This window comes from Aquarana catesbeiana, linkage group LG03, assembly GCF_042186555.1.
Source record: "Aquarana catesbeiana isolate 2022-GZ linkage group LG03, ASM4218655v1, whole genome shotgun sequence".
Classification (NCBI taxonomy): Eukaryota; Metazoa; Chordata; class Amphibia; order Anura; family Ranidae; genus Aquarana; species Aquarana catesbeiana.
This window is the reverse complement of record NC_133326.1, coordinates 552,444,360-552,732,717: the sequence shown is the minus strand read 5'-3', so window position 1 is coordinate 552,732,717 and position 288,358 is coordinate 552,444,360. Positions and strand designations below refer to the sequence as shown.

Here is a 288,358-nt window from a genome sequence, read left to right as displayed (position 1 = left end):
CCCCTCTCCTATCCCCCCTCCCAGACACCCCATCTCCTCCCCACCTACCCCCCCCAGACACCCCCTCTCCTATCCCCCCTCCCCGACACCCTCTCTCCTATCCCCCCTCCCCGACACCCCTTCTCCTATCCCCCCTCCCGGACACCCCATCTCCTCACCTACCCCCCCCGACACCCCCTCTCCTATCCCCCCTCCCGGACACCCCATCTCCTCCTCACCTACCCCCCCGACACCCCCTCTCCTATCCCCCCTCCCAGACACCCCACCCAGACACCCCCTCTCCTATCCCCCCCTCCCGGACACCCCATCTCCTCCTCACCTACCCCCCCCGACACCCCCTCTCCTATCCCCCCTCCCGGACACCCCATCTCCTCCTCACCTACCCCCCCGACACCCCCTCTCCTATCCCCCCTCCCAGACACCCCACCCAGACACCCCCTCTCCTATCCCCCCCTCCCGGACACCCCATCTCCTCCTCACCTACCCCCCCCGACACCCCCTCTCCTATCCCCCCTCCCGGACACCCCATCTCCTCCTCACCTACCCCCCCGACACCCCCTCTCCTATCCTCCCTCCCGGACACCCCATCTCCTCCTCACCTACCCCCCCCCCCCGACACCCCCTCTCCTATCCCCCCTCCCGGACACCCCATCTCCTCCTCACCTACCCCCCCGACACCCCCTCTCCTATCCCCCCTACCGGACCCCCCATCTCCTATCCCCCCTCCCAGACACCCCATCTCCTCCCCACCTACCCCCTCTCCTATCCCCCCTCCCAGACACCTCACCTACCCCCCCGACACCCCCTCTCCTATCCCCCCTCCCAGACACCCCACCCAGACACTCCCTCTCCTATCCCCCCCCAGACACCCCCTCTCCTATCCCCCCTCCCAGACACCTCACCTACCCCCCCAACACCCCCTCCCCTATCCCCCCTCCCAGACACCCCATCTCCTCACCTACCCCCCCCAGACACCCCCTCTCCTATCCCCCCTCCCAGACACCTCACCTACCCCCCCCCGACACCCCCTCCCCTATCCCCCCTCCCAGACACCCCATCTCCTCACCTACCCCCCCCAGACACCCCCTCTCCTATCCCCCCTCCCAGACACCTCACCTACCCCCCCGACACCCCTCTCCTATCCCCCCTGCCAGACACCCCATCTCCTCCCCACCTACCCCCCCAGACACCCCCTCTCCTATCCCCCCTCCCAGACACCTCACCTAACCCCCCGACACCCCCTCTCCTATCCCCCGTCCCAGACACCCCATCTCCTCACCTACCCCCCCTCCCAGACACCCCCTCTCATATCCCCCCAGACACCCCCTCTCCTATCTCCCCCCCCAGACACCCCCTCTCCTACCCCCCCGACACACCCTCTCCTATCCCCCCTCCCAGACACCCCATCTCCTCCTCACCTACCCCCCCAGACACCCCCTCTCCTATGCCCCCTCCCAGACACCTCCTCACCTACTCCCCCCCCCCCCCCACACCCCCTCTCCTATCCCCCCTCCCAGACACCCCATCTCCTCACCTATCCCCCCTCCCAGACACCCCCTCTCCTATCCCCCCTCCCAGACACCCCATCTCCTCACCTACCCCCCCAGACACCCCCTCTCCTATCCCCCCCAGACACCCCCTCTCCTATCCCCCCTCCCAGACACCTCACCTACCCCCCCGACACCCCCTCTCCTATCTCCCCTCCCAGACACCCCACCCAGACACCCCCTCTCCTATCCCCCCTCCCAGACACCTCACCTACCCCCCCGACACCCCCTCTCCTATCCCCCCTCCCAGACACCCCATCTCCTCCCCACCCCACCCAGACACCCCCTCTCTTATCCCCCCTCCCAGACACCTCACCTACCCCCCCGACACCCCCTCCCCTATCCCCCCTCCCAGACACCCCATCTCCTCACCTACCCCCCCCAGACACCCCCTCTCCTATCCCCCCCAGACACCCCCTCCCCTATCCCCCCTCCCAGACACCCCATCTCCTCCCCAACTACCCCCCCAGACACCCCCTCTCCTATCCCCCCTCCCAGACACCTCACCTACACCCCATCTCCTCCCCACCTACCCCCCCAGACACCCCCTCTCCTATCCCCCCTCCCAGACACCTCACCTACCCCCCCGACACCCCCTCTCCTATCCCCCCTCCCAGACACCCCATCTCCTCACCTACCCCCCCAGACACACCCTCTCCTACCCCCCGACACACGCTCTCCTATCCCCCCTCCCAGACACCCCATCTCCTCCTCACCTACCCCCCCAGACACCCCCTCTCCTATCCCCCCTCCCAGACACTTCCTCTCCTATCCCCCCTCCCAGACACCCCATCTCCTCACCTACCCCCCCAGACACCCCCTCTCCTATCCCCCCTCCCAGACACCTCCTCACCTACCCCCCCCCCACATCCCCTCTCCTATCCCCCCTCCCAGACACCCCATCTCCTCCTCACCTACCCCCCCCCGACACCCCTCTCCTATCCCCCCTCCCAGACACCTCATCTCCTCTCCTATCCCCCCTCCCAGACACCCCATCTCCTCCTCACCTACCCCCCCCACACACACCCTCTCTCCTATCCCCCCTCCCAGACACCCCATCTCCTCACCTACCCCCCCCAGACACCCCCTCTCCTATGCCCCCTCCCAGACACCTCCTCACCTACCCCCCCGACACCCCCTCTCCTATCCCCCCTCCCAGACACCCCATCTCCTCCTCACCTACCCCCCCCGACACCCCCTCTCCTATCCCCCCTCCCAGACACCCCATCTCCTCACCTACCCCCCGAGACACCCCCTCTCCTATCCCCCCTCCCAGACACCCCATCTCCTCCTCACCTACCCCCCCAGACACCTCCTCACCTACCCCCCGACACCCCCTCTCCTATCCCCCTCCCAGACACCCCATCTCCTCACCTACCCCCCCCAGACACCCCCTCTCCTATCCCCCCTCCCAGACACCTCCTCACCTAATCCCCGACACCCCCTCTCCTATGCCCGCTCCCAGACACCCCATCTCCTCCTCACCTACCCCCCCCAGACACCCCCTCTCCTATGCCCCCTCCCAGACACCTCCTCACCTACCCCCGACACCCCCTCTCCTATCCCCCCTCCAAGACACCCCATCTCCTCCTCACCCACCCCCCCCCAGACACCCCCTCTCCTATCCCCCCTCCCAGACACCCCATCTCCTCCTCACCTCTCCCCCCAGACACCCCCTCTCCTATCCCCCCCAGACACCCCCTCTCCTATCCCCCCTCCCAGACACCTCCTCACCTATACCCCCACACCCCCTCTCCTATCCCCCCTCCCAGACACCCCATCTCCTCCTCACCTACCGCCCCCAAACACCCCTCTCCTATCCCTCCTCCCAGACACCCCATCTCCTCACCTACCCCCCAGATACCCCCTCTCCTATCCCCCCTCCCAGACACCCCAACTCCTCCTCACCTACCCCCCCTAGACACCCCCTCTCTTATCCCCCCTCCCAGACACCTCCTCTCCTATCCCCCCTCCCAGATACCCCATCTCCTCACCTACCCCCCCGACATCCCCTCTCCTATCCCACCTCCCAGACACCCCATCTCCTCACCTACCCCCCCAGACACCCCTCTCCTATGCCCCCTCCCAGACACCTACTCACCTACCCCCCCGACACCCCCTCTCCTATCCCCCCTCCCAGACACCCCATCTCCTCCTCACCTACCCCCCCAGACACCCCTCTCCTATCTCCCCCCCCAGACACCCCCTCTCCTATCCCCCCTCCCAGACACCTCCTCACCTAATCCCCGACACCCCCTCTCCTATGCCCGCTCCCAGACACCCCATCTCCTCCTCACCTACCCCCCCCAGACACCCCCTCTCCTATGCCCCCTCCCAGACACCTCCTCACCTACCCCCCGACACCCCCTCTCCTATCCCCCCTCTAAGACACCCCATCTCCTCCTCACTTACCCCCCCAGACACCCCCTCTCCTATGCCCCCTCCCAGACACCTCCTCACCTACCCCCCCACGCCCCCTCTCCTATCCCCCCTCTAAGACACCCCATCTCCTCCTCACTTACCCCCCCAGACACCCCCTCTCCTATCCCCCCTCCCAGACACCTCCTCACCTACCCCCCCACACCCCATCTCCTCACCTACCCCCCCAGACACCCCCGCTCCTATGCCCCCTCCCAGACACCTCCTCACCTACCCCCCCACGCCCCCTCTCCTATCCCCCCTCCCAGACACCCCATCTCCTCCTCACCTACCGCCCCCAAACACCCTTCTCCTATCCCTCCTCCCAGACACCCCATCTCCTCACCTACCCCCCAGACACCCCCTCTCCTATCCCCCCTCCCAGACACCCCAACTCCTCCTCACCTACCCCCCCTAGACACCCCCTCTCTTATCCCCCCTCCCAGACACCTCCTCTCCTATCCCCCCTCCCAGATACCCCATCTCCTCACCTACCCCCCCAGACACCCCCTCTCCTATGCCCCCTCCCAGACACCTCCTCACCTACCCCCCCGACATCCCCTCTCCTATCCCACCTCCCACACACCCCATCTCCTCACCTACCCCCCCAGACACCCCTCTCCTATGCCCCCTCCCAGACACCTACTCACCTACCCCCCGACACCCCCTCTCCTATCCCCCCTCCCAGACACCCGATCTCCTCCTCACCTACCCCCCCAGACACCCCTCTCCTATCTCCCCTCCCAGACACCTCATCTCCTCCCCTACCCCCCCAGACACCCCCTCTCCTATCCCCCCTCCCAGACACCCCATCTCCTCCTCACCTACCCCCCCCCAGACACCCCCTCTCCTATCCCCCCTCCCAGACACCCCATCTCCTCCTCACCTACCCCGCCCCCAACACCCCTCTCCTATCCCCCCTCCCAGACACCTCCTCACCTACCCCCCCTACACCCCCTCTCCTATCCCTCCTCCCAGACACCCCATCTCCTCACCTACCCCCCAGACACCCCCTCTCCTATCCCCCCTCCCAGACACCCCAACTCCTCCTCACCTACCCCCCCTAGACACCCCCTCTCTTATCCCCCCTCCCAGACACCTCCTCTCCTATCCCCCCTCCCAGATACCCCATCTCCTCACCTACCCCCCCAGACACCCCCTCTCCTATGCCCCCTCCCAGACACCTCCTCACCTACCCCCCCCGACATCCCCTCTCCTATCCCACCTCCCAGACACCCCATCTCCTCACCTACCCCCCCAGACACCCCTCTCCTATGCCCCCTCCCAGACACCTACTCACCTACCCCCCGACACCCCCTCTCCTATCCCCCCTCCCAGACACCCGATCTCCTCCTCACCTACCCCCCCAGACACCCCTCTCCTATCTCCCCTCCCAGACACCTCATCTCCTCCCCTACCCCCCCAGACACCCCCTCTCCTATCCCCCCTCCCAGACACCCCATCTCCTCCTCACCTACCCCCCCCCAGACACCCCCTCTCCTATCCCCCCTCCCAGACACCCCATCTCCTCCTCACCTACCCCGCCCCCAACACCCCTCTCCTATCCCCCCTCCCAGACACCTCCTCACCTACCCCCCCTACACCCCCTCTCCTATCCCCCCTCCCAGACACCCCATCTCCTCCTCACCTATCCCCTCTCCCAGACACCCCCTCTCCTACCCCCCCTCCCAGACACCCCATCTTCTCATCTACCCCCCCCCCCACAGACACCCCCTCTCCTATCCCCCCTCCCAGACACCCCATCTCCTCCTCACCTATCCCCTCTTCCAGACACCCCCTCTCCCATCCCCCCTCCCAGACACCCCATCTTCTCCTCACCTACCCCCCCCAGACACCCCCTCTCCTATCCCCCCTCCCAGACACCTCATCTCCTCCTCACCTATCCCCTCTCCCAGACACCCCCTCTCCTATCCCCTCTCCCAGACACCCCATCTTCTCATCTACCCCCCCCCACAGACACCCCCTCTCCTATCCCCCCTCCCAGACACCCCATCTCCTCCTCACCTATCCCCTCTTCCAGACACCCCCTCTCCTATCCCCCCTCCCAGACACCTCATCTCCTCACCTATCCCGTCTCCCAGACACCCTCTCTCCTATCCCCCCTCCCAGACACCCCATCTCCTCCTCACCTACCCCCCCACACCCCCTCTCCTATCCCCCCCAGACACCCCATCTCCTCACCTACCCCCCCAGACACCCCATCTCCTCCTCACCTATCCCCTCTCCCAGACACCCCCTCTCTTATCCCCCCTCCCAGACACTCCATCTCCCCCTTTCCTATCCCCCTCCCAGACACCCCATCTCCTCCTCACCTATCCCCTCTCCCAGACACCCCCTCTCCCATCCCCCCTCCCAGACACCCCATCTCCTCCTCACCTACCCCCCCAGACACCCCCCCTCCCAGACACCCCAACTCCTCCTCACCTATCCCCTCTCCCAGACACCCCCTCTCTTATCCCCCCTCCCAGACACTCCATCTCCCCCTTTCCTATTCCCCCTCCCAGACACCCCATCTCCTCCTCACCTATCCCCTCACCCAGACACCTCCTCACCTACCCCCCCTCTCCTATCCCCCTCTCAGACACCCCATCTCGTCCTCACCTACACCCCCTCTCCGATCCCCCCTGCCAGACACCCCATCTCCTCACCTACCCCCCCAGACACCCCCTCTCCTATTCCCCCCTCCCAGACACCCCATCTCCTCCTCACCTATCCCCTCTCCCAGACACCCCTTCTCCTATCCCCCCTCCCAGACACCCCATCTCCTCCTCACCTATCCCCTCTCCCATACACCTCCTCACCTACCCCCTCCAGACACTCCCTCTCCTATCCCACCTCCCAGACACCCCATCTCCTCCTCACCTATCCCCCCTCCCAGACTCTGCATCTCCTCCTCACCTATCCCCCCCCTCCCGGACACCCCATCTCCTATCCCCCCTCCAAGACACCCCATCTCCTCCTCACCTACCCCCCCAGACACCTCCTCACCTACCCCCCGACACCCCCTCTCCTATCCCCCCTCCCAGACACCCCATCTCCTCCTCACCTACCCCCCCGACACCCCCTCTCCTATCCCCCCTCCCAGACACCCCATCTCCTCCTCACCTACCCCCCCAGACACCCCCTCTCCTATCCCCCCTCCCAGACACCCCATCTTCTCCCCCCCCTCCCCAGACACCCCCTCTTCTCCACACCTACCCCCCCTGACACCTTCTCACCTACCTCCCCCCAGACACCACCTCTCCTCCTCACCTACTCCCCCTCAGACACCCCCTCTCCTACCTCCCCCAGACACCTCCTCGCCTACCTCCCCAGACACCCCAACTCCTCACCTATCCCCCCTCCCAGACACCCCCTCTCCTCCTCACCTACCCCCCCAATCACCCCCTCTCCTCCTCGCCTATATCCCCTCACCCCCTCTCCTCCTCGCCTATCTTCTCCTCCCCAGACACCCCCTCTTCTCCACACCTACCCCCCCGACACCTCCTCACCTACCTCCCCTCCAGACACCACCTCTCCTCACCTACCCCCCCTCAGACACCCCCTCTCCTACCCCCCAGACACCTCCTCACCTACCCCCTCAGACACCCCCTCTCCTCCTCACCCACCCCTTCTCCTACCCCCCAGACACCTCCTCACCTACCCCCCCAGACACCCCCTCTCCTCTTCACCCACCCCCCCACACCTCCTCACCTACCTCCCCCCCAGACACCACCTCTCCTCCTCACCTATCCCCCCTCCCAGACATCCCATCTCCTCCTCGCCTATCTTCAACACCCCCTCTCCTCCACACCTACTTCCCCCAGACACCTCCTCACCTACCTCCCCCCCAGACACCACCTCTCCTCCTCTCCTACCCCCCCAGACACTCCCTCTCCTACCCCCCCAGACACCTCCTCACCCCCCCACCCCCAGACACCTCACCTACCTCCCCCCAGACATCACCTCTCCTCACCTACCCTCTCTCCCCCAGACACCCCCTCTCCTCCTCACCCACCCCCTCCCAGACACCCCCTCTCCTCCTCACCTAATCCCCCCCAAACACCCCCTCTCCTCCTCGCCTATCTCCTCCCCACCCCCCCAGACACCCCATCTCCTCACCTACCCCCAGACACCCCCTCTCCCCCTCGCCTATCTCCCCCCCAGACACCCCATCTCCTCCTCACCCCCCAGACACCCCATCTTCTTCTCACCTACCCCCCAGACACCCCATCCCCTCCTCACCTACCCCCAGACACCTCGTCTCCTCTTCACCTACCCCTCCAGACACCCCATCTCCTCACCTACCCCCCCTCCCAGACACTGATTCTCCTCCTAACCTACCCCCCCTAGACATAGACACCGCATCTCCACACCTACCCCCGCTCTCCTCCTCACCTACCCCCCCGACACCTCCTCACCTACCCCCTCAGACACCCCCTCTCCTCCTCACCCACCCCTTCTCCTACCCCCCAGACACCTCCTCACCTACCCCCCCAGACACCCCCTCTCCTCCTCACCCACTCGCCCACCCCCCCACACCTACCTCCCCCCCAGACACCACCTCTCCTCCTCACCTATCCCCCCTCCCAGACACCCCATCTCCTCCTCGCCTATCTTCGACACCCCCTCTCCTCCACACCTACTCCCCCCAGACACCTCCTCACCTACCTCCCCCCCAGACACCACCTCTCCTCCTCTCCTACCCCCCCAGACACTCCCTCTCCTACCCCCCCAGACACCTCCTCACCTACCCCCCCAGACACCCCTTCTCACTTACCCCCCCCAGACACCCCATCTCTTCACCTACCCCCCCAGACACCCCCTCTCCTCCACACCTACCCCCTCCCCCAGACACCTCCTCACCTACCTCCCACCCAGACACCACCTCTCCTCCTCACCCCCCCACCCCCAGACACCTCCTCACCTACCTCTCCCCCAGACACCACCTCTCCTCACCTACCCTCTCCCCCCCCAGACACCCCCTCTCCTCCTCACCTATCCCCCCAGACACCCCCTCTCCTCCTCGCCTATCTCCTGCCCACCCCCCAGACACCCCATCTCCTCACCTACCCCCAGACACCCCCTCTCCTCCTCGCCTATCTCCCCCCTAGACACCCCATCTCCTCCTCACTTACCCCCACCCCCCAGACACCCCATCTTCTCACCTATCCCCCCCCCCCCAGACACCTCATCTCCTCTTCACCTACCCCTCCAGACACCCCATCTCCTCACCTACCCTCCCGCAGACACTCCATCTCCTCCTAACCTACCCCCCACCCAGACACACCATCTCCTCACCTACCCCCGCTCTCCTCCTCACCTACCCCCCCCAAACACCCCATCTCCTCCTCACCTACCCCCCCCCAGACACTCCCTCTCCTCCACATCTACCCCCCCCGACACCTCCTCACCTACCTCGCCCCCAGACACCACCTCTCCTCCTCGTCTACCCCCCCAGACACCTCCTCACCTACCCCCCCAGACACCCTTTCTCCTCACCCCCCCACCCCCAGACACCTCCTCACCTACCCCCCCAGACACCCCTTCTCCTCACCCCCCCACCCCCAGACACCTCCTCACCGACCTCCCCCCCAGACACCACCTCTTTCCTCATCTACCCCCCTAGACACTCCCTCTCCTACCCCCCCAGACACCACCTCACCTACCCCCCCAGACACCCCTTCTCCTCCTCACCCCCCCACCCCCAGACACCTCCTCACCTACCTCCCACCCCAGACACCACCTCTCCTCCTCACCTACCCTCCCCCCCCAGACACCCCCTCTCCTCCTCACCTATCCTCCCAGACACCCCCTCTCCTCCCTCCCCCCCTGACACCTCATCTCCTCCTCACCCCCACCCCCCAGACACCCCATCTTCTTCTCACCTACCCCCAGACACCTCATCTCCTCTTCACCTACCCCCCCCCCAGACACTCCATCTCTTCCTAACCTACCCCCCCAGACACCCCATCTCCTCACCTACCCCCCCAGACACCCCATCTCCTACCCCCCAGACACCCCATCTCCTCGCCTACCCCCCCCAGACACACCATCTCCTCACCCAACCCCCCCACCAGACACCCCATCTCCTCCTCACCTATCCCCTCTCCCAGACACCTCCTCACCTACCCCCCCTCCCAGACACCCCATCTCCTCCTCACCTACCCCCCCAGACACCCCTCTCCTATCCCCCCTCCCAGACACCCCATCTCCTCACCTACCCCCCCCCCCCAGACACCCCCTCTCCTATCCCCCCTCCCAGACACCCCATCTCCTCACCTACCCCCCCCAGACACCCCCTCTCCTATCCCCCCTCCCAGACACCTCCTCACCTACCCCCCCTACCCCCCCTCCGAGACACCCCATCTCCTCACCTATCCCCTTTCCCAGACACCTCCCCCCCCCCCCGACACCCCCTCTCCTATCCCCCCTCCCAGACACCCCATCTCCTCCTCTCCTATCCCCCCCCAGACACCCCCTCTCCTATGCCTTCTCCCAGACACCTCCTCACCTACCCCCCCCGACACCCCCTCTCCTATCCCCCCTCCAAGACACCCCATCTCCTCCTCACCTACCCCTCCCAGACACCCCGTCTCCTCACCTACCACCTGTGACAGACCTAGCCGGGAGAGAGACTTTTGGAGGGGACTGTATGCTAGCCTCTTGCCGATCGATCGTGGGCCCTTGCATTTGGGGGAACGGTGCTCTTTGTGAGCTGTATGCCTGGGGACCCTGGATTTGCCATATTGGAATAGTGGCTGATTCATAATGCTGGGACAGATACTGTTAGGAGATGCTGATGTAAATTCCAACACCTGTCTGGCTATTGTCTGCTAAAATGTGTATTGTAAATAAGTCTACTATGGAATCTAAGAGTCATTAGATCCCCATTGTTATTTGTGTTAATTAACTCTGCTATTGTGTGAAGAAGAATCTATGTTGATTTGTGATAATGTTGATCGGATTTTCTGAACTACAAGACGGCCAGCCTGGCCTAACGGTCATGTCTGAGTCATCTAGGCTGTCTAAAGGGATTAGTTAATTAGCTCATGTTAATTAGGTTAAAGCTGTATTGTTAGAGTAATATGAGCAGGTCTGCACCTCCACTTTGAGTGTATAAAAGCCTGTATCTTGTCAATAAAGATAGATTCCTGTTTGAACTTACATACAGCCTGCCTGGTGTTTGTTCTGAGCTATCACAACTGGACTAGAACGGCACAGAGCTGTAGTTCTAGTCCCGGAGCATTGGATGACTGAACCATCAGACGTTGCAATCTGATTCAATAGCTGCAGAGGAGTGTCGGGAGAGTGGAACCGAGCGAGCAAGGGGCTCGTTACATTGGTTGGCAGCCGTGGGATTTGCTCTCCAGTTACTGGGACACTCCAAACCAGCCTGCAGGAGAGCCACGCTGAAAGACTTACTTGAGAGCCGTGGAGGGAATGGTGGGATCGTGCTTCCTTGCCGTGAACACATCCAAACCATCACCTGGATCCAAGGTAGCAGGATAGCAGGAGAGGAGAGATACCAGCCACCATGGATGAGGAATTCAGAAGGAGGTTGCGAGAGAAGGAGATACAGCACAGAGGACCAGTATCAGAGCAGGTCCTGCTAGGATGGTTTGATTCTATCCGCTGTGAACTCTGGAATGAAGCGCTAGCCCGTGAGCAGCGACACCAGGGAAAAGTTCTCCCCTCCATCCATGTGAGGTACTGGTCGCAGTATGAAGTGCGAATGCTGTTTTTGGGGGAACAGCGGAACCAGGAGTGGACAGCCGAGTTAAGCAGGCTGATCCGGGCAGAAATGCGGTTGGACTAGAGCTACAGAGCCCTCCAGTGGTATGTAGCCCAAGTGTGCCCATGGACAGCGGATGACAGCCCCACGGAAGGCTTTGACTACGATGGCCTGGGATTGTAATACTGGGTGCTGTCCAGGGACCCTGACTTTGGAAGTGATCGGGAGTGGCGTTTGGAGGAAATAATGGAGCACAGAGAGCGGAGACTGAATGTCTCAGAAGTGCACTGGGCACTGGAAGATTTGGAGTTTCTGGCTGTTCAGGAATGGGAGTTGGAGATCGCCTACAAACAGCTGTTAGACTCTGCTCAGCAGCAGGGTGGTGCTCCTTTTGCCTGGGACTATCATGAAATACCAGTTGACAACTCTGAAATCCTGGCTGAAGAGTTGACAATATGGCAGAGTAACGGTGTACTTTGCCAACCTGCCCCTGCAGCTATGGAGGCGGAGGTCTTATGGCGGATGCAGCAAGTGCTGAATGACCTTGATGAACCTGTTTCTGCATTGGATGATCTTGGATGGAGGAATGTGCCTGTCCAGCAGAATGCCAGAGAATCGGCAGTGGAAAATCTGAAGATTGCAGTCCCCAAACCTGAAGTGCTGACAACAGGGCAGAGCTCTGCTAACCTCTGCCCAACACTGATAGCATCTTCTGGGTTCCACGGAGAGGAGATGGTGAACCTTTATCCCCAGACACCAGTTGCAGAGACAGGGGATTTGATAGACTTTTCTGCTGAGGAAGAACAACCTGGTGAGCCTCCAGCAGAAGAAGAGCTGTTATTAGGGCCAAACTTCACTTTGCTCTGCCCAGCACTGATAGCATCTTCTGGGTTCCAGGGACAGGAGATGGTGAACCTTTATCCCCAGACACCAGTTGCAGAGACAGGGGATTTGATAGACTTTTCTGCTGAGGAAGAACAACCTGGTGAGCCTCCAGCAGAAGAGGAGCTGTTATTAGGGCCAAACTTCACTATGCTCTGCCCAGCACCAACAGAAGTATCTGTGAAGTTACAAGGAACTTCCCCAGCTGAAGTGCTGGCAACCGGACAGAGGGTCCAAGATCTCTGCCCTACACCTGCGTCAGTTCCGAAGGCTCAGGGTGAGAAGGAGGTGGTCACTTCCCAGCAGCAGATCAGGATACAGGGGGAGAAGGGAGAGGAGGTGTTCGTCGTCCCTCCCCAACAGTTAGCCGGAGCAGATGGTGTGGGGTTTCCAGCAGAAGGGCTGCCAACAGGGCCGAGTACTGCTGGACTTTGCCCTCAACTAACAGAGCATGGATGTCCTGTGAAGGTGGATGGGACTTCAGTCTCCACCTGTATACCCCAGGGATGCTGGGCAGTCGGCCCAGATCCCCAACAGCATGACGGAGTGAGCCCAGACACCCTGTCTTCTCTCCAGCGGCAGAAAGGATTCCAGGGAGAAGGGCCAGTCCAGGCCTCTCCCCAGCGGCAGATATGTTCTCTGAGAGAGGCAGAGGTTGGCTGGGTGAGTAATGCTTTGTTTGGAACAATTTGTTTGGGGTACTGTGTCTGGGGTCTCCTCCTGTGTTAGTCTCCTGCCGAAAGGGGAGAAATGTGACAGACCTAGGCGGGAGAGAGACTTTTGGAGGGACTGTATGCTAGCCTCTTGCCGATCGATCGTGGGCCCTTGCATTTGGGGGAACGGTGCTCTTTGTGAGCTGTATGCCTGGGGACCCTGGATTTGCCATATTGGAATAGTGGCTGATTCATAATGCTGGGACAGATACTGTTAGGAGATGCTGATGTAAATTCCAACACCTGTCTGGCTATTGTCTGCTAAAATGTGTATTGTAAATAAGTCTACTATGGGATCTAAGAGTCATTAGATCCCCATTGTTATTTGTGTTAATTAGCTCTGCTATTGTGTGAAGAAGAGTCTATGTTGATTGTGATAATGTTGATTGGATTTTCTGAACTACAAGACGGCCAGCCTGGCCTAACGGTCATGTCTGAGTCATCTAGGCTGTCTAAAGGTATTAGTTAATTAGCTCATGTTAATTAGATTAATTAGGTTACAGCTGTATTGTTAGAGTAATATGAGCAGGTCTGCACCTCCACTTTGAGTGTATAAAAGCCTGTATCTTGTCAATAAAGATAGATTCCTGTTTGAACTTACATACAGCCTGCCTGGTGTTTGTTCTGAGCTATCACAACTGGACTAGAACGGAGCTGTAGTTCTAGTCCCGGAGCATTGGATGGCCGAACCATCAGACGTTGCAATCTGATTCAATAGCTGCAGAGGAGTGTCGGGAGAGTGGAACCGAGCGAGCAAGGGGCTCGTTACACCCCCCCAGACACCCCCTCTCCTATCCCCCCTTCCAGACACCCCATCTCCTCCTCACCTACCCCCCCAGACACCCCCTCTCCTATCCCCCCTCCCAGACACCCCATCACCTCACCTACCCCCCCAGACACCCCCTCTCCTATCCCCCCTCCCAGACACCCCATCTCCTCCTCACCTACCCCCCCCAGACACCCCCTCTCCTATCCCCCCGACACCCCCTCTCCTATCCCCCCTCCCAGACACCCCATCTCCTCCTCACCTACCCCCCCGACACCCCTCTCCTATCCCCCCTCCCAGACACCCCATCTCCTCACCTCCCCCCTAGACACCCCCTCTCCTATCCCCCCTCCCAGACACCCCATCTCCTCACCTACCCCCCCTAGACACCCCCTCTCCTATCCCCCCTCCCAGACACCCCATCTCCTCACCTACCCCCCCAGACACCCCCTCTCCTATGCCCCCTCCCAGACACCCCATCTCCTCCTCACCTACCCCCCCCAGACACCTCTCTCCTATCCCCCCTCCCAGACACCCCATCTCCTCACCTACCCCCCCAGACACCCCCTCTCCTATCCCCCCTCCCAGACACCCCATCTCCTCCTCACCTACCCCCCCCAGATCCCCCCTTCTTCTCCTCCTCACCTACCCCCTCTCCTATCCCCCCTCCCAGACACCCCATCTTCTCACCTACCCCCCCAGACACCCCCTCTCCTATCCCCCCTTCCAGACACCCCATCTCCTCCTCAACTACCCCCCCAAACACCCCCTCTCCTATCCCCCCTCCCAGACACCCCATCTCCTCCTCACCTATCCCCTCTCCCAGACACCCCCTCTCCTATCCCGTCTCCCAGACACCTCATCTCCTCACCTATCCCCCCTCCCAGACACCCCATCTTCTCACCTACCCCCCCAGACACCCCCTCTCCTATCCCCCCTTGCAGACACCCCATCTCCTCCTCAACTACCCCCCCAAACACCCCCTCTCCTATCCCCCCTCCCAGACACCCCATCTCCTCCTCACCTATCCCCTCTCCCAGACACCCCCTCTCCTATCCCGTCTCCCAGACACCTCATCTCCTCACCTATCCCGTCTCCCAGACACCCCCTCTCCTATCCCCCCTCCCAGACACCCCATCTTCTCACCTACCCCCCCAGACACCCCATCTCCTCACCTACCCCCCCCCACACCCCCTCTCCTATCCCCCCCAGACACCCCATCTCCTCCTCACCTACTCCCCAGACACCCCCTCTCCTATCCCCCCTCCCAGACACCCCATCTCCTCCTCACCTATCCCCTCTCCCAGACACCTCCTCACCTACCCCCCCGACACCCCCTCTCTTATCCCCCCTCCCAGACACTCCATCTCCCCCTTTCCTATCCCCCCTCCCAGACACCCCATCTTCTCCTCACCTACCCCTCCCAGACACCCCCTCTCCTATCACCCCTCCCAGACACCCCATCTCCTCCTCACCTATCCCCTCTCCCAGACACCTCCTCACCTACCCCCCCGACACCCCCTCTCCTATCCCCCCGACACCCCCTCTCCTATCCCCCCTCCCAGACACCCCATCTCCTCCTCACCTACCCCCCCGACACCCCTCTCCTATCCCCCCTCCCAGACACCCCATCTCCTCACCTCCCCCCTAGACACCCCCTCTCCTATCCCCCCTCCCAGACACCCCATCTCCTCACCTACCCCCCCTAGACACCCCCTCTCCTATCCCCCCTCCCAGACACCCCATCTCCTCACCTACCCCCCCAGACACCCCCTCTCCTATGCCCCCTCCCAGACACCCCATCTCCTCCTCACCTACCCCCCCCAGACACCCCCTCTCCGATCCCCCCTCCCAGACACCCCATCTCCTCACCTACCCCCCCCAGACACCCCCCCTCCCAGACACCCCATCTTCTCACCTACCCCCCCAGACACCCCCTCTCCTATCCCCCCCTCCCAGACACCCCATCTCCTCCTCACCTATCCCCTCTCCCAGACACCCCCTCTCTTATCCCCCCTCCCAGACACTCCATCTCCCCCTTTACTATCCCCCCTCCCAGACACCCCATCTCCTTCTCACCTATCCCCCCCAGACACCCCCTCTCCTATGCCTTCTCCCAGACACCTCCTCACCTACCCCCCCCGACACCCCCTCTCCTATCCCCCCTCCAAGACACCCCATCTCCTCCTCACCTACCCCTCCCAGACACCCCTCTCCTATCCCCCCTCCCAGACACCCCGTCTCCTCACCTACCACCTGTGACAGACCTAGCCGGGAGAGAGACTTTTGGAGGGGACTGTATGCTAGCCTCTTGCCGATCGATCGTGGGCCCTTGCATTTCGGGGAACGGTGCTCTTTGTGAGCTGTATGCCTGGGGACCCTGGATTTGCCATATTGGAATAGTGGCTGATTCATAATGCTGGGACAGATACTGTTAGGAGATGCTGATGTAAATTCCAACACCTGTCTGGCTATTGTCTGCTAAAATGTGTATTGTAAATAAGTCTACTATGGAATCTAAGAGTCATTAGATCCCCATTGTTATTTGTGTTAATTAACTCTGCTATTGTGTGAAGAAGAATCTATGTTGATTTGTGATAATGTTGATCGGATTTTCTGAACTACAAGACGGCCAGCCTGGCCTAACGGTCATGTCTGAGTCATCTAGGCTGTCTAAAGGGATTAGTTAATTAGCTCATGTTAATTAGGTTAAAGCTGTATTGTTAGAGTAATATGAGCAGGTCTGCACCTCCACTTTGAGTGTATAAAAGCCTGTATCTTGTCAATAAAGATAGATTCCTGTTTGAACTTACATACAGCCTGCCTGGTGTTTGTTCTGAGCTATCACAACTGGACTAGAACGGCACAGAGCTGTAGTTCTAGTCCCGGAGCATTGGATGACTGAACCATCAGACGTTGCAATCTGATTCAATAGCTGCAGAGGAGTGTCGGGAGAGTGGAACCGAGCGAGCAAGGGGCTCGTTACATTGGTTGGCAGCCGTGGGATTTGCTCTCCAGTTACTGGGACACTCCAAACCAGCCTGCAGGAGAGCCACGCTGAAAGACTTACTTGAGAGCCGTGGAGGGAATGGTGGGATCGTGCTTCCTTGCCGTGAACACATCCAAACCATCACCTGGATCCAAGGTAGCAGGATAGCAGGAGAGGAGAGATACCAGCCACCATGGATGAGGAATTCAGAAGGAGGTTGCGAGAGAAGGAGATACAGCACAGAGGACCAGTATCAGAGCAGGTCCTGCTAGGATGGTTTGATTCTATCCGCTGTGAACTCTGGAATGAAGCGCTAGCCCGTGAGCAGCGACACCAGGGAAAAGTTCTCCCCTCCATCCATGTGAGGTACTGGTCGCAGTATGAAGTGCGAATGCTGTTTTTGGGGGAACAGCGGAACCAGGAGTGGACAGCCGAGTTAAGCAGGCTGATCCGGGCAGAAATGCGGTTGGACGAGAGCTACAGAGCCCTCCAGTGGTATGTAGCCCAAGTGTGCCCATGGACAGCGGATGACAGCCCCACGGAAGGCTTTGACTACGATGGCCTGGGATTGTTATACTGGGTGCTGTCCAGGGACCCTGACTTTGGAAGTGATCGGGAGTGGCGTTTGGAGGAAATAATGGAGCACAGAGAGCGGAGACTGAATGTCTCAGAAGTGCACTGGGCACTGGAAGATTTGGAGTTTCTGGCTGTCAGGAATGGGAGTTGGAGATCGCCTACAAACAGCTGTTAGACTCTGCTCAGCAGCAGGGTGGTGCTCCTTTTGCCTGGGACTATCATGAAATACCAGTTGACAACTCTGAAATCCTGGCTGAAGAGTTGACAATATGGCAGAGTAACGGTGTACTTTGCCAACCTGCCCCTGCAGCTATGGAGGCGGAGGTCTTATGGCGGATGCAGCAAGTGCTGAATGACCTTGATGAACCCCATCCTCACCTATTCCCCCCGACACCCCATCTCCTCCTTACCTCCCCCCCCAGACACCACCTCTCCTATCCCCCCTCCCAGACACCTCCTCACCTACCCCCCCGACACCCCCTCTCCTATCCCCGCTCCCAGACACCCCATCTCCTCCTCACCTACCCCCTCCCAGACACCCCATCTCCTCACCTACCCCCCCAGACACCCCCTCTCCTATTCTCCCTCCCAGACACCCCATCTCCTCCTCACCTACCCCCCCCAGACACCCCATCTCCTCCTCACCTACCCCCCGAAACACCCCCTTTCCTATCCAACCTCCCAGACACCCCATCTCCTCCTCACCTACCCCCCCAGACACCCCCTCTCCTATCCCCCCTTCCAGACACCCCATCTCCTCCTCACCTACCCCCCCCAGACACCCCCTCTCCTATCCCCCCTCCCAGACACCCCATCTCCTCCTCACCTACCCCCCCCAGACACCCCCTCTCCTATCCCCCCTCCCAGACACCCCATCTCCTCCTCACCTACCCCCCCAGACACCCCCTCTCCTATCCCCCCTCCCAGACACCTCCTCACCTACCCCCACCCCGACACCCCTGCTCCTATCCCCCCCTCCCAGACACCCCATCTCCTCCTCACCTATCCCCTCTCCCAGACACCCCCTCTCCTATCCCCCCTCCCAGACACCCCATCTTCTCACCTACCCCCCCCCCCAGACACCCCCTCTCCTATCCCCCCTCCCAGACACCCCATCTCCTCCTCACCTATCCCCTCTCCCAGACACCCCCTCTCCTATACCCCCTCCCAGACACCTCATCTCCTCACCTATCCCCCCTCCCAGACACCCCATCTTCTCACCTACCCCCCCCAGACACCCCCTCTCCTATCCCCCCTCCCAGACACCCCATCTCCTCCTCACCTACCCCCCCAGACACCCCCTCTCCTATCCCCCCTCCCAGACACCCCATCTCCTCCTCACCTATCCCCTCTCCCAGACACCCCCTCTCTTATCCCCCCTCCCAGACACTCCATCTCCCCCTTTCCTATCCCCCCTCCCAGACACCCCATCTTCTCCTCACCTACCCCTCCCAGACACCCCCTCTCCTATCCCCCCTCCCAGACACCCCATCTCCTCCTCACCTATCCCCTCTCCCAGACACCTCACCTACCCCCCCGACACCCCCTCTCCTATCCCCCCTCTCAGTCACCCCATCTCGTCCTCACCTACCCCCCCAGACACCCCCTCTCCGATCCCCCCTCCCAGCCACCCCATCTCCTCACCTACCCCCCCCAGACACCCCCTCTCCTATCCCCCCTCCCAGACACCCCATCTCCTCCTCACCTATCCCCTCTTCCATACACCTCCTCACCTACCCCCTCCAGACACCCCCTCTCCTATCCCACCTCCCAGACACCCCATCTCCTCCTCACCTACCCCCCCATCTCCTCCTCACCTATCCCCCCTCCCACACTCCCCATCTCCTCCTCACCTATCCCCCCCCGTCACCCCCTCTCCTCCTCGCCTATCTCCCCTCACCCCCTCTCCTATCTTCTCCTCCCCCCCTCCCCAGACACCCCCTCTTCTCCACACCTACCCCCCCTACACCTCCTCACCTACCTCCCCCTCAGACACCACCACTCCTCCTCACCAACCCCCCCCCCAGACACCTCCTCACCTACCCCCCAGACACCCCCTCTCCTACCCCCCCAAACACCTCACCTACCCCCCCAGACACCCCATCTCCTCACCTATCCCTCCTCCCAGACACCCCATCTCCTCCTCACCTACCCCCCCAGACACCCCCTCACCTACCCCCCCCCCCCCGATCACCCCCTCTCCTCCTCACCTATCCTCCCTCCCAGACACCCCATCTCCTCCTCCCCTATCTTCGACACCCCCTCTCCTCCACACCTACTGCCCCCAGACACCTCCTCACCTACCTCCCCCCAGACACCACCTCTCCTCCTCTCCTACCCCCCCAGACACTCCCTCTCCTACCCCCCCAGACACCTCCTCTCCTACCCCCGCAGACACCCCATCTCCTCACCTATCCCCCCTCCCAGACACCCCCTCTCCTATCCACCCTCCCAGACACCCCATCTCCTCCTCACCTATCCCCTCTCCCATACACCTCCTCACTTACCCCCTGTGTCCTGGCAAATGAATGAGCCACTGCTCTAGAACCTGTCACCCAGGTCTGAGGTAGGGAAAGAGTTACAAAACTACTTTTTCCTAAACAGCTCCTCTGAAACAAACCCCCTCATCATCTGGGAAGCCCCCAATGTGCTGTGGGTCAGTACTTTTACCTTGGATAGGGAATTTGTTAAAGAGTACCACACCCGCCAGCATGTGTGGAATCAGACTGAAAACACTGGAGCTTCAAACTGCATTCTCATCTTTATTTTGGTTCCAATGTGATTTTATCGCTATATGTGCCTCTAGTGAGCTTTCCTCTCACTTCATGTCACAGTGACCTTATGGAAATCCTACCCTACAGGGACACAGATGGCAATAAAGACTTTGAGAGGAAAAAGGTTAAACACGTTGAATCCAAAGTGGGCTTACACTCACAGTTAGAAGAAAATGAATGGCACGCTAATGATTCAAATCCAACTATTTTATTTGAAATTAGTATATCTGAAAAACAGTTTCTGGGATTCTGGAATGTTTCTCAGTCTAGAATGTGATGGCCAAACTCTTTTAGGTCTTCTTCTTCTTTAGTATTGGTCTGGAGTGTTCACCTAAAAAAACTGGGAAGTGCTGTAGGTAATTTAATTTTAAATGGGGATCACTTTCCAAAGAATAGGCCTGATGTCATCACAGAGAGAAGAAAGGTGACATGGACACCACCAAAGGCTTATCCCATAAAAATACTAATTGTTATTAATATCGAAAATGTAGCCACACAGTCAATATAGAACAAAAAGCACACACTCACTTTTATCCAATAAAACGTCTCGATATGCCCTTGGCGCATAACCTCTTTCATTCAGTGATGGTAGCAAAAAGATCAAGTGATCCATTAAAGAGGAAGTAAACACTGCCTCCTTTTTTTTTTTTTTTTTTTTTTTTTTTTTATGGCATTTTTTAGTAAAGGCATAATGTGCTAGTATGCATCACATACTAGCACATTATGTGAAACTTACCTGCAAAGGAAGCCGCATTCATCTTCACCCATTTTCCACGCGGGAGCCGCTGGTCATGGTACAAGGCTCTTAAGAAATGGCACGAGCGGCTGTTTCTTCAGAGTGCATGTGCCAATAACGTCATCAGCACAGTATACAGTAAATATTTCCTAAAAAGTTTAGGAGATATTTATATAGGTAAGCCTTATTTTAAGTTTGCCTATAGGTACAAACATTAGAGGGAAATTTACTTCCTCTTTAAAGGAGTTGTAAAGTCTCAAGGTTTTTCACCTTAATGCATTAAGCTGAAAAACCTTCTGTGCTGCAGCTGCCCCCCTTTTTCTTACCTGAGCCATTCTGTTGCAGTGTCAAGGACAAGCCCAGTAGCTCCAGCTGCTGTCTCAGGTCCTCATTGGATAGATAAATAGCAGCAGGAGCCATTGGCTCCCACTGCTGTTAATCAAATCCAGTGACACGGGGGGGGGCGGGACCGAGTCCTGCTGTCTGTGTCAATGGATGTAGCAGCAGGACTCGCGAGCACACGCGCACGGGTGCCCCCATGGAAGGCGCCTCTCCAGTGCCGGAGGACCCCAGAAAAGGAGGATTGGGGCTGCTCTGCGCAAAATTCTTGCACAGAGCAAGTATGACATGTTTGTTATTTAAAAATAAATAAACAAACCTTTACAATCACTTTAAGCAGGCCATACATTAAGCACTGTCCCACAATTAGCTGTAAGCACACTGAAAAAGAAAGGAACCACCCTACAAACAGAAAGCTGTAGGGGGTGGTAATGTGGCTGGCCGAATGAGGAAGATAAGGTTTTAGAAGGATGAGAATCCACACCAAAGTGTGGACCTCTACCTACCCAGAGTGTGGGTAGGTAAATTACTTACCTACCCACACTCTGAGGCCTGGTTCACACCTATGCATTTTTTGTGGTTTCTGCATTTTGCACCACAGAACGTGTTCCATAGGAAACAATGTTAAATGGGCTATAGTGCAAATCTGAAAAATGCAAAAAACACTAAAAATGCATAGGTGTGAATCAGGCCTTAGTGCTCACATCAGAATACCGTTTTAAGGCTAGGCCCACTTCTCAGCTTGTGCTTTCAAGGGTAAAGCAGCCCATTCATTTGAATTTGCCTTTTCCAGTAATTTTTGTTTATTAAAAGTCAGCAGCTAGGTAACAGCCAATCCTGGAAGAGCTCCAGAGCCCTGCTGGCTAATCCACCAGCATCCTTGTATTTACAGCCCAAAAAACTCAACAAAAACCCGCCAGGCTAGTCACCGGGACTCCCTGCTGTACTATCCGGGGCTATTTTAGAGAAATCCGGCCTACAAGAGGCCTCCAGACTCCCGCGGCCGCCGCCATCTTGCCGACCCGGGGCCTCCCAGAGGGATCGCAATCCAGACGGATCCGGAAGTAAGGGGACCCTCATCCACACATACAGACTATCCCCCTGTGCATCAGGCACGGTCCGGTGGCTCTGCTGAGCTTCTGGGACGCTCGTGGCGGCCGCGGCCTGGTCCGGCCTAGTGAGGCCTGTGGATCCCCGCTTTTTCCTGAGGCCGCATCCCCACCGGAGGTCATCGGGACCGGTCAGGCCCACAGCTAATTACAGGCCCCCTTTCCTCACCTGCCTGGTCAAACCCCCTGGTCCCTGCCAGGGCCTGAGTCACTACCAGAGACTGCCTGACTGACCCAAGGTATTGGATAGCTTGGTGTACCCCACTAGCTGCGGCATTTGCCACACCGCTCAGGGCCTTCTGCACACTGGCACCCCTGATATACCATCCACCATACCTGGCCTCTGCCTGCCTGTTACTGTGAGGGGGGAGACTACAAGTGTTTGTTGACTGTCCTATGATACCCGGCTGGCCATCCTTTCACGGAGCACCAGGATCCACTTGCCCTAACAATCGCCCCCCCACAAATACTATACAAGTCCACAGGGCTACTGATCAATGACCCCATCATGTTTATAAAAGACCTTTCGGGGGCGTGATCTGGACATGGCCGTGTGAAGACACGCTTCTGAGCGGCTCCCGCTCCGTCCCGGCCTTTCCTGCCCTTAAACCAGCCATACTAGCATTTAATCAGCGGCATGTACTCTGCTGGAAGACGCAGAGGAAAGAGCAACCGACAACATAAAAGAACACCGCCAAAAACACAACAGAACGGAGCCATCAGACAATATCTTTCGGACCCCAGTGACCCATCCCCCGCTTCAAAGATGGCGGCCGCCATGCAGACGAACGAACATGTGATTACCCCACAGCACTGCTCACTGACGCAGCCCATGGCCCCCGGTGCATCTGATAGAGACATTACTACACCTCTGCTGCTCCGGACAACAGAGCTTATGAGTACCTAACAGCACTGCACACTAACACCGTCCATGGCACCCTGTAGATCAGATGGAGACATCTCTACCCCTCTGCTGCTCAGGGATGTCATCCAAGACACACAGGTCTCACATAATAAACCCCTGACCCTGCACGCGGATGAGGAGCTGAGAGCACTGTTGAGAGCAATACCTACCAGAGCAGACTTTGAATCACTAGCCAGCAGGCTGGAAGCCTCACACCGCAGAGACATAGCAGCAGTGCGCACCGACATCACAGCACTGTCAGATCGCATGGGTGCAGGAGAAGCCACAGTAACGGAACTTACACAGCGCCTAAAGCAAGTGGAAGATATCCAAGCAAATCAAACAAAATCACTATTGAACCAGCAACTTCACCTAGAAGAAATTGAAGATCGCAGCAGGAGGAACAACCTGCGTATAAGGGGCCTACCCGAAGCCACGGGTACAGAAGATCTCACAGCTACTGCTATAGCCATTTTCAGAGACATAGCAAGAGCGGACTTTCCTGCGACGATGTCCTTTGACCGGATTCATAGGGCGCTGGGGCCGAAATTAACGGATCCGAACCGCCCAAGAGATGTGATCTGCAGAGTACACCAGTACACCCATAAAGAGATCATCTTGCGGAAAGCATGGGAGATGAGAGATGTGGAATTTGACGGTGCATCTATCCAGATCATGCCTGATCTTTCCAGAGCCACCCTGCAGCGCAGAGCGATGTTGAAGCCAGTGCTTGAGTTGGCCCAACGCGCGGGCATCACGTATCGCTGGGGATACCCCATATCGGTGACATTCAAGAAGAGATCACAATTTTTCACCTTACGATCCTATGCGGAACTTCCTACACTGTTTGATTTTCTAGAAACCGATCCAGTAACGGTTCCAGACTGGCTTCAACTGATCCCAAGATTTGCTAACCGCCCAGGGGGTCCAAATCTGAGAAGGCCAGGCTCACCAAGACCACAACGCACTCAACGCAGATCAAGGATCATGTCTCCAGCAGAAGACAGAGAAACCTAGAGTCGTCTGCTGTGGTGAGAATACGAATGTTGCCCCAGATGCTTTGACTTTTGCCTTTTTATCCACGTTTGTTTGGATTTCTTATTTTTCATATTTTACTGTTCACCACTTAAGGCCCCATTCTTAATGCTGTGTAGTCCGAACTCCCCTAACAACATACCAAAAGAACTGACTGTCCTCCCCTCAGAGTTGCAGATATGAGCCATCCCCCCCCCCCCCCCACTAATCTGGCTGCTTGGGACAGAATATGGTTACTGTTGTGAACGGGGAAGTCGGAGAAGGAGTCCTAGAAATGAGTCAGGTTAACACTGCATCCCCTAATGGTAGTCCCTGGAATAAGGAATTTTCTATTGATGAAGGGGTTTTGATGGTAACTCTGCCTGTGCCATACGGACGACAGGAGTTAATTTCTCCCGACCCTGTCTCCACGCTACGCAATGGACAATCGGTATTGGGAATATTGTGTATCAATACGTCACTGCTCCCTGTGCCGGAAATGTTCTATCCTGGTTCCACACCAGTGTGTTTTCTCTCTTGGAACTATCTTACACTAAGTTACGCACATCTCAGGAATTTGAAAACTTAGGGTTTACTGTGAGCCACGATTGCATATCAGTATTGCGGGAGGGGGGTCAACTGGGGAGGGGGGAGAGGGAAAACAGAACATTTATGTTTTGAGTAAGAGGGGTTGGTATGGAGGGAGGAGGAAAACACTAATTAGATTGTTGTAAGAAGGGCCAGTTGGAATTTGCTCAGTTATATGGCAATAGCAATGAAGGATAAGATTGGGGGCAGACAATACAAGAGAAGCAGATAGATAAGAAGTTACCAATAATAAGAATATGGTTCATGTTTTACCTTATCTGTTCATTTAATAATGTTTGTGATGTTTACAATGCTTGGCAGGGGAGTGGGCGGGCCGGGATTAGCTCCTCCGGTCGTAGTCTAACCTCATCCCCATTAGGCCAAAACACCTTCCCGGTGATAACTGGAGTGTGTTTCATTGCAAGGAATTGCACCTAGTTGCCTAACGACAACTAGTAGGTGTAGGACGATCTTTTGGTTTGATCGTCCACCCCTTTTCATTGTTTTTGTTTTGTTTCTAGAGCTCTCTTTGCTCTTACTCTTTTTACCTTTTCCTTTTCCTCCCCCTGCTCCTTCAAGTCTTCTATTCCCAGTAAAAAAGAAATTTCTTTTTTGCTGGCGTGAGCGCGATGGATCAAATCACTATCTATACCCTAAACACCAAAGGGCTGAATGTGCCAGAAAAGCGTCGCATGCTCCTGAATGATCTTAAAAGATCTAAAGCAGATGTGGCGTTTATCCAGGAGACTCACTTTAAGACGGGTGCACCGATGTGTTTGAAAAACCGATATTTCCCAACTACATACCACGCTACCAATCCCTCAGCCAAATCAAAGGGAGTGTCTATACTGATCTCGGGGAATGTGCCCTGGTCCTATAGAGACACCAGAATTGACACAGAGGGGAGATATGTGTTTCTCAAAGGACTGATTGGTGATGTACTGGTGACTCTAGCGACTGTATACGCCCCAAATGACAGACAGGATATTTTGATATCCAAAACATTGAACGAACTGCTATCTTTTGCAGAAGGACAACTAATACTAGGCGGCGATTTTAATGTTCCTCTGTGCCCATCGGTAGACACATCAAATGGAACATCCTCTCTCCAGAGGGGTGTACACAAACGAATCACCAAGACACTACATGAGACCAGACTGATTGACGTATGGAGACTTTTACACGCCGGAGAGAGGGATTATACATTCTTTTCATCACCACACAAATCATATTCCCGCATCGATCTTTTTCTTTTGCCTCACAACCAACTGGAGGCAATAGACAGAGTTGACATAGGCACAATCACCTGGTCTGACCATGCTCCTATTACCATGAAATATTCCCTCTCACGAACAGCGATGACAAAATCAAGATTTTGGCGACTAAACGAAAGTTTACTTCAGGACCCCACAGTGTTAGCTGATGTCACAAAAGAACTTAAATTTTATTTTCAGACGAATGATATTGACAATTGTGACCCTGGGATATTCTGGGAAGCCCATAAGTCTGTGATCAGAGGAATCCTGATCAAACATGGTGCACATATCAAAAGGGAACGGGAGAAACAGTTATTAATTCTATTACAGAAAACCCACGATTTAGAAAAAACACATAAACAAAACCCGACCACATCCATAGAAACAGAACTCCTTACATTACGCAGACAGACGGTAGATATATTACATTACCAAGCGAAAGCAGCTTTACAAGCGTGTAGAAAACTCACCTATGAATCGGGGAATAAATGTGGGAAAATTCTTGCAAGGGCAGTTAGACAACAGAGGTTACGCGCATATATACCACAAATCATATCCCCATCAGGGCAAAAAAGGGCGACACCCACGCAAATAGCAGATGAATTAAAAAATTTTTACTCCTCCTTATATAACCTCCCGAAGTCAGGAGTCACTGACACCGCAATAAGGGAATATCTTACTCTAGCTAATACCCCCAAACTATCAGCAGAAGATGCAGCTGCCCTAGAAGGACCCATCACAATGGTAGAACTGCAGGGCGCAATTAAAAACATGAAACCAGGTAAAGCTCCGGGTCCGGACGGTTTGACTCTGCTGTACTACCAGACTCTGCTGCCGATTCTAGGCCCACGTATGTTGAAACTATTTAACAAGCTTACGGAAGGGGGCCACTTGCAGAGAGACACATTAAGCGCGCACATATCCCTTATACCTAAGGAAGGGAAAGATCCCGCGGCCTGTGGTAGCTACAGGCCCATATCTCTTCTAAATATAGATCTTAAACTCCTCACCAAAATCTTGGCAAATAGATTATCCCAACATATGACTAACCTGATACACTTAGACCAGGTGGGTTTTGTCCCTACGCGTGAAGCTAGGGACAACACCACAAAAGTCCTTAATTTGATCCATAGAGCTAATGTATCTAAAGCGCCTTGTACCTTTCTCAGCACAGATGCTGAGAAAGCATTTGATCGGGTGAGCTGGGAATTTATGACAGCAGTCCTCAAGCATATCGGATTAGGTAACCACATGTTGCAATGGATCTCTAATGTTTACTCGTTACCTACGGCTAAGGTCAAGGCTAATGGAATCCTGTCTGCTCCTTTTAATAGCTCTAATGGTACCAGACAAGGATGCCCGCTGTCACCCCTTCTTTTTGCCCTGGTACTCGAACCCTTTCTAAACACGATACGCAGGAACCCAGATATCTCTGGGATTTCCATAGGGCACAGACAATACAAGATTTCCGCATACGCGGATGATCTTCTATTTTCCTTAACCAATCCGATTATCTCCCTCCCAAATTTAATTAAAGAATTTCAGAGATACGGGAACATGTCCAACCTAAAGATTAATTTTGACAAATCAGCAGCAATGGGAATTAATATGCCGATGGAACAACTTTCCTCTCTGAAGTCCAAATTCAATTTCAAGTGGTCAGTCACTTCAAGTACCTGGGCACTAACATACCCAGGGATCTGAAACGCACATTTGAACTGAACTTCCCTCCAATCCTGAGCACAGTTAAAGAGTTACTCGCAGAGTGGGGCAAAGGTCTTCACTCATGGTTTGGGAGATGCAATCTAATCAAGATGTGCATTCTCCCAAAATTTCTATACCTATTTCAAGCCTTACCTATAAGAATCCCCAGTAACTATTTTAAACAAATACATTCACTATTCATAAAATTTGTGTGGTCACACTCTAAGCCTAGACTAAAAAGATGCTATTTGACTCTACCGAAACACTATGGAGGTCTCGCCCTCCCGGACGCAAAACATTACTATCAAGCTGTGCACCTAGGGAGAATCATTGACTGGAACAGACACGACAAAACCAAACTATGGATCCAAGTAGAGAACAATCAGGTTAATATACCCTTGAAGGGGGCTATCTGGTGCTACGATAAATTACCTAGGGACATGACTTCACACCCGACCATTGGTGCCACGCTGTCAGTAGGGTTAAATATACTTAAAAACACTTCATTGACCTCCAAACAATCCCCCTTATTCCCTATTTTGGGGAATCCAGCGTTCGAACCAGGGCTAGACTATTCAAACTATGAGATGCTCTGGGAGGCAGGTAAAGACTGTGCATCACATTATGTGGAAGACGACCACTGGACCTCAATTCAATCTCTGACGAATGATAACGGGGGTTTTCAATTGTCATTTTGGAAAGCGATTCGGCTACACCATTTCCTTTACTCAATACCAGAACCGATGCGATATAAGCGCGAAATGACGACGCTAGAAGAATACTGTAGAGGGGAGGGCACTCTGCCTCAGGTGTTCTCCAAGACATACTCGCTACTCAACACACCGACTGAACAACCAGACTTGTTATTTTTACGAAAATGGGAACAGGATCTAAAATGTAAGTTTACAGAAGCACAAACACAAAACATGCTTCAACTTACACTGAAATCATCCATCTGTACAAAAATTCAGGAGACAAATTACAAAATTCTGACTAGATGGTATTACACACCTCAACTATTACACAAATTTTTCCCTGGCACTTCCGATAGATGCTGGAGGTGCGGTTCTGAGGAGGGGACGCTCCTACACATTTTTTGGACCTGTTCACTAGTACAGCAGTTTTGGGTAGCAGTAGAGACAATTCTTAAAAAATTCACGAATCACATAACGCAGAGAGATCCAGCCGTTTTTCTGTTACATGCCACCTCAGCCCCAATTAAATCATATAAAAAGTCAGTGGTCAGACATCTGCTCAATGCAGCGAAGTCCTGTATTCCAGCATTGTGGAAACAGAGTACACCCCCTACGGTGGGAATGTGGCTACGTAGAGTTGAAGAAATCAAAAAGATGGAAGACCTAATACTGACTGCCCAACACAAACAAGACAAACATTCAAGAAACTGGTTATCCTGGAACATATATATTTTCTCAGATGAAGGACAAACCTTACTAAATTCTTGAGAATCCCTTGACTAGGTAGCGGCTATGGGATAGAACCTTGGCCAGATCCGTCGCGCTCGCGTCTATCTATAACCCTCCCCCCCCCCCCTCCCTTTCTCACCCCTTCCACTCTGCCTTTACTTCTTATATATATATATATATATATATATATTTTTTTTTTTTTTTTTTTTTTCTCTGTGCAATAAGTGGTCTATTGTTTCAGTAACAGACAACTTTCCATTCACACCAACTATGATGGAATTATGTAAGAATAAGCAAATACTGGGAAGATGTCATTACGGTTATAATGTAATACTGCATGGTGGTTGATATACCTATGGACTACAAAGATGGATTCACAAATCTAAAGAGGATAAATGATGTCATAGGCCAGTCTCCATGCAGATAGAATGGAACACTTTAATGGAAAGGATATATGATGACGGTATTTGTCAGAATGCTAATAGAAAGACCACGGATGTATTATATCGATTATGATACGCTTTTTTCTTTTTTCTTATTTGTTTTTGTTTTCTCCCTTCCTTGTCAAAAATTCAATAAAAATTATATTTGAAAAAAAAAAAAAAAAAGTCAGCAGCTACAAAAACTGTAGCTTCTGACTTTTAACCACTTGACATCCGCGCTATAGCCGAATGACGGCTACAGAGCGGACCTGACGGCCTCCCCTGTGTACGCGTCCTGCGCGCGCCTCGCAAGGTGCGTGCTGAGCGCACTTTGATCACCGAGTCACTGAGACTCGGGTGATCACCAATCCGAGTAAGGGGCCAGTCCCGCCCCTTACCATGTGATCAGCTGTCAGCCAATGACAGCTGATCACATGATCAAAACAAAAGCTCTGTGATCGTTTATTTTTTCTCCTCACGCTAACAGCTCGTGGAGAAAAAAAAGCCGATCACCGGCTTATCAGCAAGGGACATCGGTCCCAAAGAGGAAGAGGCAATTCTGCCTCATATGTGCCACCAGTGCCACATGACAGTGCCCACAGTGCCCACCCGTGCCACCTATCAATGCCTACAAGTGCTACATGAGGTGCCAATCAGTGCCACCTAGCAGTGCTTCCTATCAGTGTAACCGATCAGTGCCCATTATTGCCACCCATCAGTGCCCATCACTGCCACCCATCAGTGCCCATCACTGCCACCTATCGGCGCCCATCAGTACCGCCTCATCAGCATACATCAATGAAGGAGAAAAATTGCCTTTTTTAAAATATTATAACAAAATATAAAAAAAAAAAATTTTTTTTTTGAAAAATTCGTTCTTTTTACATTTTTTTAACAAAAAAAAAAAACGCAAATGTGATCAAATACCACCAAAAGAAAGCTCTATTTGTGATAAAAATTTAATTTGGGTACAGTGTTGTATGTCCACGCAATTGTCATTCAAAGTGTGTCGGCGCTGAAAGCTGAAAATTGGTCTGGATAGGAGGGGGGTTTAAGTGCCCTGTAAGCAAGTGGTTAATAAACACACACTCACCTGTCCAATGATCCAGCAGTGCACTCACCCCAGGCGTTTTCACCCTCTCTCCTCTCTCGGTGGTGCCGGAATCTCTATTATGGGCACCCGGCTATGACAGCTTGCAGGTTCACAGCCGGGTGCCCACTGTGCATGCTAGAGCAGGGCTGCACTCTGTGACTGGTCCCGAAGTCTATTAGGACCTGTCATGTGTCACAGAAGACTTCGGGAGGGAGGGGGGAAGGCGACCGGAACGGAAGTTGGAGAGGGTACCTGTCAAAATGAGGTACCCTCTCCCCTCCTCCCCAAAAGCTCAATTTCACAAACAGGAGCTTGGGAGGAGGCCTTAAAGTGGAAGTTCCACTTTTAGGTGGAACTCTGCTTTAACCACTTGAAGGCCAAGCCTTTACTGGCACTTTTTGTTTACAAATTTAAATCAGTATTGTTTGTTAGAAAATTACTTACAACCCCCGAACAATATAATTTTTTTTAGCAGAGGCACTAGGGAATAAATTGGCGATCATTGCTCCTCCCCACCAGCCTCTCCTCTCTTCTAGTCTGTCTGAGGTGGCACATCATGGGGCACACAGAGAGGCATAGGGCACACAGCAGGGCAGGGGGCACACATCTGGGCACAGGGAACATCATGGGGCATACATCAGGACACAGGGCACACAGCAAGACATGGGACGCACAGCAGGGCATACAGCGGGGCATGGGGCACACAGCGGGACACTGGACACACAGCAGGGCATGGGGCACACAGCAGGGCAAATAGCAGGGCATGGGGCACACAGCAGGGCATCACAGCAAGATCCAAGCAGCTGCTGTTACATTACTTGCAGAGTATCGTGGGAAGCGGCTGTCAGTATCTCTCGTGGCATGCTCCTCCCCACCGGCCCCTCCTCTCTTCTAGTCTGTCTGAGGTAATGACAGATCTGGTCCCTGCAAAGCGGCGGTCATTTTATCTCTTGTGGCCAGAAGCACCTGGGGTGGACGGGAGGGAAGGAGGGGCCGGCGGGGAGGAGCGTGCCATGAGAGGTCTCAGCGCAGCTAACCCCCCCGATCTATATTTGTATTTCTCCCCATGTACACCACACTCTCTACTAATTCTGAGATCTATTCCATTCATTCCCCTCCCCCATCACACCACCCACCACCTTAACCCCTCATCTAAAGCTAAAATATGGGGGCTGATAGGAAACCCGGAACCCATCCCATCTCCTACAGCACCCTCTGTGTGCTCCTTATATACTCTCCTATACTCCATGGCACACTCCATTTGCTATATGTATATCCTATACACCAGGGATCCTCAAACTATGGCCCTCCAGCTGCTGCAGAACTACACATCCCATGAGGCATTGTAAAACTCTGACATTCACAGATATGACTAGGCATGATGGGAATTGTAGTTCCTGAACAACTGGAGGGCCATAGTTTGAAGACCCCTGCTATACACTCTCCTACACTCCATGTGTCCCCATATACTTATATATACAAAACAATTCTGCGCTGCCGTAAAGAGAACAAGCAGCTAACACAACCAACAAAGCAAAACAGAGAAAAAACACAATAAGTGTAGCGCTAATAAAAATTAGAAAACGTCCAGTATGGAAAATGTTAAAACCACAGTTCCAAGTATAAATGTTGTGGAGGAATCATCAATATATACATGGAAGGAAAAATCTTCAGAAAAACGCTCCAAAGATGTATATCATCTGAGATGAAAACAGACACACCACCACCAATTATGAAGAGGCTTACCGGATGGAGTGGACCAAAAGGGGCCTACGCCGGATTGGGTCGGATAGGCTTAGGTGATGAGTGGCTGTAGATGGCCCGGGAAGGCGATGGTGGTGGATGGACCCACGCGATGCTGTGTCACTTAAGGCGATGCGGGAACCCAGAGAAATGCGTGGACCAGATCACACATTGTTGTCTCACTTTTCTATACAAGCCCTTATGACTGCAAAACTCCTCGGTGTTCACTGTCTCCTCACACTTCCTGGTCGAGATGTTGCCGGTCACATGACACCACCGGACACTTTACAATTATTATGGGGGCACATGTCAGAAACGACGTAATATGCCCACCAGGGCTACAACATATATACTACAAAGTGTATATGTTGTAGCCCTGGTGGGCATATTACGTCGTTTCTGACATGTGCCCCCATAATAATTGTAAAGTGCCCGGTGGTGTATATATGATGTAGCCCTGGTGGGCATATTACGTCGTTTCTGACATGTGCCCCCATAATAATTGTAAAGTGTCCGGTGGTGTCATGTGACTGGCAGCATCTCGACCAGGAAGTGTGAGGAGACAGTGAACACAGAGGAGTTTTGCAGTCATAAGGGCTTGTATAGAAAAGTGAGACAACAATGTGTGGTCTGGTCCACACATTTCTCTGGGTTCCCGCATCGCCTTGAGTGACACAGCAACGCGTGGGTCCATCCACCACCATCGCCTTCCCGGGCCATCTACAGCCACTCATCACTTAAGCCTATCCGACCCAATCCGGCGTACGCCCCTTTGGGTCCACTCCATCCGGTAAGCCTCTTCATAATTGGTGGTGGTGTGTCTGTTTTCATCTCAGATGATATACATCTTTGGAGCGTTTTTCTGAAGATTTTTCCTTCCAAGTATATATTGATGATTCCTCCACAACATTTATACTTAGAACTGTGGTTTTAACGTTTTCCATACTGGACGTTTTCTCATTTTTATTAGCGCTACACTTATTGTGTTTTTTCTCCGTTTTTTTTTTTGTCCCCATATACTTGTCTACTCCCCACAGCATACAGAGCATACCCACTGACTGTAATATACAGTACCATACCTTTGTATACTGAGTATAATACAAAGAGCATACCCACTGATTATATTGTACTTTACCTCTATATACTGAGTATAATGCTCAAAGCATGCTGTATACTAAGGGCTCCATTTATAAAACATTTGCATTGCAAATGTCTAAACATTGGTGCAAGTGTAACAAATACTGTACCTGCAATGTTAGTTTCCTTGTTGCCTTTCCCTGGGCAAATATAACATTCCTGTATGTTTGGAACGAGAAAAATAGTTAGAAGAACAATTCTAAGAACATTCAAAATGAGAGTTATTCATCAACAGAGAAAATAGCCTAACACTATAGTCTAAGAACATTCGACCAGCAGGGGACATAATATAAGGGATGGGAGGTGTTTGCACTGTGCTCCGTCTATGGCAGGGGTGTCAAACTTGTGACCCTCCAGCTGTTGCAGAACTACAAGTCCCATCATTCCCCTGCCTGTGGGAGTCATGCTTGTAACGGTCAGCCTTGCAATGCTTCATGGGAATTGTAGTTCCGCAACAGCTGGAGAGCCGCGAGTTTGACAACTGTGGTCTATGGAGAATCTTGTGTGAAGGACCAAATGAATGAGTGGCTAGGTTCAGCTGAACAAACCTCTAGTTGGAGTGTGAAGCACTACATTTGGCAATTGTATTATTACTAATAAATGTGACAGCTTTCCGCTGGTTGTTGGGGAGCCAGCACCCGACGGCATTTAGTGACTTATCCCTGTCCAGCACATTGAGTTGTCAGCCGGAGATTCCATAACGGCCCACATGCCCTCAACAGTGGAGGGAGGGGGGTACCATGCCCTGAGAGGCACCCCCTGGCAAAGCACTTTGTTCCAATGTTAATGAGGATGAGGGCCTCTTCCCCACAACTATTGCCCGGTGGATGTGGGAGGCTTATCGAAGTCTGAAAGCCCCCTTTAAAGACAAGGGGGCCCCCAGATACCGGGCTCCCCTACATGAATAAGTAAGGGGTACATAGTACCTCTACTCATTCACAAAAAAAGTAAATGATAAATAAACACACACGCACACTTTATGACAAGTCCTTTAACCATTTGCCAACCCGCCACAGTACATATAATGCAGAGGGGCCACACATGCAGGTACAATCACGTACATGTATGTGATTGTGTCTGCTCAGGCTAAGGGGGATTCTGTACGTTCACGGTACGGGCAGCTTTGGGCAGCCTGGGGAACAATGCTATGCAATCACATTGTCATAATGTCAACAAAGATGTTATGAATCAATCTCATTCATAACAGCTCTGCTTCCTATACTGGTGAGCTGTGATTGACACACTGACCAGAGGGGTGATCCCAACCCCTGGACATCTTTCAGTTCAAAAGGGCATAACTTTGACATCTTGCTGTGGCAACATTCTCTAATCTTGTACAATGAGCACTTGATCCATCCAGCATAAGGGAATTGTAAAGCTGTCCTCTGGAGGTACTTAAAATATTTCCAAAACTTCACTTCTACTTAAAGGCATTTCACCAACCTTACCAATCTGGACAAAGGTTGTCCTTATCTTCCTGTTCAGAAGAGACTGAAGAGGATTGATTGGCTTGAGAAGGCCCTCAATAGAAGATTGGACATTGCCAGAATAGATGGCCCTTGTAGAAGATGAATTCAGGAATTCCTTTAGAGTGTCTTGAACACATGCTTAATTGTGACAACTTGGTCATCATCATCTTAAAGCGGGGGTCCACCTATCTATCGTTTTTTTTTTTTTTTTGAGTTCATTCACAAACTTTTCTTCTCAGCATTACATACTCACATATTGTGTGTAATATGTCCGCCTGTGTCAGATTTCGTCGGAAAGAATAACTTATATTATTCGCTGCAGGCGGTTTCCATCTTCATTGTGGGCATTTGAAGCCCACAAGCATTTATTTCCTGGATGTGGTGAATGCTGTGCTCCCAGCATTCACCGCTCGTTCCCGCACATGCTCAGTGGCATCCTGGGAAGCCTGAGACTAGCTCCCAGGAGTCTGGGAGAGGCTAGAAACACGCCTACTCCCATGGGAGGAGAACCAGGAAGTGAAAGAAGAATAGAAGAATAAAAGGTAATTACGGCGATTTAAATTTTTTTAAACGGCATGTCAGCATCTAGGCAAGGAAGAGAATACATACAGATATTGTTCAAAATTTGGGTGGAACCCCGCTTTAATCACAGCCTGCCTGAACAAAGTAGGAATCACATGTTCATTCACCTCTACTTGGGAAGAAGCTGACAAGGGTCAATTTGCCTGAGGAGGTTCTATGATGACTCATTGGCACTATATATGACCCCTTCACAAAGTGAGTGGAAACGACTCCTATAGAGTGTATTGACCACATGCCTAATGAATGTGACAACCGGTTATGTGTCGTCATCTTTATCCTTGGTTGCTTGAACAAGGCAACATTCTTGCAGTCACGTTCGTCTGTCTTCTCTTTGGAAGAATCTGAAGCAGATTGTTTGCCTGGGAAGGCTTGGAGACTGCTCGGTAACCCTTTCACAGGGTGAGTGGAAACACTCCTTTAGAGTGTATTGACCACAGGCTTAATGAATGTGACAGCCTGTTAGGTGTCGCCATCTTTATCCTTGGTTGCTTGAATGCTTGAACAAAGCAGAATTTATGCAGTCGTGTCCATCCAGAAATTTTGAAAATGGGCTGTTTCACCTGGTATGGCTAGGCAGCTTCTCATTGCCAGATCAGATAACCCTTTCAAAGGGTGAGCAGAAACCACTCCTTTAGAGTGTATTGACAATGTGTTTATTGAATGCAACATCCTATTAGGTGTCATCCTTATCCCTGGTTGCTTGAGCCAGTGGGATACATACTGTCATGTCAATCTGGAAATCCGGAAAATGGGCTGTTTCACCTGGTATGGATAGGCAGCTTCTCATTGCCAGAGCAGATAAATCTTTCAAAGGGTGAGCAGAAACCACTCCTTTAGAGTGCATTGACAATGTGCTTATTGAATATGACATCCTATTAGGTGTCATCCTTTTCACTGGCTGCTTGAGCCAGTGGGATACATACTGTCATGCCCATCCATGTATTCCTCTTATAGAGTCTGAAGCAGGGGCGGATCCAGAGCCTAGTCTCGGGAGGGGCACTGCCATAAAATTTTGCGGGCAATTTGTCGGGGCAATGGCTGGTGTTGGCGCTTCAATCATCACAGCACCATGATTGATGTGGTGTCAGGATGATTGAGGCGCATTATTTATATTATTACATTGTAATGTAAAATGAAATCGTTCAACTCACCATAATGCAGAATCATTGGGAGCCCTGAGCGTGTCACTTGCTACCGTTGCCTGCCACCAGATGCAGAGTGTCACTTGCCAATGTCGCCTGCCACAACATGCGGATTGTCAGTTGCCAATGTCACCTGCCACAAGATGCGGATTGTCACTTGCCAATGTCGCCTGCCACAAGATGCGGATTGTCACTTGCCAATGTCGCCTGCCACAAGATGCGGATTGTCACTTGCCAATGTCACCAGCCACAAGATGCGGATTGTCACTTGCCAATGTCGCCTGCCACAAGATGCGGATTGTCAATTGCCAATGTCGCCTGCCACAACATGCAGATTGTCACTTGCCAATGTCACCTGCCACAAGATGCGGATTGTCACTTGCCAATGTCGCCTGCCACAACATGCGGATTGTCACTTGCCAATGTCGCCTGCCACAACATGCGGATTGTCACTTGCCAATGTCGCCTGCCACAACATGCGGATTGTCACTTGCCAAGTTGCCAGTGGATGTGTCCCAGAGTGAGGGCGGGCAGTGAGAGATATTGTAACTCATTACCTCATCAGAATATGCATGCAAAAGCATGTTGCATTGTGGCCATCTTGGTACACCCTCACTTGTCAGCAGTAAGACTAGAGTTAGAAGTCAGCAAGCAGACATCTTTATACACCCACCGGAGTCTTGCTTTTCACAGTTATTTTTAACAGTAAACTCAGCTTATTTAGTGAAATATATGTTGAGTTTACTGTTAAAAATAACTGTGATAAGCAAGACTCTGGTGGGTGCATAAAGATGTCCGCTTGCCGACTTACAAACACTAGGCTTACTGTGGACGAGTGCGGGAGTACCAAGATGGCCGCGACGCAACGTCCCTTCAGTCACATTATCAGAAGGGGAGCGGCTTCAACACCTGCCTGATCGCTGCCTCACTAAGCCTCAGTCACACGCCAGCTGCCCGCTCCGGGCCGGCGGCATGATTACTCACTCACCCGCCGGCTCAGGGCTCACCTGCTCGTATGTTCTCGCCTCGGGGGGTGCAATTGCCCTGTTGCCCCCCCCTGGATCCGCCCCTGGTCTGAAGAGGGATGTTTTGCTTGGGAAAGCTATGAGACTGCTCCTTGCCAGAGAATTTAACCCCTTCACAGGGTAAGTGGGAATAACTACTCCTTTGAGTGTATCGGCCACTTGTTTAAAGCGGTTGTATACCCGCTGTGTTTTTTTTGTTTTTTTTTTTACACCTGCAAGGGAAAAGGCATAATGAGCTAGTATGCACCGCATACTAGCTCCATATGAGATACTTACCTTAGAACTAGGCGCCGGCGTCTCACCCTGTCCACGCCGAGGGAGCTGACATCTCCCCTCGGCGTGTCTTCCGGGTATCGCGGCTCCGGCGCTGTGAGTGGCCGGAGCCGCGATGTCGTCACTCCCACGCATGCGCGCGGGAGACTTCTGCCCGGCAAGCTTCGGAGTTTTCCGGGCTGTCAGCCGAGAGTCCCCTGTGCGCATGCGCCGCTGCAGTCAGCGGCTCATTGCGAGGGGAATATCTCCTACACCTTACAGGTGTAGGAGATATTTTTTTTACCTACAGGCAAGCCTTATTATAGGCTTACCTGTAGGTAAAAGTTACAAATAAAGGTATACAACCACTTTAATAAGACAACCTGTTAGGTATCATCATACTCATCTCTGGTTGCTTAATCAAAGCAAGATTCACACAGTCATGTTCCTCCACATCTTCTAGGGTTGCCACCTCATCCCTTTAAACCCGAACACATATGAATTACACAGGTTCTGAGGCTAATTGAATGCTGGTAATGCACCAAGTGACTATAGTTACCAGTACCACCTTAATCAGCCACAGAACCTGTGTAATTAATATGTGTTCGGTTTAAAAGGGATGAGGTGGCAACCCTATCTTCCCCTTCCCCTTCAGAGTCTGAAGAGGCTGATTTACCTAGGAGGGCTATTAGACTGGTCATTGCCAAAACATATAACCATATAAAAGCAAGACTCATACAGCCAAGTTCATCCATGTCTTCTTTATTGAAGAGCCTGAAGAGGGCAGTTTTACTCTGAGACTGGTAATTACCAATAGATAACCTTTCCACGTGGTTTTGCATGCTATTTAACAAACCAGCCCATAAAAGGATATCTCATATCTCAACAGGCCAAAACTGGCTCCAGTAGTCATCCACAGGTGACTCCTCTACCTTCTCTGTAAATGCTGGTCTTTTGAGTGGGTTGGCACAATGGCACAATAGTAAAGCAAACATGAGAAGCAACCAACAGGTTATTGCCATGTGTGAACAGACAAAGTATTACTTTGTGCACCTGTAATGCAGAGTACTCCCCATGGAGGAGCTCAGGCTATGCATAGTGGCTGCAGGGAGCAAGGCACAATAATACCCAACAATGCAGCATTCATTTGGATAAAAAGCATTTTTCAAATTTAGCTCACCCAACCTCCGTCATCCAACCGTAAAGACCGACACAGCGCAGGTGCGCGTGCATAGGGGAGACTCTGCCAACACCGCTGCCCACTTTACATGGACCCAGCGAGCCCCAGACAAGGCTGTTAGCCATGATTAAAGCCACCACGAGGACCAGCAGTGGGGCTCCCTGGATTATGGGTCATTTAGCCGAGACACAAGGGACTGTGTCCAGCCTCCAGCCTAATCCACACACATGGACGGACGGCCAGGCCTTTAGACCAGCCAGGTAAAGGAGCACACCTAGGTCCTGTGCATAGGAGGAAAAAAGAAGAACGCCGAGGATGTAGGTGGGCTCAAATTTATATAAGTTAAGTCCTGGAGGCATGGGGGGGCGGAGCCTATGCTCAGCTGTGCTGACATGGACCCGTCAGGAAATATTATTTTTTTCCCAATCTTTCTTTTTTTTATTTATATAGCAAAAAAAAAAAAACTGTGGTGATCAAATGCCACCAAAAGAAAGCTCTATTTGTGAGAAAAAAAAAAGAGAAAATTGTAATCTGTGTACAGTGTTGCATGACCACGCAATTGCCGGTTAACCACCTAGTGCAAATTGTCGTCATTGTACGTCGGTACTTTGACGCTAAATACCGTTATTATGGTAGCAGCTAGCTGCCATAACCCCGGTATTTTCTGAAATGGCGGCGCTGCGATTTAAGATAAAAGTGGTCTCCATGACAGATTCGGGAGAGGCACCCCTCCCGCCGTGTTCCGGTAGTCTCCGCCACGTACTGGAGCTGTTGGAAATGATCGCTTCCTCTACCCTGACAGACCTGGAGAAGAGTGAGGGAAAGATGGACCCCGCTCGGCTCCATAACATTGAATGACAGAAGCGATGTCAACCAGTCTTAAAGGGGTAATTTATTTATTTAAAAAAAAAAAAAAAAAACAGAATCTCACATTTAAGAGGTCCTGTCATGCTTTTTTATATTACAATGCGTACATTCCTTGTTACATTCCTTGTAACCAGTGTAAAAATAAAAAGTTAAATAAATAAGGAAAAAACATTTAAAGCGCCCCGTCCCGCCGAGCTTGCGCTCAGAAGCGAACGCATACCTAAGTCACGCCCGCATATGAAAACAGTGTTCAAATCACACATGTGAGGTATCACCCTGATCGTTAGAGCGAGAGCAATAATTCTAGCACTAGACCTCCTCTGTAACTGAACACTGTAAAAAACTTTAATTGTCACCTATTGAGATTTTTTAAGGGTCAAAGTTTGTCGCCATTCCACGAGCAGGCGCAATTTTGAAGCATGACATGTTGGGTATCAATTTACTCGGCGTAACATTATCTTTCACAATATAAAAAAAATTGGGCTAACTTTACTTATTTTTTAAGTTAAAAAAGTGAAATTGCACTTGTAAGACCGATGCACAAATAATGTGTGACATAAAGTATTGCAACGACATGGCCTTTGACTGAACGCCTTGCTGACATCTCCCTGCAAAGCTGACGCTTAGGAACATCTTTGTAAGCATTGTACACCGCTCATTTTTTCCATTACAATGTGAGTACCCTTTTTATCTGACCTAATAAATAGTGGTTTTAAACGGTTTCACACTATGGAATCCTTTCTTCTTATGTCCTTATGATATCATCCTGGTCCTGGTCTTGCCAAGCACTGCTGCACAGTGGCACATACTGTGACTACTCGTTACCCCTGCAGGGGATATACAGCTGGTGAGTCTCTGCACAATCACAACGCGAGACACCAGCACTGGATTAACACCTGTTGTATGCTTTGAGGAATCCCACAAAGGACGCCTTTTTTCACTTATAGTGCACCGGGGACTTACCCATATGAACTGTTTACTATCATAGAACCATTTGCATGGCACGTGTGTTTAGCACTTTTCAGAGTGACCTCTTCATAGGGCACTTGTCACTTTGTTATTTGCAACGTTTGTAGAACAACATTTTAATATTTATTTATTTAGCACTAGACACTTTAGAATTTTTTGCATGTCACGTGTGATGTATTTATTGCAACTTTGTGTTTTCTAGTGTTTAGACACAGACCGCTTCATGCTCTTAGCAGTGGTTAATACTGTTTTTTCCTTTTGAGGGAATATAGCACTAGACACCTTGGATGCGATTTATTGCACTCATTATGCTTCTCATGTTTAAATCACCAGTCACTTTAACCCACAGGAGTGGTAATAACTGCCATACATATTTCACTTAAAGGAATACACACGTGACACTTTTGATAAAACTGTATATATGCAGACATTTCTTCTGCAACTTTGGGACAGCGCCACACTCACACACTTTTCTTTTTTTTTTTACACTTAAAAATTACACATTAAAAACGACATATTTAAATATTAATATTATAAAATATAGCCATTAAAGCAGAATTAGTTGGAGGAAACTCACCTTGCCAATGTTTCCTCGCCAGCATCTTCTCTTGTGTCCACGCATAGGAGCTACTGTAGTCATCCTGGCACACAGGATCACCCTGGCTGCTGTAAGCTGATCTGTGCATGCGCAGCTCAGTTTACAGGCGAGGGATCCCAGTGAGCACACAGGTGGGTAATGTTTAGTGCAGAAGAGACATCTGGGGATTGCAGTGAGCATACAGGTATGTATGTTTTTTTGCAGAAAAGACATTGCATGTCTCTTCTGCAAAAAAATGACAACCTGCTCATAATGTATCATAGCAGAACTTTAGTTCCACTTTAAGATTATATATATTTGGGTATAAAGAAATGCGTTTCATGGTTCCACCCATTGTCCTAAAAATGGAAATGATCCACCTTATTTTTAGGATATGTGATGTATTAAGCTGTGTGAATACCTCCTGAAAGCTCTAACTCATGTCAAGGCAGGAAAATCTATACTTCCCTCCCTTTTCTAGCAACACTGACATTACTGCATTCCTTTCCAGCACCGCTATTAGCTGAAAAGGCAAGCTGATCTTGGATAGGCTGAGTGAGCTGTGTGGCATAGGTTTGCTCGGTGATTGGCTCCTATGCTAGTGTGGGTGTGAGTCTGTGATTGGCTGATCGGGTGCGTGGGATCTCCAAATTTTGCCACTCCTCCTGCTGCTCCTCAGTAAGTTATTTAACCTTCCCACTGTCAAAATCAATTGTGCATTTTTTTGCACACGTTTAAAAATTATTTTAGGCCTGAAGAATATAAAATGTTGGTCGTTCCAATATTTATGTCACACAATATTAGAGCAACAGTTTATCAAGCTCAAAAGTAAAAAGTAAACTATAGTTAATTTTAGTATACACAAATGCAATATATTATCCATTTTTAGTAATATATAATTATATTGACAATTAACTGTAATTGTAAAGACAGGTTGGATTCCATGATTGTTGGTTCTGTAAAAGAAATGTCTAAAAATAAAAATATAAAAGATGAGATTGTGCTGAGTAAATAGATACCAAACATGTTAATCCTTAAAGGTACGTACGCCCATGAAATGGTGACAAATTTCGGCACCCTATATTTTCCATGGGCAGCGTATTAAAAGCCCCAAAAGCTCACTAGTTTAGAGTTAACCATGAATAAATTGACAAAATGTCCCCAATTGTTTTTTGGTGACAGTGTCTCTTTAATCAAACATTAGGGGTCTTTTAGACTGATAACGAAGAAAAAAGCTCCTGCGCACAAGTGGGTAGCTGACCAAGCGGTATTGAAACACAGGCCTTGCTGCCCTCAAGGATGGGGCATCCTAGCAGACAACGAGAAACAAGAAAGAAAGGGCGCACCAGCCATGTGCATTATGCTTAGATAAAATTTATTATAATATTGATAAAAAGAAACTACTTACAAACAGTAGTGGAAGATCTCGGAAGTATAAAATAATCTTCAAATCACTGCAGTGCTCTGAGGAAAAGGGGGTGTTCCCCTCGAAACGCGTCAGCCAGCAGTGATTCTTGTGAGCTCTTCCGGCACCTCTGGGGGGCTCTGCTGCTCTTTCACCACATGCTGTAATTTGAAGATTATTTTATACTTCCGAGATCTTCTACTACTGTTTGTAAGTAGTTCCTTTTTATCAATATTATAATAAATTTTACCTAAGGATAATGCACATGACTGGGGCGCCCTTTCTTTCTTGTTTCTCGGGGTCTTTTAGACCCCTGATGTCTTACCTGGCCACTAATGGTGGGCAGATGCATTTTTTAATCACGGACACAGGGATCAAGGCAAATTTGTAAGAATTCTCACCAGCTTCTTCTGTTTCAGACTCTTGTTGCTTTTGAACTTCCTCCTTTTTCCCAGGAGGACGTTCAAAAGCAGCAAGAGTCTGAAACAGAAGAAGCTCGACAGAATTCTTGTGGAATGACTACCATACGATCGCAGTCAACCCTTCACAGATGGGGTCCAAGTAACATAACTCTTCATACTTTCTGCTGCAGCGTGATGGATGTACATAGATACCCACCTCCAATGATTCTTTTTGCCCTGTGTTGCTTCTTTAAGGCATTTGCTTTGAGGGCAGTTGTAAACCCAACATACAGTACTCATTCTACCTGACTAGGTGGACACCTGGTAAGATCTTGATGGTCTGTTTGAAGAACTCCACTGACTTCCACAATGTGAGAGCCTTTTAGAATGATAAAAGCTGGTGATCCTGATCTGGATCTTCTCCTCACTGAGTGTACCAAACAGCTGCCCACAGGACTTCTTCCCCAGCCAGACATGAACGATGATCAAAAACCCGCACTTTTATTTATATAGAGAAAAGCTCCCTAGTTCTCCTCTTGCGGTTTCAGTGATTCCCTATTCATATCTATGGACCGGTTTACACCAGAGATGTCTTAATAAGAGGTCACACCTGGGCACTGCCCAGGGGCCCCAGTTGCATGGGGGACCCCTGTACTTTCCCCAAAGAAGTTGCTCCTTGAGCCCACGCTGCCTGGAAATTGGGGGCCCCATGATGGCACTGAGAGTGATGGATACACAGGGGAGGCAGGCTGACAGCAGCGCGCCGTGCTGTGCAGAACAATACCTATTTCACAGCCAGCAGGGAGGGATGGGGTCTGAGCGCCAGTGATGCTCTGACCCCGCCCCATGCTGCTTGAATGCTTGGGATTCGGAGGCTGCGGGGTAGGAGCTGGAGTGGGAGCTGCTGAGTCTGCAGCACTGAGAGCCCGCCTGCGGAAGTGGCATTGTGGATGGTGTCATGGTGAGCCCAGCTGTCCAGCACTGTTTGCACCGAAGGGCTTGGAATGCCCGGAGGGATGCTCCCTCTTCCACCCCTCCTTCTGCCTGCATGACTTGATTGGTATAGGTGAGTCCTTGTCACAATGCTGGAGGTGGGAACATAGCCAAAAGTTCACATGCACTGTATCTCCACTGGAAAAGGGGTACTACATGGATGGAATAATGGTGCTGGGGGATATCAAGGGTGTATGGGGGAAAACAATGCTGAGGGGGGATCTGGGGTGTATAGGGGATAGCAATGCTTGGGGTATCTTGGGTGGCTATAGTGCTAGAGGTATCAGGGATGTAGAGAGGCCACAGTGTAGGGGGTATCAGGGATGTAGTGGAGTCACAATACAAGGGGTATTATCTTATGTTATATGGTAACAGTTCTGGGTAAATATCTAGGGTGCAGGGAGGGATCAGAGTGCTGGGGGGATATCTGGGGTGTAGAGGGGGTCAGAGTGGGGGGAGGGTATCTGGGATGTAGAGGGGCCAGAGTGATAGAGGGATATCTAGGTTGTAGAGGGGTCAGAGTGCTGGATGTATATAAGATGTAGAGGGGTTACAATGTTGGGGGTATCTGAGGCCCTGTCAGGCTGGATGGTGCCTCGTGATTTTTATTGGAAAAGAAGAAAGGTAACAGCGCTCTCTGCAGGGACAACTTAATCCATACACCAGGTCCACTCACAGGTGCCGAGGCTCGATGTGTCCCAACACACTCCAATGCAACAGTAATAAGGAGAGCCGGCAAAACTGTAATCCTTGAAGTGACGTTTATTGGTACATCATAGTGACAATAAAACTGACGGGTTTCGGCAATAGCCTTAGTCGTAGCGATGTGTCCCAACACACTCCAATGCAACAGTAATAAGGAGAGCCGGCAAAACTGTAATCCTTGAAGTGACGTTTATTGGTATATCATAGTGACAATAAAACTGACGGGTTTCGGCAATAGCCTTAGTCGTAGCTACGACTAAGGCTATTGCCAAAATGCGTCAGTTTTATTGTCACTCTGATGTACCAATAAACGTAACTTCAAGGATTACAGTTTTGCCGGCTCTCCTTATTACGCGTGATTTTTATTGGCGGCTGTGTCTATACTTGTTACAACTGTCCTGAGCATCATTCTAGCAGATATATTATATGCACAGGACAGCTTTGTTACTTAATGTATGTAGTATTTTCCCACTGTTTCTTTGCTGTACAGAATGATTGTTCATGTAGTTAAAGCGGAGCTCCACCCACAGGGGGAAGCTCCACTTGTCTGCCTCCTACCCACTTGTTTGTGAAAGGGGTCTAACAGAGAACAGGCAGCATACAGAAAGACAAATAATAATATAGCCAAGCAGAAATGGAAGAAAAGTTTTGCATAGAAAAGAGAAAAAAAACAACGCAAAGAACTCACCCTCACAGACCAGAAAATATAGCAGGCTGCTAGAAAGTGAACAGGAGTTTTCCACCTCTGCATCAGCTAGAGAAGCTCCAGGCATTTTGCTAAAAATTAAAAGTCATCAGCTTCAAAAACTGTTTCTGCTTATAAATAAATGGATACTTACCTGTCCCAAGATCCAGCGCTGTGCTCACCCGAGCCCTTTTCTCCATCTGTCCTCGATCTCTAGCATCTTAACTGTGGGCACCTGGCTGTGACAGCTTGCGGCTTCACAACCGGGTTCCCACTGTGCATACATGAGCCACACTGCACATTGTGAATGGCCCAGCAGTCTGTTGATCTTGGTGCAATGCCCATAGAAGGGAGGGGTGCGGGGAAGATGAGAACTTCCCCTCGGATCACCTAGGCCAGTGGTCTCCAAACTGTGGCCTGAGGGCCAGATGCGGCCCTTTGCTTTCTTTTATTGGGGCAATATCCCTCCCACTGATACGAGACACTATTCTGCCATCTGACACCGACAATGAAGCACCATTTCTTCCACTGACACCACTAATGGGGCACTATTCCTCCCTATGATACCAACGATGGGGCAGAATTCTTCCCCCTACTAACAGATGTTTACTCCCACTGATACCAGGACAATTTTCACTCCTGCTGGCCAAAGTCCGGCCCTTCTGGAGTCTGAAGGACAATAAACTGGCCCTTTGTTTAGAATGTTTGGAGACCCCTGACCTAGGCGATCTAAAGCAGAAGTTGCGCCCCCCCAAATAAAGTGCCATTTGTGAAAGAGGTGGGAGGAGGAGGCCTTAAAGCGGAACTTGCCCTCTTGGGTGGAGCTCTGCTTTACTGGGGAGCTTCAGCCAGTTCTGCAAAAATTTAAAGTCAGCAGCTACAAAAACTGTAACTACTGACATTTAATATACACGCACCTGTCCAAGGATACAGTGCCATCTTCACACAGGCTGGTTCTTCGCTGGGCTTCAGGTCCCTAGTGTCGGCATGTTAACTGTGGGCACTGCACCGCGATCAACTGCAATGCTTTGCAGTTTCATGTGATAAAATAATCAATGCACATTTTTCCGCCTGAAAAAATATATGCATTTATTATTATTTCATTTATTTAAAAGTCCACAGTTTTTTAAATTTTCCTCCAGAGATTTTGGGAACGCCCCCGGGCGTCCATACATTGTAATTGCAACGCTTGCCACTCCTCCTCTGAGCATATGCAGGTATCCCGATCTGGCTCCGAAGCCGGAAGTGATGCTAATCATGGGCGGAAGTACAGCCGCGGCCATGTTGGAGAAGGCTACAGCAACAAGTAAAGAAGTAGAAAACTGCTCAGGAAAAGAAGAATAGCCGGACCTCAATACCTACCCAACGAGTATTTACGAAGACACAATGAGTAGGTATGCCATTTGGGCATAAAAGGACAAACACGGGAAGCCCAATCCAGGAGGATTCATCCCAGCATATGAAGTCTCTGCACTGATCCTGAGTAGGTAAGTGGTGGGAAAAGTAAAACATGAGAGGGGCCTGTATTTAATGTATAGTCTTTAGGTGGTCCTACAGGGGTCAGTAAGGTGGAGCTGTCCATGTTGTGCTGACATGGGGAGACCAGGAAATTGGGGGGGTCTACTGCAGGCAATGCTCAGTCCTCTCTGTAGGGGATGGGGGTTCTGGATGAATGGCAGGGTGGGGGTGGGGTGGTGTTGAAATGTATCTGGGTATATACACTGATTAGCCATAACTTTATGACCACTGACAGGTTGAGTGAAGAACATTACAGTGACATTGAGAAGTCGGTGAGATTCATTAGGCAGCAAGTAAACATGTTATCCCTGAAGTTGTTGATGTATTGAAGGCAGGAAAAATGTCCATCACAGTTTGTTGTGTACGGGGCTGCATAGTTGCAGACCAATCAGGGTGCCCATGCTGACCCGTGTCTACAGCCAAAAGTGCCTACAATGGGCACATGAACGTAATAACCTGACCACATCGCAGTGGAGCAAGGTGGCCTGGTCTGATGAATCCTGTTTTCTTTTACATCACGTGGTTGCTGATGCTTTGGGCAATGTTCTGCTGGAAAAACTTGGGTACTGCCATTCATGTGGATGTTATTTGACCTGAAAGGAGTGGCACCCGGAGTGGTCTTTTGCTGCTGTAGCCCATCTTCTATAAAAGTTTGATGTGTTGTGTGTCTAGAGATGGTATTCTGCATAACTTGGTTGTAATGTGTGGTTATTTGAGTTACTGTTGCTTTTCTATCATCTCAAACCAGTCTGCCTATTCTCCTCTGACATAAGCAAGGCATTTTCGTCCACACTACTTCCACTCACTGGATATTTTCTCTTTCGGACCATTCTCTGTAAACCCTAGACATGGTTGTGTGTGAAAATCCCAGTAGATCAGTTTTTGAAATACTCAGACCAGCCTGTCTGGCACCATCAACCATGCCACATTCAAAGTCACTTAAATCCCCATTCTGATGCTCGGTTTGAATATCAGCAAGTCGTATTCAGCACATCCAGATACCTAAATGCATTGAGTTGCTGCCTTGTGATTGGCTGATTTAGCAACTTGTGTTACCGAGCAATTGAACAGGCGTGCTTAATAAAGTGGCCAGTGAGTGTATATAAGATACTATGGGTACCATAACCCCTTCCCGCCGACCGTACGCAGATATGCGTACTCGGCTTTCCGGGGTTATACCGGGATGATGCCTGCGGCTGCAGGCATCATCCCGGTACCGTTGTTTACAGCGGGCGATCGGCTACCCGTGTATAACAACCGATGCGGCTAAAAGCCGCTCGGTTGTTATACCGGAGGAGCGGGAGGGGACATCCCCCCCCCCCCCTCCCGCCGCTGTTACCGGGCCTCCCGTGCGATCGGGAGGCCCGGTGTCCATTCGGCTGCCTTCGGCGACTGGGGGCGGGCTGGAACGAAGCTGTGAGCGGCTTCGTTCCAGCCTTCTCGTTGTAAACGCGGAAGCGACGTCATGACGTCACTTCCCGTTTACTCGGCTGCCAATGGCGCCGAATTTAAAAAAGTACACAGTATTCAGAATCGCCGTTTTCGGCGATCTGAATACTTTGAAGTGTAAAGGAGGGATGGGGGGGTCTTTTAGACCCCCGATCCCTCCATAAAGAGTACCTGTCACCACCTATTACTGTCACAAGGGATGTTTACATTCCTTGTGACAGCAATAAAAGTAAAAAAAAAAATAAATTAAAAAAAAAAAAAAAAAATTTTTTAAAGTGCCCCTGTCCCCGCGAGCTCGCGCAGCGAAGAAAACGCATACGGAAGTCGCGCCCGCATATGTAAACGGTGTTCAAACCACACATGTGAGGTATCGCTGCGATCGTCAGAGCGAGAGCAATAATTCTAGCCCTAGACCTCCTCTGTAACTCAAACCTGGTAACCGTAAAAAAATTTTAAAGCGTCGCCTATGGAAATTCATAGGTACCGTAGTTTGTCGCCATTCCACGAGTGCGTGCAATTATAAAGGGTGACATGTTTGGTATCTATTTACTCGGCGTAACATCATCTTTCACATTATACAAAAAAATTGGGGTAACTTTACTGTTTGGATTTTTTAACCACTTGCCGACCGCCTAACGTAGATATACGTCGGCAGAATGGCACGGGCAGGCAGAATCACGTACCTGTACGTGATCTGCCTCCCGCGGGCAGGGGGTCCGATCGGACCCCCCCCGGTGCCAGCGGCGGTCGGCATTTCACTGGGAGCGTTGGGAGGCGAGGGGGAGACCATCCGATCGTGGCCCCCCCCTCGCGATCGCTCCCAGCCAATCGGAATCCTCCCCTGCCTGTGTGTAGTTTCACACAGGCAGAGGATGTGATGTCATCTCTCCTCGGTTTGGCAGTTTCCGTTCCAGCGCCGAGGAGAGAAGACATGTAAGTGCACAAAACACTACACACAGTAGAACATGCCAGGCACATAAAACACCCCCGACCCCCCCCCTGTCACAAACTGACACCAAGCAGTATTTTTTTTTTTTTTCTGATTACTGATTGGTGTCAGTTTGTGACAGTTACAGTGTTAGGGCAGTGAGTGGTAGCCCCCTTTAGGTCTAGGGTACCCCCCTAACCCCCCCTAATAAAGTTTTTTAACCCCTTGATCACCCCCGTCACCAGTGTCACTAAGCGATCATTTTTCTGATCGCTGTATTAGTGTCGCTGGTGACGCTAGTTAGGAAGGTAAATATTTAGGTTCGCTGTCAGCGTTTTATAGCGTCAGGGACCCCCATATACTATCTAATAAATGTTTTAACCCCTTGATTGCCCCCTAGTTAACCCTTTCACCACTGATCACCGTATAAGTGTTACGGGTGACGCTGGTTAGTTCGTTTATTTTTTATAGTGTCAGGTCACCCGCCGTTTATTACTGAATAAAGGTTTAGCCCCCTGATCGCCCGGCGGTGATATGCGTCGCCCCAGGCAGCGTCAGATTAGCGCCAGTACCGATAATACCCACGCACGCAGCATACGCCTCCCTTAGTGGTATAGTATCTGTACGGATCAATATCTGATCCGATCAGATCTATACTAGCGTCCCCAGCAGTTTAGGGTTCCCAAAAACGCAGTGTTAGCGGGATCAGCCCAGATACCCGCTAGCACCTGCGTTTTTCCCCTCCGCCCGGCCCAGCCCAGCCCACCCAAGTGCAGTATCGATCGATCACTGTCACTTACAAAACACTAAACAAATAACTGCAGCGTTCGCAGAGTCAGGCCTGATCCCTGCGATCGCTAACAGTTTTCTTGGTAGTGTTTTGGTGAACTGGCAAGCACCAGCCCCAGGCAGCGTCAGGTTAGCGCCAGTACCGCTAACACCCACGCACGCACCGTACACCTCCCTTAGTGGTAAAGTATCTGAACGGATCAATATCTGATCCGATCAGATCTATACTAGCGTCCCCAGCAGTTTAGGGTTCCCAAAAACGCAGTGTTAGCGGGATCAGCCCAGATACCTGTTAGCACCTGCGTTTTGCCCCTCCGCCCGGCCAGCCCAGCCCACCCAAGTGCAGTATCGATCGATCACTGTCACTTACAAAACACTAAACGCATAACTGCAGCGTTTGCAGAGTCAGGCCTGATCCCTGCGATCGCTAACAGTTTTTTTGGTAGCGTTTTGGTGAACTGGCAAGCACCAGCGGCCTAGTACACCCCGGTCGTAGTCAAACCCGCACTGCAGTAACACTTGGTGACGTGGCGAGTCCAATAAGTGCAGTTCAAGCTGGTGAGGTGGCAAGCACAAGTAGTGTCCCGCTGCCACCAAAAAGACAAACACAGGCCCGTCGTGCCCATAATGCCCTTCCTGCTGCATTCGCCAATCCTAATTGGGAACCCACCACTTCTGCAGCGTCCGTACTTCCCCCATTCACATCCCCAACCAAATGCAGTCGGCTGCATGAGAGGCATTTTCTTTATGTCCTCCCGAGTACCCCTACCCAACGAACCCCCCCAAAAAAGATGTCGTGTCTGCAGCAAGCGCGGATATAGGCGTGACACCCGCTATTATTGTCCCTCCTGTCCTGACAATCCTGGTCTTTGCATTGGTGAATGTTTTGAATGCTACCATGCACTAGTTGAGTATTAGTGCAGGGTACAGCATTGCACAGACTAGGCACACTTTCACAGGGTCTCCCAAGATGCCATCGCATTTTGAGAGACCCGAACCTGGAACCGGTTACAGTTATAAAAGTTAGTTACAAAAAAAAGTGTAAAAAAACAAAAAAAAAAAAAAACAAAAATATAAAATAAAAAATAATAGTTGTCGTTTTATTGTTCTTTCTCTCTCTATTCTCTCTATTGTTCTGCTCTTTTTTACTGTATTCTATTCTGCAATGTTTTATTGTTATTATGTTTTATCATGTTTGCTTTTCAGGTATGCAATTTTTTATACTTTACCGTTTACTGTGCTTTATTGTTAACCATTTTTTTGTCTTCAGGTACGCCATTCACGACTTTGAGTGGTTATACCAGAATGATGCCTGCAGGTTTAGGTATCATCTTGGTATCATTCTTTTCAGCCAGCGGTCGGCTTTCATGTAAAAGCAATCCTAGTGGCTAATTAGCCTCTAGACTGCTTTTACAAGCAGTGGGAGGGAATGCCCCCCCCCAACGTCTTCCGTGTTTTTCTCTGGCTCTCCTGTCTCAACAGGGAACCTGAGAATGCAGCTGGTGATTCAGCCAGCTGACCATAGAGCTGATCAGAGACCAGAGTGGCTCCAATCATCTCTATGGCCTAAGAAACCGGAAGCTACGAGCATTTTATGACTTAGATTTCCCGGATGTAAACAGCGCCATTGGGAAATTGGGAAAGCATTTTATCACACCGATCTTGGTGTGGTCAGATGCTTTGAGGGCAGAGGAGAAATCTAGGGTCTAATAGACCCCAATTTTTTCAAAAAAGAGTACCTGTCACTACCTATTGCTATGATAGGGGATATTTACATTCCCTGAGATAACAATAAAAATGATTTAAAAAAAAAAAAAATGAAAGGAACAGTTTTAAAATAAGATAAAAAAAAAAAATAATAATAATAATAAAGGAAAAAAAAAAAAAAGCACCCCTGTCCCCCCTGCTCTCGCGCTAAGGCGAACGCAAGCGTCGGCCTGGCGTCAAATGTAAACAGCAATTGCACCATGCATGTGAGGTATCACCGTGAACGTCAGATCGAGGGCAGTAATTTTAGCAGTAGACCTCCTCTGTAAATCTAAAGTGGTAACCTGTAAAGGCTTTTAAAGGCTTTTAAAAATGTATTTAGTTTGTCGCCACTGCACGTTTGTGCGCAATTTTAAAGCATGTCATGTTTGGTATCCATGTACTCGGCCTAAGATCATCTTTTTTATTTCATCAAACATTTGGGCAATATAGTGTGTTTTAGTGCATTAAAATTTAAAAAAGTGTGTTTTTTCCCCAAAAAATGCGTTTGAAAAATCGCTGCGCAAATACTGTGTGAAAAAAAAAAAATGAAACAGCCACCATTTTAATCTGTAGGGCATTTGCTTTAAAAAAATATATAATGTTTGGGGGTTCAAAGTAATTTTCTTGCAAAAAAAAAAAATTTTTTTATGTAATCAAAAAGTGTCAGAAAGGGCTTTGTCTTCAAGTGGTTAGAAGAGTGGGTGATGTGTGACATAAGCTTCTAAATGTTGTGCATAAAATGCCAGGACAGTTCAAAACCCCCCCAAATGACCCCATTTTGGAAAGTAGACACCCCAAGCTATTTGCTGAGAGGCATGTCGAGTCCATGGAATATTTTATATTGTGACACAAGTTGCGGGAAAGAGACAATTTTTTATTTTTTTAATTTTTTTTTTGCGCAAAGTTGTCACTAAATTATATATTGCTCAAACATGCCATGGGAACATGTGAAATTACACCCCAAAATGCATTCTGTTGCTTCTCCTGAGTACGGGGATACCACATGTGTGAGACTTTTTGGGAGCCTAGCCGCGTACGGGACCCCAAAAACCAAGCACCGCCTTCAGGCTTTCTAAGGCCGTAAATTTTTGATTTCACTCTTCACTGCCTTTCACAGTTTCGGAGGCCATGGAATGCCCAGGTGGCAAAACCCCCCCCCCCCCCCAAATGACCCCATTTTGGAAAGTAGACACCCCAAGCTATTTGATGAGAGGTATAGTGAGTATTTTGCAGACCTCACTTTTTGTCACAAAGTTTTGAAAATTGAAAAAAGATTTTTTTCTTTTTTCAATTTTCAAAACTTTGTGACAAAAAGTTTTTTCTCGTCTTTCTTTATTTTCAAAAACAAATGAGAGCTGCAAAATACTCACCATGCCTCTCAGCAAATAGCTTGGGGTGTCTACTTTCCAAAATGGGGTCATTTGGGGGGTTTGTGCCACCTGGGCATTCCATGGCCTCCGAAACTGTGATAGGCAGTGAAGAGTGAAATAAAAAATTTACACCCTTAGAAATCCTGAAGGGTGATTGGTTTTCGGGGCCCCGTACGCGGCTAGGCTCCCAAAAAGTCCCACACATGTGGTATCCCCGTACTCAGGAGAAGTAGCTAAATGTATTTTGGGGTGCAATTCCACATATGCCCATGGCCTGTGTGAGCAATATATCATTTAGTGACAACTTTTTGCGCAAAAAATAAAAACGGCAGAGGTGATCAAATACCATCAAAAGAAAGCTCTATTTGTGGGAAGAAAAGGACGCAAATTTCGTTTGGGTACAGCATTGCATGACCGCGCAATTAGCAGTTAAAGCGACGCAGTGCCGAATTGTAAAAAGTGCTCTGGTCAGGAAGGGGGTAAAACCTTCCGGGGCTGAAGTGGTTAAAATTCATGAAAGTGTCACTTTTCCAAAAATTTGAGTTTAAAACACCGCTGCACAAATACCGTGTGATAAAAAATATTGCAACAATCACCAATCTGCTAAAAAAATATATATAATGTTTGGGAACTCTAAGTAATTTTCTAGCAAAAAATACGGATTTTAACTTGTAAACACCAAATTTCAAAAATAGGCTTAGTCATGAAAGGGTTAAAACACAGTTGTGAATATGAAGTTGTCCTCTGTCCCATAATTCCAGGGTCGTGGGATTGTACACCCAGTTGGCAGCACAGTGGTGTAGTGGTTAGCACTTTTGCCTAGCAGTAAAAAAGGGTCGCTGCTTCAGATGCCAATCACGACACTACCTTCATGGAGTTTGCATCCTGTTTCCTCCCATGCTCCAAAGACATGCTGGTTAATTGGCTCGTGTGTAAATTGGCCCTAGTATGTGTGTGTGTGTGTGTGTGTGAATGTTTGTTATTTAGGGACCTTAGATTGTAAGCTCCTTGAGGGCAGGAACTGATGTGAATGTACAATATATATGTAAAGCACTGCGTAAATTGTTGGTGCTATAGAAGTACCTGAAATAAAATAAATTAACACCCATCATACTATAACAATATACATAAACACACAAAAAGAATTGTGGAAAAGTTTAAACCATTTTTAATTATGGCATAAACTTTATCCTTTAATACCAAACAGAACTGCATTAACTGTTTAGGCTTTTCCAATAGCTTCAAAAGTGGGCATTTATTGAGCCTTTTTGAAGCTTCACGAATGTGTCAAAATTGTGTACATTGCAGCTCCCAGTATTGTTCACATGGTCGTGTCATTAGAGGTGCACTGAATGGAAATGTTGTTACCTTGGCCGAAAATGACAGCTTAAAAAAAAAAAAAATAAAATATAAAAAAAAATCTATATATATTTGTTATATATGATTGAATTATATTTGACTTTTTAATTTAATATTATGAATTTATTGTCAGGCATTATTGGCATTTGTCACTCGACAATCGTGGCAAAATCAACCCTATTTTAGGGTGCCATTAGGAATTCATTTGTGTTTCCGACCGCAATCCAGAATGCCTAGGTGTGAATGGAGCCTAAGGCTCCTGTGTTACATTTTTTTATGCGCTTTTTGAGTCACATGACATATAAAAAACCACACCAGTAACGCAGTGAAATTGTAGTAAAATCGCAGCAAAATCACGTGCATTTTCGGTGTCATTATCTTCACCTTTTTCTCCTATCGGAAAAATGCAGATAACACCGTTTTTTGCATCTCTAGTTAAAGCGGATGTCGGCCCACCGCTGCAAACATTAAAAGCCAGCAGCTACACATACTGCAGCTGCTGACTTTTAATAATCGGACACTTACCTGTCCTGGAGTCCAGCAATGTCAGAACCACAGCTGTCGGGTGCATGCCGCCTCCATTGCAAGTAAGGGAATCCAGCAGTGTAGCCTTACAGCTTCAGGCCGGGAACCCTACTGCGAATGCGCGAGGCGCTGCTCCTCTCTCCTACTGGCCCGGCGGCCGGAGAAGGGGTCTTTATGTTAATATAAACACGCTGCAAATGCCCTGTTTACAGCACATTTGAGAAGCAATTAGAAAGTGTTACTAGTGAAGATGATAATACAAAAATATATATGATAGAAAACCAACACAGAGGGGGTGCCTGGTAAGTGTTTTGTTAAGGTGAGGCAAACATGCTGTTAATGTGTCTTAACACATAAGATGCGCTAATTGGCACTCAAATTTCTTTGGACATCTAAATAAGCCCTTGCGGTCCAACATGCAATGCTAAGGCTGGGTTCACACCATTGTGAATTGGATGCGGGTTGCCTGCATCCAATTCGCAATAGCAGGAGATTTTGACTGGCTTTCTATGGAGCCGGTTCACATATCTCCGCTGCGGCTCCGGTGCGAATTTGCATAGGAGCCCTGTGAGTCTTTTGGTCCATTTCAGGTCTGAATTCAGCCAAAAATTCGGGCTGAAAACTGACCTGCAACAGTGAACCAGACACACCGGAGCCCTGCTGGGAGCCGCATGTGGCGATGGTGTGAACCCAGCCTCAAGCACCAATATCGTCTACCAACCAAGTAACATTTTAACAACCACTGTGCACCTACAAAGTGTGCAAGATTACCTCATAAAGATGGATGATGACAAGGGAAAATAATAAAGGGGAGAGTGGGTGGGGGAGCAGGTCAAAAGATCCAAAAGGAAGGCTGAAGATAACCCAGAGGTGAGTCCAGATGACAGACCTGAGGTAACTGCTGACTCTGCTGCACAGTTAGGAGAGAATATACAAGTGAAAGGTTACACTCTGTTTTCCCGCCAAAAGGTTAGTCACCAATCCAGTGCTCAGCTCTGACTGAGGTAAATCTTCCCAGCTACAGCAGGCAGCTTGTAAGCTGAAAAACAAAACAGAAAAAGCAAAGCAGCCCCAGAGACTTGTAATTAAAGCGGAGGTTCACCCGGGGAACTCAGCCAAGCAGAAATTTTGGCCCCTCTCCTGACCCCCCCCAGCTTGCCTATTCACAGAGCACAGCATGCTTCAGTATTTGTATCTGTTGACTTTTATTTTTTTATGAAGGAGCCTGGAGCTCCGCTTTAACCACTCACGGACCGCCCGCCGTCGTTATACGTCGGTACTTTGAAGAGGGATGTCGTTGTTATGGCAGCAGCTAGCTATCATAACCCCGGTATCCTGTTCTTCAGCGGGCGGTCCGCTTTCAGATAAAAGTGGTCTCTGCGGTGGATTGGCGCTTTGGTGCCCTCCGCTGCTTACTGGAGCTGCCGGCGGAGGCGATCAGGTACTGTGTCCTATTAGGTATGGAGATGAGTGATGGGAAGGTGGCCCCCACCCGCCTCCATACCATTACAAGGCAGAAGCGACATCAAAACGTCACTTCCGCCCATCGCTCTTAAAGAGACTTTTTTTTTTTTTTTTCTTTAAAACGGCTTCTTTTTTTTTTTTTTTTTTATTGCATGTTAGTGTAAATATGAGATTGGAGGTCTTTTTGACCCCAGATCTCATATTTAAGAGGTCCTGTCATGCTTTTTTTCTATTACAAGGGAAGTTTACATTCCTTCTAATAGGATTAAAAAAGTGAGACTTTTCTTTCTTAGAACAGTGTAAAAAAATGAAAATAAAAGGAAAATAAATGAGAAAAAAAAGTGTTTTAAACGCGCGCCAAGCTTGCGGCAGAAGCGAACACATACGTGAGCAGCGCCCGCATATGAAAATGGTGTTTCAAACCACACATGTGAGGTATCACCGCAATTGTTAGAGCGAGAGAAATAATTCTAGCACTAGACCTCCTCTGTAACTCAAAACATGCAACCTGTAGAATTTTTTAAACATTGCCTATGGAGATTTTTAAGGGTAAAAGTTTGTCGCCATTCCGTGAGTGGGTGCAATTTTGAAGCGTGACATGTTGGGTATCAATTTACTCGCCGTAACATTATCTTTCACGAAATAACAATAATTGGGCTAAATACTTACTGTTGTCTTCTTTTTTTAGTTCGACGGTGTATTTTTTCCATCAAATGTGCGCTTGTAAGACCGCTGCGCAAATACGGTGTGACAAAGTATTGCAACGACCGCCATTTTATTTTCTAGGGTGTTAGAACCCCCAAACATTTTATATATATATACACACACACACACACACACACACACACATTTTTTTTTTTCTAGCAAAATAAACAGTTTTTAACTTGGAAACACCAGATCTCAGAAAGAGGCTCGGGGCTGAAGTGGTTACCAGTCACCATAACCCTCTACTAAGAAAATAATTATAAAAAATAAACAAATGGGTGATGGGATGACGGGCACTTTTCTATTTTTATTTTTTTTTTCATTCGTGGCCCTAACATTCTGAGGTATTTGATAGCCCACAGTCCCTGCTATCAAAAACCTCAAGTGGCTTAGACCACTCTCACACTGAGGCACTGCGCGTTGGCAGTAAAGCGCTGCTAGTTTTAGCGGCGTTTTAGCTGAGCTTTTAACCCCCGCTATTGGCTGAAAAAGGGTTAAAAGTGCTGCTGCTGATTTCAATGGCAGGGGCAGTTTAGGAGTGGTGTATCCCACACCGCCCCAAAGATGCTGCTTGCAGCACTTTTTTTTCCTGTCCTGCAAGGGCACCGCTCCAGTGTGAAAGCACTTGGGCTTTCACACTGGGGCTGCAGAAGAGGCAGTTTACAGGCCCTTTATAGCGCAGAACCGCATGTAAAACGCCTCCGTGTGAAAGTGGCCTTAACAAATAACAGGCTGGGCATTGTTAGAACTGTTAGATGACTTGCGGTTGCTGTAATAAAAGCAAAAACCTATTTTTATTTTTTGTGCATTGAGATGTGTTGCAGTTCAATGTGGCCAATTCGCCACTGGATCACTTTTAGAAGCGGCGGGAGGGGTGGTTCCTGGGCTTACCCAACCAATCGGTAAAGCCCGGGGACCCATCCTTCTGCGCCTGTGGCCTGCAGTAGAGATAAGTGAAGGCAAGATTAGCTCCGCTCATCTCTATGGCCTTGAGAGCCCATTCACACCTGAGAGTTTTCAGCTCTTAAAACGCTCATCTCAAAAGTTCCAGAACACCCAACAAGCAGAATCCCATTCATTTAAATGGCCCCTGTTCACATCTGAGCATTCTGTCGCCTGAAGCAAAACGCCTGCTCAAAAAAGTACATGAGCTTTTTAGCCAGATTACAGGTGTTTTTCTGATTTTTACATTGATGACCTTTTGACCTCTACAAAATCGTGGCAAAAATCGTGGTAAAATCGCACAACTTTCCACCTGAAAACGATATGCTCAGGTGTGAATGCAGGTGTTCCATCACATTAGGCAACCTGTCAAATGTTGTAACGGAAGTGACGTTCCGTTGTGGCCATCTTGGTACACCCCCCACTCAGCCGCAGTAAGCCTAGAGTCGCTAAGCGGACATCTTTTTACACCCACTGAAATCTTGCATTTTACCCTTATTTTTACCACTAAACTGAGCTTATATTCTGAAATACAGTATTTAGAAATCCGTGACACTGTTTTGATGTTGAATTATAAAAGGAGCGGTCTTCTGTCAGATTAGCAAACCTGTGAGATCAGCAGGCTTGCCAATGCTTTTTAAATTCAACATCTAAACAGTGTCACGGACTTCTAAATACTGTATTTCACAATATAAGCTCAGTTTAGTGGTAAATAAAAGGTGTGAAATGCCAGACTCCGGTGGGTGTAAAAAGATGTCCGCTTACTGACTTCTGACTGTAGGCTTAGTGTGGCCGAGTGCGGGGTGTACCAAGATGGCCGTGACTAGGGTTGTCCCGATACCACTTTTTTAGGACCGAGTACAAGTACCGATACTTTTTTTCAAGTACTCGCCGATACCGATTACCGATACTTTTTTTTAATGTCACGTGACAGTGTTTTTTTTTTTTTTTTTTTAGGGGGGGGGGGAGTGAACGGTGTGTGTGTGTGTGTGTGTGTGTGTGTGTGTTTTTTTTTTTTTTTTCATTTACATTTATTATTTTTTACAATTTAATTTTTTTTTATTCTTTATTGCACTATGTGTGTGTTTTTTTTTTTTTTTTTTTTTTTTTATCAGCCCTGTTGGGGGGCTTTGGTGAGACATCAGGGGTCTTAACTGACCTCTGAGATCTCCCCCTTGAGACATGGAAAGAGACGGAGGATAGAGATTCCCCAGTCCCTTTCTCTGCAGCCTCAGCTGCACTGAGAATGAATGGAGAGAAGACAGCGGCTCCTCTCCATTCATAAACTGACACATCGTAATCACAGGAGATTACAATGTTTCAGTTATGTGAATAGACAGAGTCAGCTGACTCTGTCCATTCACACAGCGGAGAGACAGCAGAACGGAGGGGACAGAGGAAGAGAGAGGGGGACAGCGAAAAGCCGGAACGGATGGGGACAGCGGAGGGGGACAGAGCAAAGGAGGACGACAGCGGAGGGGGTCAGAGGAACGGAGGGGGACAAAGCAACGGAGCAGGACAGCGGAGGGGGTCAGAGGAACGGAGCAGGACAGCGGAGGGGGACAGAGGAACGGAGGGGGACAGAGCAAAGAAGGAGGACAGCGGAGGGGGACAGAGGAACGGAGGGGGACAGAGCAAAGAAGGAGGACAGCGGAGGGGGACAGAGGAACGGAGGGGGACAGAGCAAAGAAGGAGGACAGCGGAGGGGGACAGAGGAACGGAGGGGGACAGAGCAAAGAAGGAGGACAGCGGAGGGGGTCAGAGGAACGGAGGGGGACAAAGCAATGGAGCAGGACAGCGGAGGGGGACAGAGGAACGGAGGGGGACTAAGGGGGATGAGGTGACAGTCAGCGGTGATCGTGTGTGGGGGAGTTACAAGCACCGATCACCGCTGTATGTCACTAAAGCAGCTGAAAGCCGCGGGGGGAGAAGCTTGTAACTCCCCCACGCGCCGATCACCGCTGACAGTCAAGGTATCGGTGGAAGCATCAGGAGCATTTGCCCGAGTACAAGTACTTGGGCAAATGCTTGGTATCGGTGCCGATACCGATACTAGTATCGGTATCGGGACAACCCTAGCCGTGACGGAACGTCACTTCTGTTACAAAATCTGACGGGTCGCCTAATCTGACGGAACACAGCCTCAAGGACCGTAGCGACATCATAACGTCACTTCCAGTTCCTCAGGTATGTTTTTTCTCTTTCTTTTTTTTTTTTTTCGATATCTTGCTTTTAAAAGTAGAGGAGAGATTTGAGGTCTTATAGACCCCAGATCTCTCCATTAAGAGCACCAGTCAAGCTGTATTGTTGTTGCAAAGGATGTTTACATTTCTTGCGATAGCAATAAAAGAGAATTTAAAGGGACAGTATTAAAGATAAAAAAAAAAAAAAAAAATTTAAAGCGCCCTTGCCCCCCCAGTGGTGAATGCATACCTAGGTCACGCCCACATATGTAAACAATGTTCAAACCACGCATGTGGGGTATTGCCACAAACGTCAGAGCAAGAGCAATAATCCTAGCTCCTCTGTAACTCTAAACTGGTAACTTTGTAGAAATGTTGAAATCGTTGCCTGTGGAGATGAAGTACTGTTGCACCTAAGTACTACTGGCGCTATTTTACGAGCATGACATGCTGAGTATCTATTTACTCAGCGTAACATCATCTTTCATACTTTACAAAAAAATGAGTTATATAATATGTTGTTTTTTTTTTTTTTAACTGAAGTGTATTAAAGCGGAGTTCCACCCTCATTTAGTACTCTTCACCATCCAGCACTAAACTGTACACTTGTAACGACTGCGTCATTTCCGGCTTTGCATTGTCTCCTAAGATATGTGTGTTATCAATCCCAGGAGACAATGGGCATCGCCGAGTTGTAGCATCCCATTATTTGCAAACCGGAAATGACGAAATGCAAGGCGGTGCTCAGCACCATTTTTAAAAAAGGTAACCAGGCTTTTGTTGCCATTGTTACCAAAGCTTCTTATGCAAAATGATCAGCGGTGGTGGAGGTGGCTGGAGCATACAAGAAGGGCGGCATCTCCACTCTATTTACAGAGCACGGGGGACAGCACAGCCACACCATGTACTAATGATTTATAAAAGAGTACTTTGATGGGGGCAATGTTGTGGAGTGTACCGCAAACTCAATGTCTGCCAGCACTCACCAATGATCGAGCAGAGAGGCAGAACATTGGTCTGCCTATGTAAACAAGGCAGATCGCCGTTCTGACAGGAGGGAAGGGATGGATCCTGTGTCTCTCTGCAAAGCAGGAACTAGGATCCATGTCTTCCCTTAGTAAAAGCAACTCCCACTGTTTAGAAAAATGCAGGCTAGGCACACAGTTATCCCTTTGATTGCACCTGATGTTAAAGTGGTTCTAAAGGTAGAAGGTTTTTTATCTTGCCTTCTGTGTGCACCACTGGTTTCACTGCTGACAAGCAGGCTGGGCTCTGCTGGGAATGGAGTCAAGTCCCAGCAGGAACATGTGAGCCATTAAGTCCTGGTGGGGGGGGAGTGCTCTAATCCCGCAGGGAGCTCCCGCACAGCCGGTGCTACATGCTGAGAGAACCTGACAGTCCTGGAAACACAAGCTGAGGGAGGAGGAGAGGCGGAGTTGTGGAGGAGGAGAGCGGACTAAACACTACGCGTGAACAGAAGAACCACTAGGGAAATGTAAGCGGACCAGGAATGGAGGGGGTGAATAGAGCACAGAGCTCTGTCTACACAGGCAAAGGGGCATTTTACTCCCCCCCCCCCCCCCCCAGCCTGGCGCTCTTAAGACGGCTGCTTATGGTGGCGCCGGCTCTGCAAAGGATATCTTGTAATTGTACATCTGCTTTACTCTTAACCAGAGTTGCTTAACCGGTGTGACCCTGGACCTCAAGCCAGGAAAATGCATGCCCGTTAACTAGAGATGTAAAATTTCCGGAAATTTTGAAGCTCGGAAAAAAACCCGTTTTTTTTTTTTTTTTTTTTTTTTCCTGTTTTTTCTTTTTTTTTCCTGTTCCCCCCCCCCCCCCCCCCCCAAAAAAAACAAAACCGAAATTTCCATAAAAAATGCTACATTAGCACTTTTTTGTCTTTTTAAGATTGAAAGTCATTCTGTTACGAGAACATTGAGAAAAACTATGTGCATTGTCATCATTGTTGTCCTCTTCACTTCAATCCATGAAGGATTTTTTAATATCTACAGGACACTTGTCACATACAAGAATATGTTTTGTCATCCTGGTACATTTGGAAATGTATATTTCATCTGACAATATTGGCAAATCACATTTTTCTTTTCAGAACAACTTGTAATGTGAAAATGCCTCCATAGATGTTGGTCTCACCATTTTTCTGAGGTGAGTAGGAAATAAAAACAAGAAAAAATGACTACTTTGCAAGAAGACACTAATCTATGGTTGTGTGTGTGTGGGGGTGGGGGTGGGGGTGGGTGGGGGGGGGGGGGGGAGAACCAGGTCACTGGTAATTACCCACTTCAGCCGTGGAAGGATTTATCCCCTTACTGACCAGAGCACTTTTTACAATTTGGCACTGCGTCGCTTTAACTGCTAATTGCGTGGTCATGCAATGTTGTACCCAAACAAAATTTGCGTCCTTTTCTTCCCACAAATAGAGCTTTCTTTAGATGGTATTTGATCACCTCTGCTGTTTTTATTTTTTGCGCTATAAACGGAAAAAGACCGAAAATTTTGAAAAAAAATGATATTTTCAACATTTAGGCCAAAATGTATTTAGCCACATGTCTTTGGTAAATAAAAAATGTCAATAAGCGTATATTTATTAGTTTGCACAAAACTTATAGCGTCTACAAACTAGGGTACATTTTCTGGAATTTACACAGCTTTTAGTTAATGACTGCCTACCTCATTTCTTGAGGTGCTAAAATGGCAGGGCAGTACAAACCCCCCCCAAATGACCCCATTTTGGAAAGTAGACACCCCAAGGAAATTGCTGAGAGGCATGTTGAGCCCATTGAATATTTTTTTTTTCCCAAGTGACTGAATAATGACAAAAAAAAAAAAATATTTTACAAAAAGTTGTCACTAAATGATATATTGCTCAAACATGCCATGGGCATATGTAGAATTGCACCCCAAAATGCATTCTGCTGATTTTTCTGCGTACGGGGATACCACATGTGTGGGACTTCTTGCAAGCCTAGCCGTGTACGGGGCCCCAAAAACCAAGCACCACCATCAGGATTTCTAAGGGCGTAAATTTTTGACTTCACTCCTCACTACCTATCACAGTTTTGAAGGCCATAAAATGCTAAGATGGCAACCCCCCCCCCCAAATTACCCCATTTTGGAAAGTGGACACCTCAAGCTATTTGCTGAGAGGCATGCTGAGTATTTTGCAGCTCCCATTTGTTTTTTGAAAATGAAGAAAGAAAAGAAAAATGTATTTATTTTTTTTCAATTTTCAAAACTTTGTGACAAAAAGCGAGGTCTGCAAAATACTCACCGTACATCTCAGCAAACAGCTTGGGGTGTCTACTTTCCAAAATGGGGTCATTGGGGAGGGGAGGGGGGGGGTGTTGTGCCATCTGGGCATTCCATGGCCTCCGAAACTGTGATAGGCAGTGAGGAGTGAAATCAAAAATTTACACCCTTAGAAACCCTGAAGGTGGTGCTTGGTTTTCGGGGGCCCCATACGCGGCTAGGCTCCCAAATCTTTTTTTTTTTTTCATGCAGCCTGTGGGCTGAACGAAAAAAAGAGATTGACTGGTGGGTATGCCCACCATTAGAATACCTTCCTTCATCCACCCACTTCTAATGATGGGCATACATGCACCATTTATATATGCCGAAGCATGGGGGCATCCACCACAAAAGTTAGGAGCAAATCGTTCCTCCGCCCCTGCTGCCCCCATGCTTCGGCATATATGCTCTTTTTTTTTTTTTTTTTTTTTTTTAACTGTGGTGGTGAAATCACCTCCGACAGCGCTGGAGTCACGGCTTTATGTATCGTGGGAGCAAACGCTGTTGCTGTCAAGATAAATAAATCCGCGCTGCAACTGAATGGCGTACCTGCTAAGCAAATGATGGTTAACAATAAAACAAAGTAACATTACAGTATAACAGTAAGACTTACCATACCTGCAAAGCAAATACAAAAAAAAATATAGTAAAAAATAAAACATTTTTTTTAATGCAACCTGTGCCTAAAATATATGCTGAAGCATGGGGGCAGGTTCCCGCAAAAGGTAGGAGCAAATCGCTCCTCCGACCCCCTGCTGCCCCCATGCTTCGGCATATATGCTGAAGTATGTAACTGTGGTGGTGAAATCACCTCCGACAGCGCTGGAGTCAGGGCTTTATGTATCGTGGGAGTAAACGCTGTTGCTGTCAAGATGAATAAATCCGCGCTGCAGCTGAATGGCATACCTGAAAACAAAAAAATGGTTAACAATAAAACACAGTATACAGTAAAGTATAAAAAAAATTACATATCTGAAAAGCAAACATGATAAAAAATAACAACAATAAAACATTGCAGAATAGAATACAGTAAAAAAGAGCAGAACAATAGAGAGAGAGAGAGAGCACAATAAAACGACAACTATATTTGATTTTTTTAATTTAATTTTTTTTTGTTTAAATTTTTTTTTTTTTTTTTATAACTGTAACTTTTGTAACTATAACCGGTTCTAGGTTTGGGTCTCTCAAAATACGATGGCATTTTGGGAGACCCTGTGAAAGTGTGCCTAGTCTGTGCAATGCTGTACCCTACGCTAAAACTCAACTAGTGTATGGTAGCGCTCAAAGCATTCACCAATGCAAAGTCCCACACAATCTTGCCAGCGCTTCCTATGTAGTCCGGGCAGTTTGTTGGCTCTACGTGGCTATCTTTTCCCTCGTAAACCATAAAACTACATGTATAGCCTGTGGCTCTGTCACAGAGCTTATACATCTTGACCCCGTATCTGGCACGCTTGCTGGGAAGGTACTGTTTGAATGACAAGCGGCCAGAAAACTTAATCAGGGACTCATCAATGCAGACAACTTGATGGGGAATAAACAAGTCTGCAAAATGTTGGTTGAAGTGGTTTACGAGGGGCCGAATTTTGTAGAGCCGATCGTATCCAGGGTCTCCACGAGGACGACAGAGTTCATTGTTGTTGAAGTGCATGAACAGCAAGATCTGCTCGTATCATGCCCTGGTCATGGAGGCAGAGAACAAGGGCATATTTTGAATTGGGTCAGTGGACCAATATGACCCCAACTCACTCTTTTTAGTTATGCCCATGTTGAGGGAAAGGCCCAGAAAGAGCTTAAATTCGGAAACCGTAATTGGTCTCCAATCTCTGGCAAGGGAGGACTGGGGAATAGTGGCAATGTGTTTACCAGCGTACAAATTGCTTTGGTCCACAAAAGATCTATAGAGATCTTCCGTGAAAAACAGTGAATAAAAATCAAGTGGTGTAAAATCAACTGTTTCCACCTGAATGCCGGGTTGGCCAGTGAATGGGGGAAGTACGGGTGCTGCAGAAGTGGTGGGTTCCCAATTAGGATTAGCGAATGCAGCAGGAAGGGCACTATGGGCGCGATGGGCCTGTGTTCGTCTTCTTGGTGGCAGCGGGACACTACTTGTGCTTGCCACCTCGCCAGCTTGAACTGCACTTATGGGACTCGCCACGTCACCAAGTGTTACTGCAGTGCTGGTTGTGCGACCAGGGTGTACTAGGCCGCTGGTGCTTGCCAGTTCACCAGAAGGAATAGCGGCGCTAGTACTGCTCTGCTCCATACGAGAGCCCTGTGGTTCTTGCACCCCAACAGCAGAAGAAGAAGATCGGGGTCTGGTACGCCTGACCTTGGCAGGGACCACAACTCCGTCGTCAGAGCTATCTGTCATGGAGCCGCTGCTGTCTACAGGTTCGTATTCTGAACCTGACTCTGACAGATGAGTGACTTTCTCTTTACTATCTGTCATGCTCAGAAACGTGTAGGCCTCTTCACTAGTGTCCCTTCGATTTGCCATTTTGGGCTCTAAATTTAGTGGTACACTAGTGAGACTCACAGGCAAAAAAGCTCCTGACTGTTAGCGTCTGTATCAAAACGCTACCAAAATCTGTTAGCGATCGCAGGGATCAGGCCTGACTCAGGCTAGTGTTTTGTAAGTGACAGTGATCGATCGATACTGCACTTGGGTGGGCTGGGCTGGGCGGAGGGGCAAAACGCAGGTGCTAGCAGGTATCTGGGCTGATCCCGCTAACACTGCGTTTTTGGGAACCCTAAACTGCTGGGGACGCTAGTATAGATCTGATCGGATCAGCTTGTCTCCAAATATCACCCAAATCGTCCTCTCCGCTCTTCTCAAGACCTCCTGCTTTCAAGCTCTCTCATCTCCTCCTCCCATGCTCGTCTCCAGGATTTCTCCAGAGCCTCTCCCATCCTCTGGAACTCGCTACCTCCATCTATCCGGCTATCCCCTACTCTTGCTACCTTCAGGCAATCCCTGAAAACTCATCTCTTCAGGAAAGCCTATCACGTCTCCAACTAATCTCCTACCACTTCCACCAGCTCATTCCCCACAGTTACAACCTTTTGTACCACCTGCCCCACCCTATTAGATTGTAAGCTCTTCTGAGCAGGGCCCTCTTAATCCTATTGTATTGTATTGTATTATATTATAACTGTATTGTCTCCCTTTTATATTGTAAAGCGCTGCGTAAACTGTTGGCGCTATATAAATCCTGAATAATAATAATAAAATAATAAAAGTTCGTAGCCAATAGCTGCCCATTGGACTAGTATACAGACAAACGGATTTTTCGACCAGACTCAAGTCCCTCGGAAAGATTTGAAACATGTTCTTAATCTAAAGTCCGTCTGATTTTTCGACAGCAAAGGTCCGATGAAGCCCACACACGATCGAATTGTCTGGCGGATTCGTTCCTTCGGACCTTTGCTGTCAAAGTCCACTCGTGTGTACACGGCATTAGTTGACGATCTCCCTCTTAGAAATTGATGTTCTGTAAGTTTTGTATTTCCTATATTTTATTGCAGTATCGGACTGTTGTCGCTCTTACTTTGTGCTTGAGGAGAAAAATGTGTACAATGTGCACTGCTATTTTAAGCGCACAAATTTGTTTTTGTATTTATTTATTTCTCTTGTTTTACTGAAATTTTATTAAAGCTTTCAAGTATAAGAAAAAGATTCGGGAACCATTTCATTGTGACCCATGGCCGGTTACCAAATCACTTAAATGCCCCTCACTCTTCAAAAGGTTGAGCACCCCTGCTCTAAACCAATGTCCCAGTGCAGTTCTAAGGTTTTCTGATCTTCCCTACGGTGTATGTTGCAAGCACATGCATGGCGGATTTTACTATATTATCTCTGCTGCAGTTTTCATAAGTCAACCCCTTATTCTCAAAGATGCTAAACTGGTGTTCTGGAAACATCATATGAGGATGGTCATTGTGATACAGACTGTTCCTTCATTTTATATCCTTTACCGCCACTATTAGACCGCTTTCACACTGGGGCGCTTTGCAGGCGCTACAGTGCTAAAAATAGCATCTGCAAAGCGCCCTGAAAGAGCCGCTGCTGTCTCTCTAATGTGAAAGCCCCGAGGGCTTTCACACTAGAACGGTGCGCTGACAGGACGCTAAAAACAGTCCTGCTAGCAGCATCTTTGAAATCAGTGGGGCTCCTGCCCATTGAAATCAGTGTGGCACCGCCCCCAACGCCCCAGTGTGAAAGGGGCCTAAAGGTACACTGACAGCTGCCATCTATCACTACAGGAAAGCTCACAGATTATCTGTACTTCTCTGGTAAATACCGAAGTCCATGCTATTAGAGAAAGATGGCAGCAGAGACCGAAGGAGGATACGTAAAAAGTTGCTTGGGGAAAAAAAAATAGGCAAATATTTATAGAACAAATGGTGTTTCATCTGGGTACGAAAAGTCCAAAGTGTGCCTGTCTAAGCCTCTCTTAGGGCACTTTTACACTGGGGAGGGCGGACGTCGGCGGTAAAGCGCCAATATTTTTAGCGGTGCTTTAACGTAGTTTTTGCTGCTCTTTTCGGCCGTTAGCGTTGCGCTTTTAACACCCGCTAACGGGTGGAAATAGGTTAGAAGCGGCAAAGTGGCGTTTTGCTGGCACTTTTAACCCTTTTTTCGGCCTCTAGCGGGGGGGGGGGGTTAAAAGTGCTCCGCTAGCGGCTTAAAGGCGCTGCTAAAACAATGGTAAAGTACCGCTAAAAATAGCGGCGCTTTACTGCTGACACCTGGGCACTGTGAGTGTGAAAGGGCTCTTAGGATTAAAGGGAAATTCTATAGTGTTTTATACACGATTTGGGGGTTTTAGATTTGTAACTTTCTTTGTTGTATATGTGTGAGCACAGACCTTTAAGTGCAATATTGTACAAAGTTTAGGCCTCATGCACATGGACGTATACCCCAAATCTTTCTGGTAGGAGCTGACAGAAAAACCCAGCTTTAGAAAATCCCCTTTTTTTTTTTTTGGTGCAGAGTTATGTTTGTTTATTCACCTCCATATCTGCCGAACGTCATATGACGTCCTCGGCTTTGAGTGGAGATATCTGAATGATGCCTACAGCTACAGGCATCATCCAGATATCGTTTTTTAGAGCCGGCGATTCTGAGCACAACAGGAATGATCATAGGGGCTGTTCAGCCGCTTGATCGTTCTTAGCGGTGACGGGAGCGGACGTCCCCCCCCCCCCCCCGGTGCCCTCAGGTGCCTTTCCGGGCTCTCCATTGCGATCAGGGACCCAGAGAATGAATCGACTGGCACCGGAAGAGAGGCATGGAGATCTCTGGGATTTCCGAGAAACAGATGGTCCCCAGCAATCTTTATGATCCTTGGAGGCCCGGGCACGACTTTATGATGTCACGTCCGGGCCGCACAAGTAAACAAAGACGAGATCTTGGCTAGAAAAGCATCAGGGCTGGCCAGGTGGAGGGGGGGGGGGGGGGTACGATGCTACACATCTTTTGGTCATGCCCAAAGATGGCATCATACTGGAGGAAAGTTCGGAACATTGTCCAAAAATTCACTGACTACGAGATTCCGGACGATCCGGCCTTTTTCTTATTACATGTTACAAATATTCCAGCTAAAAAATATAAGGAATCAATTTTACGACATCTGATAAATGCTATTAAGGCATGTATCTCTCTCAAATGGAAAAACTCATCACCTCCAACTGTCGGATGCTGGCTCCATAAAGTGGAAGAGATCAATAAGATGGAAGATCCCACACTTTCAGCACAAAATAAACAAGAAAAAATTTCTGGGTTGTGGAGATTGTGGAATATGTTTATCCTCTCTGAAGAAAGTTCAAACCTACTTGGTTCATGATTAACGAACATAGGTAGTGGTACCATGAATGACTGCCTGATGTCTTGGCACTCACCTCCAACCCAGGACCCCCCCTTTCCCCTCCTCTTTCCTTATCCCCCCTCTTTCTCTCTCTCTTCTATGCTATTTGCGGTTATCTTCTCTTCTCTTGCATTTTAGAAAATGGAGAGTGGATTAGGCGATCCCGGGACTTGTTACCACTGGTTTATCCTCTGGTTGCTACAATGCAGGAATTATAGTCACACAAGCTGTACACTGAGTATGTTATGTATGATCTAACTTAAAATACTGATTTCTGTTGTATCACCTCAATGTATTTGTAGTGTTCTTGGTTACACATTGTTACTGTGGAAACCAGGACTCGCCTTTATGTGGTTTAAATAAAATATTTGAAAAAAAAAATATTGCATCCACTGATGCAAACATTGGGGGTTTATATTGTGCCCACTAATGGCAATGTTGGGGATTATTATTGTCAACTGGCACCAATGCTGAGAATTATTGACTGTCGGAGCAGAGGCGGTGTTATGTTATATAGGAAGATGTTATGTGTGGTCATTTTTGGAAGGTCACTCCACCAAAACATTCAGTAATAGATGGAGGAGCCTTAATTCTCCATGATTAAGTTTCGGGGGCGGAGTGAAACGCATTGGAGGGGATGGCTTGGTTGGAGCCCGGGCTGATGCTCCTCACAGGTTTTGCTGTGATGTGCGACTTTTAGGACTTTCTTTCCCTACTGGATGTTTTGAGCTGGGATGAGCCCTGTCCTTGTCAGCACTCCTGTCATGCAAGAGGACCTGGTGGAGCTTTGAGCGGCGCCTGTTATTTTTGTTGTGGGTCACATAGATGGAGGAGCGTTATACTACCTAACTGTATCTCATATGTTGTGATTAGATGTCTGGAATTGAGATCCCAGATCTTCACATTTACTCCAACCATTACATTGGGGGGGGGGGGGGGGGTGACTCTCTCAGATGAGCAATTCAATTCTTCGGATGGTGCATGCAACAGGAGAAATGGGAGCATCTAATTATGGGCAGGAATAGAGCAAGAAACTATTGTAAGGTGATGATACTACAGGAGACATAAGAAGCCATGGGCGACTAAGCCCAGCAGACTCCACTTTTAACTGAAATATCACTTTTGGATGGACTGGCCCTTTAACTGTACAGGTGATACAGAGGACATGGTGGAGGGAGCGTGTGTAAACCCCCCCCCCCCCAGTGCTGCCGACGTATGGAATAAATTAGTGGGTTGGGATATGCAAGCCCTAACAATGAATTTCTCCTATTTTGTCCAATTAAAAAAAAAAATACCTGCCAGAAATCCATTAAGCCTGTTAGTTCCCATGCTCTGTGCCTCTGCTGCACTGAAACCTCAAGCATTATTGTCAGCCCTGCTGAGTTCTCCTCTATAGACTACAGAATACCTGCCCCTTATGTTATGAAGATCAGGAGGGGGTGTCCTATAGTCCTAACACACTTTTTGCACAAGGGTCTCTATGACGCTTTTCCATACATACAGTACGGCGATTAAACTTTGTCACCCTAGGACAGGAAGTATGTTACTGGCAGGATCATCAGATGAAAACTAACGGCCTCGCCTAAAAACTCCTGTCTGCAGCTCCCCAGGACCGGCGCAGTGTCCAAAAAAAAAAAAAAAAAAGAAAATCGCGGATTTTTTATTTTTTTTTGAAAATTGCCCAGCCCTACTGCTAGGGCTTTCCTGTAAACCGGGCACTGTGAGGAGATACGGCTGATCAGCTTTCCTCGCTACACACTCTGTCAGTGTGAGGCAAGGAGAGCTGATTAATGGCACTTCCGCATTTAAATGTGACCCACTGTGACTGGACATAGGCGGTCACTATACAGAGACATGGCGCGGCCACAATCACCGTGCTGCACACCCCTGCGGCCGTTCCAGGGCGCCATCATATGACGTCCACCCAGGATGATAGCCGCACCGCTCCTCCGTCATTTGATGGTGGGCGGGCGGTAAATGGTAAAGATAACAACCTGTCTGACTTTACACACCTTTTTGTTTTTATGCCTCTGGTTTGTACTGAGCTGATTGAAAATAAAAGTTTGGCTTGGCTTTAAGGTCAGGGGTTAAAGTGAGCCTGTGGTGTGCCTATAGAGAGCAGTTTGTCAGAAGCTTCCAGATTTACTCAGTAGTGTTGTAGAGATCGACCCCACAAGAATAGTATGTAATGCTACATCTGCCCATTCTGTTGTGTTCAGAAAAGACAAAAAATGGCTGTGTTGATGTGCACTGTGGTGCGCAGCAATGCATACAGTACAGTGCATCTGGAAAGTGTTCACAGTGCTTCACTTTTTTCACATTTTGTTATGTTACAGCCTTATTCCAAAATGGAATAAATTGATTATTTTCCTCAATTCTACAAACAATACCCCATAATAACAACCTGAAAGAAGTTTGTTTGAAATCTTTGCAAATTTATTAAAAATAAAAAAAAAATTCTATGTACATAAGTATTCACAGCCTTTGCCATGACTCTCAAAATTGAGCTCAGGTGCATCCTGTTTCCACTGATCATCCTCGAGATGTTTCTACAACTTGTTTGGAGCCCACATGTGGTAAATTCAGTTTAAACATGTATTGTTTGTAGAATTTTGAGCAAAATAATGAATTTAATCCATTTTGGATTAACCACTTGCCACCCAGGCCAATTCTGACATTTCTCTCCTACGTGTAAAAATCATCTTTTTTTTTTTTTGCTAGAAAATTACATAGAACTCCCAAACATTATATATGTTTTTTTTTAACAGAGACCCTAGAGAATACAATGGCAGTCATTGCAACTATTTATTTTGCACGGTATTTGGGCAGCAATTTTTCAAACGCTTTTTTTTTGGAAAAAAGTTTCATGCTTTAAAAAAAAAACTGTAAAGTTAGCCCAAAGTTACGCAGTGTAAATAGATACCTAATATTTGACGCTTCAAAATTGCACACGCTCGTGGAATGACGCCAAACTTTGGTACTTAAAAATCCCCATAGGCGACACTTTAAAATTTTTTACTGATTACATGTGTGGTTTGAACACCATTTTCATGTGTGGGTGGGACTTTTGTATGCGTTCGCTTCTGCGTGCGAGCACACTGGGACAGGGGCGCTTTAAATTTTTTTTTTTTATTGTTAATTTTACTTTAATTCTTTTTAGTTTTGACACTTATAAAAAAAAAAAAAAAAAAATTAAAAAAAATTGATTACTTTTATTCCTTTTACAAGGAATGTAAACATCCCTTGTGATAGGAATATGGCATGACAGGACCTCTTTACAGTGAGATATGGGGTCAATAAGACCCCACATCTCACCTCTGGGCTGGGAACGCTGAGATAAAAAAAAAAAAAACTATGTCAGCTTCCCAGCCGAGGCGGTGCCGTTTGTTTGAATGCAGAGGCCGGACGTGACGTCATAACATCACGCCTGGCCTCCGAACGATCATAGAGACTCCGGCGACCATCTGGTCTGCTGGAAATCTCTATGGTAAACATCAGGAGCCGGCGGATCCTGTTTCTGACTCACTGATGGCAGCAGTGAGTCGGTAGAAGCATCGGAGGGTGGCGGTAGGGGGGGGGATTTCCCCTCTCGCTGCCCATAAGAATGATCAAGTGCCTGAACAGCCGCTATGATCATTCTTATGGTGTAGGTAATAGCTGGCTGAAAAAGGCAATATCTGAATGATGCCTCTAGTTGCTTTCCATTGGCTTAGGTGAGAGGAGGTATTCACACCTCCGATATAAAATTGATCACTTGAAACTAGAAGTGATGTCCTTTGATGCTCCCTGGAGGAGGGGCGAAACGCGTTGATGTACTTCCGGTTTCGTAACCATTGATGCAACTTCCGCCCTCCGTGGAACACACACTGATCAGCGGCAGACCCGGATTTTACACTGATGCCGTTTTCATTCAGCTGTCTTATAAGTGGTGCTTAGTTTGCGCAATTTATATAGTTCCAACGATATTTCACTGTCCGTTCCTTCTCTGTTTCCAGTTTTTATGAGCATGGTCGATTTCACTCTGAAATGTCCGCAAGAATATCACTTCTACGGAAAGGCTTCTGAGAATCTATTCCCCATATACCAGATCAATTAGATCTGTGTTTTTGACCACAGACTGCAAAGCTGCGGATCCATAAATTTTGGTGAGTGTGATCACGAGGGGAGTGTGGCACATGACTCTTTTTGGAGCACTTATGCACTTTATTTTTGGAGCGAGTACTCAGCACTTTGTTTATAGACTGTCATTTATTTGTATCACATGTTTCACATTGACATTTGATGTACTCACCTCTCTGCCAGCTTCTGGGTCTTCGGGGAGTTCCGTCGGAGATCTGGTGATGTCACGGACATCGATGTCACCGGACTCCTCCCCCTTTCCCCAAGTGCCTCTGTCTGCTAACGAAGAGAAGGGGGGAGGAGTCCGGTGACGTTGAAGTTCTGGTTGAACGTAATGCTTACGGGGGAGGAGCTACGCATGACGTCACCCGCTTCTGCCCTACGGAACTAACACGATTGTCGGCTTTACATGGTGTGTTTTTATCATCTTTATGTGAGTAGTTTGTGTTTGAACACAAAAATTAAATCTTATACTTAAGCGGTGAGCACTTAGATCTTTTCTTTCTACCCATGACCTGGCGTCCTTGCTGAGATCTAAGGAGACGTGAGAGGAGTTTATGGTCTGTGTTAACCCTTTTGATACCTGCTTGCATGACCACCTGTTTGCACAGGGGTCCATGCCATAAGGTGAGAGTGATTAGTTAGACCGGAGGTGGAAGGGAATGTCACGCTACTGTGGAAAAAAAATTACTTACGTCAGTGCTACAGTTTGAATTTAAAACGTATTTGTGTGAACTGTGAAATTAAGTCATGGATTGTGGAAACTAACTAGTGTTGGGTGATTGTATATAGTGTATACCACATTTACCACTGACTAATGCAGAGTTGCAATGCAAGGAGATCAGCTAAAAGTAGTTGGATCTGTATGTGCATTATAATTAACGAAATTAGCCGATTAAAAAAAACAACGATTAATCGAACATGGAAATTTTAATCAGTAACAGCCCTAACAAAATCATTTTTTAGCACCTTAGCGCGAGTTTATATAGTTTGCTCATGTATTGCAATAACGCTCAAAAGTGTGATTCAGTGCTTAAACATGGCAGTTCATAGAACAATAACATACACAGAATGCACCGTAACACTTACTAACCAGTTAGCAAAATAAAAAAAAAGTTTAAATTGTTTGAACAGTTTGTGTTTGGTTTATATTGCAAATATATGTGAAGCAGCATCTCCACGTCAAGGCTCCTCTGCAAAGTGCGGTCCCTAACTGTACTCTAACGTTGTTTCCAAATGGAGATATACATAGCAAACAGAGGTATTGGTTGCATATATTTGCAATAATATGTGAAATCACCTTCCGTTATACCAAAAAAAATAAAAAAATAAAAGGTCCAAAACATGCCTGGGAAAACTACTGGCCTCTTAAATCAAGACCTGAAGATTGTCACCAAAATCCTTACTATCCTTATGAACCTGGACCAAGTAGGATTTCTCCCCACTAGGGAGGCCAGGGACAATGTCACCAAAGTCCTCAACCTCATCCGTGTTGCCTCCTCCACCAAGACCCAATGCCTTCTATCAACCAATGGTAAAGACGTTTGATTGGGTAAATTGGAAAAAGACATAGACATAGGCCCCAGTTTCCTCCAATGGACCCGCACAATTTATTCTACCTCCTCTGTAGGGGTCAGGGCAAATGGTATTCTGTCTTACCCATTCCCTATCACAAAGGGAACCAGACAGGATTTCCCTTTGTCTCCACTCCCTTAGCCTTCTAAAGGAACGTGGATCTCTATGGAGACCTCACATCCTTTAAAATGAATGTACAAAAATCTGAGGCCATGACTGTAGCCATGCCCTTTACTCATTTGCGGGCCTTCCAAACAAGCTTCAAGTTCCACTGGGCAACTAAAGCTCTGAAATACCTCTCTAATTGGCCTGCAGGAAAAGAAAAGTCTACCGGCGTCCAACCTCCCCTTACAGCTGGTCCAACACACGCCTGCAGGAACAGAAAAAAGTCTTCCAGCCTCCAACCTCCAACCTCTCCTTACAGCTGGTCCAACACACGCCTGCAGGAACAGAAAAAAGTCTTCCAGCCTCCAACCTCCAACCTCCCCTCACAGCCGGTCCATCACACGCCTGCAAGGAACAGAAAAAAGTCTTCCAGCCTCCAACCTCCCCTCACAGCCGGTCCAACACACACCTGCAGGAACAGAATATAGTCTTCCTGCCTCCAACCTCCCCTCACAGTCGGCCCAACATACGCCTGCAGGAACAGAAAAAAGTCTTTTGGCCTCCAACCTCCCCTTACAGCCGCTCCACCTCACGCCTGTGGAAACAGGAAAAAGTCTTCCAGCCTCCAACCTCTCCTTACAGTCGGTCCAACACACGCCTGCAGGAACAGAGAAAAGTCTACCGGCATCCAACCTCCCCTCACAGCCGGTCCAATACACGGCTGCGGGAACAGAAGAAAGTCTTCCGGCCTCCAGCCATCCCTTACAGCCGGTCCAACACACGCCTGCAGGAAAAGAAAAATCTTCTGCCCTCCAAACACAGCTTGTCCAACTCATAATAAAAGTAGAAAAGCCCTCGCGCTACTGAAATGTGTTCAGGATGATCCCCTAATTAATATAAAGAGGGCAACCCTCATAAGCTAAAATAAACAAAGTGCGTACCGTGCAATAAAGTGCAATCACATACAGTGAAAAAGCCGTCTGCAGCAGGTTCTAACAGTGTTCACATTCCACTCATAAATACATACAATCATATAATGATTCAACGCTACAGCAATCACGAGGAGACTCCACCAGAGTGCGACCTAGACATGGCCACTCCACCAGAGTGCGACCTAGACATGGCCACTCCACCAGAGTGCGACCTAGACATGGCCACTCCACCAGAGTGCGACCTAGACATGGCCACTCCACCAGAGTGCGACCTAGACATGGCCACTCCACCAGAGTGTGACTTCCACAAAAAGAAACCAGAACGCCGTGTTCGCTATATGCTTCCTCCAGGAAGGGAAGATGACACTGATACTCGACGAAAACATGGTGTTCTCTATCAGAAAGCATTAAAGAAATACCTTCACCAGAAGACTCCACCAAAACGTTGTGATCGCTCTACACCTCCTCCAGAAAGGGACGCTGACACTCAGACTCCACAAAAAAGTGGCGTTCACTGTCAAAGCAAATAAGAAAGAAATTCAAAAACCAGAAGGGTCATCAGCCCCCCCCGCCTCACAGATCTGGACAAAAGAAAAAGAACGAGAAAAAGAAACAAAAATAGAAAAATAAAAAAGACAGTATGAGTTGGACCATACAGTCATATAATGATTCCGCGCTACAGCAATAATAAAGTGCAAAAAGTGCCCAATAAATAAAGTAAATAAACAGTGTGCAAATAGTGCCCAATAAGTTGGGATAATATATTGTAAGGTAATTAATCCATGAATTAGTGTAATAATCCAGGGGCATTAAATTCAATGTGGTGATTGTCTCTTAATCCAGCATTTTTCAATAAATGTCCAAAAAGGAGAAGTTTCTTCAAAATGCGTTTGGATAGACTACACAGCAAAAAAGGCGAGAGGTGTACAATCCCATAAATGAGCTCACAGAACCCTCACCTTGATATCTTGAAATATCAGCATAAGATAATGTACAGGAATCTGTTCCGCTATTCCAACATCCACCACCAGGGGGTCCTCCGTTCCACTTAGTGTAAATCCTGAATGGATACTTCACATCCACGTCCTCATACAGTCCCGTACTCCCAGAGAGAGGGGAAAGTGGGAAGGGATGGGAGAGATGGTACAATAGTGTAGTATGTTTATAGTTAAAATATAATTTTATTAATAATATAGGCTGGACTCTTACATTAATAAACTAAAAAACAAGCATAAAACAAATCGTATGGCGTTTGGACGCCGTTCTCACGTCACTTACGTTTATTATTCAACCTCCGGCCACTCCCTACGCGTTACGTCATCACGTGACTTCATCAGGGGATCCGGATTGGTTGTGGGAGCTGTGTTTATATCTAGTGAAACCGGAAATAAAATCGCGGCCATTTTCCTGTGGTCCGCTGTAAAAAACAACCGCGGCCATTTTCCTATAGTCAGTATTGTATCTCTTTTTTCTACTTTTATTTTGCATTTATATTCACAATCATACCTTTGCTGCCACTATGGATTTGTTCACATATATGGAAGATAGGAACATTAATTTAGATGAAATATTTAATTCACATAATAAAACATGAAACACTGATTTGGAAAGCATGATTAAAAAATTGGGGCACCTTATGGAAAAGAAGGTAAATTTATGGTGGGACACTAATACATTTGAAAGATATCTAAGGGAAAATATTGTCCCTAGACGCCTGAGATGGGAGTTACTACCTAATGATGGCCTGGCTGACAAAGAAGCAATGGATGAGTGGTTTGAATTTTTTAATAGTAGAAGCCTAGACTGTGTAAGATTGGTACTCAAGAGGAAGCAAAGATAAACCCAACTAGTAGAAACACAGATTGAAGAATTAAAAAATAAGCTAGAACCGCACAGAGAATCCGCTGAGTTTAAAAAGTTGGCCTTACAATTGAATAAGGATTTAATTGCTAAGGATTTAGAAGTACAACAAAGAAAGATGAATTATCTACGGGATGTTACTGATTATAAAGCTGGCCGAGTGTTTAAATGGCAGACTAAAATGGAGCAAACCCAGCCTACCTCAACGCTCTCCACACCAGAAAGAGAGGTTAGAATTAAAGATCCCACAACGTCACATCCCCAGATGGATTGAGATGGGAAAGAAATAATGAACATTATGAAACATCAAGACCCCCATATGATCAACAGAATATGGGTCAGTTTAATACTCCCAGATCCCAATATGATCCACAAGATGGAGCTCAATATATGGCGCCAAGGCCATAATATGATCAACGAAACATGGGACATTATATACAACAAATCCCTAAAAGAGGATGGAAAAAACCTTATAAGAAACCTTTTAGAAAACCGTATAATAATTGGCATCACAATCAGAGAGATAATAGGAGTTATCCTCAACAGTATGACCACTCGGTAAGATATGATAGGAGTCCTATACCTACCTACATTGATTACTTTATGCAACTGGCAGTCCAGAATACGAAGGCATACATAAAAGACACCAAGCACACTTTGCAACTACTAGATACGTTATCAGTATTAGAGGGTAGAACTCTCCTGGCCACTGCAGATGTGTCTTTATTGTACACCATTGTACAACACCATGAAGCATGTGCAGCGGCGAAATGGCTCATCAGAACGTATAGTACGTTAATATGCAAACAAAGAAAATTTCTAATAAAATGCCTCGATTTCTATTTGAAGCCAGAGGCGGCTCTAGGCTTTGTGAGGCCTTAGGCAAAACTTACACATGAGGCCCCACGGACTGGGACGCTCCATGATGAGGCCGCTATTCCTCAGGCTGCGGGCAGTATCTGATTTGTCTGCCAGCTCCTAAGCCACAGAGTCCCAGTGGGGGTAGGCGGAGCCGCCGGCGTCTACTTCAGTGATTGAGAACAGGCAAATTAGGCGGCCGCGAGGCCCCTGTGAGTGCGAGGCCTTAGGCAATCGCCTAATTACAGAGCCGCCTCTGTTTGAAGCACAATTATTTTTGGCACGACCAGTCCTACTATAGACAAATAACTGGCATAGCCATGGGAGCGAAGTTTGCACCTAGTATAGCGAATGCCTTTATGGCATATTGGGAAGAAGCTGTATATAGCAATATGCCAGCTGAGTTGACTCTATATAAAAGATATATAGATGACGTTATTATAGTCTGGAATGGAAATAGGGGTTCGTTGGAACAATTTCTAAGGAGACTCAATAATAATGACAAGAAGATTAATCTGGTATGGAAAATAGATGAGAAATCTGTCAACTTTCTGGATCTTAATATCACCCTACATAATGACAAAGTGATTACCAAAACCCATTTTAAAAGTGTGGATACCAATAGTTACCTGTCCATTAACAGTTGTCACTACAAACCTTGGTTATATAATATTCCTAAAGGACAACTTGTTAGAATCAAGCGAAATTGCACAAATGAAGAAGATTACAAAATGCAAGCTGATTTAATTGGTACGAGATTCAAAGAGAAGGGTTACGAGGATAAATGGATTAAGAAGCAAATGCAACATGTCAACGAAATGGTAGAACGGTGATGTTGCAGAATAACCTTAAGAAGAGAACACATCAGGATAAAGCCCAGTGTCTGATATTAGATTATAATGTACAACATAAGGAGGTGGCCAAGCTCATTAAACGACATTGGCATATATTGAAAAACGATAAAGATTTAAAAGACATCCTGCCAGACACACCAAACATCATATATAAAAGGGCTCCTACCCTGAAAGATATGATTGTTAAATCTGTAGTTGAACCTCCCCCTAAAAATAGTTTTACATTTTTTTCTGGGAAAGGTTTCTTTCCGTGTAGGAACTGTTACGCATGTCACCTCACTAAAAAATTTCAAAGAAAGAGGACAGAATTCACAGCCACTACTATAGGCCGTACCTATGAAATGAAGGACTTCATAGGTTGCCACACTGAAGTGGTAGTATACTGTCTCCAATGTCTGCTGTAATTTACAATATATAGGTAGAACAAAAAGGGCACTTAAAGTCAGAGTGAAAGAACACGTTCAGAACATTATAAATGGGTTTCCCAAACATAATGTTTCTAAACATTTTGCCGCAGTTCATAATAGAGATCCATCCCAGCTACAATTCTGGGGTATTGAAAAATATAATGCATTATGGAGAGGTAGCCACAAGATCAGGACCATCAGTCAGAAAGTGTCAAGGTGGATACATACTATGAAGAGTTTGACACCTGGAGGTCTAAACGTTGAATTTGATCTCAACTGCTTTCTGAGCAATTTTTAACCTAGGATTATGTCATCTATATTTTATTATTGTTTTTATGGTTGTTATCTTAGAATGCAGTGTTCACCTCATTTCCGGTATATAACAAATATTTTACCTCCTCGTTTGAATTTATCTATTCTATGGAGATATATTTTTGGTTTTTATTTTTATTTTTTGCTCCCTTTAGAAAAAAAAATAAAAAATTTATACAAAATTTTTTTTATACATTACATTTTTATATATGGTCCATAACAAATTTAGCGAGAACTATAGGATTTAATCCAAGTCCAGCCTTATTAGTTTCTTCTTCTTTATTTATGATTTATTTTTCATTCCTATTTTTATTTTTATTTAATTTTTATTTTCATTTTTATTTATTTTTTATTTTTTATTATTTTTTATTATTCATCTTTTTTTTTTTTTGTTTTTTTTTGTTTTTCGTTTTTTGTTTTTTATTTTTTATTATTTATATATTTGTTTTTTAGTTTTATTATTTTTTATAATTTTTTATTTATTTTTATCTATCATTTTATATACTTTCTTTTTACCTTATTTCTATTTTATTTTTATTCATTATTTTTTATTTAATATTTGCATTCTTTATCTTTTATTTTTATTATTTTTTATTTTTTTCTATCTTTATTTTTATCTTTATCTACTCATCTCTCTATCTATCTATATACTTGAATCCATTGGACCATTTAGCCATATTTCTAATCCGAGCTCATCTCAGTAATTTCTAGGAATACACTATTTTGTGCGTTATATTAAATCTCCAACAAGCGGAAGTTACGGTTTTGTTTGGGAAGGAGCCACAAGATGTTAATAAATTAAACTCGGCATTAATCCTTAGCTCCAGGTAATATGTAAGAACTCCGTTCTGGAAGTGTCACCAGAGGTGGTCTTTTCCACAAAATGGCCGCTGCTGAGATACAATACTGACTATAGGAAAATGGCCGCGGTTGTTTTTTACAGCGGACTACAGGAAAATGGCCGCGATTTTATTTCCGGTTTCACTAGATATAAACACAGCTCCCACAACCAATCCGGATCCCCTGATGAAGTCACGTGATGACGTAACGCGTAGGGAGTGGCCGGAGGTTGAATAATAAACAGGAGTGACGTGAGAACGGCGTCCAAACGCCATACGATTTGTTTTATGCTTGTTTTTTAGTTTATTAATGTAAGAGTCCAGCTTATTTTATTAATAAAATTATATTTTAACTATAAACATACTACCCTATCGGAGTTCTCTCAAACCAAAGAAAGGGAGTACAGGGATTATGGCGGTGCCAAGAGAAACGCAGTATATTCGATTTTAAAGTTAAAATTAATTTTTATTATTTGACAAAAATTTTTTAAAATGGACATCAGAATCACAAAATCACAAAAACATGGTGTGCATAATTACTAAAAACATATCTGTAGCAAGCTTCACGTCACTTGGCCTGAAAAGCGTAGCGGCCAATTCAGTGGTGAGGTATTTTAGATGCCTGACATGTTTCGCCAGTATATGGCTTCCTCAGGGACAGATTATTGATACCTAAAGCGCTACAGTGCACTCTATAGAGAGAAATGTAACAATCAATATACATGCTAAGACAGATGATACATTGAATACAAAAAGGATATAAAAGATATAAGTGTACACATGTTTGCGAGCCGTCAGGGTAGACCAACCCCCACCAACCAAATTATGCCATAAAAGACCTCCCCACAACACCAGATAGCCAGGAACCCCCCACCCAGGCATTCTAAGGATGGAAAATAACAACCCCCCCCCCCTCTCCACTTTCCCCCTCCCTTCCCTTTTCTCCCCCCCTCCCCTCGCGCCCCATCCTCCCTCTTCTCTCCCCCCCCCCAGCCTCTCTATTGCCTACGGGCCCCTGTATATCATAGTGGTGGGTGCACACTCGATCTGGTGCTTTCAGCCTCCTGCAATAGATACACCTTAGCTGCATGGACACCGAAGGGCACTGGATTCTCCTCTGCCCGCTTCAGCCACGGCACACTGGAAATTAATACCATTCTTCAGGTATCACGCTGCTGGTTGTGGCGTTTGGATACTGCGGGTTGTCTGTGATGTGTTTACACATCACCATAGACACCACCGCAATGCTCTCTGGACCTTGTAGGCCCGGACGGAATTGCGATTGGCGCATGCGCAGTGGCTCCCCCTCGTCCGCTCACACGTGCGGTGACGTCAGACGCCGCTCGTGCGTGGGGGGCATAAGAACGCCGGCATCCCAGGCCAGTACACACGCCAGGGATGTACAGGACACCGTTGCATTTACTGCCATCTGTTCCGGTAGGTATTTTTGTTGACCATCTGTGCATGAGGTAGTTGGTTTATCTCTTCCAAAGATTTATTCCATGCTGACATTGTCTTTTGTTCTTCAGCTTGCCTCATCTGGCGCTGTAACCGGCTTTGGGCTTTCTCTCAGCCTATTATTTCATTCCATATCTACTTAGTGGTGAGTGTTAAATTAACTCTGCTTATTGTTGGTCTAGCCCATTTATTGACATAGTCAGTGTGCAATCTGCAACTGTACTATCCTCTAGATAATGTCATATGCCACAAAATTTCTCCTCTTTATTAATTTATAGAGATACTGTCTCTGCCGTTGTTGAACTCCCTTCAACATTGGCGATTTATCGGTGTCCTGTTACTCATTATAAAGAGTATTTCCTGTAAGTACATTATTCAGAGACTATGTTAGTCCTATATTTTTCCTTTTTTTCTTTTAATTAATGGGGGGTCATAAGACCCTTCTAGAACCCATTATAATGAATTCATCTACAAATAATTGTACCTTTTTAGATATATACTCGGCCAGGCCTTTCCTATTGCTCTCTGCAGCTACCCATTTTGACCTTTGTTGGAGTTGTGTGGCACCTTTCCTGGTGATTTGCAGGTATTTATTTTCCATCCTTAGAATGCCTGGGTGGGGGGTTCCTGGCTATCTGGTGTTGTGGGGAGGTCTTTTATGGCATAATTTGGTTGGTGGGGGTTGGTCTACCCTGACGGCTCGCAAACATGTGTACACTTATATCCTTTATATCCTTTTTGTATTCAATGTATCATCTGTCTTAGCATGTATATTGATTGTTACATTTCTCTCTATAGAGTGCACTGTAGTGCTTTAGGTATCAATAATCTGTCCCTGAGGAAGCCATATACTGGCGAAACATGTCGGGCATCTAAAATACCTCACCACTGAATTGGCCGCTACGCTTTTCAGGCCAAGTGACGTGAAGCTTGCTACAGATATGTTTTTAGTAATTATGCACACCATGTTTTTGTGATTCTGATGTCCATTTTAAAACAATTTTTGTCAAATAATAAAAATTAATTTTAACTTTAAAATCGAATATACTGTGTTTCTCTTGGCACTGCCATAATCCCTGTACTCCCTTTCTTTGGTTTGATTTTCAAATTTTTGGGATGAGGTGCTGTATCACACTGAGGGCTGCCCAGCCACATAGTAATTATTGGAGTTCTCTATCTCTTCCATCCCTTCCCATTCCTCTGTCCCCCTATGCTGTTCCCCTCTGTTTCTCTGTCCCCCTCCATTCCGGCGTTCCGCTGTCACCCTCCGTTGTTCTGTCCTCCTCCGCTGTCCTCCTCCGTTGTTCTGTCCCCCTCCGTTACACTGTCCTCCTCCTCTGTCCCCCTCTGTTGTTCTGTCCTCCTCTGCTGTCCTCCTCCGTTGTTCTGTCCCCCTCCCTTACACTGTCCTCCTCCGCTGTCCCCCTCTCCGCTGTGTGAATGGACAGAGTCAGCTGACTCTGTCTATTCACATAACTGAAACATTGTAATCTCCTGTGATTACGATGTGTCAGTTTATGAATGGAGAGGAGCTGCTGTCTTCTCTCCATTCATTCTCAGTGCAGCTGAGGCTGCAGAGAAAGGAACTGGGGAATCTTTATCCTCGGTCTCTTTCTCTGTCTCAAAGGGGAGATATCAGAGGTCTGTTAAGAACCCTGATATCTCACCAAAGCCCCCCAACAGGGCTGATAAAAAAAAACAAAAAACACACATATTGCAATAAAGAATAAAAAAAAAGATTGTAAAAAAATAATGAATGTAAATAAAAAAAAAACACACAGAAACCGTCCCCCCCCCTAAAAAAAAAAAAAAAAAAAAAAAAAAAAAAAAAAACCCACTGTCACGTGACATTAAAAAAAAGTATCGGTAATCGGTATCGGCGAGTACTTGAAAAAAGTATCGGTACTTGTACTCGGTCCTAAAAAAGTGGTATCGGGACAACCCTAATTATTACACTAATTCATGGATTAATTACCTTACACTATATTATTATCCCAACTTATTGGGCACTATTTGCACACTGTTTATTTACTTTATTTATTGGGCACTTTTTGCACTTTATTATTGCTGTAGTGCGGAATCATTATATGATTGTATGGTCCAACTCATACTGTCTTTTTTTATTTTTCTATTTTGTTTCTTTTTCTCGTTCTTTTTCTTTTGTCCAGATCTGTGATGAGGGGAGGGGGGGGGGGGCTGATGACCCTTCTGGTTTTTGAATTTCTTTCTTATTTGCTTTGACAGTGAACGCCACTTTTTTGTGGCGTCTGAGTGTCAGTGTCCCTTTCTGGAGGAGGTGTAGAGCGATCACAACGTTTTGGTGGAGTCTTCTGGTGAAGGTATTTGATAGAGAACACCATGTTTTCGTCGAGTATCAGTGTCATCTTCCCTTCCTGGAGGAAGCATAAAGCGAACACGGCGTTCTGGTTTCTTTTTGTGGAAGTCACACTCTGGTGGAGTGGCCATGTCTAGGTCGCACTCTGGTGGAGTGGCCATGTCTAGGTCGCACTCTGGTGGAGTGGCCATGTCTAGGTCGCACTCTGGTGGAGTGGCCATGTCTAGGTCGCACTCTGGTGGAGTGGCCATGTCTAGGTCGCACTCTGGTGGAGTGGCCATGTCTAGGTCGCACTCTGGTGGAGTGGCCATGTCTAGGTCGCACTCTGGTGGAGTCTCCTCGTGGAGGTTGCACTCTGGTGGAGGTCGCACTCTGGTGGAGCCTCCTCGTGGAGGTCGCACTCTGGTGGAGCCTCCTCGTGGAGGTCGCACTCTGGTGGAGGCTCCTCGTGGAGGTCGCACTCTGGTGGAGGCTCCTCGTGGAGGTCGCACTCTGGTGGAGGCTCCTCGTGGAGGTCGCACTCTGGTGGAGTGGCCATGTCTAGGTCGCACTCTGGTGGAGTCTCAATAAGAATGTCACTTTTTGGCGGCATCTCAATGTGATGATCGACAGGCCTGCCGTGTGAGCCTTGTCTGAAGTAAATACCGCGTACAACTTCAATAAAAAAAGAGAGGAATTAGATTTAGCACCTTCACCTACATTTCATATACTTTTCTTTGTACAACATCAAATTATAGAGAGAAAAGTTCAAAACTCTTTTGCCAGGGATAATGACCAAACTCGACATGACCGGGACACAAGGATGACTATTGTTGTCCTTCATATAAAAATGGGGGTTGCCTGCCACTCATCCTGACCCACTGGCAATAATCTCATGAAAAATCCGACTGGCTGGTTGTACCCAGCCAGTAATCAGCCTGCCCATACATGGTTAGAATCTTGGCTGGTCCCTGCTGAACTGGCCGAGATTTGAACTATCACTGGCTTTAGGAACACAGACACTTTTAATTACAGCACTTACGTTAAAGGGATAGTGCGTATAAAAATGCTCACGGATAATTAGGGCTGTTTTATTTGTATTAGTTTTGTCTGTGTGGCTTTGTTTACAAGGGTGATGAGGCCCAAATAGAATGAACGGGCTTTTTTGCAGCATCTGTAACTTCCAGGTGCTGCATGCAGGCAGTCCATTGAAAATGATTAGAGCGCACGGATGCAGCCACTCTTCCTAATATGACGTGCACTGTCTGCATTCAGGGCCATTCGCCCACACCCAGGGCCGCTGTTAGAAATCATAGGGCCCGTGCAGCTTACATGACTGGGCCCCCTCCACCTAAAAGAGCCAGGGGCTGAGCCTGCCCCCCCCAGCTCACATTCAGCCAGCAGAGAAAAAGGAGGTGGTATGCTCTGTGAAGAAATTAGGGTGTGACAACAGTGGAAAGGGTTTAAAACCTGTACAACACAGGGATCAAATATGTGTATATAACATTGTCGTGTTTAAACAGGTGGTGAGGAAGCAGTATAACACCTCCTTACCACCTGTCAAATGCCCTCTGAAGAGCATGTGAATTTGGATTGCTGTTCAGGAGGCACCACATGTTTAAATGAGCCCTAAGGCTGTTTAGACTATCCATTATTTTTTGTCAATTCGGCAAGGAACAGGAGGGACTATTTCATGATTTCTTTGGGGCACTGCTAAGTAATCTCCTGGTTTTCAGCAAGTACAAAATACTTTCGTGGACCCCCTTTTCTCAGACTATTTCATTTTTATTTTTTTTTCAGGCACAAATGAAATTTTCATTTTAATTATTAAGTTAAATGTAATTGAATCATTTAACTTAATATGATTAAATCTATTAAATTCTTTTTAACAACTGCATCATGTTTCTGGCAGCTGGTTGGTGCCACAATCTTGTTGGTTGGCACCGAGGTCATCAGCCCAACCTGTAATGAGGGGCATGCAAAGCTTGTTCAAAAAAAGTCATTAGCAGGTAACAGTGGGGGTGAGCGGAGAGGACTGAGACTTGACTAAAATATAGAAGGAATATTTGTCTGGTTTTCCTCATTGTTCTATAGACCTTCATACTGTTCCTTTTAATTGTTTCATATTCGTGTATGTGGGTTTTTCTATTTCTGTGTTGCAATTTGGTTGGCAGCTTCAGAGAGGGAGGTCCAAATTGAAATGGATCTGTGAGAGATCAGACTGCAGGGTTGTGTTTTGTAAGATTTCCTATTTGCTCCTCCACCCCTGCCAGTCATGTCATACATATGTACCTGATAATTATCCATTAATATCTCTATTGGAAGCAAGAAATTTGGTACGTGATCAAAGTTTTCCTACTGGTAAATTATTTGATAAAACATGGCTAACTCTAGTTATGTAGAACTGAAGAAACTTGAAGGGTTTGACCTATGGAAGACTAAAAGGTTGTGGAGTATATCTTGAAGAAAAAACCCTGAAATTGTATGGATTCTGGGAGTGTTGTGAAAAAGGTGCCTATGCCCTATTTAATGAGGGCAGGTGCTTCTGAAAAATATATGCCAAAAACCACCAAAGGAAAAGCGCACCTACAAAGCAATCAATTTCAATACAAAATTGTATTTATTTTACATGCATGTAAAAAGCAACCATGGCAAAGATTGGAAACCCCTTCCCCACACATACCCCTTCCCAACTATTCATTTTACACAGGACTTATCATATCCCTGATAAATTGTTTAAATGGCAGGGTAATAATACCCCTCTTTGTCCTAGATGTAATATGGGGCCGGCTAATTTAATACATATATTATGGAGATGTCCTAAACTCCATCAATATTGGCAAGGGGTTATTTCTACTGTTAACTCTGTCTTTAAGACAGAATTGATGGATGGTATGCCTTTTTAGGTATGATAGATGGATCTAGGATCCCAGAATATACCCATGTACTGATAGATAGTTAGGACTCTTTCAGGCCCAAAATGGAGATCTGCACATCCTCCGACATTAGGCAAATGGAAAATACAAATAAATGATATGGTACTTAGAGAAAAAAAAAATATCTACATAGGAACTGCCCAGAAAAAATTTGGTAAGGCGTGGGGGATGTGGCTGACTACCATGGGTTCAGCATTCACGACGATCAGTTAGGTAGAGTGGCATAAGGGGTTTGAGGACAGATAAGCTGTGATTATGTATTGACCTTTTTATTACACTAGATATATATGAACCTCTAAATATAGCAGTGTAAAAACTTGAATGAGGGTTGGGAAATAAAGATATTGGTAGGATACAATGTTAGGAGGTCTGTTTTTTTTTTTTTTCTTAAATAGTGCTTATAAATTTGTGTCTATTATGATTAGATAATAAGTACATGGGTTGTGTGTATGTCTTGATTGTAACTAAAAAACGTAATAAAAAAGGATTTGATTAAAAAAAAAAAACATATGTACCTATGGGAATGTGACCCGTCATTAATGGTGAAAAAAGGATTCAGTGAAAGGTTTTCATTATCATTATTATTTTTTCATTATCTTGTAACTATCAATGTCCAGTTGTCCACAGTACTTACCATTCAGGTCTTCTGTAGCAAACAGCACAGAGACAAGCCTCAAACCTTCTGGCACAAAGTTATTTGGAGTGATAAGACCAAAATATAGCTTTTTGGCTACAACCATAAACTCTACATTTGGAGAGGAGTCAACAAGGCCTATGATGAAAGGTACACCATTCCTACTGTGAAAACACGGAGGTGGATCGCTGATGTTTTGGGGATGTGTGAGCTGCAAAGGTACAGGAAATTTGGTCAAAATTGATGGCAAGATGAATGCAGTATGTTATCAAAAAATACTGGAGGAACATTTGCATTCATCAGCCAGGAAGCTGCGCATGGGACGTACTTGGACATTCCAACAGGACAATAAACCAAAACAGAATATACTAAGCATGAGTATTATATAGGTATTCTTCCAAAAAAAAATTGCGTTACAAAAATCGCTGCAAAAAAAAAGTGTGACCTAAACAATAGCAATGAACGGTATTTTATTCTCTAAAGCCGCTGCTAATATATATAAAAATTTGAAGGTTCTAAGTAATTTTCTAGCAAAAAAAATGATTTTTACATATATGAGAGAAGTGTCAGAATTGGCCCAGTAGGCAAGTGCCTTGGCCATTCGGTTTTAAAGGCTTTTTGCATCTAATTCCTTGGTAAAAGCCTTTGTAAAGGGTGTCGCATGGATTTTTTTCCCCCCTTGTCTCCATGGGATTTTTCCCCCCCCTTGTCTCCATGGGATTTTAATTTGGTCTTTTCTGTTTTGTAGACCTCTCCTCTGCTTTTGAGCCTCTTCGAGAGATTCCCTTGTAGCTCTTCTTTGCAAGGTTGTCTTTTCAGTTGTCATTACTTTGGCTCACAGGTTATCTGAGTTGTGCTTTTTTGTAAAGAACCTTTCCTGGTTCTTTATCAGTTCAAGTGGTATTACAGCCTCAGGAGGTTTCTTTGTGCTGCCTAAATCAGGATATTGACATCATCAGTCCAGAAGTGTCAGCATAATGAGGGCAGGGCACTGATCTCTAAGGTGCATGGCCTCAGCCAGCACTGCTCCAGCAGCCATGCCCAATGATGCATTTTGCCTCACCCACTGGGGCTTAGGTAGAGCTGCACGATTAATCATTAAAAAACCCCCCTCACAATCTTTATCCAGCATTTCCACGGTTCATGTAACAGGTGCAGAGCAGTTCTCTGCTCAGAGCTGTCAAAAAAAAAAAAAGCCAGCAAAGTTTATCACATTGCTCGCTGCTGAGAAATAAAAAGAAACATTGTATCACTTGGTCCTTTTAGATCAGAGGTCTCCAAACTTTCTAAACAAAGGGCCAGTTTTCTGTCCTTCAGACTTTAGGGGGTCTGGACTGTGGTCATTGGGAGTAGAAAAGGGCCAAAGGCAGTGGGGAAAAAACAATGCCCTATCGTTGGTGTCAGTGGGAGGAATTGTGTCCCATCATTGGTGTCATTGGGAAAAATTATGCACCACCATTAGTGTCATTGGGAGGAATTGTGCCCCATCATTGGTGCCATTGGGCCCCATTGTAGTTGTAATTTGGAGCAATTGTGCCCCATCATTATTGTCATTGGGAGGAATTGTGTCTCATCATTGGAGTCATTGGGCCCTATTTTTGGTGTCATTGGGAGGAATTGTTTTCCATCATTGGTGTCATTGGGCCCCATTGACGGTTTCAGTGGGGGGAATTGTGCCCCGTCATTGGTGTCTTAGGGCCTCGTTGTTGGTTTAAGTGGGAGGGATTGTGCACCATCATTGGTGTCATTTGGAGGAATTGTGCCCCATTATTGGTGTAATTTGCAGGAATTGGTGTCTTAGGGCCTCATTGTTGGTTCAAGTGGGAGGAATTGTGCCCCATCATTGGTGTCATTGGTAGGAATTGTGCCCCTTCATCAGTGTCAGTGTGGGGAATTATGCCCCATTGTTGGTATCAGTGGATGAGAGAGTGCCCCAAGGGCTGGATAAAAGCAAGCAAAGGGCCACAGTTTGGAGACCTCTGTTTTAGATCAAAGGGACAAACTTCTGTCTGCAAATGAGGTCAGTTTAAAGGGGTTGTAAACCCTCAATGTTTTTTAACTTAATGCATTCTATGCTTTTAAGGTGAAAATCCTTCTGTAGGGCAGCAGCCCCCCAGAGCCCCCCCTTTACTTAGCTGAACCCGATCGTTCTATCGACAGGGACGAGCGCAGCAGCTCCAGCCCCTGTCTTGGGTCCTCATTGGATAGATTGATAGCAGCACAGCCATTGGCTCCCACTTCTGTCAATCAAATCCAGTGACACGGGACCCAGGGGGCAGGGCCCAGTCCTGCCGTCTGTGTCAATGGACGCAGCAGCAGTACTCGGAAGAGCACCCGCATGGGTGTCCCCTTGGAATGCGGGTCTCTGAGGGGAGCACTCGATAAGGGGAGGAGCCAGGAGCGCTGATGGGGGACCCCAGAAGAGGAGGATCTGGGCTACTCTGTGCAAAACCCTTGCACAGTGGAGGTAAGTATAAACAAACCTTTATAACCCTTTTTAAAGACTAAACCTTTTTCTAACACTTGTTGCTTACAAGTTAAACTCAGTATTTTTTGCTAGAAAATTACTTAGAACCCCCAAACATTATATATATTTTTATCAGAGACCCTAGAGAATAAAATGGCGGTCATTGCAATATTTTATGTCACAATGTTTTTGGCGCAGCTGTCTTTTTTTTGGGGGGAAAAAATACACTTTAACGAATTTTAAAAAAAATAAACCTTAAAGTTAGGCCAATTTTTTTGTATAATGTGAAAGATGTTACGCTGAGAATCGTGATCTTTATTCCAAGCAAAAAAATTGTGATTCTCATTTTATCCAGAAATACTGCAGTTCTAGGCTTAGACATAGAGGTGGGGAATACGAGCAGGACATGAGTTTATAAGCACATCATTGGCTGCGAGACAGGAGAAAGTAACGTGTTTGTTACCAGTGTAAGCAAAAAGAATATGTAAAGAATAAGGTTGGAATGAGCGATTGAGAAAAAGAAGGGGAAGAAAATAAAAAATAAAAGTAATATTGATGACTAATAATCATAGAATAAAATAAGAATACACAATGAAGGAAATAAGCAAAATGATACAAAATTATGAAAAATAAAACTGAATTTGAAAGGTGAAAAATACAATTTTTTATTTTTCACCTTTCAAATTTTTTTATTTTTTTATTTTTTTTTACTTTGCTTACACTGATTACAAACATGTTTCTCTCACACCTCTTACGGCCAATGATGCGGCATTGCACTCCTCATGTTCTGTGCTTTGGGACATTTCAAGTAGTTCTATCTATCTATCTATCTATCTATCTTCCTATGGCCTGGGATGCATGGTTAATACATTTTAAGTCAGTAAATCTCTCTTATTTGAGAACATCGCAGGATACAGGGATCCATTCCCTCTGTCTGTTCCTTATTGATTGCTATAAAACTAAAACTTTGCTGAGCTGAGAAGGGTTATGGCTGGGAGGGGACTTCCTGCCTTTTTCACCTAGAAGTAAAAAGCCTGTCCACTGCCAGCATGCTGCAGAGAAAAGCGCTTGCTATCTATGTGGAAGCAGTGGTCCATCTACAGAAGTCCTATATGCTCCTTACTGGGTCAGAACTAGAGCACTCAAAGCTGATGCATGGGTGTGTCAGACCTCTGCAGAGAGACCACTGCTTCTACAAAGTGAGCAAAGGTCCTTTTCTGCTGCACTCTGGCATGGGTCAGGCTTTTCTACTTGGACTGCTTTCTAAAGAAAGTCGACTGTAAGGCTTTGCATACCTTTTTGTTACACCAGGAATGTATTCAGCTGGTTTAGGGCTCATGTTGATGATCACTGGTGTTAATTTTGTAAAGCTCGGTTCACACTGGTGCGCTGTCCGACATCTGATGTGATTCGCAGCACACTGCAGTGCAAATCACATACAAACTCAGCCATACAATTTTAATGGCTGAATTTGCATCGCATTCGGACCAAACTCGCGCAGCACCCTTTTTTTGGTCCACAACAGAATCGGATCGCATGGGTGTGAACACCCATGCGATCCGATTCCTGTCCGAATTGACAGTTCGCACTGCGATATAGGCAAACTGAAATGGGGGTGTCAATAACTTTGTATTGACACTCCCAGAAGTTGGCATATGGCATTGTGAACTGCCTGCGAGTTGGGTGCGATGCGGGAACCCGCAGTGGTTTCGCAGGGTTCTCGCATCACACCAATGTGAACCGAGCCTAAAGGCAAATAAAAGAAGTACACAGTCTATTTGCTTTTAGAAAATATACTCATTAACATTGTTTTCCTACATTTGATGTGCATGCTAACTGCATTTTAGCAAACTCGCATTGATTCTAACTGAACAGGACACAAGGTAGTTCAAAGGCTGCGTTTGCCTTGCTTTATGTTTCTTTGGACCCAGCATCTCCTGATTCTCTTTTAGTTGTCATAGGATTTGTGCACTTCAGCAAGTACCTGAATCTTGGTTGCATGTGAAAGATGAACATTGCCTTGTCACTGAAAATGTGAGCGTATTTATAAGCAGTGTGGTAAAAATGCTGGCTCTTTCACAAAGAGCAAACAAAAAAAAAATGTGCTAACTACTTTTTTTGATTTTATTACAGGCATTGGTTACTTTTTCATTTTTAAGGAATGGATGTATCCTCTGAGACCACAGCCCCGAAGTTCCCCTTTCCCTTTCCTCCATATCCCATCCAGGAGCAGTTCATGTCAGAGCTGTACCGTGTGCTAGAGGCCGGGAAGGTTGGCATTTTTGAAAGTCCCACAGGAACGGTAAGGATAAAAACAAAGTCTCATGACTGTTGTATATTTGTTATTTCTTATGGAAAGTATTTAGGCATTACTAACGAGTTATGTCCTCTTTCAACTAATGTCAGTCTGTACAGTATTAAGTCTGGCACCCAAGGCAAATATGCCAACATATCTCCCACACTGTCCTTGGTGTGTGCACATTATGTTTTAGGAACATATGCCTTATAAGTTCTTATATTCAAACCATTAAATGGATTGTAAAGTCAGAAGGTTTGTTTTATCTTAATGCATTCTATGGATTAAGACAAAAAGCCTTCTATTTGCAGCAGCCCCCCTAACACTTACCAGAGCCCCAGCTCGGTCCAGCGATGTCCACGAGTTCTTCAGCCATCTGAGACCCTCCCTCCTGATTGGCTAATTGGCGTATAACCAAATAAAAATAGTGTCACAGTATGATACATTAGCCATAAAAAAAAATATATAGTGCATCACACATAAGTGCATATGATAAACGTGCAACAAATATTCAAATACACACAAACATGAAAAGAATCACACAAACTACTGTGATGAAATAATCAATAATAGTGAATAAGTCCCAATCCAATAATGTGATCAGTGTGCTTCTTTAAATTTTACACTCAAAGAGGTTCACTATTCACCCAGTGCAACTCCAAACTGTTCACCTTTACAAATTGACCTCTATATAATCATGATGTCTATCTAGCATGGATGTCCACATGGGAATAAACTGATAATCAATGCAGAGCCACCACTCACAGAACCCTCCTCTGGCTCACATAGCGTGAATCACGGAGGAGTGTCTTCTGTGAGCGGTGGAAAGAGGCCGAGTCTGGATGTTTTTAGTGTCCTGCACTCCTCCGGAGCGGCTCTTGAAATCCTCTATCTCCTAGCTTCGCTTCATTCCCTGGGCTGCTTCCTTCAGTCTCTTTGACACTTCCAGGAGAGTTGGATGCTTGTGTTCCATGAGGCATGCTTTTGCTCCATCCTCTGACCTCCTAAGTCACCACGGAGTTCTGTAGTGACAAGAGGTGAGGGGAAAGGAAATGTGGCACTCGGAGGGAGATACAGATATCTGGCAATCCCAGAATGGTTGAATGCTGAAGACCCTGATGTCGGTTGCAGTGCTTAAATAGAGGGGAGGTTGGGGACATTGGCTGCAGGAAAAGTGTGTGTATAAGGCCTCATGCACCCTCAGCCTTTTTACAGCTCCTGTTTTTGGCTTCAGGCATTTTTTATACAGGTCGTAAACTCCCCAGCATGTTATCCTATGTGTCCATGCACACATAGGCTTTTATCAGCAGTTTTTGTCAGGGTCGTTTTCTGGCTGGAAAAAAACCCCAGGACTAGTGGGTTTGTAGAGGAGTTTTTCAGCTAGAAAAATGCTGAAAAACACAACTATTCTGTGAGCGTTTTATGAGCCATAAGCTTTTGTGGAAATATAGTTTTGCTAAAAATAAGCGTAAAAACGCTAAAAAACTTGCATTTGTAACACAGCATTCTACAGCTAAAGCTACTGGCATTTTTATAACATCCAGTCTGCACGAGGCCTAATACCTCTTCTCTTGCAGGGAGCTTTCGTCTGCTAGGAGCACTAACCTGTGAAAAAAAGCTTTATAATACATATCTGCTCATCTGCTAAAATTTCACTCTCTATTATAGCTTCCAACGTTGATCTGGTTTGACTCTTTGGGCTGGTCAAAAAGTGTGCCCCCCACTGGCTGTAGTGTGGGTTCCTCCTTCTGACCCCTGGTCACTGCAGTACAGAATAGTGATTGCCAGGACGGTTCACAACAGACAGTGGGGGGCACACTCTTCATCATACCTGGAAGCATAGAATTTGATTAGTGTTGGGAACTGTCCTACAGAAACTCTGGAGCTTTGTCAGAGTGACCATCTGGTTCTTGGTCACCTCCATCCCCTCAGCTTGGCCAGGTGGCCCAGCTCTAGGAAGAGTCCTGGTGGTTCCAAACTTCTTCCATTTACAGATGATGGAGGCCACTGTGCTTATTGGGACCTTCAATTCTGCAGGAATTTTTCTGTACCCTTTCTCAGATCTGTGCCTCAATACAATCTTGTCTCGGAGGTCTACAGACAATTCCTGGGAATTCATGGCTTGGTTTGTGCTCTGACATGCACTGTTAACTGTGGGACCTTATATAGACAGGTGTTTGCCTTTCCAAATCATGTCCATTCAACTGAATTTACCACAGGTGGACTCCAATCAAGTTGTAGAAACATCTTAGGCTGGGTTCACACTGGTCCGACAAACGCTCCGACATTGGGAGCTTATGTCGCATGACGTGTGAAATTTAGTGTTTCCCTATGGGAGCCGTCCTAACTGGTCCGACACAAGTCGTTCCGACTTTAGAAATGCTCCCTGTACTACTTTGGTCCGACTTTGATCCTACTTCAGCCTATTGACTATCATTGAAGTCGGATCAAAGTCGGATTGCCGTCTTGCATGATCCAACTTCGGCACGCGCCAAATTTTAAATAAAAAACCGGCATGGGTTCCCCCTCCAAGAGCATACCAGGCCCTTGGGTCTGATATGGACCTTGAGGGGAACCCCCTACGCCGATAAAAACGGCGTGGGGGTCCCCCCCAATCCATACCAGACCCTTATCCGAGCACGCAGCCCGGCCGGACAGGAATGGGGGTGGGGACGAGCGAGCGCCCCCCCCCCCCCCTCCTGAACCGTACCAGGCCGCATGCCCTCAACATGGGGGGTTGGTGCCTTGGGGGAGGGGGCGCGCTGCGGCCCCCCACCCCAAAGCACCTTGTCCCCATGTTGATGAGGACAAGGGCCTCTTCCCGACAACCCTGGCCGTTGGTTGTCGGGGTCTGCGGGCGGAGGGCTTATCGGAATCCAGGAGCCCCCTTTAATAAGGGGGCCCCCAGATCCCGGCCCCCCACCCTATGTGAATGAGTATGGGGTACATGGTACCCCTACCCATTCACCTAGGGAAGTGTCAATAAAAAAAAAAAACACAGTACACAGGTTTCAAAATTAATTTATTGGGCAGCTCCGGTATCTTCTTCCGACTTCTCCCGGTGTTCCGCCTCTTCTCCCGGGCCCCGCCGCTATCTTCTTCCAGCTCTATTGCCAGCGAGGGGCCCGGTCTGCTACCGCTGTCTTGTCGCCGCTGTCTCTCCGCTTCTTCTCTTCATCTCTTCTTCCGATGTTGACACGACGCTCTCCCCGGCTGGAATGCTCTCTGTGCGCTCTGCTCTGACTTATATAGGCGGTGACCCCGCCCCCTTATGCCGTCACAGTCCCTGGGCATGCAGAGATTGTGACGGCATAAGGGGGCGGGGTCACCGCCTATATAAGTCAGAGCAGAGCGCACAGAGAGCATTCCAGCCGGGGAGAGCGTTGTGTCAACATCGGAAGAAGAGATGAAGAGAAGAAGCGGCGAGACAGCGGCGACAAGACAGCGGCAGCAGACCGGGCCCCTCGCTGGCAATAGAGCTGGAAGAAGATAGCGGCGGGGCCCGGGAGAAGAGGCGGAACACCGGGAGAAGTCGGAAGAAGATACCGGAGCTGCCCAATAAATTAATTTTGAAACCTGTGTACTGTGGTTTTTTTTTTTTGACACTTCCCTAGGTGAATGGGTAGGGGTACCATGTACCCCATACTCATTCACATAGGGTGGGGGGCCGGGATCTGGGGGCCCCCTTATTAAAGGGGGCTCCTGGATTCCGATAAGCCCTCCGCCCGCAGACCCCGACAACCAACGGCCAGGGTTGTCGGGAAGAGGCCCTTGTCCTCATCAACATGGGGACAAGGTGCTTTGGGGTGGGGGGCCGCAGCGCGCCCCCTCCCCCAAGGCACCAACCCCCCATGTTGAGGGCATGCGGCCTGGTACGGTTCAGGAGGGGGGGGGGGCGCTCGCTCGTCCCCACCCCCATTCCTGTCCGGCCGGGCTGCGTGCTCGGATAAGGGTCTGGTATGGACTGGGGGGGACCCCCACGCCGTTTTTATCGGCGTAGAGGGTTCCCCTCAAGGTCCATACCAGACCCAAGGGCCTGGTATGCCCCTGGAGGGGGAACCTATGCCGGTTTTTTATTTAAAATTTGGCGCGGAGTTCCCCCTAAAGATTCATACCAAACACAGTGCCGGGCATTGGCGGGGATCCAAGTCGGATCTCCGTTCATTGAAAATCGGACACATGCCGGCTTCATGTCGCAGGGCAAAGTCGGATCCAAAGTAGGACGGCTGTCGTGTCGCACCAGTGTGAACCCAGCCTTAAGGATGATCAATGGAAACAGGATGCACCTGAGCTCAATTTTGAATGTCATGGCAAAAGCTGTGAATACTTATCTGCATGTGATTGTATTTATTTTTTTATTTATTTTTATTTTTTATAAATTTGCAAAGATTTCAAACAAACTTCTTTCACATTATCATTATGGGATATTGTTTGTAGAATTTGGAGGAAAATAATTATTTTAATCCATTTTGGAACAAGGCTGTAACATAACATAAAATGTGGAAAAAGTGAAGCACTGTGAATACTTTCCGGATGCAGTGTGTGTGTGTGTGTGTGTATATATGTATGTATATATGTATGTGTATATATATATATATATATATATATACACATATACATACACATTATCTCACAAAAGTGAGTACGCCCCTTACATTCTTGTAAATATTTTATTATATCTTTTCATGTGACAACACTGAAGAAATGATACTGCTACAATGTAAAGTAGTGAGTGTACAGCTCGTATAACAGTGTAAATTTTCTGTCCCCCCTCAAAAATAACTCAGCACACAGCCAATAATGTCTAAACTACTGGCAACAAAAGTGAGTACACCCCTAAGTGAAAATGTCCAAATTGGGCCCAAAGTGTCAATATTTTGTGTGGCCACCATTATTTTCCAGCACTGCCTTAACCCTCTTGGGCATGGAGTTCACCAGAGCTTCACAGGTTGCCACTGGAATCCTCTTCCACTCCTCCATGATGACATTAAGGAGCTGGTGGATGTTAGAGACCTTGCGCTCTTCAACCTTCCATTTGAGGATGTCCCACAGATGCTCAATAGGGTTTGGCTCTGAAGACATGCTTGGCCAGTCCATCACCTTTACCCTCTTTAGCAAGACAGTGGTGGTCTTGGAGGTGTGTTTGGGGCCATTATCATGTTTTCACATGAAAAGCTATAATAAAATTTTTACAAAAATGTGAGGGGCGTGTACTCACTTTTGTGAAATACAGAGTGTGTGTGTGTGTGTGTGTATACAATATATAGCTGTGCTCATAAGTTTATACCCTGGCAGAATCTGTAGAATTTTATTTTTCTTGGCCATTTTGCAGAGAATATGAATGATAACACAAAACTTTTCTTTCACTCATGGTTAGTGTTTGGCTGAAGCCATTTATTATCAATCAACTGTGTTGACTCTTTTTAAATCATAATGACAACAGAAACTACCCAAATGACCCCGATCAAAAGTTTACGTACCCAAGTTCCTAATAACGTGTATTGCCCCCTTTGACATCAATGACAGCTTTGAAGTCTTTTGTGTTATTTGTGGATGAGGCTCTTTATCTTCTCAGATGGTAAAGCTGCCCATTCCTCTTGGCAAAAAGCCTCCAGTTCCTGTAAATTCTTGGACTGTCTTGCATGAACTGCATGTTTTGAAATCTCCCCAGAGTATCTCAATGATATTGAGGTCAGGAGACTGAGATGACCACTCCAGAACCTTCACTTTATTCTGCTGTAACCAATGACAAGTCGACTTGGCCTTGTGTTTTGGATTATTGTCATGTTGGAATGTCCAAGTACGTCTCCACTTCTTTATTGGAGTTTGAACACTGCTGATTGGCATTCTCAATTCCTTTGATATCTTTTTATATCCCTTTCCTGTTTTATACAGTTCAACTACCTTTTCCCGCAGATTCTTTGACAATTCTTTTGCTTTCCCGTTGACTCAGAATCCAGAAGCGTCAGTGCAGCACTGGATGAAAGATGCAAGGGTTTGTCAGGAGTCCAGAAACTCATTGACCTTTTATACACACACACTAATTACAAGCAAACATATCACAGGTGAGGATGGTTACCTTTAATAGCCATTCAAGCCCCTTTGTGTCTACTTGTGTGCATGTTATCAGGCCAAAATCACCAGGGTATGTACATTTTTGATCAGGGTCATTTGGGTAGTTTCTAATGCCATTATGATTTAAAAAGAGTAAACACGGTTGATAATAAATGGCTTTATACATATATAATACAGTGGGGACGGAAAGTATTCACACCCCCTTAATTTTTTCCCTCTTTGTTATATTGCAGCCATTTGCTAAAATCATTTAAGTTCATTTTTTTCCCTCATTAATGTACACACAGCACCCCATATTGACAGAAAAACACAGAATTGTTGACATTTTTGCAGATTTATTTAAAAAGAAAAACTGAAATATCACATGGTCCTAAGTATTCAGACCCTTTGCTCAGTATTTAGTAGAAGCACCCTTTGATCTAATACAGCCATGAGTCTTTATGTGAAAGATGCAACAAGTTTTTTACACCTGGATTTGGGGACCCTCTGCCATTCCTCCTTGCAGATCCTCTCCAGTTCTGTCAGGTTGGATGGTAAACGTTGGTGGACAGCCATTTTTAGGTCTCTCCAGAGATGCTCAATTGGGTTTAAGTCAGGGCTCTGGCTGGGCCATCCAAGAACAGTCACGGAGTTGTTGTGAAGCCACTCCTTCGTTATTTTAGCTGTGTGCTTAGGGTCATTGTCTTGTTGGAAGGTAAACCTTTGGCCCAGTCTGAGGTCCTAAGCACTCTGGAGAAGGTTTTCGTCCAGGATATCCCTGTACTTGGCTGCATTCATCTTTCCCTCGATTGCAACCAGTCGTCCTGTCCCTGCAGCTGAAAAACACCCCCACAGCATGATGCTGCCACCACCATGCTTCACTGTTGGGACTGTATTGGACAGGTGATGAACAGTGCCTGGTTTTCTCCACACATACTGCTTAGAATTAAGGCCAAAAAGTTCTATCTTGGTCTCATCAGACCAGAGAATCTTATTTCTCACCATCTTGGAGTCTGTCAGGTGTTTTTTAGCATACTCCATGCGGGCTTTCATGTGTCTTGCACTGAGGAGAGGCTTCCGTCAGGCCACTCTGCCATAAAGCCCCGACTGGTGGAGGGCTGCAGTGATGGTTGACTTTCTACAACTTTCTCCCATCTCCCAACTGCAGCTCTGGAGCTCAGCCACAGTGATCTTTGGGTTCTTTTTTACCTCTCTCACCAAGGCTCTTCTCCCCCGATAGCTCAGTTTGGCCGGACGGCCAGCTCTAGGAAGGGTTCTGGTCGTCCCAAATGTCTTCCATTTAAGAATTATGGAGGCCACTGTGCTCTTAGGAACCTTAAGTGCAGCAGAATTTTTTTTGTAACCTTGGCCAGATCTGTGCCTTGCCACAATTCTGTCTTTGAGCTCTTCAGGCAGTTCCTTTGACCTCATGATTCTCATTTGCTCTGACATGCACTGTGAGCTGTAAGGTCTTATATAGACAGGTGTGGCTTTCCCAATCAAGTCCAATCAGTATAATCAAACACAGCTGGACTCAAATGAAGGTGTAGAACCATCTCAAGGATGATCAGGAGAAATGGACAGCACCTATATGAGTGCCACAGCAAAGGGTCTGAATATTTAGGACCATGTGATATTTCAGTTTTTCTTTTTTAATAAATCTGCAAAAATGTCATCAATTCTGTGTTTTTCTGTCAATATGGGGTGCTGTGTGTACATTAATGAGGAAAAAAAATGAACTTAAATGATTTTAGCAAATGGCTGCAATATAACAGAGTGAAAATTTTAAATAAAATAATATATAAATATAAAATTAATATATATTAACTAGGGTTGTCCCGATACCGATACTAGTATCGGTATCGGCACCGATACCGAGCATTTGCCCAAGTACTTGTACTCGGGCAAATGCTCCCGATGCTTCCGCCGATACTATGACAGTCAGCGGTGATCAGCGCGTGGGGGAGTTACAAGCTTCTCCCCCTGCGGCTTTAGTGACATACAGCGGTGATCGGTGCTTGTAACTCCCCCACACGCAATCACCGCTGACTGTCACCTCATCCTCCTCCATGCCCCCTCCATTCCTCTGTCCCCCTATGCTGTTCCCCTCTGTTTCTCTGTCCCCCTCCATTCCGGCGTTCCGCTGTCACCCTCCGCTGTTCTGTCCTCCTCCGCTGTCCTCCTCCGTTGTTCTGTCCCCCTCCGTTACACTGTCCTCCTCCTCTGTCCCCCTCTGTTGTTCTGTCCTCCTCCGCTGTCCTCCTCCGTTGTTCTGTCCCCCTCCGTTACACTGTCCTCCTCCGCTGTCCCCCTCTCCGCTGTGTGAATGGACAGAGTCAGCTGACTCTGTCTATTCACATAACTGATACATTGTAATCTCCTGTGATTACGATGTGTCAGTTTATGAATGGAGAGGAGCCGCTGTCTTCTCTCCATTCATTCTCAGTGCAGCTGAGGATGCAGAGAAAGGGACTGGGGAATCTTTATCCTCGGTCTCTTTCTCTGTCTCAAAGGGGAGATATCAGAGGTCTAAGACCCCTGATATCTCACCAAAGCCCCCCAACAGGGCTGATCAAAAAAACCCAAAAAACACACATATTGCAATAAAGAATAAAAAAAAAGATTGTAAAAAAATAATGAATGTAAATAAAAAAAACACACAGAAACCGTTCACACCCCCCCCCCCCCCCTAAAAAAAAACAAAAAAAAAAACAAAAAAAAAAAAACACTGTCATGTGACATTAAAAAAAAGTATCGGTAATCGGTATCGGCGAGTACTTGAAAAAAAGTATCGGTACTTGTACTCGGTCCTAAAAAAGTGGTATCGGGACAACCCTAATATTAACTGTTTAGGGGGTTCTAAGTGAGATCAGCAATCTTGATGCTATCTGAATGTGGGGTATTATTTAGAGTAGAGTTTTTATCCAGCTGTTTTGTAGTAAGAAAATAAAAAGAGGAGTTTGATTGTCATGGATGGCAGGTGCACCACATTTTTACATTGACTGTTGACTTTAGGATTATCTTTAACAGCGGGTATTGCACTATTTCAGGGCAAGTCTTTGAGCCTAATTTGTGGCTCTCTTTCTTGGTTGAGAGACTTTGAAGAGAAGAAGCGTCAGAAGGAGTTACTAGCGCTATCTGTTGGGGATTCTGAAATGGATGGAACCCAAGGGAAAGATGACTCGACATCGGCAACTGCATCATCTGCAGAGCCAGACTGGATCACACAATTCCTGTACAAAAAGGAGGAGATGGACATGAAAAACAAGATAAGGGTAAGCCACCTTCACCATTATTTGCTGGTAATGGCCAAACCTCTTTTCCTTTTCTTAAAGAGACCCTGTCACCAACTTAAAGCATATCTTTACTCAAAAAGTGAAGTGCCGCTCATTATCCCCCTCCCCCAGCCTGTAACTGAGTTGCAGGTTTTTTTTGGGGGGGGGGGGGGGGGAGATGACGTTGTCTCGTTCTGACCCCTTTCCCACCCGCAGCCTTCAGGGACACATCACACATCCCGGGAGGCTCTTTGAGCAAAGATCCTATTTAAAAAAACTGCACAGAAAAATCAAGTATTTTTGAGGGCGTACTTGTGGTGGGGGGTGGAGGGTGCTGTAGAGTATCCTTTTGAGTGACAACGCTGGGGCTGCTGACATCCAAGAAGGTGGCACCCAGCAGTAGTCTCAGGACTTTTGGATGTCTAGAGAAGGGATGCTTTTATAGGTAACTTACATGAATATAAACCACATTAAATGCACAAACAATCTTCTGGAAAGATTTTTTGTTGAAATTAATGGTATGGCAGCTCTTCAAAGTGACCCTGTCATTACATAAGTTTCAGAAACAACTGATCCTACAAAATAAAAATTTAAACCTCAGCGACAGGATACAGTACCTCTCTGAGCAGGCCTTTATTGGGTGAAACGTGTTACAAAGGAACCTAGCTGTGAGTACTAGGGACCGTTGGAGTTAATAAAGTGGATTTTATGTTGGTTTCTGGTTTGCTAAATTTTGCTCCATTTACACTGAGGATTGTAAGCAGAGACAAGCTTGAGAGCTGTTCTTGCATCTATGGTATGAAGTCAAGTCTGACGTGGGCTTGCTTGCTTTTTGGTTTTTGAAAATGCTTGCCTCTCTTCCATGCTGACCTTCTGGCTTGCATACTGTATGCCTTCATTTCACGCAGCAAGCATGCAGAAAATGAGTCCTAACATTTCTCTGACTTTTCCTGATCTGCACGTTTTTTTGTTCAGGATCAGAGACTTGGGAAGTATTGAAGCCTGTGAGTTAGGCCCCTTTTACACTGGGACATCGGCAGTAAAGCGCTGCTATTTTTAGTGGCGCTTCACCATAGTTTTTGTGGGGGTTTTCGGCCGCTAGCGTGGCAGTTTTAACCCCCGCTAGTGGACGAAAAAGGGTTAAAACGACCCGCAAAGCGCAGTTACAGCGGCGCTTTGCCGGCGGTTCTGCAACGTTGCCCATTCAGTTCAATGGGCAGGCGCGGTGTATACATCGCTCCTTCACTGCTCCAAAGATGCTGCTTGCAGGAGTTGTTTTAACGCCCTGCAAGAGCACCGGAGAGACAGGAGAGGCTCTTTACAGTCGCTATGCAAGCGCTATTTTTAGCGCTGTAGTGCCTGTAAAGCGCCTCAGTATGAAAGGGTTCTTAGGGTAACAATTGGGCAACTAGCATTTTTACAAAGTGGTCAATGATGACATTGTCATTATTTTCAGCTGAACTCCAGCCTTAGCTTTTATTCCTGAATGTTGCAAGTTCTCTCCTGTGTTGAAACGGATTACTCGCAAATCTCTGCAAACTTGCAACTCCACAATAAAACCCTTTTGAAGCTGCAGCAGCTAGCTTGATCACATCTTTATTTCCTATTTGAATGACTGATCATCAGTTACCTTCCCTCCTGATCCTTACTGTTGCTGTCTGCCTCTTGCAGCATTTAGCTTTCTCTGCCAATCAATCATTTTGTTTCGAGCATTATATCAAAAAATACATATATGGCGTCCCTTAATGTGTGCATGCTCAACCTGTTCGGCAGATTGCACAGCTAAAGTCTTCACTACCCAGTGGCCAACAGTGAGGAGGGAGCGTGTGGGTCTAAAGGGATGCTGGAGATGTGTTCTTTTACAGCCCCAAGTATAAAAAAAAGTTGTGACGTTGTGTAAAATCTACAAACGACAGAATTCAATGATTTTCAAAGCTCATAAACCCATATTTTATTCACAGTAGAAAATAGAAACCATATCAAATGCTTAAACTGAGAAAATGTACCATTTAAAAAAAAAAAATGTAATTTTGAAATTGGTAGCAACATGTCTCAAAAAATATGAACAGGGCAACAAAAGGCTGGTAAAGTAAGTGGTACTGACAAGGAAGAGCTGGAAGAGCATTTTGCAACTAACCTAGTTCTGGTGTAACGTAAAACATGCTCCAGGCCTACTCTTGATGCTCCCCACCCGTGGACAGGGGATCTTCTCCCTGCACCTGATGTCACGTTTTTTAAATAGCGTGGCCTCCACCCACATGGACACTTCAATGATTCACAGTGATCTGTGAATGAAAGAGCTACAAGTATCGTTAGCTATTGCTGCTTGTAGTTCAATGGAGTAGTTCATTCACAAACCCTGCAGCCTGTAAAGAGTAAGCCATTATCTGAGATGGGGGCTGAAAGCTTGTAGGGCTTGTCTGCATGATCCTGACATTGCGCCCCTGATCCACTGGTCATGGGCGCAACGCTTTGGAGCTTTGAGGGTCCAACTAAAAAAATAATGGGCATTTCTTGAAATGAAAACTACAATAAAGAAGACCCAGGACTGTTAAACAGTTATGCCGCGTACACATGATTGGACATTCCCACAACAAAACCGTGGATTTTTTTCCGACGGATGTTGGCTCAAACTTGTCTTGCATTCCCACGGTCACACAAATGTCGGAAATTCAGATCGCCAAGAAGGCGCTGACATACAACACGTTCGACGAGCCGAGAAAAATAAAGTTCAATAGCCAGTGCGGTTCTTCTGCTTGATTCCGAGCATGCGTGGACTTTTGTGTGTTGGAATTGTGTACACACGATCGTAATTTCCGACAACAAGTTTTGTTGTCGGAAAATGTGAGAACCAGCTCTCAAACATTTGTTGGAAATTCCGACAGCAAATGTCTGATGGAGCCTACACACGGTTGGAATTTCCGACAACTAGCTCACATCGAACATTTTGTTGTCGGAAATTCCGATCATGTGTACGCGGCATTAGAATCTTATGTCGGGCAAGAATGGGACAACATTCCTCTCCCAAAACTCCAGCAACTGGTCTTCTCAGTTCCCAGACATTTACAGTGTGTTGTTAAAAGAAGGGCGGCTACACTGTGGTAAACATGGACCAGTCCCAACTTTTTTGAGACCTGGTAGCGCCATCAACTTTTGATATGTTTTCTATTGTAAATAAAATATGGGTTAATGAGATTTGCAAATCATTGCATTCTGTTTTTATTGTAGATTTTACACAGCATCCAAACTTTTTTAGAATTGGGTTTGTATATAACACTCTTGAAAGAAGATTTGAGGCAGGGTGCATTGACAATTACAGGAGGCTGCTGGCCCCTCCCACCAAAGAAAGAGTAGTATACAGACCCAGTGATAATGTCACGGTTGCTCAAAAGAGAAAGGACAAAGGAAGACATGATATGCATACAGTGTACTTCAGCTGTAGCTGATATTAAAGCTTCCTTTTTTGTAATCCAGTTCAAATATTTATTGTATTTATTTGGTGTTGCTGCTCTTCTGTTTAAAACATTGCCTTTTGTTCAGTTCAGTACTGTCCCCTATTTGCTATAGGGATTGAAGGGTGGTGCCTTTCTCTCACTGTGTCCTATGGAACCACCCTTGCTTGCGTGCTCCTGGCCAGCTGTGTGCTACTATGCTGTGTCCATCAATGCAAACACACAGCACCAGGGCAAGCCACTCCCCTGTTCCCTTTCCTCCTCCTCCCTCTTCCCTGCGAGCGATTGCTAGCACTGGAGCCTGTGCTGTAAGCACTCAGGGTGTGCTCTTCACTACCAAGAAGTTCAGGGAAGCAGTGATGATGCGGTCTGAAACTGGAGGCAGTGAATGGCAAAGTTGGTATGGCAGCCCATACATTCATCATTTTTTAACTCTCTGAACAAAGAAAAAATGATCGGATTCCCACATCCACACATCGGAGGTGGATGGGGGAATCGCTACCACTGTGCTATTGTGTTCTGATGGCGGGGAGCCTTCCCTGCTCTCATAATATAATGATCAGTGGTGCCGGTTAGGGCTGGTGGCACTGATCGTTAAGGAAAAACATGACAGGCTGGCTGTACAGAAGTCGATAGATGAATATAACCAGAGTGCCCATACGTGGATCACAATTTGGCTGCTCCCTGCTGAACTGAATTTTCGATCAATGTGTGGCAGGCTTTAGTGTTTGGCTACACATATAATGTGAACAGTGGTCATGTTTCTCTGCATCCTTGGAATGCATTTATCTATAACAAGCTGAGTGTTTAAAGTGCACCTTTTCGAAAAAAAAAAAATTACGATAATAGTAAATGCACCTACCTTTGCATACATTTAGGATTTGGAATGCGATTGGACTTTGTGGCGCCGCACCGATTCCCAAAATCAGTTCCTCTACTACTTTTGGCGACATTGGGGGGGCGATTTGAATAGACATTTGTGCAGGAACACGCACAGATGTCTGTCAAATCACCCCCCAAGTCGGACTGCATTGCCGCTTTGAAAGCGGTTTAAGCGTTTCTAACCCACAGTCAGTGTGAACTTGGGCTGAGACAACTGCAGGAAGTATCAGTGGACGGTAGTCATAGTTAATTCATTTACAGATCTCTGATTGCTGTGGCTGTGCAGACTGAGCCCTGCTGCTTTCAAATCTGACATCTACTGCTGGGAAGAGGGAATTCTAGCACACTGTCATGTTACATGTTACACATAAATATGGATGTAACATACTATAAAAGATGGAGTTAGATTTTAAAACTACTAAAACTTTTGGCCACCTTTTGTGTCTGTAATACTTAGTATCGGTCACCAGGTGGTGCTGTTCTCCTTTTAACAAACCTGTAAGCCTTAGCAAAGCAGGGGAAAAAAAAATCTTAAATGTCAATATAGCTGTGCATTAGGAAAGGATGACATAATGTAAAATTCAGGAGCCAGTGAATGTCGGCCCTAATATCAGTAGGTTCTTTTAAGGCCCATTCACACCTCTCTAATTACGTTAAAGTAGAGCTTCACATAATATCAAAAGTTCAGTTCATTTTACTCCTCCTCTCCCACCATAGTGGATAGATAGATAGAGAGAGATATATATATAATCTCTATTACATTTTTTTTTTTCAGGAAGCAAAAGTTCTAATTCACAAAAATACAGTATTTGTAGCTGCTATTTTTTTCTACAAAAAGTTCCTCTTTAAATTTTTTTGTAGTTTTTTTTGTGCATTGTGGCATTTTGCCAGTGCAGCATACTACAATGCACAGATCATTTACAGCTGTATATGTGTAGGTGGGAAGCCATTCAAGATGAATGTCAAAGCTCATACTTGCATATACTGCTGGTTTTCATGTCCGTTTTAAAGTACATGTAGTTAAAGTGCAATCTTTTGTTTTGGGGAAGAGCAAATAATCAATCTCTTCTGGCACAGCTCTTGAAAGATTTCATTAAACTTTGTTACGGTAGACATTGATTAGCAGATTCTTATGCACTGAAAACATCTTTTGGCTTCATTGGATTCTGCCTGCCTTCTACTGTAATCACATGATCAATCTCCGTTTTGAGACAGATCATGCAAATTACAAAGCGACCAATGCAGAACAATTGTGGATATTTTCAGAATGCTGCATTCCTTGTCATTTGAAATGAGCTAAAAAAGTAATACCAGTGCTTCAGTGCAAAATCATAACAAATTGTCATTGGCTTGTGAGACACTGTCTTTTTTTTTTTTATTTTAGAGCCTCTCACAGGCATCCTAAAATTGCGTAATTGAGCCGGCGGCCAAGATATGCCTATTAGGGGACATGGAGGTAGGTAGTGCCCCGAATGACATCATCGAAATAGTGCTGAGATGCCTATACCAGGCGAGAAAAGTAATCGCACAGAAATGGCAGGCGCAGATCCCCCCCAACCGTGAAGAATTGGGTAGAGACTATCAACTCAATAGTTTGGAGTGAGAGAGTGGTATACATCAGGCAAGGCAACTATAGGAAGTTTGAGAGAATGTGGAGACCCTGGTTAGATGAGATGGGGTGTCCCCTATAGGGGGAAGGTGATGAGAAGGGCCCCCTTTTTTTTTCCTTTTACTTTAGCCCACCGCTCTTACCACTGAGAGACCTGGGACGCTCTTTCCTGGTAATTAATAGAAGCATATACACAAGTAATGATTAAGTGGTGTGGGTGAGGGGGGGTGGGGTTGGGTTGGGAGGGAGGGAGAGGAAAGGCAAATTAATAACATGGATATGTATTGTAAGTTATTACACAATATTTGATGTCATGTTGTATTTCTTTCATATTTGTGAAATAATAAAAAAATAATAAAAAATAAAAAGTAAAAAAAGTAGTTGTAAACCTAAGACATGAAATATGAACAAAGCATGTCCTTCTATAGTGTGTACTTGTCTTAATCCAGAGCACTAAGTGTAATTTCTTTTGCTGTCCTGTTCCACTGCTATCAGCATGAGTAACTGCTGACTTTTCCTGACACCAAGAGAAAAAAGGTGACAGGGGAGGGACCTCTAGCAGAGTGACAGTCTTAGCTCTGTTGCTGTGTGAAGTGGTGTGTGTCGCTTCCCTCCAATCAGCTGTCAGAGCTCTCCCTACTGAGCTCTGCAGTGTGTAATTTAATCTTTCTGCCCCCTGTTTTCTGAAAGCACACAACTTTATAAAGTTTGGACTTTGAATGAATGTAGAGAAGAGAAGACTGCAGATAAAGAGATACAACTTACGTAGGAGGATTTGTTTCATTTCTGTGTTATCAAATTTTGCTATTTATATGAATGGAAGATAGATGAAGCCTTCATTTAGCCTGTTTGTGTACATTGAATCTAGAACAAAAATCCATTTTGCCTCTGTACATAATAATGTTACATCCAAATCCCTTTTCTTTGGCCCAATTTTTCAGTTTAAAGGCCTGTCTGAAGATTCTCCTGTCTAATAGTTTTACGCACATACAGTAAAGTGCAGGGGCATTTCACCACAAATACTACTCCTGTTGAACTACAATTTATGAAGTAGTCAATTTTACTCTCTCAACATTTTTGGGGTTAATAAAATCCTTTACAGTAGACTTGTATTGGTAAGACCTACATCGTCTCCAGGCATCCATTGCACCAATTTATCCCTTTTCTACTTCTAAGTTATGGGGCGCTCATCCAATACTTTTTTCGGGTCTTTGTCCTGTGTCAGAATAGACCAGTATTTGTTCAAAACACTATAAATCTCACTTGATTGTGTCGAATAATTTCCTGTTCAGGTGGAATTTTTTTTTATGTCCATTTGGGTATACCAGTAGATGTTCTTGTTTCTTATTTTTAGCGCTATAGCTTGCCCTCCTCAAGGTTTTTTTCTGGGTAACCTCTGAATCTGTTGCATAGGACGTTTTGGCCCGGTTTCACACATGTGCGGTGCGAATTGAAGCTCAGGTTTCACTGGGGAGATAAAAATCTCCTGTTCAAAGGAATCACTGCGTTTTAGCTCAGGATCAGTGAGCAGGGAGAGGGGGAGGGAGAGGAGGGGCAGGTGTAGTGAGGATAAGTAGAAAATCCATGTTCAGAACGCAATGCATCTGCGAATCAGATGCGTTCCCATAGAAGATAAGGGGCTCGTAATTCGCACCGCAATGCCCAGAAAACGCACACGTTTTTTGTGCAATGCGCAGTGCGAATGCAGCACATATGTGAACCAGATGCATTCTTATGAATGTATTTATTTTAAAATGTCCTGCGAATTAGATACGGTGTAAGCCGCATCTAATTCGCATAGGTGTGAACCCGGGCTTAGTCTTTTTCAAAATTCTCCACGGTGGAGCAGCTACTATTTTCCCTAATATATTGTCCCTCTGGGATCCCATTTTTTGAAGAGTTGGATAATGACTTTACCAGTGTAGGAACTGGTTTGTGGCTGTGTATTTGTAGAGTTCCACACATATTCCTATAGATAGCAAGATTGAGGACATTTAAAGTGGAACTCAAGTTAAAAAAAAAAAAAAAAAAAATCTACCCTGTATTTGAAAAAAAAAAAAAACCCTTTTCTATTAAATCCAGACATTGGGCAGCCCTCCTCTCCTTCACCGACAATGGTTGCCCTGTGCAGCTGAATATGGCTTCTGACAGGCACTTGGCCCCTTCCATGACGTCACATGCTTTATCATGAATGAAGATGCACTCAATGCACTCAGTGTCCTCAAATCACGGGAGAGCTCCAGACTCGAACCCCCCACTAGCTTTTACTACTCATGCCCACTGGCTGCCCTTAGAATCAGAAAGAAGAGAGATTACGATCATGTGACGGGCAGTGAATAGCACACAAAAAAGTAGAACAGCGATTTTTGCATTTTAGAGCATATGGCTGACTTTTGGTTACATTTATGATTGTGGAGGGGGGTATTTAGCCATACAGTTTTTCTTTCACTTTTGGATCTTCTCTTTTGGGCTTCACTTGTAAAATACATGGATATCTCTTCGTTGTTTAGTACTCTTATAAATTCTTTCCTCAATCCTTTGCAAAAGATAAACATTGTCTATGAAATGAACTCTTATGCCCTGTACACATGACCGGTTTTGCCGTCGGAATAAACTCCGAAGGTTTCTCCGACGCAACTCCGACGGAATTCCGCTCAAGCGGTCTTGCATGCACATGGTCACACCAAAGTCTGACCGCCCAGAACGAGGTGATGTACAACGCGTACGACGGGACTAGAAAAGGGAAGTTCAATAGCCAGTAGCCAATAGCTTCCGTCTCGTACTTGCTTCAGAGCATGCGTCGTTTTTGGTCCGTCCGGAACAGTATAAAGACAAGCGGTTTTCCCGATAGAAATTGGTTCCGTCGGAAATATTTAGAACATGTTCCATTTCTAGGTCCGTCAGAATTTTTGAAAAAAAAAAAAGTCTAATGAGGCATACACACGATCGGAATAGACGATGAAAAGCTTCCGTCTGACTTTTTCTGTCGGACATACCGCTAGTGTGTACGTGGCTTAAGCGATATAAAAGATGTGTACTCTCAGTTCCTCACCAGATACTACATTTTCCTCCCACCAGCCTAGAAATAGATTTTCAAATGTGTGTGCACAACAAATACTCATTGGATGGGGATGGGGCCATATACCGCCAAATCTTTGGTGAGAACCTCCTTCCCTCAGCCAGGGCATGGAAAATGGGTCATGGATGGGTATTACAGTATGACAATGACCTAAAGTGGCTCAAGAAGAAGCATATTAAGGTCCTGGACCTTGAAGCAACTTCAAGGAATGCCAGTGTAATCTTCCTGTATTGTCGGATCCAAATCACATTAATTAAGATGAGGATCAGACTTCCATTCAATTCTATGGGCTGAAAATTGACAGAAGTCAGACCAAATTAGTGCAGGAACCTTTTCCAAAGTCAGACTGACACAAGTCGGACCAGTTAAGACGGCTCTCATAGGGAAACATTGATTTTTACATGTCATACGACGTGCTCTCAAAGTCAGAGCGCATGTCGCACCAATTTGAACCAGCCCTTATTGCAAAAGCTGAACTGAACAAGCTGAAGTTGGAAGAAGGCAAATAGACTGGCACTCTGCAAGAGCACTTGCTCCAGAGCTTAGTAAATGAGCAGAAGCTCTGCTGACTTCCATCATCCAATCATTTGCAAGCAAAAAAACATTTTTTAATTTTCCTTGCACGTGATTTGGTAATCTTTCAAAAGTGAAGCGTTACCTCATTTACTAAGTCCTGGGGCAACCGCACTTGCAGAATGCAACTGCACTTTGCAAAGTGCACAATCTATTTGCCTTTAGTAAATCAACCCCATTGCCTTGCCTCTTTGTTTTTGAGACATTGGAAGAGATTTACTAAAACTGGTGCACACAGATTCTGGTGCAGCTGTGCATAGTAACCAATCATCTTCTTCTGACTTCTGTCAATTTTCAGCCCATAGAATTGAATGGAAGTCTGATCTTCATCTTAATTAATGTGATTTGGATCCGACAATACAGGAAGATTACACAGGCATTCCTTGAAGTTGCTTCAAGGACGCCTGGCAAAGTCACACGACTTTTCATGTCGGAGCAGTGTGAACCCGGCCTAAAGCCTAGAAGCTGATTGGTTACTATGCACAGATGCACCAGGGTCTGTGTGCACCAGTTTTAGTAAACCTCTCCCTATTTTTATTGTTAAATAAAAATACTGTGGAATCCAATAGTTATAGAACGAGATTTAAATGTTGCTGGAAAAAGAAAAAAAAGAATGCACAGGCATTAAGGCCCAAACTACAGTATGTTCAATATTCATATATAATGCCTTAAGAACTGTTTCCCTATGTGTACAGTGAGGGGGAAAAAAGTATTTGATCCCCTGCTGATTTTGCCCACTGACAAAGAAATGATCAGTCTATAATTTTAATGGTAGGTTTATTTTAACAGTGAGAGACAGAAGAACAACAAAAAAAATCCAGAAAAACGCATCTCAAAAAAGTCATATATTGATTTGAATTTTAATGAGTGAAATAAGTATTTTAAATAAGTATTTGATCCCCTTTCAGTCAGCAAAGGGAGTGCTCCTAATCTAAGCTTCTGTGGACACCTGTCCATAGAAGCAATCAATAAGATTCCAACCTTTCCACCAAGGCCAAGACCAAAGAGCTGTACAAGGATGTCGGGGACAAGATTGTAGACCTACACAAGGCTGAAATGGGCTACAAGACCATCGCCAAGCAGCTTGGTGAGAGGGTGACAACAGTTGGTGCGATTATTCGCAAATGGAAGAAACACAAAACTGTTAATCTCCCTCGGTCTGGGGCTCCATGCAAGATCTCACCTCGTGGAGTTTCAGTGATCATGAGAACAGTGAGGAATCAGCCCAGAACTACACGGGAGAATCTTGTCAATGATCTCAAGGCAGCTGGGACCATAGTCACAAAGAAAACAATTGGTAACACTACACCGTGAAGGACTGAAATCCTGCAGCACCCGCAAGGTCCCCCTGCTCAAGAAAGTACATGAACAGGCCTGTCTGAAGTTTGCTAGTGAACATCTGAATGATTCAGAGGAGAACTGGGTGAAAGTGTTGTGGTTGGTTGAGACCGAAATCGAGCTCTTTGGCCTCAACTCAACGTGTTTGGAGGAGGAGGAATGCTGCCTATGACCCCAAGAACACCATCCCCACCGTCAAACATGGAGGTGGAAACATTATGCTTTAGGGGTGTTTTTTTCTGCTAAGGGGACAGGACATCTTCACCGCATCAAAGGGACGATAGATGGGGCCATATACCGTCAAATCTTTGGTGAGAACCTCCTTCCCTCAGCCAGGGCATGGAAAATGGGTTGTGGATGGGTATTCCAGCATGACAATGACCTAAAGTGGCTCAAGAAGAAGCACATTAAGGTCCTGGAGCGGCCTAGCCAGTCTCCAGACCTTAATCCCATAGAAAATATGTGGAGGGAGCTGAATCCCTCCTGAGATGTGTGCAAACCTGGTGGCCAACTAGAAGAAACGTCTGATCTCTGTGATTGCCAACAAGGGTTTTGCCACCAAGTACTAAGTCATGTTTTGCGAAGGGGTCAAATACTTATTTCACTCATTAAAATGCAAATCAGATACTACAAGATGGCCTTGTGGTGTTTCCTGTTTTTTATGCCGCTTAGGAAGTGTCAGTGGCATAGAGTGGGTTGCCAGAACCCACGGCAAGGCAATCCCAAATCCTCTTGCCAACACACCCCACCCCACATTATACATGTCATAGTTGAGGAGGAGCCTATACTTTCTCAGGTCTGACATGTATTATTGTTACAGGCAGCCAGAAAAATGCTGGGTGCTGCAGGGGTTGAGTTCGCAGCGCTCGGGAACCCGGGGCATCCTGCAGAAGATGCGGGACAGGTGGCCTGGGTGGCCAGCACTAGTGTGCCTCTACCCAGATCTTTTTTTTTTTTTCCAGGGCAAGCGCCCCTGTGGCCCTGCCTTCGATACGCCACTGGGAAGTGCAAAAAATGTTGCTGCTTGGATTTCTGTTTGGCACAATTTGAATTACTATTAATATGATACGAATTTCAAATTTTCATTTTTTTTTTTTTAAAGGCTACCTTCTACACCTGAAGGGTCGTTGGAAAGACACTAAAAATGAAATACGGTAAACTGAGGGTGTCTGAATTTCAATAATGCAGCCAGTACAGAATTATTTTTTGATAAAGTCTTTGACTGATCAACTTGAATGAAAAATAAAAAAAATAAAAAATTTCTATTGCCAGACAGACTTGCCTTATAAAATTCCTGCTTTATTTAGGGAACTTGTCAGGACTGTTATGTGGAGACTGTAATTGACTTGTTTTCAAACGTACCAGACCTGTCATGGCCACTCTTGCTTCACTGGTTAAAGTAGATCTGTCACTAACTTTACAAGTTTGCATAAATAAATTTTAATGCATTCTCAACATGCCAAAATATATGTCAGCAGTGCTTCACTTTTATCAATAAAAATCCAGAGCTCTAGTCAGCGCCTTTTGCCTAGGCTGAAATTATGGCATTAGTCTGCTGCAGGGATGCGGTAGCATTTCCTTAGTCCCCCCCCCCAAATCATTAGACTGCAAAATTCTAACTTTGTAGTAAGTCACAAGGTGAGAGACTGCTGCAGCAGGGGCTGATCTGTGTTAGACATTTGTGAGCACAGCCAAAAACTGCACGATTTGCATGATTGTGTCATTTCTGAGCTAGCATCTCAGTCCTGTAGATGGTGACCCTGGATGATGCCTGAACAAAGATGACTCTGTGCTTCTGGAGATAAAAGCAGATGAAGGCATTGTCAGAAAGGAGTACTGTGATCTTTGTAACCAGTAATTAAATACCTTTGAGTGTTACACATTATTCAGCACTTATCTTGAAAAGGTGTTTAACATACTTGGTCCGCTTTAATGAGATAAGGAATTGAAATATGTATGCAGGTTAGGAGTTATGACTTCAGTGCCTCTGTGCTTGTAAAGTAAAGCCCAAAGCCTGCATGGTAAAGACAAGTTGGCAGTTTCTGTTCCCATATTTCTATTCTGACAGGTGCCCTTTAAAGGGGAAGCGAGTTAAAAAGCAGCTGCATGTAAATTGGAACGTCTTTTGACTTCTGTCGCGTTTATCTCTTCTTTCAATATTCTCTTCCCTTTCTGCCAGAGGGGGTCTCTGCTGTAAAGTGTTTCAGACCCCTGATGCTGAAAATGTTGAATAATGCATCTTTAATGGCAAAGTTCCACTTTTTCCCCAATCTATTTTTAATACTGCGCACACTTTATCACTCTCATTACTAGAGTTCAGTCTTGCCTTCAGCTGGGGAAGTGGTTTTCTACAGCTCATACATTTTAACTTGTAAAAACTGCAAACTCTTTAAAAAGTAAATGTTGCCTGAAACCAACTGCAAACCGTCTAGAGATTTTAGAGTGTAGTTTGAACTTCAAAATGAAACCCCTTGTACTGATTCAGAATTGGAGATATGCAAGAGGGGGCAGTCCACACAAAATGGTTATTCTTTCGCCTGAGTGTTCCCATGGCTGTTGGGGTGGGATTGGTGGGATTCTACACTGTATGTTTTGAAGAACACAAAGCTGGAACACTGCAAGGTTGGAGGAAAAAAGCTTGGTATGATGACCAGAGGATTACATCACTGGTGTTACCAAGCTTTACAAGATGCCACCAATGTTTCACTGTTAGCTTAAATACAGTGCTTTAAAAAAGTTTTCATACCCCTTGAAATTTTCCACATTTTGTCATGTTACAACCAAAACCGTAAATGTATTTTATTGGGATTTTATGTGATCGACCAACACAAAATGACACATAATTGCGAAGTGGAAGGAAAATGATTAAGGCCCCTTTCACACGGGACAGATCCGTGTTGATCCGCCCCGTGAACATCCGCTGCTCAGCGGGGATCGCTCCGTTTTCTCCAGCTGAGCAGGCAGATGACAGGGCGGGACCCGCACACTGTGCAGGGACCGCCCTGTCAGATCTCCGCTCTCTCCTATGGGGGATCGGAGGAACACGGACCGTCTGTCCGTGTTCATCCGATCCGCTCTGCAGACGGATAGAAAAATAGGATTTTCTTCCGTCCGCAGAATCGGACGAGAGCGGAGTCGGACGACATCGGGTGTTTGCGGATGTACATCCGCTGACACCCGCTATCCCATAGGGATGCATGTATGTCCGTATTTCATCCGAAAACGGATGGATGAAATACGGACATACGGTCCGCATGTGTGAAAGGGGCCTAATGGTATTCACATTTTTTTCTACAAATAAATATGTGAAAGTGTGGCGTGCACTTAGATTCCACCCCCCCGAGTCAATACTTTTGTAGAACCACCTGTCGCTGCAGTTACAGCTGCAAGTCTTTTTGGGGATGTCTCTACCAGCTTTGCACATCTAGAGTGAAATTTTTGCCCATTTTTCTTTGCAAAATAGCTTAAGCTCTGTCAGATTGGGTGGAGAGCATCTGTGAACAGAAATTTTCAAGTCTTGCCACAGATTTTAAATTGGAGTTGTGTCTGGACTTTGACTGGGCCATTCTAACACATGAATATGCTTTGATCCAAACCATTCCATTGCAGCTCTGGCTGTATGTTTAGGGTCATTGTCCTTCTGGAAGGTGAACCTCTGCCCCAGTCTCAAGTCTTTTGCAGACTCTAATGCCGCGTACACACGAGCAGACTTTACGGCAGACTTTGTCCGGCGGACTTTTCGACTGACTTTTCAACGGACTTTCCGAATGAACGGACTTGCCCACACACGATCAACCAAAGTCCGACGGATTCGTACGTGATGACGTACGACCGGACTAAAACAAGGAAGTTCATAGCCAGTAGCCAATAGCTGCCCTAGCGTCGGTTTTTGTTCGTCGGACTAGCATACAGACGAGCGGACTTTTCGATCGGACTTGAGTCCGTTGGAGAGATTTGAAACATGTTTCATTTCTAGGTCCGTCGAACTTTTGGGGAAAAAAAGTCCGCTGGAGCCCACACACGATCGAATTGTCCGACGGAGTCCAGTCCGCCGGACCAAGTATGACGTAAAGTCCGGTCGTGTGTACGCGGCATAACAGCTTTTCTTCCAAGATTGCCCTGTATTTGGCTCCATCCATCTTCCCATCAACTCTGACCAGCTTCCCTGTCCCTGCTGAAGAAAGGCATCCCCACAACATGATGTTGCCACTACCACGTTTCACGGTGGGGATGGTGTGTTCAGGGTGATGTGTAGTGTTAGTTTTCCACCACACATAGTGTTTTGCTGTTAGGCCAAAAAGTTCAATTTTGGTCTCATCTGACCAGCGCACCTTCTTCCACATGTTTGCTGTGTCCCCCACATGGATTCTTGCAAACTGCGAACGGGACTTCTTATGGCTTTCTTTCAACAATGTCTTTCTTCTTGCTACTCTTCCATAAAGGCCAGATTTGTAGAGCGCACGACTAATGCCGCGTACACACGGGCGGACTTTTCGACCGGACTGGTCTGAAAAACTTTCCAGCGGACTTTCGACGGACTTCCAACGGACTTTCTAACGAACGGACTTGCCTACACTCGATCACACCAAAGTCTGACGGATTCGTACGTGATGACGTACACCGGACTAAAATAAGGAAGTTGATAGCCAGTAGCCAATAGCTGCCCTAGCGTCGTTTTTTGTCCGTCGGACTAGCATACAAACGAGCGGATTTCTGGGTCCGGCGGAGTTACGACGTAAAGATTTGAAGCATGTTCCAAATCTAAAGTCCGTCAGATTTACGACTGGACAGGTCCGCTGAAGGTCCGGTGAAGCCCACACACGATCGGATTGTTTGCCGGATTTGGTCCGTCGGCGTCCGTCAGACCAGTCCAGTCGAAAAGTCCGACCGTGTGTACGCCCCATTACAGTTGTCCTGTGGACAGATTCTCCCACCTGAGCTGTGGATCTCTGCAGCTCCTCCAGAGTTACCATGGACCTCTTGGCTGCTTCTCTGATTTAATGCTCTCCTTGCCCGGCCTGTCACTTTAGGTGGACAGCCATGTCTTGGTAGAGTTGCAGTTGTGCCATACTCTTTTCATTTTTGAATGATGGATTAAACAGTGCTCTGTGAGATGTTCAAAGCTTGGGATATTTTGTATAACCTAACCCTGCTTTAAACTTCTCTACAACTTTATCCCTGACCTTTCTGGTGTGTTCCTTGGCCTTCATGATGCTATTTGTTCACTAATGTTCTCTAACAAACCTCTGAGGGTTTCACAGAACAGCTGTATTTATACTGAGATTAAATTACATACAATATTTATTAATTTGATGACTTTTGAAGGCAATTGGTTCCACTAGATTTTAGTTAGGGGTAGCATAGTAAAGGGAGCTGAATACAAATCCATGCCACACTGAGATATTTATTTGTAAAAAAAAATTGAAAACAATTGATCTTTTTCCTTCCACTGCACAATTATGCGCTACTTTGTGTTGGTCTATCACATAAAATCCCAATAAAATACATTTACATTTTTGGTTGTAGCATGACAAAATGTGGAAAATTTCAAGGGTTATGAATACTTTTTCAAGGCACTTTATCGTTTTTAGGTGGACAGGCCTGTGCTTTGTCCATTTACACCCCAACTCGTGGCCTGCCAGCGTTCTATGTGCTGCCGGCATCGTCTTTGGCTGTGCTGACTTCTTTGAGTCTAATCTTTGAGTCTAATCTAATTTAGTCTGGCTAATAGTATTCAAAATTGATTGGTCTCCTTATCACAGTATGCCTCAAACACGCAAACATGTTTGTAAAATGCAGTATTTTTTTTTGTTTTGTGTCAATGGACACACAGAGCAGGCCTGAAAGCGAGCACATGTGGGTGTCCCGATAGCAAGCGGCTTGCTCTGGGGGGGCACTCTGCAGGGGGGAGGAGCCCAGAGCACCTGCGTGGGACCTGAGAAGAGGAGGATCGGGGCTGCTTTGTGCAAAACCATTACACAGGTCAGGGAAGTATGACATGTTTTTTTTAAAGACAAATATTTAGAAGGTTTAGAATTGCTTCAACTTCTCACTCCTCCCTAGCATATATTGTACAGCCTTGGGCAAAAGTTTTGAGAATGACACAAATAATAATTTTCACAAAGTCTGCTGCCTCAGTTTTTAGGATGGCAATTTTCATATACTCCAGAATGTTATGAAGAGTGATCAGATGAATTGCAATTAATTGCAAAGTCCCTCTTTGCCGTAAAAATGAGCTTAATCCTCAAAAAAAAAACATTTTCACTGCATTTCAGCCCTGTTTCAAAATGACCAGCTGACATCATGTCAGTGATTCTCTCATTAACACAGGTGTCAGTGTTGAGGACAAGGCTGGAAGTCACTCTGTAATTCTGATTGAGTCAAGCCTTGTACACACGATATCAGAAATCGGAAGGGAAAATTCGTAAGACGAGCTGTCTGCAGATTTTCGGATTGTTAGTACGGTACTTTCGACAGCCGATTTCAATTTTTCGTCAGACAAAAGCTGGATGTGCAGGTTATAAAATTTTTGTCGGATGTGAACTCAATGTCTGATTTTCGGCTGGACAGTACAGAAATCGTCACACAAAAATCGAAAGTACAAACACGCGGGATCGGAATCAAGGAACAACCGGAAAGAGTTTGGTCTTTCAAACTACTGTTTGTAATCTAGAATTAACATTCGTGTCGCGGCAATTGATGAAATGTCGAATTGCAGTACACATTCTCATCTTCTTTAATGGGAAAGCTGCTTTGCTGTGATACTGATGTAGTTATGCCAAACATATTTTAAAAGGCATTTGTTTTGTAGTGATATAAATTATTATAGTTGTTTGATTTTTTGGGGGGAAGTTACCACAACACCATTATCCCTGAGTTTTTAAGATCAAAGATACAACTATGTTGTTAATTTTCTATCGTGTTGTTTTTAATGTAACTGCCTACTCCCAAACTGTCATTTGAAGAAAAAAGTATTATTCTACACAATTTTTTTTATTGTGCAGAAAAAAAAAACCACAGAAATTAAATTAGAGATGCTATCTGCCATTCAAATAAAAATAACTTAACAATAAAGTGTGAATCAATGCTCACCAAACTTCTACTAACATGAAATTAGCAGAAGGGGCCCAAGGGTGGCGCTTGAGAAATGAACTTCCTCTTTATGCTCTCGTAGTATGTCACTACGTGTTTGTCGAACGACAATTTGCGGATAGTTAGTATGCTAGACAAAATCCTGCACACGCCGTTTTGACAAAATTCAGATGCTCGGTCGTACAACAATCAAACCGTGTACGAGGCTTTAGAATAATAGTCTTAACGCTTTAAAAGGAGGGTGGTGCTTGAAATCATTGTTCTTCCTCTGTTAACCATGATTACCTGCAAGGATACATAGTTACATAGTTAGTCAGGTTGAAAAAAAAAAAGACACAAGTCCATCTAGTTCAACCATAAAAATAAAATAAAAAATATCGAACATGTGCAGTCTTCATTGCTTTGCACAAAAAGGGATTCACAGGCAAGGATATTGCTGCTACTAAGATTGCACCTAAATCGACCATTTATCAGATTATCAAGAACTTCAAGGAGAGAGGTTCAGTTGTTGTGAAGAATGCTTCAGGGTGCCCAAGAAAGTCCAGCAAGCACCAGGATCATCTACTACAGTTGATTCAGCTGCAGGATCGGGGCACCACCAGTGCAGAGCTTGCTCAGGGATGGCAGCAGGCAGGTGTGAGTGCATCTTCACAGTGAAGCAAAGACTTTTGGAGGATGGCCCGGTGTCAAGAAGGGCAGCAAAGAAGCCACTTCTTTCCAGGAAAAGCATCAAGGACAGATTGATATACTGCAAAAGGTACAGGGATTGGACTGCTGATGACTGGGGGAAAAGTCATTCTCTCGGATGAATCCCCTTTCTGATTGTTTGGGACATCCAGAAAAACACCTTGTCTGGAGAAGAAAAGGTGAGCGCTACTATCGGTTCCTGTGTCATGCCATCACTAAAGCGTCCTGAGACCAGTCATGTGTGGGGTTGCTTCTCAGCCAGGGGAGTGGGCTCACTGACAATTTTGCCTAAGAACAGCCATGAATAAAGAATGGTACAAAAACATTCTCTTAGGCCTCTTTTATACTGCTGCAACTTGAAAGTCACGCGGTTTTGCCACAATTTTGCTGCGATTTCAGGGAATGCCTGTGTACACTTAAGGTCTATGGACCTCAACTCGCATCAAAGTTGGACCAAAGTAGTACAGGGACTACTTTTTGAAGTCGCACAGATATGAATGGTTATCATTGGGAATCATGGGGTATGACTTGTCATGCAACTCTGATGTCCAAAGTCGCAGGAAAAGATGCACAAGTGTGAAAGGGGACTGAGCGTAAATTCTCCCAACAATCCAAGAACAGTTTGGTGAGGAACAATGCCTTTTCCAGCATGATGGAGCACCTTTCTATAAGTCCAAAAGTGATAACTAAGTGGCTTGTAATTATACTTCAGTATACCAAAGTAACACAGGGTTGCGAAAATTGTATTGCACAATGCCCCGGACATGCAGTATCCCGGGCTACGCTTGCCAATCTGTGGGCCTGGGACCAGAATAGCGGGTGCCGCCAGGTAGAGGGGAGGAGGAGAGCACACGTCCGCTCTCCTACCCTTCTTGTTCCTGACCCGGAAGCGCAGTGTGCATGATGTCACTTCCGGGTAGCCGTTGTCAGTGTCCCGGTGATCGAGGGTGGGAATGAATGTAATGCAGTGCAGAGCACAGGGGAGACATCCAGGGTCTTAGTTATTTTTATAGGGAAAAAAAAAAACATGTTATACTTGCCTGCTCTGTTGCAGTGGATTTACACAGAGCAGCCTGGATTTTTCTCTTCTCGGATCTCTCTTCTGTGTTCCTGGCACCTTCCTCTTGTTGAGTGCCCCCACAGCAAGCAGCTTGCTATGGGAGCACCCGAGACGAGTCACAGCTCCCTATGTCCATTCAGACACAGAGCCCTGACCCAGCTCTGCCCCCTCTCTCCCCAATCAGGAGGTAGAATCTCGGACAGCTGAGACACTCGTGGACATCGCTGGACAGAGAGGGACCTCAGGTAAGTATTAGGGGAGGCTGCTGCACACAGAAGGCTTTTTATCTTAATGCATAGAACTATATCCGTATATATGTGACATGTTCCCGCTCCTGCAGCCCTCCGCAGTGCTGATATCCTTTTGTGGCTGTCGGCTTGTAGTTCTCAATGAACTACCACGGCACTGTTGAGTGCTGTGGTAGTTCATTGATTCTTCCTGTTGGTGTAAAACTGCCTGCTGAAAGGGCAGCCAGCTTACACTGACAGTTTGCAGGAGTCCTGCATTGCACCGTGACCTGATCGCTGCTGCAATGCTTTCCAGGCTTCTAAAAAAAGAAAAAAACAGTGACAGTGCTTGGCCAATAGCCATAGCGCTGTGTAAGCTACAACTCCGCTTGTAGCTGACCCAGGGTTTTCATTTCACTTCTGGAAGCTGAAGAGTTTTCTCCTTTCGCCTTTCAGGACAGCACCTTGGAGAGAGCGCAGCTCCATTTCTTGACAGGAAACACTGCGTGACAACGCCCCTTTAAAAAGCAGCTGCTTCCACCATGCCGTCAGTTTTTAGTGTTTCCTCCGCCATGGTGGAAGCACTGCTTGGGGAACCAGAGGGGCTGCGCTCTCTCCAAGGAGAGGGTTTTGGCAGGACCTCCACGTTTTGGTGCTCAAGACCAGCCCAGCTCCTTCCCGCACGTGAGGGGGGTGCTCCGGTGTCCTTTCCTTCTCCGGCTCACAGGAGTAATGATCTGCCGGAAGTTTTACACCCAGGGTGTTTGGGGGGCCGCGGTTGTGCTCAGTAAGAGCGTCGCGCCGAATCCCGGACAGCGGATGACGCCAGTTCCGGTGGGTGGAGACTTCCGGCGGGGCGTAGCAGCGATTGATTTCTGCTGCTGGAACGCAGGAGGAAGGGGCGGGTCCTCTGGCCGGGACTTCCTTTTGTTTGGCACATGGAGCCTTGTACACAGTGCAGTGGCTGCGGATTTCACAATGGAGACGGTGCGGTGACACCTCTTTCCTTTTGTCACTGGGTGTTTTTATCTTTATATGTTTCAAAGCCTGCTGCTGTCTGCTATGGGGTAAAATTTTTCCATTAGCAGTTCAGCAAAGGAGTGAGACTCTGGGCACTTAGGGTGTTGGCTGGGGTACTACTTTTCTCTGAGGCTTTAGTTCTAAGGACCTGGCTTTCTCTTGTTTCTCTGTTTCAGAAAGCTACTGCCAAATCAGAGAGAACAGGGAGAAAGTGCCCCTCATGCAAAAATCCTTTAAGGGACTCTTGGCCCAAACCACTGTGCAAATCCTGCATTGCGGATTTAGTAAAAGAAGAGTCCTCACAAGAGTGCAAAGAACTCTTATCTTCTGTGAGGAAAGAATTAGCAGAGGCCCCTGGGGACAGTGCGTTCCCTTGTGAAACGCGGCCAGAGTTCCAGTCAAGAACAGAGTTCTCACTCCAGTTTCCCTCAGTCCACTTCCAGACAGGTGGAAAGTGAGTCGGAGGAGGAAAGGGAAAGCATTCCACCCTCAACCATTGATTCTGAGGAGGAGGAGGTGAAAGAAGAGACAAGATCATCTAGATATAAGCTTTCACTTGAGGTGGATGAATTACTCAAGGCAATTTATACTACCCTGGAGATCCAGGAAGAAAAAGCCCAGCTGTCCGTGCATGACAAGATGTACCTGGGGCTGGAGGAAATTAGACACAGGGTGTTCCCTGTGCATAAAGTGTTAACAGACACTATTAAAAAGGAATGGAAGGATCCAGAGAAACGACAGTTCTTTTCTAAAGCCCTCAAAAGGAGGTTTCCTTTTGAGGACAATGAGGAACTGTTGTGGAATAAAAAAACAAAGATAGATGCTGCTTTTTCTCAAGTATCTAGGAAAACTGATTTACTGTAGCTTTTGAGGACATGGGTATTCTCAAAGATGCTATGGATAAGAGGGCAGATGGGCTACTGAAGAAAGCCTGGGACTCATCTCTAGCTAATCTTAAGCCAGCAATGGCGGCTACAGTTGTGGCTAGGAATTTGGAGTGTTGGTTAGATCAACTTAAAAATCATGTAGTTGCAGGTACCTCCAGAAAAGACTTGTTGGAGTCCTTCCCTACCCTGCTTAAGGCGGTAAAATATATGGCAGATGCCTCTGCAGAATGTCAGCCAGGTCCTCTGCGCTTGTTAACTCAGCAAGAAGAAGAGCACTCTGGCTAAAAACCTGGTCAGGGGATTCAGCTTCTAAAGTAAAACTGTGCGGAATTCCCTTTTCAGGAGACCTGATGTTCGGGCCAGAACTGGAGACTGTCCTCGAAGGGACAGCAGATAAGAAGAAAGCTTTCCCACAGAAGAAGAAAATGGTACAGCAGAGGAAAAATTTTCGTCCTTTTCGACAAGCCGATAAGGAAAAGGACCAGACAGAGAAGAGACCCTGGTCTTCTCAGAGAGGAAGAGGTAGAGGTGGGGTACTCTTTAGAACCCCAGAACAAACCCCTAAAAAACAATGACCATCTAGTAGGGGGGAGACTACAGGACTTCTTACCAATTTGGGAAAAAACAACAGAGTCCTTTTGTTATGGGGTTAATCAAAAAGGGTTATCAATTGGAATTCTCACAAAGCCCCCCAAATCGGTTTTACATCACAAACCTGCCAAAGGATCGGGAAAAGGCTCTGGCCATGAAGTCTCTGTTACAGGAACTGATGCAACAGAAGGTCATTTCCCAGGTTCCGAAAGATCAAGAGGGGAAGGGGTTTTACTCCCACATTTTTCTGGTCAAAAAGCCATCAGGAAAGTTCCGCCTGATTCTCAATTTGAAGGTTCTAAATCGATCCATAAAATACAAAAAATTCAGGATGGATACGATTTTCTCAGTGAGGAACTTGCTAACCCCCAAATGTCATATGGCTTCCATTGATTTGAGAGATGCCTATCTCCATATACCAATAGCGCCCCCATCACAAAGATTCCTGCGTCTCGCAGTCAATCTGGGGGGGGGGAGATTTGGCACCTGCAGTTTCGGGCTCTGCCTTTCGGACTTTCCTCCTCTCCCAGGGTATTCACAAAGGTGATGGCGGAATCTTTGGAGCCCCTGAGGCTGAAGGGGATCTCAATAGCACCCTATTTGGATGACCTGCTACTGTTTGTCGACTCAAAGGGTCAAGTAGAGGTCAACCTACAGACAGTTCAAACACATCTAAAAAGTTTGGGATGGCTTCTCAATCTTCAGAAGTCAAACTTAATACCATCTCAAAGGGTAAGGTTTCTGGGGTACGAAATAGACTCGATAGAACAGAGAATTTTTCTACCCCAGGAGAAAATAGAGAAGATGCAGTTGACCCTGAAAACACTTCAATCCAACGCAGAGATCTCTGTAAGACAAGCCATGGCCGCTCTGGGACTGTTGACAGCGGCAATTCCTTCGGTACAGTGGGCCAGGTTGCATGCCCGTCCTCTGCAATCAGATATTCTGATGAATTGGTCATACCAGGAACCTCTGGAGAAGAATTTCAACATGAGGGCAAGAGCAAAATGATCGCTCTGGTGGTGGAGGAACCAAGAAAACATTTCGAAAGGGCTTCCTTGGGCCTTTCTGGTAACCAGAAGGCTGACTACAGATGCCAGCGCATGGGGATGGGGAGCTCATCTGGAAGAAAGAACAATTCAGGGAGTTTGGTCCAAACCAGAGGCGAGAAGATCTTCAAATTGGAGAGAGTTAAAGGCGGTTCACCTAAGCCTCCTCTCCTTCCGGGAATTTCTAGTGAATCAACATGTCCAAATATTGTCAGACAATATGACGGCAGTATTATATTTAACAAAGCAAGGGGGCACAAAAAGCAGAACCCTAATGGGTGTAGCTCATCAGATCTTAAGATGGGCAGAGAACAATGTGGCCTCTCTATCAGCAGTCCATCTGAAGGGGACGGAAAACACCTTAGCAGATCTCCTCAGCAGGAAAGAAATAAGGGAAGCAGAGTGGTCTCTCAATCGGGAATTATTCGAAACAATTTCCAGGAGTTGGGGTTATCCCCAGGTGGACCTCTTTGCAAAACAGGAAAATACAAAAATGCCAGTCTTCTTCTCTCTTCAGAGACAGGATCAAGCTCTCGGAATAGATTCGTTAGCTCACAAGTGGGACTTCCATCTGTCCTACGCATTTCCCCCGTTTCAACTGATACCAAAGGTGTTAGCCAAATTCAGACTGGAGTCCACGGAGCTAATATTAATAGCTCCTTATTGGCCGAAAAGACCCTGGTTTTCAACCTTGATGAACCTTTCAGTGAAACCTGCTTGGAGATTACCAATCAGGGCAGATCTGTTGAGTCAGGGCCAGATCGGAGATATTCTCCATCCGGATCCAGCTCATCTCAAACTAACAGCTTGGTTTCTGAAGAACAAATCTTAAGACAGAAGGGTTTATCAGAGAAGCTTATTTCTACCCTTCTTGCAAGTAGGAAAAAAGTGACAAGAGACATTTACTTTAAAGTCTGGAAGATCTATAATTCTTGGTGTTCCAGTAAAAACTTTGATTTTCGCTCCACATTTTCAGTTTTGGAAATTCTTCAAGAGGGATTGGAGAAGGGGTTAGCAGCAAGTACGCTCAAGACGCAGGTAGCTGCTTTATCAGTTTTTTTGGAAAGAACCCTGTCAGGGGAACCTTTTAATAATCAGATTTTTTAGGGCAATGGCAAAGGTAAAGCCTAGACCTGTTGTTAGTTTTCCCAAATGGGATTTATCTTTAGTTCTTCAGGGACTGACTAAGGCACCGTTTGAACCCATAGAAGAAGCATCATTAAGTTTTTTGACGTTAAAGACTATTTTACTGGTAGCAGTAACTTCCGCACGTAGAATTAGTGAATTACAAGCCCTTTCAATTAAAGAGCCCTTTATGAGATGTCTACAGGATAGGGTAGTCTTAAGGACGGATCCAGCATTTCTACCAAAGGTGGCTTCAGTTTTTCACCTTACACAGGAAATCATTCTCCCTACTTTTTGTCCTTTACCTTTGGGGGCAGGAGAAGAGGCTTTCCATACTCTTGATGTCAGGAGGTGTCTGCTTAAATATCTGGAAAGAACAAAGGAAATCAGAAAGTCATCTTCACTCTTTGTTTTAATGGAAGGTACTCACAAAGGAGGTAAAGCTTCCAAGAGCAACCTCGGAAGATGGTTAAAGCAAGCCATTAAAGAGGCATACAAATCTTTGGGTCTGGAACCTCCGGAAGGGGTATTACCTCATTCTACTAGAGCAGTAGCGGCACCATGGGCAGAAAGGGCCGGGGCATCTCCTGAGCAAATCTGCAAGGCTGCCACATGGTCCAGTTTTTTGACCTTCATAAGGCACTACCGCTTGGATCTACTATCAGCCTCGGATCAGTCATTTGGTAGGAAGGTTTTACAGGCAGTAGTCCCACCCTGAAGTAAGTCTCTCGGTTATCCTCTCCAAGGTGCTGTCCTGAAAGGCGACGGGAGAAAACCTTAGTTAGACTTACCGGTGACGGTATTTCTACGAGCCTTTTAGGACAGCAGCCTACTTCCCTCCCTTGGTTTATCATATGTAAAGTATAATTATAGGACCTGGTAATTATCTGATAATATTTTCCAGCATGTCGGAGGATTCCTCGGTAACAACTGATGGCATGGTGGAAGCAGCTGCTTTTTAAAGGGGCGTTGTCACGCAGTGTTTCCTGTCAAGAGGTGGAGCTGCGCTCTCTCCAAGGTGCTGTCCTGAAAGGCTCGTAGAAATACCGTCACCGGTAAGTCTAACTAAGGTTTTTTTGCGTACTTTGTTTTTAAATGTATTTTTATTTTTGGTTTGTTATATTTTTCATCTGTTTGAGGATACTCTCACATTTATTCCAAGAATGCTTAAATTAATTTACTGTTGACTGACTGACCAGCTCTGCTGTTTTTTTTTTTTTTTTTTTTTTATAAGTGCCAGGTAACTAGTATTTTCAGAAGAAGGTCCACAATAATGTCCTCATATTTCTCTTTGGCAATACAATGGCTACTGCTAGCGGGTATAGCAGTATTCATATGTAGAAAAATCCAGCAGGCTGGTTGTACCCAAGTTTATCAATGGAAATTCGGCCAGTCCATGCTGAACGAGCTGAACGTCGATCCGTGTATGACCGACTTTAGGAAAGGTCTATGTTTAAAGAGCTTGGTTGAGGTTGCTACACACCTTGCGGTTGACCTCCTACATCTAAAACGTTCTCTTTACTCTAGAGGGCTCCATTGCTGTATCAGGTTTATGTCTATAGACTAGGATAGGTAGAGGATCATTTGAGAATTGGAAAGTCTAACACTGCTTTGTTTAGAGATGTGTATATATACTGAAAAATATGGGACTAGTAAGGCAATGAGCCGTCACATGGAAGTGCAGACATAAACTGTGATATCGTGAACTTACAAGCTAATGGATTCCTGAGGGAAAAACTTTTTAAAGGTCAGTTATATGTTTATATAGATGGAACTATTTCTATGTAAAATGGAAACAAAGCATAGTTTTGATATCATTTTACAACCCTAGAAACCGTTAGGAACAAGAATTTATGGGGTCTTTCTAACCAGAATCTACACTTTTTTATGGCTCTGGCCTCATTGTTTCACCACACTTCCTTTTCATGTCATAGTTGCCAGCTGTGAACCAGAACAAAGACCCTCCCTTGAAACAGTTTCAGATTTGTTTTTCTGCCCATCCAGTCTGGATATATACATATCTCTGCCACACAGAACAGCCCTGTCTAGCAGTTGAGACCTGATTTATCTCTGCAAAAATTCATTTAGGTTGGCCATAGATGATACGATTTTCTTTTTTTCCACGGATGGAAGGAAAGAAAATAGCTTGATTCCCCATCAACACAGTCAGGGCTTTTGTATTCTACCAGTGGGGGGCATGGGGAGCATTCCCAGGTGGCAGAATACAATGTTTACTGCCAGTGGCTATAGCCGCTGGCAGTAACCATATAGTTACATAGTTAGGTTTAAAAAGAGACACAAGTCCATCAAGTTCAAGCAAAAGAAAAAAAATGCAATCCCATATACACAAACCTACACCCACAGTTGATCCAGAGGAAGGCAAAAAACCCCAGCAAAGCATTCTCCAATTTGCTACAGCAGGGGAAAAAATTCCTTCCTAACCCCCCGAGAGGCAATCAGATTTTCCCTGGATCAATTTTACCTATTAATGTTAGTACCCAGTTATATTGTGTACACTTAGGAAAGAATCCAGGCCTTTTTTAAAGCAATCAACTGAGCTAGCCAGAACCACCTGTAGCAATAACTCTCGGTGGAGCTGCTGGCTTAAAGCGGGTCTGTCCTCTTATGTCTTTACCCCTCTTAAATTGTTCAATCACCTTGGCACAGCTGTAGTGCAGTGTTGTAATGATATGAGTATTGACTTTAACCCACAATATACACTTATATTTATATTTACCTCTACCTGGGTGTCTGTAGCTCCACCTGCAGGAGAAATAACAACACTGCACACAAACTTCAATAATAACCAAGAATAACTTCTTTCTTTGAGTAAATAATATATTTATATCAAGAGTTATTACAATGACTATACTATCACACCAACGTAGTGCAACAGTATAGGAAATGGTTATGACAATTGGTAGCATATACAAATATACCTAATTATATATACATTTGTACCAGGGAGCGCCCCCTGCTCTAAACCATAAAGTCACTATTCTTTGTAACTAAATGCAGAGCCCTGCAATGAAAAAGATAGTCTTGACGTCTTCAGTCTTCGCTAGCTAAGAACTTGTAATTGTAATCCACAAGGGGTTCCTCTTGGGTGTTGCGCAGTGTAAGGTAATACACTAAGGCAGTTATAATCCGGCAGACTGACTTATGCCCTGTACACACGATAGGATTTTCTGATGGAAAATGTGTGATAGGACCTTGTTGTCAGAAATTCCGACTGTGTGTAGGCTCCATCACACGTTTTCCATAGGAATTTCCGACACACAAAGTTTGAGAGCTTGCTATAAAATTTTCCAACAACAAAATCCGTTGTTGGAAATTCCGATCGTGTGTAGACCAATCCGACGCACAAAGTGGCACGCATGCTCAGAATAAATTAAGAGACGAAAGTTATTGGCTACTGCCCCGTTTATAGTCCCGACATACGTGTTTTACGTTACTGCGTTCAGAACGATCGGATTTTCCAACAACTTTGTGTGACCGTGTGTATGCAAGACAAGTTTGAGCCAACATCCGTCGGAAAAAATCCTAGGATTTTGTTGTCGGAATGTCCGATCAATGTCCGACCGTGTGTACGGGGCATAAGTATTCTTATATGAAGAAGACCAACATCTAGCATCTGCTCTTGAATACTGAAGTCTATGCAGATGTACTGTTTTCCAACTTAACTTGTTCTGTGGGACTATCAGTCCCAGCAATACTCTGTAACAGTTCTAAGTGTGTGTGTAGTATTAAACAAACTTCCGGGTGTCAACCCTCTCACCACACGGGATCCAGGCAGATGGATGTCTCAGTTTCAGCAGTTCTCAGTCGGTATGGAGGCACCACCACACCGTCACACTGTTCCGTTCACTAACGACCAGGAGTCCTCGGTTACTTCCCCACGGGTCTCCGGAATGATCACTTCTGCTGCTCCAGCACACTGTGATACGACGGCAGGATCCCTTGCAGCTGCTCCGCTCCTTCACAAAGTAGGCCGCAACCCTGTGGGACACACACACCCACAGAGTCCTGCTGGCAGGCCACGCGTCCCAGGAACAAGAGACCTAATATGGCCGCTCCTTACCCTTTTATATCCTCCCACAATGCAGTTCAGTTCTCCTCTTGTCCAGGAGCATTGTGGGTGGGTCACAGCTAAAGTTCCGAAGTAAACAATCAATCACTTCCATGTCACTTCACTTAATCATGAAACGTACAAGTATTGTGCCTTTTCAATTATCCACAAGATGGCACTATAACAACTTATGTACTGCATAACACACATATGGCTAAAAACAGAAGTTGTCAGCGCTACACACCTCTGGAGGGAGTCTATTCCACATTTTCACAGCTCTTACTGTGAAGAAACCTTTCCATATTTAGAGATTAAATCTTTTTTCCCTCTAGACGTAAAGAGTGCCTCCTAGTCCTCTGCAATGACCTTAAAGTGAATAACTCAACACCAAGTTCACGATATGGACCACTTATGTATTTGTACATGTTGATCATATACCCCCTTAATCTCCTCTTCTCAAGAGAGAATACATTCAGTTCCTCTAATTTCTCCTTATAGCTGAGCTTCTCCATGCCTCTTATCAGTTTGGTTGCTTTTCTCTGTACTTTCTCTAGTTTCCTGATATCCTTTTTGAGAACTGGAACCAAAAACTGAACTGAATATTCCAGATGAGGTCTTACTAATGATTTGTACAGGGGCAAAATTATATCTCTCTCTGCAGTCCATATGTCTCCTAATACATGAAAGGACTTTGCTCGCTTTGGAAACCGCAGCTAGGCATTGCATGCTATTATTGAGCTTATGATCGAAAACCCCCAGATCCTTCTCCACCATTGATTTCCCCAGTTTGTACTCCCCCTAGTATGTATGAAGAATGCATATTCTTAGCCCCCAAGTGCATAACTTTACATTGATCAACATTAACCACTTCCCTACCCGCCCATAGTCATATGACGTCCACAGATGGGATCTCCCATCCTGGGTGGACGTCATATGACGTCCTGGGATTCCCGGCCGTCTAGGGGGCGCGCGCGCGCCCGCCGCGTTCCTCGGGACCCAGTGCGTGTGCCCGGCGGCCGCGATGTCCGCCGGGCACCCGCGATTGCCCGTTAACCGGGCCGGCATGTGGATCTGTGTGTGTAAACACACAGATCCACAGCCTGTCAGCTCTGAGGAGAGCGATCCGTGTTCCCAGAACGGAGGAACACTGATCGGTCTCCTCCCCTAGTGCGTCCCCTCCCCCTTCAGTTAGAAGCATTCCCTAGGAAACATATTAACCCCTCCCCGCCCCCTAGTGGTTAACCCCTTCACTGCCTGTCACATTTACACAGTAATCAATGCAATTTTATAGCATTGATCGCTGTATAAATGTGATTGGTCCCAAAAATGTGTCAAAAGTGTCCGATGTGTCCGCCATAATGTCGCAGTCACCAAAAAAAATCGCGATCGCCGCTAAAAAAAATAAAAAATTTTTTTTTTTTAAAAATGCCATAAATCTATCCAGTATTTTGTAGACGCTATAACTTTTGCGCAAACCAATCAATATACGGTTATTGCGATTTTTTTTTTTTACCAAAAATATGTAGAAGAATACGTATCGGCCAAAACTGAGGAAAAAATGTGTTTTTAAAAAAAAAAATTGGGATATTTATTATAGCAAAAAGTAAAGAATATTGTGTTTTTTTCAAAATTGTCGCTCTTCTTTTGTTTATAGCGCAAAAAATAAAAACCGCAGAGGCGATCAAATACCACCAAAAAAAAGCTCTATTTGTGGTGAAAAAAAGGACGTCAATTTCTTTTGGGTACAACGTCGCACGACTGCGCAATTAATGTTTAAAGTGCGACAGTGCTGAAAACTAAAAATTGGCCTGGGAAGGAAGGGGGTGAAATTGCCCGGTATTGAACCGGTTAAACCTCATTTGCCACTTAGTTGCCCAATTAGGTATTGAGGTCGGCTTGTTAATTGGAGACATCCTGTAAGGACGTTATTCCACTGCATAGCTTAGTGTCCTCTGCAAAGACTGAAATGTTATTTTTAATCCCAGACCCTATATCATTTATAAAGATATTTAAAAGTAAGGGTCCCAACACTGAACCTTGGGGGACACCACTAATAATCTTAGACCATTCAGAGTAAGAATCATTTACCACTACTCTCTGAATTCTGTCTTTTAGCAAGTTTTCTATCAATTTACAAATGGATTTTTCCAAGCCTGTAGACTTTACCTTACACATGAGCCGTGTGTGGGGAACTGTGTCAAACGCTTTTGCAAAGTCCAGGTATACCACGTCCACCGCCACCCCTCTGTCCAAGGTTTTACTTACCTCCTCATAAAAAGAAATCTGGTTTTGTCAAATTCTGTCTTTCATGAATCCATGCTGTTTGTTGCTTAAAATATTTTTTTCCAACAAGAACTCGTCTATGTGGTCTTTTTTATTTAACTCTCCAGTATCTTCCCGACTATAGAAGTTAAACTAACAGGTCTATAGTTAAGTCTGTTTTAGGTGCTTGCACTTAAACATACATTTAGTAAAGTATACAGAGATGCATGCATTTTTGACTTCTATCTGCATGAAGTTCACCTCTAATTTTGATTTTTGCCTACTAAGTGAACCTGAAGACTATACAAATGTGGTGGTGCCATCACTATATCATAGGAGGAACCCCCAGGTGCTTGCTAAAGATGGCCATACACCTATAGATTATCTGCAGATTTTCTATGGTTAGATGGAAAAAGTGGGAGATTCCTCCATCCACACAGTTTAGCGAACATGGAGAAATCTGTTGCACTTTTTCCATCTAACCATGGAAAATCTGCAGATAATCTATAGGTGTATGGCCAGCTTTAGCACTTTATGTATATATCAAATTCCAGGGAGGGGGGACCTCTGGTTTGCAGATATTTTCTAATCCATCACTGTACTGCCTGACGCCTAATGGCCTTTTATTGAAAATGTCCCCCAACCAGCCTGTCTTCATAGTGCAGCAGCCCTATTCATTCTTTTGGATGAACCATACTCTGCCGCATGGCTGGAGGTCCATTTAAAGTGAGATTGTCATAACAAGACCCTGAATATAATATAACAAATATATTGTAATTACAATTATACAGGATATGCACCAAACTGTCCACATAGATAGAATTTGTGCAGAACCTGTAATACTAGGTGTGGTGACAGTCTTGGATTTTAAAGAGTTTTTTTTTTTTTTTTGGATGACCCTGTATGTATTTTTAAACTGCATGTGCTGAGATAACAGTGTTTTTATTTACAAAAGGAAAAGGTTTCTGTGTATTGGGTACATTCATCACAAAGGTTATTGGCCTCTCAATAGAATCCATGACAATGAGATTATCATTCTTTGTTTAGGAGGATCAGATACAGCGGAAGAAAAAAGAGGAAAGGCTGGAGCAGATGCGACATAACATTCAACTGAAGTTTGCCTCAAAGCGAAAGGTAAGAGCTTTAGGAAAATGGGGAAAAATTAACTTTACTGCAAATCTCTGTCAAAGATTTCAGGGAAGCCGCTTTTACCTGGCACTCATGGGTTTCCAGCCAGAAATTGAAGCATCCATGGCCCAGCGCCTAAAAGTGGTGATACTTGTAGGGCATCGCTCTGTGTATCATGCATTGTGATGTTCCTTTCCAGAGCTGACATCTATATTGAAATCTTTTGTGTCTATTGAGATCTTCTCACGTCCTTTGAGGAGAGGAAGTGATGGAAAATCTCTCCAACGAGGACTTGGACAAAACATTTTTTAGCAGAGTAATGCCTGGTAGACACGATGAGAATATCAGACAAATGAGCATCCATTTTTTTAATTTTTTTTGCGTGCTAGTCTTATATTCGAAAATGAAGAGTTTACTAAGGTTACGAAAATTCTGATACGACAGAATAAAAATTTGGAAGTGATGTAATGTGTTGTAATTGTATTGTATTTTCGAACGACAACTGTACTGATGAAACAAAAATCGTACCATCTGGTATCGTATGAGAAACATTTTTGTGTGTTCCATCAGATAATTTTGCATTAATTGTCGTGTCGGCTCTACAGAGTTGTGTACTAACGATCAGATTTTCGTACGATCGATTCGAAAGTGGTATTTTTCATATGATTTTCTGATCGCGTGTACGAGCCATTAGGAAAAATTAGAACTTCTAAAAGTGTTTATGTTGTTGTCCATGCCTTCTGTCCCAGTGGCCACCACAGCACCTATTTCTTGTATGGGCGTCGTAGGGCCAGTAAATGAGGGAAAATCTCCCCAAAGGGGTCTATATAAAACAAAGAACTAATGTGACTGGTACTGAATTAAATCGTTTTGATGAGAGATATTTAAATGAAAAATAGTGATTGTAAAGGAATTCCATGCAGGAAAGTAAAAACCTTCTGCATGCAGCTTCCCTTGCAGCCCCCCACCCTAAATACAAAGCTGAGCCTGATCTCGATCCAGCAGTGTGCGCAAAAGCTAAGGCTCTCTTGCGTCTCTTGCTTTGGCTCCTGCTGCTGTCGATCAGAGTCAGTGACGAGGGAGCGGTGGGGCCAAGCTGACTCTGTGTCTTATGGAAACATAAGACACACAGACTCATCAGGAATCCTGTGCAGCCATTGGTGGAGTGCATGTGGACAGGAAGTGGTTGCAAGAGATCAGAGATGTAACAAAAAATATAAAAAAAAAAATCGAGATGAAATAAGTATTAAAAAAAAAAAGTGTAAATTGTTTATAATACATCATGCACAGAACAAACTAAATGTCATTCAGTTAGGGTTTACATCTACTTTAATGATTTGATGTCAGAATAGGTTTACACATTACACTTTTTAGTATCTTAAAGCTTGTCTTATCTGTTAAATGTCATTTTTTTAATCTTTACTTTATATACAGTTATTCATGAATATGCAAGCTCTGATCTCTTTCTTCTGCAGTAGTACCCCTGTTAAAATATGCATCCTGGATGCTTTGCTGGTCCTGCGGGATGTTCTATGTGAGTGTGCAGGCTTTTATCTGCTGCTGCTTTTCTCGTATCTCCAGAGAGAGGAGGAAGATGAGACAATGCGCCTCTTGCAGCTCAGTCGGCAGATGCTCTCAGGAGGAGACGGCATGGACTTGGAGCATGGAGAGGAAGAGCTGGTTCTCGCTGAATATGAGAGCGACGAAGACACAAAGAAGCAAGCAGAGTATGAAAATATATGTTATCGCCTGTATTTAGAGTAGGCAAATAGTGTTAAAATAGTTGCTTAAGAATAAAAATTAAAATATTGACATTTTTCAATGAGCTTTACTTTCCTGCTGCCTATAAAAAGTTCCCTGCAATAAAATGGCTATGGTGACCTTGGATGATGACTAAACAAACATGGCAAAGTCTTTCTGGACAGAAAACTAGATAAAGGTGTTCTCAGGGAGAGTACTGTGATTTCTGTAAATGCTAGTGTCCTATGACCTTTTTCTCCCCTTTTAAGAGAAGAAAATCTCCTCTTACCTTTGTCTGCTTTTTGTTAAGATACAGGGCTTGATTTACTAAGGCTCCATTCACACTAACGTGTTTTTTGATGCATTTTGCAGAAATGCATGGGAATTTTTTTTACATGGGTTCCTATGGAACATGTTCACATCAATGCATTTTTGTACCTTTGCGTTTTTGGAAAGGGTCAGGGACTTTTTTTCATGCAAAATGCAGCGTTTTGTATGTAATAAAATTCAATGGACCAGCATCAAAAACGCAAGTACAGCGTTTTTACAGCGTTTTTTGCGGTTTTCTTTTTTTTTTTCCAGTTTTTTTTTTAGACTGTACACAGTCTAAAAAAAAAACTGTATACTGTATAAAAAAAAAACTGTAAAAAAAAAAAAAAAAAAAATGCTGCAAAAACGCGGCAAGCACCACAAAAAACACTGTAGAAACGCTCAAAAGCAACACGCATAGATGTGAATCGAGCCTTAACCTGGACAGTTCAAAATCTGGTGCAGCTGTGCATGATAGCCAATCAACGTCTGACCTCAGCCTTTTCAATTAATCTTTGATGACAAAACTGGAAGCGGATTTGTTTTTATGCAGAGCTGCACCAGATTTTGCACTCTCCAGTTTTAGTAAATCAACCCCTAGGTCTTCTTCAGTTGCTGCAGAGTCATGGGGCTTATTTTGCAGCTTTCCAGATCAGCTGATCCTCGGCATAGCCTTGGGGGCCATACCTGGATCATACTGTGAGGAAATCTGTATTGTGTCCCCAGAGTGAGATACTGTTGAAAGTGCTCTCTGAGACATCATTGGTTGGCCACAGAGTGCTTTACAGGCCCAGGGCTGTGGTGCAACTGATGGAACTGTTTTGCTGATGACTCCTTAGGCTTGGTTCGCATTAGTGCGGGCTCTACGTCCTACGGTTCCTCAGGCACGGCAGGCCATTCATTTGAATTTCATTTGTACTTCTCCTATGGATCACAGGAGTGCAGTTCGTTCTGCACTCCTGTGATCAATTTTCAGCAGACAGCGGGCTGAAGTCCGCTGTCGGCTGATGCTACACAGCCGGTCTGGGCTCAGGAAAGATCATGACCATATGGTTGGGATCCCCCCCACATGCTTGAACCTGCACCTGGTTCAGCCTCTCAGTGACCTGCTTCTGCCCCCTCCACAGCCCAGAGCTCCAGTGAGCGCAGGGGGGAGCGCAGAGAGCCGGTAAATGAGTCACCAGCTCTCTGGTCACGGAGCTCTGAGAATCGAGCGATCAGCGGTCATAGATCGCTCGGTTCTCAGTCTTAAATCCAGTAGGGGACAGATGCAGCATCAGACTGATGCTGCATCCACCTAGGTAAGTATGATTCTTAGATTATTAGCACTATTGAAAATGTATAAAATCTGTTTGGTATTGCCAGCACAGCCTGTTGTCATTAGGTGGGCATGAGACCTAATGACAACATGTACTGCAGGTACACTGCTGCCTGATGTTCTAATGGAGCCGTTCCGCGGTTCCCTGTGATGTGAGATGAGTATTTGGTCTGACTCACTTGTCACTTCCTGTAAAAGGGCATGCATGGCAGTAGAATGTTTTTGTGGGTTTAAAACGCCTGGCTGACATATCCCTATTGACACAGCTTACCCGGCTTTTTTGTTTAATGAGGCTTTAGCTCCCTTCAAAAGCAAACTGATACACATTTACATTTCAAGTGGGTGACATTTTTCCTGGTGACATGCTGTCAGCTGCAGAGTCGGCCATCTGTGGCACAGAGACGCAACAAACAAGCTGAGAGAAAAGTGATTGTTTTGCATTGTTATCTGTGCATAAAGTAATTCTCAAGGCAGATGTAAAGTAAACTTTAAACCAGAATTCCAAGCTGATCTAAAGAATGCCATTGAATTCAGTTAGTATTTGTTCCCTTGCGATAAGACCAGTCACTGCAAAGGTACATAGAAAACTAAAAAGAGATTTGTATTTTATGTGCCTGTGAATGTGATGTGCAATGTGGGGAAAAATGCAGATATGTTGCACTTATCTGCAGCTCGTCAGATTGCACAAGCATGCTGCTCCGAGGTTTGATTGGAGTGCACATTTGTACACTGTCAATAAAAAAAAATGTAAACCATGCACTGCCCCCTCACCACCCACCACCAATCATGCCGTTTATTGATTCAGGTAGTGTGAACGGGCCCTCAGCAGGTCAACAAACACACAGTTTACAGTGCAGTACTGTATTGTACGAAAAGTCCAAAGCATGCAACAAATGAAACATCTGCTCATCCGAGCCGCCAACCAAACTCACTTCCTAAACATACAGGCAACTCTTTTACGTTTGTGAGCATCAATCAGCTCTTATCAAAATCTGAGCACACTAGGCATGAGAGCACAGCGCTCAGCGTGCTCTTCTAAACTGAATGGACTTGTCCTCCTGATACCCGCCCCCCCATACAGCCATTCACTGAGAAGATTAATGTACTGCTGTTTCTCCTTCCCCAGCTCTCTAAGATTCTTGTGCAGCTGAGGTTAACAGGACAGCAGAACATAACAGAGGTTATGTGATCACTTATAAAAGAAGGGGAGAAATATTCAGAATGTTTTTATATGTATACACAGATGTTTTGCCTTTCATTTCTATTTTAAACTGAATGTGTTGTTTTACAAGATAAGGGTTCACATATACGTGTGTGTGTGTGTGTGTGTGTGTGTATGTATGTATGTATATATATATATATATATATCGGTTTCGGCACCAAAAAACCCATTCGGTGCATCCCTATTAATAAATATATATATATATATATATATATATATATTAATAGGGATGCACCGAATGGGTTTTTTGGTGCCGAAACCGATACCGAAAAAAATAAATCTTCCTTGATCCCGGAAACCGATACCGAAAGAACACCGATACCGAAAGTGACTGTTTTTAAAAATATTTTTATACAGGAGATGGTCAGAGACTGCAGAGATGGTACAGGAGATGATCGGAGACTGCAGACAAGGTACAGGAGATGGTCAGAGACTGCAGACATGGTACAGGAGATGATCAGAGACTGCAGACATGGTACAGGAGATGGTCAGAGACTGGGGACATGGTACAGGAGATGGTCAGAGACTGGGGACATGGTACAGGGGATGGTCAGAGACTGGGGACATGGTACAGGAGATGGTCAGAGACTGGGGACATGGTACAGGAGATGGTCAGAGACTGGGGACATGGTACAGGAGATGGTCAGAGACTGGGGACATGGTACAGGAAATGGTCAGACTGCAGAGATGGTACAGGAGATGATCAGAGACTGCAGAGATGGTACAGGAGATGGTCAGAGACTTTGGACATGGTACAGGAGATGGTCAGAGACTGGGGACATGGTACAGGAGATGGTCAGAGACTGGGGACATGGTACAGGAAATGGTCAGACTGCAGAGATGGTACAGGAGATGGTCAGAGACTTGGGACATGGTACAGGAGATGGTCAGAGACTTGGGACATGGTACAGGAGATGGTCAGAGACTTGGGACATGGTACAGGAGATGGTCAGAGACTGGGGACATGGTACAGGAGATGGTCAGAGACTGGGGACATGGTACAGGAGATGGTCAGAGACTGCAGACATGGTACAGGAGATGGTCAGAGACTGAAGACATGGTCAGAGAGTCAGAGACTGCGGACATGATACAAGAGATCATTGCAGCCAGCCTGTGTCCCCCGGTAGTGCAGCCTGTGTCCCCATTGCAGCCAGTGTCCCCAGTAGTGCAGCCAGTGTCCCCAGTAGTGCAGCCTGTGTCCCCATTGCAGCCAGTGAAGGGAGAGAGCCGCCGCCTGTTTGATTACAGCGCCGGGAACATCACAGCTTTTGTTTCAATAACTGTGTGTTCCCTGCTGCGCGCCGTCACATACAGCCCCTCCCCCTTGTCCGGGCACTTTGATAGGTGATCTGTCTATCAAAGTGCCATTGGACGGGTGATCTGTCTATCAAAGTGCCCGGACAAGGGGGAGGGGCTGTATGTGACGGCGCGCAGCAGGGAACACACAGTTATTGAAACAAAAGCTGTGATGTTCCCGGCGCTGTAATCAAACAGGCGGCGGCTCTCTCCCTTCACTGGCTGCAATGGGGACACAGGCTGCACTACTGGGGACACTGGCTGCAATGGGGACACAGGCTGCACTACCGGGGGACACAGGCTGGCTGCAATGATCTCTTGTATCATGTCCGCAGTCTCTGACTCTCTGACCATGTCTTCAGTCTCTGACCATCTCCTGTACCATGTCTGCAGTCTCTGACCATCCCCTGTACCATGTCCCCAGTCTCTGACCATCTCCTGTACCATGTCCCCAGTCTCTGACCATCTCCTGTACCATGTCTGCAGTCTCTGATCATCTCCTGTACCATGTCTGCAGTCTCTGACCATCTCCTGTACCATGTCTGCAGTCTCCGATCATCTCCTGTACCATCTCTGCAGTCTCTGACCATCTCCTGTACCATGTCTGCAGTCTCTAATCATCTCCTGTACCATCTCTGCAGTCTCTGACCATCTCCTGTACCATGTCTGCAGTCTCTGACCATCTCCTGTACCATCTCTGCAGTCTCTGACCATCTCCTGTACCATCTCTGCAGTCTCTGATCATCTCCTGTACCATCTCTGCAGTCTCTGACCATCTCCTGTACCATCTCTACAGTCTCTGATCATCTCCTGTACCATCTCTGCAGTGTCTGATCATCTCCTGTACCATCTCTGCAGTCGCTGACCATCTCCTGTATAAAAATATTTTTAAAAACAGTCACTTTCGGTATCGGTGTTCTTTCGGTATCGGTTTCCGGGATCAAGGAAGATTTATTTTTTTCGGTATCGGTTTCGGCACCAAAAACCTATTCGGTGCATCCCTATTAATATTAATATTAATATTAATATATATATATATATATATATTTATATTAATAGGGATGCACCGAATGGGTTTTTTGGTGCCGAAACCGATATATACACACACACACACACACACACACACACACACACACACACACACACACACACACACACACACACACACACACACACACACATATATATATACATACATACATACACACGTATATGTGAACCCTTATCTTGTAAAACAACACATTCAGTCCAATGGCACTTTGATAGACAGATCACCTATCAAAGTGCCCGGACAAGGGGGAGGGGCTGTATGTGACGGCGCACAGCGGGGAACACACAGCTATTGAAATGAAAGCTGTGATGTTCCCGGCACTGTAATCAAACAGGCAGCGGCCCCCCTGATAGGTGGCACCAGGGGTGGGAGCAGAGCCCCGCCCCATTCGGTATAGGCAAAAATTCTCTTTCGGCTTTTTGCGGAAAGGGCCATTTTCGGCCGATATGTTTTGGCGGCCGAAAATTCGGTGCATCCCATATATAGATTATATATATATATATGTATGTGTATATATATAAACTGTTCTGTACGATCACCTGCATTTTCTTTTTGTAACATTCCAGATGTAGCACCCTGATGTTTAGGCAGAGTTGCTATCAAATTTAGTTGCCAGGCGATAGTTGTCTTGGCCAATTGTTAGGAGATCAATTGATTCCTCTCTAAATCTGGGTTTGTTGCACCCTTTCTCTTCTGTCACTGGGTGGCACTATCTATGCTAGTGACATTACATAAGACAGGCGTTTTGCAAGCTCAGACATGAATAGATGGGGTATCATAGTCAATGGGCAGGGATTTTGTTTGGTCCCTTGGCCTGCTGGGAGAGCCTATTTGGGTGGAGTCAGGTGATCAGGGTTCTGTGCCACCTGGACGGCTGTCTGGGTGGATGTGTGTTGTCCTGCCCCGGGCTGCTAGGCCGGAAGCCTGAGGCCTATCCCGGGGGACATTTGGCTGCTAGGCTGCCTGAGGGCCTTTCCAGGAGCCGGAGAGCAGCGTAGGGTTGGGACTGCTGGCTTGAAGTCCAACCAGAAAGGTTCAGCTGGACGGGGAACCAGCTGTGGCTGGAGGTAGCAGGGGAAGCTGTCGCCACTAAGGGACCATCCACCTTGTTACCGGAGAGTACTGGGAGCAAGCTGAAGCCAGTACAATCTTCTCACCAGCCAGGGACGGTGAAGAAGTGGGAAAGCTTCAGTAAGTGCCAAGCCAGGGACCTAATGTGACAGCAGAGGTGATCCTTGCGGATCATCAGCGGGTGCCAAGCCAGGGACCTAGCGGGTCAGTGGGGGTGACGCTTGAAGAGTATCCGAGAGTGCCAAGCCAGGGACCCAGCAGGGAAGCGGGGGTGATGCTTTAGGAAGATACTGAGTGCCAAACGTGGAAGAGCTCAGGGGATCCAATGGATATTGGATCCAAAGTCTAGTGAAAGACTGGGAGTTCGTTGAGTAAAGACCCACAGTGAGTGACTGTGGAGTAAGTGGAGAACTTTGTGTTGCCAATAGTTGAATGCAAATACCATTAGTAACTGCTACAAGATTGTTGCCATAGGTGACAACGGTCCTACCTATACAGAAGTGGTGTCCGGCTGGAGGCCTTCCACTGTATAGCTGTCTGCCTATAGAAGTCTCGGAGTCTGCCAATTATCATTGCATCACCTTAAGGGTGTCCTGCCCTAACCCTCTCTCCCACAGTTCTGTTCAAGAGACAATAAATCTCTTTGCATGCAAAATGTGTCTGGCACCCACCATTTCATCTTACTGTACACCCACCATGCCTTGCAACCCACTCGACACAGAAGGATGTCAGCTGTCCCTAACTCTAGAGGTCACCATTAGGCCTCAAGGGACCCAGGACTCTGCTACACTTAAGATCACACTTCACTTAAGTCTGACCGTTGTAGGGCTTCCACTAAGTTCTTAAAATAGGAATGCGAAAATAGACTCTGCGCCAACCTATAATTACTAAACTAAAAATAAAATTTCAAATATCCCCTGAAAAAGTGATAGACACTTCTTAGTTCAAATAAGGTGAGTTAGGGGGGCGCTATTTACATTTAACACGACTGCATACCACATATAATCGTGAATTTATGTGAATAACTAGACCATGTGAAAAACACACAATGAAAGTCCATAGGTGAAAATCTTGGATTAAATAAAAAAATATATAAGTGCTAAAAAAAACAGTCCCAAAAAAAGAAAAAACATGATATTCCAATTACAAGGAATTTGTTGCAAGGTGATCTTAATTTCTACACTTGATAGTGAGCAATCCTTCACCAAAAAATATCAACACCCAACGTGAGCAGAAAACTGCTTACCAGATGTATTTGACTTCTTTAAGTCAAATATCGCTTTGGCAGGTTTATGCCTGCTCGCAGATGGGTATGACTTGGAGATGTACAAGGAACCCTCTTCCTCACAGTACAAGGCAAGATATGTAAAAAAAAGTAATAAACATTCATAGCGGGATACTGTTTATTGAAAAAGGTAATAAAAAAAAGAGTAGCCGATTGGCTCTTTACATTAAGAAGTGCCTACCCGGCACTGGGGCTGCTGGCTTGTCACAAATGGGTATGGCTGGATCTGTATCGTGTCCACCTCTGTGGATGGCGTGCGTTCCACCGACCACAAGAAACAACCAGAGGACCAGATATGGTGTAGGACAGCGTGACCAGGTACCGCCTCGACGTACGTTTCGTGATTACATCTTCAATATAGAACAACAGCAAATGATATAATACATATCTAGTCTTTTGTAACTGTATTTCTGTTAGTGTTGTATTACATGCACTGATTTTGGGTTTAAGCAGGTGACTACACAGCATAGAAAGGTAAGGCAGAGTAAACCCTTGTGTGCAGAAGCACTGAAAGCAGGGCAACTGTAGTCTTGGTGTAGAGTGGGTAGGGCAACTGTATTGCATAGGAGACACTGATGGCTGCAAGGGATAGATGAAATATTTTTTATATCTAGATGGCGGCCATGATAATCATTGCCTATTTTTAACTACGATGCCTTGTTAAACATACCTATTCCTTGTGTGCTTGCAGGCTCGATGAGGAAGATGATTTGGAAGAAGAGCATGTGACCAAGGTTGGTAAGCAGTTGCAGATCACATTGGGCCTCGAGCACCACAGGTCATGTTGTACAGTACAATTAGTCAACTGTAAATTACTTTCTTTTAGTCTCTCTAGCTTATCTAGTAGGTCCATGCGGAGAGAAAACCTGAGGTAGAAAGTGTTGTAACCGTAAGCAACAAGATCTATTTACTGTCAGATCACTGATTGAGATCTGGCTATTACCACATTGCGTATATTTGCATTTTAAATAGCACAGCGGAGCTGAGTCATATCCCAGAGCAACTAAAATGAGTGCATCTGATAAAAATAACAAGGATACTAATTGGAAGCCTTGTGGGGATAGAACATCAAAAGCTGCTCATAGATATGTACAAGCAAATAGAAAGTGGAAATTGTTTTAAAGTTTGTCCAAAGCAGTGGTTGTCAACCTTTATAAAACCAGGGCTTGGTAAAATCTACAGCTACAATACACCCCCCCCCCCCCAAAAAAAAATTAAAAATAAATGAAGGACTCATCATTCTGTAACTCCCATAAGAGATCCAAGGGGCGAAAACTGACCATGCAAGCATTGATCTGCTTCTGTGTTTTGCAAAGTTTAAGGAAAGAGGGGGGGGGGGGGGGCTGACAGGAACACAAAGGTATTTCTCTTAAATCAAATGAATGAACAAGTAAAAGACCAAACACATATGTAAAAAAAATAAATAAATAACTCTGTTAATGAAGAAAGGGAGGACAAAAAGAGAATTTTAACTGAAGCGTGTTTTGAAGAAAAAAATAAAAGTAAAATTCATGTAAAGCTGTCCAACATACAGAAGAGGCCTATGAATAAATTTCAGTAAACATTAAAATAAGTTTGCACAACTTTGAAAAAAATTTATTGCAATTGATTCCTAGGTCCGCACTGTTTTTCCAATATTCTTTAGTTCTCCCTTTTCCTTTTATCTTTCTTATATATTTTATTTACTCCTCATTATTTGGAAGTTTCCTGCTGCTGCTTCAGTTCTGCTTCTATACAGGCTGCTGCCGTAATAAGGGACAGCGATCCATTCACTTGACGCTGTAGCTCCTCTCAACAACCTGCATCCTGCTCAGCCCACCAGACTAGCCAACACATTATAAACAAGCAGTGCATTACTGCTAGAACTGTGTTAGCAGTAGCTGTCAAGCAGTGGCTCAGGGTGGAAGCAGTCCATGCAGACACAGAGAAAAGAGAACCATGGGCTCCTGGCAGTTGTCAAGCCACTTCTGTCTCTATTATACCTCACTTTCTGTTCAGGTTTCAATGTCAGGACAGGAGAGGGGAAACCTTCAACAAGGACAAAAGTGGAACACCCCCCAACCTTCCTCTCTAGTGATAACATTGTCACCAGAGCAAGAAGTCAGGTCAGATCTCCCCATCAAGGCCACAGACAGCAGTAAAAGCCCAAACACAGATTCTTATCTTCCCCACTCTACCCTAAACTAAAAGGAAAAAAATGTTTGGTGGGCTTACATTGTAAACTATAATAAAGATTAACAGCAATACATAATAGTTACAACAAATAAGGGTATTGCATTTCTGCAATTTTTGCATCTTAGATGATGTAGAGTGAGGTTACCAGAAGCCAATGTATATCCATAGCCAAAGCATTTATTTCGGTTTTGACTAAGGTAGATAATGGTTAATCTTATGGTTGTCAGCTGTCTGCATTAAACTAAGGTGAGCGTATATTGTTTTTTTTTTTCTACACAGATTTATTACTGCAGCCGCACTCATTCTCAGCTTTCCCAGTTTGTCCACGAGCTTCAGAAAAGCCCCTTTGGAAAGGAGACTAGGCTGGTTTCTCTGGGGTCTCGCCAGGTACTTACACACATTTTTGTGCAATTTCTAAATCTTTGCTCTTCCCTTGAGTGAATGTGCTAAAGGGTTAAAAGAACTATAAATCTATATGAAACATTTATTGTAAAGCTTCTATGAACTCGAGAACAAAAATGTATTCAACATTGAACGTTCTGTCCTTTAGAATGACAAGTGACATTACTCGATGTACTGTATGTGTAGAGGTACAGAACTGTCACAGTAGGCTGATCTCCTGATTTGAAATACAAACACGCCTTGCTCTCCATCTCCATTATATGGGAGGGTGGGAGAATTTGTAGTTTACAGTAGAAAACTTGGAAGCAAGATGACATTGTTTTGGAATTTCAGTTCAGCTTACAGGAATTGAAAAGGACACAGCATTTCTGGCGGAATAAACAAGTATTTTCTATACTTACTGGAAAATGTTCTTAGCCTGACAAAAGGAAAACTAATGCAGCCACTGTCTATGGGTTGGATTATATTACATGTTAGTTCTTGGGTTTACTGTAGATATGCATTAAAAATCCCCACCAAGATGTCCTGTGATGGGGATAAATTAACCCCTTCCCGCCGACCGTACGCATATATGCGTACTCGGCTTTCCGGGGTTATACCGGGATGATGCCCGCAGCTGCAGGAATCATCCCGGTACCGTTGTTTACAGCGGGCGATTGGCTACCCGTGTATAACAACCGATGCGGCTAAAAGCCGCTCGGCTGTTATGCGGGAGGGGACATCCCCCCCCTCCCGCCGCCTCCCGCCGCTGTTACCGGGCCTCCCGTGCGATCGGGAGGCCTGGTGTCCGTTCGGCTGCCTTCGGCGGCTGGGGGCGGACTGGAACGAAGCTGCGAGCGGCTTCGTTCCAGCCTTCTTGTTGTAAACGTGGAAGCGACGTCATGACGTCACTTCCCGTTTACTCGGCTGCCAATGGCGCCGAATTTAAAAAAGTACACAGTATTCAGAATCGCCATTTTTGGCGATCTGAATACTTTGAAGTGTAAAGGAGGGATGGGGGGTCTTTTAGACCCCCCATCCCTCCATAAAGAGTACCTGTCACCACATATTACTGTCACAAGGGATGTTTACATTGCTTGTGACAGCAATAAAAGTAAAAAAAAAAAAAGAAAAATTTTAAACACAATTTATAAAGTACAATAATAAATTAAATAAAAAAAAAAAAAAAAAAAAAATTTTAAAGTGCCCCTGTCCCCGCGAGCTCGCGCAGCGAAGAAAACGCATACGGAAGTCGCGCCCGCATATGTAAACGGTGTTCAAACCACACATGTGAGGTATCGCCGCGATCGTCAGAGCGAGAGCAATAATTCTAGCTCTAGACCTCCTCTGTAGCTCAAACCTGGTAACCGTAAAAAATTTTTAAAGCGTCGCCTATGGAAATTCAAAGGTACCGTAGTTCGTCGCCATTCCACGAGTGCGTGCAATTATAAAGGGTGACATGTTTGGTATCTATTTACTCGGCGTAACATCATCTTTCACATTATACAAAAAAATTGGGGTAACTTTACTGTTTGGATTTTTTAAAATTCATGAAAGTGTCACTTTTCCAAAAATTTGCGTTTTAAAACACTGCTGCACAAATACCGTGTGATAAAAAATATTGCAACAATCGCCATTTTATTCTCTAGATTCTCTGCTAAAAAAATATATATAATGTTTGGGGGTTCTAAGTAATTTTCTAGCAAAAAATATGGATTTTAACTTGTAAATACCAAATTTCAAAAATAGGCTTAGTCATGAAAGGGTTAAAAACTGCCCATTCCTTGAGAGCCGCCAGCTTTCACTTTGTGCGGCTGGTGCCTCTAAATCCCAGCTGTTACGTAGCATTTTAGTCCCACTTAAAAAAAAAAAAAGAAAAAAGGGTGGAGCCCTGATGTAGGGGGACCAGTGAGCCCCCAAAACAGAGTATCCCTAGCACATCAAATTCTCAAAATAGAGCCCTTTTGTTAGTTGCAAAGAAGCATAAGCAACATTTCAGAGCCCCTCATCAGCACCTTCTTCATACAGACAGTGACAATGGAAGTAAAAGCCAGAGTTCAATATACAGTAGCAAGAACCAATAGGAGACTCCTCCCAAACACTCAGTGGTTAGTACCTAATGCCTGGTACACACAGTGAGATAATCGGACGGATGATCGTCTGTTTTTTCTTTTTTTTTTTTTTTTTGCATGCTGATCTCATATTGAAAATTAAGAGTTTACTAAAGTTGTGAAAAGTCTCGTATGACACAATAAAAATTCGGAATTAATGTAATGTGTTTGTATTGTATTTTCGATTGGTCTGGTATAGTTTGAGAAAATTTTTTGCGCTTATCCAATCGTATACTATGAAATAACCCGCCGTGATCGGCTCTCGAAAGCTGTGTACTAAAGATCAGATTATTGTATGATTACTTCTAAAGAAGCGGTGTTTTTCATACAATTTTCTGATCGAGTATCCAAATAGTCCAGTTTGTGTCTCAAGGGCAAAGTCAAAATAAATAGTTCCAATAAACAAAATGATTGCCACATTATTATTGTGTGTATTTGGAGCCGATAGGCTGAAAGCCGGAAGTGTACCATCACAATTGCAACTGTCACTCAGCCCTGATAGGCTTACCATGTCGTTCAGGAGTTACAGAAATTGATCATAATGACATGTTCCACAAACTTCACACTTCTCATCCTGTTCTTGGACAATCAACATCTGCCTTGATACAGGCCATGGTGATTGGATTAAGGTGCCTTTGCTATCTGACAGGATAAAAATGCTAAGGTATATTCCTATCACTCATTGTAACTGTAGAAGTGATCTGGGTAAGCTATGTAATGTCTTTAACAATGTCCAGCAGAATGTGACAAACCTCTACAAGCTATACCATGACCTACAAAAATGAGAACATTTACTCTCATTTATTCTCAGAATGGTTTGTGCAATCCCTCTTATAATTCTACTTTCAGGGTACTATCACTTTGTTTCTTTTTTATATATGTTTGCTTAGTCTTTTGTGGAGCTGTCAAGGCTGAACTGAGCAACTGACAGGTTGTCTCCCAATGACCGAAAAAAAAAAACCCAGTAAAGTTTAGCTGCTAAGGACATTATGTTTTTTAGGTTGCGGTTTGTTGATGAAACTTATAAAGTGCTGACAGTTTCAGTGAGACAGAGTGATGGATCTCCCTGTGAGACTCTGTCACCCATGCCGCCTGCCTGGCACATTTTTACATAATGTCCCCATTCTGGGCAGGATGTGAAGAGATAGGGCTTTGGCTCAGTAAAGAAGTCCCATTTGGCATTGCTGCTCCATCACCAGTGAATATCACCTCCCCTGTAATATATGAAATGGTGCACACAGCTCTATTAATAGCTATACTCTTAAATTGAATGCTCTGAGCATCCGAGGACAAAAGATTATTATGGTTGAAGGAGAAGCAGAGGTTAGATTTTCTGCAGGATGGAAAATGAACAGCTTGTTTTTGTCAGAGTATAGCACAATGTGAGGGGAATTAATAAGGGACTCTGGTCACAAGAATAAAACCCACTCTTTTTTTTGTTTTGTCTATTTATTGAAAACACTTTTCGGGGCACATTAAAGTGGTTGTAAACCCTTACATATACCCAATAAAGGTGTTATCCTCAGGTATGCGCAGAGATAAAACAAATCTTCCTAAAAAAGTTGTATCTGTCTATCTGCAATCTTCTCTAATCTACATCCGTTCAAAGTGCTGAATTCATAAGTTTGTCTGAGAGTTTAGAAAAAAGGGGGCAGAGCTGAAGGCACATTTTTGGAGACCTCTGATAGCTGATTGGAGGGGAGGGACACACCCCCTTCACACATCACACAGGCATAGAGCTGAGGCTGTCAATCTGCTGGAGGTCCCTCCTCTGTCACCATTTTTCTCTGTGTCAGAAAAACTTGTTTTTCATGCTGATAGCAGAGGAACGCTTCAGCAGACAGAAATTACACTTCATGCTTTTAATTTAAACAGGTATACACTATCGAGGGATATGCTTTGTTCATTTTTCATGTCTGAGGTTTGCAACCACTTCAATAAAGCTGTAAATCTGACATTCACGAAACATTTTTTATGAGTGAAATTTACATGACTGATTCACTACCCTCGAATGTTTGTTGAAATTCAAATCCACTGCTTTATAAATATGAACCCTTAATGTGGTACGTAAGGAAAAATCATAATCTCAGGATCTTTGTAAATCTTATCTGTTACCTTTTATAGGTCTACAGACGTGGATTGCTCCTACGTTGCTAATCCTGTGAAGCTGAATTGTGACCTGTGGTCACATTGACTGATGATCTGTCCTAACCTCATTCTTGCATTCATCTGGAAGCCTTTGGTGTCACCCAATTCCACATGCTGTCTGGTATAGGACCAATCTCCACCCAGCCTGGCAACCAGTGCCTCCATTTAAAAATTGATAGAGCAGGAGATATCCTGTGTCCACAGTGCAGCAGGGCAGCCACTCAGCACGGGACCCAGAAGCTAGTGGTGGAGATTTACATAATTGCAGTGTCCACTACAGTGCTTATCAGTTTCTAAAGGGATCCCACATATATAAGCTATGCGTAGTTACATTGGTCCAAACTGGCCCAATATGACCCACTAGTGCCGACGGTCTGCACCTTTTCCCTCCACATCCATCTTTATGTCAGCCTGCATAGCAAGCTGCCTTGTGGAAAGCGGTCCGGCACTCTGACCGCAGCCGTTGCTACCAACTTCCTCCACCAGCACGCCATCCAGACCACACCGGCCAGCATGTCCACCGTTCGGTTCAGGACCCTCAGTGTAGAGGGATTATTGGTGCCCTCCAAGCTACACTGTTTCACCGTTGGACATCGGTAGCTCCTCATTGCTCCGGGAACCTCCAGTGACACCGTAGGCTCATTTAATCTTACCCTTTTTAATACATTACATGTATGCAGATTTTTGGTTTTAATGTCATGATGATTATTCATTAAACTTGTCCTGATTCACCATCATTACTTATAAGGAATAGTTTGCTTAACCCATTGCCTGCCATCCATGGTTTCTGCCAGTGCCATGTCCTTCTAATGTTACCCACTGAGCTCTGACGTTTTGTTTTGGAGCGTTATTTCAGTAATTCTAATAAAACAGTAAAACTCCATATTACATAGATTAATTACACACAGAGTGATATATTTCAAGTATTTATTTCTTTTAATTTTGATGATTATGGCTTACAGCTAGGGAAAACCCCAAATTCTGTATCTCAGAAAATTAGAATATTGTGAAAAAGGTCAATAGATTTACTAAAACCAATGCACACAGAATTTGGTGCAGCTGTGCAAAGTAGCCAATCAGCTTCTAGGTTTTATTTTCAAAGCTTAATTTAACAAGCTGAAGTAGAAGTTGTACTTTGTATAACTGCACCAGATTCTGTGTGCGCCAGTTTTTTGTTTTAAAGATATATTTATTGCATTTTTAAGGGACAAACACACATAAAAAAAAACCCATATACCTAACCTAATGTACATAAAAAAAACTGTGTACATACAAAATAAACATAATTTTGACAATTGTGACACACATCTCGTGGTTATTAATCATGCAATGTAACAGGGTTCTATACAACTTAACTCAGTCTAATAGAACATGTATTAATGCGGGATATCTTATCAGCATAAATGCACAGTAGTACATCCAATCATGGTGGTACAGGAGATAGTTAGGGGACTGGCCAACCATCTACCCCATATTTTATAAAAATATTTTACTTCTCTTTCGAATATCAAAAGTGAACTTATATGGGGGCAAAGAGTCATTGACCAATTTTAGCCATAGGGTTTGTGTTGGGCTCACTGATCCCTTCCATGTCAGTAAAAGGGACTTCCTTCCAAAAAAGTAAAGGATACGAAGCAGTCTCTTGGTCTGGGAAGAGATAGGTCGCCAAAGATGCCCAAAGGACAGTTTTTGGGATGAACAATATTTGGGAGACCCACCGCTGAAGATATAAAGGAGCCTATGTTCACCCAGAAATCCTGAACTATGGGACAGGTCCAAAAACAATGTAGGAAATCAGCAGTTTGACTGCATCCCCTGAAACACTCAGCTGAGGGAGACCACCCCATTTTATACATTCTAGCAGGAGTAAGGCTAGAGTGGTGGAAGACCTTAGGCTAAATAACCCGGTCTCTGGAGGAAATGAGAGGTCATAAACGTGTCACTAAACTCAGACCAGTCCTCCTCCATAAATGGTATATCCAGGAAAGCCCATTTTACCTAAGCAGCCCGAAATCTAGGGTTAGTGTCCGCTATGAGGGCAGAGTAATAAGTGGAGCTAAGCTTTGTAGGGTCTGGATTTCTTAATTTTTCCAGGGCTGGCATCTGGATAGGGTTATCTAAGAAGCCGAATTGCACATGTCTAGCATGTCTAAGCTGATAATGGTAACATAAATAGGTACGTGGCAAGTCAAAGTCTACATGCATTTGATAAAAAGAATTAAAGGGGTTGTAAACCCTCGTGTTTTTTCACCTTAATGCAGCCTATGCATTAAGGTGAAAAAACACCTGGCAGTGACTGGCCCCCCAGCCCCCCCCCATGTTACTTACCTGAGCCCTGGAACTTGACCCGGCGGGGACACACTGTCTCTCTGCCCGGGGTTCTCTGCTCTTGATTGGATAGATTGATAGCAGCGCAGCCATTGGCTCCCGCTGCTATGAATAAAAAACAATGATGCGGGGGGGCAGGGCCGAGTCATACATTTGGCGGCTACGGACGCCGAATGCTGGACTTGGGAGCGTGCCCACAAGGTAACCCCCTAGAGAGAGTGCTTCTCTTAGGGGGTTATCTGATGTGGGGAGGAGCCACGAAAGCTGCCAGGGGACCCCAGAAGACGAAGTTTGGGGCCACTCTGTGCAAAAGAGCTGCACAGTGGAGGTAAGTATATGTTTGTTATTTGAAAAAAAAAAAACAAACCCTTACAGTCACTTTAAAACTCTGTGGAGTATAAATGTGGCATAAATATTTAACCCCTTTAGAGGATCACCTTAAGGGATCGGGAATATAACTCCTTAACCACTTCCGGATCGGCTCACACTGATATACGTCGGCACTTTGAAGAGCGATATCATTGTTATGGCAGCATCTAGCTACCATAACCCCGGTATCCTCTTCTTCAGTGAGCTGTCCGGTTTCAGATAAAAGTGATCTCTGTGGCGGATTCGCCGCAAGATCAGTTTTACTGGTGTCGGGAGAGGTGTCCACCCCCCCGCCACTTACCGGAGCCGTCGGTAGCGGCGGAGGCAATCGGGTCCTCTCGGAGACGAGTGAGAGGAAGATGGCCCCCACCCGTCTCCATACCATTGCAGGTATGCAGGGCGGAAGCGACGTCAAAACGTCACTTCCGACCATAGCTCTTAACCACTTAACCGGCCCATAGCCAAATGACGGCTACAGGGCGGTTGTTTAACTCTGGGAGGGCGTCCAGGGACGTCCTCCCAGAATTCGGCTCTCGCGCGCCCCCTAGGGCGCGCACTCGAGAGCATCCGCATCACGGATCCCGGTAAATGACCACTGATCGCGTCACATGTAAACAAGCCGGCGTCATCTGATGACGCCGGTTCCTCTCCTCCCCTCCTGTTTACTGATCGGTACACTGTGAGCGGAGAGAGGGGGATGGATGGATGGCTGCAGCGTTGTGGGCTGCATCTGTAGTGCCCACAGCGCTGCACAGAGACATCCGGCCATCCATGCTCAGCCATCCCTCACTGCTCTGCAATGCCCCACAATACTCTGCCATACCCTGCAATGCCCCGAAATACCCCGCAATACTCTGCCATACCCTGCAATGCTCCGAAATACCCCGCAATACTCTGCCATACCCTGCAATGCCCCGAAATACCCCGCAATACTCTGCCATACCCTGCAATGCCCCGAAATACCTCGCAATACTTTGCCATACCCTGCAATACCCCGAAATATCCCGCAATACTCTGCAATACCCCACAATACCCAGCCATGCTCTGCAATACCCCGCAAAAATCTGCAATACTCTGCCATAACCCGCAATACTCTGCCATACCCAGCCATACTCTGCAATACCCAGCCATACTCTGCAATACTCGGTGATACCCAGCCATACTCTGCCATACCCAGTCATACTCGGCGATACTCTGCAATACCCAGCCATGCTCAGCCATGCTCAGCCATACCCAGCCTCTGTATGTGGCCAGGCTGTGGAAGTCTCACACATGTGGTATCGCCGTACTCAGGAGGAGTAGGAGAATCTATTCTGGGGTGTCATTTTTGGTATGTACATGCTATGTGTTAGAAATATTGTATAAATGGACAACTTTGTGTTAAAAAAAAAAAAGCATTTTAATCACTTCCCGCCTTCCGTCATACGACGTCCTTGACTTTGTGCGGGGATATCTGAATGATGGGTGCAGCTACAGGCATCATTCAGATATCAGCTTTTTCAGCCGGCGATTCCCTACACCATAAGAACGATCATAGCGGCTGTTACACTGCTTGATCGTTCTTACGGGAGGCGAGAGGGGATGTCCCCCCCTCCCGCCGCCCTCCGGTGCTTCTACCGACTCACCGCTACGATCAAAGCCAGGATCTTTTTTTTTTTTTTTTTTTCTTTATTTCAGGCACAGCCTAGAGGTGAGATGTGGGGTCTTATTGACCCCATATCTCACTGTAAAGAGGACCTGTCATGCCATATTCCTATTACAAGGGATGTTTACATTCCTTGTAATAGGAATAAAAGTGATCAAAAAAAATTTTTTGGGGAAAAAAGTGTCAAACTAAAATAAATAAAAATAAACAAAAAAAAAAAAAAAATTTTAAAGCGCCCCTGTCCGTGTGCTCGCATGCAGAAGCGAACGCATACGTAAGTCCCGCCCACATATGAAAACGGTGTTCAAACCACACATGTGAGATATGGCTGCAATCGGTAGAGCGAGAGCAATAATTTTGGCTCTAGACCTCCTCTGTAACTCAAAATTTGTAACCAGTAAAAAAATTTAAAGCGTCGCCTATGGGGATTTTTAAGTAGTGAAGTTTGGCGCCATTCCACAAGCGTGTGAAATTTTGAAAGGTGACATGTTAGGTATCTATTTACTCGGTGTAACTTCATCTTTCATATTATGCAAAAACATTGGGCTAACTTTACTGTTTTGTTTTTTTTTTTAAGCAAAAAACTGTTTTTTTTCCAAAAAAAATGCGTTCGAAAAATTGCTGCGCAAATATCATGCGAGATAAAAAGTTGCAATGACCGCTATTGTATTCTCTAGGGTCTTTGCTAAAAAAAAACATATATAATGTTTTGGGGTTCTATGTAATTTTCTAGCAAATAAATGATGATTTTTACATGTAGGAGAGAAATGTCAGAATTGGCCTGGGTGCTCCAGAACACCTGAAGGTGCTTCCCTGCATGTTGGGCCTCTGTATGTGGCCACGCTGTGTAAAAGTCTCACACATGTGGTATTGCCGTACTCGGGAGTAATAGTAGAATGTGTTTTGGGGTGTAATTTGTGGTATGCATATGCTGTGTGTGAGAAATAACCTGCTAATATGACAATTTTGTGAAAAAAAAAAAAACGAAAAAAAAAAAAACTTGATTTTGCAAAGAATTGTGGGAAAAAATGACAACTTCAAAAAACTCACCATGCATCTTTGTAAATACCTTGGAATGTCTTCTTTCGAAAAAGGGGTCATTTGGGGGGTATTTGTACTTTTCTGGCATGTTAGGGTCTCAAGAAATGAGATAGGCCATCAGTACTTCAGATGTGATCAATTTTCAGATATTGGCACCATAGCTTGTGGACGCTATAACTTTCACAAAGACCAAATAATATACACTAATTTGGGTTATTTTTACCAAAGATCTGTAGCGGTATAAATTTTGGCCAAAATATATGAAGAAAAATTACTAATTTTCAAAATTTTATAACAGAAACGAAGAAAAATGTATTTTTTTACAGATTTTTCGGTCTTTTTTCTTTTATAGCGCAAAAAATAAAGAACCCAGCGGTGATTAAATACCACCAAAAGAAAGCTCTATTTGTGTGAAAAAAAGGACAAAAATTTCATATAGATACAGTGTTGCATGACTGAGTAATTGTCATTCAAAATGTGAGAGCACCAAAAGCTGAAAATTGGTCTGGTTATTAAGGGGGTTTAAGTGCCCAGTGGTCAAGTGGTTAAAGAGACTTTTTTTTAAAATTACATTTAATTTATTTTAATTTTTTTTTTTTTTTTGCATTTTAGTGTAAATATGAGATCTGAGGTCTTTTTTGATCTCATATTTAAGAGGTCCTGTCATGCTTTTTTTTCTATTACAAGGGATGTTTACATTCCTTGTAATAGGAATAAAAGTGACACAATTTTTTTTTTTTTTTACAAGAACAGTGTCAAAATAGAAAGGTAAAATAAATCAAATAAAAATAAAAAAAATTTTAACGCACCTGTCCTGCCGAGCTCGCGCACAGAAGCGAACACGAACGCATACATGAGCAGCGCCCACAAATGAAAACGGTGTTCAAACCACATATGGAAGGTATCGCCGCGATCGGTAGAGCAAGAGCAATAATTCTAGCCCTAGACCTCCTCTGTAACTCAAAACATGCAACCTGTAGAATTTTTTAAACGTCGCCTATGGAGGTTTTTAAGAGTAAAAGTTTGTCGCCATTCCACGAGCGGGCGCATGACATGTTGGGTATCAATTTACTCAGCGTAACATTATCTTTCACAAGATGAAAAAAATTGGGCTTACTACTGTTGTCTTATTTTTTTTTAATTTAAAAAAGTGTATTTTTTCCTAAAAAAAAGTGTGCTCGTATAAGCACTGCGTAATTACGGTGTGACAGAAAGTATTGCAATGACCGCCATTTTATTCTCTAGGGTGTTAGAAAAAAAATATATAATGTTTGGGGGTTCTAAGTAATTTTCTAGCAAAAAACCTGTTTTTAACTTGTAAACACCAAATTTCAGAAAGAGGCTCGGTCCTTAAAGCGGAATTCCACACAAAAATGGAACTTCCGCTTTTCGAAACCCTCCCCCCCTCCGGTGTCACATTTGGCACCTTTCAGGGGGGAGGGGGGTGCAGATACCTGTCTAAGACAGGTATTTGCACCCACTTCCGGCATAGACTCCCATGGGAGTCTACGCCTCTTCCCGTCCCCACCGCGCTGTCTCCTGGGAACTCACAGCTCCCAGGAGAGAGCGGGGACCACTAGGGACGCGCAGCGCGACTCGCGCATGCGCAGTAGGGAACCGGGAAGTGAAGCCGCAACGCTTCACTTCCTCATTCCCTCACCTAGGATGGCGGCGGCAGCTGCCGAGAACCGAGCGGGTTCTCGGCGTCCCCTGCCGACATCGCTGGACCCTGGGACAGGTAAGTGGCCATGTATTAAAAGTCAGCAGCTGCAGTATTTGTAGCTGCTGGCTTTTAATATTTTTTTTTTTTGGCGGTGTGGGTGAACCCCCCGCTTTAAGTGGTTAAGGGTAGGGTTAAACCGCAAGTGATTATTGGGGGATGTTAACCAAGAGTCTTTGGAGATCTTTGCGACTACAGATTGAAATAGGGAGAGAGAGGTGCGTATGATTAACGTACCCGGACGGTTCAGTACACAACCTCTATAGATTACATTGTGGAGGATTTCTAATGAAGAGGCGAAAGCCCCCTCCGTAGTGGTACAGGTATTATTAGAAGTTGGATGCAGCCAGTTGAATATGAACCAGTTGGGAAGCCAGGTAATATAGACAGAAATTAGGAAAAGCCAGGCTTGTCAAATGGGACGAGAGTCTTTAGTATTTCAAGTGCTACTCTAAGAGGTCAACCATTCTATAGGAACGCAGTGCATATTGTATCAATATCTAAAACCAAGAAATCTTGCAAACTACCTAAAATCTGTAAATATGTAACGCCTCCTATCAGGACAGCTGCTAGCACTGATCACGTCCCATACGACTGTGCAAATGCAATATTTATAGGGGAAATGCTGCGATTTCTGGATGTAGGCATAAGTGTCTTGATGCAATGACACTAAATAAAAAATGTGTTGACGTGCAAACAAAGTCTTTTTACCATAGAGCATGTGATCACAGCATCACAAACCTTATAATCCACATATGTGTTGAAATGTATAAAGAGCCTCCGTGCTGGTAGAATAGATATATAAAGTGTTTTCGTGCAAACTCCAAAAAAATCATACAAAATAAAATCAAAAACTTTGTGTATCAAATATAGTGATCCAAATACATGCAAAAATATATATATATATTTAAAGTGATCCAGTGATCAAAAGTGCTAAGTGCACACACAATAAAATGTCAAAATTTCATATAAATAGTAAAATCATTAAATATTGAAGTCCATTCCAAAAAATATTCACAGCTTGTACTGGTGATAAAAAAACTTGTGTTCTTGTGTTCACTCAAGTGCTACCCCCTTATGTGTGTACGCTCACCTTAGAGCGTGTGGCCTCACAATTAAGTTCAGTCAAACCACGCTTGTGAAGCACCCCTAGGTTCAGTGTCAGTGATGGCGTCCTGGGCTGCTCAGTTCTGCTGCTTCCACACTCATGCAAAACATAAAGGGACTTGATAGTGTGATACCGTTTAATAAAATGATTTTATTAATAAACCATAACCCCTCTGTCAGGGTACTCACATTTGCTTGGTGCTTCAAGGCACCACTCTATAGAAAGCCAAACAAAATGCCAAAAAGGCGAAATAGTGTCTCCGTTATTAGACAGATCAGCTGTCTCCTGCTCCGTCCTGTCCCCTCCCCAACATGTGTGGATACAGGGATAAATCGTATCTTCCTCGGGGACTGTCACAGATAACTTTGTTTGCACGTCAACACATTTTTTATTTAGTGTCATTGCATCAAGGCACTTATGCTAACATCCATATAGCGCAGCATTTCCCATATACACATTGTATCAATATGTTTGGAATTGGCCATAACATAAAGCAGTTTGGGTAGATGAATCATTTTAATGACATTGGCCCTTCCCATGAGATCCAGGGGTAGATCCATTTTTACTTGTGCCTGCGACACAAATTGTGTTAGTAATATACAAAGATAAAGGTAGTTGAACTATAATACCCAAATATTATTATTATTATTATACAGGATTTATATAGCGCCAACAGTTTACGTAGCGCTTTACAACTTGAGGGTAGACAGTACAAATACAATACAATTTGATACAGTAGGAATCAGAGGGCCCTGCTCCTTAGAGCTTACAATATCTAAAGGAAGTTTAATCTAAAGGAAAAAGGATGGACTTGTCCCAGTTCACCCGGAACCCAGAAATTTCTCTAAAGATGTTAATTTCAGATGTTTTTTAATGCCGCGTACACACGATCGGACTTTACGGCAGACTTTGCCCGGCGGACGGGATTTCGTCAGACAATTCGATCGTGTGTGGGCTCCAGCGGACTTTGTTTTCTCAAAAGTTGGACGGACTTAGATTTGAAACATGTTTTAAATCAATTCGTCGAAATCGAGTCCGGTCGAAAAGTCCGCTCGTCTGTATGCTAGTTCGACGGCCAAAAAGCCGCGCTAGGGCAGCTATTGGCTGCTGGCTATGAACTTCCTTGTTTTAGTCCGGTTGTACGTCATCACGTACGAATTCGACGGACTTTGGTGGATTGTGTGTAGGCAAGTCCGTTCATTCAGAAAGTCCGTCGTAAAGTCAGTTGAAAAGTCCGCCGGGCAAAGTCTGCCGTAAAGTCCGACCTTGTGTATGTGGCATAAGAGTCATGGGGGTCAGCCGGGTATACTAAAGTGTCATCTGCATATAAAGAAATAAGTTCCTCTATAGCATCAATGGGGATGCCTCTATTTAAGGGGGAGCTACAAACCCTTATAGCAAGGGGTTCCTTAACTAGGGCAAATAGGAGGGGTGATAAAGGACACCCCTGCCTAGTGCCCCTGGTTATCGGGAAGGCTTTAGTAACATGGGAGTTAACATTAGTTAACCCTAATACGAGCCAATGGTGAAGCGTAGAGGAGTCGTAACCATGCTATGATACGAGGACCAAACCCGTATAGCTGTAGCACTCTAAATAGATAGGGCCACTCTAACTATCGAAAGCTTTGCATGTATCCAAAGACACAAGGACACGAGTGGGGGAGCAATCTGGATATTGCAAATTGTGGAACAGTCTACGAATATTCATCCTAGTGGATCGGCCGGGTAAAAAAAACACCTGGTCACTCCCAACCAATTTCGCAACTACTATATTAACCACTTCAGCGCCAGAAGGATTTGCCCCCTTAATGACCAGGCCATTTTTTGCGATACGGCACTGCGTTGCTTTAACTGACAATTGCGAGGTTTTGCAACGCTGTACCCAAACAATATAGACGCCCTTTTTTTCCCACAAATAGAGCTTTATTTTGGTGGTATTTGATCACCTCTGCGGTTTTTATTTTTTGCGATATAAACAAAAAAGAGCCACAATTTTGAAAAAAAAAAAACATTTCTTCCTCAGTTTAGAACGATATGTATTCTTCTACATATTATTGGTAAAAAAAAAAAAAAAATCGCAATAAGCCTATATTGATTCGTTTGTCCAAAAGTTATAGTGTCTACAAAATAGGGGATTTATTTATGGCATTTTTATTATAATTTTTCTTTTTACTAATAATAGTGGTGATATGCGATTTTTATTCTGACTGCGACATTGCAGCGGACAGATCGGACACTTTTGACACTTTTTTGGGACCATTGACATTTATACAGCGATCAGTGCTATAAATAGCCACTAATTACTGTATAAAGTCACTGGCAGGGAGGGGGTTAACACTAGGGGGCGATCAAGGGGTTAAATATGTGTCCTAGGGAGTGATTGTTCATACTTATTATGAAAAACAGATCTGTCTCCTCTTTCCTGACAGAATGGAGATCTGTCTGTTTACATTGACAGATCTCTGTTCTGTCTCTCTCAGGAGCGATCGCGGGGGCCTCGCCCCCTCGTGGTCTTAAAGCGGTCGACTTATAGCTACGGTGATTTGCCCAGGAGAGCCAACCTGCCACAGTATAACTGCGGCGGCTGGTCCTCTAGTGGATAAGACGGTTGGCCAGTACTTTAGCTAGGATCTTTACATCCACAATGATAAGGGATATCGGGCGATAGGAATTACCCTTGAGAGGATCTTTACAAGGTTTTAGTATCACAATAATTAGTGCCTCTCACATAGAGGGAGGGGGGGGATTCCAGCTTCCAGAGCCTTGTTATATGTATTGAGACGGAAGGGGCTTAAGAGATGGCGAAAGTGGGCATACCACTGAGCCGGGCAGCCGTCTAGGCCTGGTGTCTTATGTGGCGGCAGCTGTGAAATTGCAAGGGTGAGTTCCTCAAGAGAGGCGCATCCAGCTCCTCGCGGTCATGGTTTGACTAAAACGGGGAGAGCTACCTGTGCCAAATACTCCTCTAGCTGACCTTCAGAGTATTGAGTTCTGGTAGCATATAGGTCTTTGTAAAAAGATAGAAAAGCCTCTACTATATTCTGAGGGGTGTCGCTGATCCGACCTTGAGAGGTCAGGATCCAAAGGATAGCTATAGCAGTGCGGTCAGGTCTAGTCAGGTAGGCAAGTAAATGACCAGCCTTGTTACTATGTTCAAATGTCTTCTGGGTGACCTAAAGCATGCGTTTTATAGTAAGATCCAACAAGCGGAGCTCATAATCTCTATGTTTATGTAGCCACGGGATCAGGGTTTTCAACATAAGCGGCTTCTGCTACCACCATGGCATCCTCCAACTCCTCAGTACACCGTTGAGCATTCATACGTAATGCACCTGTAATTTGACATAAAAGTGCCTCTCAGCACAGCCTTAAGGGCTCCCATGCTGTAGAGGGTTCAGTAGTGCCTCGGTTTGTACTCTAGTATTCTACAATACCTTTCTTGCATGCGCCACCTCATCCTCCAGCCACTGAGGGTTCAGACCAGGGCTTGAATTCGGGAGGAGGTCCACAGAAAAAGGAGCATGGTCAGATACGCCCCTGGGTAGGTAAGATACTGTAGAGACAATAGGAAGTGTATCATCAGTAGTAAATGCCATATCTATGCGAGATATGGTGTGTAAGTGAATATTGACATACATCCGGATGCTTCCACTGCCAGATCTCTGATCCACTGTGAGACCATACACCTGAGCCCAATCCGTAAATGAGGGATAGGATCTGCCACCACCCCCCAAGCGGTCCAGTGCATGGTTGAGGACAGCATTAAAGTCCCCCACGTAAAGTAAGGGACCAGGGTATCTCGATAAAAATAAAAGGGTTAATTTTAGAGAGTAGATCTGGGGAAAATGGAGGGGAGACATAAACGTTAACTAGTGTAAAGACTACGGAGATAATCCGTAGTTTGAGTATAACATCTCCCTTCTGAGCCTGTTTTGACCAGCAGAACCTCTGCCGGGAGGAACTTTGCTAATAAAATAGAAACCCCCCCGGGAGTAGGTAATGTGAGTGGCATGGTACAAAGTAGCCAGCCAGCGCCGTTTAAGGGACAGTAATTTCGCATTGGTAAGATGTGTCTCCTGAAGACAAATAATATGGGGCTTATGTTTCTTTAAAAAGGAAAAGACCAAGGACCGCTTCTGGGGTGAGTTCAAACCTCTAGTATTCCAAGAGATTATTTTTAACGACTTAGACACAGAAAACCAGTCAGGGTATAATAGACACAATGAGGATCTTGGATAGAAGTATGACGTTGCAGATCATACCGCTCATAACATGCACAAATGAGAACCTGCAAAGTTAATGATAGAAAAGTAAGGAAATAAACATAAATAAACTAGAAAAAAACCCAAAAATCCAGCCGTGCTCAGCAACAAAAACGTAAGGAGGGCCAGAAAAAACCCCATCCATGCCACCCTTCTCAACCATCCCACCTTTCTCAACCATCCCAAATACAGTGAGCCTAGGATCCTGCAACAAAAACCCCCCCAACAATCTGCAGTTAAGGTTACAAATAACCCCTGGCCTCACTACTAATTAGTATGGGGGAGGTAGTAAGTCCAGAGAGGCTCATAGGAAAGCATTAGGTTTCGCCATCATGGATAATTCTCAGCTTTACAGGGAAGAGCATAGCATATTGCAGGCCTTCAGTGCTCAGACGGTCTTTCACTGCTGCAAAGGAGATATGTTGGCGCTGATCCTCAGTGGAGAAGTCAGGATATATGGATATATTATTGCCATTAAATTTGAGCAGCCCTATTTCCCTAGCAAGATGTAGGATAGTGACTTTGTTTTGGAAATTGAGGATCCGTGCAATCAGGGAGCATGGAGGGGCCCCCGAGGGAGGGGAATGCGGAAGGGTGCGATGTGCCCACTTAATAACAAAGGCATGTGAAAGCGCATCAGCCCCAAAGACAGCATGCAGCCAGAAATGGGGAAACCATTCAGTGTGGGATCCCTCAGAGTGCTCTGGGAATCCTAAAAAGCGGAGATTATTCCTGCGGGAACGGTTCTCCAGGTCATACAATTTGGCTTTGAGGGTCACCAGTTCATACGTGGCAGTGTGCATTGTGGCAGATAAGGGGTGCGCAGTGTCCTCCAGAGAACTAATGTGTTACTCAGCCGCCCCTGTTCTCTCCCGCAGGTTTTGCACATCTTGTTTTAGCAGGGAAAAATCAATATGGATAGTTTCTATTTGGGCTGTGAGGGAAGCTTTGCAATCCTGTATAGTCAGCATGATTTGTGCTAGTGTAGGCTCTGCCAGAGAAGGGTCAGAAGTAGAGGTTGACCGATATATCGGCCGGCCGATGTATCAGCCGATATTTGGTGTTTTTTACTTAATCGGCATCGGCAGATTGTGCGATTATAACTTCAGCGTGACTTGCAAATGACTTCTGTAATAGAAGTCAATGCAAGTTGCCAAACTTTTCTGTGGAGAGAATTCTCTCCTCCTCTGGGCAGCCTGCCAAATCTGATAAGAAGAAACATTGTATCTCTTCTTGGTTCTTTTATCAATGAGCTGAACTCTGTGTGTAGAAGTTCTCAGTTTAACCATTTAAAGACTAAATCTTTTCTGACACTTGTTGCTTAGGCCCCTTTCACACTGGGGCGGTTTGCAGGCATTATTGCGCTAAAAATAGCGCCTGCAAACCGACCTAAAACTGCCGCTGCTGTTTCTCCAGTGTGAAAGCCCGAGGGCTTTCACTCTGAAGCTGTGCGCTGGCAGGAGAGAAAAAAAACTCCTGCAAACAGCATCTTTGGAGCGGTGTATTCACCGCTCCTAAACCGCTCCTGTCCATTGAAATCAATGGGGCAGCGCGGCTATAACGCGGCTGTAGCGGCGTTATGCGAGCGGTTTTAACCCTTTTTCGGCCGCCAGCGGGGGTTAAAACCACACTGCTAGCAGCCGAATACCGCTGCAAAAACTACGGTAAAGCGGTGCTAAAAATGGCGCCGTTTTACCGCCGACGCCCCCACCGCCCCAGTGTGAAAGGGGCCTAACAGGTAAAAATCCTCTATTTTCTGCTAGAAAATCACTTAGAACCCCCAAACATTATATATATATTTTTTTTTTGCAGAGACCCTAGGGAATAAAATGGTGGTTGTTGCAATATTTTATGTCACACGGTATTTGCGTAGCGGTTTTTCAAACGCAATTTTTTTTTTTTTAAATACACGAATGAATTAAAAAAAACCCAAAAAACTAAGCAGTAAAGTTAGCCCATTTTTTTCGTCCAAAAGTTTTGATTACCTATTTTTGTGTATTTAATATTTAAGATATAGTTTTTTTTTTTTTTTGTTATCTAAATTCTACATACAAGTGAACTGATTGGAGGTTTGTTTTGTTTAATAAATGTTTAAATGTAAAAAATTTTCTGTATCACTTATTACTTAGGGCTGCTTTCACACTGGAGTGGGCATGCGTTGACGGTAAAACGCTGCTAGTTTTAGTGGCATTTTAGCGGCGCTATTCGGCTGCTAGCGGGGCGCTTATAACCCAGGTAGCAGTCGAGGAAGGGGTTAAATGGGCAGGAGTGGTGGAGCAGTGGTATACACTGCTCCAAAGATGCCGCTTGCAAGACTTCTTTTTTAACATCCTGCCAGCGCATCGCCTCAGTGCGAAAGCACTCGGGCTTTCACACTGAGACTGCAGGGTAGCCGTTTTGCAGGCACTTTACAGGCGCTTTTTTTAGCCCAAAAGCGCCTGAAAAACGCCCCAGTGTGAAAGGGGTGTAACTGTTAGATTTTATGAGATGAAGGGTTAAAAAAAAAAAAAATCGGCCAAATATATCGTCCCCAAAAAAATCAGCATCATATCGGCCATCGGCCACTGCGATTTCTAAATATCGGCATCGGCCAGAGAAAAACCCATATCGGTCGACCTCTAGTCAGAAGCATGGCTGTTCTCTGAACAGGGAGGGGAGTCCTGGGGCAAAAGAAGATCAAGCAGGGTAGAAAAGGCAGCAGGAATAGTCACTCACCCCAGGAGTAGAGATCTGTGCTGAGGAGACAGAAGGCTGCAGCGTGGCTTCAGGCATGGTTGAGGGACTGGTGCCATCTTGTCTGCAGAACCTAGCCAATTGTTCTGCCACGGACTGGGTTGCAGGTGGCATGTATTTTACCATCATTCCTGTGCTGGAATATTCCCACAACCATAAGGAAATACACGGTACCTTTAGGTAGAATATTGTACACCGGATGCCTTCAGGATGATTGTATAGAGCCGGAGCCATAGGTCTAAGCAGCCGCTTGCTCTGACATCAAGCCACGCCCCTGTGTGCACCAGTTTTAGTAAAATCTCCCACCATGGTGTCACACTCTAATCCGCTAATTAACTCAAAACACCTGTAAAGCTTTCCTGAGCATTTAAGTCTGGTTCAGTAGATTACACAATCATGGGGAAAACTGCTGAATTGACAGTTGTCCACAAGTCATTGCTAAAGAAGCTTGCTGTTCAGTGCTGTATCCAAGTATATTAATGGAATGTTGAGTGAAAGGAAAAAGTGTGAAAGAAAAAGGTTCACAAGCAACAGGGATAACCGCAGCCTTGATAGGATTGTGAAGCAAAGGCCATTCAAGAATTTGGGGGAGATTCACAAGGAGTGGACTACGGCTGGTGTCAGTGCTTCAAGAGCCACCACACGCAGACGTATCCAGGACATGGGCTACAGCTGTTGCATTCCTTGTGTTGCCACTCCTAAACCAAAGACAACATCAGAAGCGTCTTACCTGGGTTAAGGATAGAAAGGACTGGGCTGTTCTTCAGTGGTCCAAAATCCTCTTTTCGGATGAAAGTACACTTTGCATTTTATTTGGAAATCAAAGTCCCAGAGTCTGGAGGAAGAGTGGAGAGGTACAGAATTGAAGTTGTATGAGGTGCAGTGTAAAGTTTACACAGTCAGTGATGATTTGGGGAGCCATGCCATCTGCTGGTGTTGGTCCACTGTGTTTTATCAAGTAAAAAGTCAGCGCAGCCCTCTACCAGGAAGTTATAGAGCACTTTATGCTTCCCTCTGCTGACCAGCTTTATGTACACTGTAGATGCTGATTTCATTATTCAGCAGGACTTGACACCTGCCCACACTGCCAAAAATACCAATACCTGGTTTAATGATCATGGTATCACTGTGCTTCATTGGCCAGCAAACTGGCCTGACCTAAACCCCATAGAGAATGTGTAGGGTATTGTCAAGAGGAAGATGAGACACCAGACCCAACAATGCAGATGAGCTGAAGGCCGCTATCAAAGCATCCTGGGCTTCCATAACACCTTAGCAGTGCCACAGGCTGATCGCCTTCATGCCACACCGTATTGATGCAGTAATTCATGCAAAAGGAGCCTTGACCAAGTACTGTATTGAGTGCATACTATACTGTACATGGACATACTTTTCAGTAAGACATCATTTCTGTAATAAAAATCCTTTTTTTTTTTTTTTTTATTGGTCTTATGTAGTATTCTAATTTTCTGAGATACTGAATTTTGGCTTTTCACTAGCTGTAAGCCAAAATCATCAAAAATAAAATAAAAAAATGCTTGAAATATATCACTCTGTGTGTAATGAATCTATATAATATATATGAGTTTTTTTAATTGAATTACTGAAATAAATTAACTTTTTAATGATATTCTTTTTGATCTCCGGGCAGCATGCTCTCAGTATTAGACTGAGAACACTCCGGCCTGACTAACTTACCATGCTATTCTTCCCTTTTTGGGTTTACATAACGCTATGCTATTGACATGTACTTCTAGTATCTGTATTTAAAAAAGCATGCTTTTTTTTTTTTTTTTTTTTTTTTTTTTTTTTTTACAACATAACTGGATTAAAGTGTTTTTATGAAGATCAGAAATATTTTCACTGTAGAAATTGCTGTTTTGGATCCAATGACAGACATGTGATCAAATGACTTGGCGTTTGGCCATGTGATCTTCACTAACTTTACAACTTTAACTTTTAAAATGTGACATTATTAAAATATACTCTTTTTAAAGGGAAGATGCTGTGACAGTCATCAGCTGCCCCTGCCAAGGTTCCCATCCAGTAGCAGGGGCTGCATTACTCTTGAATCCCATGACAGCTAGTCATGTGACCAAAAACCTAGGCTGTTAACTCTCATAGCCGTGGTTCCTTTTCAGCATTGGAACCCACCATTGCCCAAAGTTCAGAGTCTGCTAGTTCGTGGGCAGACAAGTCATTGTGCATGATGCAGGATGGGTGTGTTCTGCCCTGGAACTAGCATTCCTTCTGGGAGTCAGACATTGATCGCTTCCAGTGCTGATGAAGATCCTTGTTTATAACAGGTAATGGCTGTCCTAACAAGGTCAAGTTTTTGTTTTCCTAATGTAAAAGGGTCATGATGCCAAGCATTAATGGGTCAGTACAGAGTAAATCCTTTAAAACAAGTAGACATACATTTCACCTCTGCCTTTGTTGTGTCTACAGAACGCATGTGTCAATGATGAGGTTCGGCGCTTGGGTACGATGCAGCTGATTAACGATCGCTGCATGGAGATGCAGAAAAAAAAGCATGGTAGGTGGTGTTCCATGACCAATAAACTGCTTTCAAGTACAAATAGACAATCCATACCAATATTTTTTTTTTAAATTCATCATTCAAGAGAAAAAAACAATTCAGAAGGCATACATGCACAATGTATTGCAATCATGTCAAACAATACATTATGAGGTATCGGTACAGAGTAGGGTGAATACCCACATTTCTTAACTGTAAGTTGTACCATCCACCTGAATATGGTGAGTAGCAAAGCTGTGTAAATATCAGGACATGATGGACAGACACACAAATCATTTGATGGGTAAAACCGGAACCTTTAGAAGTTTATTCACGTTTGTGTTTTAGTTGTTTTCATGAAGTTTGGCTTTAATCTGATCTTTTTGTAAACCAAGTCAGGCAGGTCTTCAGAAGATCCTCAATTGTAAAGTGAGTAGCTCTGTTTCCTGAAGTCTCTGGTTGATGTATTATCAGTCATATCCCAATTTGCAAGACAAATCTGAATGTGATGTGTGATTGTGAGACTTTATATTGACACATTGGGGTGGATATCTATATATAATATAATTTTTTTTTTTTTTTTTTTTCAGTAGCAGCAGTGCATATACTGATCTAAAAAATAAACCTAGGTTTATACTAAAACAGGCAGTATAGTTCTATGAAGTGTGAAGAATGAATTAAACCATGAAACAGGCTGACTCTTCTACAGCTCCTAGCCTGTGATGATATCTGACAAACCCAGATTGCTACATCTCTTCACTCTGCCCGAGTGGTCAGATTTCTTATTGACCTGGGAAATTCACTTTATTGCTCTCTTCATGGGGAAATTGTAACATAGATCTGCATCATTGGATCTTCTTATTGGATATTTTGTTTTATACTTCTGTAAAACTTCCAAATAAAACTTTTGTAAATAAAAAAGGCTGCAGCAATATTTTGGGAGTCTTGTTAATAACGGTACTACAGTTTTAGTTTTGGGAGAATTGAGCTTTTCATTCTAACTCATTCTGTTTACACAAGACTTTAAAGCAACTCTGTTGCCATGAATGTCACTCTTCAAAAGAAGATGAACAAACCAGTCCAGAGGCTGGTGACAAGAGAAAGCAAAAAAGTACTCTTGCGCACAGGTGTGTTGGCTAGAAAGTCCCAAGGGTTCAAGAAGGACTATGGATTTCGGCCTTGCTGCTCTCAGAGGATGGGATTGTCCTAGTACTAAACGAAAAGAAAAAAGAGAGCGCACCAGCCTAGTGCATTATCCTTGACAGATTTATTTAATTAAAAGCAAAATAAAAACTACTCACAAAGGTCGAAGAAAAATTCGCATAGCAATGGCGCAGAGGCAATTATTTCAGTGGTAGTTTTCCAGGTCCCAGGAAGGAGGCATACGGACTACTGCTGGCTAGCAGTAGTCCGTATGCCTCCTTCCTGGGACCTGGAAAACTGCTACCACTGAAATAATTGCCTCTGCGCCATTGCTATGCGAATTTTTCTTCGACCTTTGTGAGTAGTTTTTATTTTGCTTTTAATTAATTAAATAAATCTGTCAAGGATAATGCACTAGGCTGGTGCGCTCTCTTTTTTCTTTTCGTTCAGAGGCTGGTGACTCCTGTCTTGAATCCCTTGCAGAGCTACTACAAGCAGTGTATCTTCAGTATTCAGCTACTTTTGGGTGTGTTGGATGCTGTGTCCACCACAGCACACTTTGGTTCCACTATGCCTACTGCTATGCCACTCCACTAATATGACTTTACAGTGCCTTGCACAAGTATTTGGAATTAACATGGATTGTTTGAGGATTTGCATCATTTAATTTTACAGAACATGCCCACAACTTTGAAGATTTTTTTTTATTTTTATTGTGAAGCAAACAACAAATAGGACAAAATAACAGAAAAAGTAAATTTGCATAATTATTCACCCCCCTAAGGTCAATACTTTGCAGAGCCACCTTTTGCGGCTATCACAGCTCCAAGTCGCTTTGGATAAGTCTCTATGAGCTTGCCACATCTCACCACCATTCCTCCTTGCAAAACTGCTCCAGCTTCTTCAAGTTGGATGGTTTGCGCTTGTGAACAGCAATCTTTAAATCTGAACACAGATTTTCTATTGGATTGAGGTCTGGGCTTTGACTAGGACATTCCAACACATTTACATGTTTCCCCTTAAACTACTCAAGTGTTGCTTTAGCAGTATGTTTGGGGTCTGTGTCCTGCTGGAAGGTGAACCTCCATCCTAGCCTCAAATCACACACAGAGTGGTACAGGTTTTGCTCTAGTATATCCCTGTATTTAGCACCATCCATCTTTCCCTCAACTCTGACCAGTTTCCCAGTCCTGACTGCTGAAAAACATCCCCACAGCATGATGCTGCCACCACCATGTTTCACTGTGGGGATGGTGTTCTTTGGGTGATGTAATGTGTTGGGTTTGCGCCAGACATAGCCTTTTCTTTGATGGCCAAAAAGTTCCATTTTAGTCTCATCAAACAGAGCACCTTCCTCCATACATTTTGGGACTCTCCCACATGCCTGTTTGCAAACTCAAAACGTGCCATTTTGTTTTTTGCTTAAAGTAAGGACTTACTTCTGGCCACTCTGTCCTAAAGCCCAACTCTATGGAGCGTACGGCTTATTGTCATCTTGTGTACAGAAACTCCAGTCTCTGCTGTGGAACTCTGCAGCTCCTCCAGGGTTAACTTGGGTCTTTGTGCTGCCTCTCTGATTAATGCCCTCCTTGTCTGGTCTGTGAGTTTTGGTGAGCGGCTGTCTCTTGGAAGGTTTGCTGTTGTGCCATGTTCTTTCCATTTGGTTATGATAGATGTGATGGTACTCCTAGGGATCATCAAAGATTTGGATATTTTTTTATAACCTAACCCTGACTTGTACTTCTCAACAACATTGTCCCTTACTTGTTTGAAGAGTTCCTTGGTCTTCATGGCAGTGTTTGGTTAGTGGTGCCTCTTGCAGCCTCTGGGGCCTTTCAAAAAGGTGTGTATATGTAATGACACTTAGATTGCACACAGGTGGACATCATTTCACTAATTATGTGACTTCTGAAGGTGATTGGTTGCACTAGAGCTTTTTAAAGGGGTGAATACATACGCACATGCCAATTATCAGTTTTTTATTTCTGAAAAATAGTTTTATGTATATATTTTTCTAATTTTACTTCACCAACTTAGACTATTGTGTTCTGATCCATCTAATATAATTCAGATCAAAAAAACATTGAACTAAAGGCTGTAATGTAACAAAATAGGTAAAAAGCCAAGGGGATGAATACTTTTGCAAGGCACTGTAATAATGTAGCAGCCAGCAGATGGAACCACAGAGTGCAGATGAACCAGGCATCTGAGAGACCTTGAATGTGCAAGAATTTCTGGCCATTCCAGCTGTGCAAGAGAGTATAAATGGGAATTGTCATCTGTCAAACTCTGGGTAAGGAGTAGTAATCTTTTTTTTTGGGGGAGTAATTTTTTTTTTTTCTTTTTAGCCAGTGTCTGTTTAACCACCTCAATACAGGGCACTTTTACCCCCTTCCTGCCCAGGCCATTTTTCAGCCTTCAGCACTTTTGCACTTTGAATGACAATTGCGCAGTCATGCTACACTGTACTCAAATAATTTTTAATCATTTTCTTCACACAAACAGATTTCTTTTGGTGGTATTTAATCACTGCTTTTTTTTTGTATTTATTTACAAAGACTGAAAATTAAAAAAAAAAAAAAAAAGTTTTTCTTAGTTTCTGTCTGTAAATAAGTAATTTTTTCTCCTTCACTGATGTGCACTGAGGAGGCAGCACTTATGGGCACTGATGAGGAGGCACTATTATGGAGCACTGATAGGCGGCACTGATAGGCAGCACGGATGGGAATAGATGGGCAGCACTAATGAGCAGGCACTGATGGGCACTAAAAGGCAGCACTGACTGGCACCAGTAATGGGCACTGATTTGTGTCACGGATGGGCACTGATTGGTGGCACTCATGGGCATTGATTGGTGGAACTTCTGGGCTTTATTGTAATCAGGGCACTGATGATCAGTGCCCTGATTACATCACCTGTTCCCCCCTGCGAGAAGATTCCGCTAATTGGTTCTCCTCACGGCACACTGTGTGAGGTGATGAGAGCCGATTACCGGCACTTCCTGTATTTACATGTGACCGGCTGTGATTGGACACAGCCGATCACATGGTTAAAGAGCCACGTCAGAGATCGGGGTCGCGCAGTACCCTAGCAGTTTGGCAGGGGCGCGGCTGTTCGGGTGGACCATCATATCACGTTCACCTAGAACGAGAGCCGCACAGTCCCTCTGTCATTTGAAGGTGGGCTGGCGGCAAGTGGTTTCAACACGGTCACTTAGCTTCTTCAGGGGAAAGTGACATCTCCTGATAGCCTCTCCCCCTGTGCTATAGTCATGAATGTACCGTTCTGTCTTCTCGCTCCATTACTCCAAGGAAGCATGGTTTCCTGATAAGAGGAAACATCGCTCTTCCTTATATGATGTTGCTCAGGCCTAAGTGGTCATTTGCCAATACCGAGCACTTTCAGATGGCGGGACCACTGATGTCATCCAGCTGATATCAGGTGGACGCTTGTTGAGTCTTACAGCAGGGAGGAAGTGTGGATGGGTGTGTATATCCCGGTAGGGGTGGGCTATCAGGAGGCTCTGTCACTTCAGCTCAAATGGGCAACTTATAGTGTCTATTCTACTCTTCGTATTTTTGTTTCCAATAATTTTCTTTTGAGAAAAATTCAAGGAATAAAAGTACAAATAAAACATTGCAAAGTAATGTATGAAAACATACAGGGCCACATGCCTCCACAAGCATACATATAAAGAACACATAAAGATAGAGTAACGGACTGCTATAGTCATGGTTTCGATAAATCTAGCTGTGTACACGGTAAAGGCGTTGTATAGCCTTGGTATATGACAGGTCAAGCACACCAATAATCAAAACGACTTTACTGAACTAAATAGCAAAAATGCTAAGGCTCGATGTGTCGTCTACAATTAAATAACAAAATGAGGTATCAAAGTTAAATCTAGGTTCAAAAGCTGTATCCGAAGTCCCCAACAACCTTCGGGGGGGGGGGGCTTGTAGCCCAAGTGGTAGAAGTGGGCCCCCCATTAACTCACATGGGGACATCTCACTTCCAAAGGAAAGGACAGGCAGGAGAACAAAGAGGAAAGGGAAAAAAGATGTAAGAAAATACCTACCAACCCTCCTTACCCTGAACACCGTCTAAACAGAGGTAATCCGAGCATCACCCGTCAGATTTTGGGTCCAAGGGCTCTAGGATTTACTCTTCATATTTTTATATTTAAAACTCAGGTTTGTGTTGTATTGTCGTTTGTTGGCTGGACCAGGTCCTGGTTCATGGCCTATTTCATGCAGTAACATTTTACCCTCTTTTCTTTCAAGAGAAGAAAACAGAGGAGCCCGCAGGGAAGAAGAAACGTGAAAGCCGACTTACCTGCCCATACTATTCCTATGAGCAGATGCAGTTCCTACGGGATGAGATTCTTGTAGAGGTGAAGGACATTGAACAGCTTGTCGTACGGGCTCAAGAGGTTAAGGCCTGCCCATACTATGCCAGCCGCTTTGCCATCCCAGCTGCCCAGGTGAGCTGTGCGTACTGGAATTATTGTTTGTATAGGTAATGCATGATAGTTGTGTTTGTATTGTATTTGTTATGGTTAAGACTAATAAAATACAAGCTTTAGAAAAGTTTTTTTTTCTTTATTTTTTAGGTACATCTACAATATTGTTTTTTTTTTTTTTTTTTTTTTTTTTTTTTTTTTTTTTTTAGACTAGGAATATATGCATTTATGAAAAATATTGTTTACAAACATCAGTAGCTCAAGCCTAAAGATAGTTAAAGCAGTGACTCTCCCCCCTCCTGTTGTACAATGAAGTCAGAGGTTTCAAGTAAAGACATTGTGCTTGAATAGAGATGACTAACGCTGTGCTCTCGCCTTAAATATACCGAAGTGGTCTGGTAATAATTTGTCGTGTGTTAAATGCTTATTTGTAAAACAAACATTTTCTATAGAAAAAAACTGATGAGCAGTATATGGGTATGAGTGTGGGCAAGAGGGGAATGCAGAGGGTATAAGAACATGCAGTATTTGCAGGAGGACACTAGAATAGACATTTGCAGAAGAGGAGTAAGAAGAGTATAAAAGTGGAGAGTATGTGCAGGAGCGGAGTGTAAAGGGTATTAAGTTGGACTATGTGCGCAGGAGAGGAGTGCAGAGGGTATGAGAGTGGATTGTATGTGCAGGAGAGAAGTGCGGGTAGGTATGAGGGGCGGGCATTGTGTGAGGGAGTGGAGTGAAGACACCCTTTGCCCTTACCAGCAAGGTTGGTCATACAATGCCCTTCTGTAGACTCCAGTGAAGAAAAAAAAAAAGCATCCAAGAGGTGCTGGGACTTTGATGTGAGTTCATAAAAAGTAGCCAGTCCAAAGGATACGACTCCAAATTAATTTGTTAATTTATAATAATAAAAATAAACAAAAAACTGCCGGAGTCAAAAGTCAGAAGCCTTTCCTACCCCCTTCAAGCAGAGTTCCACCCGAAAGTGGAACTTCCACTTTAAGCACTTCTCACCCCCTTACATGCCACGTTTGGCATGCAATTTTTTGGGGGGAAGAGTGGGTACCCAGCTCCCACTTCTTGTTCTTGCCTCCTAGGCGACTCCTCCTCTCCCCCTCCCTCTCTGCAATCTTCTGGGACACGTCACAGGTCCCAGAAGATTGCCTGGCCACTAAGAAAGCGCAGCACGACTCATACATGCGCAGTGCGCACCCGGCTGTGAAGCCACGAGCTTCACAGCCGGGCGCCCACACTTGCAATGCCGTCGTCGCGGAGAGGCGGGGGGAGAGGAGCGAGGCTTCAGGTGGCCGCATCGCTGGACCGTGGGACAGGTGAGTGTCTTTTTATTAAAAGTTGGCAGCTACACTTTTTGTAGATGCTGACTTTTAATAAACTTGCAAACAAATCGCACTCTGCTCTCATCAGGGCTACAACAATCACAGAACATCATGGATAACATATAGATTGTGTGTACATATACAGTTGTGCTAAAAAGTTTGCATACCCTGGCAGAAATCGTGAAATTTTGTCATTGATATTGAACATATGACTGATCATGCCAAAAAAATTGTCTCTTATTTAGTGTTCCTTAGCCCACCTCATAAAAAAACTCTCAATAAATGCTGTTTTACATGCTATTCATACTCAGTCACTATGAGTTAACAAAAATCACCCAAATCACCCAAAATTTTCCATACCCTGGAATGTTTGGCCTTGGTACAGACACACAAGGTGGCACGCACTGGTTAAATTGCAATTCATTAATTTCCCACATCTGTGGCTTTTTAAATTGCATTTAGTGTCTGTGTATAAATGGTCAGTGCGTTTGTTAGCTCTCATGTTGATGCACTGAGCAGACTAGATGCTAAGCCATGAGGAGCAGAAAAGAACTGTTAAAAGACCTACATAACAAGGTAATGGAACTTTTATAAAGAAGAAATTAAAATAAAAAAATATCAGGTGGTAAGTGAGTAGGTTTATTTTGGATACATTATTATCATATGCTACCGTTTCCCCAAAATAAGACCTAGCGTTATTGTCAGTGATGGCTGCAATATAAGCCCTACCCTCCAAATAAGCCCTACCCTGTTTCCCCGAAAATAAGCCCTACCCTGAAAATAAGACATACAAGGACTTTAACTAGGGCTTATTTGGGGGGTAGGGCTTATATTGAAGCCATCGCCGACAATCACGCTAGGTCTTATTTTAGGGGAAACAGGGTATATGGTCAAATACATACCATTACACTTACCATCTGATATTTCTTTATTTTAATTTCTTTGCATGTGTGTAGTTGGGTTGCCACTGGAGTCCTCTTCCACTCCTCCATGATGACATCATATATCATGTTGAAATACTGCCCTGCGGCCCAGTCTCCGAAGGGAGGGGGATCATGCTCGCCTTCAGTATGTCACAGTACATGTTGGCATTCATGGTTCCCTCAATGAACTGTAGCTCCCCAGTGCCGGCAACACTCATGCAGCCCCAGACCATGACACTTCCACCACCATGCTTGACTGTAGGCAAGACACACTTGTCTTTGTACTCCTCACCTGGTTGGCGCCACACGCGCTTGATACCATCTGAACCAAATAAGTTTATCTTGGTCTCATCAGACCACAGGACATGGTTCCAGTAATCCATGTCCTTAGTCTGCTTGTCTTCAGCAAACGGTTTGTGGGCTTACTTGTGCATCATCTTTAGAAGAGACTTCCTTCTGGGACAACAGCTATGCAGACCAATTTAATGCAGTGTGCGGTGTACTGAGCACTGACAGGCTGACCCCCCACCCCTTCAACCTCTGCAGCAATGCTGGCAGCACTCATACGTCTATTTCCCAAAGACAACCTTTGGCTATAACGCTGAGTATGTGCACTCAGCTTCTTTCTATGGTCTTGGCCACCATGCTGCAACTCAGTTTCAGGGTCTTGGCAATCTTCTTATAGCCTAGGCCATTCTTTTTTTTTAGATCCTCAGAGAGTTCTTTGCCATGAGTTGCCATGAGGTGCCATGTTTTAACTTCCAGTGACCAGTATGAGAGAGTGAGAGCAATAACAACAAATTTAACACACCGGCTCACCATTCACACCTGGGACCTTGTAGTCACATGACACTGGGGAGGGAAAATGGCTAATTGGGCCCAATTGGGACATTTTCAAATAGGGGTGTACTCACTTTTGTTGCCAGCGGTTTAGACATTAATAGCTGTGTGTTGAGTTATTTTGAGGGGACAGCAAATTTACACTGTTATACAAGCTGTACACTCACTACTTTACATTGTAGAAAAGTGTCATTTCTTCAGTGTTGTCACATAAAAAGATATAGTAAAATATTTACAAAAATGTGAGGGGTGTACTCACTTTTATATAGTATATACTGTATATTATCCATAATTTTCTATGACTATTAGACTTATGATTGGTCTCCTTTATATGATATTGTGGTTTGTTGTAGCCCTGATGAAGGGGGAGTTTTTTCTGCACATCTAAATGAGTTGGCTGTTTTTTTAATTTATTTAAACTAATTAATGGATTTGGAGTCTTTTAGCCTTTGGTCTGGTGCTCCCTCCATTAGCGTTAGATGCACTAGCAGATTTAGATACACTAAATACATTGAAGCCAAACTCCAGCCAACACTTATTAAGCATAACTGACAACAGTTTTGTTCCTTTTGGGGAAAAAGGGTTTTACATAAACTAAAAAGCTGACCATTGTAAGCACCCCTGTCAGTGGTAAATTATTTGTGCCAACCATCTAACTGCTACATCTGCAGAACAGCTTGTTCTGTTGATAAACAATACTTATTGGCTAGCTCCCCGGGTGAAAGTAAAAGAAAGAGCACCTAAAAAGGAAACTAATGCAGCCATCACATCTATGAAATGGCAAGCTGCAGTGTAATAAATGTTTCCTTTTTTGTTTTAATATCAATTTAAGCACATATTAAACATCTCCTGTTTGTACATAGTAGCTGCCTAATGAATTCATGTCCATTAGCTTTCTGGTATTTTTTTACAGCTGGTTGTATTACCTTACCAAATGCTGCTTCATGATTCCACTCGGCGTGCTTCTGGCATTAAGTTAAAAGATCAAGTGGTGATTATTGATGAGGCCCATAACCTGATAGACACCATTACTGGCATATACAGTTCACAAGTCACCGGAGCCCAGGTGAGTCGCCTGACTTCTCTTCTGTTTTTATATGGAAACTACACTAAAACTTGGCCATACTTGGATTAAAATCCAACTGGTTCATCAGGGAACAGCCGAATTTCGATCGAAGTGTTGCAACTTATTGTAGAACAGACGTTGATCTACCATCTGTGTATTCTGATGATGGGGGAGTCCCGCTGTCAGAATACAATAACACAGTGGAAGGGATTCCACCATCCACATTGAATGTGTGGATGTGGTTATTGGGTCAGTTTTTTTTTTTCATTCACTCACTGGTTGAACAGAAAACTGACTAATGTATGGGCAGCCTTAAGCAGGAAGCGGAGCCTGCATGTGTAAAGTGAAAGGTGGCTGCCTCCTGTGTTTTTATATACTTACAAACTATGCACAAACAAGAAAAAAAGAAAAACAAGATGTAAAGCATGATCATAAATTGATAAGATAATCTACACCAAAGCTAAACTCGAAGCAAACCGCCGTACACACAGATGACAAACATATATTAGAGCTATTTTACCTGACTTTTTGTATTCATTTATTCAGTCTTAAGGTTCACACAGCCCTGCAGCATAGAACAACTCTGTCTGATGGGGCAGGAAACCTGATTTGTCTCTTCTGCAGATAAAGCAGAACTCCACCCAAAAGGGGAAGTTTCGCTTTTTTTTGTTTTTTGTTTTTTTCAATTTTATTTCTTTTCCAAAGAAATTTGCGTTTAACAGTCAAAGTATGCAAGAGTGACAGATTACAGAACTAAGCATCAAAAAAAGGGTCACGCAGTCAGAGTTGTAGAACAACAAGCCCAGCTCTACACAGTATGGATGGTCATGAAAACAAAATGCATTACGGTTTTTTGATAATAAAAAAAAGATAATTATCAGCGTGCAGAGCAGGGGAGACGGACAGGCAACTACAGGGAGGACCCAAAACATAAATTCATAAAAGCAAAACCGTATACTAAAATAATGTAAAATAAAATAGAACTTTTACAATATATTGGGAGATATTGTATCCCGATGGCCCGCTTAGCCCATACATGGGATAATGATGTCAATATGATGTAAGCAAGGATATGCACCATATCTGAATAATATTGCCCATTACCTAACCAAGGATACGGGGGGAGGGGGATTGCCATAGGAGGAGAGGGTTCGGGGATCAGACGTCCCCAGAGTGTGAAACAGGGATCAAGGGAGAGAGAGAAAAGAGGTCTACAGGTAGGGCCTCTCTCCCAGGGAATGGGACTAAGTCCAGAAGCTCAGCCTGAATGCGCCTTCTCCTGAAGATAGGCATCTGTGCACACAAAATCGTGCCAAGGTCTCCAGGTCTCATGGAAGATCTCCTCCCGGTTGTGTAAGTTAGCGGTGAGATTCTCCATATATTTCAGTTCTTTTACTTTAGAAAACCACAGGGATTTGGACGGGGGGTTCTTCGATCTCCAAAAGAGGGGGATGCTTGCCTTGGGCAACTGGATTGTAAGGGAGGCCTTGTATTTCCTAAATGGTCTCTTTTGAGAGATGAAGCAGGCAAGCCGCAGGGTTCCCCTCTAGAGCAACATCTGCCAGGTGTCTGGGAAGTTCTGCTTTAAGTCCTCCTCCCCTGACACATTTGGCATGTCTTTTTTTTTTTTTTTTTTTTGTAGGGGGAGCAGGAGTTATGACAGGTGCCCACTCCCACTTCCGCTCAGATTGCCTAGGCGATCCGAGCGAAAGTTCTCCTCTCCCCCTCCCTCCCTGCAGCCTTTTGGGACACGTTACACGTCCCAAAAGTCTGTGGGACCATTCACAAAGCGCTGCTCGTGCACGCACAGTGGGCAGCCAGCTGTGAAGGCAAAAGCAGTATAGCCAGCTGCCCACAGTTAGGATGCCGGTGCTGGGAACCCAAAGGCTAGTGGAGAATTAGCCCAAGTGAGGAGGCGCTGGATCGCTGGACAAGTAAGTGTCCTTTTTTATGGAAAGTCAGCAGCTACAGTTTTTTAGCTGCTGACTTTTTTTTTATTTTTTACCAGAGTGAACCTCTTTAACTCCTTCCCGCCGAACGTACGCATATATGCGGCCTCGGCTTATACAGGGATGATGCCTGCAGCTGCAGGCATCATCCCGGTACCATTTTTTAGAGCTGGTCGGTCGGCTCTTCAAGGATAACAACCGATGCGGCTAAAAGCCGTTCGGCTGTTATACAGGAGGAGCGAGAGGGGGCGTGTGTGTCCCCCCCCCCCCCCCCCCCCCGCCGCCTTCCGACCGGCGCCTCCCGTCCAACCGGGAGACCTGAGACACGATCCAGCACTTCCGCCAGCTAGAGAGAGACTGGAACAAAGCCGGAAGCGGCTTTGCTCCAGTCTTCTTTCTGTAAACACGGAAGCGACATCACAACGTCACTTCTGGTTTACTCGGCTGCTGACAGTGCCGGTTTAAAAAAAAAATTACAGTATTCAGAATCGCCGTTTTTGGCGGTCTGAATACTTTGAAGTGCAGAGGAGGGATTTGGGGTCTTTTAGACCCCTGATCCCTCCATAAAGAGTACCTGTCTCCAACTATTACTGTTTTTTTTCCAAAAATGACAATGCAAAAATAAATAAATAAAATGAATAAGAAAAAAAATAATTTTTTTTTAAAGCGCCACTGTCCCTGCGAGCTCGCATAGCAAAGAAAACGCACATGTAAGTCGTGCCCGCATATGTAAACAGTGTTCAAATCATACATGTGAGGTATTGCCGTCAGAGCACGAGCAATAATTCTAACATTAGGCCTCCTCTGTAACTGTAACCTGGTAACCGTTTTTTTTTTTTTATAAAGCACCGCCTATGGAGATTTTTTGGTACCGTAGTTTGTCGCCTTTCTACGAGTGTGTGCAATTTCAAAGCATGACATGTTGGGTATCTATTTACTCGGCGTAATATCATCTTTTACATTATACAAAAAAATTGGGCTAAGTTTACTGTTTTTAGTCTTTTTTTAATTCATGAATGTGTCTTTTTTCCTATAATACAGTGTGACATAAAATATTGCAACGACCGCTATGTTATTCTCTAGATTCTCTGCTAAAAAAATATATACAGTATAATGTTTGGGGGTTCTAAGTCATTTTATAGCAAAAAATACGGATTTTAACTTGCAAGCAACAAATGTCAGAAATAGGCTTAGTCATGAAAGGGTTAAGTATCTCCTACAGGACCGTGAAAGGAGAAGCAGCAGACTGATGGGCTTCTCTCTGACACTCTGCACTCTCCTCCTATCAGCATGCCCATTATTAGCTCATGAGCACTGCAGTACAGCTGATTTGCTCCCTGTGCTGCTAATCCCTCTTAAAGTCTGAGCTCTGCTTTACAGAAACTGCAAGAGGCTGATAATAGGTTCAATTTAGATATTTACGCAGCTTGCATTAAAAATACATTTAATGATGTATTAATGAATGCAGAGCTGCATTGTGTTTTAATGCCTGCCTGTAGTTGAGCTTTAAATGATTTCACTAGCTGTGTTAGCTCCAGTCCTTCCAAATATTTTTCTCTGTTGTCCTTCTGGATGTTAAATAAGAAAACAAATACCCTGGCCCCTGTCTGAAAAAGCAATATATGTTTGATGAACGCGGTAATTGGTTTTCTGGCTGAGTGATCACAATGTGCTTTTCTCCTTGACCAATTGTGTTTGTTTCGACCATATCAGCGCAGCTGCCCGACATTGCACGCCACCCAGTCACGTCTGTCCATTCATTTACATTAATATAATCCCACGGATTTGGATTTGCGAGATGCATTTTAATCGGGTCGCGTGCTCAGACCTGCCAGGAATAGCGCTGTAGGTTATTATCGATAATTTCTTCCAGAATGCGGCAGTAACAGATACTATTACATTCTCCCCAGATAATGTCCTTCACCTGACTACAATTTACAGCTTTTTTAGTCGCATTCTTGCTGGCCATGCGCTTATCTATTTTGCATTGATTTTATTTATTTTTTGGATGCAGTTTGAATTTTCAGCCATGGGGGAGGTGATTGATGTGTTTTTTTTTTTTTTTTTTTATTTTTTTTTATTTGATTGAAAATATTTTGTTTTGGTCATCTTTTTTTTTTTTTTTTAAAGATATTTTTATTAATTTTACAAACCAGTTGTACAAAACAAGCACAACAAACAACCACTTAATATGCTCGGTCAGTCATTGGTAAACAGCAACAATATGTAGCTCATATTAACAAAGACAGACATTGGTGCATCTGCTAATATTTGCACACAACTACTTATACAAGCAATTCGTCCGTATATAACAGTATTAATAATCTGCATAAATCATATGCTATCCTGGCGCGACCTGTAAATGTCTCAACTATATATATATCCTACAGGGTGAGGGTCAGAGGGCTAGCAAGCCACCTACCCCAAATTTTATGGAATGTTTTTGTCCGTTTCCTTAGTTCAAAGGTAAGTCTATACAGTGGTATAACATCATTGATTAATTTTAGCCATAGGGATTTCAAGGGTGTTGATACACCCTTCCATGACAGCAGAATGGTCTTTCTAACATAAAAGTAGAGTATTCGTAGTAATCTTTTGGCCTGTGTTGATAGTTGTAAATCTCCAAAGATCCCCAACAGACCATTTTTTGGGTGGATGATATTGGGGAGGCCTAGAGCAGAGGAAATGAAGGAGCCTACTTCCACCCAAAAGTCCTGAACCACTGGGCAGGTCCAGAAGCAGTGCATGAAATCAGCACTCCCTCCACAACCACGAAAGCACTCAGCGGAGGACTTCAGCCCCATTTTGTGTAGTCTGGCCGGAGTAAGGTGAGAGTGGTGAAAAAATTTAATCTGTATAACTCTGTCTCTGGATGAGATGACCGTGGCTTTATATGTGTCTCTGAATTCAGTCCAGTCCTCCTCAGTAAATGAAATGTCCATGGATGTCCATTTTTCATGCGCTTTGCTAAATCGGGGGTTAACATCTGTCGTTAGGGCCGCATAATAGGTAGAAATAAGCTTATTAGGGTCTGGTTGTCTTAGTAGTCTCTCTAGTGGGGGTAAATTAATGGGATTCTTTAAGGAGCCAAACTGAGCTCGTATAGCATGCCTAAGTTGATAATAGTGGAACAAATAAGAGCGTGGTAGGTCAAAGTCTAATCTCAGTTGTTGAAAAGTTTTAAACCCCTGGGCATCATACAAATGACATAAGTATTTTATTCCCTTGGAGTACCATCGCTTAGTGTCAGGTAATGAGTATAGTTCCTGCAAAGTAGGGTTGAACCACAGGGGATTATTTGGGGATGTGGACCAGGAATGTTTTGAGATTTTTGTAACGATATATCGAAAAAGTAAGAGAGAAGTGGCTAGCATAGAGGTGCCTGGTCGATTTGGGACCTCACCTCTATAAACAATGTTATGTAGAGTTTCCATAGAAGACTCAATGGCTCCCTCAGTGGTAGTACATGTATTTGCCGGGACCGGACATAGCCAATCATGCACATGCACTAGCTGTGATGCTAAGTGATAAAGAAAAAAATTTGGAAACACCAACCCCGCCATATGTGATGGCAGTCTTAACATCTCCAGTGCCACCCTGGGGGTCCCCCCACTCCACAGGAACGTTGTACAAATCGTATCTATCCTTTTAAAAATAGATTTGGGGATTTTACAAGGGGAGTTAGCCAGCACGTATAGTAGTTTCGGTAGTTAGATCATTTTAAGTAGACTTGCTCTTCCCATAAGATCTAGGGGCAGGTCCATCCACTGTTTAATTTGTTCCTGTAGTCGACTCAGTATGGGGTCTAAGTTGTTAGTAATGTAGGAGGATAAAGGCGATTGTACCAAGACCCCAAGATATCGGAAGGAGGTTACTACCTGTAAGTTGGAGTCCGGATGGATCTGGGAAATTGCTGCAGAATCCAGAAGGAACAGGCTGGATTTGTCCCAGTTCACCCGGAATCCAGAGAAATCTCCAAACCTATTGATCTCGGCCAATAGTGACTGAAGTGATGCATTAGTATCTGCCAGATACACCAAGGTGTCGTCTGCATAGAGCGAAATACGCACCTCAATGGTAGCAATAGGCAGGCCTTTGATGGAAGTGGATGTACGAATTTGTGCCGCCAGCGGTTCCATAGCCAAGGTGAACAGAAGCGGGGACAAAGGGCATCCCTGCCTCGTGCCCCTTGTAATGGAGAATGATTTCGTGATTGAGGAGTTAACTCGCACTCGGGCTCGGGGGGATGTATAAAGTAGTCTAATCCATGCCACCATGCGAGGACCGAAACCATACATCTGCAACACACGAAAGAGATATGGCCATTCCACACTATCAAATGATTTACATGTGTCCAAAGACACAATGGCACGTGTACGGGAACACTCATGAGCGTATTGCAGGTTGTGGAATAGTCTGCGGATATTCATTCTTGTGGACCGTCCAGGTATAAAACCCCCTTGGTCACTATTGACCAGAGACGTAACTATAGTATTTAAGCGGTTTGCAAGCACTTTTGCTAGGATCTTAACATCCACATTTATGAGGGATATTGGGCGGTATGATTCACATTTAAGTGGATCTTTGCGGGGTTTCAGCAGGAGCACGATCAAGGCTTCTCGCATGGTGGGGGGAAGGATACCAGCATCCAAGGCCTTATTATATGTACGTAGCAGAAATGGGCATAGTAGGTCCCTAAATTGTGAATACCATTCAGTGGGATAACCATCCAGCCCAGGAGTCTTGTGGGCTGGCATTTGAGCAATGGCTACTGCAATCTCTTCAACCGAGATGGGAGCGTCTAACATCTCCCTCCCCTCAGTAGAAATGGAGGGGAGAGATATGTCAGCAAGGTATTCGTTTAGCTGGGATTCAGTGTACTCAGCCCTGGAAGTGTAAAGTTCTGTGTAGAAGTTTAAAAAAGTTTCCATAATATCCCCAGGGACCTCACTCATTTGACCTGTCTTAGTATAGATACGAGGAATGGATACTGGAGGGCGATCAGGCCTTGTTAGATATGCTAAAAGGCGTCCAGCCTTGTTACCATGTTCAAATGATTTCTGCCCCGTGTGTAACAATTTCTTTTTTGTAAGGTCTAACAGACATATTTCATATTCCCTACGTTTCAATAGCCATGTTTCTCTTGTCTCCGGGGTCGGGTCAGAGGCATATACAGATTCTGCTTGTACCATGGCAGTTTCAAGTTCTGCCGTACGCTGTTGGTTGTTTTTCCTCAAGGCCCCAGTGACGGACATAAAGGTGCCCCTCAATGAGGTCTTGAAGGCCTCCCACTCTATAGAAGGGTCCACTGTCCCCACATTGTTCCTCCAGTATTCCTTGATACCTTGCCTACATGTTCCCTGTACCACCTCATCCTCCAGCCAATAAGAATTTAACCTCCAAATGGAGGGGCCAGATCCCGGAAGGATGGTGAGGTCCACAGAAAGGGGTGCATGGTCTGAAACCCCTCTAGGCAGGTATGAAGCTGCAGCGATAAAGGGAAGAGTGTCTGCTGGGGCAAAGGCCATATCAATTCGAGACATAGTGTGGAATGAGTCTGAATGACAAGAAAACTGACTATCATCTGGGTGTTTCCAGCGCCATAATTCAGTAAGGTCATAAACCTGCATCCAGTTCAAAAGGGAGGGAAAGGGTCTGCCCCCACTCCCCAAGCGGTCCACGGCTGGGTCCAGTACAGCATTAAAATCACCGATGTAGAGGAGAGGTCCTGGGGGTCTATCCAACAAGTACAGTGACAATTTCAATAATACCTCCACCGAAAAGGGCGGAGGAATATAAAGGTTGACAATAGTAAACGTTATTGAGGAGATTTGCAGAGTAAGTATGATATATCTCCCATTTGGATCTGTCTTGACCTGTAAAGTTTTTTCTGCTGGGAGGGATTTAGCCACTAAGATAGAAACCCCCCTAGAGTAATTTGTGTGTGTAGCGTGATAACCCTGAGCCAGCCATGGACGCTTAAGGGCCCTCACCTTAGTGTCAGTTAGGTAGGTCTCCTGTAGACACACCACATGAGGACGGCACTTCTTTAGGACTGAAAAAACGAGAGATTGTTTTTGAGGGGCATTCAAACCTCTAGTGTTCCATGACACTATTTTTAAGGACCCTGTCACTGTAAGACAAACAATATATCATGATCATAAGGACAAATAAGCACATACCTATCTAGTACCTCACAGGCCGCGCCAGGCCACATGCATTCAATTATATTTATATCACATTTCAAATATCTATGTTTACTCGAGTCTGTACTGTCAATATACAGACCCGAGCAAGCCAATAAACCGTTCCGAGCAGCATCTATATAAATTGCAAAAAGGAAAAAAGAGAAAAAAAAGTGAAAAAGAGCACAAAAAAGAGCAAACCGTGCTTGAAAAACCCATAACCCCCACCCCGCTCGGCCATCCCCAACTTAGCGAGCCTTGGATCCCAAAACCCAAATAGACCCCTCCTACCCCGTAAAAAAAAAAAAAGGGGGGGGGGATGTTATTGAGGGTCCAACTATTCCGTGGTCACACCACTGTCTGGTGGGGAGGTAACGTGGAGATCGGTGTGGCTCCCAACTGACAGTAGAAAAAAATAAAATTATGTCCTGATCCAGGATGTCTTTTCGGTACATTTTGTAGGAAGACCAAAAAAAAATAAAAGGGGGGAAAAATAAGAATCAGTCCTTCTTAATAGCGAGCAGAAGAAAAAGAAATGACAGGCCAAGCAGGAATGTTAAAAGTTGTTGCAGGATTACAGATTTTTCTTTTTTTTTTGTAAGACCTCTGGTATAGGTGGGTAGCCCCATATGATGAAGTTGGCATTTAGTGGATGGGGGACTGCATGGTTTCATCCATAAGGAGTTCAGCAGAGGGGAACATTAAACAGGTGAAGCTGTCAGTGACCTCTGCGCCTGTCTGCGGGCCCATAGCGGTCGTTTAGCCAAGCCATGGCTTCTTTAGGGCTGGAGTAAAAGTGAGCTTTACCGTCGAATATGATGCGAAGCTTGGCAGGAAAAAGCATGGCATATTTCAATCCCTCCTCACGCAGACGATTCTTCACTGCTGAGAATGATATGCGCTGGCGCTGCACCTCAGCGGAGAAGTCAGGATAAATAGAGATATTGTTGCCGTTGTATTTAAGCGGACCTTTCTCTCTTGCTATTCGTAAAATGGCCACTTTATCCTGGAAGTTTAGGATGTGAGCGATGTTTGAACGTGGAGGTGCTCCCTCTGGGGGAGGACGTGGGGGTGTACGGTGTGCCCTCTCAATCACATATGAAAACGATGGCGCATCAGTGCCAAAGGTATCTCTCAGCCAGGAGTATAAAAATTTTTCAGGGTGTGAGCCCTCCGCGCGTTCAGGGAATCCAACAAAACGTAAATTGTTCCTTCTAGAACGATTCTCCAAATCGTCAATTTTGGCGCGGAGAGCTGCTAGTTCCCCAGTATTATCTCTCAATTTAACAGTTAGGGGGTGCATATTGTCCTCCACAGAACTAATACGTTCCTCCATATCCCCAGCCCTGTCACTGAGGTTTTGGACATCCTGTTTAAGGAGTGAGAAATCCATTCTTATGGAGGCTATTTGAGTAGTGAGGGAGGCCTTACAATCTTGTATAGCCAGCATAATGGTGGCCAGGGTTGGTTCAGCAGGGGGATTCAGCTCACCATCATCATCAGTTGATTGCTGGGGGTCCTGAGCTGTCTGGGGGTCTCGTGATAACTGGGAGACAGTCTGTGTATGGAAGATAGCAGGAGTAGAAGCACTCACCCCACTAGCAGAGCTCCGGTCATCAGATAGATGCGCCTGCAGCGTGGCTGCCTGAGAGGCCTGTGTCCCGGCGCCATCTTGCCTCCGGAATCCCGCCAGACGGTCCGACGTGGATGGGGGCCAAGCCGGCCCGTATTTCACCATGGTAGCCAGCCTGCTTTGTGCCCGCCGCCGTGGGGAACAAATTGAGACCCTCGGTGAGGAGATAGGACTCAGGATGCCTGCAGGATGGTTGTTGAGAGCCGGAGCGCTGTGACTATGCGGCCGCTCGCTCCACCATCAAGCCACGCCCCTTTGGTCATCATTAGTAACTAAAATTCTAATTAAAGTCCATCTCCACGTCTCAAAAAATGAAATAAGTAATAATCCGCCCACACACATCTATTTTCTTTTTTTTTTTTATTTCCCTTTTACAAACCTTAAAGCGGAGGTCCGCCGATTTTTTTTTTTTTTTTTTTTTTTTAAGTCAGCAGCTACAAATACTGCAGCTGCTGACTTTTAAAATAAGGACACTGACCTGTTCAGAGCGCCCGCGATGTCTGCACCTGAAGCTGTTCTAATCCTCAGCTGTCGGATGCTGCCGCCGCCATTTTCGGTAAGGGAATCAGGAAGTGAAGCCTTGTTGCTTCACTTCCTGGTTCCCTACTGCACATGCGCGACAGCGGAGGGGACGGAGAAGACGCCGGAAGTGGCATAGCTACCAGCCGGTGGCTCGGGTATCTATGGCCGGAAGTGGGAGCAAAATACCTGTATTAGACAGGTATCTGCTCCCCCCTCCCCCCTGAAAGGTGCCAAATGTGACACCGGAGGGGGGGAGGAACCGGAAAAGCGGAAGTTCCATTTTTGGGTGGAACTCCGCTTTAAAGGCTCCCGGTCACCAACTTAAAAAATTACCGTCGGAAGTACCGTCGGACACCGCAGCAGATGGCTTGTAGTTCTCAGAAGACTGAGGGTGCTGGTGAGCGCTCTCGTAGATCATTGATCCTTCTTACAGTTCAGCAACTGTCTGACTGAGAGTCTGCAGGATCCTGGCATTGCACCCACGATCTACTGATCTCAAATGCAATGCTTTAACCAGTTGCAGACTACCCACTGTAGATTTACTGCGGCAGGGCGGCCGCTCTGAGCCAGATCACCTACCTAGTAAGTGATCTGGCACTTCTGGGTCTGGGGCGCGTGTCATCTGCGACATGCTTCTGCTGTGATTGGACACAGCAGGAGCCAATCAGTGGGTCCGGTGGACGCGATGTCCACCGGGACCCGCCGATCATTCAGGAGAAAGGCAGAATGGTGGTTTGCCTGGGTAAACAAGGCAGACCTCCGTTCTGTGAGAGGGGAATGGGCTGATCCTGTGTTCCTGCCAAGCAGGAACAGTGATCTTTACATTCCCCCAGTCAAAGCACCCCCCCCCCCACCCACAGTTAGTCACTCCTAGGGAACGCATTTAACCCTTTGATTATCCCTGATGTTAACCCCTTCCCTGCCAGTGTCATTAGTACAGTGACAGTGCATATTTTTTAGCACTGATCACTGTATTAGTGTCACTGGTCTGCCACAATATCGCAGTCCTGCTATAAGTCGCTGATCGCCGCCAAAGTAGAATAAAAAAAAAAATACCATAGTTTGTTGACGCTATAACTTTTGGGCAAACCAATCAATATGTGCTTATTTTTTCACCAAAAATATGTAGCAGAATACATATAGGCCTAAATTGATGAAGAAACTAGATCTGTGGGAGAAGACATAGCTGCCATCTGGGCTAGACTATAAGGATATCTGTCTTTGTTTGTTACCATTACATGGGAGAATGATGAGATTAGTAGTTTACAGAGCAAAGATAATACTGTTTTTCTTTCAGTTCAGCTCACACAAAGTGACAAAGACACTGCATTTTTGGCAGGATCAACAGGTATTTTCTGTACTTGCTGTAAATGTTCTTGGCCTGAAAAATGAAACGCAATGCAGCAACCACATGTAAAGAGCTGGTAAACTGCATTATTTTACATTTTGTTCTTGTGATTAGTTATAATTAGGGATGCACCAATACAGGTATGGGTGTCAATACCAAGCATTTGTGAGAGTATTGGTTCTTTCCCAAATGCTCCCAATACCAAAACCGATACTGTGTGGTGTGATTTGTGTCAAAATGAATGGGTGTAAATCACACTGCAAAGAATTGCATGCAATTCGAGCAGGAATGTGGTGAGATTCCAGTCTGAATCGCATATGATTTTCCTCACTACTCGTGTGTGTGTGTGTGTGTGTGTGTGTGTGTGTGCGTGTGTGTGTTAAAAAAAAAAAAAAATTAGAACTCGAAGTACATGGAGCCTACATGCACACGCCGCAGGAGGTGCTCACAGGATTGGAGGAGATGTAGAGGCGTTGTTCCCCCCAAGCTGACATCACTTCCGCCCTATACCCACGGGGTCCTGAAACTTCTCCAGCTGCCCTGATTTGCTATCGGCAGACCGGTACTTGACCAAAAGTATCCGTACTCGCCTATAAAAAAACGGTATCGGTGCAACCGTAGTTATAATTTAACATACTTCTAAACTACCCCATCCAGGGTGACACTGCTGCAGTGATTTTACTGCAGCACCCAAAGTGTTGTCACTGTAATTGAAGTGGAAAATCAAACGATCTACTGACGAGGTCAATAGGCAACAAACCTATGTTACGGGTACACTCTGAAAAGCAAAAAACTGTTGTTGGTACAATTGATAGACTGCGTTATAAATCGATTTTTCTTTGTTTTGGCCATATTTACACTTTACCAGTTCTGCAGCCCTCAAATTTACATATGAAATCCCGCTGAGGTCTGATTTTGTCAGTATGTATTTGTTCTTTCTCTTTTGTATCTCACTTTCTACAAGCTGGCTGTATTTCTAGAAATTCCTTTTGATTTCATCATGCCTGATTTAAAGCAGTGAGACTTTTTTTTTTTCAAAAGAAAAAGGCTATATGGTTCCACTTTTAAGGATTCAGACAGAACAAGCAGCGGATGGAGATGAAAGTGTATGCAGAGAGGCAGTAAATTTCATTTTTAAAACATGCGGTGACATTTTCAGAGTGCTGTTTTTATCATAAGTCTTCTCTGCACAGAGAGAGTGGCTGTGTAATTGGCTCAGCTTCGAGCAGGGAAGGAGCAGTGCTTTTAACTTCCCCATTGGGAACGCAGCCTCTTAGGTGGCGATTATTTTTTATTTATGCATTTTATTTTTGCACCCTGTGCGTAATTCTTCTTTTCACCCTCAAGTTGCTTTTAGTGACTTTTAATGCAGTATTGCTTTTATAGTGAAAAGCCTCTTCTAAGTTCCCCCCTCTGGACTGGGTGAGCTCTGTAACTCTAAAGCAAATTTTCTTTTTAAACAGCCAGTTGTAGTGTATAAAAGTTCCATGGTTACCACTTTTGAAAGGTGTCCTAAATTTATGTCTAGCAACTACTAGCTTCTGGTTTTACCAACATCGTGGTGTCAAACTGTAAAGAGAATGTAGGGTTTTTTTTTCTTCTCTTTTTTTCTTTTATGTAATTGAATATAGCCAGCGGTCATTGGTGCCTTCATGTCCAGAACAAATATAGAAGAGTCGGATAAAGCCTGAGTGCAAGTATAGCTTGGGCAAATATTAAAAATGTAATCCCCTGCTCACTAGCTTATTTTTAAGCTCCTAGCAGCTACTTTGAGCGTTTTTCTGCACTCACAAGGACATAGTATTATCCTATGTGTCTATGCACACTATTTTAGGCTAGAAGCATTTTTTAAAGCTTCAGCTTCTAGAAGCAGAAAAACCGCTAAGCATCGGTTTCCAGTGTTTTTTTTTTTTTTTCTTAGCCAGCAGTCTGCCAGCATCCTTAACAACCAGTGTATAGCTGGCCGCCGAATCCTTAACAACGGATGACTCATCAGTTACTGAATGTAAACAAAGCAATTGCTATTGAGAAATAAAACAGCGCGTCCCCCCCCCAATCCATACCAGGCCCTTTTGGGTATGGGGCGGATTTTGAAGGGAACCCCATGCTAAAATGGCATAGGCCCCCCCCCCCAATGCATATCGCGATGACCGCTGACTTGAGAGAAAAAAAAAGGTCCACACCCGACGAAAGGTCCCACAGTTTGACAGCCCTGCCGCCTCTTGCCGCTAAATATGCTAAGGAGCGGGCCAACCGATGATGAGCCATCCATTGTTAAGGATGTGGCAGCTATTCACTAATTAAGGATGCCGGCAGCTGCCCACTCCTTAACAAAAACGCTACTGCTCCCAAACACAGCAAAAAAAATTCTAAATTTTAGCAACTTTTTTATTCAGTGTTTTTTTTTGTGTCTAGTGTGCATGGAGCCTTAATAATAAAAACTCTTCAGCTGCAGTACTTACCTCCTCTCCAACACTTTTCCCCACAGATTTACTCCTTGATCTAGCACTGTCCTCTTCCAGTTTGAGTGAATCCCAGCAATACAACAAACTTCATATGAGCCCAGGGCATTAAAGCGGTGTTCCGGCCTCCCCCTCCAAAAATTAAAAGTCAGCAGCTACACATACTGTAGATGCTGACTTTAAATATTAGGACACCTACCTGTCCCGGAATGCAGTGATGTCGGCACCTCAGCGGATGTTTCCATCAGCTGTTGGGTGCTGCTGCCGCCATTACCTTGCGGCTTCATGACTGGGTCCCTACTGCGCAGGTGCGAAGCATGCTGCCCTCTGTTAGTGGTACTGCAGCAGGGGGAGGAGGAGGGGGCCGAACTTGTGACGTACTATCGCTCCGGCGAGGTCCGACAGAAGTGAGGACAGGGTACCTGTCACAAACCGGTACCCACTCCCCCCCCTCCCCCCGAAAGGTGCCAAATGTGGCACCGGATGGGGGGAGGAATCAGATAAGCGGAAGTTCCACTTTTGGGTGTAACTCCACTTTAAAGGCCCACTGCGTACCATGAATGTACAGTATAATGCCATTGAGAGGGCTCCATGTCGTTAGCGAGTTGGTTATTAACATTCTGTTTGGGCTGACATTACCACTTCTGCGCTAAAATCCCAAGAATTGTCAGCCCTGCCTGAAGTTCTCTCCTGCTGGACTACATAACACCCCCTTATATTATGGAGATGTAGATTGGGGTTCTGTAGTTCAGTGGAAAGCTGGTCAGGGCTGACAACACTGCTTATAATTTCAGTGCACTATAGGCACTTCATTTTAAAGCTCACTACAAGATGTTAGGAGATTATTGTATTTCTGGCAGATCAACAGGTATTTATTAACCGTACAGTATAGGTCAAAGGCTTCAAGTCTTGGCCATGGGTTACAAGCTGCCACCTTCAGATGAGGACACTGGCAATCAAAGTTGTTAAAGTGGTTCTAAAGAATAACTTTAAAAAAAAAAAAAAATTTTTACCTAAATTAAAAAACATGTTATACTTGCGTGTTTGTTACTGAGGCAGACGTGTGGGCGCTCTCCCAAGTGGGGCTGTGCGCGTCTACAGACAGATAAAGCAGAGCTCGACCCTGTTTCCCGTGCTCACAGCATTTGATTGACAACAAGCAGGAGCCAATGGCTCCCACTGCTGCCTCTGTGTCCTGTGAATGCAGGGAAAGAGTAGAGTTCCACTACAGATAGGCACAGCATTGAATAGAGTGAGGAGGGGAGGGGGTGAAGGCGATACTGCTACTAGGACATTTTTTACCTTAATGCAGGGAATGCGTTAAGGTAAAACTGTAGAAGTTGCCCCAGTGACAATGTCTGTTAGGACGAAACAGACGTTGGGCAGTCAGGAGTAGTGGTGATATCAGTTCATCCGCAAAGACACTGGATGCTGTGATAATCTGAATGCCTGTTCATAACTTCCTTCATGTGAGTAACATTTTTTACTAATAAAAGCTTGGTTTTATGGATGTTGCGCAATGAGTCTGTTCCTTCCTCTCTCTGTCTACATTATGCCCCTTCTTTGGGACTGAGGATTGAGTACAGAGTTGGAGGAGATGTGGAGAGCATAGCTATAGGGATATATAGAGGTGCCAGACGAATACCAACACATGCCTGTGGGTGGCTTGTTGCCAATAGGTGTTTGCTGGCCTGCAAGGGTCAGACTCTCTGGTAAGAGGCTAATCCCTTTGGTTTGCAGTGGAGCAAGAGGTGATGATCACTTATTTTGGAACATATTTGGAGGATATTATGCACGGCAATTACCTGGCTGTTGGGACTATTTTCTGTTTCACTCATTGTTGCATGGGACTTTGCACTGGTTCATCCTTCTATATATCAGAAAACATGAAAGTGGCCACAGCGCACATGTTAATAAAAGCATGTATCCATTTATTGCACAACATAAATAAATGCTTACATTCAAGTAAACGCAGTTCTCTATATATCAGCACTGAGCTATTTTACATATACAGTATTATACATCAGTATATTACGTTTATGGATTTTTTATTTATACAGTTTGCACTGCGAATATTATTTTAGCACTTTTTGCACTTTGATAATATACACATGAAATGTATTTATTTATTGTATATGGATAGCACGTCATTTTTTATTTTATAATTTTTTTATTGTTGTGTGTAATATTTATGATTGCAACTATCCCCATTGTGGTTCACTTTGATTATTTTGAACGTTTTGAATATATTTTTTCACATAATTTTGTTTTTTTTTCACTGAGCGCAGAATTTTGTCCATTATTATAAAACTTTAGAACACTTTAAGACAGCCAATATAACCCATTCCATTCCCAGCAATTCTCCCTTTTTTTTGTTATTGCCCTTGGGTGACAGGCAACCTCTCTCTTCTGATATATTTCCAAAATTACTGGAAGATTGAGGTCTTCGCTTGGCTCTTCACACAGAGAAGCCCCTGGTTGTATCAATGCCACAAAGCTATATGATTGCAGCTTTTGTATGGGTGGCTTCCAAACAGCGTTTCAGGAATCCATACCTGGAATCTGCTGCTAGAAATATCTAGAAATTGAAACCTAAGGGCAGTCTTTAACATTGCAACCTAGCACTGAACACACTGGGTGTGATGCTGTCCAACAATACATGGTAGTGTAGTTATCTTCAGAGTGCTCTACAAGTCCATGGCTGTGGTATTCCAAGTCCTGGTACTTCCAGTCCCTGAAGGCTCTCTTAATGGAGGAGAGGGTATGCCCTTTCGAAACAGGGAATTCCACCTGGTGATCTATCTCCTAAGATGGTGCCTGTTCCCTGTCATGAAGAGTGGGGTACTTTGCTTCTTTCCAACATACATTAGTTCCCTGACTCATCGATTTCAGCAGCATTGCTTTCCAATGGAGATGAGGAGTGGAAGGAAGAGGAAGATGTGGAATGTGAAATCTCATAGGAGAAAGGACAAGATGATGGATGGTTCTCCTCCCTCTCTCCCAAATTGAAGTAAAACAATTAAGGTTTTGGTGGGCGAGGTGTTCTCCTGTTTCCAGCTAGAACCATTGCCACCTGCTGTGTATACTTGATCTTTCTTTTCGACTTCTGGGAGACACTCGCTGGGCACTTCACACAGACCAAACCTGCTGTCTCAATGTACAGTCTACTATCCTGCTTCACGGTTACTGGCTTTAGACAAAGTCTGTCACCACACTTGGAAGGCTTACTCCACATGGCACGAGGCACAGAAGTTTCACCCTAGATGATACTTTAAGGCATGCATGCTGTCTTTCCTTCAATCGGGCCTGAACATCATTTGCCCTTAAACACCTTAAAGGGTCACGTCTCAGTGTTGGCCATTCTCTTTCAGAGGCTGCTGGCCACTCATTTTCTGGTTAAGGCCTTTGGTGGTGCTTATCACTCCTCCAGTTCGTTCACCTGTCTCAACTCGGGATCTTAGTTTTTTCCTGTTGGCTCTAAAGAAGTCTCCATTTGAGCCCCTTTTGTCATATTCCCTTGGCTGACCCTACTTGTAAGGGGAGTTTTTTTGTTTTTGTTTTTTGCTTTTTTTTAATTATATCAGCAAGATGGGTTTTTTAATTGGCAGCCTTATCGTGTAAAGTATCCTTTGTTCGGCATAAAGACAGAGTTTTAAGGTGGTTTCAAGGCTCCCGGCTTCCTCCTCCATATTGTGGTTTCTCCTATCTTAATTAGGACATCGCCCCACCCTCCCTGTGCCCCAAAGGTAGTATCTCTATATTATTGAGATGTGTTACATGCAGTGCGACTTTACCTTTCTGCCACTGCCTCTATCTGAACTTCAAATTCTTTGTGCTACCTGTGGGCCCTCGCAAGGGCTGTTCTGCATCTCATTCCACCATTTCTAGATCGATTAGGTAGGTTATCACTAATGCTTGTGCCTTGAAGGATGGGACTGCTCCTTTACCTAGTGAGACTCATTTGACTCATCTGTGCCTCTTTGGCTTTTCAGCATAAGGTGTCAGTTTCTCAAATTTTCAGGGCTGTCATCTGGTCCTCTGTTCACACATTTTTGTAAAGGTTTATCAGGTGACAGGCCTCTGATGATAGTAGCTTCAGCCATAAGCCCCGTACACACAGGCCGAATGTTGGGAGACAAGGGCCGGTTAAAAAAAAAAAACAGCCGACATTGGGCCGTGTGTATGTCGTTCTGTCTGACAGAAGCCGGACATTCACCCGGCTTCTGTTGGATGTGTATGCTGGAAAACCAGCAGCCGACGACTCCTGATCAGCACTCTCAGCCAATGGCAGAGAGCGCTGATCAGAGTGTTTTGGCAGGGGGACCATCCCAACAGCTCAGCAGGGGAGATCGCTGAACTAACCTTGCATGATTAGTACAGCGGCTCCGATCGGAGCTGTCAGTTTTTTGTTTTTTTTTGTGCAACCCAAAAAAACTGTATTGTGACCCGGCTTAACTCTGCTCTTTGAGTTGGGAACCTGATTCTCTTGCTTTGAAGTCTGTTGACAATGTTTGCTGTGTTGCCATTTACTAGTTATATTGCTTTAGGATGTCCTATGGTCAAAACTTAAAGGAGTCTGTGTCCTGTGTTGTACGATTAAGAAAAGGATTTTTGACTTGCCTATAAAATCCTTGTCTTGTAGTACAGTTGAAGACAGAAGTTCCTTCCTTCTGTCCTGGCATTTTCCTCTGATTGCTTGCAAAAAAATCTGAGGACTGCTAGGAGTGGGAGAGGTTAGGTTGTCATAACACCTTTTTTTTGGACGGATACAACCCATGGTCAATACTTAAAGAAGCCTGTTTCCTGTGCTGTACAGCAAGAGAAGGATTTTACAGGCAAGTCAAAAATCGTGTTATGATACATGATTTATATAGTGCCAACAGTTTGAACAGGAGGCTACAACATGAGGGCAGACAATACAGATACAATACAATTTAATTCAATACAAGAGGAATCAGAGGGCCCTGCTAGTTGGAGCTTACAATCTAAAAGGGAAGGTCAAAGGATACAAAATGTAATAACTATGGGGGGTGATCTGATGGGACAGGACTGGAAGGTGTAGACCATGGGTTATATGCCGCTACCTGTTGGCAAAAGCAAAAGCTTTGTTAGGAACATCCCTAGTATGCCTCATATAACTCTTCCCACTCAGTGGGACTCTAGTTTTTTGGTAGTGTTGTTAGGTAATGGACATCTTATCCAATGGAGACGTATTCTAAACCATTTTTCTATATTTTTCTTTAACTGAATTTTATTTCAACCGACATGTCTATCAAGATATACCTGCTTATTACCTTGGGGTGCATTAGCAGTTTCTGGATTGGTTACCTTCCATGTACATCTTGGGAATTATACCTCACAACAACAGGGTTTGGTTCAGGCACTGGATCTTGCATTTGGCACTCACCTTGTGGCTAGCAATAATCACTGTGTTATCCCAGCTTGGATGGCTTGCAGGAAGGAAATTTGCTTCATCTATGGCCAGCCTTAGACAATGTTTGCTCATCCGGGAGTTTAAGCTCTATGGAGTGAAACATGTCAGAGGAAGGAGCTTGAGTGGGATGTACTGTACTGGGTAAAGTTGGGTGTAGGACTGGAACTCTGTGTGGCAACTACTTTCCCAGGTTCTTTTATATACTCACTTATCCTTTGAAGAGAAGCACAAGTGACCTCAAATTTCTAAACGGCTACTGTCCCTGTATAGGGGGTACCTCATGAAATATTCTGCAGATGCTAAACAGCCTTACTAGAACCTTGTGGGGTGCCTGCTCTAAGGCAGTGGTGACAATTTAGAAACTCTGATGGCACCTCACGTTCACTTAAAGCTGAACTATAGGCAGATGTAAAAGACGCTAATGAAAGCGTTTCTTTATTTATTAATACAATATAAAATGCCTTTTTTAATGAAAGCAGTGTATGTGTCTGAATTTAAGAGGGAGAAGCATCACAAGAAGCCAGTCTGTTCCTGTGGTGACATGGAACATACAGGACCAAAACGCAAAGTTAGGGATGAGCTCATCATTGTGCTGCTTCTCCTTCACTATCCAATCGCAGGCTGGCGGCAGGTCCACGATGGCCTGCATCCGGAGGAACTGTCTTGAATGATGCTTGATGTCAGGCTGAGGACATCTACTTTTGAAAAAGTACTGCATGGGACAGCTTCATATATAATTTAAGTATTGCACCAAACACTGTATGTTTTACTTTATCTTTAAATGGCTTTTTTTTTTTTTTGGCTAGAGTTCTCCTTTGTATAGGATCTGATTAATATTTCACTTTTTAAAAACTTTAAACTCTTGTTTGTGTGTATAGTTTGTAATCCTTTGTGCACATCAGAGCAGCCATATTTGCCAGTATGCATGCTGCTTCCTGCTTAGAAATGCTACAGTGTTTATGCTGCCGATGACCCGTTTAATAAAGCACTTAAAATAACTGTGTTTTATTATAATTACGGAATGTTTTTTACCCTAATGCAGCGAATGCATTAAAGTAAAAAAACCCTTAAAGTGGAAGTAAAGACTATTTTTGCACTTGTACCTACAGGTAAGCCTATAATAAGGCTTACCTGTAGGTACCGTGAATATATCCTAAACCTACACGGTTTAGGAGATATTCACACTGCATGCAGCCGGAGATGTCACTGGTGCATGTGCTCTGAAGGTACCGTATACCTGTGCTGTCCCTTCAGAGCCCCGTGCCGCAGTCTGTGACTCCCATGTGCATGCGTGTGAGTGGCGTCATCGCGGCGTGGCCAAACAGATGGCCTGGGCACGCAATCCCGGAAGGAAGACTGGATGAAGATGGAAGCACTCTCAGCGGTGACAGCATGCCGCAGGAGGGCTTCATTTTAAGGTTAGTATTTCATAATGTGCTAGTATGCCTTGCATACTAGCACATTATGCCTTTACCTTGCAGGGTTAAAAAAAAAAAAAATTGTGTGGTTTACTACCGCTTTAAGCCTTTCTTCTTTATGGAATATTCTTTGCAATACTTCAATTTCTCTTTGACATTCCCATTGATTTTAAAGCTGTATAAACTCAAAACCAAAAATATATTATATTGCAACTTACCAATCATTAAATGCTGTGGCTGCATCAATTTCCTTTTCCCCTCTGTTTTCACCTGATGATCTGGCCAGTAACACACCACCTTTATTAGTGAGACACAACTCTGGAGGAATGAGCATAGGAAACATAGGAGGCACAGCAGCATTGTCAGTTTGGTTGGAAGGGTAGTGTTAAGTGTATTAGCAGATTTAGAACCACTAACAAATTGAAGTTAAACTCCAAAGTTTTATTTCCTTTTGGGATAAAGGCTTTGCATGAATAACTAGAAGCTGATCATTTTAATCACCCCTACCAGTGTCAAAGCTCAACCCTGGAAAAAAAAAGGTTTTCCCATGCAGGGGGGACTGTGCCCTTACTGCACGGGTCAACTGATTAATTTTTTTCTAGGGGATTGGAGAATGGAAATATATTTGCCTAATCCTCTTATCCTCCCAGCAGAGGACTGGTCCCTATGGCTCCTCTTGAGTCAACCACCCCCGCTCCCCCCCCCCCCCCCCCCCATGGTCTAATGGTTTTGTGTGGTGGACACTTCCTGACATCATCAGACCTGCTCTGGACCTGGGATGTCACAAACTGTCCACCACTGGATCTTGGAGGAGCACTGTTTGCGGATGGAGCGGAGGATCGGGTGAGTGCAAGCTTTCTCCAATCCTCTATATACCAGTGTTCTCCAAACTGTGGCCCAAGGCCGGATGCGGCCCTTTGCTTGCCTTTATGCGGCCCTTGGGAAACTATTCCTCCTATGGACACCAATAGCAGGGCATGGTTCCTCCTTCATGCATCAACAATGTGATAGTATTTTTCCCACTGACCCTAATGATGGGGCATAACTTCTTCCTCTGACACCACGATGGGACACTATTCCCCCCACTGAGACCAATGATGTGGTACTATTTCTTCCAGCACTATTTCTTCCTCCGACACCAATGATGGGGCATAACTTCTTCCTCTTACACCAATGATGGGGCATAACTTATTCCTTGGACACCACAATGGGGTACTATTCACCACACTGAGACCAATGATGGGGAACTATTCCCCCCCACTGATACCGAAGATGTTGTACTATTCCTTCCAGCACTATTTCTTCCTCTGACACCAATGATGGGGCACTATTCCTCCTATTGACACCAACAACGGGGTGCTATTCCTCCAACTAATACCAGTGATGGGGAAATATACCTTCTTTACTGATGACAAGGGAACTATGTCATTTTTTTACTCACACTGACCACCAAGCCAGAGGCATTGTCTACTCCCACTGGTCACAGTCCCGTCCCCCCTAAAGTCTGAAGGACAGTAAACTGGCCCTATGTTTAGAAAGTTTGGAGACCCCTGCTCTAGACAAAAGCGAGCAATTGACCCATGCGATGCCAGCAAAAGCCCCACTGCATGGGAAAACTTTTTTTTTTGCCTGGTGTTGGGCATTTAGGGGTTTGTCTCATCCATGTAAACTGATACTTTCTGTTCGAGAGTTTGTGCTGTGAAAAACATCAGACTTGCTGGCTGGATTACCAGATGGAAACGGAAGAAAGCCTAAAAAAGGAAATGAATACAACCATCGCATCTAATGCTGCAGTATAATAAATGTTTGCTTTGCGGTTTTATACTGCTTTAAAGCGATTGTATCCTCCTCTTGCACATTTTTACATAAGGCTTTCCTGTAGGTTAAAATAATATCTCCTAAACCTGTATGGTTTAGGAGATATTCACCGTGCATGCAGCCGCTGACGTCATGCAGCACATGCGATCTGAAGGTCCAGTGGATGCCACCGGATCAATCAGAGCTCCTTGCCGAGAAAAGGAGGACTCCCGCGCATGCCAGCTCCCTCAGTGGTGACTGGGAGGCAGTGCGGGCGCTTCATTCTAAGGTAAGTATTTCATAATGAACTAGTATGTGATGTATACTAGCTCATTATGCCTTTTGCCTTACAGGGTTTTTTTTTGTTTGTTTTTCTTTTGGTTAGGGTATACAACCACTTTAACTGTACTGTACTTACCCCCGAAGGTAGCAGATTCAGGGAATTTAGCTGGAACAGCTCCAAAAAGTCTGTGTGTGATTATACACAGCACAACCCATTTTGCTGCTCCTCTTTATGGTGTCTTTAGATTACAACTGAATTAGTTTGCTTTGTATGATGCGTGTATTGAAAGATGAGGGATGCTGGGGCATGCAGCACAGCGCTCAGCCTTACTTGTTCATTATTTCCCCGCACACAAATCTTGCCAAAGATTGCCAATATGCCACAAAGCGCAGAGTAATTGCAATATCATTTTTTTTTTTTTTTTTTATGTTGAATGCTGTTTTTGGCTGGACTCCCTGCTAACTTGGTTGGTCCCAGGACTGAACGCTCTTTCTCCCTCTCTTTCTCTCATTACAGTTGTGTCAGGCTCACTCCCAGCTGGCCCAGTATATGGAGCGATACAGGTATTCTCTATAATGATACTGTAATTGGCTCTGTAATCTGCTTCCTGTAACATGTTCATTTGCCTAGTTCTTTTCTTCCATTACTGAAGATGACAGCTCTCTGCTCGTGTTCAAGCTGCGATGGCTAAGCTATTTTGTTTGCTGTGCACAAATGCTTGTCCTGCTTTTAACACTGTATAAAGCCTATTTGATGTCGCTACTTCACTGATGTCCTGCCAGCTCGCAGGGCTTTGCTTGAACATATACACACTCATGGAATACATTTGGCAGACATCTGGAGGGCCTTGAATGAAGGCGGCTCTTATGTGAAGATGGCATTAAAGTGTACGCAAACCCAAACAGTGAACTGCTCTTGTTTGCTTCCTTTTGGTCTGCTGAATATACCATTAGAAGTGTTTTGTTATATTTGTTCAGTATGTGCAAAAAATGGCTGTTAATCCTGAAAGAAATCCAGTGAACTCATTGTGTCCTGTGCTTTTGCAATGTTATCGCAAAGGTTGTTCTCAGCCCTGCCTAGTTCATTGTCTTTTCACTGTAAGGCCCCTTTCAAACAAGGCGTCGGATCGGGTCCGGCTGTCCTTTCTTCACCCAGACCCTCCATTCTCCTCTATGGAGAGCCAGATATAAACAAACCTGTGTTCCTTTTACACCCGGCTACCTCCATGTCTGATCCAGCAAAAAAAAAAAAAACAGAAGGAGATCCATTCTCCTCTGGCTGATCAGATCGAAGGGGAGTCAGGAGTAACCAGACAGCCGATCAATTTACCTCCGGCTGCCCATAGAGTACAGCAGGCTGTGTCAGTGTCCGCTCTGCTTAAGTGGAGCGTGCACGGACCTGTCATCCGGCCACTTCACTTAGCTCAGCAGACAGGTCCTCTGCTGAGCAAAAACTGATCTGGCCAGTATGACAGGGGCCAGACTGTCATTTGCTCCTATAAATTGTATTCTGTTTTATATTGGAATACAGCCAAGCCTCTCCATCATCTAGGCTACAATACAGGCAAACAAACCCTCAGTCATCTACAATAAAATATAGGCAAGCCATTAAAGTGGCACTTCACGCAAAAGGGGAAGTTCTGCTCTCCCTCCTCCACGTTTGGCACATTTATTTTTTTTGGGGGGGGGGGGGGGGGGGTACCTGGTTTTGACAGGTACTCACTCCCAATTCCAGTCGGATGGCCGCGGTAATCCAAGCAGAAGTTTTTGGCCCTTCCCCCTCAGCCTTCTGGGACACGTCACAGGTCCCAGAAAGCTGCTTAACCCTTCAGATAGCGTAGCGTAGCATGGCATGTGCAATGAGCAGGCGGCTGTGAAGTTATAAGCAGTCACATCCGGCTGCCCACAGGTGCTGGGGACCGAAGTCCGGTGAAGAAACTGGCTGGGGTGAGGACATCGATGGATCCTGGGACAGTTGACTGTTTATTAAAATTCAGCAGCTACAGTTTTTGTAGCTGCTGGCTTTTAATTTTTTTGAAAGGTGACTGAAGAACCCTTTTAATTATATATGTTACATAGCCAAGCCTTCAATCATCTCTATTACAATAAAGCTCTTAATCATCTAAGTTTTGTTCCTCAGCTCTAGCAGCACAAAACATTGCAGATGGAGAACGGGAAAGTGTTTTTCACTGAGAGGAAATGGTAATTAAATGTGTAACTAAAGGCAAAACTTTTTTTTTTTCATTTTGGGATAAAGGAGGATTATAACACCCTTTAGGTTTTTTTCATGTGTCCCATTGGGAACATTTTCCTTCACCTCTTCTCTCAAAGCCAAAACATGAAGTGAGAGGAAATCCCTCCAAAGTTAGGGAATCCCATTGTGTCACCAGGGTCAAAAGAACTAGTGTCCTCACTGGAAGATTTCCCCTCTATTAGTGTTGTGATGTCAACCAAAAATTTGAGATTTTCTTTTACGTTCTCTAGAGAAGGTGAATCATTCTAACGGGACATAGACAGCAATAAAACCTGACAGATGTTCAAATCCCTCTCTGCGCTATAAAAAAAAAAAAAAGGTTTATCCCGGTAAGGAGATTCAACCTCTCCATTTGTCCTGTTTACCATTATTAAAAGTAAAAGAAAATTTTGGGTTGTCCCCAGAAAAGTAATAGAGGGCAAATCTTCCAATGGGGACCCTAGTTCCAGTGACCTGAGGGTCTCCAAGGATTTCCCTTAATTTGCAGGGATTTCCTCTCACTTCCTGTTTGGCTATTGGGCCGGGAAGTCCAGGGAAATCTCCGCAATGCAACAGAAGTGGCGAACAAAAAAAATCTGGCAGAGGTTACAGGTTAGTAGGTGAGGTTGAAAAAAACACACAAGTCCATCAAGCCCAACCTATGTGTGTGACTTTATGTCAATATTACATTGTATATCCCTGTATGTTGTGGACGTTCAGGTGCCTATCTAATAGTTTTTTTGAAATTATCGATGCTCCCCGCTGAAACCACCGCCTGTGGAAGAGAATTCCACATCCTTACCACTCTCACAGTAAAGAACCCTCTATGCAGTTTAAAGTTATAACCCTCCTTTACTCTATCCAAAATGAAAAGCAAAAATCAGTCATAAAACATAACTGGCTGGAGCTCCTAGTCACTCTATGAGTGGGAGCCCAGACTCTTGGTCACATGATCATTGTGACAGCCAATCGCAGTGATCACATGACTGGGAAGCCCATGTAACACCTCTATCATTGCAAAATGTATAAAGGGCCAGCCTCCGCTATTCAGAAAGGGTTAATGTACTATAAAAAAAAATAAAATAAAAACTTTTGGTAGTGAAGGAGGCAGACATAGAAAAAATACATTTAGACCCTCCTTTGCACAGTGTATCATTATTTAGGTAAGGGCTCCTCTCTCATGCACCCCTGTAGTGTTGGTCATGGTTTGGAATTATGAATGAATGAAGATTTAGCGAGTTTCATTCTCTCTCCTTGTTTTTTTCTGTTTCCCAGGAGTCGTCTCAAAGCTAAAAACCTGATGTACATAAAACAGATTCTGTTCCTTCTGGAGAAATTTGTGGGCGCACTGGGAGGTGAGTGTCGCCAGGCTCTTTGCCGGAATCTCACTGAGAATAATATGTCGTCTTAATTTATATCTAAACCCCCAGGACATGTAGTTGTTTCTGTGGTTTTATGGTCTTGTAACTATTGCTTCTTCTTGGTTTAATTGTTTTTAGTTATATACAATGAGTTCACAGTGGGGAATGTCTTCATAGTGAACTAAGCTGAATCAGTCCTTGTGGGAACGTAGCCTGACATCGCTAGAAAACATGGTGATGGTGTTTAGGCGGGAGGCCTGTTTAAAGTGGACCAAGCCTCAGATATATTTTTCATGTTTAGTGCCACCATGCTATGTTAATGTGTCAGTGTAATACTTCCAGGTATTTATTACATCTCACAGAGATTACAGTACTTCCTCTGACAATGCCTTCATCTGCTTTTCTCTCTATAGGGATGGTGCCATCTTTGTTTAGGCACTATCCAGGGGTTACCATCTACTTAACTGGTATGCCAGCTCAGAGATAACACAATTGTGTACATCTTGGTGCCTGTGCAGATCTTGGCTATGCTCACAAATGTCACTTCCTGTTGCTCCTACCTAGAAACTTGGGAAACGCTTTCTTCTGCCTGCAGCAGACTAATGGTATCATCACAGCCTAGACAAAGTCACTGGGCTGGTGCTAAAGGATGGCTTTTTATTGATAAAAGATGGAGCTTTTCTGCCACTGCTGTATGGTATTCGTCCACACCAGTGAGGAGTTATACATGCTCCCTTTCAGCTGTCAGATGGAAGTGGTCAACTGTTTCCACACACCCCTGATATACTCACATTTTGATTCCCTATGTGATAGTAAAAAAAGTTTAGTGAAAAAATAGTTACTCAAAAACCACTTAACCCCCCCCAATCCCCAAAAAATTTCAGCCCACCCCTACAGTAATTTTACGGCTATTATTCATGGTTGAAGTGATAGTAAAGGCTCTTCTTTCTTTCTTCTTTTTTTTTTTTTTTTTTTTTTTTAGTCACAAACATGCTATAACAACCCCGATCCTCCTCTTCTGGGGTCCCCTGTTGGCGCTCTTAGCTCCTCCTCTTCTCTGTGTGTCACTGTAGGAAGCCACTTCCAATGGTGGCACACATGTGGGCTCGAGCTGGGCTGTGTTCATCTATTGACACACACAGTTTAAATTGGCCCCGCCCCTGCTCCCTTTTCATGGGATTTGATTGACAGTAGCAGGAGCCAATAGCTCCTGATGCTTTCACTTAGTCCTGCTGTTGTGATCTGGTGCAGGCAAACCCACTACATTTGTGACCTGCGTTTGGGGTGTCTTTAACTTAATATCGACACCCGCTGCAGATCGCAACTGCAGTGTGTTTTGAACATGGTGCTGGCAACACGCATGGAACCCAGGTCTCCCACACTACGTTCTAGCTGTAAAGGTTTAACATCTTAGGTATATGTTTCCCTGGTGTAACTTCATCCTTTATATTATACCAAAAAAATGGTTAATATGTTGCCCTTAATATGTTGTCAAATTCCTGATAGGTGCCTGCTGTAGCATGTACTTGTATATCTATATACACTATATCTATATCGTTTCAACTTTAAACTGAATGGGTTGTTTTACAATCACTTTAACCTTAGTGTATTTTTTTGCTTGAAAAACGTTTGTGCTAATATTGTGTGGCATAAAGTTTTAGAACTACCACCATTTTATCTTCTATAGATAAAATTATTATATTTTGTGTGCAAAAAAAAGGCAAAAACAGCTGTGGCAGCTAACGGGTTAGTGGTTTTGCAACAAAGATAATTTTAAGTAAACTTGTATACAGTTGTGCTCATAAGTTTACATACCCTGACAGAATTTATGATTTCTTGGCTATTTTTTAGAGAATATGAATGATAACACAAACTTTTCTTTCTTTCACTCGTGGTTGGTGTTTAGCTGAAGCCATTTATTATCAATCAACTGTGTTTACTCTTTTTAAATCATAATGACAACAGAAACTACCCAGATGACCCGGATCAAAAGTTTACGTACCCCATTTCTTAATACCGTGTATTGCCCCCTTTAACATCAATGACAGCTTGAAGTCTTTTCTGGTATTTGTGGATGAGGCTCTTTATCTTTTCAGATCGTAAAGCTGCCCATTGCGCTTGGCAAAAAGCCTCCAGTTCCTGTAAATTCTTGGGTTGTCTTGCATGAACTGCACGTTTCAGATCTCCCCAGAGTGGCCCAATGATATTGAGGTCAGGAGACTGAGATGGCCACTCCAGAACCTTCACTTTATTCTGCTGTAGCCAACGACAGGTCGACTTGGCCTTGTGTTTTGGTTTATTGTCATCTTGGAATGTCCAAGTACGTCCCATGCGCAACTTCCTGGCTGATGAATTCAAATGTTCCTCCAGTATTTTTTGATAACATACTGCATTCATCTTGCCATCAACTTTTTTTTTTTTTTTTTTTAACAATAAATTTTTATTGAAAGTTATTAATTAGCAATACAAATTGTCATTTACTTTTGTCATATGTATCCATCATGGTTACATTGATTTAAAAAGGTTTTGCGTAAGTATAAAATACTTGATAACCTGTACCAGTCTACCTCTAAGGGGTTCAAACTGTAGGCATAGCCACCAAATTAACTAGATAGTTGGGTTCAAAAAATGAAAACGAAAACAAAACTTGCAAATCATATTGAAAAGGTAGGTCCAAGATGCTAGATTACATCAAAGATATGCACATAAATGGCTTAACGGTACTTCAAACTTGAGAATAAGTTACAAGTTACACTCTTTTAAATAGTTGGATGCTCTAGGATGGGATAGCCAGGTATTCCATTTTTTTTTTTAATGTGATGGTGGAGTAGTTTTTATAAGCAAGCATAAGTTTGTATTGAGCTTAAATATTTAGTCTGGCTATAGCTGCCGATAAATTGGGTGTGTCCCTTGATTTCCAGAAGCTGGTTATAGTGAGCCTTGCCGCTACTAGTGTATGGATTACTTTCTTGCCATCAATCCCCAAAACATCAGCGATCCACCTCCATGTTTCACAGTAGGAATGGTGCTTCTTTCATCATAGGCCTTGTTGACTCCTCTCCAAATGAACTGTTTATGGTTGTGGCCAAAATGCTCAATTTTGGTCTCATCATTCCAAATGACCTTGAAGTTTGAAGCTTGTCTCTGTGCTGCTTGGCGTATTGTAAGCGGGGTGGCATTTGCATAGTAATGGCTTTCTTCTAGCGACTCGACCATGCAGCCCATCTTTCTTCAAGTGCATACTTATTGTGCATCTTGAAACAGCCACACCACATGTTTTCAGAGAGTCCTGTATTTCACCTGAAGTTATTTGTGGGTTTTTTTTTCATCCCGAACAATTTTCCTGGCAATTGTGGCTGAAATCTTAGTTGGTCTACCTGACCGTGGTTTGGTTTCAACAAGACCCCTCATTTTCACTTCTTGATTAGAGTTTGAGCACTGCTGATTGTCATTCTTAATTCCTTGGATATCTTTTTATATCCCTTTCCTTTTTTATACAGTTCAACTACCTTTTCCCGCAGACCTTTTGACAATTCTTTTGCTTTTCCCATGACTCAGAATCCAGAAACGTCAGTGCAGCACTGGATGAAAGATGCAAGGGTCTGTCAGGAGTCCAGAAACTCATTGACCTTTTATATACACACACTAATTACAAGCAAACATATCACAAGTGAGGATGGTTACCTTTAATATTCAAACCCTTTGTGTCAACTTGTGTGCATGTCATCAGGCCAAAATCACCAGGGTATGTAAACTTTTAATCGGGGTCATTTGGGTAGTTTCTGTTGCCATTATGATTAAAAAAGGGTAAACACAGTTGATTGATAATAAATGGCTTCAGCCAAACACTAACCATGAGTGAAAAATGTTTGTGTCATCATTCATATTCTCTGAAAAATGGCCAAGAAATCATAAATTCTGCCAGGGTATGTAAACTTATGAGCACAACTGTATATCGTTCCATAGATAGTAAAATTCCTTCCTGATCCCCTGAGAGGCAATCGGATATCCTCTGGATCAACTTTACCTATAAATGGTAATTTGCGATTCCCCTGTTTAGGATGGACCTCAGCATTTCTGTGTGCGTGCATACATCGGGGTGACACTTGAATGACCTGGGTAAGACTTGAACTAGAAATGACATTGTTTAGGTGTGGCTATTTGCATTAAAGTGGTTGTAAAGGCAGAAGGTTTTTTATCTTAAAATGCATTAAGATAATAAACCTTCGGTGTGCAGCAGCCCCCCTCAGCCCCTCCTAATACCTGAGCCCTATCTCGATCCAGCGATGCCTGCGAGTGCCTCGGTCATCCGGGACTCTCGCTCCTGATCAGTCAGCCAATGAGGAGAGAGAGGAGGCGGGGCTAAACTGCGGCTTTGTGTCTGACTAGACACACGGAACTGGTGCTAGACTTAGGTGACCCCATAGCAAGGTGCATGTTGTGGGGGCACTCGACAGGAGGGAGGGGCCAGAAGCTCCAGCCAGGGACCTGAGAAGAGGAGGATCTGGGCAGCTCTGTGCAAAACCACTGCAACGGAGCAGGTAAGTATAGCATGTTTGTTATTTTAAAAAAAACAAAAAAAACTTTAAATACCTCATTGCAGGAAACAGAGGAGAGAGTTCTATGTTCTGCCCCATATCTAAAAGTGCTGTATTTATTTTTATTTCATGGGGCTCTGCTAGGTAGGTAAGGAGGTGACGGGGGGAGGAAAGTACAATTTTACTTTAAGGAAAGCCGATAAATGAATGAAATAGGTTTATGTTACAGCTTTACACAAAGCAATCATACATATGTTTTTCAATCTTCCGACGTACCCTCTTCATATGGTCCTTTGCTGCTAATTAGTAAATTCTTATTGCCTCCATATATGAGAGCAAGCTGAAAACAGTTGTTACTAGCAGACCCACTTAGCTGCCATGCAACCTGGCACCAAATACCTGGCAAGAGTACGCTGGAGCTCCTAGCACTGGAGAAGTAATGTGATTTGGAATCCTATAATCCTACAGAGGGGAGCAGCTCTAGTCAGTATGCATTTGGGGTTGACACAACAGATGGTGATTTCTGGAAGCTGGTTCGCTGAAATTTGCAAAGGCTGCCATTTTCTGCATATTGTGTTGTAGAAGCCTCCAATGTCTGTATTAGAGTTTATATTTGATATTAAAAAAAAGTACCCAGATTTTACCTGTTTTCCAGTTTATGTGAATTTTTATTGTAGACCTGAATTCAGAAAATGAAGTTTCCTATAGGGAACACCTGGAAATGTTAAAGTGATTCTAAAGCCTGAAGTTTTTTAACCTTCATGCAATAAAAACACCTTCAGTACGCAGCTGTCAATCTGGTAAATTCACTAAGAGTTAAATAACAGCAAATAAAATGTGTTAAAATTACACATGCTGTAAATTAGTTGTGAAAGTTAAATCCACTAAGAATTTAGTGTTAAAATGGTTGTAAAGGCAGTTTTTTATTTTTTATTTTAATGCATTCTATGCATTAAGATAAAAAACCTGTGTGCAGCAGCCCCCCTAATACTTACCCGAGGTCAATCTAGATCCAGCAACATTGCATGACAGGCTCGGCTGCCTGGGACTCACCGCCTCATTGGCTGAGACAGCAGCGATGCACCATTTAGCTCCCACTGCTGTCAATCGAAGTCAGTCAGCCAAAAAGGACAGAAAGGGGGCGGGGCAGGCCACAGCTCCATATCTGAGTGGACACATGGAGCTGTGGCTCGGCTCTGGTGCCCCCATCAGGGCTGCTGATAGAAATCACGGGGGCCCCATACAGACTACCTGACAGGCACACCCCCCCCCCCCCCCCAAGAAAATATTAAAGCTATATTTTGCTAAAATACAATAAAATCTTTATTAGCAGACACAAATACAACATACCTCACATAATTCCTGCTAAATCTAAAAGATAAAACTGAGTTAAAAAAATAAAAATGAAGATGAGATCAGAGAGAAACAAAGTTACTGAGATAACAAACTCAAGAGCAGAGCTAACCTTAGGGCCAGCGCGGGGGTGGCCCATACAGAGAGGGGGATTAGGTGATTTAGCTGCTCTTTTTCAGCAGATAAAAGCTGGCAAGAGGGAGGTGTGGAAGAGACCAGCTTCCAGCTGCTGGAGGAAGAGTTCTGCAATTGTCGTCCATCACAAATTCCCCTCCCTGTGTGGGCCCCCCTGTGTGCTCGGGCCCCCTACAAGAGGATCAGAAGTCCCCCGCCCCCCATAGCAAGTTGCTTGCTGTGGGGGCACTCAACAGGAAAGAGGGACCAGGAGCGCCGAAGAGGGACCCGAGAAGAGGAGGACCTGGGCTGCTTTGTGCAAAACCACTACACAGGGCAGGTAAGTATGAAATGTTTGTAAAGTCTCTGTTATTTTTAACTAAAAAAAAAAAAAAAAAATCACTTTAAATAAGGAATGCAGTATTTTTTCAATTGTTCGGTAACTACCGCATTTTCTCATGCGGTAATTTATCGCACATGGAGTTGGTTAATGGTTGTTTAACCACTTCCGGACCGCCTCATGCCGATATACGTCCTTACTTTGAAGAGGAATATCGTTGTTATGGCAGCAGCTAGCTGCCATAACCCCGGTATCATCATCTTCGGCCGGCGGTCCGCTTTCCAATAAGAATGGTCTCTGCAGTGGATTCGCCGTGAGATCACTTTTATCGGGGGCGGGAGAGGCCCCCCCCTCCCGCCGCACTCCGGTGCCCTCCGCTGCTTACCTTAGCCGCCAAGAGCGGCGGAGGCGATCGGATCCTCACCCTTGCTGGGCATGGAGACGAGTGAGGGGAAGATGGCCCCCACCCGTCTCCATAACATTGCAGGGCAGAAGTGACATCAAAACGTCACTTCTGCCCATAGCTCTTAAAGGACCATTTTTTTTTTTTAATTACATTTTTTATTGCATTTTAGTTTAAATATGAGATCTGAGGTTTTTTTGACCCCAGATCTCATATTTAAGAGGTCCTGTTGTGTGTTTTTTTCTATTACAAGGGATGTTTACATTCCTTGTAATAGGAATAAAAGTGACACATTTTTTTATTTTAAAAAAACAGTGTAAAAATAAAAGGTAAAATATAAGTAAGAAAAATAAAATTTTAAACGTGCCCCGTCCTGCCGAGCTCGTGTGCAGAAGCGAACACATACGTGAGTAGCGCCCGCATATGAAAATGGTGGTCAAACAACACATGTGAGGTATTGCCGCCATCAGAAGAGCGAGAGCAATAATTCTAGCCCTAGACCTCCTCTGTAACTTAAAACATGCAACCTGTAGAATTTTTTAAACGTCACCTATGGAGATTTTTAAGGGTAAAAGTTTGTTGCCTTTCCATGAGTGGGCGTAATTTTGAAGTGTGACATCAATTTAATCGGCGTAACATGATCTTTCACAATATAAAAAAAAATTGGGCTAACTTTACTGTTGTCTTATTCTTTAATTCAAAAAAGTGTATTTTTTCCAAAAAAAGTGCGCTTGTAAGACCGCTGCGCAAATACGGTGTGACAAAAAGAATTGCAACGACTGCCATTTTATTCTCTAGGGTGTTAGAAAAAAAAAGTATAATGTTTGGGGGTTCTAAGTAATTTTCTAGCAAAAAACTTGTAAACACATCTCAAAAAGAGGCTCGGTCCTTAAAGCGGAGTTCCACACAAAAATGGAACTTCCGCTTTTCGGAACCCTCCCCCCATCCGGTGTCACATTTGGCACCTTTCAGAGGGGAGGGGGGTGCAGATACCTGTCTAAGACAGGTATTTGCACCCACTTCCGGCATAGACTCCCATGGGAGTCTATGCCTCTTCCCGTCCCGACCGCGCTGTCTGCTGGAGAGAGCAGGGAGAGAGCAGGGCTCCCAGGAGAGAGCAGGGACCACTAGGGACGCGCAGCGCGACTCGCGCATGCGCAGTAGGGAACCGGGAAGTGAAGCCGCAACGCTTCACTTCCTGATTCCATCACCTAGGATGGCGGCGGCAGCTGCCGAGAACCGAGCAGGTTCTCGGCGTCCCCTGCCGACATCGCTGGACCCTGGGACAGGTAAGTGGCCATGTATTAAAAGTCAGCAGCTGCAGTATTTGTAGCTGCTGGCTTTTAATATTTTTTTTTTTTTTTTGGCGGTGTGGGTGAACCCCCGTTTTAAGTGGTTAACGCCGTTGCTTATAACATTTTACATTAGAACATGTTTGTTATTTTTCTTTTTCTTTTCGTTATATGACGGCGCACCCGAATTCCCGCTCCCGCCCACAGGGTCATGCAGCGCGGTGGTCGTGCCATGTTGCTAGGACAAACGGCGTGACCCCGATCTCTGTAAAGAGCCGCTATCATGGCTCTTTAATCATGTGATCGGCTGTGTCCAATCACAGTCGGTCACATGTAAACAAGGAAGTGCGGGTAATCGGCTCTCCTCGCCTCACACTGACAGAGTGTGTGGCGAGGAGAGCCAATCAGCGGCATTTCCTCACAGGGGACAGTGAGAGATGTAATCAGGGCACTGGTCATCAGTGCCCTGATTACATTAGAGGGCCACCAGTGCCAGCAATTAATGCCCACAAGTGCCAACAATCAGTGCCCACCAAAGCCAGAAATCAGTGCCCATTAGTGATGCCAGTCAGTGCTGACTTTCAGTGCGGCCTATCAGTGATGCCCATCAAAGCCACCCATTAATGCCCATCAGTGCCGCTTATCCATGCCCCCTATCAGGGCCCGTCAGTGGCACCTATCAATACCGACCAGTGCCACTCATTAGTGCCTCCTCATCAGTGCCACCTAATCAGTGCCCATAAGTGCCACCTCATCAGTGCCGCCTCATCAGTGAAGGAGAAAAATTACTTATTTACAACATTTACTGACCGAAACTAAGAAACTTTTTTTTTCCTAAAAAAAAAAAAAATAAATAAAAATCCCAGCAGTGATTAAATACCACTAAAAGAAAGCTCTATTTGTGTGAAGAAAATTATAAAAATCTCACATGGTTACAGTGTAGCATGACCGCGCAATTGTCATTCAAAGTGTAACAGCACTGAAAGTGCCCTGTAGATAAGTGGTTAATCTAACTTTTTTTTTTTACAGTAATCTGTATTTGGGGACATTGAAATGTTAACTACCTTCTCCAATGTATGTCTCCTGATGCTTAGTAATCCAAGCTGTGTCTTTTTCATGTGGATCTGTTGCCTGAAAATAGCTGTTAATCTGTGTTGCGCTTCTTTACTAAATCCATAATGCCATACATTAATATAAATGACTTCAAGAGGTCATTGTAGATGGAGTAATTGTCATGGTTGTCAAGGTTGCACTTTTGTAAACAATTATTAAAAAAAAAAGTTTTGGCAGGTACTCTTCCCCACTTCCGGGAGACTGTGCCGCCCCTCGAAAGTTCGCCCCCCCCCCTCCTCCGCCGTTGGGCCATTCAGAAAGCGCAGCGCACTTTGCACATGTGCAGTAGGGTACCAGCCGGTTTCCCTTACCATGGATTAGCGGTGGCAAAACCCGAGAGCCAATTCGAAAATCGGCTGAGGTATCGACATCGCAGGAACCCTGGACAGGTAAGCGTCCTAATATTATGTTGTTGAGGACAGGGGCCTCTTTCCGACATCCCTGGCCATTAGTTGTCGGGGTATGCAGGCAGGGGGCTTATCGGAATCTGGAAGCCCCCTTTAACAAGGGGGCCCCCAGATCCCGGCTTCCCACCCTATGTGAATGAGTATGGGGTACATTGTACCCCTAGCCAGTCACCTGAAAAAAAAGTGTCAAAAATAAAACACAGCACACAGGGTGTTAAAGTAATTTATTAAGACAGCTCCAGCGTCTCATCCGACTTCCTCTCCCCTCTCCTAGTCTTCTGCGCTGATGTCTTCTAGCCCTCTCCGGTTCTTCTTCCCTTTCCGGGCCTTCTCCCTCTGTCCGCTGTCTTCTCCGCTATCTTCTTGCTCTTTTGCTGGGTCTTCCCCGTTGTCTTCTTCGAATGTTGACTTGAGGCTCTCTCCCGCTCTAATGCCGGGTAGGCGATGTGCCACTACTTATATAGGCATGGGCGGGGTCACCGGAGACCCGCCCCTTATGACATCAACGCCAATCATGGCCTGGGCGGTGACGTCATAATGGGCAGGGCCTCCGGATGAAGTCACACGGTGACCCTACCCCATGCCAATATAAGTAGTGGCACACCGCGCAGTCCATCTGATGCTATTCTCGCCAGACAATGCTGCTTTCTAAGGGTATTCCTGTTGCTCCTTCATAGATGGGAAAGCCACCCAAAAGTTGGCTGTACACTGTGCAAATTTTGCATAGTGTGTGGCCCTGCCTAACTTGCTGCATTTGACAAAAGTAATTATTGCACTTGGATAAATATAAATCCAAACATATAGCAGCTAGCACAGTATTGATGGGGACTATAAACAATAACAAGTGGTAATGGTGCAGCGCTGTATTATATAAAGTCTGAATTGAAATGAAAAGTTCATAAACATTCAAATAGATGTTCTTAAGCTGGGTAACAGTGGAAGCAGTCACCAACACTCAATCACACTGACTCTTACCCTAAGGTAATATTGTATAAGCATCATCTGATGGCAATCTAAGCAGTCCTCCACTCCAAGAATATCACTTCCCTCTAAGCAGGCTTAGCATCGATACCAGATAATGGATGCCGATTCAGAGATATATTCCATCAACAGCCCACACGAAATGTCAGTAAGAACTCTTCACCAGGGCAATAGTATTCTCAAACATAAGTGGAACAAACCTCATTGCACAAACATTCCAAATAATGTTTATGCCTATAATACCAACCACAGTCCGGCCATCCATGTGAGCAGGCACAACCCTGCACAAGCGCTAGTGACTCTCTTTTTAACTAAAGGAGTCATTGGTATCTGGTAAGCAGATATCTACTACTTCGAGGTGTTTTTCCTTTCTTATTTTTTCTTTGGTGATGGAAAACCTTTTGTTTTCAGCAACAAGATTGGGATAATATTGAAAGATATCACTTCAACTACTTCTATCACTTTTTTATGTGGACAATCAATCACTATATATATTTTTTTCACTATTGTGGGCACTTCAGTGTGTAATCTAATTATGATTTGTCATTATTATGATTTTCATTTTTTTTGGTAATGCAGGAGATATATTTATTTAGAGCACTTGAATAGTATGGTATCTAGCGCCCCCTAGCTTTCTTACATTTCCATTTTCTTGGTAATGCAGGAGATATATTTATTTAGAGCACTTGATTATTATGGTATCTAGCGCCCCCTATCTTTCTTACATCTTTTTTTGATTATCTATTTTTTTGATTATTCAAAAATTGGGGAGCAGCTTACACTGATTGTTTACATATTTCCACAAATTTTTTTTTATTGTTGGGAATGTTTTCTTACTAGATGTACCACCAGTATATGTAATTCATATATAGTATCTGCTATCGACACCACTGGCGCGAAGGTTTCTATTATTTTCTAATGTTTATTTAAAAACAAAGAAAAAAAAAATCACATGTTCATAGTAGAATACAGGCATAAAGAAATGACCAGCATTTTCAACCAACAAAATGGCTGCTGCCTCCCAGCACTTAATCGCGTCACACGTTTCTACTCCTCCCTAACGGAGAACATTTAGCAGCTAGCACAGTATTGCTGGGGACAATAAACAGTAACAAGTGGTAATGGTGCAGCCCCTGACGTTTCGTCATCGGATGACGTCAGGGGCTGCACCATTACCACTTGTTACTGTTTAGTGTTCCCAGCAATACTGTGCTAGCTGCTAAATGTTTATGAATATTTGATTTCAATTCAGACTTTATATAATACAGCGCTGCACCATTACCACCATTTGACAAAAGTAGATCGAATGAAGGAGCCAATTCTGTTTGATTTATGACCTCTGACTCATTCCAGCAGTATTTCAGTCTGCATGTTATCTATTCGTAAAAAAGCACATTGAATGCACGTTTCTGAGTTAATGTATCTATTATCATTATCTCCTATCCTTTACAGGTAACGTAAAACAGAACCCAAACTTTCAAAAAGTTCCTCAAGACGGTGAGTGAGAACCCAAAAATGGATGTCATGGAATATTTTGAGATTTGTAGATTTTGATCAAATAATTACCTAATTTCCTACTTTTGTTTAAAAAAAAAAAAAAAAAAGCCTTTATGATAGTAAATAGATAAAATATTTACTACTATGATATTTAAAGATGAACTCTTTGAATACACCACTGTCTCTTTTGATAGAGTGGGAAAAAGTTTAAACCCCTTCTGTGTGTTTTGTTTTTTATCTTGGAGGCACAACCGAAGTGAGTAGAAATCCCCTCTTAAGCCTTGTACACATGATCAGATTGTTGGCCAACCGAGTGTCAGACTTTTCTCCGAAGGGCGTGTGCCAGAAACTTGTCTTGCATACTAACGGCACACAATTGTTGGCCAATAAACACGAACGTAGTGACGTACTACGTGAAATTTCAGCTCTTGAGCGCCACCCTTTGGGCACCTTCTGCTAATGTTTGGTGAGCATTGATTCCGAGCATGCGTGTTTGTACTTTGGACTTTTGTGTGATGGACTTGTGTACAGACGATACGAAAATCTGACAACAGACCGTTGTCCGCCGAAAATGTACTAGCCTGCCATCCAACATTTGTTGGCCAAAAGTTGGACAACAATTGTCTGAAAGAGCGTACTAACAGTCGGATTTTAGACAGTCTGTCATCACACAATTCCCTGCCGAAAATCCGATCATGTGTACGAAGCTTAAGACAGTTGTCACTGTGACCAGTTTCTGCACTGGAAATGTCCCCCTTACATCCTGTTCTGGTGACAACTGTAATATGTTTGATTTTCCATTACTTTCTGTACCCATGACATTGGTCTCCAGGACAAAGAGAGGGTTAATCTTATGGAGGTAATGCAAATTCACTATTTTACATGAAGACCAAAGCATTCATTTGTGAACATAATTGACATGCCATGTTCCTTCTTTAGGCACCACTCTGAAATCCATCAACGATTTCCTGTTCTACAGTCAGGTTGATAACATCAACCTCTTCAAGGTAATTGCATTTAAAGGAATGATTTTGACAGGACCCCCAACTGTTTAAACTCTTTCCATTTATAAAAGGTAGCTTGTTCATTAGTCTGCATCCCTTAGCTCATTAGTGCACAGACGATAGATGAGAGTAGTGTGAAGTCTGAGCTGTGCAGGGATGGATGGTGAATAATTGAGGTTTGGCCATAGATGTCTATTCAGTACTCTGCATACCTATGTCGGCAGTAGTTGGAAGAAGAAAAGAGTTTAAGTGGTTGAAAACCCTTACATATATTCAATGAAGTGACTGGCATCAGGTGTTACATGGATATGAAACATATACTTCTACATAATCTGCACCTGTTTATCTGCTGTCTTCTCTCTGACAGCCATTCAAAATCCAGAATTTATACAGCTTGTCTGAGCTTTCAGAAAGCAGGGGCAGGGAGCTGAAGCTACACTTTGCAGAGCTCAGTAGGAGGAAAGGCACACACCCCCTTACCTACAGGAACAAAGCTGAGGCTGTCAGTCACAGTCTGTGTCCTGTCCATTGCCGGTCACCTTTTTCTCGCTTAGAGACAGGAAAACCTGTCAGGAGGTACTCATGCAGATAGCAGAGGAATGAGGCAGCAGACAGAAATTACACTTAAGCCCGCCATAGATGGATCGAATATCAGCTGGTTTAGCAGGGACTGGCTGAGATTCGATCCATCTATGGGCAGGTTGATTGTGTCCAAGTCAATCCATCGATCGACTTGGGTACAACCAGCATGTCGGATTTTAAGCATGCGATTATTGTCAGCGGCTATAGCCACTAGCAATAATCGTGTTCTCCTGGCGCTCATGTTACACAGCACTAATGAATCCCTATTAGTGAGCCAAACTTTACATTTAAGCCTATGTTCACACTGGAGCGATTTGTCATGCGATTTGTCAAGTCGCAGCCTATTGGCGGCAATGGCACTGTTCCAATCGGTGCAACACCGATTTTGAGGTGCCGCACCAATTTGCAAAAATGGTTCCTGTGCTACTTTTGCCGATTTCAGGTGCGACTTCAATAGACATCTGGGTATGAAGCCACACAGATGTTTGTCAAGTAGCACCTGAAATGGCGCTGATCTGAGCAACCTGGGTCTGTCTGGATAGTGGACATTGGCTTGCAGAAAGTGTTTTTTCTGTGAATATCAAAAGTTCACTGTGCAGCAGGCTCTTTTTCTTGTTGCAGTAGCTCGAAGGGCTTAACCCCTCTTTATTTAGGAGTTGTCTTTCTGTGCCATTTTTTTAGTTTTTTTTATAAAAGATAAGTATGGCCAAAGCTTTTTTGGCCATGCTTCTCTTGTGGGTCACATGAATTTCTCTTACTTGTGCTCTCCTGTGACCCAGAATCAGCCAACAGCAGGCTAAAACTTGCTGTTGGCTGAGAGCCTGAGACATCCGATCCTGTCCACTCTTCAGCCAGGTGCTCCAGGGAGCCCTGAATGGGCAGAACAGAGAGCAGTGACTGACAGTCGTCACTCTCTGCTTAGAGATGACTGAGGAATGAGTGATCAACGGTCATGTGATTGCTCAGTTCTCGGGTTTATAGTCGGCAGGGGACAGCTGCAGCATCACGCCAAGTATAGATGTTTGCTTTGTTTTTTCTATCCCCACACACTTTAATATCAATAAAATTATCTCTAGTACAGTAAATCAGATCTGTCTTTTTGAAGACTGCTACTTTGTTGTAATCTCTGAAATATCCCTGTCTGGTGTGACAGTGTGTATTACAAACATTTCTCATAATTGTTATCACAAATATTGTGAAAGGTTTGTGTTTCCAATAAAACACATGGTGGCAGCTGTTTGGTATGGAGTGGGTAAAACTGCATAGTTAACTGAACCCAGTGTCAACCTTGTATACACGAAGGTGTATGTTAATTAAACTGAGAAGTTTTTTTCTCAGTTCAGTTCTCTGCAGTTCTCGGAGGAAAATTATCTCCTCTGCACCCTGTTTATGAAGTGAAGAGCCTCAGTTCTCAGTGGGAGAGCAGAGAAGAAGTTTTTCCTCTGAAAACCTAGTACATGATCTGGCACAGCAGAGCCGTACAGGTAAGTGATACGGTCGGCAAGCGGTTAATGAATACTGAGCTGCATTATATTGTGCCTTTTATATCTTCCTGTAGTTTAGCTTTATTGTAGAGGTGAACTAGTCTGTCTATAAACAACTGGAGTATGTACCGGTCTAAATTATGTCCCAGCTTCCTCTACCATTCCTCTTACTGCTTTGTACAGAGGGTGGCACTGATGGGGAGTCTAAGGCCCCTTTCCCCCTTGGGCCAGGGTCGGCGGTAAAGTGCTGCTATTGTTAGTGGAGCTTTACCATCGGTATTCAGCCGCTAGTGGGGGCGGTTTTACTCCCCCGCTAGTGGCCGAGAAAGGTTTAAAAACCACCGCAAAGCGCCTCTGCAGAGGCGCTTTTCCGGCGGTATAGCCGCGCTGTAGCATTGATTTCAATGGGCAGGAGCGGTAACCACACCGCTCCTTCACCGTTCTAAAGATGCTGCTAGCAGGACTTTTTTTACCGTCCTGCCAGCGCACCGCTCCCGTGTGAAAGCCCTCGGGGCTTTCACACTGGAGACAAAGCAGCAGCACTTCCAAGTCGGTTTGCAGGCGCTATTTTTAGCGCAATAGCGCCTGCAAACCACCTCAGTGTGAAAGGGCTCTAATGCCGCGTACACACGGTCGGACTTTCCGGCATACTTGGTCCGGCGGACCAGAGTGTGCCGGACAATCCGCCCGTGTGTAGGCACCGGCGGACTTTTCCGGCGGACTTTTTCCCAAAAGCACGCCGGACCTAGATTTTAAACATGTTTTAAATCTTTCCGTCGGACTCAGTTTCGGGCGGAAAGTCCGCTCGTGTGTGTGCTGGTCCGACGGAAAGCCCGCTCGTGTGTAGGCTGGTCCGACAGACCAAATACGACACGAGGGGATGGTATTGCATCTCGCGCTCGCTGCAATAGGAAAAACAAATCTTCCTATTGCGGTGAGCGCGGGGCATACCAGGCCCTTAGGTCTGGTATGGATTATAAAGGGAAGCCCCTACGCCGAAAAAAACGGCGTGGGGTCCCCCCTAAAATCCATACCAGACCCCGATCCGAGCACGCAGCCTGGCCGGTCAGGAAAGGGGGTGGGGACGAGCGAGCGCCCCCCCCCTCCTGAACCGTACCAGGCCGCATGCCCTCAACATGGGGGTGGGTGCTTTGGGGGAGGGGGGCGCCCTGCGCCCCCCCCCCCCAAAGCACCTTGTCCCCATGTTGATGAGGACAAGGGCCTCTTCCCGACAACCCTGGCCGTTGGTTGTCGGGGTCTGCGGGCGGGGGCTTATCGGAATCTGGGAGCCCCCTTTAATAAGGGGGCCCCCAGATCCCGGCCCCCCACCCTATGTAAATGAGTATGGGGTACATGGTACCCCTACCCATTTACCTAGGAAAAAAGTGTAAGTAATAAAACACACTACACAGGTTTTTAAAATATTTTATTAAACAGCTCCGGGGGGGGGGATCTTCCTCCGGCTTCGGGGGTCTTCTTCCGGCTTCGGGGGTCCCTCCGCTTCATCTTCTCCCGGCGTCCGGTTGGTTCTTCTCCGCTCTCTTCTCCCGGTGTTCCTGTTCTTCGGCCGGCTCCTCTGCTGTCTTCAATTAGCTCTCTTGCCAGCAGAGGTCCGGGCTTCTGGGCTTCTGGGCTTCTTCTCTTCTCTTCTCCAGATGTTGACACGACGCTCTCTCCTGCTGGACTGCTCTCCGAGGGCTGCGTTGTGACTTATATAGGCGGAGACCCCGCCCCCTTTTGATGTCACAGTCCCTGGGCATGCTGGGACTGTGACGTTTTAGGGGGCGTGGTCACTGGGTGATGTTGACCACGCCCCCTAAAACGTCACAGTCCCAGCATGCCCAGGGACTGTGACATCAAAAGGGGGCGGGGTCTCCACCTATATAAGTCACAACGCAGCCCTCGGAGAGCAGTCCAGCAGGAGAGAGCGTCGTGTCAACATCTGGGGAAGAGAAGCCCAGAAGCCCAGAAGCCCAGAAGTCCGGACCTCTGCTGGCAAGAGAGCTAATTGAAGACAGCAGAGGAGCCGGCCGAAGAACAGGAACACCGGGAGAAGAGAGCGGAGAAGAACCAACCGGACGCCGGGAGAAGATGAAGCGGAGGGACCCCCGAAGCCGGAAGAAGACCCCCGAAGCCGGAGGAAGATTCCCCCCCCCCCGGAGCTGTTTAATAAAATATTTTAAAAACCTGTGTAGTGTGTTTTATTACTTACACTTTTTTCCTAGGTAAATGGGTAGGGGTACCATGTACCCCATACTCATTTACATAGGGTGGGGGGCCGGGATCTGGGGGCCCCCTTATTAAAGGGGGCTCCCAGATTCCGATAAGCCCCCGCCCGCAGACCCCGACAACCAACGGCCAGGGTTGTCGGGAAGAGGCCCTTGTCCTCATCAACATGGGGACAAGGTGCTTTGGGGGGGGGGGGCGCAGGGCGCCCCCCTCCCCCAAAGCACCCACCCCCATGTTGAGGGCATGCGGCCTGGTACGGTTCAGGAGGGGGGGGGCGCTCGCTCGTCCCCACCCCCTTTCCTGACCGGCCAGGCTGCGTGCTCGGATCGGGGTCTGGTATGGATTTTAGGGGGACCCCACGCCGTTTTTTCGGCGTAGCGGGGTTCCCCTTTATAATCCATACCAGACCTAAGGGCCTGGTATGCCCCGCGACGGGGCTAGTAAGGTGTCAATCTCGCCGATAAAAGCGGCAAGATTGACATCCTTTTCTAGTCCCGTCGCACCTGAGTCACGTTCAAAATGAACGGACTTGTCCGTGTGTGGGCAAGTCCGTTCATTCTGAAAGTCCGCCGGAACTCCGGCGAAAGTCCGTCGGAAAGACGGGCGGACTTAGCCCGCCGGAAAGTCCCGGCGTGTGTGGGCAAGTCCGTCCGTTTTAAAGTCCGGCGCACCTGGCGGACAAAGTCCGTCGGAAAGTGTGCCGGACCAAGTAGGATAGAAAGTCCGCTCGTGTGTACGCGGCATAAGGCACACTTTGGCACAGCTGTCTATAGTCTATCTCCATGAGAGCACATGGCAGTGTGACAGTGCCACTGCTGCATTGTAAAGCAGTTGGTGAGAGTTGTCATACTACTACAGGTTGCTGTTGAAATGGCAGAATCCTCAAGTAAGATTTGGCAAATTAAAAGCACCACAGCACAAAAATATTATTATTATTATTATACAGGATTTATATAGCGCCGACAGTTTACACAGCGCTTTACAACAACATTAGGGCAGACAGTACAAGTACAATACAATTCAATACAGGAGGAATCAGAGGGCCCTGCTCGTTAGAGCTTACAATCTAGGAGGGATAAATCCTAAGTTTTGCTAGACATATGAAAATTGCATCATATAATTCATTTTTGTATTGAGGCTTAAAAAAGTTTTATGTAAAAAGTATTCTTGCACTTTAAGTGGTTTGCACTCTGACCTGTAGCTCTGGGGTCCCGGTTTTGGTTCCAAGGTTCTTGATCGAATTTGTATATTATACCCCTTGTTTGCTTCTGGGTTTTCCAGTTCCTTCACAAACCAAAAAAAATACTGGAAAGTTTATTGACTAACATCCATAATTGACCTTAGTGTTTTTCATAACTGTGGTAGGGTAAGCTCCTGTACAGGAAGAGTCTAATGTGGCTGTGTAAAGCTTACCCAGTTAGTCTATTTTATATAAATGTATTGTTAATATTTAACATCATACTTCTTGGTCTGACCACAGTAAACTGAAAAATGATTGTAGTTTATTACTGCTTTGCAAAACTGGAATGAATTAGATTCAGGGCTCCAGAAGGCGGGGGGGGGGGGCGCTGTGTCAAAGTAGATGTGAAATGTTCAATTAACCCTGAAAGTCCTTTTAAATATGAGTCGACTTGTCCTTGACTCTTTATTGATCATTTTCTCTACCGCTGCATTTATCTTACCTGTCAGTGTACTTCACATACACATGTCCACCTGTCTGATTACTGTTATTGTCCCATCGTTCTTTTTCACACTGCTATAAATCTTTGTCGTCTTCAAGAATTTTTTACAGAAATATGAATTAGAAATTAAATTGCTTTCTGCTTTGCACCTGTGCCCCTTCCTGATTTGTTGTCTTCTGTTTTCCACTTAGGTGCAAAGGTACTGTGTGAGGAGTATGATCAGCCGGAAGGTGAGCTGGAGCAGTGTATGACTTATGACATTCCATGGTATTAAAGGCTCCCATGGCTATAAATTCATGTGCAGATATGCTGTATGGTCCAAAAACAAAAAGCTCATGCTAGACTTTGGGAAAATGACACCACATCCCCAATAATGTAGAGTATTCTGAGAAGTTTTTTTGGATGGGACTTTTTAGGCACCAAACATAACAATATAATAAAAATGATTTTCAATTTATTGATATAAAACTGTTAAAAAACAAGACCATATCATACAATGTGACATCCTTAAAACCAAACCACTGGATATTGTAGTCATATGACAAAATCATAAAAATCCACAACCGTTGTTTATATGTAGCATGGAGGCCCCAACGCGTTTTAACTCCAGAGGGTCTTCAGCAGGGAACAAACATGTTCAATTCTACAATGTGAACAAGAATCAGAATCCGAGAATCAGAAACAATAAAAAGGTAAAAAAAAATTAGATGTTCCTAAATCTAATAGCATCTATAATAGTAACAAGGACAGATGAGACCCGGAACTACCCCACAGCATTTAATGAATGAATACAAGGGATGCATAGAACAGCAGAGCAAGTGATGTATACAACTCAAAAAAGGATTAAAATCACTTACATTGAAGGTAAAGAGGAAAAGGAAATTATGCAGACTGTCATTACTGAGTCCAAACTGGTGCAAAAGTTTTAGGATCTGAAAAGTGACGATGCCTACCATAAAAGTAGAGCAACCCACTGAAACTTCACACTAATGCCCCATACACACGGTCAGACTTTGTTCGGATATTCCGAGAACGAAATCCTAGGATTTTTTCCGATGGATGTTGGCTCAAACTTGTCTTGCATACACACGGTCACACAAAGTTTCTAAACGCGATGATGTAAAACGGGACTATAAACGGGGCAGTGGCCAATAGCTTCCATCCCTTTATTTATTCTGAGCATGCGTGGCACTTTGTTCATCGGATTTGTGTACACACGATCGGAATTTCCGACAATGGATTTTGTTGTCGGAAAATTTTATATCCTGCTCTCAAACTTTGTGGGTCGGAAAATCCGATGGAAAATGTGTGATGGAGCCTACACACGGTCGGAATTTCCGACAACAAGGTCCTATCACATTTTCCGTAGGAAAATCCGACTGTGTATACGGGGCATAAAAGGATGAAAAAATGGTATATAAAAAAATTCTACTATTCAATGTAAAGGTTGTGTGGAAAAGGGGGAGGAAACATAACCAAAGCACTTACCTGTACAGCACTGTGCAAGCCAAAAATTATTTTTATTATATTGTTACGTTTGGTGCCTAAAAAAATCCCATCCAAACAACTTTTCTAAGAACAATTTACGCTATATGACCAAAAGTTTATGAACACCTCACCATCATATCTATAGGAGATTGCTGGGCATTCAGTTCCAAAACCTGGCCATTAAAATTAAGTTGCTCCCCCTCCCCCCACCTTATCGGCTGTAACAGCCTTCACTCTTCTAGAGTACATCTGTAAGAAGCTTTGCCCATTCGGTCAAAAGCGCATTTGTGAGGTCAGGTACTTACCTGGCTCGCAGTTGGTGTTCTGACTCATACCAAAGGTGTTCAGTAGAGTTGAGGTCAGGGCTCTGAGCAGGCCACTCAAGTTCCTCCGCACCAAACTGTTCAACACATGGACTGGCTTTGTAAAGAGAGGCACAGTCATGTTTAAACATTAAAGGGCCTTAAAAATTCTTACCACAAGGCTTGAAGGACACAATTGTCTAAAATGTGTTTGTTATTGTAGTATTAACAGTACACTGGAAACACATGAAAGCAGTAATTTTGAGAGGGAACCACATATTTTTGGCCCTATAGTCTGTCTTCCCCAAGAACGACATGAGGGTAGATATTTGTTCACCTTTGTTCAACACAATCCAGCATCTGGACCTCTGTCACTCTTGCTGAGTGAAATCTTGGCACTATGTACTCCATGTGCGACAGTGGTGATTGGCCCTGCAGTGTCAAATGGAGTGAGCCGCATGTTCTTCCAAGCTTTGAAGTACCGGGTTTTTCTGGTGTTGATTGGATCGCCGGGGGAGCAAAGAAAAATAAATATGTGCTGCTCGGGTTTAGGGGATTTAAACAACTTTGTTGGTTTGTCCTGAAAAGGCAATCACATATTTAGTAAATGAAGGAAGAGCCCAATTATCGAAATTTGGAGTATTGCTTGATTTTGTTCAGCCAACTACTGTCATTTTGCGTATCAGCCCCTCTTAACTTGTAATTTGCATCCTGAGTGAAAGTTGTGATTGTGCTGCATTAGTGCATGAATATCTGCACTATTTACCTGACACTTCCTCCAAGTCTGTCAGGTTTGGATGCCACCATCTGCCTATCTCCATGAGAAGAATATGACTCTCATCACTTTTAACTTTAGACAGTCTCTCATATTTAATTTGTTGAAATTGGATGATCCTTTTTTTAGCCCATCAGACTGCCAGGTAAGTTTGTTTTTTTTCTAAATTGATGATTAATATATTCTCTTCCAACATTTTTCTTTTCAATTCAGTTGTTTGGCTTCATAGAGAAATTTCAAGGCTTGGAAGTTGGCATTCCCATCAAAGAGAACCAAAAGCCAGGTGGCTTGCAGCAGTTTTTACAAAACCTCAACCAGAAGGGCCAGGCTGGAGGTGAGTCGTAGGGCTTTAAAGTGTAGGCCTGTGGCTCAGACTATAATTTTAGGCAAGAATATAAGCAGTAGTCACTGAGAGTTACTGGCACATACCATTACTTTAACTCTGCGAGCCCTATGCCTCCTCCTTCCCCACCACATTTCCCCTGATGTATCCTCCATTCACCTCTCCAGCCTGCATACTAGATTATGAGTAAGCACCACCACATTGCTAAAGGTGATTCCTGTTTGAATACTTCATCTCTCACAGCCTGAAACATGTTAGGCTTACTGTAAACATTTGATTGTCCATGCTGACTCTTAAATAACAATCAGGCTTGATAAGTGTTTTTATTGAAGAGGTTGCTCATCTGACTAGCTGGAAAAATCTTTTTCACAGAAAAGGAAGGAAGGTATCAACTGTGCCTTTTGCCATTTAGGTCCGTAAGGAGCAACAGCAAGTCCCTGCCAGTTATGTCAAAGACATTTTGTGTATGAGAGAGGGGTAGAGAAGGAAGCGCCACCTGAGTGTAGTATTAACAAATGATGTTTAATGACACCAGGTAAAAAACACACTTACAGGATAAAAACATATAAAAGGCTCATCTGTATAGGTATGTGGTCCTCGGTGTTCCCTCTGATCCTGTGGTGGTGACGCTGCAGGGATGCTGGGCTGCAGAAGGTGGATTACCAGCCGGGAGCTCCTTCTGTGGCCATAGAGCTTGCCTGGTTGACTGTTCTGCCATGTTCACCCTAATTTACGGTGTGCAAGCCAATGTGGAGACAAAGGAATTTTAATATAAAGATAAACTGAGGGTAATTACATATACTAACAATGTTTTAAATATGTTTGATTTTTAAATATCCAGGGATTTGCACTACAGGGTACTTTAAATCATAATCACAGACAAAAAAATAAATAAAAGCTCAGTGTTTAAAGTTAGGCCAACGACCATTCAGTGATTTGCTACTGGCCTCACCACTGTAAACTAATGAACTTTGAAATCTGGTTGTTCGGGTTCATACAAAGTGTTGATCTTTGCATTTGGCCTGGGCAGGCTTCTGAGCTACAATCTACCATACACCAGTTACTATAATGTAGGTCAGGGGTAGGCAACCCCTGGCATGGATGCCGCAAGCGGCATACGAAGCCTCTTTTGCCGGGACTCGACTCCCTCCCCATCAGAAGAGCAGCGCAGAGAAGTGTCAGTGAGACACTAATGCATTCCAATTTCAGAATTCCCCATGCCGCACCTGCACTGAGGGGGAGGTTCTGTGCCCCCACACATTGTTAAAAGATGGGAAACATTGTTTGGTTCTCTAACTTTGCTATAGCTGCGATCATCAACTTTTGTGATGGGGAGTAGATTGGGTGCAGTTCTGCAGTTTCCATGAGGAGGAGGACTGTCATTGGCCACTGCTAAAGCCAATCACAATCCTGCTAGCCCCATCCATCATCTGGAGGAAGATGACTTGCTTGGTTGCCACTACCAATCTCAGAAAGAAGGGATTTCACTGTGATTGAGAAAACTACAATCAGGTGACAATTTGTGGAATTACTGTTGAGCTTCTGGGAATTTTGTTGAAATTATTCCTGAACCATTGCTTCACTTACTACTGATTCCCTGCACTCTGTGTCCCTTTAAGCTACAGCCAGTATTCAGCGCAATGAAAATCACACCCAACTTTTGCTGCAGCGCAGAGCGCCGCATTTTTCTCAGCTGCGGGGGGCCCAACTTATGATCCTGCACACAGGCCCACTGCTTTCAGAAAATGCCCCTAAACTGGGCTCATCATTGTGCATCCATTCCAGATGCTTATGTGACATTACATACATCACATACAAGCATGTGGGCTGGATGTGAGAGGGGTGGATCAGCAGGAAGAGTGTGCCAGGACAGGTAGATGTGTCTCATCTCTGCTTCCTTTTACCACTCTGCATATCATAGATGAGAAAGAGGGTACAGCGGGGGAGAAAATGAGCAGAAGGGGTTCAGAGGTGGGACAGAAGAGCAGAAGGGTACAGCGGTAGGGTAGATGTACAGGGAGGTACAGTGGTGGAAGAGATGAGAAGGGGGTTCAGCAGTGGGGTACAGTGATGGGGCAGATGAGCAGGGGGGTTCAGTGTTGGGCCAGTTGAGAAAAGGGTTACAATGGTGGGAAAGATAAGCAGGGGGTTCAGTGTTGGGGCAGATGAGAAGGAGGTTCAGTGGTGGGACAGAAGAGAAGGGGGGTACAGCAGTGGGGTAGATGTGAAAGGAGGTGTATTGGTGGAACAGATGAACAGGGGGTTACAGTGGTGGGGCAGGAGAGCAGGGGGGACAGAGGTGGGGCAGAAGAGCAGGGGGGACAGAGGTGGGGCAGAAGAGCAGGGGGGACAGAGGTGGGGCAGAAGAGCAGGGGGTACAGAGGTGGGGCAGAAGAGCAGGGGGTACAGAGGTGGGGCAGAAGAGCAGGGGGTACAGAGGTGGGGCAGAAGAGCAGGGGGTACAGAGGTGGGGCAGAAGAGCAGGGGGTACAGAGGTGGGGCAGAAGAGCAGGGGGTACAGAGGTGGGGCAGAAGAGCAGGGGGTACAGAGGTGGGGCAGAAGAGCAGGGGGTACAGAGGTGGGGCAGAAGAGCAGGGGGTACGGAGGTGGGGCAGAAGAGCAGGGGGTACGGAGGTGGGGCAGAAGAGCAGGGGGTACGGAGGTGGGGCAGAAGAGCAGGGGGTACGGAGGTGGGGCAGAAGAGCAGGGGGTACGGAGGTGGGGCAGAAGAGCAGGGGGTACAGAGGTGGGGCAGAAGAGCAGGGGGTACAGAGGTGAGACAGATATTCAGGAGGTACATTGGTGGGGCAGATGAGAAAGCGGGTTACAATGGTGGGGCAGATGAGCAGATGGGTTCAGTGTTAGGACAGATGAGAAGGTGATTCAGTAGCGAGACAGAAGAGCATGGGGATATGGCGGTGGAGCAGCTGTGCAGGGTGGTACAGTGGTGGGGCAGATAAGAAAAGGGGTACATTGATTTGGTAGATGAGCAGGGGGGTTACAGTGGTGGGACAGATATGCAGGAGGTACAGTGGTGGGAGGGATGAGAAGGGGGTACAGTGATGGGGCAGATGAGCAGGGGGTTACAGTGGTGGGACAGATGAGCAGGGGGGTGTTCAGTGTTGGGGCAGATGAGAAGGGGGTTCAGCGGTTTGACAGAAGAGCAGGGGGGTACAGCAGTGGGGCAGGTGTGAAAAGAGGTGCATTGGTGGGACAGATACGCAGGGGGTACAGTGGTGGGGCAGAGGAGAAAGGAGGTACATAGGTGGCACAGATGAGCAGGGCGTTACATCGGTGGGGCAAAGGAGCAGGGGGGGTACAGAGGTGGAGCAGGTGTGCAGAGGAGAAAAAGGTACATTGGTGGAACACATGAGCAGGGGGTTACAGTGGTGGGGCAGAAGAGGAAGGGGAACAAAGGTGGGACAGATGTGCAGGGGGTACAGTGGTGGGACAGATGTGCAGGGGGTACAGTGGTGGGACAGATGTGCAGGAGGTACAGTGGTGGGGCAGATGAGAAAGGGGGTTACAGTGGTGCGGCGGTAGAGCATAAAGTTCAGTGTTAGGACAGATGAGAGGATGGTTAAGCGGTGAGACAGAAGAGCATGGGGGTACGGCGGTGGAGCAGATGTGCAGGGAGGTACATTAGTGGGGCAGATGAGAAAGGGGGAACATTGGTGGAGCAGATGAGCAGGGAGTTACAGTGGTGGGACAGATGAGCAGGAGGTACAGAGGTGGGGCAGATGAGCAGATAGGTTCAGTGTTAGGACAGATGAGAAGATGGTTCAGCGGTGAGACAGAAGAGCATAGGGGTACGGCGGTGGAGCAGATGTGCAGGGAGTTACAGTGGTGGGACAGAAGAGCAGGGTGGTACGGTGATGGTGCAGATGTACAGGGGGTTACACTGGTGGGACAGATGAGCAGGGGGGTATAGAGGTGGGGCAGATGTGCAGGGTAGTACAGAGGTGGGGCAGAAGTGCAGGGTAGTACAGAGGTGGGGCAGATGTGCAGGGTAGTACAGAGGTGGGGCAGATGTGCAGGGTAGTACAGAGGTGGGGCAGATGTGCAGGGTAGTACAGAGGTGGGGCAGATGTGCAGGGTAGTACAGAGGTGGGGCAGATGTGCAGGGTAGTACAGAGGTGGGGCAGATGTGCAGGGGGTTACAGAGGTGGGGCAGATGTGCAGAGGGTTACAGTGGTGGAAACAGATTTGCAGGGAGGACCGTGATCTGAGGTGTGAAGTTGCGTGAACTGGGGCTGATCTGAAGTGTCGAGTTGCAGGAATTGGGGCTGATCTGAGGCGTGAGTGCATGATGTTAATTTCTCACTACTACTCAAGTAGTTTAAAGCATTTATAAAAAAATCCTTTTCGTGATTGAGACTGTGATGTTTACATTTTTTTGTTATAAAATCGGCACGCTCAATTTCTTTGAAAACACTTTTTGGCACACTGTGCTCAAAAGGTTGCCTACCCCTGATGTAGGTGGTATAATTACAATTGAATGTTGGTTTAAATTGATTTTATCTTACCTTGTGTATTTATGCCAGCTGCAGAAATCCTAGATGAGGGCAGTGAGAACGGACATCCTCGTATTGCGTCTCCACTCATGCAAATTGAAGGCTTGCTGTCTGCACTAACTAATGCTAACCAAGATGGGCGAGTTATAATACAGCTGCAAGGTACATCCTGCCTTTATATTGCCTTTTAAAAGAGAAGTATGTTTTTTGTTTTTTTTAGATTTAAACTGACCAAACCTTCCCCCAAAGATTCAGACAAGTGTAACTCCAGGGCATCCAAACTACCTGCTGTTTATCATTTCTATCTATACCAGTAGCTCTTATATCACAATTTGTTTGCAGCGCTACCTAGTGTTGAATCTAAAACTGCAGCTCGTTCTTTAAGATATTATGTTGCTCTGTGTGCCTGATTTTAATTTGACAAACTACCGAAATATGTAAACCACAACAAGGAGGTGACTGTTGTTGCTTTTAAAATGAACTGTAGAAGGAATTGTAGTTATTAACAGATGTAAAGAAATTGTCAATGCACCGGAGTCTTGACAAGAAAGCAGAATGGAAAGAAGAAAGCTGTATGAACTGAACACTGTCACTTACAGAGGTCAGGGCACCTAAAAGATACTTTTTCAAAATTGAAATCTTAAAACCTGACTCCAGTCAAAACTTTTTCTTTCCTTCTATACTTTGGAGTTATACTGCTGCCTACAGGAGCATTAGACACTGGTAATTAAAATAACTGTAGGCCAGCCAAAGATAGCCCCTCCTACTACCAGCATGCCTTAGTTTTTTGCTAGTCTCATAGATGCCTTTTTAGCTCTGCTGTGTAAAACAGTAACCTAGTTTTGATATGTGTTTTTTGCATTCTTTGATTTTTTTTTTCTTTAATCAAGACTCTTCTCTACATCGCTGCTGGAACTTTGCCTCTATGATTGCTGCTATCTGGCCCAGTCATTCTCAGTCTGACATTTGGAGTACTGTCTAAATCTGCTGAGAAAAGTCTAACCTTAAGCTACTTTTATTCTCTTCAATCAAAATTGTTACTAAATTATTGCTGAGCTGTTCTCTATAAGCAGCAATCAGGATTTTCCTCTACTTGATTTTAGAGTTCTGTACCAGAACCCCACTGGACTGGACATTGCAGGGGATGCCCAGAAGTGACCTTCAGACACTGGGCTCTCTGTGTGGTGCTTTCCAGACTACATCCAGATTGGTCCAGAGCTATTTGGGTTTGCCCTGTCTCTGAAGACTAAAGCTGGGCAAAGATAGATTGAAATCCTAGTGCTAATGGCACTGGGCGGCATGTCAAGGGTGCACATTGTGTGCGCCTTCCTACCATACAATATGGATGAAGCATCCCCTGGCTATTGTTTCTGCTTGCAAGAGCAACATGGAACTTGGATTAGTTCCTGCTGCCCGCCTTGGTTACCTCCACCTATCTGACTCTTGCCTGCTGTACAGATTTTATGAGTATTTGAGGCCATGCTTCATACCATGCCTTACCGCCACACAGTTGCAGCATGTCTAGACTCTAGACACAGGGGCAGGGTCCTCAGATAAGTCTTCCTCTGTATTAAGGTGGGCCCCCACTTTCCAGAGTGGGGAGATATGTTAACCTTTCCAGATGCTTGTACAGCTTGCATTCCTGACATTTGGGTGCAGGAGTTTGTATCCTAAGGCTGAAAACTGGAGTTCCAACCTTCCTGTGTCACCGTACTGATTAGCAGATCTTCATCAGGCCCCCTTCTGACTTCTGGATCAAAGTGATTGTAAACAGTCACCTTGCAAAATAACCTATTCAGTTTAAAATTGAAATATAAGGCAAACATTTGTGTATAGATATAAAAAAACATTATCAATATGGGGCACATGCGCAAGATCGAGGAAGATGGACGCTTAGTCTCCTTTCTCAGCGCCAGTGGAACGTCTCTCCTTGGCTGATAAGCACTGTCTGCTCTCCGACACAGCTGAAGCAGCTCCTGAGACAGCAGATACCACCAGCATCCTGGTGGGTATACATTGCACTCCCCGCAACTGACAGCGCTACCGCTCTCATCAGAAAGCTTCCCCCACTCCAGGAAAGGGAAAAGGTAAGAGCAAGATGGCGCCGAGCCTCAGGAGCCAGATGACTCCACGCGACTCTCAGAGGACAGCTTGCACCAGTTCCCTTCTGATCTAGTCAGCCCCCTGACCATAGACTCTGATGCCATGCTTCACAAGTTCCGCTCCATAGTGCGGGATGAAGTCACCACAGCCTCCCGCAAGCTCTCTGCTGACCTAGTTAAAGGTCTTAAAGAGCTAGGACACCACACTAATTAATTGGAGCAACGCATGGACCTGGCTACAACAGTGCTGGAGGGGCATGAGGAGGAGGTTGATAAATTAAATTCTGAACTTGAGAGTCTGCAGGATAAGCTAGCAGATGCAGAGAACAGAGCCCCCAGAGATAACCTCTGCATCCGTGGAATCCCTGAGACCACCACTGATCTGCAAGGGACCGCCACTGCTTTTTTTTCAGGAGCTTGCACCTGATATCCCATATGAGCGCTTGGAATTTGACCATATACACAGGTCCCTGGCTCCTAAACCAACTGAGGGTACGTCATCACTTTTATCGCACTAAAGAGAGGCTCCTGCAGGCCGCAAGGGACCGGCAAGACCTCTCTTTCCAGGGTAACCCCCCCCCCTCCCCCAACTCTTTGCAGACCTCTCCCCAGTTACTATTGAGAAGCAGAGGAATCTAAAGCCTTATCTGCAAATCCTGTTAACCCAGGGGATGAAGTACAGATGGGGGTTCCCCTTTAAGCTCTCGTTCTCTCCTAAAGGCCGCCAATTCCACGCTTCCTCCTTACCTGACCTGTAGTGGCACTTTCAGGTACTGCAGTTTGAACTCCCCCCCCTCTCAAAAGGAGACATCATCTTCATCCGCTCTTCCTAGATCTTCCCAGCCACTTGGCAGGCCTTCTCAAATGTCTCAAGGAGGCTCTCAAGCCCTTCGCTCCCTCCAAGCTCAACGCTTCCAGGATGTGCCCAACGGCTGACAGAGTTGACAAGGTTCACCTGGGATGTCTTAGATACCCTTGCTACCCACTCCATCTTGAGCCTGTTACTCCAATCAGCCTGATGACTCTCACCATCCATTGTAGACTCTGATCCACATTTATGTTAATGACCTCATTCAGCTGGGGCCCAGATGACTTAGGCACTTCAGTTTGTGCCTCTCATATACCATCAGTCACTCACTGGATCCGGTTACCCCCCATCCCCCCCTCCCCATTTTAGGTTACTTTACTCCCTGAAGGTCCTTCGCCCTGGGCTGCCCCAATTGAGTGATGGCAGCGCTGAAACCTGGAAAACTGGAACTCTAATTGTGATACTTGACCTTTAGAGTACTATGACCTTCACCCTCCCCCCTCCCTTTTTTTTTTTTTTTTTCTCTGATTGTGTATACTCCTTACACGTTTTCACTGGTGAGAGCATTCTGATGCTCAATTAGGGGGGCCTTCTTATGATGGACCTGATATCCCCATCTGGTTTTTGGGGAATCCTCGCCCATAGTGGGCTGCAGGTTGCAACCCTCTACATTTTAAGGTTGAGGTTCGGCAAACCCGGGCTTCAGAGTTCAATGCTGCATTTGACACAGTATTTCTCTGTGTGATATGATTACCTATATCTAATCTGGTTAACAATGCAGGTTTATTTGCTGTCTGTTGGTTTCCTGCCTCGATTTCCCCCACTTGTACGTGGATGCCCCTGGGCGTTTGTGACCGCCTTCAGTAAAATAGTTATGTTTTGGTTTCTAGGTTGTTCTTCCTCTTTTCGGCTGTGCCTTTAAATGTTCTTTTAATGTGTTATGTGCCTAATTTCCTTTTACATGCTGATGATGATTCTACTATAGAAAAATGCAGAGTGGTTCCGTCGGGCTACTGCTCCCCTAGTGGTGCCAGAACTTGGTCTGGGCAATAGTTCTGACCAATCTCCGACCTCCCCCTTAGTGGGCCCTTTGTCCCACTACTGTACGCAACTATGTTTTATGGATATTTTTTGCTCCGAGTATTACTCAGTTTCTTTACGTTTTTTCTACATGATCCCCTTTTCTTATCTCACGCTTGATCTTTTTTACTTTTCAACCTTTCTTCTCTTTAATGAGTCCACGGGGTTTGAGCTTGAAGGAGCCAATTCAACCTTTTCCTTGTATTTAATATGCAACTAAATTGGTTGTCCCTGAATGTTCAGGGCATGAACTCTCCTCAAAAAATAGTGACATTTTTTAAGTATCTCAAGAGGCAGCAGATCAATATAGCATGCCTGCAAGAAACCTATTTTTCAACTGGGGGGTGCTCATTGCCTTTCGCAAATCAGTTCCTTTTAGTTGCACTAAACAGGTAGCAGATCCAGACGGTAGGTATCTGTTATAACAAGGTACTATCCAAGATACGGAAATTACTATTATGACTTATTATGCTCCAAACTCTGCCCCGGGAACCTTTTTTGACCCATATCTGTTGCCTGCTGGCATCCCATCAAAAGGCTACTCACCTTCTCGTGGGAGACTCTAACCTGCCTTTAAACCCTTCTCTGGACAAGTATCCCTCAGAACGTGCGGCCCCCTCCCCTGATGCCAAGAAGTTTGTTCGGTCTCTACAAATTCATGGTCTGATCAACCTCTGGAGGGAGTTTCATCCCCTGGGTAAAGATTACACACATTATTCGCATCCCCATCATTCTCGCTCAAAAATAGACCATGTGTTTATGCTGAGGAAACCTCTCCCCTTAGTGGTTTCTTCTTCCATCCTTGCCACCCCATGGTCAGATCATGATCCCGTATTGGTGGTTTTTCGCTCCATTCTTGATAAACCTCAACACTCGCCGTGGGTGATAAATGATTGGCTTTTATTCCTCCAAGAGGTTCAGGCTGAAATTCTGAAGGCATCTGCGGACTATTTCTGCATTAACCAGTTCCCGACCATGTCACGCAGATATACTGCAGCACAATGGCTCTCCTGGGCAAAATCCCGTATAGGTACATCCTACCCTTTTTCGGCCACCAGAGGGCACACCGACGCACGGCAGGGGACCCGATGCGCGTGGGCACGAATGCTGCCGGCCACGCGCAATCGTGCGCACAAGCGCCAGCTTGGGGATTTGTGTGTTTAAACGCACAAGCGCCAGCTTGGGGATTTGTGTGTTTAAACACACAAATCCCTGTGCTGTCAGAGGAGTGGAGCCATATCGTTTGTTCCTACTAAGCAGGAAAAAAGATATGTCTCCTCTTCTTTTCAATCCTATCGCCACACAGTTAGAACACAGTGAGGGAACACACATTTAACCCCTTCCCTACCAGTGACATTTACAAAGTAATCAGTGCATTTTTATAGCACTGATCGTTGTATAAATGCCAATGGTCCCAAAAAAGTGTCAAAAGTCTCTGATCTGTCCGTCGCAATGTCGCAGTACCGCTAAAAATCACAGATCATTGCCATTACTGGTATAAAAAAAAATAATAAAAATGGCATAAATCTTTTCCATAGTTTGCAGACGCTATAACTTTTGCGCAAACCAATCAATATACACTTGTTGCGCTGTTTTTTTTTTACCAAAAATATGTAGATGAATATATATTGGCCTAAACTGATGAAGAAATGTTTTTTTTTTTTTTTTTAAATTGGGGGGTAAAAAATTTTGTTTTGTGGTTTTTTTTTTTTCAAAATTGTTGCTGTTTTTTTCTTTATAGCACAAAAAATAAAAAACGCAGAAGTGATCAAATATCACCAAAAGAAAGCTCCATTTGTGTGAAAAAAGGACGTAAAAAGGACCGTGCGATTGTCGGTTAAAGCGTCGCAGTGCCAAATTGTAAAAAGTGCTCTGGTCAGGAAGGGGGTAAAATCTTCCGGGTCTGAAGCGGGTAATGCAGGTTCAGTCTCATCTTCTGTAACTCTCTGGAAGGCATACAAGGCGGTTCTTAGGGGACACATTATACAGTTGGATTCGAAACGTAAAGGAAAACGCTATTTAAGCAGCGAGACTTAGAGACCTGTTTGGAAGTACTTTCCAAAGCATTTAAACTATCTCCCACCTCTGCTAATCATAAACTGTTGGATCTCTTGGATCAAGCCCGAGTTGGACCTCTGTCTCACTGATAGCGCTGAGCGTGTCTTGCGTTGATCTCGCCAGAAGTGGTACACGAACAAACCAAACCAAATGCTGGCCAACAGACTCCGCACCTTTACACCTAAATTCACCCCTATCACACTACGTACTCACTGGTAACCCAGTGAAGGTCTTGGATGAATTCAGTTACCATCTTACCAAACTGTACTCGGCTCCTGGTCAGTTGGGTAGTCAAGACAATTTGCCTAATAGTCTCTTGCTCCCCACGCTGACTGAAGGACTCCTGATACCTGGATGTCCCGGTCCATAAGGGCCATATGAGCCTCAATGTATTAAAGACCTAAGCGACCTGGACCTGACGGCTACACAGCACTTTACTATAGGAAGCTAGCTGACGTTAAAGCTCCACATCTGACAGCTATGTATGATTCTGTCAAAGATGGCCAATCTTTTACATCGGATCTTTTGACTGCTAATATCGTGACGATCCCCAAACCTGATCGCGACTACTTCTCTTGGGCTAATTTTAGGCCCATTTCTCTTATTAATATAGACATGAATATTCTGACAAATTCTAGCTAACAGTTTGAACTCTTTTTTTTTTTTCTTCCCCACTTAATTAAAAAGAATCAAGTTGGTTTTGTACCACAGAGGCAGCATATAGCCCACAGCCGTTCGTTGGAATCAATGCTTTTGTCTCTGGATGTGAATAAGGCCTTTGACACTTTGTCATGGCCTTCTCTAACTTCCGTACTTCGCCATTATGGATTTGGTGCCTCATTTCTGCGTTGGATGACTGTCCTATATGACCCCTCGGGCTAAAATGAAGTATTATGGATTTGAGTCACCCCTTCTCAATATTGGGAGGGGTACTCTTCAAGGGTGCCCACTCTCACCACTTCCCTTTATTTGGGCTCTAGAGCCATTGGCGGAGGCGGTTTGTTCCCATCCAGATATAAAGGATATTGATGTAGCAGGCTCTTCTCATAAAATATCCTTTTTAACTTTTTAACGACATCTTGTTAACTTTAACTTCCCCTAGAATCTCTCTACCAAAGTTACTATCCCTTCTAGACACTTCTGGCTCTCTTTCGGGTGTTCGTGTCAACCCCTCCAAATCTGAGGCTCTCTCGGTCAATCTCTCTTCTCCAGTTTTGACGGACTTGAAAACAGCCTTCCCCTTTCAGTGGTATTCTTCTTTTGCCTTACCTGGAAATCCACCTTACCTCATCATATGCAGAATTGTACCAGGCCAATTTCCCATCCTTATTTAAAGCGGAGTTCCACGCAAAAATAGAGCTTCCACTTTTTGGAACCCTCACCCCCTCCGGTGTCACATTTGGCACCTTTTCAGGGGGGAGGGGGGTGCAGATACCTGTATAATACGGGTATTTGCACCCACTGCCGGGCATAGACTCCTGCGGGAGCTACGCCACTCAAACCGCCACCCCCCCACCCCCCCCCCCCCGGCTGTCTTCTGGGAGACACACGGGTCCCAGAGACAGCAGGGACCATTCAGATTGCGCAGCGCGACTCCGCCAGTAGGGAACCAGGAAGTGAAGCCGCAAGGCTTCACTTCCTGATTCCCTTACTGAAGATGGCAGCGCCAGCACCCGAGGGACGGTTCGGACTTTGGTGCCAACATTGTGGGCGCCCTGGACAGGTAAGTGTCCTTATTTTAAAAGTCAGCAGCTGCAGTATTTGTAGCTGCTGACTTTTAAAAAAAAAAAAACATTTTTTCAGCGGACCTCCTCTTTAAAAGATTGTCTGACTTGCTGTCCTCCTGGTCCCATTTACCATTGTCTTCGTTTGGCAGGGTAACCGCAATTCGCATGTCTTGTATCCCAAAACTGCTTTATTTCTTTCGGGTCTTGCCTGTTTTAGTCCCTTCACATATTTTATGAATACATCAACGCAAGCTTTTGCAGTTTATATGGGGTTGTACCCATCCTCGAATCAATAAGCAGGTTTTGTACGCTTGACGGATCAATGGCGGCCTTTCGGTCCCTAACCTACAGGCCTACTACGCTGCAGCAAGCATAGCTCCGCTTTCCCATCTTCATGAAACGTATCAGCTGCCACTATGGGCCACAATTGACCTTGTTGATTCCGACCCCATACCTGTTTCTTCTTTACCCTGGCTCCCTCCCATTCATCGCCCGGCTGTAATAGAACCATGTCTGGCCTACTCTCTACGATTATGGGACTCTGTCAAATATTCTGCGAGTTTGATTTCCCCTCATCTCCCACTTTTACGACTTCTCCTCCATTGCCCATTGTTTCCTCCAGGCTGTGAAAACCCGGCCCAATTTTCCTGGCGGACCACGAATGGGTTCACGGACGTCCACTCCCTGTTCACTCCTACTAGGATATTGACGTTCAATGCCTTACGCTCTTCTCATGGTATCCCCTTGCGAGAACACTATAGCTACCTACAACTTAGGCATTTTATCCAACAACTCATTAAATCCCGCCCTACCCCATATACTCTGACTCCTTTCGAGAGTATATGCAGAGCTAGACCCCATTCTCCGGGCCTGATATCTCTGATATACTCATCTATAATCTCTGCAAGAAAGCCCCCGCTTAGACCCTATCATTTCCAATGGGAAAAAAAACTGGGGAGGTAGCTTGACCCAGAGGACTGGCAGATTATGACCATAGCCATATTCAAATGTTCAAAAATGTTTCTTATATTGGAGAATGCCTATTAAGTGCTCTATAGATGGTATTACACGCTGGCTAGATTGGCCCGCTTTATCCCAACTTACTCTCCTCTCCGTTTTCGGGGATGTTCACAAGAAGGCTCCATGGCACATATTTGGTGGTCATGCCCGAGGGCGTGCAGGCTATGGGTCAGGGTTTACGCCCTTATTTGTAATTCTTATTTCATGTTAACCTTAAAAGGGACCCCTATGAAGCCCTTCTAAGCAAACCTATTGCCGAATTGCTATGTCCGGAAAGGCAGCTGGCACAACATCTTTTTACTGCAACTAAATTGACTATTGCTAAGGCATGGAAAACCCCCATGCTCAGTTTTGAGGCAGTCAAGAATTGTATGAACAATGTCGTGGTGAATGAGAAATTGACAGCCATTTTGTTAGACACGCATGACAAATTTCTTAGAGTTCGGCAGCCATGGATTACATATACTCAGCCTTCCCGGTCCGACAATACGCTCCCCGTGGACTCTCTTCTTCTCTTCTGCTTTTCTTTCTTATTCTTTCTTATTCTCCTTTTCTTTTTCAGACTCTCTCTTCTCCTATTGGTTGCTTCCTTCTCTTGAGTTCATTATGCTTTATGCATTAATCACATATGCCTGTCAGGCCACCAGGGATAGTCCTGATCAGATTGGTTATACTTTATAACATTGTATTTTCAATAATTGTTTTTCTTTTATTTAGTTCTAATTTTTGAGTTACATCCACATCGATAGGGAGACCCTTGATCAAAAATTTTGTTTGGATATGCTGGGTTCCACATGTGGACAATTTTGTTTACAGATGCCTTGTGCTCCCTGGAACATCTCAGAACACCTCTTCTGGACTTAACATCTTTTTCCCCTGCTCACCCCATGGAGCATTGCGGTTAGCACCAGCATATTCCTATTGCTCATGTCCCTTTCTTCTCATTTTCTATATATATTTTCCTTTTTTGTTTTGTCTTTTGTTTATTGCACTAAACAAACCATCTGAATGTTGACCTGATATGTTGGATTACATGCTAATAAATCTTTGTAAAGGAAAAAACATTATACAGTAAATACCTTTTTTTCCCTCTGTTCTCAGCTGCATAACAGCTAGGGGGAGGAGAAGCAGCAGAACACTGATCTTCCCAGTGAAAGGCTGTGCAGGGGAGACAAGTTAGGACAAGTCTAATCATTGGAGGAGAGCAGCTTGGGTTCCCAGCACACCTAGAGAACTAACCACTGTGTGTTCTCCTGCATAGTGTGGTCAGTTTTTTTTTAACAGAAAAACAGAGGGACTGGCAGGAACACTAGGGATTTCACATAAAGGAAGCAATACAAAGAGAACAGGATACTTTTTCATACAAGTACATGGTACAGCAGACACATATTAGGAATGCTGGGGTAACAAACACTTTAAGGTGTCGTTGCCCAAATTTTTGTTGTAGAATGGATTCAGGGGTTTTACTATAATCTACTGAATGTTCCCAAGCTCAAAGCAGGCATTCACCCCGTTCTGGATCTCAAAGCTATGAATGTCTTCATTCGAGTCTAGAAATTCCACATTGGACCTAGATAAATCTATTACTTGTGCCCTTTTCCAAGGGGACTTTCTGACTTTTGTGTGGATATCAAAAGATGCTTACCTACATGTCCTCATCTTTCCAGAACATCGTCAATTCCCACATTTTATTTGGGCCCCTTCATTACCAGTTTGTGGTCTTGCCCTTCAGCTACTTGTCTGCACCCTGGGTACTTATCCAGATGATGGCCACAAATGGACAGAAGCAAACATTTCCCTAGTTCCTGTTCTTCTTGGTATTCATCACATAGGTAGGGGGGGAGATTTTTCCTCACTTTCTATTCTGCCTAATACCCATCCGATAGAACAGAAAGTGAGGAAATGCTCTCCTCTGTCTTTCTGATGCCCATCAGATAGGAAGAGGGGAGAATTCTCTCACTTTCTGTTCTGCCTGATACCCATCAAATAAACAGAGATAGATGAACCTCCTCAAGTCTTGTTTTGCCCGAAATCTATCAAATAGATAAGAAGTAAGCAAAACTTGTCCTATAGAGATCAGCAGTGAAGTGTTGACAGGGGTTGTAACCCTTCCACAGTCTATGCAGAAAAAAAAAAAAAAAAAGTTAATGGCTTAATTTTGCTGTGTCAGTGGGAAGTCTTGTGCTACTGGTAGGTTTTAGAAAATTGATCCTTTTGTCTGATAGCAGGTATGTAAACAGAATAGCTGAATAACCTTAGGTGATGGAAAATGTCTGTCTCTGCAGGTACTGTGGCACAGAGCAGTCTGAAATTTCTCATGCTAAACCCTGCTGTGCATTTTGCTGAGGTCCTAAAGGAGTGTCGTTCTATCATCATCGCTGGAGGTACCATGCAGCCGGTGAGAGAGGCACCTTGTCCCTGCATCATCTCTGCCTTTCACTTAAACGTTAAACGTTACTGTCATTATAGTGCTTCTCTTTAGAAAGGGGAAGGCCGTTTATATTTTAAAGAGACTGTATAGTAGACTACATATTTATTTTAGAATAAGGACAAAAACAAAAAAAGATGAGATATAATGGGGTCAGCTCCTTATCTCTCTTGGAAATTCCACTGGGCAGATCTCTTTCCGTAGATCCTGTTTTGCTTCCCACCTATAACATTTGATTTGCACAATCATTTGGTCCTGAGCTAACATTTATGCTTTGCTAAGGAGGGAATACAAGTGATTAGCAGCACACACATCTATCTCTTAGAGCAGGGGTTCGGAACCTTTTTGGCTGAGAGAGCCATGAACGCCACATACTGTATTTATCGGCGTATAACACGCACCTCAAGTTTAGGAGGGAATTTTAAGGAAAAAAAACTTACATTTAAATGCCCATCAATGCAGCCTTAATCAGTGTCCATCTACAGCCTTGTCCATCATTGCAAACTTGTCCAGTGTCCATCTGCAGCCTTGCCTAGTGTCTTTGCAGCATTCCTAGCCTCATTGCAGGCTGATTATTTAAAATTGGCGCCGATCTCCGCTGACTGTGAGTGGAGCGGAGCAAGCGCCACCGACATATTACACAAAGCCGAGTGTACTCGGCTTCTCTCGGCTTCTCTCTACCTCTCGCTGGCCCGCCCAGTCCCGCCCTTATGATGGACATAACACTGGTCCAATGGCGGGACTGGGCATGACTGTGAGCGGAGCGAGCGCCGCCGACATATTACACAAAGCCGAGTGTGCTCGGCTTCTCTCGGCTCCTCTGGGCGTGACTGTGAGCGAAGCCGAGTACACTCAGCTATGTGTATATCGCTGGCGCTCGCTCCACTCATAATCAGCGGAGATCGGTGATAACACGCACCCATGATTTTCCCCTGATTTTAAGGGGGAAAAGTGTGTGTTATTTTATTTCTATTTATTTCAGGTACTTATATAGCGCCGTCAATTTACGCAGCGCTTTACATATACATTGTACATTCACATCAGTCCCTACCCTCAAGGAGCTTACAATCTAAGGTTCCTAACTCGCATTCATATACTAGGGACAATTTAGACAGGATCCAATTAACCTACCAGCATGTGTTATACGCAGATAAATACGGTATTTTAAAATGTATTTCCGTGAGAGCCATACAATATGTTTAAAACTAAATACAAGTAAATGTGTGCATTTTATGTAAGACCAACACTTTTTTAAAGTACAATAAGTCTGTGAATTCTTTTTTTTAACAATCAGGTGTTTTTATTAAGGGATAAATCACAAAACAAAGAAATACAGCAAAGTTGCTGAACATGACATGTCCTCTGAATTCTTTTTAATAACGCTGTTATGCTGTTGCTAACGGTAGTGTGCCTGTAAAGGGGCACTTGTTTCCTGTGTATAGAACAGTCTGACAGCAAAATGACATTTCTAAAGGAAAAAAAGTCATGTAAAACTACTATCGCTAGCGCCAGCTATAACGAATTGTTGGTCCGGCAATACACAAAACAGTTCATTGATAAAGACGGCATGGAATTTCCCCACAGGGGAACCCCGAACCAAAATTTAAAAAAAAAAATGCGTGGGGGTCCCCCTAAATTCCATACCAGGCCCTTCATGTATTCTCATGTATTTCAATCCATTCATTTCCTACCACTCATGTTCATGGTTGCGGGTAGGGATGGGCTTTATGTTCGGGTGTTCGTGGCAAATTCGAAAGCCGCGGCACACCCTTTAAAAGTCTATGGGAGAAATCAAAAGTGCTAATTTTAAAGGCTTATATGCATGGTATTGTCATAAAAAGTGTTTGGGGACCTGGGTCCTGCCCCAGGGGACATGGATCAATGCAAAAAAAGTTTTAAAAATGGCCGTTTTTTTCAGGAGCAGTGATTTTAATAATGTTTAAAGTGAAACAATAAAAGTGTAATATTCCTTTAAATTTCATACCTGGGGGGTGTCTATAGTATGCCTGTAAAGGGGCGCATGTTTCCCGTGTTTAGAACAGTCTGTCAGTAAAATTACATTTCTAAAGGGAAAAAAGTCATGTAAAACTACTATCGCTAGCGCCGGCTATAATGAATTGTCGGTCCGGCAATACACGACAGTTCATTGATAAAAACGGCATGGAATTTCCCCACAGGGGAATCCCGAACCAAAATTAAAAAATAAATAAATGCATGGGGGTCCCCCTAAATTCCATACCAGGCCCTTCAGATCTGGAATGTTTTATATTTTTTAAAGTTAATAATTTTTGTATTAAAGATTTGTCTGCGAGCCAGATGCAGCCATCAAAAGAGCCACATCTGGCTCGCGAGCCATAGGTTCCCGACCCCTGTCTTAGAGGCACCCTAATTTTAATAGTATTAAACCCAAAAACAAATATTTATTATATTGCAGCTTACCAATTATTAGCTGTGATGGCTGCATTCATTTTCTTTTTTAGGCTTTCTTTCTTTTTCATCTAACGATCCAGCCAGTAAGCTGTCCTTCAGATGTATTAGAGTGTTGCGACAAACCCATTTACCGCTGACAAGGGTTCTTACAATGATCAGCTTTTATTTATTCATGTAAAACCTTTATCCCAAAAGGGAAAAAAAAAAGCTGGAGTTCAGCTTCAATTTGTTAGCATATCTAAATATGCTAATACATCTAACATTCCCCTCCCCCCCAAACTGATCATGATGCTGTTCAGATGTGCCCCCTGTGCTCCTTCATCCAGAGTGGGGGCACTATAATACAGGAGATGTGTTACTGGCCAGATCACCAGGTAAAAAAAAGGGGAAAAAGCCTACAATAAAAGAAAACTAATGCAGCCACCACATCTAATGATTGGTAAGTTGCAATATAATACATTTTTGGTTTTGGGTTTAATACCACTTTAAGAATGTAGATTCAGATTTCTACAAATGCTCATGCCTGACAGGTTCTCTTTAATGTACAGGTGTATGTGCGCTTCATTGCAAATTTTTTGGCAGATAAAATAGTTCTGCATATGTTTTTCATCTTTGTGCTAAGCTGAACTTGCCCCATTTTCTGAATACTAAAAGAAATCCCGGTGTACAGAAGGGAGGAATTAATTTCCTATCTACATCACACAGCACCTGATGAGCCTGATTGTGGCGGGTTCTGGTACAGTCACAGTCAATCAGCCATACATTCACTGAAAAGGCTGCAAATGCCACATTCAAATTACCTAAAATGTCAGTCTGCTTCCAGGGGATTACACACTGATAGGATCAGGAAGGTTTGGGGGGGGGGGGGTGTCTCCAGGGAGAGGAGGGCCCCATAATCCCTAAATTATGATACATTTTCTAACTCTCAATAGGCCAGATAAGAATTTCTGAACAGCTGGAGTACTGTCTGGGTGGGCGATCTGTAGTGCTCGCTGCTAAACACTCCAAGAACCCCGCTAAGCACAATTGGCATGTAAACTGACCGCACAAAACGCCCATGTAATTACAGGAAAGCTTAATCTGTTCTGTGCAAAAAACCCAGTTATCAGTGTCCTCATTTATTTATTTTTTTATTTATTTCAGGTACTTATATAGCGCCGTCAATTTACGCAGCACTTTACATATACATTGTACATTCACATCAGTCCCTACTCTCAAAGAGCTTACAATCTAAGGTCCCTAACTCACATTCATACATACTAGGGAGAATTTAGGATCCGATTAACCTACCAGCATGTCTTTAGAGTGTGGGAGGAAACCGGAGTACCCGGAGGAAACCCACGCAGGGAGGACATGCAAACTCCAGGCAGATGGTGTCGTGGTCGGGATCATGGCTCAGGACACACATAGAAGTATGGACACAGTCCTCTCATCTTAAGTTACTTTGTCACCAAAAAATAGGTTCTAAACATGAGTGGGTAGCATACTTGAAGTCTTAAACTTTTTTCAGTTTATAGCCCTGTACCGCCCCGTGTTCTGCTTAGTAACTGTTTTTTATGCAGGAAATGTCTTAAAACTCTAATGCACCTTTTGCATGAAAGTGACTCTACAGACAAGGGACGCAAGTAGGTTTAAAATAACAGCAGCTTAAAAAATATAGTTTATTATACAGTAGGTGGCATACCTGTAGGCCATTTGCGGTACCCCCGAAGCCTGGCAAAAAAAACCCCTCCCATGTTCTTGTTCTACAGCCCTGACTTGTTGTCCGGACACTCCATACATTGGACGCTTGCTCCCAGCATCACAGGAAAAAGCACTTCTGGTTCGAAAGCTGTGCAGTGCTCCCCCCCCCCCCACCCCCAGCACTTACCAACTGCAACATGGGGAGAGAGAGCATACTCCATGTAGTTGTTAACACCTTTTTGCACAGCTGTCATTGGAGGAACACAGTCTGTGACCTCTGGATGTAGTTCCTGCCTTTAGTTGGTTGGACACTAGGCAAAATCAAAAGTACAATTCCACCTAGTGGCTGTACCTCAGTACATAGTGAGCAATCACCGTCTAGCAGAGTGTCCTTAGCAGGTAAGACATCTCTTCGGCTGTGCTGGATCAAGACTGAAAATAAAGATTCTTATATCAATGGCTACCGTTAGAGCCATATCGGGACGCCAAATCTGGATATTTAGCTCAGCAACCAATAGTTGCTCAGCATCTGACGATGTGAATATTCATCACACCGGCAATCATGCTTTTTTTGTGTCGTATTAGACCCCCAGATTTGCATATACACTATATTACCAAAAGTATTGGGACACCCACATGAACTTTAATGGCATCGCAGTCTTAGTCCGTAGGGTTCAATATTGCGTTGGTCCACCCTTTGCAACCATAACAGCTTTAACCACTTAAGGACCAGCCTCGTTTTGGATTTTAGGTGTTTACATGTTTAAAACAGGTTTTTCTGCTAGAAAATTACTTAGAACCCCCAAACATTATATATGGTTTTTCTTCTAACACCCTAGAGAATACAATCGTTGTAATACTTTTTTTTTGCACCATATTTGCGCAGCGGTCTTAAAAGCGCACTTCTTTTGGAAAAAAATTACCTTTTTTGAATAAAAAAATAAGACAACAGTAAAGTTAGCCCAATTTTTTTTTTATATTGTGAAATATAATGTTACACCAAGTAAATTGATACCCAACATGTCATGCTTCAAAATTGCGCCCGCTCGTGGAATGGCGTCAAATTTTTACCCTCAAAAATCTCCATAGGCGATGTTTAAAAAATTCTACAGGTTGCATATTTTGCGCTACAGAGGAGGTCTAGGGCTAGAACGATTGCTCTCGCTCTACCGGTCACGGCGATACCTCACATGTGTGGTTTGACCACCTTTTTCATATGCGGGCGCTACTCGCGTATGCGTTCGCTTCTGCGCGTGAGCTCGTCGGGACAGGGGGTTTTAAAAAATTTTTTTTTTTTTATTATTTATTTTACATTATTTTATTTATTTTTACACTGTTTTTTTAAAAAAAAAAATGTGTCACTTTTATTCCTATTACAAGGAATGTAAACATCCCTTGTAATAGAAAAAAGCATGACAGGACCTCTTAAATATGAGATCTGGGGTCAAAAAGACCTCAGATCTCATATTTACACTAAAATGCAATAAAAAAAAAAAAAAAAAAAGTAATTCAAAAAAATGACATTGAAAAAAAGTGACGTTTTGACGTCGCTTCCGCCCAGCAGTGTCATGTAGACGAGTGGGCGCCATCTTAGCCTCACTCGTCTCCAGGAACACCACAGGGAAGGACGCGATCGCCTCCGCCGCTACCGACGGCTCCGGTAAGCGCCGGAGGGCACCGGATCGCGGTGGGAGGGGGGGCCCCTCTCCCGCCACCGATAAAAGTGATCTTGCGGCGAATCCGCCGCATGGACCACTTTTATCTGAAAGCCGTCCGCCGCACGAAAACGGGGATACCGGCAGCTAGCTGCTGCCATAACAACGATATCCCCGTTCAAAGTTTGGACGTACATCGTCGTGCCGCGGTCAGTAAGTGGTTAACTCTTCTGGGAAGGCTGTCCACAAGGTTTAGGAGTGTGTCTATGGGAATGTTTGACCATTCTTCCAGAGACGCATTTGTGAGGTCAGACACTGATGTGGACGAGAAGGCCTGACTCAGTCTCCGCTCTAATTCATCCCAAAGGTGATCTATCGGGTAGAGGTCAGGACTCTGTGCAGGCCAGTCAAGTTCCTCCTCCCCAAACTCGCTCATCCATGTCTTTATGGATCTTGTTTTGTGCACTGGTCCAAATCATTTGGTGGAAGGGGGATTATGGTGTGGGGTTGTTTTACAGGGGTTGGGCTTGGCCCCTTAGTTCCAGTGAAGGGAACTCTAAAGCCCCTTAAGATCGGATTTTCTGACGGGAAATGTTCGATGTCAGGCTGTTGGTGGACAATCCAACCATGTGTATGCTCTCCGGAGACAATTGTTGTCGGACTTTCCACCAACAAATGTTGGCTAGTAGGTTTTCCATTTTTTTTTCACCAACAAATGTGCGTTGTCGGATTTTCCGATCGCATGTACACAAGTCCATTGGACTAAAGTGCAAAATACAAACACGCATACTCGGAAGCAGAATCGGTCAGTCTTGTAAACTAGCGTTCGTAATGGAGAATTAATATTCGTGACGTGGCAAATTATGAAGTCTCAAAATGCAGCGCACAATTCTCTTCTTCTCTAATGGGATAATAATGAAGCTGCTTTGCTGGTGATACTGATGGATAATTTTCAAAGGCTTTTTTTTTCTAGTGATATCAAGAATAATAATATTATGCTTGTTGTTTTTTGTTTTTTTTTGGCAAGTTACCACAACACCATTATCCCGTAATCTTTAAGATCAAAGATACAACTATGTTGGTGTCCCTTGTCAATTTTACATTGTATTTTTTAAATGTAACTGCCTACTCCAAACTGTCATTTGAAGTAAAACACATAGCCAAGTATTATTCTCCACAATTTTTTTCATTGTGCATTAAAAAAGAAAACAAATAAAATTAGACATGCTATCTGCCAATAGAACTTAACCAAAAAGTGCATTCTATGCATCCAAAAATATAGAAAATATACCAAATCAAATCATTATTCAACCAAAAAAGTAATGTCAAAGCAATAACTCCAAGACCAATAATAGATAACGCGTTATCTCCTCCGATTCCGCAACATGTCTGGTTGACGAACGGCTGTTCAGAAACGAAATGAAAAGCACTAAATGAAAAACACTAAAAGAAAAGCGCGAATCAACACTCACCAAACTTCTAACACGAAATTAGCAGAAGGAGCCCAAAGGGTGGCGCTAAAGAGCTGAAAAACCATGTAGTATGTCTAGTACGTCACTACATTCGTAATTATTGGCCAACAAATTGTGTGACAGTGTGCATTCAAGACAAGTTTGAGCCAATGCCCTTTGGACAAAATTCCACGGTTTTGTTGGCCAACAATCTGATCATGTGTACAGTGCTTTAAGGCGTCAGCATACAAGACATTTTGGACAATTTCATGCTCCCAACTTTGTGGAAACAGTTTGGAGACTGCCTCTTGCTGTTACAACATGACTGCATGTGTTGGAACTTGACTGGCCTGCACAGAGTCCTTACCTCAACCCGATAGGATGAATTTGAGCGGAGATTGTGAGCCTATAACAGTACTGGCAGGCTTACATGCAATTTGGTGGTCATTTTTACCCTTCTCCAGCTGTCCATCAGTTATGAGCTCAGACAGGAGACAGGACATTCTCCTTGGGACCTTAGAGCATGGTCCTGAGCTAACATTTATGCTTTGCTATGGAGGGAATACTAGTGATTAGCAGCACTCACATTTATCTCTTAGAGGTGAGGTCACCCTAATTTAATAGTATTAAACCCAAAAACAAACATTTATTATATTGCAGCTTACCAATTATTAACTGTGATGGCTGCATTCATTTTCTTTTTTAGGCTTTCTTTCTTTTTTTTCTTTATTGTGCACATTTGAGGTGTATGGGGGAATCCCTTCTGCAGAGTTATTGTATTCTGAAAGAGGCTTCCCTGCCGTTAGAATACACTCATCAGGACTGTTGGCTATAGCCGGTGGCACTGAGTGAAAATTTTCCAGCGGGCTGGTTGAACAGAAGTCGATCGAGAGACCTGACTTCTGTACAACCAGCTTGCCCATAGAGCAGTGATGGCGAACCTTGGCACCCCAGATGTTTTGGAACTTCATTTCCCATGATGCTCATGCACTCTGAAGTGTAGGTAAGCATCATGGGAAATGTAGTTCTAAAACATCTGGGGTGTCAAGGTTCACCATCACTGCCCTAGATGGATTGAAATTTGTGGGTTCCCTGCTGAACCGGCTGAATTTCCATCCATCTTTGGCTGACTTTAGGGAGGGTTTCTCTTGCTTTAAAGAGATTTCTTCTTGCTTTCTGTTGTGTTTCTGGGACAGGTAGTGAAGGAACATCTCCCTGACCTGACAGACTGCAAAAGAAACTGATGAATTTTAAGCCTTCATCCAAATGTAAAAATGAAATGGTCATAAATGCACGTTAAGATTATCATTCGTATTTATATCTATAAAAGTGCAAAATTTTACTATAATTTTTCCAAATGAGTTTAAAAGCAAAAGTTTTTCTTTTTTTCAATTTCAGTGTTAAATGATTTTTATAAATTTAAGTACTTTTGCGCTTCTCACAATACTCACAGAAAGAGAGAAGAAATATTAAAACAAACCTGTATCACCATCCTGCTGAAGACACAATGACAGATGCCGCAGATGCTGTCTGGCTGGTGACAGATATGCCGTGCGCCTGTACTCTGCCTTGTTTGTGTACTGCAGCCTGATTTCCTCTTGTCTTTTGTGACAGAACAACAATTAGCCAGTGACAACCTACAAATTGTTATTGAGTGCAACTTCCGTACATACACAGCTGTCTCATGCATCCCTGTCCCTGCATCTGTCTTATAGGTTTCGGATTTTAAGCAGCAGCTGTTGATATCAGCGGGACTCAGCCCAGACCGAATAGTGGAGTTCTCCTGCGGTGAGTCTGGGCTTTTCCATGTTTTATATGAACCTTATATCAGGAGATGTTTTGTATACCTATAGACATTAGATAAAAGTTGTGACAAACTGAGGAGGTAATAAAAAGGGCTGCATCTTTTAGAGATCAATATGGTTTTATTTAGGTATGTCTAATGCCAATATTTCCACAAGCTGCTTTCTGAAGAATAGGAGATGTTTTTGTAGTAACGAACTAAGGAAAGCGAGCACCAGTTTGACTTAGAACCACATTAGGTTACACCATATTGTCAAAAGGACTCACCCTTTGCAGCTATAACAGCTTCAACTATTCTGGGAAGGCTGTCCACAAGGTTTAGGAGTGTGTCTATGGGAATGTTTGACCATTCTTCCAGAAGTGCATTTGTGAGGTAGGGCAATGATGTTGGACAAGATGGCCCGGCTCGCAGTCTCCGCTCTAATTCATCCCAAAGGTGTTCTATTGCATTGATGTCAGGACTCTGTGCAGGCCAGTCAGGTTCCTCCACCCCAAACTTGCTCATCAATGTCTTTATGGACCTTGCTTTATGCACTGGTGCGCAGTCATGTTGGAACAGAAAGGGGCCATCCCAAAATTGTTCCCACAAAGTTGGGAGCATGAAATTGTCTCCTTTCTGAAGAAAAGCATTCCCACAACTTGATGCTGTCACCACCATGTTTCACGGTGGGGATGGTGTGTTCAGGGTGATGTGCAGTGTTAGTTTTCTGCCACACATGTTACATTTTGGTCTTATCTGACCAGAGCACCTTTTTCCACATGTTTGCTGTGTCCCCAACATGGCTTCTCACAAACTGCAAACTGGACTTCTTATGGCTTTCTTTCAACAATGGCTTTCTTCTTGCCACTCTTCCATGAAGGCCAGCTTTGTGGAGTGCACGAATAATAGTTGACCTGTGGACAGATTCTCCCACCTGAGCTGTGGATTTCTGCAGCTCCTCAAGAGTTACCATGGGCCTCTTGGCTGCTCCTCTGATTAATGCTCTCCTTGCCCGGTTTATCAGTTTAGGTGGATGGCCATGTCTTGGTTAGGATTGCAGTTGTGCCATAGTCTCCATTTTCAGATGATGGATTGAACAGTGCTCCGTGAGATGTTCAAAGCTTGGGATATTTTTTTATAACCTAACCCTGCTTTAAACTTCTCCACAACTTTATCCCTGACCTGTCTGGTGTGTTCCTTGGCCTTCATGATGCTGTTTGTGCACTAAGATTCTCTCACAATCCTCTGAGGGCTTCACAGAACAGCTGTATTTATACTGAGATTAAATTACACACAGGTGGACTCTTTTACTAATTAGGTGACTTCTGAAGGCAATTGGTTCCACTATATTTTAGTTAGGGGTATCTGAGTAAAGGGGGCTGAATACAAATGCACGCCACACTTTTCACATATTTATTTGTAAAAAAGTTTTCCTTCCACTTCACAATTATTATTATTTGTGTTGGTCTATCGCATAAAATCTCAATAAAATACATTTACGTTTTTGGTTGTAACATGACAAAATGTGGAAAATTTTGGGGGGGGGGTGTCTGTAATCTGCTGTCGGCTGAATCTGGGATATGGGAGTGCAGAACAGAGCGCACCCTTGCATAAAAAAGCTTGGCTATACTTAAAGGGGTTGTAAACCCTCATGGTTTTTCACCTTAATGCATTCTATGCATTAAGGTGAATAGCCTTCTGTGGTGCTGCAGCCCCCCCCCAAGCCCCCTGTTTTATTTATCTGACACCGATCCTTCTCCAGCCAGGAACGAGCACACCAGCTGGTGTCTCGTGTCCTGATTGGATAGATTGATAGCAGCGCAGCCATTGGCTTCCGCCGCTGTCAATCAAATCCAATGACGCTGTGCCAGGGGGCGGGGCCGAGTCCTGCGTTCTGTGTGAACAGACACGGATGCAGGACTCGGGAGTGCGCTCGCACGGGTGTCCACCAAGGAGAGAGCTTCTCCTTGGTGGACACTCAATGCAGGGAGGAGCCAGGAGCGCCGCTGAGGGACCCCAGAAAAGGGAGATCGGGGCCATACTGTGCAAAATGAACTGCACAGTGGAGGTAAGTATGACACGAGGGTTTACAACCCCTTTAATCACAATAACAAGATATGTCCTATTACCAGTTAAACCCAAATTGGATTCTAATGATGTAAATATGTAGAGAAACTGACAGCCAAGACCAAACTGAAAACGTGTTGCTTCTGTACACTGTATAGTCCTCCATGCTTTAATGGATTCTTCATGGAAATATACTGAGAGCACATTCAGCCTGTGATATATAAGCTGAAGTTCTAGGCTTTTTCTGCCAGTAGGGAGATACCTCTGCACTAGGGTTCTTTAGACCAGAAAAGAGGTGAAATCGCACCCCTCTCTATCAAAAATGGAAAGATTTGCTTTGGACTGGGTTCAGGCAGTGTTTGTTAGCACAGTGAATAGTAACTTGTACAGAGACACATGCAGGCTGCTGTTACCAGTCTGTCCTAAATATACAGATTGCCTGACTTCTATGCTAGACCAGTGGTGTCAGTGACCCTACACAAGTATTCAAGTTAGCAGCTCGTTGCTCTACTGGCTGCATATTAAAGAGAGTATTTATCTTTCCAGTCAGCTGATAACGTGACAGTTATACATAGAAAACCACCGGCCCCTCCTAAGATAAGTCATGGTTGTGACCTCTTCTCTGTGCCCTCCCAACAGGACATGTCATCCCACCTGAGAACATATTACCCATAGTGCTTTGCAGTGGGCCCACCAATCAGCAGTTGGAATTTACCTATCGGAAGAGGGATTTGCCTGAGATGGTAAGCACAGCTTATAACATTTACACTCGAGACATCAGAAAAACTGCCTTTAATGAATAAAAAAAAAAAAAAAAAGAGTTGACATATTGACTACGTATTAGCCAGTAAAACTAGCACAAGCATTGTGCTTTAGTAAATACCTCCTGATGAGTTGGACCTTTCCACACCAGCATACAGATGAGCTGGACGATTGCAGTAAAAGACACCCTGCTATACAATGCATGAGCACTTTACACAGATTTTTATTGCTCTCTGTGGGAAACCTGTGCTTTGTCTGTAGAGGTCTGAGACACCCAATCAGAGGCAGAGCTAGAGCTCTCCAATCAGTAGGGAGCTTGAGTTTTGTTTATTGGAGAGCTCTAGCTCTGACTCGGCAAAGAAAGTATTGGACCTCTGCAGAGAGCCCCCTGCATCCACAGAGAGAGCAAAGGTCCTTCTCTACAGCATGTTGACAGGGCACAAGCTTTTCTGCCTTTATAAAGAAAACAAACTGTAAGACTTTGATTGCACACCCTTTGATTTGATGCACCTGAAATGTATTTAGCTGATTTAAAATGTAAGGTCAGTTTGGCTTCAAAGCTGAACTCCAAAACTCCAAGAAGGTATAAAACCATTCCGTCAATGCAATTATATATTTAATTATAAAAAAACCGTAATTGTTCATGTAACCTCCTGTACAGCAGCATTCAGAGCAGGGAGTTAAAGCAGAGTTCCACCCAAAAATGGAACTTCCACTTTAAGTACTCGTGACCCTCTGACATGCCACATTTGGAGTGTCATTTTTTTTGGGGGGGGGAGCGGGTACCTAGCTCTCACATTTACCCAGCTCCCACTTCCTCTCTTGGCGCCGCGGTGCCAGAAGGAAGTTCACCTCTCCCCCCTCCCTGCAATCTTTTGGGACACGTCACAGGTCCCAGAAGATTGCCCGGCCATTTGTAACACGCAGCTTGCATCCGGCTGTGAAGCCACAACCGGACGCCCACACTTGCAATGCTGGCGCCGCAGAGAGGAGGGGGGAGAGAATCGAGGCTTGGGGCGGCCGCATCGCTGGACCATGGGACAGGTGAGTGTGTTTATTAAAAGTCAGCGGCTATACTTTTTGTAGCTGCTAACTTTTAAATGGGTGGAACTCCGCTTTAAGCTTAACAGTATATTGCTGCTTTTTCACTGCCCTTTATTACTCAGGTCAGCTCCCCGCCCCAGCCTATATCTGTGTTGCTTAAAGTGGTTGTAAATTTCAGAGATGAAATATGTACAAAGCATATCCTTCTATAGTGTGTACTTTTTTCAGTCCAGAGCACTAAGTGTCATTTCTGTCTGCTGCCCCATTCCTCTGCTATCAGCATGAATAGCTTCTGACAAATTTTCCTGACACCAAGAGTAAAAAGGTGGCAGGGGAGGGAGCTCCCGCACACAGCCTGTGATTGACAGCTTCAGCTTGGTTCCTGTGTGCTTTATGAAGGAGGATGTGTCTCTTCCCTCCAATCAGCTCTTAGAGCTGTCCTCACTGAGCTCTGGAGTGTGTGACTTCAGCTCCCTGCCCCCGCTTTCTGAATGCTCAGACAATCTTGATAAATTCTACACTTTAAAAAGATGTAGAGAAGAAAGGACCACAGATAAACAGGTACAACTTAGGAGGATTTGTTTCATCTCTGTGTATCACTTGAGGCCAGTCACTTCACTGGGTATATATAAGGTTTACTACCACTTTAATTGCAGTAGAAAAAAAGGCAAGTCATCAGGATGGTTGTACTGTCGGAATATTTTTTAGTATGGGTATTTTTATATATAGTTACATTGGTTCAGCTTGAACCAATGGAACAATGTACAGTATACATACCCAGCCAATACCCCTGTAAACTGGAAATCACTGCAGTAGACACCTCTACTCCAGTAATCTCTACTTAAACCCAAGTCCGGTGCTAAACAACTGGCCTCTTGCATTCTGAACACAAGAGGTTGTACACTTGGCATGGGTGCCATTCAGAGAATTGTTTGCTGACTGGATGAGTTGGAAAGGTGGGAGGGCGATGTCAAGCTTTCCACCTCGTCCAGTCAGAGTAGGCTTTGCATTCATTCAGAAAATGAGTGGCGCACATGCTGAGTGGATGTCTTCCTGTGTTCAGAATGCAGGAGGCCAGCCACTGAGCACGAGACCTGGGATCAAGTAGAGATTACTGGAGTAGTGGTGTCTACTTCAGGCTGGACCAATATAACTATGTTTAAAATATCCATACCTGGAAATCCTCTTTAAAGCAGACCTTCATTTATTTTTTCATCTTTCTATCTATTAAATCTTCTGCCCTTGTTGTTTTAACTTTGGATAGTAAAACATTTTTTTTCTGCCAGTAAATTCCTTATACAGCCCACTTCTGATTTCTGCAGCATATTTGACAAGTACAGAATCACAGTATATATAAAATAATATGAAAAGTGGTTGGAGGGAAGCTTTAGAATGGCAAAGTTGTTTTTATTACAAATTATGTGAGGAGACTGCAGTTCCTCTTTAAATCTCTGGACTGGATGGACAGAAATGCAATTCCTTTGGCAGATAAACCATCTCTCATTTATGTATTTCATTGTTTAAGGAACAAAAAGACTATTAAAAGAAACCTGAATCAATGCTATCACAAAGGCAAAATGTACCTCCTGTTCATGAAGAGTTTAATGCTGTCTGAAAGAATAGTCTGTATTGCTAACTACCATGGGTTCTAGTCCATTTTCATGTTTTACACCCGATAGAATTACTAAAGGAATGGCTTGCCATGGTCAACAGAATGATTTTTAAACATCTGATTGTAAGTCCTGGTGGCCCCTTATCCCTTTCATGTATGGTCCAGGCCTTCCCTTCTGGAAAGCAGCAAGGCTTTTGTCATCTCTGGTCATTTAGAGACAGTGTATTTTTATCCCTGCAGATGGATGAGACTGGAAGGATCTTGGTGAACTTGTGTAATGTCATCCCGGGAGGGCTTGTGTGTTTCTTTCCTTCCTACGACTACCAGAAGCTCATCCTGGATCACTGGGAGAAGACTGGGCAGCTGAAACGGCTGGCGACCAAGAAAAAGGTATGTGGGGTGACACTGCGGTAACAAAACCTGAGGCAGATCTTCTATCTATGTGCTCTTTTATTGAAGTGTTTTGTTTTTGCTGTTTGCTTAGTTGCATGTCTAATAACATTCAATAGTGGGAATACATAAATAAAAATTAGTTGAAGTGACCCTTTCCTTTTCCCATGCAAGGCAAAATGGAAGGGCCACCTAGCTCTTCACTTTGCTAGCAGCACATACTCCCCTTTCCTGAATCCCTTGTCACATTGTTTAGCTTTAGGGAACAAAGTGCAACACCCAGAACTTCTGAGAATGTGACTCACTCCCCCTTTCCAATGTGATTGTGAGCAATTGTGCCTTGTAATTGGCCCAGCACTGTCACATGGGGGTGGTAAAGGAGTTTACTTGTGTATAAGCTCTGACAAGTCAGTCTGGGCTTTTTTTCCCGTTTCAACGTGCAAAAGGGCTGCCTCTGAGAGCCACATGTAGGGATTTGGCTACTTTTTCTCCTCAGCAATTTAATTGCAAAGTAAAACTGAACAAAAAACCTCCCATAATGAAAATGACAAACTATGTACTCTATGCAATGCAGCAGGGGAGGCGGACACAGGAATCCCAAGGTGGGAGAGCCTAGATCTACTTCTGCAGTCACTCGGCCCATTAGCTCTGTTGTCTGTTTTTGAATTCCACAGTCCCTCATTTTAAAGCTGAATGGCAGGATCCTGTCCACTTTTGACCTTGAGCTCTCTTTCCCCATTCCCAATTAAAACATCTTTAATACATTTTTAGGTAAATCATGCTTTTTCTTTTGTGTGGCAAAATGTGATTTTTTTTTTTTTTTTTCTCATTTTTTTATATTTAAAATTTGCAAAGATTTCAAACAAACTTCTTTTATGTTGTCATTATGGGGTATTGTTTGTAGAATTTTGAGGAAAATAATGAATTTAATCCATTTTGGAATAAGGCTGTAACATAACAAAATGTGGAAGAAGTGAAGTGCTGTAAATACTTTCCCAATGCACTGTATGCTGCAGCTTGACAGTATAATATGTGGTACCTGCGTTTAGGGCACTAAATGGGTTCAGTGGGCGTATTCCTGGAACACAGTTATTCCATCATAGACTTTGATGGGCTGCAGGATGCTGGGCGGGCTGGATGCTGCACCTGTGCCTCCCAGGAACATGAAAATAGCAGGATTGGACACACAGGGGCTATATATGCCTAGTGTGCATGTGCCGGAAGGGGAAGAATAAAAAAACGCACCTCAGGAACCAATGGCCAGTGTTTTTGACACAAGGTAGATACCTTTTTATAATGATGATCTTCTCCTCCTGGCTGGAGTTTAGCTTTAATACAGTATCCTGCAGGCCGGACTTTCTCCTCTAGAAGATGTGAAGTTTAGAAGATGCAGGGAATGGTTCCACTGATTTGTATTTGAACACTTTTCAGATATTTCAGGAGCCGAAGAAAGCCAGCCAGGTAGAACAAGTGTTGTCCGAGTACTCGCGCTGCATCAAGGTAAGGCAAAGAGCTGCCACTGGTTTATTTACCAAATATTTCTTGTTTTTAGATTTCAAAGCTTCCTGGCCGTTCAGGATCGCCAGTGCAGCCAAACTGCATAAGTGCTACATAACATTTTAGTTTTATGTAGTAATTATGGTCGACGGAAAACTTTAAAACCTCTTTCACTTACACAGCCTCAAATGATGTCTTTTTGCTAATTATCATATTATCCTGCTAGATCTCCAGCCAGTCTGCAGGGCCCTTAACTGGCGCCCTTCTCTTTTCTGTTGTTGGAGGGAAGATGAGTGAAGGAATCAACTTTTCTGATGACCTGGGCAGGTATGTGTGCTAAAAACCTTAATCCTATTTCTGATCGCTTTTATAGACACCTCTTCTATACTGAAGATGACCCCATCTCACTTTGCTGTTTCCTAACCTGCATTTCTGATGCATTAAAGGGCTGCCATAGGAAGAAGGAACACAGGCCTACCCTGTTTTCCAATTATGAAGGTTTCAGTGTATATGGAAAGATGATAATAAAACTGATCTCCAGCTTCTGCTGCAAATCATTGTCGAGAAGTTGTTGCAGTGTGCATGCTATGCTGCTCTCCGCATAGTCTTTATGTACCTTGAAGTGGTTATAAACCCTTACATACACCCAGTGAAGGAATGATCCTCAGGTCATACTAGAGTTGCCACCTCATCCCTTTAAACCCGAACACATATGAATTACACGGGCTCTGAGGCTAATTTAATGCAGACAAGACACCAAGTGAGTTTAATTACCACCTTAATCAGCCACAGAACCTGTGTAATTCATATGTGTTCGGGTTTAAAGGGATGAGGTGGCAACCATAAGTCATACACAGAGATTAAACAAATCCTCCTACATAAGTTGTACTGTAGCTCTTTATCTGCAGTATTCTTTTCTCTACATCCAATCAAAGTGCACAATTTGTAAGCTTGTTTGAGAGTTCTGAAAAAAGGGGGAAGAGAGCTGAAGTTACACTTTGTAAAGCTCAGTTAGGAGAGCTGATTGACACACAATTAGAATATCATACAAAAAATACCCCTTTTAAAGCAATCGTCTGATAATCTGATCGTTCGTACACAGCTTTCATCCAAAATTTTTCAACGGAACAAACACGAAAATTTTTCTCGTATGATACCAGAGTGTATGATTTTTACCGGCCCTTTAAGAGGTTTATGATGCCGGGAGGCAGGTGGGGCTTAAGATAGCATAAGCACCGTGATTGGCTGTCACGGCGTTCATGTGATCCAAAATTTCCCGATCGCAAGCAACGATCAGGAGCTTTCGGTTAGGCGTCAGTAACTCTGTATTGACAGCAATTCACGCAAGGACCAGGTACCGAGAGGCCGCATGTTTGCCTGCGGCCAGCGCCAGGGGGTTAATCCGTACAGTTTTTGTCTGATAATACAATACAAATACATTACATCACTTCCCAATTTTTATTCTGTCGTACGAGAATTTTCGTACTTTAGTACCTATTCGTTTTTGATATGGAGACTAGCACGAAAAAAAACTGACGATCATTCGTCCCATAATCTCATCTTTTGTACTAGGCTTTAATCTGCTGGAGCTCCCTCGTCTGTCACCATTTTTCTCTTGGTGTCAGGTAAACTTGTCAGAAGTGACTTAAGCAGATAGCAGGGAGACAAAGAAACAGCCAGAAATGACACAGTGCTTTTAATTGACACAAGTACACGCTATAGAGGGATATGCTTTGTTCATATTTGCTGTCTGAGGTTTACAAACATTTTATCTTGCTGAAAAGGAGGAAATAAAGGGAAAACCCCAATGGAACACAGCAACTGAGAGGGCGACTAACTATTCCTAACTATCTAAAAACAGGAAAGGGTAAAAAAGGAACTGGCTATATAATATAGATGAGCACGTTGGCTGTTGGGATTCATTCAATCCTGCTTATAGTGATGTTCTGAGATGTTGAAAGAAAATCAAGTCTTTCACGCCTAATCTTTCTAGCATTGTCATGGTAACAGGTATGCAGCATGGAGTCAGAGAAGAGCTATAGTGGGTCTTAAAGGGAACCTGTCACAGACATACAAGGGCTCACTGCACAATATTCATAGATGCATTTATGTTATAATCTTCATTCTTACTTTTATGTATTTGTAACCTTCAATAAATTTATATTTTTATACTGTTACTTCCTCTCCAGTGTTTCTCAGCCTAAAAATTCCACCCCCCTGGTAATACATAGTACTACCTATTTTTTTTTTTGTCTCCGGTACCTGTTACAATATGAAGACTGCCATTGCAGACCTGGTTTTAAAAGTAAAAGCATCAGAGCTATAAACATCCTCATCCTGATGTTGCTGATCTGCACCAAGCAAGTAGCCAGTAAAAGGATGAGCAAGTCACAAGTTTGAAGGATATCGAGAAATAAATGGAGTTAAAGCCCAACTCTGGGCTCACCTAATGGAGGTCCCCCCAGCAGTATTTTTTGCCCTACAGTCACAGGATGTCATCTATCTATCTATCTATCTATCTATCTATCTATCTATCTATCTATCTATCTATCTATCGTTTACATGCCACGTTGGGCTGCGTTTGCTTTTCAAAAATGTATCTCCAATAAAAACGCCTGTAAACAAAACGTGGCTAAACACGAGTTACCACGTTTACAAGCTGTTACAGGCATTTGGCGTTTCAAATGCCTCTGAACATTTGTCCTCCACACATTTTTTTGCTTTCCAAAAAATGCTTCTAAACTCAACTGCCTATAAAAGACTATAAACGACCCTGTGTAAATGTACTGATAAGATAACATAGAGGAGGGTTCAGGAGTAGCTGAAAAAAACGCCCAACTGCTACTAAATGTGCGTTTACCAGCAGCAAGGTACATGAGGCCTTAGGAACCAACTAATGGAAGTCCTTTCTAGAGCTCTGTTTTCACTGGCAAGTCCCACACTTGGTTCTGTGTGTGAATTTACTATATTAAACCATGTCTGACTAGTCAGATCACTTACAAAGAGTCTAACTATTGTTCTCCAGTCCCTCTTTTCAGCTCCAGTTCATCACAACAAACTTTTCTATTGTATACTGTCTGGATGTTTTGCCTATATGTGGTTCAGGCTGTGTGAGTCTATCTCTCATCCATTTCTTCTTTTTTAGAAAGACTGATCCCCTTTTGTTATCATCCAGAATGGGCCCCAGAAGGGCACTTTGGCTTCTCAAACAGGCAACTGTTTGCCAGATTTGTATGGCTGCCACCTGGTCTCATGTTTACAGGTTCTCCAAGTTCCACCAGGTGGAGGTTTTAGGCAGCTGTTTGAGCTGCAGGCAAAGTGCAACTTCTGCTGTTTATGTTGAATGTGTTGGCGATTGTTTTCTGAGTAACCCACCCTTCAATCTCCTCAATTGGACTGCTTTTGGACATCCTGAAAATGTAGGACTTCCTGTGTTCCTCCATGGATGACAAAGAAAATAGGATGTTTGTACTCGTTGTAAAATGATTTTCTTGGAGTCCATTGAGGGACGGGGGTCTTCCCTCTGTGTTTATGATCACGGTACTGCTTTGCTTCAAAACTGAGGTATGATGGTAGTTGGAGGGGTTATACCAGGGCTGGACTACGTTTTTTTTTCTTTTGTTTGTCTCCAATCCTCCCAAAGGTAGCAGTATATTTCAAATATGTAAGGCTTTCTGTGTCTCGTACAGTGGACTCTAAGGGATTTTAGAATAAGTACAATAATCTAATTTTGGTGCATGCAGAGCGGATTTATAGCCTTTGTGGTTATTGGGAAATATACATAGATGAAAGCTTTAAACATCAGAGGAAGGAGGGGAGATCATTAACCCTTTGTAAACTGGAAAACTGTCCAAGATGCAGCTTACAGAGCATTTAGACATAGGGAGCCAACAGAAGAACAGGGCATGGGAAAAGTATTAGTGGGGGTGGGCTAGGAAGAGAACCTGTCACTTTCCCTGAAAGGGAAAGGCTTTGGATGCAGTTGTCTTGTGACTAAATCATCTATATGCCTTTTCTTAGGTGTGTTGTGATGGTCGGCATGCCGTACCCAAATATCCGATCACCGGAGCTCCAGGAAAAAATGGCGTATCTTGATAAGACTGTGGTAAGGAGAGACAGATTGCCCTGATTAGGGTTTGTGCAGATGGGCAAATATAGTATACTTTCAGGTGCATTCACTTCTGTTTACATTTATTCTGACATCATTCTAAGCTGCGTCTGTATTTCCATTGACTTGTAAGGGTACAAAGCAGCTTTTGGTGCAAGCATCTGTACATGTGCACTTACTGTGTTATTTATTTGGATTATAGTGAAGTATGAGGGTGGAATGTACCACACAGGGGAGAGGTGGGAAGGATATTCTTTCCTTGTCTCATAATTTTTCTAATATCTCAGCCCAAGACAAGTGGAGTGTCTGCAGGGAGAGCCCTCTTGGAGAACCTGTGCATGAAATCTGTCAATCAGTCCATCGGTAAGTGTCACACACACACATGGACCTGTATTAGGAATTTCACATTTCTGTAAAGACCGAAATATTGCTTTTGATCCTCATTTCCAGATGACATGTACCACATGTGGTGGCCTGCCCACCAGGTTGCACTTTTTTTACAGTATTTAGAACAATGAAATATGTTCATTATTGGTTTCTGCTGGCTGAACATTTATTGCTAATTACCTTATTAATGTGGTCCTGTTGTTACCTTTTAAAAGGCTGCAATGGATACATTGCTGACATGTCACAATATACAGCAAATGTATAATTTGTTAATAAAGCAGCACCTTTTTATCATTAACAAGTTGTCCTTGAGCTCCAATCTGTCATTTTATTTAGGTTGAGATTTTTTTTCTGGAGAAAAAAGCAGATGAAGGTATTGTCAGGGGGGAGCACTGTGATCTCTGTAAAAAACGTAATAAATATTTGGAATGGTTACACTCGCACATTTCGTTTCAAAAAATGTATCTGATGCTAGTTCCAGTTTAAATCAGCCCATACATGTTTTCTTCCAGAACTCCAAAAAGTTTTTTGTGCCCCTTTAATGTTGATGTAACTGAACGTTTTGATAAATTCTTTTTTTTGGGTTTTTTTTTTTTTTTTTTTTTTGTAATAAAGGACTCAATTCACTAAAGAATATCTCATGAGATAGTTGAATCATGTGACACATTTTTTCCAATGAGATAATGAAAATGTCAATTCACTATCATCTTAAAAAGCAAAAACACTCGGGAAATACCCCATAAAACGGTGTTAAAGTCAATTCACTAAAGGAAATAAATAAATGCATGAGGTATTTAAGGAATGTAAAGTATAAAATAGCCAATTTTGAGTAGTTTCTACCTTTTTTGTATCAGTTTCTCATCTCAACAGTAATGCACAGAAACCTAAATATGGAAAAACACAGAATCATTGGGGCTGACTTACTTAACCACTTCAATACCGGGAACTTTCCCCCCTTCCTGCCCAGGCCAATAATCAGCTTTCAGCGCTGTCGTATTTTGAATGACAATTGCGCGGTCATGCAACATTGTACCCAAACTAAATTTGTATCAATTTTTTTCCCACAAATAGAGCTTTTTTTGGTGGTATTTGATCACCACTGGGATTTTTATTTTTTGCGCTCCAAATAAAAAAAGACAGAAAATTGTGAAAAAAAATAAAAAAATTTTTTTGTTTCTGTTACAAAACTTTGTAAATAAGTAAGTTTTCTCCTTCACTGATGAGGCAGTACTGATTGGCACTGATGATAAGGCACTTATATGCAGCACTGATCAGGAGGCAGGGACAGGCATCACTGATTGGCACAGAGTGCCATCCTAATGGGCACTGTTTGGCACCCCTGGTGGGCTCACCTGGTGGTCTGAAGTGGGCATCCTCGAAGGGTCTGCACTGTGATCAGCTGGTAAAGAGCCTACGTCAGAGGCACTTTACTGGGATCGGAGATGCGGTGTGTCAGACTGCCACACCACACCACTGATCGCCGCGCTGCACGCCCCTGTGGATTTACCACTTTGCACACGTCATTTTGCTATATGGTGAACGGGAAGTGGTTAAAGTATAACTAAAGGCAAACATTTTTTTTGGGAGTGGAGAGGGATTAGAACACCCCTCAGGTTTTTATTGCTCAAAACAGATTACAGCGCACACATTCAAGAATGACATTTATCCTGCAAGGCTAGTTAAAGACACCTGAACATATTAAAAAAAATACGGGGGTTTGGTCACACTATATGGTCATATAGTGCTAAGCCCACTTACTGCGACAAAGTACCCCGAATTAGTGGGTCCTACCCTAGTAATAGAATGAAAGATCCTGCGTCTCAACCTTGGGAGCTGAACTCTAGGTGGGAGAACTGAAGGGATTCCACCTATGCACTGGTGGCCACTAATAAGAGGTAATGAGGAGGGGGAGGGGTGCTCCAGCCCAAAAAAACCTGGTCAGGGTCTACTACAATATACAAAAACATATTTGGGGGGCACACCCTAAAATGCATTTAAATTCAAGATTGTGCTGCTATAAGACCAAAAAACAGTACAAAACAGATTACATCGCACACATTCACACACACACAGGTTTTTCTTGCTGTCTGTGCCCCGATTAGGGAGATTCACACTCTCTATTTGTCTTGTTTACCTTTATCATTGAAAGGGAAAGTAAAAGAAAATCCCAAATTTTGGGTTGTCCCAAGAAAAGTAATACGGGAGAAATCTTCCAATGGGGACACTGGTTCTGGTGACCTGGGGGTCTCCAAGGGATTCTTTTAATTTGTAGGGATTTCCTTTTAACTTCATGTTTTGGCTATGGGACAGGAAGTGAAGGGAAATCTCCCCAGTGACAACATTGTCTTTTATTGGTGGAAGAAAGGTGTGTGTGTTTTTTTAATTCAAATTCATATATTTAATTCATATTTGACGTTTATAGAGATATTTTGTGTTTACTTCATATGACTTGGTTATTTTTGATACACCACGTGTGTTCTGGGAAAGCAGCTTCCCTTTGACTGACTGGTATTCCAGTTACTTTTTTTCTTATGTATTAATACATAGTGCTGCTGGGACTGCACTGACTTAGTGAGTTGGCATATTTCTACAGTTTAAACCATTTTACCTCTTTATTAGCAATAAAAACCGCCAGGGATTCTAATCCTTCTCTGCTGTATCCATTCCGCTGAATATCACATCATGAGATAAAATACATGTTTTCATCAGATAAATATCTCACATTTTGATGAAATTACTCATGCTTTATTTTAGTAGCATTTTTCTGTGAATTGCAAAAAATATTGGAAAACGATATGAGCTATTTTATCACAGATTTTAAAGAGGAAAATAACTTTGTGAATTGAGCCCCAAGAAACAACAGCAACATTTCCATCCACGCAGGGGCAAAGTAATGAACAAGAAATTATACATCAAAAAGTGAAACACATGGTACAACAGGCTGTCAGAACACAATAGGTCCCTGTAAATCAAACACAAAATACCTAGAAACGGCCTAAGAAAGTAGGGCCAAGGACCCCAGGTAAAAAGAGGGAAGAAGAGAAAGTGGGAGAAAGGGTCAGAGCCCTCCAAAGATCTGGCAGAAAAGTACCTGAGTGTTTCAAATTCCATATATAGTTATGCTCAAAAGTTTACATACCCTGGCAGAATTTATGATTTCTTGGCCATTTTTCAGAGAATATGAATCCTAAAACAAAAACTTTTCTTTAACTCGTGGTTAGTGTTTGGCTAAAGCCATTTATTATCAATCAACTGTGTTTACTCTTTTTAAATCATAATGAAAACAGAAACTACCAAAATTACCCTGATCAAAAGTTTACATACCCTGGTGATTTTGGCCTGATAACATGCACACAAAGGGTTTTGAATTGCTATTAAAGGTAAACATCCTCACCTGTGATCTGTTTGCTTGTAATTAGTGTGTGTGTGTGTGTGTGTGTGTGTGTGTGTGTGTGTGTGTGTATACACACTTGCATCTTTCATTCAGTGCTGCACTGACATTTCTGGATTCTGAGTCATGGGGAAAGCAAAAGAATTGTCAAAGGATCTGCGGGAAAAGGTAGTTGAACTATATAAAACAGGAAAGGGATACAAAAAGATATCCAATGAATTGAGAATGCCAATCAGCAGTGTTCAAACTCTAATCAAGAAGTGGAAAATGAGGGGTTCTGTTGAAACCAAACCACGGTCAGGTAGACCAACTAGGATTTCAGCCACAACTGCCAGGAAAATTGTTTGGGATGCAAAGAAAAACCCACAAATAATTTCAGGTGAAATACCAGACTCTCTGAAAACATGTGGCAAGGCTGTTTCAAGATGCACAATAAGGAGGCACTTGAAGAAAGATGGGCTGCATGGTTGAGTCGCCAGAAGAAAGCCATTACTACACAAATGCCACAAATTATCCCGCTTACAATACGCCAAACAGCACAGAGACAAGCCTCAAACCTTCTAGCACAAAGTCATTTGAAATGATGAGACCAAAATTGAGCTTTTTGTCCACAACCATAAATGCTACATTTGGAGAGGAGTCAACAAGGCCTATGATGAAAGGTACACCATTCCTACTGTGAAACACGGAGGTGGATTGCTGATGTTTTGGGGATGTGTGAGCTACAAATGCACAGGAAATTTGGTCAAAATTGATGGCAAGATTAATGCAGTATGTTATCAAAAAATACTGGAGGAACATTTACATTCATCAGCCAGGAAGCTGCGCATGGGACGTACATGAACGTTCCAACATGACAATGATCCAAAACCCAAGGCCAAGTTGACCTGTCATTGGCCACAGCAGAATAAAGTGAAGGCTCTGGAGTGGCCATCTCAGTCTCCTGACCTCAATATCATTGAGCCACTCTGGGGAGATCTCAAATGTGCAGTTCATGCAAGACAGCCCAAGAATTTACATAAGTGGAGGCTTTTTGCCAAGAGGAATGGGCAGCTTTACCATCTGAGAAGATAAAGAACCTCATCCACAAATACCACAAAAGACTTCAAGCTGTCATTGATGTTAAAGGGGGCAATACACGATATTAAGAACTGGGGTATGTAAACTTTTGATCAGGGTAATTTGGGTAGTTTCTGTTGTGATTATGACTTAAGAAGAGTAAACACAGTTGATTGATAACAAATGGCTTCAGCCAAACCCTAACCATGAGTGAAAGAAAAGTTTTTGTGTTATCATTCATATTCTCTGAAAAATGGCCAAGAAATCATAAATTCTACCAGGGTATGTAAAATTATGAGCACAACTGTATGAATTGTGACATTCATTTTAAATGATAAGAGCTCTGGTCATGAAACTTCTTGTTAGAGATAAAAACGTTTTTTATGAAAAAAATCTGTCAGATTTCTTAGGAATTCATCGTGTTGCCTTACCCCCTAGGCCGGGCCATTCGGCACCGCGGTGACTATGCCAGCATTGTACTCTTAGACCACAGGTACTCCCAGCCTGCCATCCTCTCCAAACTACCCCAGTGGATTCGCAACAGCACAGAAATCAAACCAACTTTTGGGCCTGCATTTGCATCAATACGCAAGGTTTGTGACGGTTTATGATCGCTTTAAAATAGAATACCCTTTTTTTTTTTTTTCTCATTTTGTAATGAGTGGTGAGAGGTTATAACCAGTGGCAGCTGCTCATGCAGGGCGCAGGGGCGCCGCTCCCCTAATCCATGCGTCCGGCCCCTAATCTATATGCAGGGTGCCGGACGCATGGATTTCAACGGGTTTTTTTTTTTTTTTTAAGCACGTGATTAGAGCCTGAGGCTCTAATTGGCTTAAAAAAAAGGGTGGGCTCGGGGCGCAAAGCACTGCGCTTAGAGCCCACCCAGTTGTGTGACATTAGTGAATTAATATTCCCTAATGTCTTCCTGTTTCTCCTCCTGAGAGACCTGATTTGGCCAGAAGTCCTGGGACCCGATTGACCACGAGTCCTAAGTCCTGATTGGTCGGGAGGAGAAGCGACCGCTGGGACTGGGGAGGAGACGAGGGGGGGGAGCCGCGACCTGGATGGGGTAAGTGCTGGGCATGGCTGGCAACGGGTGATCGAGCGACAAGGGGGGGCGATGTCGGGCTGGCTGGGGGTGCTGCTCCCCCAAGAAAATGGTGCTTCAGCCGCCACTGGTTATAACCTTATTTTATGGTAATGAAATTCTCACCTAACCCATGTGATAGTATTTTGGGACTAGTAATATACCATATCTGTTTGATAAGTGCAAAAGCAATACACTTGATTGCTCCAGAAATTCAATGCTGTCATGTGGACTCTGCTGTCCTATCTCCAGCAGTGTTATCAGTCTTGTGCAGTTCAACTCTGGTGTAGAGAAAACCTTCCCCTTATGTTTTGGAGATGGGGAGAGGGGGCTGTGTTTCATAAACCTAACACACTTCCTGTCCTAGGGTGACAATTCTGCTAATCTATAGATGCGGTAAAGTGAGCATTGTCACTCTAGGACAGGAAATGTGTTACTGGCAGGATCACCAGATGAGAATAAAAGAAGAAAATGTCTGGAGAAAAAAAGTACTGAAAATATATGTTTAAGAAACATGTGCCCTATCATGTGACCCAAAAATTGCATCTATCCCTATTTTCTTAATTGTACCGTACAGGACACAGGCTTCTTCAAGCCTTGACTATAAGATATATGCTGCTGCCTTTAGGTGGGAGACACTGGAAAACAAAACTGTTAGAACAGCCCATATATCCCCTCCCATCTTCAACAATCCAGTTTTTTGCTAGTTTCCTTAGGTGATGGACAACCTCTCTACTGCGAGCAGGTTCTGTTATAATCCTGTTATTTCTGGAATATTGAAGACTACACTTAAACCTAATGTACATAATGCCGCGTACACACGAGCGGACTTTACAGCCTACTTGGTTTGGCGGACCGGAGTCTGTCGGACAATTCGATCGTGTGTGGGCTCCAGCGGACTTTTTTCCCCCAAAAGTTTGACGGACCTAGAAATGAAACATGTTTCAAATCTTTTCGACGGACTCAAGTCCGGTCGAAAAGTCCGCTCGTCTGTATGCTAGTCCGATGGACAAAAAACGACGCTAGGGCGGCTACTGGCTATGAACTTCCTTGTTTTAGTCCGGTCGTATGTCATCACGTACGAATCCGTCGGACTTTGGTTGATCGTGTGTAGGCAAGTCCATTAATTCGTAAAGTCCGCCGAACCAAGTATGTCGTAAAGTCCAGTCGTGTGTACGCGGCATAAGAGTGCAACGTTGGTAGTGATACTTCTCCACAGCCAATACCCTTAATAATCTTCCACTGCAATATTTAAAGAATAAATCCAAAGTGCAACTGGCACAAGATTTCTGCAATATAAGAAAGACTTTTCTGTGAATCACTGCCACTGCAGGTTGGACTCTGGAGCAAATAGGTCAATATACACATAAGTTTGAGAACACTTCAATAGTCTTGTGGAGCTTTGGGATTCTGACACCATCACGATGCCAGTCACACAGGTAGAGGCCTTTTTTTGGACTTAAAGCGGAGTTCCATCCAAAAATGGAACGTCCGCTTTAAGTTTTGGTGACCCCCTGAGATACCACATTTGGTATGTCATTTTTTTGGGGGAGGAGCGGGTACCCTGTTTTTATAGGAATCCAGTTACCACTTCCTCCCCTGGCGCCGGATGGAAAATCACCTCTCCCCCTCCCTTCCTGCAATCTTCTGGGACACGTCACAGGTCCCAGAAGATTGCCCGGCCATTCACAGTGAAGCTCCTGCATACGCAGTGCACGCCCGGCCACAGCTGGGTGCCCACAGTTAGAATGCCGGTGCCGTGGAGAGGAGCGAGGCTTCGTGTGCCCGCATCGCTGGACCATGGGACAGGTAAGTGTCTGATTATTAAAAGTCAGCAGCTACACTTTTTGTAGCTGCTGACTTTTAAATGGGTGGAACTCCGCTTTAAGGAAATCATTTTAATTAGGTTTTAATAATAAATGAGCCTTGGGTATTCTACAGTTGAAATGTGCTCTTGTTCCTTATTAGCATTGGTGACCTAATGTGGCACTGGAAGTGGGTGAGGCAAATGTGATCCATTGACACATCCTGTATGTGGATTGTACCATACTTATGTGTATATTGACCAAGGCTTACCAAAAGGTTGGACCTTGGAGCAGACGTCATACTTATGTTGTGACACAGCTGTGCCCTGGAATTATTCTTTTGAATATAACAGTGGAGGCGTCTCACTTTCAGTTTTACACTCTTCCGCCTGCCCATGTAAAAAATTAAGACCGCATCTACCCATACTGTAGCTGCTGACTTTTATTATTAGGATACTTACCTGTCCTGAAATCCAGCAATGTGGGCAACCCAGCCAATGTTTCTATTAGCTCTTGGGTACTGCCACCGCCATTCGTAGTAAGAGGAGGGGGCCGAACTTCTGAGCGATCTCCTGGAAGTGGGGACAGGTACCTGTCAAAAACAGCAACTCGCTCCCCCCCACCGGAAACGTGCCAACTGTGGCACCGGAGGGGGGGTGGAGTCAGATAAGCAGAGCTTCCACTTTTGGGTGGAACTCTGCTTTAGCAACCTTGCTTGCCAAAGTCCTCACCTGTAGGTGGCAGCATATAACTTATGGTCAAGAATTAAAGGCGTCTGTGCCCTGTACTGTACTCCACGAAAAGGATTTTACAGGTAACTCAAGTCTCTCTTTATTCTTCAGGTCTCTGCTTTGTGAAAATCTATAATGTTTGGGGGTTTCAAGAAATCTTCAGGCCTTAAATGAAAATTTTAACTTGTGTTTAAAAAGGGCTGTGGCAGTGAAAGGGCTCTAAGCATTCAACCCAGTTGAATACTTTCTCCACCTTGCCGCATGCAGCTTTTACATAAACATTTGTAAATCTTTAGCCAGCTTCAGCTAAAAAAAATCTTTGTTAAAGCCTTTAAAGTTGATGTAAACCCTCCCATATACCCAGTGAAGCGAACAGCCCCAGATAAACAGGGAAGAAACAAATCTCCCTACATAAGTTTTACATGTAAATCTGCTGTCTTTAATTTGCTATATTCTTTAGAATTCTTACATCGTGTTAGAATTTTCACTCCCTCATTCAGCAGTAGGAGTGTAGTCTTGGCTTACACTGGGAAACAGCTGCTGATTGGGGGAAAGACGCAACACACACACACACACACACACACACACACACACACACACACGAACAAAGATACATTCAGAGCTGTGCTGTGACAAGACAAGCTCTCTGCTAATCTACAATCCACAACACACATTTCAGGCTGGTTTTATCTCCCATCTCAGAGAACTTGTCAGAAGTTATCATGGTGATAATAGAAGAAAGGAACAGGAGAAAGACATGGCAGCTTTGGAGAGAGATAAGAAAACACTACATATATATGTAACTAGGTCAGATTTCATGAATCGGGTTTACATCCACTTGGAGGAGAGTACACAAAGATTATAATGGAAATGTTGGCTGTCACTGAAATATTTCAGATAAAACCTTTTAATTTTCATTGCATACCTTATACTTTATAGATAAGAGGGAGGCTGGGTGGATTTGACCATAACACACTAGGGACACCACATCCGAAAATTAGTCAGAAATTCCAAAAAAAAGATCACATGGACTTGGTAGGTGCCCCAAAGAGGCACAAAAATGCATTGATGTGAACGTGTTCCATAGGAACCCATGTTAAAAGTAATGTCCTGCGTTTCTACAAAAAGCATGAAAAAATGCATTGGTGTGAATGGAGCCTAAAGTGTAGATGTTCTGAGTTCCCCTGCTGTTTGGAACCATGTGAGAACTAGAGAAAATGTTATATTCTATTAAATAAAATACTGTATTAGAATTCCTTTATTCAGAACAGCATGCCAGGACTGATTCTCAATCAGCTTGCTGACTTTTCTCATTTGTCTCTTTTTTGTAGTTCTTCCAGATGAAGAAGACAAATTCTACATTGACATCCTGATCTTCTGCAAGTTTTTCTAAAAGTTTTTATATTTTGTTCTCTTTCTACAAAAACATGTGTATGTTATTTATTACAATAAATGGTTTTGTTCAAAGACTTAGTGAACCGTTCCTATTTTTTAAACTTTAACTCCTTCCCACCTCAGTGTCCTTTAAACTGGGCCTTTAAGCTGGGGGGTGGGATGGACTTGCTGGTTACGTGATTACTGTGATTGGCTATTACAGTGGTCACATGATTTGGAGTCAATCCTGCTGGCTCCTGATTAGAGCTCCTGATTATTGTCAGCAAGAGGTTAAACATTGCTATTGTTTACCTTTACAGGAGTAATTTACTAGGTTTGTCTTCTATTGCCTCAAAGACCCTCCATCCACATGGGACAAAACTCCTTGGAAATGCTGCTGGATGCAGACATATTGTTCTGGATGGCAGTGGTGCCCAGCAAGCTTTGCAGGGAACACACTTAGTCATTTTCCATGGTAACTCCTCATACTCATGACACATGACCATGTAAATAAGCTGCTTGCGACTGCCTAGAAAGGAGCCAGCAGCTGCTGAGATAGCTAGGGAATTTGACAGTTCCTATTTCAAATGCACATTAAAACATAGCTACAAATTACACATTTTTTTGAAAAAGTAAATATGTAGCATGCAAGGTTTTCAAACACTTTTTTTGATCTGTGCTTTTCACCTTAATTTTTCTTTCCAATGCCCCGTACACACGGTCAGATTTTTCGATGGAAAATGTCCGATCGGAGCGTGTTGTCGGAAATTCCGACCGTGTGTGGGCTCCATCGGACATTTTCCATCGGATTTTCCGACACACAAAGTTGGAGAGCAGGAGATAAAATTTTCCGACAACAAAATCCGTTGTCGGAAATTCCGATCGTGTGTACACAAATCCGACGGACAAAGTGCCACGCATGCTCAGAATAAATAAAGAGATGAAAGCTATTGGCCACTGCCCCATTTATAGTCCCGACGTACGTGTTTTACGTCACCGCGTTTAGAACGATCGGATTTTCCGACAACTTTGTGTGACCGTGTGTATGCAAGACAAGTTTGAGCCAACATCCGTCGGAAAAAATCCTAGGATTTTGTTGTCGGAATGTCCGAACAAAGTCCGACCGTGTGTACGGGGCATTAGGCTTGGTTGGTATTTGCGGCTGGGGGGGGGGTAAAAAAAAAGGGCAGCTGAGCTACATTTTAAACAATTTTAAAGACAGCCAGACTGAGGTTTATACATGCCACAGCAGCCACTATTTGAATCAAGGGGGTATACCACAACCAATATGCTTAGGGTGCTGGCACAGTATTCCCATTCAAAAAGGCCAATTGGCTGCAGAAAAAACAGCCGCACCTGCAGCACTTTTTGGAAAGCGATCCACCACGGATCACACTTCAAAGAATGCAGGTGTAAATGAGCCCTTATTGACAGTTCTCTTTTAATGCTGATAAGTGTGCACATTTTCCAGACCTGATATTTTTGTGTATGATTCAGCTACTTCATTCATTTAATTTGTGTTATAAGGTCTGCTGCTAACCAGCCCCATACGTGAGAAACTGATGCACTGTGTGTTCTGACACCTTTCTATCGGAACCAGCATTAACTTTTTCAGCAATTTGAGCTACAGTAGCTCTTCTATTGGATCGGACTACACGGGCCAGGTTTCACGTCCTACATGCATCAGTGAACCTTGGCCGTCTATGACCCTGTCACTGGTTTTCCTTCCTTGGACCACTTTTAGTAGGTGCTGACCACTGCAGACCGGAAACATTGCACAAGAGTTGCCAATTTGGAGATGCTCTGACCCCCCCATCGTCTAGCCGTTACAATTTGGCCATTGTCAAATTCATTCAGATCCTTACGCTTGCCCATTTTTTTCTGCTTTCAACACATCAACTTTAGAGACAATATCGCTTCACTTGCTGTCTGATGCATCCCACCCACTTTCATATGCCATTGATTGTAACATAATTGATGTTATTCACTTTACATATCCATGGTAATGTTATGACTGATCAGTGCAGGCTTGTACCTTCAGGTGATTGGACACTGGCAGTTATAACTCTACCCCACTCTGCAAGTCCTCTGTTTATTTCTAGTGTCCTAAGGCGATGGATCTCTTCTCCTATGCAGAGAAATCACCCTAGGCTTACCTAGTTTATTTTAACTTCAGATTCTTTAATCACCTCCTTCATGGCCTTCTAATACTAATAAAAGAAGCAGTGCATCCGGATTAGCACAACCTCGGTAAACCTTCGGAACTGTACCCGTACTCCACTTTGTGGGGACAGCCTGTAATGTTGCTTTGTGCACTCGATTCTGCACAGGCGCACACCTTGGCGCTTTGTGTAATGCAATTTAGAACCTCAATTACAAAAATGTTGGAACACTGTGAAAAATCTACATAAAAACAGAATGCAGTGGTCTGCAGATCTCAAACCTATGTTTTATTCACAATAAAAAAGAAAAAGTACCATTTTAAGAAAAAAATTATTTGGAAATTCATGGCAGCAACACATCTCAAAGTTGGGACAGGGCAACAAAAAGCTGGCAAAGTAAGTGGTACTACCGGGGAAGAGCTGGAAGAATATTTTGTAACTAATTATGGTAATTGGCAACAGGTCAGTAACATGATTGGGTATAAAAAGAGCATCTTAGAAAGTCAAAGTGTCTCAGAAGTAAAGATAGACAGAGGGTCACCAATCTGCTGTTGTTATACAGTGAGGATGGAAAGTATTCAGACCCCCTTAAATTTTTCACTCTTTGTTATATTGCAGCCATTTGCTAAAATCATTTAAGTTCATTTTTTTTCCTCAATGTACACACAGCACTCCATATTGACAGAAAACCACAGAATTGTTGACATTTGTGTAGATTTATTACAAAAGAAAAACTGAAATATCACATGGTCCTAAGTACTCAGACCCTTTGCTGTGACACTCATATATTTAACTCGGGTGCTGTCCATTTCTTCTGATCATCCTTGAGATGGTTCTACACCTTCATTTGAGTCCAGCTGTGTTTGATTATACTCATTGGACTTGATTAGGAAAGCCACACACCTGTCTATATAAGACCTTACAGCTCACAATGCATGTCAGAGCAAATGAGAATCATGGGGTCAAAGGAACTGTCTGAAGAGCTCAGAGACAGAATTGTGGCAAGGCACAGATCTGGCCAAGGTTACAAAAAAATTTCTGTTGCACTTAAGGTTCCTAAGAGCACAGTGGCCTCCATAATCCTTAAATGGAAGACATTTGGGATGACCAGAACCCTTCCTAGAGCTGGCCGTCCATCCAAATTGAGCTATCGGGGTAGAAGAGCCTTGGTGAGAGAGGTAAAGAACCCAAAGATCACTGTGGCTGAGCTCCAGAGATGCAGTCGGGAGATGGGAGAAAGTTGTAGAAAGTCAACCATCACTGCAGCCCTCCACCAGTCGGGGCTTTATGGCAGAGTGGCCCAACGGAAGCCTCTCCTCAGTGTAAGACCCATGAAAGCCCGCATGGTTTTTGCTAAAAAAAAAAAAAAAAAAAACACCTGAAGGACACCAAGATGGTGAGAAATAAGATTCTCTGGTCTGATGAGACCAAGATAGAACTTTTTGGCCTTAATTCTAAGCGGTATGTGTGGAGAAAACCAGGCACTGCTCATCACCTTTCCAATACAGTCCCAACAGTGAAGCATCATGCTGTGGGGGTGTTTTTCAGCTGCAGGGACAGGACGACTGGTTACAATCGAGGGAAAGATGAATGCGGCCAAGTACAGGGATATTCTGGACGAAAACCTTCTCCAGAGTGCTCAGGACCTCAGAGTGGGCCGAAGGTTTACCTTCCAACAAGACAATGACCCTAAGCACACAGCTAAAATAATGAAGGAGTGGCTACACAACAACTCCGTGACTGTTCTTGAGTGGCCCAGCCAGAGGCCCGACTTAAACCCAATGGAGCATCTCTAGAGGGACCTAAAAATGGCTGTCCACCTACGTTTACCATCCAACCTGATAGAACTGGAGAGGATCTGCAAGGAGGAATGGCAGAGGGTCCCCAAATCCAGGTGTGAAAAACTTGTTGCATCTTTCCCAAAAAGACTCATGGCTGTATTAGATTAAAAGGGTGCTTCTACTAAATACTGAGCAAAGGGTCTGAATACTTAGGACCATGTGATATTTCGTTTTTCCTTTTTAAATAAATCTGCAAACATGTCAACAATTCTGTGTTTTTCTGTCAATATGGGGTGCTGTGTGTACATTAATGAGGAAAAAAATGAACTTAAATAATTTTAGCAAATGGCTGCAATATAACAAAGAGTGAAAATTTTAAGGGGGTCTGAATACTTTCCATCACCACTGTAGATGCAATGTGCGGTTTAGCATTGTTGTGCTGAAAAATGCAATGCCTTCCCTAAAAAAAAGTGTTGTCTGGATGGGGGCATATTCTGCTCTAAAACCTGGATATATCTTTCAGTATTGATGGTGCCTTTCTGGATGTGCAAGCTGCCCATTCCATACATACAAATGCACCCGCCATACCATAGCAGATGCAGGCTTTTAAAGTGAGTGCTGATAACAAGCAGGAAAGTCTTCTTTAGTCCAAGGGACATGGCACCCATGGTTGCCAAAAAAGAACGTCAAATTTCTGTTCGTCTGACCACAAAACAGTTTTCCACTTTGCAACAGTCCATCCAAAGTGAGCTTTGGCTCAGAGAAGAAGGCAGTGTTTCTGGATCATGTTCAGATATGGCTGCTTCTTTGCATTTTTGGCAGGGCGAACTGTGTGTACCGACAGTTATTTTTTGAAGTATTCCTGAGCCCATGGAGTGATGTCCATCACACAATCATGCCTGTTTTTAATGCACTGCCCTCTGAGGGCCCAAAGATCAAAACTGTTCAACAATTTTTCAGCACAGATTTTCCCAGATTGCGAACCTCTGCCCATATTTACTTCTGAGACACTCTTTCAAAGATGCCCTTTTTATACCCAATAGCAGAACTGACCTATTGCCAATTACCCTAATTGGTTGCAAAATGTTCTTCCAGCTCTTTCTTTTAGTAGCACTTACTTTGCCAGCTTTTTGTTGCCCTGTCCCAACTTTAAGACGCGTTGCTGCCATCAATTTTAAAATATTTTTTTTCTTAAAATGATAGATTTTCTGTTTTTAACTATGGTTTATTTTCTATTGTGGATAAAATATGGGTTTGAGATTTGAGGGGGGGGTATGCCTACAGTGATGGGCAAAGCCTGTGATTTATATACAGTCCGGAGTCAAGGACAGGAAAGAAAGGGCCACTCTGTACCGCTAACCATTACTGGAAAAACTGGGCTATGTTTGGAATGTATTCACTTTACAGTGTAAACCTTTCAGACTTGGCATTAACATGTAACCACATACAGCTTAGTCTCAGGTAGATGAAAAGGTGGTACATCACAACACAGGTCGCATACTTTACTGCCATTTCTACCTTATAAGGTACTCTGGTGTTTCCTCTAACCCTTTCACCACAAGGATTCGTTACAAGATGATCTACACCCAGGTTGCTGCGTACCCTTTGCAGGCCACCCTTATCCTATATTCTGCACCCTACTCCATGAGTACCCCACAGGGAAATACCCAGTGGTGTCTCCAGCTTTCATATTTAGGGGGGGGCACATGTGGGGACAGGGACAAAATTAGGGGGGCAACTATAAAACGCAATATATATATTGTTTGTTATTTTTCAAGAATAGAATGCACTCCAGAGGTCTTGTTACAAATTCACATGTGTTGTATGCTCAACTACACTTACCTACCTGTCCATTGGGGGGCCGTGTCACAGCCTCAGCTCTAAGGGGCTCATGCTGGGACCTGTAGTCTCAGTTTTCTGGGGGTCACACATCCCCAAAAATGAAGGACTACAAGTTCCAACATGAACTCCTCAGATCTAAGTATGTGACTCCCTCCAAAATTGAAGGACCACAAGTCCCAGCATGAACCCCCGAGATCGCAGGGGTTCATGCTGGGACCTGTAATCCTTCATTAGGAGGATGGGATCAGTGGGGGTAGGGGTGGATGAGTGGCAGTGCTTGGGGGATGGGTTCAGTGGCTGTGCTTGCTCACTTGCTTCCACTTGTTAGTCAGTGCCCACTTGGTTCCCCCTGCCTGCATGCAAGAGAGGGGTGTAAGAGCAGTGAGTAGTATAGGGGTGGGGGGCAGTACATAGTGGAGGAGAGCAGTATACAATGGGGGGAGCAGTATATAGTGGAGGAAGCAGTATACAATGGGGGGAGCAGTGAGCAGTATACAGGGGGAGGAGTATATAGTGGAGGGGAGCAGTATATAGTGGAGGGAAGCAGTGAGCAGTATACGGGGGAGCAGTATATAGTGGAGGGGAGCAGTATACGGGGGAGCAGTAAATAGTGGAGGAGAGCAGTATACAGTGGGGGGAGCAGTGAGCAGTAAATAGTGGAGGAGAGCAGTATACGGGGGAGCAGTAAATAGTGGAGGAGAGCAGTATACAATGGGGAGAGCAGTATATAGTGGAAGAGAGCAGTATACAATGGGGAGAGCAGTATATAGTGGAAGAGAGCAGTATACGGGAGGAGCAGTATATAGTGGAGGGGAGCAGTATACATAGTGGGGGGAGCAGTGAGCAGTATACGGGGGGAGCAGTATACGGGGAGCAGTATATAGTGAAGGAGAGCAGTATACAGTGGGAGGAGCAGCATATAGTGGGGGGGAGCGGTATATAGTGGAGGAGAGCAGTATATAGTGTAGGGGAGCAGTATATGGGGGGAGGGGCAGCAGTATATAGTGGAGGATGCAATGAGCAGTATACAGGGGAGGGGGTGGTTCAGTATATAATGGGGAGGTAGTGAGCAGTATACAGGGGGGAGCAGTATATTTCGGAGAGTCTGCAGTATACATGGGGGGAGGGGCAGTGAGCAGTATACAGGTGAACAGCAGCGGGCAGTATACAGTGTGGAGGGAGAGCAGTGATCAATATACGGGCCTCAAAATATAATAATAAAATACAATCTAAATAAATAATTATACAGCATACAGGGGGGGGGGGGGCAATGACCATTATACAATGGGGAGCAGTATATGGGGGGGGCAGTCACCAGTATCCAGGGGGGGAAGCATAAAGTGTGCTAACCACAGTAGGGAGCTGACTTGCACATTGAGGGAATTGCTGCAGGGGTCACTCACCATATGGATTGAGGTGAAGCCTCCGGGGGTCGCCATTTATGCTCCTCCTCCAAGGTCCAATACAATTTTCAGCAGCCATCTGTGCATGTAAGGGAAGATGGCCACACTCCCGCCCCACCCACCAGCTTTGTCAGCCCGTGTAGCTCAGTAGCTGCAGGCTGGGAGAGAGACCATCGGGTCTGTCAGCCAGAGGAGGTTGCATGCACTAAAGCTGCACTGCACCCGCAGGAGAAACCAGAGGTAGCCTATAGTTCTCTATGGGCTCCCTGATTGCATAAATAGCTGTGCCCGCACGTGTCCCCTGCAATATGACCGTGGCCACCTGGGTAAGAGGGGAGGCTGGGCAGCACATAGAGTAACCAATACGTCAATGTGTCTCTTGCCACGCTGAATACCTGCAGGAGGAGAAGCGGGAGTTCAGCGGCAGCAGAAGAGAAATGGACGGTTCGGTTTTCCTATGTGCTGCCCAGCCACCTCTCCCACCCAGGCGGCCACAACACACCGGACAGCTGCCTTGGACCCCAGGAGCCCTAGGCGCAGAGGAGGAGGAAGTTAAGTCCTCCTCCGCTTTCAACACTAGGCAGAGAGGGAGTCGCAGCCATGACGTCACTGGTTGCTAGGCGCCAGGCGGCTCTAACAACCAGTGGCCAGAAATAAAGTCAGAGCCAATGCTACTGAGGTTCAGTCTGTCCCAGTCCCCTGCATTCCAGACTGCTCCCAGAGTCAGTTTCTTTTAATTGGGGGGGCACATAGGGGGGCACAATATTATTTTGGGGGGGGGGGGGGGTCATGGCCCCCTCTGCCCCCCCCTAATGACGCCACTGGAAATACCCTCACCCATACCAAGCAAAAGAGAGCCCCAGCCAAACCTCAGGCAAACATTTGCTCTGCAGAAGGCCTGCACAACACTCAACCTCTGAGTGGTGATGCTTCCCTTGCACTGGAGTAGGAACCGAATTTAACATTGGTCTCTACATTCAATTCTAGCTGTATCTCAGGCATGCAACAACCAGCTTACCTGACAAAAGCAGAATTCTCTGCATCTATGTCACAATTCTCAGGACAACTAATGGGTTTTATTATTTTTGTCCTGTGCTACAAAATGCCACACGCCTTCTCCAGCTCCTCTGTCTCTACTTGGGTTAGATCCCAACATGCCTGTGTTTCGTCAGATTAGGCAACGCGTAAGGGTTTTTAACGGAAGTGACATTCCGTCAAGGCCATCTTGCTAAATCCCGCGCTCGTCCACAGTAAGGATACAGTGAGAAGGCGGCAAGCGAACATCTTGTTACACCCACCGGAGTCATGCACTTTACACTTATTTTTAACAGTAAACTGAGCTTATATAGTGAAATACATTATTTAAAAATCCGTCTGACTGTTTAGATGTTGAATTTTAAAAGCAGCGGTGAGCCTGCTGATCTCACAGGTTTGCTAATATGACAGAACACCACTGCTTTGAAAAATCAACATCAAAACAGTCTTATGGATTTAAAAATACAGAATTTCACTATATAAGCCGAGTTTACTGTTAAAAATAAGTGTGAAATGCAAGACTCCGGTGGGTGCAACAAGATGTCCGCTTGCCGTCTTCTCACTGTATCCTTACTGTGGACGAGTGCGGGGTGTAGCAAGATGGCGGTGTCGGAACGTCACTTCCCTTACAAAATCTGATGGGTCGCCTAATCTGACGAAACACCTGCCCTACAAGAGGCAGACACAGAAGGGAATGGGGAGGATATAGAAGCAGTATTAGAAGGCTTTGGAAAAATATATTTCTCTTACCCCGAAGCAGTACGACGAGACCTACAAAATATATAAATACATTCCCTGTTCATGAAAAAACTAAATGTGTAATCTAATTGGATAACTCCTAGAAAAGATTTTCACTCCAAAAAAACATTGCTTATTCAGTGGAAAAGGAGTTCACTAAAAAAAAGTAGTCTGTTCCTGTAGTTGATCATGCCATCTCAGTCCTAAACATCTCACTGTACCAGTTGAAGTTGTTCTTTCTTTCAAAGATTATGCAGATAAAAAGTTTGGGGACCTTCTCACAGTAACTTCATTATGTTGTACTGAACTAGGGCAATGAACAACCAAGATGATTCTGTATTCAAAGACTGCTTAATCAGAGCAATTACTTTTTGATCTGCTCTTTTGTATGGATTGCCCTAGAACACATGATGACCCAGATTTCCAGAAAGGTTCTAATCTCACATGTGCAAAATCTTGTGGCTAAAAGCCTGGACAGCTGAAATTGCCTGCAAAAAGCACCTCCTACATATGCCCTTTCAAGGTAGATGTCTTTTTGGGGAGGCACTTGACCAATTCATAAAAGATGTCACAGAAGGAAAGATTTTACTTCCACAGTGGAAGATTCTAAAACCCCCCATTCTCAGTAGCTTGCACCTCCTCAAAATGCAGAGACAACCACTCTACCCAAACCTAAGTTCAGCCCTTCTTTCAACCAAGACTTGGGCCACAAAGCCAACCATTTTTTCCCAAAGCCCTCTTGCCAATAAAGGGGCACCCTCACCCCTAAGAGTGAGGGGACATCTGTTACAGTTTGCCCCTCTTAGGGTCACAGACCAGTGGAATCAAAGGGGATGAGTTCAAAACTTCACTCCATCACCTTTCTTCTCTCCAATAAACCAAGAATTGCCCAAGGATAGTGAGATTTACAGAATGCCCCGAACCATCTCATGTCCCAGGGAGTAGTTATGCCAGTACCCCCACAAGACCAGTTCAAATGATTCTATTTCAAACCTGTTCATGGTACCAAAGCCCAATGGGGGTATTCGTCTTAGTCTAGGCTGAGATCAGTGGAGCACCGAACTGTATGTCTGCTGTGTGACAGCTGAAAGTAATGTGCAGCGCAATTTCTCAACCACTGATTAACTCTGCACTCTGTTTTAGAAAAGGCTGATCTAGATAACAACACCCTGGCTGAGGCATACATCAACCATCAAGGCGGTACCAGGAGTCATGTAGTTTTGAAAGAAGCAAGCCAGATAATCCCAAGGAAGGAAATGCACTGTCAAGCAATCTCTGTGGTCCACATCCCAGTAGTGGATACCTGGAAAGGGGACTACTTCAGCCGCCACCACCGCCTGGATCAAGGGAAATAGGTTCTTCATCCAGACATCTTCAATCTGATATGTCAGGAATGAAGGACTCTGGATGTAGACATTCTAGCCTCCAGATTCAACAACAAACCTCCTCGGTTTGTGGGCAGTAACCCAGTCGTGAGCTTGGTATGGATTTTTGTAGCCCGTGATCGGCTTTTAGATAAAAGTGATTTGGACAGCTCACATAATGGGGCTTATTGTGATGCAGTTTTCCTGTGTGTAATGAATAATGTGGGTGTGGTTTTAAAGCGGTATACACTATGTAGTAGGTTTTTCATTTGTCTTGAGTGATGTTTGGAAGTGAATATTGCCAGCAAATTCTGGACCCCAGGAAGGAGAAAAATGCTTTAAATGACCTCTATAATACACAGGTCATCATTTTAAGGTGAGAACATATCGTCACTTGCAGTGGAGGATGACTGGAGAATAACCCTGGAAGAATTGCACAGAGTAAATGGAAGATTTTCTTTGCACATGGGACTAAGTTATGCACAGTTGGACTATAACACTATATGAGAGATTTTTGCACAAACTTTTTTCACGGCACAAATATTATATGTTGTGATTTTTATGTTATGTGACACGGATGGGGGTAGCACAGCACTGTTACACTTTATAATTTACTGTTAATGTGAGAAGCACATTTCAGGGTGACCTTGCTTCCATTAATTGTATATATGAACTAAATGGAATTAGCAGCGCAGGAGTTTTTACAAAATCATAAAACTTCATAAGCGACCAATGGCTGCATGCCAGATAGTGGTCATTCCACCCAGAGGTGTTTCACTCGATTTGGCTTCTGTTGGGGACATCAGATATAGACCTACTGGCGTCCAAACTCAACCACAACTGGGCATGTTCATGTCCAGGGATCCTTGGGCCTTTGGGGTGTATTCCCCTAGTCACGCTGTGGAATCCGTTCAGCCTGATATATGCGTGTTCCTTCTCTCAAGCTCCCACCTTGCCTGTTTTGGATGATGGAGAGGGAGGATACACCAAGGATATTCATTGCACCGAACGGGTTCAGATGGACGTGGTACTTGAACAGTCACACTCCTATCAGACTATGTGATTTTCCAGACCTTCTTTCTCAATGTTCTGTTTTATATCCTGCTTCAGAGATGCTGGTTTTGAAAGCTCGGCTGTTGAAACCCAAGTCCTGAGGGACTAGGGTTATTCCGATTCGGTGAATCCCATCTTGCTGCAGGACCAGGAGAACCTTTTTCCTGTAAGGTTTACCACTACACAAAGAAAGTGTACTTTGCTTGGTGCACAGAGAGGAAGCTCCATCCCAGGAAATACTCAGTGAACAGGTTTTATCTTTCCTTCAGTCAGGATTAGATAAGTCTTTGGCTCACAGAACTATTAAAGGCCAGGCTTCTGCCTTGGCAGTACTTTTTCAGAAACCTTTAACTTTCCTATTCTGTGGTCAAAGCCTGTGTTCAAGGCGTCATTCATATTTTTCCACTTGTACATTCTCCGCTAACCCCGTGGGACCCTAATCTGGTGTTGTTGGCCCTTCAGGAGCCACCATTTGTACTTAGGACACTTCTCTCCCTGTTTCACAGTTTCAAGATTGGCTTGTGACTATCACTTTTAGAAGGGTGTCCGAGCTTGCAGCTTTGTCCTGTAAGAAACCTTTTCCTGTACCCACAAGGACAGGTTTGTTTTGAGACCTCAGAACTTCTTATTGTCCAAGATGGACTCAGCTTTTTATTTGAATTAGGACATAGTGTTGCCTTAATTCTGTCCAGCTGTCCTGATCTACAATTGCTCAGTGGATTCAACAAATGATTACTCGTGTCTACGACCTGAAGGGAAAGGCATCCTCCTTTTCTTGTGAAGGCCATTCCACCAGAAACATTAATGCTTTGTGGGCCTGTAAGCATTAGGCCCTGGTTTCCCAGGTCTATAAAGCTGCCACCTGTTCCTCTGAACCCATATTCACCAAGTGGATGTGCAGGCCTCGGCGGATGACATCCTTGGCTGAAAAGTCTTCCAGGCAGCCCTGTAGAAATTTTTTCTGTTTATTTCTCTTTTATTCTTGTTAAAGAGGTTTTCTTGGTGGGACTGTTAGCTGTCTTTATTGTTAAAACAAAAACCCTTTGCACAATCACTATTCCTTTAGCCAAAATATAATGCCAATGTTTTAATGTGTATTTTTTATTTTTATCTTTGCTGTTGCCGCTTACATCTCCCAGTGTGCCACACACTTCTAATCATATACACTATATTACCAAAAGTATTGTGACGCCTGCCTTTACACACACAAACTTTAATGGCGTCTTAGTCCGTAGGATTCTATATTGAGTTTGCCCACCCTTTGCAGCTATAACAGCTTCAACTCTTCTGGGAAGACTGTGCCACAAAGTTTAGGAGGGTGGCTATAGGAAACTTTGACCATTCTTCCAGAAGCCCATTTGTGAGGCCAGGCACTGATGTGGATGAGAAGGCCTAGCTCGCAGTCTCCGCTCTAATTCGGCTCAAAAGTGTTCTATCGGGTTGAGGTCAGGACTCTGTGCAGGCCAGTCAAGTTCCTCCACCCCAAACTCGCTCATCCATGGCTTTATGGACCTTGCTTTGTGCACTGGTGCAAATCATTTGGTGGAGGGGGAATTATGGTGTGGGGTTGTTTTTCAGGGGTTGGGCTTGGGCCCTTAGTTCCAGCGAAGGGAACTCTTAAGGAGTCAGCATACCCAGACATTTTGGACAACTTCATGCTCCCAACTTTGTGGGAACAGTTTGGGGTTGACCCTTCCTATTCTAACATGACTGTGCACCAGTGCACAAAGCAAGGTCCATAAAGACATGGATGATGGGTTAATGCAGAGAGGGATTTTACAGGCAAGTCAAAAATCTTTTTCACAAGCTGTACAGACTAAAAGTGTACTGCAGACACCTAAATGTAAAAACAGCAGTGTTTACAGCAGGCTGGGACTAGGCTGACAGCTCTGAAAGTGATGGGAAAGAAAAAAAGCAGAGGCAAGAGGTAATGATTGCCATGATATATTAATAGAAAATGCTTAGCATTTCAGGTCCAGTTCATGTGGTTGCCAAACTACAAGCACCCCACCCCCTCTTTAGCAAGAAACAAAAAATTGGCCTCACGTGAAGTATGCTATATAGGAATATTTGAAGTTACCATCATCCAAAAAGTGTTAAGTAAATTGGAAGAATGGAGGCCTGTCCCCAACAAGTCACCAAAAGAAAATACATGGACTATCTCTGTACCAGTTTGGACAGAATACACAAAGTTTTATATAAATATTTCCTCAGCTGAGGAAATTGAAGGGACACAGCAACAAGCCCCCACAGATCCCCCGAAGCAGAAGCCGGACTCGGTGAACTCAGACTGTGGTGTTCTGGGGACTGCGGCTGTGGCAAGTGATCGGTGTCTTCTCCATCTTCATCCTGGCAGTCATCATCGTGCTGTGCTGCATTTTCAAGCGTCACATCCCCCGGACCAAGAAAGAGATCGAGGCGCGATACACGCAGCACCAAGCTGGGAAGGAGTATGCGGACAAGCTGGAGATGGTTCCGTCATTAAATGGCACATCTTGACTTGGCAATATTTGCCCACTCTTCTTTGCAAAAACACTTAAAATCTGTCAGATTGCGAGGGCATCTCCTGTGCACAGCCCTCTTCTGATCACCCTCACAGATTTTCAAGCGGATTCAGGTCTGGGCCATTTCAAAAATGTAATCTTCTTCTGGTGAAGCCATTCCTTTGATTTGGGTCTTTATCATGCTGAAAGATGAAGTACCTCTTCATGTTCAGCTTTCTAGCAGAAGCTTGAAGGTTTTGTGCCAATATTGACCGGTCTTTGGAACTGTTCATAATTCACTCTACCTTGACTAAGGCCCTGTTCCAGCTGAAGAAAAACATCCCCAAAGCAGGATGCCGCCACCACCATGCTTTACTGTGGGTATGGTGTTTTTTTGGTGATGTGCAGTGTTTTTGCGCCAAACATATCTTTTGGAATTATGGCCAAAAAGTTCAACCTTGGTTTCATCAGACCAGAACACATTTTCCCACATGCTTTTGGGAGATTTGTTTTCGCAAAATTTAGCAAGGCTGGGATGTTTTTCTTCCTAAGAAAAAAGAGTTCTGTCTTGCCACTCTACCCCA

The 288,358-nt window shown here is 44.9% G+C and overlaps 1 protein-coding gene across 5 annotated transcripts; it reads left to right on the top strand.

Annotated features, from left to right (window-relative positions):
* Positions 1 to 47,364: 47,364 nt before the first annotated feature.
* Positions 47,365 to 274,006, top strand: DDX11 (DEAD/H-box helicase 11). Of its 5 annotated transcripts, none has more exons than XM_073621667.1 (28): positions 47,365 to 47,604; positions 74,280 to 74,429; positions 94,088 to 94,256; positions 103,355 to 103,579; positions 135,629 to 135,715; positions 137,291 to 137,436; positions 145,693 to 145,735; positions 147,456 to 147,563; positions 169,471 to 169,558; positions 174,967 to 175,166; positions 179,156 to 179,308; positions 202,856 to 202,902; positions 205,847 to 205,926; positions 217,926 to 217,970; positions 218,910 to 218,977; positions 225,143 to 225,181; positions 227,730 to 227,850; positions 232,405 to 232,536; positions 243,455 to 243,567; positions 252,532 to 252,604; positions 255,306 to 255,409; positions 258,325 to 258,474; positions 259,906 to 259,974; positions 260,198 to 260,298; positions 263,992 to 264,076; positions 264,367 to 264,442; positions 269,355 to 269,509; positions 273,871 to 274,006. In XM_073621667.1, the coding sequence occupies exons 3-28, from the start codon at positions 94,116 to 94,118 to the stop codon at positions 273,910 to 273,912; spliced, it is 2,691 nt and encodes an 896-aa protein (XP_073477768.1). In that variant the 5' UTR covers positions 47,365 to 47,604; positions 74,280 to 74,429; positions 94,088 to 94,115; the 3' UTR covers positions 273,913 to 274,006. The 5 variants fall into 5 exon arrangements, with proteins under 5 accessions (XP_073477768.1, XP_073477767.1, XP_073477769.1 ...); XM_073621666.1 differs by having other exon boundaries at positions 47,365 to 47,608; XM_073621668.1 differs by lacking the exon at positions 74,280 to 74,429.
* The last annotated feature ends 14,352 nt before the right edge of the window (positions 274,007 to 288,358 follow it).

Coding starts and splice junctions, on each gene's coding strand:
- DDX11 (XM_073621668.1), top strand. CDS start 94,116: ATGGATGTATCCTCTGAGACCACAGCCCCGAAGTTCCCCTTTCCCTTT. Junction 137,437..145,692: donor GACACAAAGAAGCAAGCAGA/GTATGAAAATAT, acceptor GTGTGCTTGCAG/GCTCGATGAGGAAGATGATT. Junction 258,475..259,905: donor GGCTGGCGACCAAGAAAAAG/GTATGTGGGGTG, acceptor AACACTTTTCAG/ATATTTCAGGAGCCGAAGAA.